The sequence below is a fragment of the Orcinus orca genome, chromosome 13, assembly GCF_937001465.1.
Source record: "Orcinus orca chromosome 13, mOrcOrc1.1, whole genome shotgun sequence".
Taxonomy (NCBI): Eukaryota; Metazoa; Chordata; class Mammalia; order Artiodactyla; family Delphinidae; genus Orcinus; species Orcinus orca.
Genome location: NC_064571.1, coordinates 8,253,125 through 8,515,434, shown reverse-complemented (window position 1 = coordinate 8,515,434; position 262,310 = coordinate 8,253,125). Strand labels below are relative to the sequence as shown.

General features: G+C 42.4%; 1 protein-coding gene, 1 non-coding gene and 2 pseudogenes across 2 annotated transcripts; 1 reads left to right on the top strand and 3 right to left on the bottom strand.

Annotated features, from left to right (window-relative positions):
* Positions 1-47,728: 47,728 nt before the first annotated feature.
* VWA3B (von Willebrand factor A domain containing 3B) lies at positions 47,729-261,883 on the top strand. Its single transcript, XM_049696472.1, has 28 exons — positions 47,729-47,916; positions 52,336-52,563; positions 64,331-64,425; positions 70,803-70,850; positions 73,463-73,713; positions 75,045-75,204; positions 82,044-82,213; positions 94,147-94,262; positions 128,738-128,863; positions 145,232-145,422; positions 151,530-151,684; positions 156,297-156,435; positions 157,485-157,616; positions 162,570-162,668; positions 169,507-169,689; positions 178,934-179,061; positions 182,156-182,298; positions 188,599-188,715; positions 190,123-190,210; positions 190,290-190,446; positions 210,844-210,962; positions 215,969-216,019; positions 224,467-224,671; positions 240,129-240,240; positions 247,272-247,396; positions 248,797-248,934; positions 251,230-251,330; positions 259,881-261,883. The coding sequence occupies exons 2-28, from the start codon at positions 52,368-52,370 to the stop codon at positions 260,233-260,235; spliced, it is 3,900 nt and encodes a 1,299-aa protein (XP_049552429.1). The 5' UTR covers positions 47,729-47,916; positions 52,336-52,367; the 3' UTR covers positions 260,236-261,883.
* LOC101286394 (polyadenylate-binding protein 4-like) lies at positions 67,603-70,285 on the bottom strand (annotated as a pseudogene).
* On the bottom strand, positions 94,751-106,117 carry LOC105748400 (protein mago nashi homolog 2-like; annotated as a pseudogene).
* LOC117195847 (small nucleolar RNA SNORA71) lies at positions 105,658-105,780 on the bottom strand. The gene has a single exon (XR_004475722.1). It is a non-coding gene; the product is annotated as a small nucleolar RNA SNORA71 (small nucleolar RNA).
* Positions 261,884-262,310: the final 427 nt, after the last annotated feature.

Sequence of the window (262,310 nt, the reverse complement as noted above, 5' to 3'; positions counted from 1 at the left end):
ATGTCTCTTTATTTCTTTCAATCTAGAGTTTTGTTCCTGTTTCTTATTCTCCTTCTTGCTTTGGGGTGATTTCTCAGAGAAGAGGGAAATTGCCCTCTTTATGCCACATTTTAAAACCAGAAGTCTCACCCTCAGGGAGTCTTTTGCATGCTACACTATTTTTAGTTTCAGTTCTGCATCACATATGCTCTTTCAGAGTTGTAGTAAATGGTGCTTAGGGAACTGAATTCAAGTTTAAATTCAATCTTGCCTGGTGTTACCAATGCAAATAACTCAATCAAAGAGACGATCAAATCATCAGAAACAGTCACAGGTGGCTAACCCTGCATAGGTGCAGGCGGTGACAATCCTATCAGAATATAATCCTCTGCCTGGAAGCTAGTAAAACATTTGGAAAAAACGGTTATAACATTTAAACTGGGCCTGAAGAATGGTTAGAATCCCACTGGCTGGTAAGGAAGGTGAGTTCCTTCTGTGGAGCAGCACCAATTTTTGCAAAGGCTGAAATCTTAGCGTGGGTTTAGGAATCAAACAGCACATAGTCCCACTGGGAAAGAAAACAGAGTTCTAGAGCCCATGACACTTCTTCTTCTATTGAATAGGAAACCAATTCTTTAACTCAGAATGAAGCCTGCCCCCAGCTGTCCGACAAACCTTGTCTTCTCACTGTCCATAGAACAATGGTTACATTCCACAGACTGTCATTCAAAGCCCTTTACCCCATGAAGACAAAACTAAACTGAAGAAATTGGGTTAAATGACCAGTCAAATCTCTTTCATCCTGTGGACAAAGAATGTCCCCTGCCATATCAGTAAACAAAGGATGCTGCATCCGTCAAGCCATCAGCCACTGCAGCCCCCCACTGTGCACCCTGAGGATGGAGAAAAGCCAGGATACTGGCCCTAGAGAGCTAAGATGCATATACAAGGAACGATTTCAATGAGCCCAGACTCTTGCATCTACCCATACATAGAAAAGTGCTACATTCATTCACTTGAGATGTCTGGTTTTCTTTTTTTTTTTAATTTATTTATTTAATTTATTTTTGGCTGCACTGGGTCTTCATTGCTGCGCATGGGCTTTCTCTAGTTGCGGCGAGTGGGGCTATTCTTCGTTGCGGTGCGCATGTTTCTCATTGTGGTGGCTCCTCTTGTTGCGAAGCATGGGCTCTAGGCACGTGGGCTTCAGTAGTTGTGGCATGTGGGCTCAGTAGTTGTGGCTCGTGGGCTCTAGAGCACGGGCTGCAGTAGTTGTGGTGCTCAGGCTTAGCTGCTCCACGGCATGTGAGATCTTCCCGGACCAGGGCTCGAACCCGTGTCCCCTGCATTGGCAGGTGGATTCTTAACCACTGTGCCACCAGGGAAGACCCTGGTTTTCTTTAATTAACAGGAATCTTTGGATGTTCTGACTACCTAGTTTTTCCTGCAAAACTCCTATATATCTTGGCTCCTCCCTTACCTCTTTGGAGCTGTCCCTCAGAGCTGAGAGGCTGTCTTCCAGGCTTAAGTTCTCAGTTTTGTCCTCCTAATAAAACATAATTCTCAACTTTTAGATTATGCATTTTCTTTTCAGTCGACATTGCTATGATGTGATAGCGTTCTGCCCCCTCTTCCCCCTCCGTGTATGACTGCGTGTGCTGTTCAGCAAGCGTGCCTCACACTTTCCCATATCTGTCCATTGCTCATGCTAATTTCTCCACTTGGAATTCTTTTCTTCCTATCAACTCTGCTGATAAAAAAATCCTGCTTATCCTTCAAAGCCCCACAGGCCTTTCCTGATTCCCTGATCAGATATGAACTTGCTTTCTACCTCTTGGACTGAATTTTCCACAATCTTTTTAGACCAGGTACCACTCCCCAGGGAGGCAAGGACTCCTGTGACACCTCAAGTCATCACTCTGTCCTTGGGAAAGTGTCTTCAAAACCAGCCTTCAAACTCTTGCTCTCATGTTTCCCTCTTTTATGACCTAGGCTTGGAAGTGAAACACCATCATTTCTGCCATATCGTCTTGGTCCCACAGACTAATCCTGATTCAATATGGGAACCACGCCAGGGCATGAATACCAGGAAGCTGGGCTCAGTGGAGGCCACCCTGGAGGCTACCACACCTACTTACCTGGGGTTTGTCTTTGTGCAAGTCACTAATCTGTCTAGACCTCGTTCCCTCATTTATAAATAATAACACCTCCCAGGAATTTGTGGAGACTAAATGCTTATAAAGTGGTTTGAGCTGCTTCCCCCTCCCCGACCCTGGACAAACATTACCCAGGACCCTTCTAGGGAAGCCAGTTGCAGCCTCTCTCCCTGAAACGCTCCAACCCTCTGCTCTCCTCTCCTCCCCTCTTCATCCTCCTCCCTCCACACCAGGGGGAATATTTTCGAACCATTCCTCAAACCTCACTCCTCCCAAACATGATGTCTATGCTTCAGTCCTCCACATTCCCCTGAGGACCCAGGCTTTAGAATCTAAAAGTCGGGAAGAACCTTGCTAGTATTTTTTCCCCTATTCTATCATACCTTTGACCATATCAGCGCTGATCATTTACTTGGAAGGAATTACCAGGAAAGTGAAAAAAGAAAAAAATATATATATATGTGTGTGTATATATAATTTAAGAAAGCTTATTTTACTAGGGGGTTAAACAGAGGATAAAATACAATTTCAGAGGAGTGGCTCCTAACCCTGACTGGCTTCCTGGAGGAGGTGTGTTACCAAGTCCAAGCTCATACTGCTTACCTCACCACAGGCCAATAAATTGAGAAATGAGTTGCTGGGGCAAGGAATAGTGACTTTATTTGGAAAGCCAACAGACAGAGAAGATGGTGGACTCGTATCCCAAAGAACCATCTTACCTGAGTTAGAATTCAGCCTTCTTTTATACTAAAAGGGGAGAGGGTGGGGTTGGTTATTGCAAACTTCTTGGCATCAGGCTCTTTCCTTCTTGCAGCTGTCCACATAGGTCAGGTCACGATGTTCCTGTAAACTTCCAACAAGAAATATGTTACTCTCTGTTCTTCAACTTTTTATCTGGGTAAGGATGGAAAAGTGTTACACCTTTAAAGTTTATAGCCTTGAGAATGGGCTCTCCTGTATATTTCAGGCCATAGGCAACATTCTTAACTTGTAGCAAAAGCAATAGAATACAAAGATTAAAGTAAAAGAAACAGATCCAATTGGAGTCAGATTTGTTTTTTCCCTATTACAGTGAAAGTCAGATGCAAATGAGAGTTACTCATTGTATTAGTTTCTTAGGGCTTCCCTAAGAAAGTACCACAAACTGGGATGCTTAAGAAAACAGAAATTTATTGTCTCATGGTTGTAGAAGCTAGAAGTCCAAAATCAAGGTGTGGGCAGGGCCATGCACCCCTGAAGCCTATAGGGGAGTTATCCTTCCTTGCCTCTTCCTAGCTTCTTGTGGGTTGCTGGCAATCTTTGATGTGCCCTGGCTTGCAGCTGCATAGCTCCAATCTCTACCTTCATCGTAACATGGCATTCTCTCTGTGTGTCTGTGTCTTCACACGCTGTCTTCTTACAAGAATACCAGTCACATTGGTTTAGAAGCCGACTCCAGCATGACCTCATCTTAACTGCTAACATCTACAATGATCCTCGTTCCTAACAAAGTCACACCCTGAAGTACTGGGGGTTAAGACTTCAACACATTTTCTTTGGGGAGGACACAATTCAATCCACAATACCCGGGGAAAAACAGGAGCAGGTCCTGCATTGGGTAAAGGCTCTTTGGGTAGAAAGTGCCTGTGTAAACTCACGTAGGTGGAAAACATTTCCGCCCTTGCTGCCAGCAGGGATTGGGCCTGGAGTTGATATGGGATGAGCCAGTGAGGTGGTAGTTCCAAGTGGTCATGGGAAAAGGAATAAGGAGGCTGTGGAATCTGGGTGACCCAAAGTGAATCAAAGACAATAGTTAGATTGTCCAAGGAAGATGATCCCTAATGGAAGCTGGGAACAGCAGGGAACAAAGAAAGCAAATAAAGCAGCTAGTTTAGATTCCCAGGTGCTCTTCTAAGTTGAAACACTTGAAAAAAATGATACAATTAGTTAGAATGGCAGGGAGAGGGAAGCCCAAGCAGAGGCTTCAGATGCCAGTATATGGGCTAGTTATGGAAACAGATTCCTGGGAGCACATTCTTGGAAACTTCTGGAGATGGGGTGTGTTGTTAGGGTACAGCGCAGAGAAACACCTAACCTCTTTGGAAAGTATCAATGGAGCGATTTTCTTCTCTGGTGGGAGGCAGAGATGGGGGTCTGTGCGCTCTGCCTGGACCCCACTTCTGCTCATTCTCATGGTCTCATCTCCTTCCCCAAGTGGCTTAAACCATTTGAGGTCAACCCTTTGGCTTCAATAACGGCTCGTGGCCTCACTTTCGACACAGCATACTCCTTCTACGGCAGCCAACACCCACATTTTGTTCCATTTGGTTTGGCTATTTTTAAAAGTCACTCTGCAGCTTCAAAGTGACCGCTTGCTATCTTGTGAGCAAAACTTGCCCACGATGAAAGGCAGATTTCACACGGACTGCTTCATTCAGCAATTTAGGCGAGTTTGGAGAGAGACTGTCTGTTCCTGTGAGTACTATAAATTTTTTCAAATCCATTCAATCTTTCAACAGTGACTTGAGTGTCTACTACATGCCATAACATGAAACATTCTGCCTTTCCTGAGGAATTACTCACCTAGCTTGAAAGCTTTAAATGTGTGATATCTTTAGGGAGGTGTTTTAGTTTAAAATACTTTTGTCTTAGTGTGTTTCTTTCCCTCCAACCTGACCCTTTTTCTCTTTCACTTTTTAAAAAAATTGAACAGAGATAATATAAAAATTCATTCTAAATTAGAAGTGAAATTTTCTCTTCCGAACTCAGTACTAAGGAAAATATTATCAGCTAGGAGCCTTAGGCTAATGAAGGAAAGTTGTTTCTTAGTTCAGAAAACTTGTTCTTATCAAAGAGACATCAAAGAGATGCTGTCTCACTTTAAAGAAACCACCAACACAAGTTTATTTTGTTTGGTTTTTAAAGAGGGGCAAAGGATGATTCTCAAAAACATTATGCTGAGCAAAAGAAGCCAGGCACGAAAGAGTACGTATATATGAAATTCTAGAAGACTTGAAACTAATCTACACTGACAAAAAACAGATCAGTGTTGGCCTGAGGCTGCGGCTGAATTGACTGCAGTGAGTCAGTCAGAGGGAACTTTTTGGGAGAACAGAAATGTGCTATATCATGATTGTGACAGTGATTACACAGATATGTACACTTGTCAAAACTCATCAAGCTATACATTTATTTATATGCAAATTATACCTCCATAAAATTGATTCAAAAACAAGAACATAAATGCAATCTGGAGCTGGGATCTGAATGGACAGGAATTCTCAAGGGAATGAGAAAGTCTGTTTCTCTTTTTTTCTTTAAAGAGCTTTATCAAGGTATAATTTATGTATCATAAAAGTCACCTATTTAAGTGTACAATTCAATGCCTTTTAGCAAAGGTACAGAGTTGTGCAACCATTACCACAATTCAATTTTAGAAGATTTGCATCACCCCAGTAAAGTCCCTCATACTCATCTGCATTAGTCCCATCGGAGCGTTTGCTTTATTGTGACTTGAGGAAGTGGGTTAAGCAAGTATCTTAAGTTGTCTGAGCTCATTTGCTAGGGACCCGGAAGACTGGAGCCATAGTGAGCTTAGCTGTGGGTGCAGCCTCCGGTCACTTCGGGGTCCCCACAGAGGCAGGCTCTTCATTTGTGCTTTAATTTTTTCTGCGAACACAGTCACAAGCATATTCTCTATGCCCCTCCATGGACTGCAAATGGACAGGCATAAGGAAGCCTACGGCTGTCCTTTGGGTGTGTCCTGCTGCTCTCTGGGCCCCGAGGTCTGCCGGTCACGGGGCAGCAGAACCCCCTTACCCCAGCTGCCCCTGCCCGGCTCACCTGCTTCCCTTCCGTGCCCAGGCTACAGGGCTCAAGTGCATCGCCTCTGTTCCTGCCAGCTGTCCTGGAGCAGGCCCAGGAGGAGCTTGTCCTACCGGTCAGCTGGTGCTGGACGCAGCAACAAGAGCAGGGCTGAATATCCCCGGAGCAACACAAGTAAGTGGAGAGACCACAGGAAAGATCATGGTAGACTTGGAGCAAAAAAGAAAAGCCCCACTTTGGACAGCAATAGTGTTTAATCTGAAAAGGCTTGCACATTCTCAGGCATAGGGGGTTAACGCTGCAGCCTTGATCTGTGGAAGTCAAGGGTCAAAAGCCAGCAGAAGGTAACAACTTGGGCATCTCCTCCACGTTTCCATAGAAGGCCAGGGTTAAGAGATGCGCTCAGGACTACTTGTTATGTTCCTCCCAGTGAGTCTACTGAAGGAGTTTAGCAATGAACAAAATTAACATAATTTATTCATATATAGAATATCACAAATCTAAGAGTATGTGTTACAGCTCCTTCACAGGAAAGGCTGAGCTGAGGCTCTACGTGAGAGAGTCCGTAGCTGGTTTGCATAGTTCTGAGCTGCAGAGCGGGTCAAAGACTGGAGGGTGTTGAGAGTGGTGTTTGTCCCTGGGACACTACTATTAGTATTACAGATATGTCTTAAGTGTGTTGGAGCTTGTGTTAAGTGCGCCAGCAAGTTGCCCAGGGGCTCCTTGCCTGAGCAAGTGGCCTATATACACAATTATGTTGGGACGTTGCTGTCAAGACTGGCTACATCGTGTGCGGGGCCCAGTGCAAGATGAAAATGTGGACCCCTTTGTTTACTAGGAGGAAAGGGATTTTTCTTTTCTTTTGTGGTCTCTATATTCTCTCGACCTGATAAGGTGTTTTTAAATTCCCTCTCTCTTTTTTTTTTTTTTTTTGCGGTACATGGGCCTCTCACTGTTGTGGCCTCTCCCGTTGCAGAGCACAGGCTCCAGACGTGCAGGCCCAGCGGCCATGGCTCACGGGCCCAGCCGCTCTGCAGCATGTGGGATCTTCCCAGACCGGGGCACGAACCCGTGTCCCCTGCATCGGCAGGTGGACTCTCAACCACTGTGCCACCAGGGAAGCCCTTAGTTCTCTTTTTAATGTACGTCATGCATGGGAATTTTCATGAGGCAAGTGCAGACCCTCCCAGATGCCTAGCACCCCAACCTACAATTCAGTCATGGACAAGTGTGATTGACCTCGACCTTCTCTGAGTCCAAGCCCAGCCCCCAGCAGGGGTAGAGGGCAGTAGTGGCTGTTGGGCGGGGATGGGGGATGAGCAACTGAGCTCTGGGTAGCTGGCAGGCAGCAGGAGGTGGGACTACATGCGAGCAGAGCCTCCAAGCCCCTGGCATGTATTCCATTGTTCCAATGGACTTCAGTCACACAACACAAATTCAAAGATCAAATCATTAAGAGTTTCAAGATGGCAACCACAGAACACTAAGACCCAAGCACGGGGCCCCCTTCTGAGCCTGTGGTGCTGTGTGGTCACACACTGGTCACAGGTCTATGCAGCCGACCTAGATTGCCACTTACCCTTTATCACTTCTGTCCAATCTCCCACTGGCAGGATTTATCTCCATGTGCCAGGAACCCCTGCGTAAGGTTTTGGAAAGGAGCTGGGTTGACGATGGCGTTCCTCCTTGCTCCTTGGAAAACTCAATCTTCATGAATTGAATTCTCCTCATCTACACCATGTAAATAGCTTCCTTTCAGAAATGCTGTGAGGGTGAAATGAAATAAGAAGAAAACATATATGTTTACATTTATGGTTGTATTATTTTTGAGGCTCTGGCGTCAAGCAAAATGCCTAAAATTGGGAGAAAAATTCTTTGTGCCCATGATCCCTGAGTCATTTCTGAGGGCAGTGCCAGCCACGTGCAATATTTTGATTCAAGGCTGTTTATCTTCCAGGTCTCCTTTTTTTTTTTGCAGTACGCGGGCCTCTCACCGTTGTGGCCTCTCCCGTTGCGGAGCACAGGCTCCGGACACGCAGGCTCAGCGGCCATGGCTCACGGGCCCAGCTAGTCTGCGGCATGTGGGATCTTCCCGGACCGGGGCACGAACCCATGTCCACTGCATCAGCAGGCGGACTCTCAACCACTGCGCCACCAGGGAAGCCCTCCTTTTTATTTATCTATGTAACCTCCCCTCCAACTCATAGCACACTCCTTCCCCTGCTGCCTGCCGTCTTGTTCAGTGTCACTCAGCCTGGACTACACTCCCTGGCAGTGGCCTATGGTTCACGCTCTCCTGATTCTCATCAAAATGTACCTGCCTAGCATCCTACATGCTTAAGGCTCTGCAAGGTCTTCAGAGAGATTATGTGGTAATGTACTGATAATTCGAATTATTTTTCCATTGCTTTAGTAGACCGAGACATTAACGATATTTGCAATAAAGCAAAAAACGTTAATATCTTAACCCAAGAAGTAAGGCAGCTAGGAATTTCAGAACCCTTAGAGCCATTGGGGGAGATATTTATGAATAGCTGAGAACACTGAACAATAGAGTTGTGAATAAAGCTGGCTTGCCTTGGGGATAGAAGAATCTTCACTCCAGAGAACAGCTGTAACACGATTTGCTGGGCCAGAAGCGCAATTTCCAGGCACAGAAGCTGCTGAATTTGGCCCTCTGACAGGCCATGTTTGGTTGCGATTGCTTGGTTTTGTAAAATTTGAATGCAAATGCAATTAAGTGGGGTCAGCCTCTCTGGTTCACCGGAGCCCCACACCCCTATTGTCTGAATGGCTCCTCCTTGGCTGGGTCATTAGGCCACATGTTCATTGTAGAGAGGAGAGGTTGGTTTGGTTAAATGAAAGGCCAAGGCCAGAGGGCCTGGCCCCAGCAAGGCTCTGCCCTGCCCCTCAGATCCTTTGTCAGTTTTTTGCAGGATGGTCCAGGTGTGCCTTCACTCCCAACGGCCAAGACCTGGAGTTTCCCTTGCCTGGTGTACTAGTTTCTAAGGGCTGTAATAAATTGGATGGCTTAAGACAACAGAAATTTATTCTCTCCCAGTTAAAGAGTTTGAAAGTCCAAAATCAAAGTGTTAGCAGGGTTCGTTCCTTTTGGAGACTCTGCAGGAGAAACTGCTCCACGCATGTCCTAGCTTCTGGTGGGCTGCTGGTGACCCTCGGTGTTCACTCCTACTTCTGCTTCTGTCTTCACATGACATTCTCCCCTGTGTGTGTGCATGTGTGCATGTGTGTGTGTATCTGTTTTCACTTCTTATAAGGATACCAGTCATTGGATTAAGGCCCACCCTAATCCAGTATGATCTCATTTTAACTGATTATATCTGCAAAGATCCTATCTTCAAATAAAATTGTGAGGTTCTGGTAGACGTGCATTTTGGGGAGATACTGTGCAACCCAGCAACCCTGAGCTAAAGAAGAACCCAGAATGTCTAGGAATTTACGTCCCTCCAATGGAAGTAGGTATAAATATTCCACCACCTGACTATATAATTTGTAGGTCCCAGTGCAAAACGAAAATGTAGGGCCCCTTGTTAAGAAATTATTAAGAATTTCAAAATAATGGGAGCAGAACACTGAACTAAGTATGGGGCCCTTCCGAGTGTGGAGCCCTGTATGACCGTGGACTCCCGTGAAGCTGCCCCTGCCCTTGCCTCTGATTAGGAAAACACAGAGGGGACTCATGCACCGTCTCCACTGCTCACTGAGAGCTCAAGCTAACGTTACTCTGTGGGTAATGCACCCTTGTTGGCTTCCTTCATTTCCCAGTCCCACTTCCTCACTCCCCTACTGGTTATTTACTTCCTAATACATCCCTTTCACCTAAATCCCCGCCTCAGGTTTACTTTTGGGAACTGACGGTCAGACAGGCTCTGCTCTAATTGGATGACCATTGAAAAGGCCTTCGCAAGGCAACAGGGGCTTAAAGAAAGCGAGAGTCTCTATTCCTTTTATCCATATAAGAAAAACTTCCAAAATAAGTCTTAAAGATACATCAGTGGACTTCCGGGAAGATAGAGTAGGTGCAATTTACCTATTCCTCCCACTAAGTATATCTGAAAGCCATTGACATTGTATACAAAATAAACATAAGGAGACTCTGAAGGGTGGAGAGGAGAAGGCAGACTAGCCTGGGCTTCAGGATCCAAGAAATGACATGGTGGTGAGTTCCCCAGATTTTTTTTTTTTTGACCTTTTACATTCCAGACTTAGAGTAGAAGATGATGGAAGCCTGGAAATGCCAATGGTGCAGACAAAAAAAAAAAGCCTCAACAGAGCCTGCTCTTTTAGCCAAAGGATCAGGAAAGGGACCACCTACAAGACGGGAAACTGTTAGACAATAACTGCTCTCCTCCAGCTAAATACTACAGAAAAGCCTGTGGCCCCACTCCCACCTATTCCAGCAAAGGCTGAGTAGGAAGCCTAGACCTCCACCCTTACCAGGTGTAAAGAAATGCCCCAATCACCCAAGTAGTGTTTCAGAAGCCTAGTGAAGAATCAGGATATTTGCTATTGCCCGGCAATAACTAGGCCACTCCCAGATGGTGTCAGTGGGGAGCAGTAAATGACAAACTCCGACTTCTCCCAGACAGGGAGGTACAGCCTAGTGAGGAGCCAGAATTTTCACCCCCACGCAGTAGTAATGAAGAGCCCCATCACCCTTGAGTGTCAAAGGAGGCCAAGTGGTGAACCTGGACTCTACCCTGCCCTGCAGAAAGAAGGTGGCAACCTCACTTCTGCTGGAGTAGTGTCAAAAGAAGCCAACTAAAACAGAAGGATTGAATAAGAACCAGAGTCTCATAACAATACTAAAAATGTCCAGGAGTCAATAAAAAAAATCACTCATCATTGTATCAAGAACCAGAAAGGTCTCAAACTGAGTAAAAAAATACAATAGATGCTAACACCAAGATGACAGAGATGTTAGAGTTATCTGATAAAGATTTTAAAGCAGCTGTGATAAAATACCTCAGTGAGCAGTTATGAAAATGCCTGAAGCAAATGAAAAAGTAGAAATTCTCAGCAAAGAAACAGAAGATATAAAGAAAAGTCAAATGGAAGTTTTATAAGTGAAAAGTACAATAACCAAACATGTAATAGGCTCAACATCAAAATGGATGAAATGGAGGAAAGAATATGTGGACGTGAAGATAGAACAACAGAAATTACTCAGTCTGAGCAACAAAGATGAGATAGCTGAAAACGATCAACACAGCCTCTGGAGTCTGTGGGATTGTAACCTAAAATTTAATGCTATTTCACTGGATTCCCAGAATGAGAGGAGAAAGAGAGCAAGGCTAAAATATTCCTGGAAGAAATAATGGCTGAAAACTCTCAAATTTGTTGAGAGATGTAAAACTACAGATTAAGGAAGCTGAGCAAACCCTAAATAGAATTAACATAAAGAAATCCATCCAGGACACAGTACTGTCAAAGTGTGAAAATCAAAGAGAAAGAAAAAAAGTCTTAAAAGCATCCAGAAAGAAACATGTTATCTATGGGGGGAAACCAATCTGAATGACAATATGGTGGCCAGAAGGAAGTGGCACAATATTTTTCAATTACTGAAAGAAAAGAATTGTTAACCCAGAATCCTATATCCAGTGAAAATTTTCTTTAAAAATGAAGAGGAAATCAAGGACACTTTCAGATGAAGAAAAACTGAAGAAATTTGTTGCCAGTAGAGCTAACCTAAAATAATGAATAAAGTAAGTTCTCTAAACAGAAAGGAATAATGAAAAAAAGAGCCTTGGAAAAGCAGGAAGAAAGAGCACAGAAAAAATATAATATATTCTCCCTCTCTTCTCGATTTTCCTAAATTCTGTTTGATGGCAGAAACAAAAATTGGAGCACTATCTGATGTGGTCTAAATGTACGTAAAGGAAATACTGGAGAACATTGTATTGTTAGTGGGAGAGAGCAAAGGGCCATAAAGGGAAATAAATTTCTATGCTTCACTCAACTGGTAAAGTGAGAATAGGACACTGTGACAATTTATGTATGAATAATATAACATCTAAATCGGCTACCAAAAAAAAGCTATAAAAAGAGATACACTCGGGCTTCCCTGGTGGCGCAGTGGTTGAGAGTCCACCTGCCGATGCAGGGGACACGGGTTCAGGCCCCGGTCCGGGAAGATCCCACATGCCATGGAGCAGCTGGGCCCATGAGCCACGGCCGCTGAGCCTGCACGTCCGGAGCCTGTGCTCCGCAGCGGGAGAGGCCACAACAGTGAGAGGCCCGTGTACCGCAAAAAAAAAAAAAAAAAAAAAAAAAAAAAAAAAAAAATATATATATATATATGAATACAAAAGACTAAATGCCTCCAATCAACAATCTAAGCTCCCACCTCAAGAACCTAGCAAAATAAGATAAACCTGAAGCAAATAGAAGGAAGGAAGTAATAAAGATCAGAGCAGAAATCAATGAAAATAAAATAGAAAAAAATAGAGAAAAGCAAGGAAATAGAGCTGTTTCTTTGAAAAGATCGATAAAATGCAAAACCTCTGGCAAGACTGACAAGAGGAAAAAAAGAGCTAAGACAGAAACTACCATTATCAGAAAGGAAACAGTGGATATCATTACAGACCCTCTACCTATTAAAATAATAATAAGAGAATACTACAAACAACTCTACCCACAAAAATTTGATAAAATGTGAGTCCTCAAAAACGAACTACCACAACTCACATTTATGAAATAACTCAACTGAATAGCTCTATAAATATTATGAAATTGAATTAATAATTTAAAATTTTCCCTCCAAAGAAAAAACTAGTCCCCCCCAAATTCTACCAAAAGGTTAGAGATTTTACACCAGTTCTACACAATTTATGCTGGGAAGTGGAAGAGGAGGGAACATATCCCAATTTGTTTTATGAAGCTTGTATTACCCTTACACTAAAACCAGACAAAGGCGGGGGGTGGGGGGGCTTCCAGGAAGATGGCGGAAGAGTAAGACGCAGAGATCACCTTCCTCCCCACAGATACACCAGAAATACATCTACATGTGGAACAACTCCTACAGAACACCTACTGAACGCTGGCAGAAGATCTCAGAACTCCCAAAAGGCAAGAAACTCCCCACGTACCTGGGTAGGGAAAAGGAAAAAGAATAAACAGTAACAAAAGGTTAGGGACGGTACCTGCACCAGTGGGAGGGAGCTGTGAAGGAGGAAAGGTTCCCACACACTAGGAAGCCCCTTCGCGGGCGGAGACTGCGGGTGGCGGAGGGGGGAAGCTTCGGGGCCGTGGAGGAGAGCACAGCAACGGGTGCGGAGGGCAAAGCAGAGAGATTCCCGCACAGAGCATCGGTGCCGACCGGCACTCACCAGGCCTAGAGGCTTGTCTGCTCACCCGCCGGGGCGGGCGGGGGCTGGGAGCTGAGGCTCGGGCTTCGGTCGGAGCGCAGGGAGAGGACTGGGGTTGGCGGCGTGAACACAGCCTGAAGGGGTTAGTGCGCCACAGCTGGCCGGGAGGGAATCCAGGAAAAAGTCTGGACCTGCCGAAGAGGCAAGAGACTCTTTCTTGCCTCTTTGTTTCCTGGTGCGCGAGGAGAGGGGATTAAGAGCGCTGCTTAAAGGAGCTCCAGAGACGAGCGCGAGCCGCGGCTAACAGCACGGACCCCAGAGACGGACATGAGACGCTAGGGCTGCTGTTGCCGCCACCAAGAAGCCTGTGTGCGAGCACAGGTCACTATCCATACCCCCTTCCGGGGAGCCTGTGCAGCCCGCCACTGCCAGCGTCCCGGGAAACAGGGACAACTTCCCCAGGAGAACGCACGGCGCGCCTCAGGCTGGTGCAACGTCAGGCCGGCCTCTGCCGCCGCAGCCCCGCCCCTCCCTCCCCCCGGCCTGAGTGAGCCAGAGCCCCCAATCAGCGGCTTTTTTAACCCCGTCCTGCCTGAGCGAAGAACAGACGCCCTCCGGCGACCTACACGCAGAGGCGGGGCCAAATCCAAAGCTGAGCCCCTGGGAGCCGTGAGAACAAAGAAGAGGAAGGGAAATCTCTCCCAGCAGCCTCAGAAGCAGCGGATTAAATCTCCACAATCAACTTGATGTACCCTGCATCTGTGGAATACATGAATAGACAACGAATCATCCCAAATTGAGGAGATGGATTTTGAGAGCAAGCTTTATGATTTTTTTCCCCTTTTGCTCTTTTTGTGAGTGTGTATGCTTCTGTGTGAGATTATGTCTGTATAGCTTTGCTTCCACCATTTGTCCTACGGTTCTATCCGTCCATTTTTTTTTCTTAATAATTATTTTTTTATTTAAATAACTTTATTATATTTTATCTTAATTTATTTTATTTTACTTTATTTTCTTTCTTTTTTTTCTTCCCTCCTTCCTTCCTTCCTTCCTTCCTTCCTCCCTCCCTCCCTCCCTCCCTCCCTCCCTCGCTTCTTTCTTTCTTTCCTTCTTTCTTTCTTCTACTAATTCTTTCTTTCTATTTTTTCTCCCTTTTATTCTGAGCCGGGTGGATGAAAGGCTCTTGGTGCTGCACCAGGAGTCAGTGCTATGCCTCTGAGGTGGGAGAGCCAACATCAGGACACTGGTCCACAAGAGACCTCTCAGCTCCACATAATATCAAATGGCGAAAATCTCACAGAGATCTCCATCTCAGCACCAGCACCCAGCTTCACTCAACGACCAGCAAGCTACAGTGCTGGACAACCTATGCCAAACAACTAGCAAGACAGGAACACAACCCCACCCATTAGCAGAGAGGCTGCCCAAAATCATAATAAGTCCACAGACACCCCAAAACACACCACCAGACATGGACCTGCACACCAGAAAGGCAAGATCCAACCTCATCCACCAGAACACAGGCACTAGTCCCCTCCACCAGGAAGCCTACACAACCCACTGAACCAACCTTAGCCACTGGGGACACTAAAAACAATGGGAACTACGAACCTGCAGCCTGCAAAAAGGAGACCCCAAACACAGTAAGATAAGCAAAATGAGAAGACAGAAAAACACACAGCAGATGAAGGAGCAAGTTAAAAACCCACCAGACCTAATAAATGAAGAGGAAATAGGCAGTCTACCTGAAAAAGAATTCAGAATAATGATAGTAAAGATGATCCAAAATCTTGGAAATAGAATAGAGAAAATGCAAGAAACATTTAACAAGGACCTAGAAGAACTAAAGATGAAACAAACAATGATGAACAAAACAGTAAATGAAATTAAAAATACTCTAGATGGGATCAATAGCAGAATAACTGAGGCAGAAGAATGGATAAGTGACCTGGAAGATAAAATAGTGGAAATAACTACTGCAGAGCAGAATAAAGAAAAAAGAATGAAAAGAACTGAGGACAGTCTCAGAGACCTATGGGACAACATTAAATGCACCAACATTCGAATTATAGGGGTTCCAGAAGAAGAAGAGAAAAAGAAAGGGACTGAGAAGATATTTGAAGAGATTACAGTTGAAAACTTCCCTAATATGGGAAAGGAAATATTTAATCAAGTCCAGGAAGTACAGAGAGTCCCATACAGGAAAAATCCAAGGAGAAATACGCCAAGACACATATTAATCAAACTGTCAAAAATTAAATACAAAGAAAACATATTAAAAGCAGCAAGGGAAAAACAACAAATAACACACAAGGGAATCCCCATAAGGTTAACAGCTGATCTTTCAGCAGAAACTCTGCAAGCCAGAAGGGACTGGCAGGACATATTTTAAGTGATGAAGGGGAAAAACCTGCAACCAAGATTACTCTACCCAGCAAGGATCTCATTCAGGTTTCATGGAGAAATTAAAACCATTACAGACAAGCAAAAGTTGAGAGAGTTCAGCACCACCAAACGAGCTTTACAACAACTGCTAAAGGAACTTCTCTAGGCAAGAAACACAAGAGAAGGAAAAGACCTACAATAACGAACCCAAAACAATTAAGAAAATGGGAATAGTAACATACATATCAATAATTACCTTAAATGTAAATGGCCTGAATGCTCCCACCAAAAGACACAGATTGGCTGAATGGATACAAAAACATACCCATATATTTGCTGTCTACAAGAGACCCACTTCAGACCTAGAGACACATATAGACTGAAAGTAAGGGGATGGAAAAAGATATTTCATGCAAATGGAAACCAAAAGAAAGCTGGAGTAGCAATTCTCATATCAGACAAAATAGACTTTAAAATAAAGACTATTAGAAGAGACAAAGAAGGACAGTACATAATGATCAAGGGATCGATCCAAGAAGAAGATATAACAATTGTAAATATTTATGCACCCAACATAGGAGCACCTCAATACATAAGGCAAATACTAACAGCCATTAAAGGGGAAATCGACAGTAACACATTCATAGTAGGGCACTTTAACACCCCACTTTCACCAATGGACAGATCATCCAAAATGAAAATAGATAAGGAAACACAAGCTTTAAATGATACATTAAACAAGATGGACTTAATTGATATTTATAGGACATTCCATCCAAAAACAACAGAATACACATTTTTCTCAAGTGCTCATGGAACATTCTCCAGGATAGATCATATCTTGGGTCACAAGTCAAGCCTTGGTAAATTTAACAAAATTGAAATTGTTTCAAGTATCTTTTCCGACCACAACGCTATGAGACTAGATATCAGTTACAGGAAAAGAGCTGTAAAAAACAGAAAGACATGGAGGCTAAACAATAGACTACTTAATAACGAAGTGATCACTGCAGAAATCAAAGAGTAAATCAAAAAATACCTAGAAACAAATGACAATGGAGACACGACGACCCAAAATCTATGGGATGCAGCAAAAGCAGTTCCAAGAGGGAAGTTTATAGCAATACAATCCTACCTTAAGAAACAAGAAACATCTCGAATAAACAACCTAATCCTGCACCTAAAGCAATTAGAGAAAGAAGAACAAAAAACCCCCAATGTTAGCAGAAAGAAAGAAATCATAAAAAGTAGAACAGTAATAAATGAAAAAGAAATGAAGGAAACGATAGCAAAGATCAATAAAACTAAAGCCTGGTTCTTTGAGAAGATAAACAAAATTGATAAACCATTAGCCAGACTCATCAAGAAAAGAAGGGAGAAGACTCAAATCAATAGAATTAGAAATGAAAAAGGAGAAGTAAAAACTGACACTGCAGAAATACTAAAGATCATGAGAGATTGCTACAAGCAACTCTATGCCAGTAAAATGGACAACCTGGAAGAAATGGACAAATTCTTAGAAATGCACAACCTGCCAAGACTGAATCAGGAAGAAACAGAAAATATGAACAGACCAATCACAAGCACTGAAATTGAAACTGTGATTAAAAATTTTCCAACACACAAAAGCCCAGGACCAGATGGCTTCACAGGCTAATTCTATCGAACATTTAGAGAAGAGCTAACACCTATCCTTCTCAAACTCTTCCAAAATATAGCAGAGGGAGGAACACTCCCAAACTCATTCTATGAGGCCACCATCACCTTGATACCAAAACCAGACAAGGATGTCACAAAGAAAGAAAACTACAGGCCAATATCACTGATGAACATAGATGCAAAACTCCTCAACAAAATACTAGCATACAGAATCCAACAGCACATTAAAAGGATCATACACCATGATCGAGTGGGGTTTATTCCAGGAATGCAAGGATTCTTCAATATATGCAAAACAATCAATGTGATAAACCATGTTAACAAATTGAAGGAGAAAAACCATATGATCATCTCAATAGATGCAGAGAAAGCTTTCGAAAAAATTCAACACCCATTTATGGTAAAAACCCTGCAGAAAGTAGGCATAGAGGGAACTTTCCTCAACATAATAAAGGCCATATATGACAAACCCACAGCCAACATTGTCCTCAATGGTGAAAAACTGAAACCATTTCCACTAAGATCAGGAACAAGACAAGGTTGCCCACTCTCACCACTCTTATTCAACATAGTTTTGGAAGTTTTAGCCACAGCAATCAGAGAAGAAAAGGAAATAAAAGAAATCCAAATCGGAACAGAAGAAGTAAAGCTGTCACTGTTTGCAGATGATGTGATACTATACATAGAGAATCCTAAAGATGCTACCAGAAAACTACTAGAGCTAATCAATGAATTTGGTAAAGTAGCAGGATATAAAATTCATGCACAGAAATCTCTGGCATTCCTATACACTCATGATGAAAAATCTGAAAGTGAAATCAAGAAAACACTCCCATGTACCATTGCAACAAAAAGAATAAAATATCTAGGAATAAACCTACCTAAGGAGACAAAAGACCTGTATGCAGAAAATTATAAGACACTGATGAAAGAAATTAAAGATGATACAAATAGATGGAGAGATATACCATGTTCTTGGATTGGAAGAATCAACATTGTGAAAATGACTCTACTACCCAAAACAATCTACAGATTCAATGCAATCCCTATCAAACTACCACTGGTATTTTTCACAGAACTAGGACAAAAAATTTCACAATTTGTATGGCAACACAAAAGACCCCGAATAGCCAAAGCAATCTTGAGAAAGAAAAAAGGAGCTGCAGCAATCAGGCTCTCTGACTTCAGACTATACTACAAAGTTACAGTAATCAAGACAGTATGGTACTGGCACAAAAACAGAAAGATAGATCAATGGAACAGGATAGAAAGCCCAGAGATAAACCCACGCACATATGGTCACCTTATCTTTGATAAAGGAGGCAGGAATGTACAGTGGAAAAAGGACAGCCTCTTCAATAAGTGGTGCTGGGAAAACTGGACAGGTAAATGTAAAAGTATGAGATTAGACCACTCCCTAACACCATACACAAAAATAAGCTCAAAATGGATTAAAGACCTAAATGTAAGGCCAGAAACTATCAAACTCTTAGAGGAAAACCCAGGCAGAACACTCTATGACATAAATCACAGCAAGATCCTTTCTGACCCACCTCCCAGAGAAATGGAAATTAAAACAAAAATAAACAAATGGGACCTAATGAAACTTCAAAGCTTTTGCACAGCAAAGGAAACCATAAACAAGACCAAAAGACAACCCTCAGAATGGGAGAAAATATTTGCAAATGAAGCAACTGACAAAGGATTAATCTCCAAAATTTACGAGCAGCTCATACAGCTCAATATCAAAAAAACAAACAACCCAATCCAAAAATGGGCAGAAGACCTAAATAGACATTTCTCCAAAGAAGATATACAGACTGCCAACAAACACATGAAAGAATGCTCAACATCATTAATCATTAGAGAAATGCAAATCAAAACTACAATGAGATATCATCTCACACCAGTCAGAATGGCCATCATCAAAAAATCTAGAAACAATAAATGCGGGAGAGGGTGTGGAGAAAAGGGAACACTCTTGCACTGTTGGTGGGAATGTAAATTGATACAGCCACTGTGGAGAACATTATGGAGGTTCCTTAAAAAATTACAAATAGAACTACCATATGACCCAGCAATCCCACTACTGGGCATATACCCTGAGAAAAACATAATTCAAAAGGAGTCATGTACCAAAATGTTCATTGCAGCTCTATTTACAATAGCCCGGAGATGGAAACAACCTAAGTGTCCATCATTGGATGAATGGATAAAGAAGATGTGGCACATATATACAATGGAATATTACTCAGCCATAAAAAGAAACGAAATTGAGCTATTTGTAATGAGGTGGATAGACCTAGAGTCTGTCATACAGAGTGAAGTAAGTCAGAAAGAGAAAGACAAATACCATATGCTAACACATATATATGGAATTTAAGGAAAAAAATGTCATGAAGAACCTAGGGGTAAGACAGGAATAAAGACACAGACCTACTAGAGTACGGACTTGAGGATATGGGGAGGGGGAAGGGTGAGCTGTGACAAAGCGAGAGAGAGGCATGGACATATATACACTACCAAATGTAAGGTAGATAGCTAGTGGGAAGCAGCCGCATAGCACAGGGAGATCAGCTTGGTGCTTTGTGACCACCTGGAGGGGTGGGATAGAGAGGGTGGGAGGGAGGGAGACGTAAGAGGGAAGAGATATGGGAACATATGTATATGTATAACTGATTCACTTTGTTATAAAGCAGAAACTAACACACCATTGTAAAGCAATTATACTCCAATAAAGATGTTAAAAAAAAAAAAAAAACCAGACAAAGACATTCAAAAAGAGAAGTTTATACCAATATCTGTCATGAATATATATGCAAAAATCCTTAACACAAGATTAACAAATAGAATTCAGCAATATATAAAAAGAAGTATACAATACAACCAAGTGAGGTTTATTCTGGGGATGCAAGACTGTTTAATTATACAAAAACCAATTAAAGCAGTCCACTAAAATACCAGGAGAAAGAGTAAAAATCACATGATCATACCAATCAAAGAAGAAAAAAAAATGTTTAAAATCCAATTCATGATTAAAACTCTCAGAAAACTGAATATAGGGAAACTTCCTCAACTGGGTAAAGAACACCTACAAAACCTTATAGTTTAGACTGTACTTAACGGTGAAAGACTGAATGCTTTCCCCCTGAGATCAGTAATAAGGCAAGGATGTCCACACTCACCACTGTTATTCAGCATAGTGCTGGAAGGCTAGCCAGTATAATTAGGCAAGAAAAGGAAATAAAAGGCATGCAGATCAGAAAGAAAGAGCTAAAATTGTCCCTATTTGCAGAGGACACTTTTGTCTACAAAGGAAACCCCAAGGAACCTACCAAAACCAAAAAACCAAAAAATTGTAACTAATAAGTGAGTTTAGCAAAATTGCAGGTTGTAGATCAACATGCAAGGACATATATACACTACCAAACGTAAAATAGATAGCTAGTGGGAAGCAGCCGCATAGCACAGGGAGATCAGCTCTGTGCTTTGTGACTACCTAGAGGGGTGGGATAGGGAGGGTGGGAGGGAGACGCAAGAGGGAAGAGATATGGGAACATATGTATATGTATAACTGATTCACTTTGTTATAAAGCAGAAACTAACACACCATTGTAAAGCAATTATACTCCAATAAAGATGTTAAAAATAATGTAAAACTTTTGCTATTCAAAAAAGCCCATTAAATGTATATCAAATCAAAAGAAAATCAATTGTATATTTGGATACTAGCAATAAACACATGGAAACTAAAACTTTAAATGCATTATCATTTACAGTCATTAAAGAAAGAGAATTAGGGCTTCCCTGGTGGCGCAGTGGTAGAGAATCTGCCTGCCAATGCAGGGGACATGGGTTCGAGCCCTGGTATGGGAAGATCCCACATGCCGCGGAGCAACTAAGCCCGTGAGCCACAACTACTGAGCCTGCGTGTCTGGAGCCTGTGCTCCGACAAGAGAGCCCGCAATAGTGAGAGGCCCGCGCACCGCGATGAAGAGTGGCCCCCGCTCGCCGCAACTAGAGAAAGCCCTCGCACAGAAACGAAGACCCAACACAGCCAAAATTAAAAAAATAAAATAAAATAAAATAATTAAAAAAAAAAAAAGAGAGAATTAGGTGTAAATGTAACACAACCTGTTCAGGACTTGTATACTGAAAACCACCAAACGCTCCTGGTTTATTCTTCTTTTTCAAATAGTTTTAAATACCCAGTTCCTTTTCCTTTCCTTATATATTTTAGAATAAACACTTGTACCTTGCTGGTAGGGATGTAAAATGGTACAGCAGAAAGACAGTGTGGCAGTTTCTTTAAAGACTAAACCTACAACCGCCAAGCAACCCAGCCATTGTCCTCATAGGTATTTTTCCTAGGGGAATGAAAATTTACCATCACACACAAAAATATACAGGCATGTTTACAGCCATAATTTATAATAGAATACTTCATTTGGAACTTCATTCCAAAAATTGGAAACAACCCAGATGTCTTTCAACAGAGGAATAGTTAAGTAAACTGTGGTACATCCATACCATGGAATTCTACTCAGCAATAAAAAGGAACAAACTATGGGTACACGCAACAACTTGGATAAATCCCCAGGGAGTTATGCTGTGCGAAGAAAGCCAATCCCAAAAGATTACATGCTGCATGGTTCTATTTATGTAATATTCTTGAAATGACAAAATTATAGAAACAGAGAACAGAGTAGTGGTTGGCCAGGGTTTAAAGAGTGAGTGGGTGTGGGAGGGAAGTAGATGTGGCTGTGAAAGTGCAATGTGAAGGATAAGGGAGATGCTCTGTATGTCGATTGTATCCATGTCAATATCCTGGTTTTTATGCTGTAATATAGTTTTGCAAGATGTTACCTTTGAGGGAAAGAGCATAATGGGTACATGGGACCTCATTGTTTTATTTCTTTCAACTGCATGTGAATCTACGATTATCTCAAAATTTTAAAAGTTTAATTAAAAAAAGAAAGGACGTACAAGGGGTTTTCAGTAATGTTCCATTTCAGGCTTTAACTACCCTTGATATTTCTTTTCTCTTTTTCCCCCACCTTTGCAGCAATTACTACAATTGTTCTGTGCCTTCCTAGACAAGGATTTCCACAGGAAAGAGGTAAGAAGTAGACCTTAAAGAAAGAACTCTATCTTTGATAAACAAACAAACAAAAATCTCACCCCAATATTTGTAACAATGCAGGCTTCCCGGGTATTCAACTCCTCTATAAAATCTGAGCGTGTCAGGACCTTGTCAGTGTCCCTGTTTCTGCTGGTGTTGGCCTCTGCTTTGCCACTGAACGGCCTGGCCCTCTGAGTTTTCCTCCACCAGTTCAGGGAGAGGAATATTCTGTGCTTCTTTGTGACAGTGGCCAAACTCCCACAGAGGCTGACAGTTTCATTCCGGATCCACTATACTCCGCCAGGCCACCAGTGGACTCTTAACTTCCTGGGTGGTGGTTGGCTTCTGTGTCATAACCAATGTTGATGCCAAGTTCACCTTCCTGTGCCTGACCATGAGAGTGCTACCTTCACCTTGTTCTTGCGCTGAGGTGTGAGTCTTGGGGCTGTACTGTGAAGGTCAGCCATGTCTCGAGGGTGCCGATGGCTTTCTTGTGTATTATAGGCTGTTTCTGGAGATTGCAGACCTTGAACTCTGTTACGAAGGCTGTCCACTCTCCCACAGGCACACTTCAGAATGGTCACCATGAGCTTCTCTTTGTGTCTGAGTCTCATGAGTTTTTTCTATGGCAGCAGCCTGCTTAAAATCAAATAGACCACATATCTGGAGGCCAAGAGGTGAATTTCAGGTCATGCTTTTTTTTTTTTTTCCACTGTAGTAATACTCCTTTTGTTCTTTGGAACTTACTGATCTATTTTCTTTCTTAAAGATCTTTTGGAAAGCAGGGAATGGGAATTGGATTTCTGTAAGAGAGAGCATGGGTTTTTCTTTCCTGGGCGTCACCTTGTGTTTGATGACGTTTGGAAACGTATTGGATCATGTGTTCTACGTCCTGATTTCCAGAAACACGTTAGATGAACTGAGGGCCTAATGTATGTGTTATGTCCTTCTAAGAGGTATCATGCAGGCACTAGAGGAAGAGTCTGCCAGGGCCACTGTAAAGTCATAATACAACATTTCTCAAACTGAGATCCCAGGGAATGGTGAATTTATAAGAAATTTAAAATGCTCGTGTTTTTATTTCAATGATGACCTCATAATACCCAGTAAAAATACTAATGTAAACATGTTTGGGATCACCTGGATGACTCCTTATGAAGATATCACCATTGGTTGCAGCGTCATTTGGAGCCATATTGTTTTACTTTAATAACTGCAGGCTCAGGAGAAAAGAGCAAAGGAGAACATAATACATAAACAGTGCATTCTTCCAAAGTAAAGGCCAAATGCTACCACGGCTTTAAAGAAAGTTTCACAAGAGTTCAAAGGGAGAGAATGGGAGAACGGAGTCATCCAACAGAACGCAGTGGTAGAGGCAGTGCCCTGGAAAATTATATTCCAATTGTTAGCAGCAGTTTATGTCCAGCAAAGCAGTATTAGCCATTGAATTGACTTAATACTGTCAATTATTAATGAATAAAAGTAATTGAAATTTAATAATAATATATATTGATTAAAATTTTATTGGATTTGTTGTTTTGCTTATTTCAAAATCTCTAAAATGGCGTGCATAAGGAGTTTATATCTAGTTTTAAGTTTACATATTTAAATACTATTTTGATTAATATAATAAAAAACAATAGTGGAAGTTCACAAGAATGCTTTTCCTTTAAGCATTATGCTGTCATATAGAATAATTTTTGAACTGGAAAGTTCCTCAGAGATTTAGTAGAGAGGAAACTTAAACTCTAAGAGATTAAAGGATTTTTCCAAGGTCAGACAGCTAATCCCCAACAAGGCTGTTATAGCACCAGGTCTTCCTGGTGTCCAGCCTGGGCCCCCTTCCAAGGCACGGCTTTTCAGAAAAGTGATGCAGGACGGTGGATTATGCAGCCCCAGATGGTTGGATGGAGATGTCTTCTCTAAAACAGAGGCTGGTTACTCTACTTGTTCTTTCGCAGACCCCTGACTCACAGAATACACCAACAGTGGGCCAAACACAGTTGAAAAACAAGGAGTTTAGAGACTAGATTGGACATCAGGCCCCGCCCACCAAGGCCAGCATTCCCATCTACTCCACCTCTATTACATTTGAATAAGTGCAGAAGATGACAAATGATGTGCTGAAGTGCTGTTTTTAACATTTCTAGATGGGTGCCACAGATTGTATGCAATAGAAAATGGGTCACTCTACGGTTCTTTGTTGGTAGGTTCTCTTCTGCTTAAAAAAAGAAGACCTATTTCTCTGAGGGCATCATTACTGAAGCAGGCTGATAAATTCTGAAATTTAAGTTTTTTAACCTTGAGTAGATGGTCAAATGACAGACTTTCAAGCTTTGAACTTGTGCTGTTTGTAGATGAAACCCGTCTGAAATATTCTAACATAATGTACAGTTCATTGGTTTTAGCTACCCACCAAATGATATAGGAATGTCCCCAGGTAATTTCTAGGGGTGCCCAGGGGTACTTTCCAAGTACTTATATATACATCTAGTTAATTACCAAATGGTGTTGGCCATTTCTACAGTTTAATTTCCCCTGTGCCGGCCCTGTCTATTGGTTAGCCCCATCACTTCCATTTCCCAACTGTTTCTTAGGCCCACTCCTGCCCTGTTTCCTGCTGACTGTTTCTCTGAGAGCCCCACTCCTCCCACCTTGGCCAGGACCCCTGCATCTCTTCCATGGTATCTGCCTGGCCCAGGCTCCCAGAATTTGGCAGTTAAAGGATTTATAGCCTACTTGAAGATGATTCAGTGTAGACGGTGTAGTGACATTCACTTTTTCTTCCCCCAGGGCTGTTAGTTACTGTTGGAAGCTCCCTAATCAGGAATATACTCTCTGTATCCACTGGAGTCAGGGCTTCTTCACCTGGAGTCTGTTGACCTCCCAGGAGGCCAAGGATAGCATTCAGCAAGTCTGTCCCTTTGGATGGGGAAAAAAATTACATCTTCACTTTCACTATCCTCAAACTGAAAAAATGCATTTCCCTTAATTGTGAAAGTAGGTAGCAAACCGCGGTAGAAGGAAAGTACCAAATCTTCTGCCACAGCAGATGCCTCAGGTGTTTGCATGGATGTTACAATTGTTATAGACATCACCAAATATTGTTTATATTCATCACTACTTTAAAATCACAATAATTATTAGACCTTCCACTAGATCTTGTTAAAGTGTTACTGACACAAAAATGTTGAGAACTGTATTTTAATAGACTTGATTGCATTTACAATCTATGTATTTTATTTTATTCATTTGAAAGCTTTTTTTTTCCCCTGAGAAGGGGTCCATGGTTTTCCCAGACTGCCAAAGGGGTCCGTGGTACAAAATGCTTAAGAAACGCTTCCCTAGAGGGTTAACTAACACAACAGATGTTAGAAATTATTTTTCCCCCAGATAATCAGAGCTGTTCAAATTATGAGTCTGGTCTTTTCATAACTGGGGCACAAGAATCAGAAGACCTCGCTGTCTAACCACTTGCCAGTTAGACCAAGATCTTGGACCCCACTTGGTCTACCCTTTTACAAAGGACATTCTCTCCTGGCTTAACCAGAAGCCTGGCTGGTCTTGTAGCGAGGACACTGCTGTGTTGGCTTTGGAGTGACCCTTTCTGGCAAGGTGTGTGTCATGATTGAATTGTGTCCTCCAAACTATGTTGAAGTCCTCACCCCTGGTACTTGTGAACATGACCTCCTTGAAATAGGGTCTTTGCAGATGAAATCAAGTTAAGATGAAGTCATACTGAAGTCTAATCCAATATGACTGGCGTCTTTTTAAAAAAATTAATTAATTAATTAATTTTTGGGTCTTCGTTGCTGCGCACGGGCTTTCTCTAGTTGTGGCGAGCGGGGGCTACTCTTCATTGCGGTGCACAGGCTTCTCATTGCGGTGGCTCCTCTTTGTTGCGGAGCACGGGCTCTAGGCATGTGGGTTTCAGTAGTTGTGGCTCACGGGCTCTAGAGCGCAGGCTCAGTAGTTGTGGCACACAGGCTGAGTTACTCCGCGGCACATGGGGTCCTCCCGGACCAGGGCTCGAACCCGTGTCCCCTGCATTGGCAGGTGGATTCTTAACCACTGCACCACCAGGGAAGTCCCGTGACTGGTGTCTTTATAAGAAGAGGAGAAGAGACACACAGGAAGAAGACCATGTGATGACGGAGGCAGAGATGGGAGTGATGCCATTGCAAGCCAGGGAGCATCAAAACTGCCGGCCACCACTGGAAGCCAGAGACAGGCAAGGAAGGATCCCACCCAACATCTCAGAGGGAACAGACCCTGCCAACACCCTGGTTTCAGTCTTGTAGCCTCCAGAACTATGAGAGAATACATTTCTGTTGTTTTAAACCACCAAGACTGTGGTATTTTGTTAGTGCAACCCTAAGAAACAAACTCAATGTTTGTCAGAGTATCTAACAAAGAGAGTGGAAACTTCACGGAAGTCACAAAACCAGTTGTGTGACTTTTGGAGCCTAGTGGCTAATAAGGTTTGTACATGTGGCAGAAACTCATCTGAGCCTAACGCTGATTGTTAGGTACCATCTGATTGTGAGGTTGTGGGGAAGGAAATATATAGCAGCCACCCATTTCCAACTGGCAGAGCCTAGAGATACCCAAAATAGCAGTAAAATTGTTGGTCCTCGGGGTGAGCTTAGCTCCGTTGAAAACAGAATGCCTCTCCCTTTTTGCGTTACACTCAGCTAAAGCTGCCCCCATCTCACAAACATTTCAAGTGAATCCATCTCCTTACATTTTTACTCATTGCCCCTTCTTTCCCTGGGGCTCAAACTCAACTCCAAGGAAGGTAGGGTGGGGACCAAACTCGTGGGCAAAATCTATGCTGGTTCCATGTCACTGTGTCTCCCTTTTCCTTAGGGTGAGTTCCCTCCCCAGGGGAGCTCAGTCCCTTCCACAGGGATGTATGCAAGTCTACCCAATGGGTTGCTAGCCCTCCACCTGGTCTACTTCCCGGGAGTGGGCAGGGTCCTGTTGGGACCCTCTTCTTTATCAACATAATAGCCTATTTACCGGAGAAGTCAAACTAGATTAGGGTACCAGTTCAGACACGCATTTTAGAAGATGCTTTGAGCTCTTAAGCAGAAGTGTTCTGGGGCCTTGACCTTCTTACTTCCTTGATTTGGGTACTCAAGCAAGGGGTGGTGGAGGATGGACAATCTGTAGGGGCAGGGACATCTTGTTGCTTGGAGCTCTATGCCTCTGAAGTCCCTGTTTCCTTCATGTTTGGCTCTGAATCTATGTCCCAGACAATTCTTTCTTCCACTAGGACATCTGCCTTCTGCTCTTGCCTAGAAATGTGTACTGAAGTCTACTTCTGTGCCCAATATATTCATATCCTTTAAAACATATATCCATATATATATATAGCCTTTAAAATACACTAGAGCATTCCTAAGAGCCACCCAATCTTTCAATAAATAGTTTCTCCCAGGCCAAATACAAAGTCAAATATTAACCTGCATAAATCTATATATATGTAATCCAATCTTCAAACATTAGAAAAATAGCCCTCAACCTTCTCCTCCATTCCAGAAGAAGAAACTCTGCAAGTCCTTTGGTCTCATACAAAAGCTTCTTTAAAATACCTAGTCTTGCCCTCCAAATCAAGTTTTCAGTGGAAGAAAAAGCTGTGGCTCAAAATGTCTGTGAACCAGCCCTTCATGTTACTAAACTACCCGCCTCCTCCCTCTGCTATTTTTGGCCAGTGAACCAGCTCCCATTTATTGATTGATTGAGATATAATTCACATACCATAAAATCCATCTGTGTTTAATATATTCACAGAACTGTGTAACCAGCGGCACTATCAAATTCCAGAACATATTCATCTCCGCAAAAAGAAACCCTCTGCCTGTTAGCAGTCACTTCCCATTCTCCCTTCCCCGCCAGGCCTTGCAGCCACTAATTTCATTTCTGTCCCTTTGGATTTGCCTGTTCCTTTATCTTTTTTTCAACCCTTTTCCAGTCCCAGTTCTACTGAATTAACACTTCTTTAGTGAAGGCCTTGTGAGCAGGGAAGCTCTGTGCTCTGACTTTGAAAGGCCAGTCGTATTCAGTTCTCTTTACTGGTCATGTAAAGAAAGAGGAGCAGGTGGCTGTGCAGATGGCCAGGAGGGGCTGGGAGTCAGGTGTTAGGGAGGTGCGGTGGAACAGCACAGGCCCCGTGAAAGAACACCCAGCACCCTGACTTTGTCAGCTAAAGTCACACATGCTTCATTAGCAAGGAGGCTTTGATAACCATGGAGAATGTTTGCCAAGCTCAGGAACCTTTGTTTCTAATTCCTGGAGAGTTCCTGTGGGTGGTTGCTAACTTTCAGTGCAAACAGAAACAAACTTAAATGTCCACAGAATGCCTGGAAACCTGATTCTCTTGGGCACAGTCCACTTGGGCCCCATCTGTCCTCATGACAACCATTTGTTGGTGCTGGCATTGCCTGGTTGACATCACTGACGTTCTCCTTCATGGCAGGGCTATTATTACATCACCAGCTAACTAAAGCCCTACAAGATGAAAATAGTTTTAAAGATACCTTTGGAGAATACCATTTAGCCTTAAAATATATAAAAAGAGGTAAATTCATTTTGATAGTTTCTTTTCTAAATGAATCTATAGTTATTCTAGGTATACTTTCAATTTTGAAAGTATGATATACATTTGCAAATAATAATAGAAAAGGGCATTTGTTTGTTTGTTGCTTTTAAATAAAGTTCTGAGCAATTTTCAGCAGTGTTTCTTTCTTTTAATAGTACCTGCTACTAGTATGTAGAATGGTAAATATTTTTACCTTGGAATTTCATTTCAATTAATTTCACTTTCTTTATACATTTCCATATCATGGCCTCATTTATAATCTCATATGCTTATAACAATTTATGCATTTTATACTTACTGATAGTATATTACAAGTTAAAACTAAAAACTTTTAGAAATATTCAATTCATTAAAAAATAACAGTAAACATCATATGTTACATAAACAATATATTTTTAATAAAAGTAAGGATATTTTCTAAAACAAAAATTTTAGTGAGAAGAGTGGCATTGTTTTACATTTTTGCCAGTCTCTTGAATGTCTGTCTCAAAAGAAAGTATCTAGATTTTTCATATGTACTTTTTAAAATAGCAGCTTTAGGGATTTCCCTGGTGATCCAGTGGTTAAGACTCTGTGCTCCCAAGGCAGGGGGCCAGGGTTCGATCCCTGGTCAGGGAACTAGATCTCGCATGCTGCAACTAAGATCCTGCGTGCTGCAATGAAGATCTAAGACCCAGCTCAGCCAAATAAATATTTTTTTAAAAAAACAGCTTTATTGAGATATAATTTACATAGCGTACCATTCATCCATTTAAAGTGTATAATTCAATAGTTTTCAGTATATTCAGAGTTGGGCAGCCATCACCGCAATTAATCTTAGAATAGTTTCATTACCCTGAGAAGAAACCTTGTACCCACTGGCATTCACTCCTAGTTTCTCTTACCCCCCACCCCCATGGCCCTGCGTTAGGCAATCACCGGTCTATATTGTGTCTCTGTGAATTTGCCTATGCCGACATTTCATATAAATGGAACACACTACATGGTCCTTTGTGACTGGCTTCTTTCTCCTAGCATGATACTTTCAAGGTTTATCTATTTTGTAGCATGTTTCAGTGACTCCTTCCTTTTTACTGTGAAATAATATCCCATTTTTTGCATATACCACATTTTCTGTATCCTTTCATTTATGGACATTTGGCCATATTTCCACTTTTGGACTATTTTGAGTAATGCTGCTCTGAACATTTTTGTACAAGTTTTTGTATAGATGTATATTTTCATTTCTCTTAGGTATCTGCCTAGGAGTGAAATTGCTGGGTCATATAGTAACTCTATGTTTACCATTTTGAAGAACTGCCAGATGGCTTTCCACAGTCTATTTCCTATTCCATCAGCAATGTATATGGGATCCAATGTCTCCACAACCTCTCTGACACTTGTAATTATCTGCCTTTTTTATTTTTGCCATCCTAGTGAGTGCAGAGGATTATCTCATTATGGTTTTGATCTCCCCAATGCCTAATGACAAGCATCGTTACACATGCTTGTTGGCCATTTGTATATCTGCTTTGGAGAAATGTCTACTCAGATCCTTTGTCCATTTTTAATTTGGGTTACTTGTTTGCTGTTGTTGCTGAATAATGAGCCTGAATTACGAGGTCTTAAATACAAGACCTTTCTCAGATATATGATTTGCAAATATTTTCTCTCATTCTGTGGATCGTCATTTCACTTTCTCTGACCAGGGATCGAACCCGCGACCCCTGCATTAGGAGCACAGAGTCTTAACCACTGGACCGCTAGGAAAGTCCCTCATTTCACTTTCTTGATTCTATTCTTTTAGGCACAAAAGTCTTCACTTTTGATGATGAATTATTTATGTATATTTTCTTTTATTGCTTGTGCATTTGGTGTCATATCTAAGAAACCACTGCCTAATACAGGGTCATGGAGTTTAAACCTATGTTTTCTTCTGAGAGTTTTATATTTTTAGCACTTACATTTAGGTCTTTGATCCATTTTGAGCTCATTTTTGTATATAGGAACTTCATTCTTTTGCCTGATGAGATTCGGTTGTCACAACACCATTTCTTTTCCCATTGAGTGTTCTTGGCATCCTTTTTGAAAATCAATAGACAATAAATGTGAAGATTTATTCCTGGACACTCAATTCTATTTTATCAGTCTATGTGTCTATCCTTATGCCAGTATCGTACTGTGTTGATTATTGTAGCTTTGTAGTAAATTTTGAAATCAAGAAGTATGAGTCTTCCAACTTTGTTCTTCTTTTTCAAGATTGTTTTGGCTTTTCTGGGTCCCTTGCATTTACATATGAATTTTAGGTTCAGCTTGTTAATTTCTGCAAAGGTCAGCCGGGATTTTGATAGGGATTGCATTGAATCCGTAGGTCAGTCTGAGGAGTACTGACATCGTAACAATATTTAGTCTCCCAATCCTTGTACATGGGATGTCTTTCCACTTAATTAGGTGTTCTTTAATTTCTTTCAACAATGTTATGCAGTTTTCAGAGTATAAGTTTTGCACCATTTTTTCTTAATTCTACTCCTACATATTTTATTCTTTTTGATGCTATTGTAAACAGAAGTTTTTTCTTAATTTCACTTCCAATTTGTTCATTGTTAGTCTACAGAAGTACCATTGATTTTTGCATATTGGTCTTGTATCCCCTAACTTTGCTGAGCTTGTTTATTAGTGCTAATAGTTTTTTTTGTTTGTTTGTTTGTTTGTTTTTAGTGACTTCCTTAGGATTTTCTATATATGATCATGTCATCTGAAAATTGGGTTTTACTTCCTCCTTTCCAATCTGAATGCCTTTTATTTCATTTTCTTGCCTAACTGACTTGGCTGGAACTGCCAGTATAATGTTGATTATAAGGGCCGAAGCAGATATCCATGTCTTGTTCCTGAAATTAGGAGGAAAGCAGCCAGTTTTCACTCTTAAGTCTGACGTTAGATGTGGGTTTTTCATCGATGTTTTTTATCAGGTTGAGAAAATCCCCTTCTATTCCTAGTTTGTTGTGTTTTTATCACGAAGGGATGTTGGATTTTGTCAAATGCATCTCTGCATACCTTTGAGATAATCATGTGGGTTTTGTCTTTTATTCTATTAATAAGGTATATTACATTGAACCAATCTTGCATTCCTAGGATAAATCCCACTTGATTTTATAATATGAAATAAAATAGCAATGTTGATCTCTGTTATATTAAACTCATTGGTCTGTCTTTGAATGGTCTCTTTTGATCACACATAATTTTGTAATATCATGTGTTGGTCATTTGGAAAATATTGGTTCACTGAGTATACAGATCTTTCAAATAGTGACACTTCCCCCTTGTATGTAGTGGAGAAGAATATGATGACTTCCAATACAGCGTGGAGCCACTGCGTGGCTCCCTGCTAACATGCTAGCAGTTTTACCCACCATAGCCTTTGTGACATCAATAACAATGTCAATACAGTGATGAAGAAAAATAATATCTTAATATTACTATAAAAATCGTTTTAAATTGCAGATCCCCTAAAAACGTCTCAGGGACCCCTAGGGGGTCCACCGATCACACTTTGAGAACTGCTGTTTTACGGAAATTATGCATAAATGTCACAAGTGACCTCTGTAGGATTAAACTGTTTCTTTCTCCTAAACTTGTTCAGCTGTCACTGCTCCACCTTAATAATCCATACTACCGGAAGCGTAAGTTTGATTGGGAGAAGTGATCATTTCTAAAGGTTGTCCTGGTCCCATAAATCTAATTTTAGTGCATTTTCACACAACTGTGATGACCATACATGGCTTCAAGCTAGCTTTAATTTTCACTGCTTTGCTTAAATGATGACAGCTGTATCTTTCTCGAGTATAACAGCTTTTGGGATGGAGAGACATAAGCACAGAGAAGTGGGCCAGATTGCCTAAATAGGGAAAGTTTGGGAGCTTACTTATCTTTACTAAGATTTTAGTGATGAAAGCAAATGTAAGTAAGTTTTTTTGGCCATGAACAGTATTCATTTCAGTTCCCCTTTCCTTGGGTTTACACCAAATGGTACTGGATCTAAGTTTCAGGAGTCTGAAACTGCCAACTCCTTCTTGTCTTGAGAAAAAGAGTAAAGAGTTATGTTTCTCTGTTCTGACTCGGGCTTAGAACATGTGAGCATGTGGTTCACATCCATGTAAAGGTGATGATAAAATCATCAAGAATGAAGATGATAAGATTAATAAGGAGCTGAAAATTGCTAAGTACAAAAGAATGCCACCTTGACCATACCTACTTTAAGCAGTAGAACATCTAAGAAGACGTATTCTGAACTATCATACATGAGCAAATTCATCAAATTCTTATCAAAAATCGAGAACATTCTTTCTTTAGCTGCTAAAGTGAGACATATAATTAACCTATTAAAGGAACCTGAACTAGTAGTTAGATCTGTTTTTGGAGTTTCTTGAGCTATTCCTCCTCCTTCACTAAATCATTATTTGATTTTCTTTGGTTTTGTCTGTTGGGTCCACCAGGCTTGGTACCACATGCTGGTAGGCCACAGGCAATGGATGTCTTGAGGCCCTTAGTGAAATAATGTATGTGCTGAGAATAGCGGATGAGGGGACCCATCTGCCTACACATATACCGGTAAAAAGTACGCACCATAAAAGTTTTTCTTAGAGAGTATTTATTGGAATAATTATCACCAAGGGCCAAGACACCAGTTAAGATTTTCCCAACCAATACAAGAAATTTTACAAAGGATAATGATGCTCTGGAATAGTTTTGACGAGGCTGGACTTGAAGATAGTTTCACTGAAAAACATCAACGTGAAACTTGCCATTGTGTCCAAATGCTGGAAAAGGGCAATGCTAACATAGCACTTATTGCCTGTCATCATAATGATTATAGACATTTGCTAAGTACTATAGTAGGTGGTATAGGAAGCAAGCAAAGCAAACAGTCACTAACTTTTAGAGCATTAGTGCATATGGTAGATAAGTCCAAAGACAGACACTTTAAAAAAAGAAAATTGAAGCATAGTTGATTTACAATGTTGTGTTAGTTTCAGGTACAGCGGAGTGATTCACTTATATATATATATATACACACATATGTATATGTAAAAATATATTTATAAACATTATTTATGTCTATTCTTTTACAGATTCTTTTCCATTATAGGTTATTACAAGATATTGAATATAGTTCCCTGTGCTATACAGTAGGTCCTTGTTGTTTATCTATTTTATATGTATTAGTATGCATCTGTTAATCTCAAACTCCTAATTTATCCTTCATCCCCTTCCCCCCACCACCACTTTCCCCTTTGGTAACCATAAGTTTGTTTTCTGTCAAAGACAGATTCTTAAAAGCCAGAGTTTCTTGAGGAATATGTGGACTCACTTGAAGGAAAAGAAAACAGCCACTATTGCCTTACGGTGTGATATTTCTTAAATATGCAACAACGTAAGCTAGTAGTAAACTCCTTGGGCTGACAGCACACATATAATGGTGAAACCCAAAGAAATTTATAAAATAAACATGAAAAAGTGACCAAACCCAGTATAATTCAAGTTGACTTCTCCTGGGATATGGCGCTGTTGTGCATGAGAATACCACTGCCTGTCCCCGGTGCAGTCTCCACTGCTGGATGTGACATGATGACTTTTTCCCCACCACTGGTCTCTATCAAACTACAGTGAAAGCTTCTTACATAGAGGTAGCTTTGACAGTCGTTTGGCCTTTACTGGGCAGAATGCATCATCTCATATTCATGGTATCCTCCCAGTTCTTGTCTAATTATTTGAGGCATTTAATTTCTGACACCAACACATCAATAAACATGTGTAAATATGGTCACTCAAATCCCACCGGTTAGCAGGACGTCATTCAAATATTCATGAATTCATCAAGAATATAGCTATATATTTTTAAAGAAGGTGAATAATGGAAATGAAAACAAAATTAATAAATTTCCATAGAACATTCATAGATATTCCAAAAGAAATTTAAGGAATATAGGGTTGGGAGTCCAGTTTGAGAAACATTGTTATTGGCTATTCTTTGATGTATTTAAAAATATATTGGTTTCTTTTATGTTGAGACATGGCTAAGTGCTACATTCAAAGGGAAAGGTGAGTGGGCCTGGGGGAGAGGACCCCAGCAGTCAGTTCAATGTGAGAATGCAGTGCTAGAGTCACGGTGCCACAGGAGTGCCAAGTAGCCTGAATGGCCCAAGAGCAGAGCAGTGAGAATAAGCTTCATGGGAGGAGCAGCTGAATGGAGCCTTAGGCAGACAGTACAGAACAGTGACTTGCATCCCAAAGGGTGGTCCATGAAAGGGGGGCTCAGGGCGTCCCAGGACTCATAGAGAAACACAACACACAGAAAGATCTGGTATGGCCATCAGAGTAATGATGCTAAGGCTATGCTCAATTTTGATCATTGAGGTCAACGTACTTTACCCAGTCAATTCAATCAATGACTTTCCTTCACCCCTTCTTCTCTCTACCCAGTGAATCAACAACTGTGTAGCAAGCAGAATTAACTGACAGGTTGCTTTGCCAACTGTAGCCCTTATACCACATTAGACCGTATTAGATTCAATATTCTACCCCCAGCAATCAGGTTCCCGGGAAGAGTAGCCATGACCATGCTTTAGGAATGCGTGGTCCTCTCATGTGTTACTTCGTAGTGAATGAGTTGGGAAAAGTCCTTACCGGCTGTATTGGTTGTGGTCCCAGGCATTGAAGGTTTGCCAATGACATCAACACAGGGACTTGATTAAGGTTTCTAAAGCTTAGTTTCAGCTAATACTGATTAAATTCTTAATTTTCAAGCTTTAATTTTTTGAATAGGCTACATATTTATATGGTATAACATTCAGAAGACATAAAACAATATTTAGTGAAAAATCTTCTTTCCACTGGTGTCCCTAACCACTCATTTCCCCTCCCTGGAGGCAACCAATATTGCAGTCTTGGTCTCCTTCCAGAGATAATTTATGCACAGACAAGCAAACACATATATATGCTTAAAGAAAATAATTGACTAGCATCAGATTTTCTTATTGTAAATGACATTAGGAATGTATTTTCTTTCATTTAAGTTATTAGTTTTTCAAATTCTAAAATAGCACATACTTATTATAGAAAATCTAGAAACTACAAAAAGGAAAAGGAAGAAAATGAAAATTCCCCATTATCATACCATTTGGAGATAACCTCTGCTGACCTACAATGATTTATACTTCCTTCTAGTACTTTTACTTGGTACACACGATATATTACGCTGAGGTCTTTTTGTTTTCACTTATGATAGTGTTTCAACCTTTCCGAGTCATTCAATGTGACTTCTACACACCGTTTTTAATGGCTTGTTTGTGTAGACCATAATTTATTTACCAAGGCCTCTTGTTTGCAACTCACGTTGATTACAATTTTACACCATTATAAACCTTCACTTGTTATATATTTAGTCTTTATTGATGATGTGGTAATTTAGGTGCAAGTTTCCTAAGGGAAAAACTGCGCTTATCTTGATTAGTTATCTGCCTACAGCACAGTGCGTGGCTGTGTGAATTTAACTATTAAAAGACCAAATTTGCAATAAAAATGCAATTTTAAGGGAATTAAACCTCAAAAAGTATTTATCTAAGTGAAATTAAACATCAGAAAAGATTAGTTTTCTGATTTCTCATGTAAATTGCTTTTTGGACGACTGGACAGCATTCTTTCACCTATGGCTACAAATCCTGTTGAAGACACACCAAGGGTTTGCTTATTCTCTTGCATAAAAAGAAGAATTGTGACCAGGGCTCTTAAATACAATAACAAGGTCACAAAAAGGGTCTTCATTTTTGGTAAGCTGCACTCTCTGTGATTCTTACTGTAGTAGGACAGAAGGGTACACTTTACACCACTGGAATAAACAGGCTCTGGGGCACCCATATCAGCTGAAAACATCACATAAAGCACTCTCCACATATGACTGTAAGACAGTGCCATTCAACACATTACAAAAAGCTACTTCCGCAAAACAATCCCCTGTTCCTCAGAGAAAGTCTCTTTTAAAAGATGATGGTCACTAGACAATGGTGGTCTTGTTTACTTTTCTTCTAAGCCAGGCAACTGACCCCTTTTAGCTTGTTCAGTCTGCAAAGAAATCTTTTACATCCTTAACTGTGAGTCTCTGCGGTGGGAACAAAGAAGGATGCTTCCAGGGCAAAAGGCAGACAAGGGAGAGAGGAGGGCAGATAGAGCAGGACGTCATGGAAGTTCCAATTGTGGCTCAGCCAAAGGTTAACACCCGAAGTTAAAAAGAATGTCCAGAGACTGCCCGACCCTGTGTTGACAAAGCCTTTGCCAGGCCATAAAGACATCCACAAAGACCAGGGACACTGAGGGCTTGGTGGTAACAACTGTGTCAGGGACCATGGCATTGGGGCTCCTCCTCTCAAGGGAAACGTGCACAGTCAGGCCCAGGTCTAGGTTTACCCTTGAGCATGTGAAAAGAAGTCCCCTGCAAATCTTTGACTTTGAAAACATTTACAGAGAGAGAAGAGAAACAATCGCAGGCTACTTTCTTCTTTGGCAACTAGACGTTTGTCTACGAGCAAAAGGAAGCTCTTTCCTGCGTCTGTCTTTCCCTGAAGGTTATGAAAAGCGCCTCCACTTCTCATTAATTTTCTTATGATGATCCTTAAGATGCTGATGGAGAAATTTCCAGTAATCCCGGAATGATACTTGTAACCTTAACTTGGCCCATGTGTACCCCAAATGCATCTGACTTCACAATGGATCCAACACACCAGAGAAATTACAGTTCTGCCTCTGTCAGCAAAAGTTCATAAAGTCAGCTCCGTACACTTTGAAACATATGCCACCATTCTTTTTTTTTTTTAACTTTTATTTTTAAATAATTATAGACTCACAGAAAGTTTTAAAAATAATAGAGAGAGTTCCCTGTAGTTTTCCCCCAGCTTCCAATATGAACATCTTATACAGCTAGATCAAAGCCAGGAAATTGACACTGACATTGGGACTACTGCCACTATTCATTTTGACTTCTGACAGCATAAGAACTGAAAGTCCTAAAACCTAAGAAAACGAATAAATTCCATCTCCACTATGAAGAACAGTATGGAGGTTCCTTAAAAAATTACAAATAGAACTACCATATGACCCAGCAATCCCACTACTGGGCATATACCCTGAGAAAAGCATAATTCAAAAAGAGTCATGTACCAAAACGTTCATTGCAGCTCTATTTACAATAGCCCGGAGATGGAAACAACCTAAGTGACCATCATTGGATGAATGGATAAAGAAGATGTGGCACATATATACAATGGAATATTACTCAGCCATAAAAAGAAACAGAATTGAGCTATTTGTAATGAGGTGGATAGAGCTAGAGTCTGTCATACAGAGTGAAGTAAGTCAGAAAGAGAAAGACAAATACCATATGCTAACACATATATATGGAATTTAAGAAAAAAAATGTCATGAAGAACCTAGGGGTAAGACAGGAATAAAGACACAGACCTACTGGAGAATGGACTTGAGGATATAGGGAGGGGGAAGGGTGAGCAGTGACAGGGCGAGAGAGAGGCATGGACATATATACACTAACAAACGTAAGGTAGATAGCTAGTGGGAAGCAGCCGCATGGCACAGGGATATCGGCTTGGTGCTTTGTGACCGCCTGGAGGGGTGGGATAGGGAGGGTGGGAGGGAGGGAGACGCAAGAGGGAAGAGATATGGGAACATATGTATATGTATAACTGATTCACTTTGTTATAAAGCAGAAACTAACACACCATTGTAAAGCAATTATACCCCAGTAAAGATGTTAAAAAAAAAAAAAATTCCATCTCCTGATAAGATCTACTGCTACCAGGTTCAAGTTCTCCACACTTCACCCTGCTCAGACTACTTTCGTTTTGTAATACCCACGCCTTCTTTAGGCAGAGAAATGCAGTTCTTATAATCCCTCATCTTGAATACATGGAGCAGAGCTCCCTTGCCCCTCACTCCCTGTGCCCAAGAGAGCCTTCCATCATTCTACCAGGAAGGCAAGGTGCAATCTTTGCGGGGGGTCTCCCCTGGTGCTGTATTTAATGGTCTTTTGCTTTTTAACATTTTTGGGGAAATAATTATAGATTCACAGAAAGTGGCAAAAATAGTACAGAGGAGTCCTTGGTACTCTTCACCCAGTTTCTCCCGGCACTTACTTTAATGTTCATTTGTTAGGTTACAACGTTTGGAAAAAATAATCAATTTCTGTTTGTTTGGGGTTTTTTTTAACTAGGAAATATAGAAACTTTTCTTTAAGTCCTTTCATCCAGTGAAAGAAAATCTATCATACCCAAGACTCTCTTATTCAAGTGACTGGGGCTAATTATTAACCAGTTAATAGAAAATGTTGGAACCATAAAACGATACACAGATCTTAGATACCTCATTTTAATTTGGCTCATGTCAAGATGTAAAATCAATCTTTTGGTATAGGGCTGTAGAAAAACTATTTGTACCTCAGTGGAAAATGATGTGTTGTCTATAGTGTACTTTTCTGCCGTATCAGATTGATTCTGTAAATCTATAGTGTGGGTAACTGCTAGACATGCAAATTCTGTCCCATCTGGTAGAGATGGGCTTCCCCCTCTCCTGTGGAAGAACCAGTCTGTGTCTATTTGTATATTCAATTCAAAATTACTCCATGTAATTTAAAAAAATTTTTTCTTTGAAGCACTTATAACATCCGCCTGGTTCTTTCATTTGATGAGTTTAATAGAACCTTAACGTGTGTTCATTTTTATATCTGAATGAGAGTCATGATTTTACCTTTTTGTTAGGGTCAAGGCTACTTCCTTTGAATATTTGTCTACTGTTGAGAGTTACTTCTCTTTTTTTCAAAAATCACACTCATAACATGTCACAGACAACAACGATTTCCAGTTTCACTCTCTGTAAAGTGGAAATAGAGCTTAAAGATTGGCAAGCTGAGTACTTCTAGATTTGTAGAACTGCTTGTTCCTTCCCCCAGTCACTTTCCCCCAGGGTGGGTTTTACCCATTCCTAACTCCATAGCAATGTTACTTAGTGACTCACCTCCATCTAGGACTTCCAAAGCATTCATCCTAAGTTTCACAGAAATAAGAACTTTTTTCTTTTGAGACAGGCTGTGATCTGGAACCTGGGACTCTTTGCTGCAGTGCTTGCACCTGGACAAATGTCTCCTCTAGCAACAGAATGCAAAGAAACTATAAGGGACTAAAAATAACTGCACACATGCGCAGTTGGGGCGAATTAGGAACAACAAGACACAAAAAGGCCACCAATCAACTGCCGCTTCTGAGGAGCTGGGAGCAAAAGCAGGGTCCTGCGCATGATCCCTGTGCACGGCACCACCAAGGGGGTGGGCAGACCACCTAAGCCCCCGCTTTGGCCCCCACAGATCTACCCCCACCCTCGCCCCCTTTAAGGGACCAGCTCACCTCTCCCCCAGCCCCCAGGGAACGATCAAGGGCACCTGTTACTTGTTTTCGCTCCCTGGTGCTATAGCACGAGTCCCAGTAAAGCCTTGCTTGAATTCCTTGTCTGGCCTCTTATAATTTCTATTGATTAAAGAGTCCAGTGTAGATACGGGGTGTGTGTGGGGGAAGGGGGTGGGATGAATTGGGAGATTGGGATTGACATATGTACACTACTATGTATAAAATAGACAACTAATGAGAACCAACTGTAGAGCACAGAGAGAACTCTATTCAGTGCTCTGCAGTGACCTAAATGGGAAGGAAATACAAAAAAAGAGGGATATATGTGTATGTAGAAGAGATTCACTTTGCTGTACAGCAGAAACTAATACAACATTGTAAACAGCTATACTCCAGTAAAAGTTAATAAAAAAAAATAAAGAGTCCCAAGGACCCAGGTCAGTAACACTTTTAACACTTATATTTCATTAATTTATAACTTATATTTCACTATCTGGGGAAAGAATATTTCAGGAGGACGCACAGTAAATATAAAGGCCTGTTTGCACTCAGGTTAAAATTCTACTTCCATTACCCAGTTTAAAAAAATCAAATCTGGGTTGGGATGGGAGGAGGATTTTGTCAGTGACTGGGCCCCGAGCATGGCTACTGGTGATGTTTGCTTTCTCTGTGGCCCTCTGGACCAGCATCTTGGGTAGGTCCAAGGGCACAAGGAGACCTGGCCACGGCGAGAGTGGATTCTGAGCTGCTGGGAGTGTGCCGTCCAGGGCAGCCCTGGCAGAGTTGGCTTCACTGGGCCTCCACAGCTGTTGTCCATCGATTTGACTGTCTTCACCCTTCTTGTCAGGCTGTGGGACCTCCTTTAGTCTGTTTGCATTCCATCCTCTGGTTCGCAGCCAGGCTCCTTCCAAGTCTGTTCCATGTCTGTCCTAGCAGCTTGACGGACACCTATAGGAAACCCAGACTGACCAGCCCCTTCCCTGAACTTCCTTATTATCTCTCTGCAGCCCTTTTCCTCCAGGTGCTACTTTCCTTCCAGGTGTATTTCCCTGTGCTTTGCCCTTTGGGTCAGTACATTCTGGGTTCTCTGAATCTACACGCTTATACGTTATTCACAATTTGCTTTCTCCTCTGCATCCATGCTCATCGCTCTGGGCCCAGAAAGAAGTCTCCTGACTCATCTCCCACTGAGCTCTCCTTTCTTGAAAGGCAATGAGCTGCAGTTAAAGGCCCACCTCATGTGCACACACGATAGTTCATCCAATTCCTGTCCTAGAGAGCTGAGTTCAGATACATGATGTTATTTTGATATACAGAATTTAAGAAGGGTAGTTTGTTTTCTTTCACATTTGTACCTTACATCACCCTGGGAGGTATGAAGACATGTATGTTTTATGATCCCTGTCAAATGAGACATGACACATGAGAAAAATGATCAGAGACTGTAATTAACCTGACCAAGGTCACACAGCTAGTAGGTGTCTTTATTCAGTGCATGGGCCCCTTGGCCCATCATCTCTGATTCCTATACCCTACAAACTTCCTTTTGGTACACTTTGGATAGGATAGGGGTGGCCCAGGGGCATAAATTATTTTATTTTATTTTTTTTTAGAAATTATTTTATATTTATCAGTTTTCTGATGTTTGGTTTATAAGCCCCCAAATTGGAAGTTCTATTTAAAATGAAGGGCCGTTGATTACAATAATCAATTAGATAGTCACTGAGATACCCATGTGTATCTAAATAGATGAGGGCATACAGAGCAATATGTCCCAAATACTGAGCACCTAATTTTATACAACTAACAGGTACCTTTCACTAAAGGGAGACACAATCACCTTTTTGCTTCTCTATGTAAATAAATTTATTCTTTCACAGAATGGTTCTGTGGAATTTGTGTCTCACATTAGTCGTCATTTACTTCTTGTCCTGTTCTTTCAGGAAATGTAGCTGGGGTCTTAAAGACAGGCTTGCAGCTTTGCATTAGCACTAGGCTTTCATCAAGAAGATGGAAAAGTTTTCAATAGAAGGAAGAAACCTACTAATTATGTATTCTTCTGAGGCCACCCTTTCAGTTAAAGAGTTCTTCAAAAGACAAAAAAGTGGCCTTCAGGTAAGGACTTTCTGGAGTTTTGCTTAAAATTTCACTGCAGTTAAAAATCAATACTTCTCTGTCCATTATCTGTGAGTGATTCAAGAACCAGGTTAATTTATCGGTCAGGAGGAAGGACACGTGTGAAACTGAGTAGGGTGAAGGGGAGAGCAGGCTCTGGGGCTTGGAAGGTGGGGGCAAACTCCTGCCAACTTAAGCAAAGAGATGGGATCAGGGGCTCCCCCTTGTGGGGGGCCCTGCGTGAGTGAGGCCTGGGGGGCTCAGCTTGCCCCATGGAAGCCTCAGTCACAGCGGGATTCTCCACCTCCAGCAGGGCGGGGAGCTGGGGGAAGGAGCCTCAAGTAAAGAAAAAGGCAGCCGCCTTTCTCCCCGGGACCTCTGAGCTCTGAAATCTGAGTGCCCATTGGCCCATTCCCAGAGGCGGAGCAGTCATCCTGCCCCACCTCATCTTGCAATTCCTGTTCAGCCCCTCCCAGCAACCATGCAGGCTTTGGAAGGCATCGTACAAAGATGCCTCCATTTTTCTGTTTGAGATTTTATTTATGCTCTTCTCACTTCTTGAAAGGCACTGAGCTACAGTTAAAGGTCCTTCCCATAAACACTTTCAAAAATGTTGAGACCAGAGTAGAATTATAACAGTTGAGAGGTGAAAGATGGGAGGGAGGCAAATAACCTCAGAAAGATACTTCAGGTGAGCCTAAGGCATAGCCAAAAAAACCCCGCAAACAAACAAAAAACAACCCGACAAGAGGCACACTTTTCCATAGCACTGAATTCCTAGAGAAGCTTGTAGGGCATTTGAATTGGGGCTTATGGCAACATAATGGTGTCTTTAATAGATACTTTTAGAACATATAATCTTCAAATGATCATTATTATATTAGCATTTTACAAAAGCCCTTGGCATATGACATTATAAACCCTGTCTCTGTGACAGCATTTCTATTTGAGTAAGAAACTCTTAGTATATAATTGTAGCTGGACCGTGTGTGTGTGAGCAGGTGTGTGTGTTTTCTGAGTTTCCATGTACTCCGCGTGCCCTTGCTGCCACATTCCACCAGGCAGCCTCTTCTTTACTTTATTTCCACGTAGCACAGTGGAAAGCAGAGTGTGTTTGGCTGCAACTCTTTCTGACTGCTGTTCTCCAAAAGCCCAAGCCTTGGTTTATATGGCAGAGAGAAATTCCCACTGCCCAGTGACTATCCTGTGCTTCCCAAAGTTCCCCATCTCCTAGTAATGAGGTGGGGTTATGTGACTTGCTCTGGCCAATGGGTTGTGAGTGGAAGCAAACATATGACTGCATCAATATAATTGTGTGTGTGTGTGTGTGTGTGTGTGTATACGTGCGTATTAACATAAAATGTTTGCATTTGTTCTGTAACTTGATTAAAAAATAACTCAATAACATACCTTGGAGATCTTTCTACATTATTCCAAATAAACTTATTTTTTTTAACTACTATATTACAATGAGAATATACCATAATTTCAACTACTTCCTTATTGATGGACATTTAGATGATTGCCATTATTTTGCTATCATAAAAACTCTTTTACATATTCTCAAGGAAACCAAGTGGAATGGCTTGGTAGAAAAGTATGTACTTTTACAGTTTTTTAAAAACTGATTTAAAAAATATTCTCTTAAATTCAAATTATTGGTATTTTACCTGGGATTTTCACAATTAGATTCATCAGTGAGAATGTTGTAATTCGTTTAATGTTATCCTCTTCCTCTCTTTCCTCTTCCCTTCACTCCTCAAGAAGTGTGAGTATTGATCTAATTGGATCAGATTTCAGGATGCTGCTGGTGCCAAGGTTAGAGCATGAAGCTGTCCACCAGGTGTGTTTCTCCCTCTGGCACTTAGCTCTTTCGCAAAGGGGAGAAGAGGGCAGCAAAACCAGAGCTTACCTCTTCTGGTGGGCAGAGCCTCTTCTCTCCTCCTCCCACCACATATTTGCCCCTCCAGGATTGGCAAGACGCCGGTAGAGAGATCTGAGCTTAGAAGGAGAGAGAGGCCCCAGCCTTGTGCCCAAGTCTTGTGCACACAAAGTGTTGCCAGGTCACCCTGCCCTAGGGTCAGAGGGCCCTAAAATGGGGAGATGTCTTATCTCCCGTTGCCATTTCCAGTTTGTCTACTCCTCTCCTTAGGAACCACAAGACGAGGATGACTCAGCCAATGCAAGATTCAGGCCCCTTCCTGAATATCGCTTCCATGTGATCAAAATCTCATGCCAGGAGTGTTGGTTTTGCCAGCTTTTGGTGTAAGTATCTATTTTGAAGAGTGATTTAAAATTTTCAAGTGTTTGGGACTTCCTGCTTAGATAAAATATTGTTCAAGTCTTAATTCAGCTATTGGGATATGACTGTAGACTCAAAGGCATCCAGTTCATCGAAAAGCCACACTGAGCTGCAAAGGGGTTGATTAACAGGAAGTGTGGAAGGCAGAGGCCATTAGAAAATGGGCCTGCTTTATGCCATTTAAAGTTGAAATGTGTTCTGTTAAAAGCCCATTCAAGTCCAGTGAGGTTTTCATTGTGGCATTAATATCCCGTTCTAAGGGAATACTGTACAGCTGAGACAGCAGAACATTTCTTTTGGAGAAAGCTAAAGCCAGCAATTGTCCATCACAGCACGTAATTACGAGGGTGGGGTGTTGAGGCAGGCTGCCCGGGTTCAGGTTCTCCAGCCGCCTTTTACTTGCTGAGTAGCCTTGGAGAAGTCGCTTGATCTTATGTCTCAGTTTCCTTGTCTGTCAAATGGGGATAATCATGGTATTTCCCTCCTGGAGTTTTTGTGAGGATTGAATGAAGTGATATATTTAAAGTGCTTAGAGCATTGTCTGGCATTCAAGAAATTCTAGCTATTATTTTTAAATGTCGAGTAACAGTGAACATAGTAATTGTCAAGGGCAGAAGAGTTATCCTTAAAAGCCCTGTTCCTCATGGAAGATGTTAGGTTGAGAGCCGCAAGCCTACATTCACTCCTCAAACAAAGAACAGTGAATTGAAGAATATCACAATATATACAAATGTCTGTTTGGACTTTGCCCACCCCAGCTATCTCAGGCAGCCCCTAGGTAGCCAAACTCCCTGGACCAACAGTGCCAACCAAGGTTCAAGAGCAACGGCTGCCTGATCGAGGTGCTTCACTCCCCACTTCCTCCTTTCTATTTAGGAATGCTACTGTGTAGCATTAATTCTCTCTCAGACTCTTTCTCATACATACATACAATTCTCTTGAATTAACATTTTAATTTTTCTCTGGTTCCAGTTTTTGTGATGGGCTCAGGAAAATTGCTTTTCCTCCTTTTTTTCATTTATCATCATCCTTGCCCCTCACCCACCGAGATTCTAATCATGATCATAAGCCCAGCAGTGCCAGTGATGGGCTTGTTTAAGGAAAAGGAAAAATCATTCAACCTGAAAAGTAACCAGCACAAAGGTCAAATAACAATGTAAGGGCTGTCACAAGGCAGGAGGCAGTGCCAGGTGTGTGGCACTGACAACTGATGCTCTGAGTCTGGACAGGTGGAAAGAAATGATTGGGGCTGTTGTGTCCCCAAGGGTCAAGTGAAGACAGAGGAGCTTGAGCTCGCCCTGTAGGCCCTGGGCAGGTCTGTGGCTCCCAAGTTGTGGTGATCCAGGTGAAGGGGGTGTTGGAGTAAAGGCACGTGTGGTCAAAGGCAGGGACCAGGTTAGTCTTCCTGCTGGAGGGTTTGAGTTGTGGACAAAGAGGCTGAAAGTACAATACGGGCCCTGAATGTTAAACTCAGGTTAGACATTACTTGAAGGATGGGAGTGAAATAATAAATGCCAATTACTGAGTTTGATGGTAGGATACAAAATATCTGTAAAATGTAAATTCAAAACAAACGTGTGACAGTTCAGTCCAATGGCATATCACAACTGTGCTAAAGGTATTCTTATGCCAGACCAGCAAACAAAAATGAGGTGAACCATCCTGTGGCTGGCTGAACTGAAGTCCATGTCAGCTTTGCAATACTTCAAAACGGCCTAAACTTCTGCTCACTTATCTGTCTACAGTTTAAATAATTAATATTTAACATTTCCTAAGAATTTATGCTTATAGGCACATAAATGTAAATGACAGAAGCATAGAGTCATCTGCAGTGACTTGCATATAATTGGCAAGTGTCCCAGGGAAGGGAGAAGGCATGGGGTGAAGGTGGAGACAGGACCGCCTGGTGTGACAGCATGAGGCAGTGGGTTTGGCTCAGCGGATGCTGTGCGCTCCATCTCACCCACCTGACCCAGAAATATGAGTCTGGCAGGGTGTGGACAGCAGGGATTAAGGTGGCATTGGCAAACGTGGGCGTGGGCGTGGCCGTTGTGCTACTTGCCTTCTGAACAGAATCTTCAGTACTGCTGAGTTTTCGTTTGTTTTTGGGGGGTGTGGTTGGCAGATATCATTTGCAGGGCCAATGGTACACAATCTACTACCTTTGCATAATGATTTATGATCTGAGATCAAACCTTTCCGTACTTTTAAAGTTATAAAGGCATTAAAAGAATGTAGGAAAAGTAAACCCCTGTAGATGAAGTAGACTTTTCTGTCGAGGACAGAATTATTCAGTTCTAATATTAACTATGTTTTATTAGATCTTTGAGCCTACAAATAATCTGGTCACTTTTTGAGTTTTAAAATCTAAGACACAGTTTAATATCCCAATACATATAGTAAAACAATTCTTGCCTGTGGGATCTCCTCTTAAGGATTTAAAGACGCTTTTCACAAGCACAATTTTATTTCCGAGTGACTGAAAAATCACAGACGCATATTTTGAGCTCTTTGCTTACTCGTTAAGGTACAAATAAAGTAAGAGAAAATAATGCCTATAGGAATACTTATATCCAAAGATATGAGGAATTTTGGTAACTGAAGCGCCCTCCCCCGCCCCCCCCACCAGTTGCAAATTTGCAAAACCGCAGCACACTGTCCTTCCAATCCGTCTGTCTCAGCTGGACCCGGTACCCAGTCCCGCGCCGCCCCACGGCGGAACCACCTGGGAGCCCCACCCGTTCTCCTCTGGCTCCGCCTCCACGGGGGCCGGCTCGGGAAGCCGCGCCTTGATTGGCGGTGTCCGAGCAACCGCGGCGACGCAGTGGTCCACAGGTCGCGCTCGGGTCACGGAGATATCGAAAAGCTGGAATCTTATTGCGCCAAGCGCGGACCCTGCGACCGCTTTTTCAACAAACGGGATGCGTGGCTTGCCTGTCCTCTCGGGCCAGACGGCTTCCTAGCATGGGAGGGTGGCTGCTGAACAGGAATCGCCTTGTCATTCATCTGACAGGTTGCCTAGTAAGTGTGGGATACTATCCCCTCACGTCAGAACCTCTGAGGTGCCGAGGTTTCCAGCAAGCTGCGTAGGGAAACCTTGGGATCATACAGTTTCCGAGCTGGACTAGCCCCCGCTTACAGATGCGGAAAGAGACCCAGAAAAGCGCAGCGACTTGCTCTGACTCACTTAACTAATTCCTACGAGGGTCAGACCCAGAAACAAGGGACCGACCCCTCCTATTTCAGAGCTCTTTGCACCATTCCTCACTCCCAGGGAAAGCTCGGTCGCTCTGGTAGAGAACCAGCTTAGAAAAGTTTTGTCTGTACTATAGGCCAGCAGTAATAAGGTGAAGCAGGTAGAGTTTTCCAAATATTTAAGCTGAATTAATGCATAATTAAGTCATGCACGGTCCCTCAACCTCTGACCATATAGGACCTGCTCTCTTAAGGCGTCAGGACTTCCACAGGGGCTCACCCCAGGACAGCCCTGGGGCAGCTCTTGGCCGCCTAGAACCGGCACGCCCTAGCAGCCCCAGGCTGGCTGTACACGGAGCCCCTAGTTACCTTGGTTGGGACCTTTTGGACTGTGCCAGCTTAATCAACTTTATATTTTTTCCCCAAATTCTGCCTGCTCGACCCTGCCTTCAGCTCAGACTTTCACTTCTTTATTTGTTTTTTTCTTTTTTCCATTTATACTTTTTCTATTTAGGAAACCCCTTTCTATTTCCCCAAACTTTGGCTCTTGGGATAGCTTTTAAAACTTAGGGAAGTGCTCAACTGGGATTTGTTGTTTCTAACTTCTGGGTTCCTCTATATTGTAATAACCTCAGAAGAAGAAACTGAATTATAATAGGAATAATAATAGCATAGTAATATCTGGGAAATGTCTGTTTAAAGAGACAGCTGTTTCCTGCCCTGAGAGTCTTTGCCTTGTTTGAAGATCAGGATTCTCAGTAATTCTGAGCAATCAATTTAATTCAACTCAACACCTGTACAAAGTACCTGCTGTATATCAGGCACTTTGCTGAGGACATTCATGTAGTTTGTCCCTGTAGTCATTGAACCTTCTTTCAATCTAGGGAGGACAAACCTGAAGTGGCCAAGGCCATATGGGTGAAGTATCAAAGCAAAAACTAGGGCTTTCCCAGGGGGAGGCTGCAGAAGGTTGGTGAGAGGATCTGGAGAGTCTTAACGAAGGAGCAGGGTTGGAAATGGGCCTTCAAGGCTAAGATTCCATGCAGGAGAACGACCTGAGAGCAGCTTAGATGTAGGAAAGCAGGAAGGCTGTGTGGAAGGGTTGCTTTGTCAGTTTACTTGACAACTTTGCTCTCGAAGGCTTCCTTGCTCTGACAGAGTAGCTCTTATCGCATCTGTGTAAATGATCCCTTCTGTCGGAGGTGCCCTTTCTCTCCTTCCTTCTTTGTTTTCTCTGGATAAGTTCAACTTTCCAAGATTTCACTTCCAACAAAATGGGTATTCTCAAGCTAAAAAGCCTGAAGGATCAAGATCTGAATTAGAATGACTCATGTGGGTTCTCTGATCCAGTAGAGCCAACCAGACATAAAAAACAACTTTTATTTAAAAAAAAATCATTCGAATGCAAAGGAGACTGGGGCATACACCTTAGCTGGAGGATTCAGTTGTCTTTTGTTTGGAATTGAGAACACGTCCCTTTGGCTTAAAAACAAAAGCTATGACTCTTCTGAGATCTTCTTTAAGGTTCCAAATCCAGTTTAGTAGTCTTGACAGTTTATGTAGCTGTGCTCCCTTTTTAACCTAGGGCCTGTAGCTTCCTCTAGTAAGAAGACTACAGGAGGTGGATGAATGTGTTTGAGAAGGAGAAAGATTAACTGGAAATGGTGAAATAGTGAAAAATATTCTGGGACTTCCTTTTTCTTGTTTCTGTAGGAACCACTGGCCAAATTTAAAAGTTCTTCAGCTGGCAGTCTCTGTTGGACAGATCTCAAAAAGAGAGTAGAAGCGTATTATTAGTCTGCCTTCCTTGCTCTTTTCATGTTCTGTGATTCTAAAGGAGAAGGAGCCCAAACTTCATAGCTCTGGGGACATGGTGGGTAAAAAGAGGCTTTGAGAGGGCTTCCCTGGTGGCGCAGTGGTTGAGAGTCCGCCTGCCGATGCAGGGGACGCGGGTTCGTGCCCCGGTCTGGGAAGATCCCACATGCCGTGGAGCGGCTGGGCCCGTGAGCCATGGCCGCTGAGCCTGCGCGTCCGGAGCCTGTGCCCCACAACGGGAGAAGCCACAACAGTGAGAGGTCCGCGTACCAAAGAAAAAAAAAAAAAAAAAAAGAGGCTTGGAGAAAAAGTGGGTATATGAAACAAAGTACTAAAGGGTAATTACTGTTTTTTTTTTTAGCTTAAAAACATCCATGTATTAGCTCACAAACATGCAGTAATATAAAGGGTAATGACTTTTAAGGAATTTATTTGTACATAGTTCTTACCAATACATCAAGTGCTCACCCACACATAACTCATGTATTGCCACATTTGTTCCTTGCAGTGGACCTGGGAGTTAGGGTGTATTACCAATGTAGAGAGGAGGAATCGCTTGCCTGAAATGGCAGAATGGACCTACACAGAGTTGTCATTCTAAATCTTCCCAGTCCTACATGATGCTCTCCAAGATACTCTTGTAACATTCTCATCAAATTGAGCCCTTGTAGAAAGATCTTCACCAATAGCATGGGTTTGTGTACCTTAGGAATTCAACATATATGGACAATACAAATTCACATAAACCTTAAAATAGAAATCATTATCTTTAAAAACTTGAAAATGATAAGCCAGGAAGTTTATTGAGCCTGAGCTCTGGTAATAAAGGTTAGTGCTCTGTCTTCAGTGAGGACCCAGGAGCCCTGATGGACAGCAGTCTTACTGGAAGGAATCGGTAAGCTTGTACCGTAGGACCAGGCTGGAGGTCACTTATCGCCATGGCAGAGAGGTTAAGAAACGGCTTTGACTTCTGCCTCTGCTTTACTGGCTATGGGTCCTGAACAAGTTCTTTAAATTCTTGAAGCTTCCAATTCCTCAAAGGTAAGTGGGGTGATAGCAGTGGGTAACGGATACCATGATGAAGAATTTGTGGGTAGTGTCTTTAAAAAGCTCAGTTCCTGGCCAACAAATGGAAGTTGCTGCGGTTGGTTTCATTACTGTAAAGTTCACAGAACATAGACTCTGGAGTGGGTGAGAATCTCAGCTACATCCCCCACCAGCTGTGAGAACTGGGCAAGTTAGTTAAGCACTCTGTCTTGGTTTCCTCATCTGTATGATGGGAATAATAGTACTACCTACCTCATAAGGTTATTGTAAGGAAAAGTATATACTACACAGAACATATATAAAGTTAAATCAATGTTTGCTAATAATAATACTTCTAACTTCTTTTCACAAAACCTCCCCAGCGTGGGTCGGATTGATTTCTGTTTGACTGAATTTGCATGTTGTAACACTGATACTTTCAGAAAATAGGGTTAGAGTTTTAGAAATGGGAAAAGCGAGTTTTTCCATTGTTGAAAAATGTTACATTCCAGGGAAACACATTTATATGCATTGCACATTCTAGATACAGAGGGGAGCAGAGGTTTCTACTCTTTCTCCAAGTCATCAGGCCCTGCCTGAAGTTGCAATGAGTGGGTTAAGATTACATTACAGTCAGGCTCCTCCTTCCCTGTGTGTGCACCAGCTATGTTTAGGCAGGTCTGGATCAGTTCAGTGTGTTGTATATTGCATTGAGTCTGGTTTTTCTCAGAATAGCTTGGCTACATGAGCCAGAACGTTTAAGTACAGCTTTCGAGTGAAGTCCCAGAGAATGAAACGTGGGAAGGTGAGTCCCTGTATTCTATCAGGGCTGAGCCTCTGTCTGGTTGCCCCCATGTCCCTAGCTCCCAGTTAGCCACTCCACCTGAGAAAAGGTTTGTTTCCTTTCAGCGTTTTATCCTCTTTATCCTCTTGGAAGAGAAAGGTCAGGTGTGATTATAACTGGAATACTGATGTGTCATGAAGGTTCAGGAGCGAATGTTTATTTTCCAAAATGGAAGAGTTTTGTATTTTTCTGATTATAAAAGTAAATCTTGTCTTAGAAATGTTTAAGTAGTGTAAAAGTTTAAACAATATAGAAAAGGCAAGGACTACACGTGCTTCCACCACACAGAGAAAACTACTGTAAAAATTGGCACATATCTTTCTAGATGTTTTTCTGAGTGTCTGTGGGTATACACATGTAGACATTGAGTTTTATGGATACCTTTTAGCCATACATGTAGACACTTTCTTTGCCAACAAATATACAGTTTGTATTATAATTTTTACCTGATAGAATTCCAGTGAATGGTTGCACTGTAATTTATATTAAACCAATCCTTGGTTGATGTTAGATTGTTTCCAAGTTTTCGGGAAGTCTGATGTTGACAATTGCCCTTACAGGAGGTCCCTATGACTTAGATCCTAGCTCAGAGATGGAGGTACCAGGCTCATCTTCCACCATCTCTGAGCAGCAGCTGCGGTGGCAAGAGGGACTGAGCCACGCCAGAACAGACTCGGCCAAGCAGAGTCTCATCTCTTCTGAGGAATGGCTTCAACTGCACGGGCTTAAGAGCAACAAATTGACCTTGAAACAGATTTTGTCACAGATTGGATTTCCACGTTGTGAAGGTATAATACTCACAAAGCAACACTGGCTGGAAAACCCAACCAGCATGCTGCCCTTTAGCCTTTGACGAGGTCGCATCAGTTCTGAAGGTCCCTCAAAAGCACAGGTCTCTGAGTTTATTTTGATCTCACATCCTTATGGGTAAAAAAGGTTTGCGCACAGACCCCCAATATATGTATCAATATATTATTTAGATGTACAATCATCAACCCACATATTAAATATTAATAATGCTTAATTTCATTCTTTCTTCTTCTAAAGATGAAATAAGAAATACATAGGAGTTCTACCCCTTGTCCCCGCAGATGTCTTGCTCACCCCCTGGCCTATGCAAACCCTTCTGGAGGCTATGGATGAGAACAATAGCTGTGTGTGGTTTCAGGGAGAACGTGCTATTTTCCTGTTGTGACCTGCCTGTTAAAGGTCCAGTATTTTCTTAAATGTCTTAGTTAGAATGTTAGTTTTCAACTCCCAGGAGTACCGCCCTCCAACAGGGAGTATGGAAACGTGTGAGGGTTTTTTTTTTTAAAGGACATGTTGACTTGAGTCGCTACTGAAACGTAGGGCCTGGGGACCAGAGATACTGAGTGTCTTACATTGTGTGATTGCCCACCCATTGGGACCGTGCTGGCCCACATTTCAGTAACACCCCACCTGAGGGAAACAGTCCTTCAGTCAGGGCAATTTTCATTACTAGGATTTTATTCTGAATTTGTCAATTAATTAATCAATTAAACATATTTTTTGAGCAGCCGTTAATACTGTGTTTTTCACATTTTTCACCAGTTCCCTTGACAGCTTTGTTCCATGCTGGTAATAAGGAAGATCTAGGGGATGTGGGCGTTACAGACTGATCTGGGGGCCCATCCTAAGGGCAAGGCCTTGCTCTTCAGGGCTCAAGCTGTGCCTTCTTATTTATCCTTCCACAAAGGCTAGTACAGCCGACCCTGTACCATCTAAATACCTTTTAGATGTGGGGGAGTCTGCGAGAGTCAGGGTCTGTGGGATTCCTTTATAAAGAAACAAACTGAAAGCAGTTTTATCTCATGTTTCAAATAATTATAATTCAGTCATTAATATTAGCAAAATAGCAATTCTTTATATTTTGTCAAGGAGTTTTCCATTTAAGATCATGAAGGATATTGCTCCGTAATTTTCGTTTCATGTCCTTGTTAGGTTTTGGCATCAGGGTTATGCTGGCCTCATAAAATGATTTGGATATTCCCTTCTCCTCTATGTTCTGGTGGTGTTTGTATATGATTAGTACTATTTCAACTTTAAATGTTTGATAGAACTCACCAGTGAAACTTATCTGAGCCTGGAGTTTATAGGAAAAGTTTCATAAGAAATTCAGTTTCTGTAATTGACGTAGAACTATTCAGGTTTTCTGTTTCATCATGTCAGTTTTGGAAAGTTGTGTTTTTCAAGAAATTTGTCCCTTTCATGAATGTTTTCTAATATATTGGCAAAACATTGTTCAAAATATTCCCTTAACATTTTTTAAATACCTGTAGAATCAGTAGTGATGTTCCCTCTTGATATTGATAATTTGTGTTTTCTCTCACTTTTCTTGATAAGTCTTGTTAGGGGTATATCATACCTCTTTTCAAAGAATCAAATTTGGGGTTTGTTGATTTTTTTTTTTTCTGTCCCTTGTTTTCTATTTCATTGATATCTGCTTTGATATTTATTATTTATTTCCTTCTACTTACTTTGAGTTTAACTTGCATTTCTTTTTCTATTTTAAGGTGGAAACGTAGATAATTGATTTTAAATCTTTCTTCTCTTCCCATATAGGTATTTAAAGTTATAAGTATTCCTCTAAGCATTGCTTAGGCTGAATCGCAGACATCTTGATAGGTGGTGTTTTCATTATTATTGAGTTTAAAGTATTTATTTCCTCTTTTTCTTAGATTCATATTCTTAGATTTCTTAGATTCATAATCTTTTTTCTTAGATTCATGTTTTTTAAGAAATGCGTTTAATTTCCAAATATCTTAGGAATTTTAAAGATATCTTTTTTGTAGTTGGATTTCTAATTCACTTCTATTGAGGTCAGAGAGCATCTCTTAGTCTTTGAAATTGACTGACATTTAACTTATGGCCCCACGTGTATCTTGCTGCACATTTCATACATGCTTGAAAACAATGTGTATTCTGCAGTTGTTAGGTGGTATCTATAAAGGTTAATTAGGTCAAGATGCTTGATAGTATTGTAGAGATGTTCTATGTCTTCAGTGTTTTTTTTTTTTCTAGTGGATTTGTCCATTTCTCCCTTTAGTTCTGTCAGTTTTGTTCGTGTAGTTTGAAACTCTAAATGCATACACATTTAAGATTTTCATATCTGTCTGATGAATTGGCAAATTTTAATAATTTTGAAATGTCCATCTTTATATCACATGGTAGTCCTTGTTTTGACATTTACTTTGTCTAATATTAATATAACCACTACAGCTTCCTCGTGCTTCATTTTTACATGGCATATATGTTTAGACTCTTCACTTACAAATTATCTGTACTCTCTGTCTTTAAAGAGTGCCCCTTTAACCCAGTCTCATAATCTGTCTTTTAATTGTAGTTCGGGTCTCTACATTTAATGTAGTAATTGACTTAGTTAGATTTAGGTTTACCATTTCACTGTTTGTTTTCCATTTGTCCCATCACTTTCTTTCCCCTCTGTTGCTCCTTTCCTGACCTCTTTTGGGTACATTGAATATTTTTGTATTTCATTTAATTCTATTTTTATTTTCCATTTGAATTGCAATAGGATTTTAAGGTATACCGTTTTTTAAAAAATAAAGTTTTTTTTTAAATTTTTATTTATTTTATTTTTGGCTGTGTTGGGTCTTCATTGTGGTGCGCGGGCTTCTCATTGCGGTGGCTCCTCTTGTTGTGGAGCATTGGCTTTAGGCACGCAGGCTTCAGTAGTTGTGGCACACAGCCTCAGTAGTTGTGGTGCGCGGGCTCAGTAGTTGTGGTGCACAGGCTTAGTTGCTCCACGGCATGTGGGATCCTCCCAGACAAGGGCTCGAACCTGTGTCCCCTGCATTGGCAGGCAGATTCTTAACCACTGTGCCACCAGGGAAGCCCAAGGTATACCTTTTTGCATTGCATTTTCAGTGGTTGCTCTAGTGATTATATCCATAACTTGTCACGGTCTGGTAAAAGTTAGCTTTGCACTACTTCATGTAAAATGTAAGACTCTTGTAACAGTATAGCTCCACTTATCCCCCACACCTGTCCTTGGTGTTATTGTTTTAGTATATTTTATTTTTACATATATCATAAACCTCACAATCCAGTGTTATAATTATTGCTTTAAAAAGTCATTTGTGTTTTAAAGAAATTGAGTGGGAAAAAATAGCATCTTAAAATCCACATATTTACTGTTTATAATATTCATCCTTCCTGTTAAGATTTGAAATTCCATCTGGTGTTTTTTCCTAAAGAATTTCTTTTAAGCATTTCTTGTAGTGCTGGTCTGCTGGTGACAGAGTTTTCTCAGTTTTTGTTCATCTGATATTGTCTTTATTTTTTTTCTCTTTTTTTGGATGATTGATTGATTGACATTTTTAAAATTCTGAAATGATATATTCACAGGAAGTTGCAAAGATAATATAAACAGATCCCACATACCCTTCATCCAATTCTCCCACTGGTTACATCTTATAAAATCATAGTATAATACCAAATCCAGGAATTTGACATTGAATTAGTCACTGTCTGTGACTAATTCTATGTAATTTTATTTCCTGTTTAGATTTGTGTAACCACCACCACAATCAAGATACAGAACTGTTTATCACCACAAAGATCTCCCTTGTGGTACCCCTTTATAGGCATACAGATACTCTATCTCCCAAAATCCTTAACTCCTGGCGACCACCAGTCTGTTTTTCACATCTATAATTGTCTCATTTAGAGACTGTTTATATATATGGAATCATATAGTACATGACCTTTTGGGATTGGCAGTTTTTTCACTTGGTATTATTTCTTTGAGGTTCGTGCAAATTGTTGCATGTATCAATAGTTTGTTTCTTTTTATTACAGAGTAGTATTCCATGGTATGGATGTACCACTGTTTGTTTAACCAGTCACCCATTAAAAGACGTCTAGGTTGTTTCCAGTTTGGGGATATTACAAGTAAAGCTGCTATGAATAATTGTTTACAGGTTTTTATGTGAACGTAAATTTTCACTTCTCTGGGATAAACGCCCAGGAATGCAATTGCTAGGTGGTATGTTAAGTATATGTTTTGTTTTTATTTTGTTTTGTTAAGAAACTTGTCAAACTGTTTTCCAGAGTTGTTGTACTATTCACATCAGTAATATATGAGGGATCCAGTTTTTCCACATCATATCAGCATTTGGTATTGTCACCATTTAAAAATTTTAGCTGTTTTAACAGTTGTGTAGTGATATTTCACCGTGGTTTCAATCTGTATTTCCCTAATGTCTAGTTTTGTTGAATACCTTTTCATGTGCTTATTTGCTATATATCATCTTTGGCAAAATAAATGTTTCTTCATGTCTTTTGATTGTTTTCTAATTAGATTGGTGTCTTAAATGTTCATTATGTATTCTAGACAGAAGTCCTTTGTCACATACGTGTTTCACAGATATATTCTCCTAGTCTGTAACTTCTTTTTTCATCCTTTTAACAGTTTCTCAGTGCACAGGTGATGAGATCCAATTTATTTTTTTTCTTGTATAGATCTTGCTAAGTCTCAGAGTTTTTCTCCCCCCTTTTCTTCCTGAAACTTTTATGATTTTACACCCTACATTTAGCCTGTGATTAATTAATTTTTTGTATAAGGTTGATTTTTTGGGACTATGGATATCCAATTTCTCTAGCAACTTTTATTGAAAAGACTATCCTTTCTCTTTTGAATTGCTTTTCTATCTTTGTTCAAAATTAGCTGGTTGTACTTATATGGGGCTATTTCTGGGTCCTCTGTTTTGTTCTATTTATCTGTATGTCTGTCTCTCCACCAAACCCCATACTCTTGATTACTATAATTATATAATGTCTTGACATTGGGTAGACTGATTCCTCCCTCTTTATTCTTTTTTCACAATTGTCTTAACTACTACTCTATTTTCTTTGCCTTTCCATATAAATTTTAGAATAACCATGTCTGTCTACAAAAATATTGCTGGGATTTTGATAGGAATTGCATTAAACCAGTATATCAATTTAAGGAGAATTGGCATCTTTACTACGTTGAGTCTTTCAGTCCATGAATATGGAGTATCTCTTCATTTATTTACATCTTTGATTTCCTTCAACACCTGTCTTGTAATTTTCAGTGTACAAATATTGGACATGTTTTGTTAGATTTACTGCGTATTTCATTTTTCTGAGCAATTATAAATTAAACTGTATTTTTGATTTTGGTTTCCACATGTTCATTGCTAGTATGTAGGAATATGGTTGATTTTTTAATGTTGATCTTTTATCCAGTGACCTTATTGAACTCACATATTAATTCTACGAGGTTTTCTTTGGTTGTTGTTGATTCCTTGGGATTTCTAGGTAGACCATCATGTCACCTCCAAATAGGGAAGGTTTTTTTTTGTTTTTGTTTTTTTTCGGTACGCGGGCCTCTCACTGTTGTGGCCTCTCCCGTTGCGGAGCACAGGCTCCAGATGCGCAGGCTCAGCGACCATGGCTCACGGGCCCAGCCGCTCCGCGGCATGTGGGATCTTCCCGGACCAGGGCACGAACCCATGTCCCCTGCATCGGCAGGCGGACTCTCAACCACTGCGCCACCAGGGAAGCCCGATAGGGAAGGTTTTTATGCTTCCTTTCTGATCTATATGCCTTTTATTTCCTTGTCTTGTCGTGATGGCTAGAACTTGCAGTATTAGTTTGAATAGAAGTGGTAAGAGTAGACATCCTTACCTCATTTCAGATCTTAGGAGAAAGCTTTCAGTCTTTAACCATTAAGTATGATGTTAGGTTTTTTGGTAGATTAAAAAAAAATCAAGTTAAGGAAGGTCCCTTATATTTCTAGTTTTCTGAGAGTTTTTATCATGAATGGGTGTTAGATTTTGTCAAATGCTTTTTCTGTGTCAGTTGAAAGGTTCATGTGATTTTTCTTCCCTAGCCTGTTAATCTGCTTGATTATATTGATTTTTGAATATTGAACCAGCCTTGTATCCTGGAATAAACATGACTCCATCATGTTGTATAATTTTTTTTATACTATATATTGCTGAATTCTACTTGCTAATTTTGTGTTAAGGAGTTTTGCATCTATATTCACGAAGGATATTTGTCTGTAGTTTCTCTTTTTTTATACTGCCTTTGTCAGATTTTGGTATCAGGGTAATGCTGGCTTCATAAAATGAGTTGGGAAATGTTCCCTTATCTTCTATATTCTGGAAGATATTGTATAGAATTTAATTCTTTCTGTGTTCAGTAGAATTATCCAGGGAACCTATCCAAGCCTGGGGATTTCTTTTTCTAGAAGTTTTTAAATTACAAATTTCTTTCCTTAATAAGGTATAGGACTATTCAAATGATCTATTTTGTACTGAGTGAGTTGTGGTAGTTTGCATTTTTTGAGGAATTGATTCATTTCATCTAAGTTGTTTAATTTATGTGTGCAGAGTTTTTTGTAGTATTCCATTATTCTTTTGATTCTGTAGGGTTTTAAGTGATAGTCCCTGTTCCATTCCTGGTATCAATAATTCATGTCTTCTCTCTCTTTTTTTTTTAAATTAATTTATTTTATTTATTTTTGTTGTGTTGGGTCTTCGTTTCTGTGCGAGGGCTTTCTCCAGTTGCGGCAAGCGGGGGCCACTCTTCATCGCGGTGCGCGGGCCTCTCTTTTTGCGGAGTACAGGCTCCAGAAGCGCAGACTCAGCAGTTGTGGCTCATGGGCCTGGTTGCTCTGCGGCATGTGGGATCCTCCCAGACCAGGGCTCGAACCCGTGTCCCCTGCATTAGCAGGCAGATTCTCAACCACTGTGCCACCAGGGAAGCCCTATGTCTTCTCTCTTTTCATCTTTGTCAGTCTTGCTAGGGGTTTGTCAATTTTATTGATCTTATTAAAATACCAGTTTTTAATTTAATTGATTTTCTCTATTTTTCTTTGTTTAATTTCATTGATTTCTGCCTTGATCTTTATTATTTACTTCTGCATACTTTGGATTTTATTTTGCTCTTCTTTTTCTAGTTTCTTCGGGTGGGACCTTTAGATTATTGTTCTGGGACTTTTCAGCTCTTCTTGTGTCAGGATTTAGTGCTATAAATTTCTCTCTTGAGACTGCTTGAGCTGTGTCCCTCAAATTTTCATATGTTGTATTATCATTTCATTTCATTATCAATTCATTTTATTGTATATCATTTCAGTTAAGAAAGTATTTTTTATTTCTGTTGAGACTTCTTTGATTCAAGGACTTTTTTTTTTTTTTTAGAAGCATGTTATTTAGTTTCCAAGAGTTTGGAGATTTCTCTCATCTTTTTAAAATTTTTTTTCCCTTTTTAATTTCTATTTTAACTTTTTTTTTTTTTTTCAAACCCTCGTGTCGAGGGCTGACTTTCAATAGATCGCAGCGAGGGAGCTGCTCTGCTACATACGAAACCCCGACCCAGAATCTCTTATCTTTTTGTTATTGATTTCTAGTTTGTTTCCACTGTGGACAGAGAACATACTCAGTTTCAATTCTTTTAAATTTTTCGAGGTTTGTTTTCTAGCCCTGGATATGGTTTACCTTGGTATATATTCTGTGGTACTTGAATGTGTATTCTTCTGTTGTTGTATGGAGTATTTTTTAAAATAAATGCCAATTAGATCCTGTTTATTCTTGCTGATTTTCTGTTTAGTTATTCTATCAATTGTTGACAGGAGTGATATTGAAATCTCCAACTATAATTGTGGATTTGTCTGTTTCTACTTTCAGTTCTATCAGTTTTTACTTTACATATTTGCTGCTCTATTGTTTGGTGCATGTACATTTAGAATTGCAAAGTCTTCCTGGTGGATTGACACTTTTATAATTATATTATGTGCTCCTCTATCCTTAGTAATAGTCTTTCCTCTGTAGTTTACTTTTTTTATATTATATGGCCAATCCTGCTTTCTTTTTTTTTAATATTTACATGACTTATCTTTTTTGTCCTTTTACTTTTAACTTATACATCATTATATTTGAAGCAGGTTTTTATAGACACCTTATTATTGGGTCAGTTTTTAAATCCTCTTTGCCAATCTCTTTTAATTGTTGTATCTAGACCAATTATATTAAATGTAATTATTTATATGTTAGAGTTTGTTTGACATTTTATTTTTTGTTTTCTGTTGTTTTCCTCTGTTTTCCATTTATTTCTTTTTCTTGCCTATCTTTGGGTTACTTAAACATATTTCAGAATTTAAAAAAATTTATCTATAGTATTTTTTGAGTATCTCTTCACACAGCTCTTTTAGTGATTGTGCCAGGTATTACATTATAAATATGTAACTTATCAAAGTCTACTGGTGTCAGCATTTTATCAGTTTGAATGAAGAATGGTAACTATTTCCCTTTATGTCCCTTTAATCTCATTTATAATATGCTTTATTGTTTATCTTCATACATTGAGAATCACATTAGGCTGTACTATACTTTTTAATTCAACGATCAAGCAATTTAGAAAATTCAAGAAGAGAAATCTGTTTTATTTACACATATTTATGCTTACTGTGTTCTTCCTTCCTGATGTTTCAAGGTTCTTTCTTTTATCATCTCCTTCCTGTTTATAGAACTTCCTTTATTTATTCTGTAAGAATAGCTCTGCTGGCAACATTTTTTTTTCTTTGTCTGACAATATCTTTATTTCTTCTTCATTCCTGAAGAATAATTTCACCAGATCTAAGATTTGGGGTTGACAGTTCTTTTCTTTCAGCACTTAAAAGACATTGTGCCACGTCCTTCTGGCCTCTGTGATTTCTGATGAGAAATCCACTGTCATTAGAATTGATTACCTATATTAGTATGTAAATGTTTTTACCCTAATGTTTCTTTATTCAGTTCATTACATCTCCTTTATACACTTTCATATCATGTCCTCATTTTTAATCTCTTATGCATTTTACATCTGTTGATATTTATCATATTGGAAGTTAAAACTAAAACCCTTAAAAATATTTATTAATTCATTTAAAAGTAACAAACCCATTATATGTTAACATAACATTTTTATGAAAAAAATGTTTTTTAAAATAAAAATGGTAGTGAGAAGAGTGGCACTGTTTTACATTTTTGCAAATCCCTTTAATATTTGTCCCAATAGAAAACAGCTAGATTCTCATATCTGCTTTTTAAAAAATAACAGCTTTATTGAGATGTAATTCACATACTATACGATTCACCCATTTAAAGTGTGCAATTCAATATTTACAGATATGTGCAACCATCATCACAGTCAACTTTAGAACATTTTCATCACTGCAGAAAGAAACCGTGTACTTCTTAGCTATGCACCCTGCCCATCAGGCCCCAGCCCAAAGCAGTCTACTTTCCGTCTCTATAGATTTTCTTGTTCTGGACATTTTATATAAATGGAGTCATATAATATGTGGTGTTTTGTGACTGACATCTTTTACTTTAAAAAAAATTAATTAATTTTTGGCTGAGTTGGGTCTTCGTTGCTGCGCGTGGGCTTTCTCTAGTTATGGCGAGTGGGGGCTACTCTTCATTGCGGTGCGCGGTCTTCTCATTATGGTGGCTTCTCTTGTTGTGGAGCATTGGCTCTAGGCACGCAGGTTTCAGTAGTTGTGGCACACGGGCTCAGGAGTTGTGGCTTGCAGGTTCTAGAGCACAGGCTCAGTCGTTGTGGTGCACGGGCTTAGTTGCTCCACGGCATGGGGGATCTTCCCGGACCAGGGCTCGAACCCGTGTCCCCTGCATTGGCAGGCGGATTCTTAACCACTGCGCCACCAGGGAAGTCCCTGACATCTTTCACTTAATGTGATGTCTTTAAGATTCATCCATGTTGTGGCATGTACCAGAACTTTATTCATTTTATGGCCAAATAAAATCAGGAGATGAATTGTATGGATATTCCACAGTTTGTTTATCCACTTACCAGTTGATGGGTGGACAGCTCATTCTTATTCTAGCAAGCAGTTAACTTGGTTGGACTCAAACTCCAAGCTCTGCCTCCCTTATTAAATGAATGCAAATCTCACCAATTTCCTTTTTTCAAGGATTAATGCTACTCCAGTTTCTGCCTGTTCTTGATTGCTCTCTAGTGCCTTCAAGTAGCTATTTTAATATTTTGTCCAGGGCTTATAATTTTTTTCTGTGTGAGAGTTAGCCAATAAAATCTACTTCACCATTATTGGATGGGGAATTCATAATGCCTTAATTTTAATTGGCTTTTAATTTAATTTTAATACAGCTATGGAGCCTTATATAGATTCATCTTCTTCAATTCTCAGAAAATAGCCCTCCCTCCTGACTCCAGATAAATGTCTTAGGTAAAGAGAGAATGCTGCTGGTGATTTGACGCTGCTCTGTAGATGTCCGTCAAGATGTTGAAATCAGGGGCTTCCCTGGTGGCGCAGTGGTTGAGAGTCCGCCTGCCGATGCAGGGGACACGGGTTTGTGCCCCGGTCCGGGAAGATCCCACATGCCGCGGAGCGGCTGGGCCCGTGAGCCATGGCCGCTGAGCCTGCGCGTCCGGAGCCTGTGCTCTGCAATGGGAGAGGCCACAACGGTGAGAGGCCCGCATACTTCAAAGAAGAAAAAAAAAAAAGATGTTGAAATCTTAGAAATGAAGATTTTAAAGATTGAGAGATTTATTGAGTGAGGTTATTGCTGATGGGATTCAAGTATCCATTCTTTGCTCTTTACTATTATGGACATTGAACTTCAGGACTTGTGAATTTTATCATTCCTGGTGATTTGGGACCAAACCTGGTCTCTAAAATTAAGCCTTGCCCCTTCTGCCTTTCCCAAGTAGGCCGTGATCCCGCCTCACTAGAAAGGCAAAGGAAAGGAAGTGTTGGATCGAAGAGTACCACCGCTCTCTCTACCACCTTTGAGACTTAATCATACTAACAATAACAGCAACAATAAAATAATTATCACAATAAAACAGCTCCATGAAGCCTTACCTCATCTCTGTCCTGCCAAGTCATAATCAGTCCTTGAAAGCTTCTGTTAGTTCTGCGAAGGAGTAAACATATGTTTCAGGAAGCACTGTACTCCCATTCTGTAAGCACGGTGTCTAGCGCATAGCGGTGCTCAGTGAGTGTTTATGGGATGGATGTTGAACAGTTGAGCATATGCTCTGAGAAGAAAGTGGTCTTGACATCCTGTATGAGTGTTCTGACTCTATTCCCTACTTGCTTCATCTCACTCATTTATTCATGAATCCCCACTCGAGAGAACAGTAGATAATATCTAAGTTTAATTTTTAAAATTCTGAAAACTAAGCCCAAGTCCTGAATAAAAGATCTCCGGAATTAAACACAGTTTCTATGTCATCTTTTTGACCTCTGCCTTAATCATTCTGGACAAAAGAACCAGGAGACCAAGAAACAAACCCTGTTCTTCCTCCCCGTTCATTCATGCATCACAGGATTTCACATGTCGTAAACAGTCACATTTATCATAGCACCTAGAAATACTTCGTTATCTAGAACAGAATACTAAGCATCACGGATTATTGGTGTCCCTGGGGATATAATCTGATGTCAGAGAATAGCATTTTGAAATAAAAATAAGTGTTGATAATGTACCATTTTGACTGCTTTTCTTTATAAACATGCAGATTATGTGACGTCTCTGGGGAGACTTGTGGCTTCCCGGTATGCAGACGGCCTGTTTCCACGGATCTATACAACGGAAGATGGCAGAGCGTACAATGTAAGTCAGAGTTCCCTCGATGGATGGCCAGGTCCTGGGACATGCTACTGAGGTCTACATGGAGAGGCAGGCAGGCCAAGGCCTTATCAGGGCTGGAGGATTTCTTCTGTGTGTAGACAGTGGTGAATGTCACGGCCCAGGAACTGGAGAGAGAAGCACTTGACCCATTAGAGATGAGAGCAGAAAGGTCTTGACCGGAGGTGAAAACCTTTGCATATCAACACTTTGTTTTGCCTGGAAAATAAAGAAACAAAGCAGTATGACAGAAGTTAGCTGACAGGCAAGCACAAGCTGCTGTTATCTGGTAGATGCTCTAGGAATAGAGGACCCCTGATGCAGGTAGTAGTGGACAGAGATTGAGTGGCATCTGTTACTGGAGTCCTTCATTCCCAGCAATTCAACACGTGATTCCTGCGCACCCTTAACACGTCAGGTGCTGTGCACACCCCGGCCACCACAGGGAGCTCCAGAGACACACGTCCCATCATGTTGCTTCCTGGATACTTTTTCATGTCACTTTACATTCACGTACCACCTGGATGGTTATTTCTTAACATTTAAAAAATGTACATTACTTTTATTTTCATTTTTATTTTGGTGGCGCTGCGCAGCTTTTTAAATCTGAACCACCTTAAAATCAATGTGGCAGTATTGAAAACGTCTGTCTTTGCCATCTAATTCCACCCACATGGCCCCTATGACATGGTCCCACCCTGGTTTCTGTGTTGTGGTAGAGGTTTGTAGTAAGTGCCGTGAACTCTGGCGAGGGAGTTAGGAATTCTGCCGACACGGGGGCGTGGGGAGGGGGCTGGGATGAGAACGAAAGGAGTTGAAGGCAGAGGGGCCAGCGTGAAAACGTAGAATTACATGGTGTGTTCCGAAGACACATTTTCCTTAACCATTTAGGTGTTTGGGGGTGTTGTGAAGATTGTTAAAGTTGTTTTTTTTTAAAGTACCAGATCTTTTAATGTCTGATTCTTCACAGCATAGGGTACACTTTTTTCTTATTCCTTTTGTCTGTCTCCTGCCTCCCTACACCCTGAAAGGCCTTGCACGATTTTGCCTGACCTGTGTGAACGATGCTTTATTTGTAAGTCACCTTTCAGGGGCAGCCCCTAGAGTGTTGGTGGCAGCCCTGGGTGATCAAGTGATCCAGGTACAGGGGAGCTTGGCCTGAGAGACAAGAGGACATAGGACAAAGGCTGTGAGCGGGAGGATGGGTAGTGGGGTGGCATCCCTTAGAGGAAGCCAGGCAGATGTGCTGGCATGTTTAGAAGCATTTTCAGAAATATTTTTGGCATATTATGCTTAGGCAGATGTTTCAGTGAGATTTTTTTTTTTTCATCTGCCTTTGCTGATCTCTCTTTTCTTCTACCTAATTTCTCCCCCAGCCCAACCCAGTTTTCTCTGGAGTGTCTGAATTTTATCTAGATTTGTTGAATACAAATTTTTTTAATTTAATTTTTTATTAGAGTACATTGTTTATTAACATTGTTGTGTTAGTTTCAGGTGTACAAAGTGATTTAGTTATACATATACACATATCCATTCTTTTTCAGATTCTTTTCCCATATGTTATTACAGATGATTGAGTAGAGTTTCCTGTGTTATACAGTAGGTCCTTGTTGATTTTATATATAGTAGTGGGTATATGTTAATCCCAAACTCCTGATTTATCCTCCCCCCGCCACCTTCCCCCTTTGGTAACCATAAGTTTTTTCTCGAAGTCTGTTGAGTCTGTTTCCGTTCTGTAAATAAGTCCATTTGTATCATTTTTTTAAATTCCACATATAAGTGATATCATATGATATTTGTCTTTCTTGTCTGACTTCACTTAGTATGATAATCTCTAGGTTGAATACAAATTTGATGTCATTTATGAAACGATACAATTCAACGCCAGATGCAAATATGATACAGATGCATTTTTTGTTATATTCATTCGTTTTATTTTTCAGATTCCACATGTGATTACACAGTATTTGTCTGTCTCTGTCTGACTTATTTCACTGAGCATAATCTCCTCCAGATCCATCCATGTTGTTGCAAATGGCAAGCTTTCATTATTTTTTTATGGCTGAGTAATATTCTATTTATGGCTGAGTAAAATTCTGAGTAATATTCTATTCTATTGTGTGATATATGTATATATATATATATATATCACATCTCCTTTATCCATTCATATGTTGATGAATACTTACGTTGCTTCCATAGCTTCCATTATCTGGCTACTGTAAATAATGCTGCTATGAACATTGGGCTGCATGTATACCTACGAATTAGCATTTTCATTTTATTTGGATATATACCCAGGAGAATTGCTGGATTATATGCCAGTTCTATTTTTAGTTTTTTGAAGAACTTCCATACTGTTTTTCATAGGGGCTGCACCAATTACATTTCCACCAACAGTGTAGGAGGGTTCCGTTTTCTCCATTTCCTGAGCATTTGTTATTTGTGGTCTTTTTTTTTTAAACATTTTTAAGGACCTTTTCATCTCTATTTTTAAAAAAATTTTTTTTACTTTATTTTTTACTTTTGGCTGCATTGGGTCTTCCTTGCCATGCACGGGTTTTCTCTAGTTGCCGCAAGAGGGGGCTACTCTTCATCGCGGTGCGCGGGCTTCTCACTGCGGTGGCCTCTCTAGGCGCGCGGGCTTAGCAGTTGTGGCTCTCGAGCTTTAGAGCACAGGCTCAGTAGTTGTGGCGCATGGGCTTAGTTGCTCCGCGGCATGTGGGATCCTCCCGGACTAGGGCTCGAACCCGTGTCCCCTGCATTGGCAGGCGGACTCCCAACCACTGCGCCACCAGGGAAGCCCTATTTGTGGTCTTTTTGATGATAGCCATTCTGACAGGTGTGAGCTGATATCTCATTGTGGTTTTGATTTGCATTTCTCTGATGGTTAGTGACGTTGAGCATCTTTTCATGTGCCTGTTGACCATCTGTATGTCTTCTTTGGGAAAATGTCTATTTAGATCTTCTGCCCATTTTTTCAATTTTTTTTTTTATGGAGATTTTTTTCTTTATTGAGAAACTTGGGTAAGACTTGGGTACATCAAATAAAATCAATTTCTGGGGGGAAAAATCAAAACTCACAATAGAAAAAAAAAAGTTAACACTGCGCCATATCAGAACCCAAAGAATATAATCTTTCAATTGAAAAATTCTAGGCGCTTCAGAATTGACCTTTTGATACAAAATGACCTATTACATTTGCAATTTGTGGGTCTTGGTGTTGAGGTCCATAGGACGAGCTAGGGCATCTTCAAACCTTGAGCTGAATTCCATGAGGGGTTATTTGGCTTTTGAATCGGTTTGTCCTTGTCTAAGAGGTAGCAGCAGCAACAGCGCCCACCTTCTGGGCACCTTCTTTCTTGGCATGATGAGCCTGTAGGACCGCCACAGCTTCATCCACCTTGGAGCGGAGAGACTCAGGGACTCCAGCACGTGCAGCAGCTCCACACTGTCAATCTCCAGCAGCATCCCCGTAATCTTCCCGGCCAGGTTTGAGTGCATTGTCTGGATGAGCAGGAACAAACGTTCACCCAGCATCTGCTTCTGCTCCTTGGGGGGGGGGGGGTGCTGCGGCCAGCATGGAGACGGTCAGCGGCTCCTGCCTCTGCATATGGACCACAGGCTGGGGTGCCTGCAGGGGCTGGATGGCTGGGTGAGGGCTGCGGACACTGGAGGCGTATTTGTAAGGTGCAACAGCCCGAGCAGCAGCGGCAGCAACAGCAGCACGCTAGGTTCTGCCCAGCTGCGGAAACACCTCCAGACTGGCAGCTGTCAGTCAGCCCTTGCTGGCGGCACCAGCCCCACCAAAGTCCATAGCCAAGCGGTCTGGGCACTCAGACCCGACTCTGAGTGGTAGTAGGGAGGCTGCGAGAAGCTGGAGCATTACCAGCTGGAGCCAGATGGCGAAGGGCTGGACGACGCCCAGACTGGCGTATAGCACTTGGCATTCCTTGGAAGCCTTGAGGTCTCCCACCTTGCTGCCAGCGTGAATTAGGCCTCATCTGTGCTAATTGGTTAGGTAATACGGAGGTCTTCCCTAAGCCTGTGGAACTGCTGGCACAAAGTAGCCCCCAGCTGCAGGCTGGAACTGATTTCAGATGGCATTGGCAGGGAGCGCTCTTATCCCAACCACCCAGTGCATATACTGGTAGGTCAGGTGAGCCTTTCTCTCTTCCTTTCTCTGGGCCAGGGCGACATACAGTGGCTTGGAGCCCATGATGCGTCCGTTCATCTCTGTGACTGCTTTGGTTGCCTCTTCAGGGGATGAGAAGCAGACAAAGCCAAACTCTTTGCTTCTCCCATCCTCCAGCATCACCTTAGCACTGGTGATTGATCCCAAAGGAGAAAACTCTTTCCTTAACTTCTCATCATCAATGGTCTCATCCAAGTTCTTAATGTAGAGATTCACCCTCTGACAGTGACTAATCCTCTCCTGTTTCAGCTGTTCAAATTTTCGCTTTAACTCGGCCTGCTGTTCCACTTTCTCCTGCGCACGGCCGACGAAAATGACTTTCCCACTGATTTCTTTTCCATTCATCTCTTCCACGGCCTTATTGCAATCCTCGTGCTTTATGTAACTCACAAGGCCAAAGCCTTTGGATTTCCCACTGGGATCTCTCGTCACCTTGACACTTACCAAACTGGCTGAATAGCTCTTTCAGACTCTCATCATCCACCTCGTCCCCAGAGTTTTTCGTGAATTCCTTGGCTTTGGCTCCACGCTCAGCTTCTCGCTCTTTTCGAGACTTGAACCTGCCCACAAACGCTTTGTGGTCATCGAGGAGCATGCAGTTCATCTTCTCGATGGCCTTGTCGGCAGCTTCCTGGGTCTCGAAGTGGACAAAGACGTAACCCTTAGAGCCGTTCTCATCACACACTACCTTGCAGGACAGACTGTTTCCAAAAGCAGAAAAAGTATCATAAAGTGCCTTGTTATCTATAGATTTGTCCAGGTTTTTGATGAAGACGCTTCCCACGCCAGATTTTCTCAAAGAGGGATCCCTCTGAGACTACATGTTACCGATTGGCTTTCTCTTAATCACATCAAAGTTCATGGTATCCAAAGCCCGCTCAGCGTCAGCCGGCTGCCGGAAGTTGACGTACGCATAACCCAGGGAGTGGCGGGTGATCATATCGCGGCAGACCCAGACGGACAGCACAGGCCCCGCAGGACTGAACTTTTCGTTCATCACGGCCTCGGTGACGTCTGAGTGCAGGTCACCCACGTACAGGGAGGCTATGGGGTAGCTGCTGGCTGCAGCGTTCATCTCCCCACCACCCTGAGCCCCGCAAGGAGGACTTCTTAGAGGGACCACACAGGACAAAGGGGGTTTCCGCTCGGAGCCGTGGCCCGTGCCGCGGCTCACAGGTGGCAGTGAAGCTCAGAGAAGCTGGAGTGGGCTCCGCGGGCCGGAGAGGAGTCTGGGGGCGGCTCGGAGGAGACTGCCAAACCGCAGACAAAAGGCTCTCAAAAACAATATGGCCCTCCCTGGGAGTTTGCAATTTTCAGCTGTCCTGGTCTGGAAGCTCCCAATTTCAAAAAATGAAAAAAATTAAAACGGGGACTGTCCTCCAAATTACAAAAATTCTTCCAGAGGCAACCCCGTGGTGCCCACGGCGGCCTCCGTAACGTGCGTTTCTCTATAAATATAGTCCTCGGGCTCCTGGCGGTTTAAGATTACGGCAGCCCAGGGAAAACGGGAAACCAAATATTTGTCGGTGCCGACTCTGCAAGCCCCCGGGCTGCCCGAGCGCGCAGGCGCCACCCACGCCAGGCAGACGAAGGGCAGCGCGGACACGTGCAGCGCGGAGGCCGGCGTGCTGGGGGCGGGGGCGGCGGGCTCGGGCTGCCACGCGGCGCGGCCGGGTGGCGTGCGGAAGTGCGTGGACGCGGGCGCGCGAGCGGCTCACCACCGGACCGACGGGCGGGGACTGACGGGCGGGGACCGACGGGCGCCCGGGGGCGGCGGCGGCGGCGGCGTGGGGCAGGCAGGAAGCGTGCCATAGTGACTTCCCCACGGATCCTCTGAGGAGGATTCGCTCTTTTTTTTCTTTCTTTCTTTCTTTTTTTTTTTTTTGCGGTACGCGGGCCTCTCACTGTTGTGGCCTCTCCCGTTGCGGAGCAACAGGCTCCGGACGCGCAGGCTCAGCGGCCATGGCTCACGGGCCCAGCCGCTCCGCGGCATGTGGGATCCTCCCGGACCGGGGCACGAACCCGTGTCCCCTGCATCGGCAGGCGGACTCTCAACCACTGCGCCACCAGGGAAGCCCTCGTTCTTTCTTTTTTTAAAAGATTTAAAAGCGTTTCCGGATTTCTTTTCTTTTTTATCTTTTTCTGTTTTTTTTTTTTCTTTCTTCAGGCTGCTAGGCCTGAAAGCGGCGGAGGCTGCAGCGACCCAGGGCGGAGAGTGAGTTGTTTGTTTTTTTTGATATTGATTTGTATGACTCTATATTTTGGATATTAATCCCTTATCAGTCATATCATTTGCAAATATTTTCTCCCGTTCAGAAGGTTGTCTTTTCATTTTGCCAGTGGTTTCATATGTTGTGCAAAAGCTTTTCAGTTTAATTAGGTTCCATTTGTTCACTTTTGCTTTTGTTTCCTTTGCCTTAGGAGACAGATTCAAAAAGATATTGCTGCGATTTATGTCAAAGTGTGTTCTTCCTATGTTTTCCCCCAGGAGTTTTATGGTTTCCAGTATTACATTTAGGTCTTTAATTCATTTTGAGGTTATTTTTGTATGCGGTGTGAGAAAATATTCTAATTTTATTCTTTTACAAGTAGCTGTCTAGTTTTCCCAGCACCACTTATTGAAGAGAGTGTCTTTTCCCAATTGTATATTCTTGTCTCTTTTGCATAAATTAATTGACCATAAATGCATGGGTTTATTTCTGGGCTGTCTGTTCTGCGTCGTTGATCTATGTGTCTGCTTTTGTTCCAGTACCATACTGTTTTGATTGCTGGCTTTGTAGTATAGTCTGAAGTCAGGGAACATGATACCACCAGCTCTGTTCTTCTTTCTAAAGATTGCTTTGGCTATTCGCGGTCTTTTGTGTTTTCATACAAATTTTAAAATTATTTGTTCTAGTTCTGTGAAAAACGCCATTGATGTTTTGATAAGGCTGGCATAAATACATAGGTTGCCTTGGGTAGTATGGTCATTTTAACAATATTAATTCTTCCAATCCATGAACACAGTATATCTATCTGTTTGTGTCATCTTTAATTTCTTTCATTAGTGTCTTAATAGTTTTCTGAGTACAGGTCTTTTACCTCCTTAGATTTATTCCTAGGTATTTTATTCTTTTTGATGTGATAGTAAATGGGATTGTTTTCTTAATTTCTCTTTCTGGTAGTTCATTGTTAGTGTATAGAACTACAACAAATTTCTGTATACTAATTTTGTATCCTGAATTCATTGATGAACTCTGGTAGTTTTTTGGTGGTGTCGTTAGGATTTTCTATGTATAGTATCATGTCATTTGCAAATAGTGACAGTTTTACTTCTTCCTTTCCAATTTGAATTCCTTTTCTTTCTTTTTTGTCTGATTGTTCTGGCTAAGACTTACAATACTATGTTGAATTAAAGTGGCAAGAGCAGGCATCCTGGTCTTGTTCCTGATCTTAGAGGAAATGCTTTCAGCTTTTCACCATCAAGTATGCTGTGAGCTATAGGTTTATCATATATGGCCTTTATTTTGTTGAAGTCTGTTCCCTCTATATCCACTTTGTGGAGAGTTTTTTTTTTTTTATCATAAATGGATATTAAGTTTTGTCAGAAACTTTTTCTGCATCCATTGAGATGATCATATGATTTTTATTCTTCAGTTTGTTAAAGTGGTGTATTGCATTTATTGATTTGCAGGTACTGAACCATCCTTGCATCTCTGGAATAAATCCCACTTGATCATGATATATGATCCTTTTAATGTATTTTTGGATTTGGTTTGCTAATATTTCGTTGAAGATTTTTGCATCTATGTGAATCAGTGATAGGCCTGTAATTTTCTCTTTTTGTGATAATCTGGTTTTGGTATCAGTGATGCTGGCCGAATGAGTTTGGAAGTGTTCTTTCCTTTGCAATTTTTGTGGAATAGTTTGAGAAGGATAGGTGTTAACTCGTTCCTGAATGTTTGGTAGAATTCACCTGTGAAGCCATCTGGTTCTACATTTTTGTTTTGGGGGAGTTGTTGGGTTTTTTTTTTTATTACTGATTAAATTTCATTACTGATAATTGACCTGTTCATATTTTCTGTTTCTTCCTGGTTCCATCTGGGAGATTTGTGCATTTCTTCTAGGTTGTTCATTTTATTGGTGTATAGTTGTCCATAGCAATCTCTTACGATCCTTTGTATTTCTGTAATGTTGGATGTAGGTTCTTCTTTCTCATGACTGGTTTTATTGATTTGGGCACTCTCTCTTTTTTTCTCTGAGTCTGGCTAAAGGTTTATCAGTTTTGTTTATCTTTCAAAGAACCAACTCTTAGTTTCGTTGTTATTTTCTATTGCTTCTTTAGTCTCTATTTCATTTATTTCTGCTCTGATCTTTGTGATTTCCTTCTTTCTACTAACTCCGTGTTTTGTTTGTTCATCTTTTTCTAGTTCCTTTAGGAACTTTTTCCCCCTCTGCCTTTGCTAATCTCTCTTTTCTTCTACCTAATTTCTTAAAGTACCCCTGAGCATTTTCAGATAAAAATAATTCTGTAACTAGAAAGGTTAAACACAATCTGGAAACACGTTTTTTTAAAAAGAGTGCTATATTTTTGAATAGATTTCATCACCATGTTTCCTTGTATGGGGAATTATCCAAGGGTTTTTCAGTTGAAAGATTGGAAGACTTCCTCCTGGATTATGTGGAGTTTGAAGGATCATCTATGAAACTTATTAATGTACAGTTCTTGATGGCATAGCCCATGACTCAGTGGGCCCTATTGTTCCTGGCTGCAATGTGGTTCAAATGACTTGATTTGGTGTGCTTTTATTAATTTTATTTTATTTTGTAACTTTTATTTTCATTAAGTTGACAGCCAAATCAGAACTGATCTATCAGTATGTGGAACACTTAACACAAGCTGTGGAGAGCTACAAGCAGCGGATGGACTGGCTCACCAGCAACAGCCGGCAGATATTTGGTGTCATCTTGGAACAGTGCATCACCATAGTGCTGGATTGTGGCGGCATGCTGGAGGAGGAGCTTAATCTGTGCCAAGATGCTCTAATCATGGTCCTCCAGGAGCAGGTGGCTCACATAGCCAAGTTCAATATCATATGGTGAGTTCCCATAGGAAAGGAGTATTTCCCTGAAACTTCATGAGGAATTTTCATGTATTTGGAGTTAAGGAGCATAACTAACACAGTTAGATCTGTGGGGAGGGAGGAGCTATAATCTTGTAATTTCCTAGAATATATCATTCCAGCAGAAAACCCACAATGAGTAAATCTTAAAAACTTTTATCTGCTTTGTTTATGGCATCTTAGTTTTCAAATTAGAAGATACTTTAAAACATTGTTTTCTTCAGTGTATGGTATGGCAAGGTCAAAATATAAGAATAGAAATTCTTAAAATTAAAATTCCTTCATACGTTTTAGACTTTAGGTTCAATAATGAATTCCAGTGTCACAAATTTCACTGCTTTTCAGATTGAGTTTGCAGCTCATATTGATTTCCCCTGTAAGTTGACCCCCTTTAATCAGAACAACAGGTGGCTGGCTTTATAGACTTTCCCATATTTCAGATTTTTCACAATCAATTTTTTACAGATTCTTGTATTCAAGAGAATTTGGACTTCAGCACTGACTTCTCATGTGGAACAGTGGCTGTACTTCCCTGACAGAAAACATCTGGATGAGAGGGACATCTATCTAATTGAGTTTTTCTTTTTTAAATCTTTTTTTTTTTTTTTTTTTTGCGGTACGCAGGCCTCTCACTGTTGTGGCCTCTCCCGTGGCGGAGCACAGGCTCCGGATGCGCAGGCTCAGCGGCCACGGCTCACGGGGCCCAGCCGCTCTGCGGCATGTGGGATCCTCCCGGACCGGGGCACGAACCCGTGTCCCCTGCGTCGGCAGGCAGACTCTCAACCACTGCGCCACCAGGGAAGCCCTAAACCTTCCTGTTTATGAAAATAACTTTCCTCAATAATTTTTTTGACATTAAAAATTTTTTATTGAAATATAGTTGATTTACAATGTGGTGTTAGTTTCAGGTATACAGCAAAGTGATTCAGTTTTATATATGTATATACATATATTCCTTTTTAGATTCTTTTCCATTATAGGTTATTACAAGATATTGAGTGTAGTTCCCTGTGCACGTTCCTCAGTAATTTTAATGCAATTGTTGATGTTCGAATTTTTGAGATTTTTAAATTCTCCTGTAAGCATTGTTTTTCCCAGTCAGTACAGCTTATGGAAGGTCATAGTGCTTTGGAAACCTGCCTTAAACAGCTCGCCTGTTTTCTCGGTAACTTTGAGAGGGCTGGGAGCTGTGTTTTCTTTCTCTCAGCTCTGGTGACATTGGGTGTCTTGCTGCTCGTAGCTGTGAGACTGAGGGCTGACAGCTACATCGACCACTGCCAGTGACAGCCCCATGCGGTCCCTTTCAGGGTTTCTCAAGAACCTGTGAAATGGCAGGAAGGTGCTGTTCCTGTGACTGCACAGTCCATAGCCGCTGCCATCAGCTGGATTGAGAAATCGCCTTTTGAGCTGGCTGTGAGCCAGACTAGCCGCTTAGACGCTCTGCTGGAGGCGGGGAAAGACGAATCGGTAAGTGTGTGTCTGTGTCTGCTTCCCATGTCACGAAGGTGGCTTTGCGCTTACTTCTTCCCACTCAGTATCCGCGTACTGCCTTCCAGCCGAGCTTGGCCCTTCCAATTGCATCCCACAGAGACTGCATCCTTGGCATTCAAGAGCCCCAGCAGTCTTAATCCTGTTCACCTCTGAATTTGGAACCAATTGATAAATAGGTGACAGGCCCCAGATGGGGATCAAAAGAGCATCTCTGGTGATGGCAGGGCTGGACCAACCAAAATGAGACTCTAACGCCTGAGCCTGGCTGGGCTTCCCCTCGGGGGCGTCACTGGGGCCGCAGGGCAGGCCCTCATTTCGCCGCTGCCAGGAGAGCCACGTGCTGCTCACAGCCCCCGAGCATCGAGAAAGGAAGGGAGTGAGGCCGTGAGTGTGCACCTCTAATGCTTCAGTTCCACTCTTGCTCTCCTGGCAATTAGATAAACCCATCTCTTATGGGAGGAGAGGTTGGAAGACTCGTCACTGAACCTTGAGGATGAGGAAATAGGGTTTCCCAGCATCCATGCTCTGAATCTTTCCCAGTTCCTCTTCTTCACAGATGGGTCCATCGTGTGCTTTCCAAGGTGAAGTGTATCCCAGTCAGTGTGTCATCCATTCCTGAATGCTGATGCATTCACATAAGCTTTTTGATAGGGACCTTTCGGATATAAAGCTTTACCTGGAAGAAGTGATTCACTGGTGGTGTTTTATATCTCTTTTAGCCACAAGAGTGTGTGTTTTTGTGAGCAGCTCTAATGGTGGGACTGTTAAGGGTAGTGACAGGCTAGAGAGGAAGTACTCTGGGCACATGAGGTCCTTAGGCCAGCCTTACTCCCCAGGTAGGGATAGGTCTGCTTTCTTTTGGGATACAGATGCTTAACTAATCCTTACTAATTGATTAATATTAATTAATACTTAATTGCTTCTTCCACTCTGGAATCCCGGGGGTTCTGCAGGTTTCAAGCTTTACTCTGCCGCATTAACAAGTCCTTTCTTGGGCAAGGTGGCCATGTGCTGGCACCTTCAAAGGAGAGCTCCCAGTGGTCACCAGACTGTGTTTATTCATACTGAGGGTGATGGTTTGAAATTGGAAACATACTGTTTATCCTCAGAAACCCAGAGGAACAAATGTTTCCCATTAAAGAAGAATGAAATGCAAGCAACTTTGTTCTTTGGCCTTTTAAGTTTGTTTTAACATCTGTAAAAATTCAAATGTCTGGACACCTTAATAAGCATTCAAGAAATGGAATATTTCACAGGCTCTTGGACGTGTGCGTGTGTGTGTGTGTGTGCGCGCGTGCGTGTGTGCGTGTGTGTGCACGTGTGCGCGCGTACATGGGTGCTCTCCTTCTTTGTCTGTTTACCTGACTCCCCGGTCATAGGTGGCTCTGGCAACCTGACCTGACTGCAAGATTTCCTGGTGACCTTGACTTTCTGTTTTACTTCCCTCTGGTTTGTATGTCTCCTTTCTCTGGGGGGTTTTCCCTAGCCCAGGGAATGTGTAACAATTTAGTGAGTTCCAGGGAAGTTCTGTAGAAGAGGAATAACCAAGAAAGAAGCTTCCAGGCACTGGTCATCAAATGTCACGCGAAAACTCTTGAGAAGAGACCACGGGGTATGAAAGATGCTAAACATATTCAGACCATGGTATTCTCCACCCAGAGCTTATATCTGGCTGTGGTCCTGAGGAAGAGTTTAGTAAATGCAACTGCCTCACATATAAAAATGCCATGCTCTGTGTCTTACGAGGAGTAAAGAAAAGCATGCATGGGGACTTCCCTGGCAGTCCAGTGATTAAGACTCCATGCTTCCACTGCAGGGGGCATGGGTCTGATCCCTGGTTGGGGAACTAAGATCCTGCATATCTTGCGGAGCGGCCAAAAGCAACCCCAGAAAAGCATGCATGTGTTAGGGGTGGGGAGAGAAACGGTTCCCATAAAGACCCGCTGCTCTGCCCTGAGCCCCTCACGTCCACCCCAGTGAGTTTCCAGTTGGTCCATGTGGCTGCAGTTTGCTATGAACGGAAAGGATTTAAAGTTAAGAAGTGTCTTGAACAGTAAATCTAAAACCCCAGCCTTTTCCTGCTCACGATAACCTGCTTTGAGTTTTCATCTCCCTCCGTGAGTGGATCCTGAGAGGAAGCAAGAAAGTGGGTATTGTCTTGTGTTCAAAGATTAACAGGGAAGTGGGTTTTTGTACCCATTCCACGTGAAGAGGGAGGGCTGACTGATGGGCTTGGTTACAATGGAGGAGGATGCCCAGAGCCCACTGGCCTCCAGGACTGGTCTTTGTAACCATGGGTGGGCCAGGAAGGTTTACCAGAGACAGATGACAGAGCATGAGCCTTCAGGTCCAGGAAGAGCCTGGGCAGAGTGTGGGGTCTGTTTAAATCGTGTATCTCATAGTGGCACACGAAGAGCACTGTTGATGGATGAATTACTGGTGTACCCTGTAAAAAAGAACCTGGTGCATGGGAAGGGCAGCCCTTGGAGTATTGAGGAGGTGTTTAGAGGGGCTGGTGTTGCCTTCAGAGCCCAGGCATGTGTCTGGCACAGGGTTTCTACTCTGCAGCGTCCTCTGGTCTCTGGATGCGGCTTTTGGAAGTTGGTAGCTTCCCTGGCCTTTTTGAGGAGGGGTGCTGTGTCAGGGGGCCCTGGATGGCCAGCTGACCCAGGACGAGAAGGGTCCTTAGGAAAGAGATGGCTGTTTACCCAAAGCCCCAATTCCCAGCTACCTAAGGGAGGGACCTGCCTTCTGCTTTCAACGGCACCTGTATTTCTCCTTGTGTTCTCTCATCCTCTCTTCCATTTACTCGATAGACACAAATTTGTTTACTTGTTTTTAAAAAAGTCATATTCACTGAGAGACTAAGTGGGTGAATTAGAGGCAGACCCCCATGATTCCATAAGGAACCTTCACCACTGAACAGTGAGCCGAAGGCCTGGCCACGTCAGTCATGACCCTGGCATTTCATTTTCTTCCTTGCTGCGGCTCAGACAGGCATCCCATCTTTTCATCTTTGCCTTAGCATTACCTAGCAATGGCAGTGCCTAGCATGGGCTCGATAAATGTTTGTTGAACAGTGAAGGAATAGAAAGGAAATAATGTCAATATTCTTGAGATTGGGGGTTAGATGTGGATCCAAGAGATTCCTATCCCCAAGCTATGGTACGGATCTGAGTTTTTTTGAATTGAAGGGAGGTGGTCTGCATGGGACCAGGTGGGTGAATTTGCTGAGCCTTGTATGCTGTGATGGGGATGTAGGGTTGGAATAGGGATCCTGAAGCCCAGGAGGCCGGAACATTGGTGGTGGTCAACGGTGTTAGGAGAAATCTGAGAAGGGAGCTGGGGCAAGGGGCAGTCACCACCTTGGGTGGGTGGGGCGGTCAGAAAATCCAAATGGGCTGAACCAGGGAGGGCGGCCACAGGCACAGGGAAGATCTGGAAGTTAGATCCAAGCTCTGGAGTTGGTCAACACTGTTGTAATGGTCAAAGTTACATGAAGGAGAAGACAGAATTTGCTGGACCTCTCACTGCTGTTCCGGTTGACTTTCATTTTTGTTTCCTAGCAAAGTGGGAATTTTTACACCCAGAGGCCTTGGGAGCTTCTGACAGGCTGGAGCAGATGGCGGGCAGAGTGGAAGCAGCTGCTCCCAGTTTGGTTCTTCTTTTCCCCAAAACCCATGGCTGGGAAGATGGCAAGACCTCCTTGGTCAGGCGGATTGCAGGTTACCTTGGGAAGCTGCAGAACATGTGGCCCGACAGAATAAGACATATCAAGTGAAAACATAAAGGCTCCAACCTATTTTACGTAGTATAAAGTGGCAAGAGTTTTTGAGTCATGGTTAAATAGCTGCATGGAACCCAAATATTTTCTATGTCTGGTGTTATCAAATTCGGTACAAATCAGCATTTAAGGTGATGCTGGTCAGTGAAGAAGCTGCTCCAGGTCCCCTTGCCCTCAAGGAGCACAGAGGTCCTGGTTAAGGAGTGAGGATTCCCATGAGGGTAATTCCCTTGAGCCAGACAACCTCCTGGACCCAACTTTGGGTCAGTGGTAGTGAGATTGGGGGTAGGAGCCTTGGATGCTGTGGGGACCAAGAAAATGAAAACAGTGCCCACCCCTGGCCACCTTCTTGTCGCATGATCTCGCCTCTCCAGTTCTGGGATTCACCATCATCTCTCACACGTGAGGACCAGTCTTGCCATGATGAGCTGACAGAGTGCAGTGGCTGAAAAAAGCAAGGACAGAAGTTTGTGAGGTCGGGCAGGCTGGGTTCACTGGCTGCTCACCCGGGTCAAATAACCTGTCCAGGCCTCAGTGTCTTCATCTGTAAACTGGGCATGATAACAAGAATTCAAATTTATGTTAGCTTATCATCCCCAATAGCAGATGACCTCAAAGCCATTTCACTTTCAAAGGCATTTTGCCAAATTTGGGGGGATAGTAGCAGGTAGCATATTTATCGTCCTCTTTGTTTTTCTAAATGTCATTATGCGAGCAGAAAGGAGAGGCAGAAAGGCAGTGTGCAGATGGTGGTGAGGTAGCTGGTCTCTGGGAAAGCATACCCCTGGAAATCTGGAGCACAGATAACTGAGAGTGGACCGAAAACACAGGCAACTAAGAAGCTGAGTAAGGACCTTAGTGAATAGTGAATAACCCCATAGCCTTAATTAATGAAGGAAAGGAAATCCTGACTCACTGCTGGCTATAGCAATTTCTAGTTTGCTGAAGTCTCGAGGGAAAAAACATCTCTGCGTGAGGATTTCAGGCTCTTGGGTTATTGCCAGAGCAAAGAAGCTGTCTCCACAGCATGCGGTGGAGACAGAGGGAGTCAGAAGCTGCCGACAGACCAGCCAGAGTTGTTTGTCCTCACTCACTTCCCTGTTGATCTACCAAACCCTAGAATATACTCCCTGGGTCTGTTCCCCTGTCTTGAGCCATGTGTGTTCTTAGACCCTCTGAGAGGATGAAGCTGTCCTCATGCTAAACTTGGGCACCAACACAGCTGGAAAACTAGTAACTGCAGCTCACTGGAGCCTATTCAAGACGTCTTACAGAAGGTAATGTCTAACACCGGGAAGAGAACAACATAGAATGCATTTTCTGGAAGAACAGTATTAGTTGTATAATTAGGAATCTGGAGAACACTTTCTTCCTCCTGTCAGTGTGTTTTCTGCTTCTCAGGTGACTGACTGGGAGAAATGTACAACCTTCCTCAGTCTTTACCTCCCATGAGGTACTTCTGAAAATCAGGGACTTTGTGATGAAGGGCCTGAGAGAGAGAGTCATGGGGGCAGGAAGACTCTTTGTACCCAGCCTGGGGAGGAATGTTGCTGAAGTAGGCTGGGCTCAGCTCCCACCCCGGCGGTCTCCTAACTCCCAGCCTGGCCCCTCTGCCACCCTCTCCCCACCTGCCTTCTTGGGCACAGCCTGCCCCCTGCTGCCACAGACGGGGTGTCCTAAGCAGCTGGGAGCTGACCCTCAGTCCACCTCTCTCTGGGCCAGGTAGCTTTAAGTCCCAGCTTTGAAGGCGAGGTGAGGTAATTGACTGTTTACCGTCAGCTAACTGGGGATGTGTGATTAGAAGCTCATGAATCCTAAAGGGCTGGTGACATCTGTTTATCCCTTAAAACACAATACAGGGACTCCCCTGGTGGTCCAGTGGCTAAGACTCCCCTCTCCCAATGCAGGGGCCCACACTTGGTCCCTGGTCAGGGAACTAGATCCCACATGCATGCCGCAACTAAGAGTTTGCATGCCGCAACTAAGACCCGGCGCAGCCAAATATATAAATATTTAAAAAATACAGTGTATTTGCTGGGGGTTTCTGCCCCGTTATCTGTGGAGACAGTCACTTAGGCTGCTGTTAGGGGCAGGTTTAGATGATGTGTGTTCCTGGCTCTACCTGTGGTTTTACTTTCTGTGATTAATGCACATACATAAGCGTATGCCATCTTGTTGAAGCTCAGTCATGAAGTCAGCTGCATAATCTCCCTTTTCACAAGTGAAGAAACTGAACCTAAACCACTTGCCCGAGGTTACAGAACTCCTCAGTGGCAGGGGAGACCCTTAGAGCAGTGTGGTTAAGGGTGAGGCCCAGTGGATGGCATTGACATCTTTACATTAAGCAGGGCATCGTCTCCTACCTGGGTGAGGTATGCATCTCCCAGGTTCCTGGTTTAAAGCTGGTGTGTGTGTGTGTGTGTGTGTGTGTGTGTGTGTGTGTGTGTGTGTGTGTGTGTGTGTGTGTGTGTGTGTGTGTGTGTGTGTGTGTGTGTGTGTGTGTGTGTGTGTTTCCTGACTCCTGGCCTGGCGTGGCTCCTGACTGGCCGTGTGAAGGCAGGACAACCTCACCTCCCCAGGCGAGTGTGTGTCCCGGAGGTGAGACCAGCTGGGAATATGCCCTCCTTGCCACACGCAGCCTCAGACTGAGGATGCCTGAGCCGGCCCTGCAGAATTCTGGCACCGCCATAGGGAATTGCTAATAAGCTTCCTGCCCCCAGTGGCCAGCCGACACTTCCTTCATTCGTGGACTTGCATAACTTATTCGTGGGCTCGGAGGAAGCTCTTCTCCAAATCCACCAACCATATCCTTCCCATGCAAAGCCTGACACTTCTTAGCACCGGGCCTTGAATATCTTACTTCCTGACTTTGGCCCCAACACATCGTCATGAAACATTGAGCGGTGCTGCTCTTCTTTCTGCCCGCTTATTTTTTTAAAGAGGCAGGTTTATAGAGAGTATATTGCCGATGAGTCTGGTTCACGGCTAGGGTGCCTCAGGGAAATAAACTGTTGGTGTCACTGTTCTGCAGGTTGAATCCATTTATTACTTTGTGGTGGGGGATGTTCCAGAGGAATCCAAGGAGCTTCTCCTTCAGGGGGCTTTGGAGGTCCCATATCCTGTCTGCACGGTGTCCTTCAATGCCAGACGAGAGGGCACGACAGCTTTCTTAAAGGATCTGAGTGCCAAGACCCGAAGCAGGTAGGCAGAAAAGGTGCTCTGGGAAGACTGCGAGCGAGCTGCGTGCTTGCCTGTAGTCGACAGTGGGTCTTGATTCCTAGCGGTCTTCCTGACCAGTCAGTTGCTGTGTTCTCCTCTTTCCAGTAGTCTTTAGTCTCCATTCACCTTTGCTCCTCTACCTGGCATTAATCTTGACTTTTTTTTCTGACGCTTTGACATTTTGGGGTCTTGCTGACCCTGGACAGACTGCGCCTCCCAGGTTAGCTGATTCGTAAAGACGGTAAAAGACTCACCCGGGACGGAATGCACCTTTTATGTGCAAACTAACAAATCCAGCCCACACTCTCAATCCAGGCTCTCGTACCCTAAACACTGTCTGTCCCCTGTCCCAGTCACCCCAGGGCCAGGTACCAGACAGCTCAGGACAGCCCCTACACTCCAGCACCCGCTGAAATCATTCAAACTAGCCAATCCTAAGCCTGCTTACTCTGCCTCACCCATTTCTTTCTGCAGGATCCACAAGAAAGACTTGCCCATGTTTTCCCCTTGTTCTCTCTGCTTCCTGACCAAACCTGGGGCTTCCCTGTGTGGCCCTGTGTGGTGTGGCATGCCCCCATCTCTTTGGAAAAATATTAGTCAGTTCTGGCTGCCACAAGAAAACACCACAGACTGGGTGGCTTAAATGACATATTTATTTCTCACAATTCTGAAGGCTGGGAAGTCCAAGATCAAGGTGCTAGCAGATTCTGTTTCTGGTGAGAAATCTCTTTCTCTCTTGTAGGCAGCTGCCCTCTTGCTGTGTCCTTCCATCCTTCCGTGGAGGACAGAGAGAGACAGAGAGACAGAGACAGAGAGAGAGAGAGAGGGAGACACAGACAGACAGACAGAGAGAGAGGGCATGTAAACTCTTCGGTGTCTCTTCTTAAAAGGATACCAGTCCTATTGGATCAGGGCCCCACCCCTATGACCTCATTTAACCTTAATTACCTTCTTATAAGTCCTGTCTCCAAATACAATCCCATTGAAGATTAAGGCTTCAACACAGATATTTGGGGAGGTGATGGGCGGGGGCACAATTCACTCCATAGCAGAAACTGTGAGTGGCAAACTATCTTTTCTTTTTTTTAACATCTTTATTGGAGTATAATTGCTTTACAATGGTGTGTTAGTTTCTGCTTTATAACAAAGTGAATCAGCTATACATATACATATATTCCCGTATCTCCTCCCTCTTGCGTCTCCCTCCCACCCTCCCTATCCCACCCCTCTAGGTGGGCACAAAGCACTGAGCTGATCTCCCTGTGCTATGGGGCTTCTTCCCACCAGCTATCTGTTTTACATTTGGTAGTATATATAAGTCCATGCCACTCTCTCACTTCATCCCAGCTTACCCCTCCCCCTCCCCGTATCCTCAAATCCATTCTCTACTTCTGCATCCTTATTCCTGTCCTGCCCCTAGGTTCTTAAGAACCTTTTTTTTTTAGATTCCATATATATGTATTAGCATATGGTTTTTGTTTTCCTCTTTCTGACTTACTTCACTCTGTATGACAAACTGTAGGTTCATCCACCTCACTACAAATAACTCAATTAAGTTTCTTTTTTATGGCTGAGTAATATTCCATTGTATATATGTACCACATCTTCTTTATCCATTCATCTGTTGATAGACACTTAGGTTGCTTCCATGTCCTGGCTCTTGTAAATAGAGCTGCAGTGAACACTGTGGTACATGACTTTTTGAATTACGGTTTTCTCAGGGTATATGCCCAGTAGTGGGATTGCTGGATCATATGGTAGTTCTATTTTTAGTTTCTTAAGGAACCTCCATACTGTTCTCCATAGTGGCTGTATTAATTTACATTCCCACCAACAGTGCAAGAGGGTTCCCTTTTCTCCACACCCTCTCCAGCATTTATTGTTTGTAGATTATTTGATGATGGCCATTCTGACCGGTGTGAGGTGATACCTCACTGTAGTTTTGATTTGCATTTCTCTAATGATTACTGATGTCGAGCATTGTTTCATGTGTTTGTTGGTGATCTGTATATCTTGTTTGGAAGAATGTCTGTTTAGGTCTTCTACCCATTTTTGGATTGGGTTGTTTGTTTTTTGGATGTTGAGTTGCATGAGCTGCTTGTAAATTTTGGAGGTTAATCCTTTGTCAGTTGCTTCATTTGCAAATATTTTCTCCCATTCTGAGGGTTGTCTATTTGTCTTGTTTAAGGTTTCCTTTGCTGTGCAAAAGCTTTTAAGTTACATTAGGTCCCATTTGTTTATTTTTGTTTTTATTTCCATTTCTCTAGGAGGTGGGTCAAAAAGGATCTTGCTGTGATTTATGTCCTAGAGTGTTCTGCCTAGGTTTTCCTCTAAGAGTTTGATAGTGTCTGGCCTTACATTTAGGTCTTTAATCCATTTGGAGTTTATTTTTGTGTATGGTGTTAGGGGGTGTTCTGATTTCATTCTTTTCCATGTAGCTGTCCAGTTTTCCCAGCACCACTTATTGAAGAGGCTGTCTTTTCTCCATTGTTATAGTCTTGCCTCCTTTATCAAAAATAAGGTGACCATATCTGTGTGGGTTTATCTCTGGGCTTTCTATCCTGTTTCGTTAATCTGTATTTCTGTTTTTGTGCCGGTACCATACTGTCTTGATTACTGTAGCTTTGTAGTATAGTCTGAAGTCAGGGAGCCTGATTCCTCCAGCTCTGTTTTTCTTTCTCAGGATTGCTTTGCTATTCGGGGTCTTTTGTGTTTCCATACAAATTGTGAAATTATTTGTTCTAGTTCTGTGAAAAATGCCACTGGTAGTTTGTTAGGGATTGCATTGAATCTGTACACTGCTTTGGGTAGTATAGTCATTTTCACAATGTTGATTCTTCCAATCCAGGAACATGGTATATCTCTCCATCTGTTTGTATCATCTTCGATTTCTTTCATCAGTGTCTTATGGTTTTCTGCATACAGGTCTTTTGTCTCCAGAGGTAGGTTTATTCCTAGTTATTTTATTCTTTTTGTTGCCATGGTAAATGGGAGTGTTTCCTTCATTTCTGTTTCAGACTTTTCATCATTAGTGTATAGGAATGCAAGAGATTTCTGTACATTAATTTTGTATCCTGCTACTTTACCAAATTCATTAATTAACTCTAGTAGTTTTCTGGTAGCATCTTTAGGATTCTCTATGTATAGTATCATGTCATCTGCAAACAGTGACAGCTTTACTTCTTCTTTTCCGATTTGGATTCCTTTTATTTCTTTTTCTTGTCTGATTGCTGTGGAGAAAACTTCCAAAACTATGTTGAATAACAGTGGTGAGAGTGGGCAACCTTGTCTTGTTCCTGATCTTAGTGGAAATGCTTTCAGTTTTTCACCATGCGAACGATATTGGCTGTGGGTTTGTCATATATGGGCTTTATTATGTTGAGGTAAATTCCCTCTCTGCCTACTTTCTGGAGGGTTTTTATCATAAATGGGTGTTGAATTTTGTCAAAAGCTTTTTCTGCATTTATTGAGATGATCATATGGTTTTTCTCCTTCAGTTTGTTAATATGGTGTATCACATTGATTGATTTGCATATATTGAAGAATCCTTGCATTCTTGGGATAAACCCCACTTTATCATGGTGTATGATCCTTTTAATGGGCTGTTGGATTCTGTTTGCTAGTATTTTGTTGAGGATTTTTGCATCTGTTTTCATCAGTGATACTGCCTGTGGTTTTCTTTCTTTGGGACATCTTTGTCTGGTTTTGGTATCAGGCTCATGGTGGCCTCGTAGAATGAGTTTGGGAGTGTTCCTCCCTCTGCTATGTTTTGGAAAAGTTTGAGAAGGAGAGGTGTTAACTCTTCTCTAAATGTTTGATAGAATTCACCTGTGAAGCCATCTGGTCCTGGGTTTTTTTTTTGTTGAATGATTTTTTTTTTTTTTTTTTTTTGTGGTATGCAGGCCTCTCACTGTTGCGGCCTCTCCTGTTGCGGAGCACAGGCTCCGGTTGCGCAGGCTCAGTGGCCATGGCTCATGGGCCTAGCCACTCCGCGGCATGTGGGATTCTCCCTGACTGGGGCACGAACCCATGTCCCCTGCATCGGCAGGCGGACTCTCAACCCTTGCCACCAGGGAAGCCCTGTTGAATGATTTTTAATCATTGTCTCAATTTCAGTGCTTGTGATTGGTCTGTTTACATTTTCTATTTCTTCCTGGTTCAGACTCAGAAGGTTGTACTTTTCTAAGAATTTGTCCAATTCTTCCAGGTTGTCCATTTTATCGGCATACAGTTGCTTGTAGTAATCTCTCATGATCCTTTGTATTTCTGCAGTGTCAGTTGTTACTTTCCTTTTTCATTTCTAATTCTACTGATTTATTTCTTCTCCTTTTTCTTGATGAGTCTGGCTAATGGTTTATCAATTTTGTTTATCTTCTCAAAGAACCAGCTTTTAGTTTTATTGATCTTTGCTATTGTTTACTTCATTTCTTTTTCATTTATTTCTGATCTGATCTTTATGATTTCTTTCCTTCTGCTAACTTTGGGGTTTTTTTGTTCTTCTTTCTCTGGTTGCTTTAGGTGTAAGATTAGGTTGTTTATTTGAGATGTTTCTTGTTACTTAAGGTAGGATTATATTGCTATAAACTTCCCTCTCAGAGCTGCTTTTCCTCCATCCCATAGGTTTTGGGTTGTCGTGTTTTCATTGTCATTTTTCTCTAGCTATTTTTTGATTTCCTCTTTGATTTCTTCAATGATGTCTTGGTTATTAAGTAGTGTATTGTTTAGCCTCCATGTGTTTCTATTTTTTACAGATTTTTCCCTGTAATTGGTATCTAGTCTCAAGGCATTGTGGTCAGAAATGATACTTGATACGATTTCAATTTTGTTACATTTACCAAGGCTTGATTTGTGACCCAAGGTATGATCTATCCTGGAGAATGTTCCATGAGCACTTGAGAAGATAGTGTATTCTGTTGTCTTTGGATGGAATGTCCTATAAATATCAATTAAGTCCGTCGTGTTTAATGTGTCATTTAAAGCTTGTGTTTCCTTATTTATTTTCATTTTGGATGATCTGTCCATTGGTGAAAGTGGGGTGTTAAAGTCCCCTACTATGATTGTGTTACTGTCGATTTCCCCTTTTATGGCTGTTAGTATTTGCCTTATGTATTGAGGTGCTCCTATGTTGGGTGCATAAATATTTACAATTGTTATATCTTCTTCTTGAATTGATCCCTTGATCATTATGTAGTCTCCTTCTTTGTCTCTTGTAATAGTCTTTATTTTAAAGTCTATTTTATCTGATATGAGTACTGCTACTCCAGCTTTCTTTTGATTTCCATTTGCATGGAATATCTTTTTCCATCCCCTCACTTTCCATCTGTATGTGTCTCTAGGTCTGAAGTGGGTCTCTTGTAGACAGCATATATACGGGTCTTGTTTTTGTATCCATTCAGCCAGTCTATGTGTTTTGGTTGGAGCATTTAATCCATTTACATTTAAGGTAATTACCGATATGTATGTTCCTATTACCATTTTCTTAACTGTTTTAGGTTTGTTATTCTAGGTCTTTTCCTTCTTTTGTGTTTCCTGCCTAGAGAAGTTTCTTTAGCATTTGTTGTAAAGCTGGTTTTGTGGTGCTGAATTTTTGCTTATCTGTAAAGGTTTTAACTTCTCCGTGGAATGTGAGTGAGATTCTTGCTGGGTAGTGTAATCTTGGTTGTAGGTTCTTCCCTTTCATCACTTAAAATATGTCCTGCCACTCCCTTCTGGCTTGCAGAGTTTCTGCTTAAAGATTAGCTCTTAACCTTATGGGGATTCCCTTGTATGTTGTTTATTGTTTTTCCCTTGCTGCTTTTAATATTTTTTCTCTGTATTTAATTTTTGATAGTTTGATATGTCTTGGCATGTTTCTCCTTGGATTTATCCTGTTTGGGACTCTGCACTTCCTGGACTTGATTGACTATTTCCTTTCCCATATTAGGGAGGTTTTCAAGTATAATCTCTTCAAGTATTTTATCAGTCCCTTTCTTTTTCTCTTCTTTTCTGGTACCCCTATAATTCAAATGTTGGTGTGTTTAATGTTGTCCCAGAGGTCTCTGAGACTGTCCTCAATTCTCTTCATTATTTTTCTTTATTCTGCTCTGCAGTAGTTATTTCCACTCTTTTATTTTCCAGATCACTTATCCGTTCTTCTGCCTCAGTTATTCTGCTATTGATTCCTTCTAGAGAATTTTTAATTTCATTTATTGTGTTGTTCATCATTGTTTGTTAGCTTTTCATTCTTCTAGGTCCTTGTTAAACATTTCTTCTATTTTCTCCTTTCTATTTCCAAGATTTTGGATCATCTTTACTGTTATTACTGTGTGTTCTTTTTCAGGTAGACTTCCTGTTTCCTCTTCATTTGTTTGGTCTGGTGGGTTTTTACCTTACTTCTTCATCTGCTGTGTGTTTCTCTGTCTTCTCATTTTACTTAACTTACTGTGTTTGGGGTCTCCTTTTCACAGGCTGCAGGTCTGTAGTTCCCGTTGTTTTTAGTGTCTGCCCCCAGTGGCTAAGGTTGGTTCAGTGGGTTGTGTAGGCTTCCTGGTGGAGGGGACTAGTGCCTGTGTTCTCGTGGATGAGGCTGGATCTTGTCTTACTAGTGGGCAGGACCGCATCCAGTGGTGTGTTTTCGGGTGTCTGTGACATTATTACGATTTTAGGCAGCCTCTCTGCTAATCGGTGGGGTTGTGTTCCTGTCTTGCTAGTTGTTTGGCATAGGGTGTCCAGCACTGTAGCTTGCTGGTCATTGAGTGGAGCTGGGTCTTAGCGTTGAGATGGAGATCTCTGGGAGAGCTTTCGCTGTTTGATATTCCATGAAGCCAGGAGGTCTCTGGTGGACCAATGTCCTGAACGCAGCTCTCCTACCTCAGAGGCACAGGCCTGACACCTGGCTGGAGCACCAAGCCCCTGTCAACCACATGGCTCAGAAGAGAAGGGAGAAAAATAGAAATAAATAAAATAAAATAAAGTTATTAAAATAAAATATTTTAAAAAATTATTTAAAAAAATTAAAATGTAATTTAAAAAAAGAAAGAAAGAAGAGAGCAACCAAACCAAGAAACAAATCCACCAATGATAAGTGCGAAAAACTATACTAAAAAAAAAAACGGACAGACAGAACCCTAGGACAAATTGTAAAAGCAAAGCTATACAGACAAAATCACACAAGGAAGCATACACATACACACTCACAGAAAGAGAAAAAGGAAAAAAAATACATATATATATATTTCGAAAGAAAAAGGAAGAGCAACCAAATCAATAAACAAATCTACCAGTGATAATAAACTCTAAATATTAAACTAAGATAAACATAAAACCAGGAACAAATTAGATGCAGGAAGCAAACCCCAAGTCTACAATTGCTCCCAAAGTCCACCACCTCAATTTTGGGATGATTCGTTGTCTATTCAGGTATTCCACAGATGCAGGGTACATCAAGTTGATTGTGGAGATTTAATCTGCTGCTCCTGAGGCTGCTGGGAGAGATTTCCTTTTCTCTTCTTTGTTCGCACAACTCCTGGGGTTCAGCTTTGGATTTGGCCCCGCCTCTGCGTGTAGGTCACCTGAGGGCATCTGTTGTTGGCTCAGACAGGACAGAGTTAAAGAAGCAGCTGATTCGGGGGCTCTGGCTCACTCAGGCTGGGGGGAGGTAGGGGTACGGATGTGGGGTGAGCCTGCGGCGGCAGAGGCCAGCATGACGTTGCACCAGCCTGAAGCGTGCCATGTGTTCTCCCAGGGAAGTTGTCCCTGGATCATGGGACCCTGGCAGTGGCGGGCTGCACAGGCTCCTGGGAGGGGAGCTGTGGAGAGTGACCTGTGCTCACACACAGGCTTCTTGGTGGCGGTAGCAGCAGCCTTAGCGTCTCATGCCCGTCTCTGCGGTCCACGCTGATAGCCGTGGCTCGCCCCTGTCTCTGGAGCTCATTTAGGCGGTGCTCTGAATCCCCTCTCCTCACGCACCTGTAACAATGTTCTCTTGCCTCTTCGGCAGCTCCAGACTTTTCCCTGGACTCCCTCCCGGCTAGCCGTGGTGCACTAACCCGCTTCAGGCTGTGTTCCCGCAGCCAACCCCAGTCCTCTCCCTGGGATCCGACCTCTGAAGCCCGAGCCTCAGCTCCCAGCCCCCACCCGCCCCGGCGGGTGAGCAGACAAGCCTCTTGGGCTGGTGAGTGCTGGTCGGCACCGATCCTCTGTGCGGCAATCTCTCTGCTTTGCCCTCCGCACCCTTGTTGCTGCGCTCTCCTCTGCGGCTCTGAAGCTTCCCCCCTCCACCACCGAAGCTTCCCCCCTCCGCCCGCGAAGGGGCTTCCTAGTGTGTGGAAACCTTTCCTCCTTCACAGCTCCCTCCCAGAGGTGCAGGTCCCATCCCTATTCTTTTGTCTCTGTTTTTCCTTTTTTCTTTTGCCCTACCCAGGTACGTGGGGAGTTTCTCGCCTTTTGGGAAGTCTGAGGTCTTCTGCAAGCATTCAGTAGGTGTTCTGCAGGAGTTGTTCCACGTGTAGATGTATTTCTGGTGTATCTGTGGGGAGGAAGGTGATCTCCACGTCTTACTCCTCCGCCATCTTGAAGGTCTCCTTGTAAACTATCTTTTCAATGGTAGCTGTCTCCTGATCTGTTGGCCTCACTATACCTGAATAATAATAATAATACCTACATTTCAAAACAACCCCGTCTGTGCATGTGAGAGAGTTTGTGTCTCTTGTAGAGAGAGACCAGCTCCTTATGTGGTAACAAGGAGAATGGCTGAGTTCTTTCCTAAGTCAGCCTGTCTAAAATGGGTAAAATGCCCACTCTTGAGCATTTGTTCTCAAATTTAGCTGCTCATCATATTGGCCTGGGAGACGTGGGCTTCACCTTGCAGGCTGATTTTGCACAGTAGAGGGGAGTCTGGGAATATGCAGTTAGGCTTTCACTTTGCAAAGCCTTTCACTACCTAGGAATCTTGATTAAAATGCAGATATCTTGACCACGGTCCCAGAGATTCTGATTTTCAGGGTCTAGGGAGGAACAGGGATATGCATTTTTAACAGCATCCCTGGTGATTCTGAAGACCAGTGCTCTGGCTTCTCATAAAGCACTTTGAAATCTTTTAACAGCAGGTGCTTGGCTTCAATTCTGGGCTCTTGAAACCCCCAAATACAGAAGGGGCTCACTGCCCCCACTTTTGCTAGTGGAGAGAGAAAAACCCAGCTGGCGGGGCCACCTTTCTTGCTGGTCCTCTACTCAGCTCATGTGGGACACTCTCTGGGAAGGTGAGAGGCCAGGGAGTAATTTAACACGGGAGAAGCTGCAGTTCAGCCCCTGACTTTCAGGTCATGCTCCGTGGAGAGCAGATTCTGCAGAAGAGGACGGGGTACACCCGGGCCCTTCTGTCCCTCCTCTAGTCCTGGGAAGTGAGGCCAACCCACGACCAGCAGTGCCCCTGCCCGCTCTGCTACCTGCCAGCCCACCTCCTCCCGGGGGTCCTGGATGGTCTCAGTGCATCTTTTGCTGTTGAGCCCCAGCTGAAGAGCAGTTATTATCAAACTGTAAAGGGCGCGTCCTGAGCATTTCAGCTTGCAGGGAGGCTGGACTCTGTGTCCCCCGGTGCCTGAGGCTGTGTCTGGACAGAGCCACCAGCTCTCAGACACAGCGCTACACTCCTCAGACTCTCCAAAGAGCCTGACTTAATCGTGATTTGCTTTCTGCACAAGCGAGGCTGTATTAGCCAGAGGAAATGTCTGCCCTGTTCTTCAGAGTAGAAAATTCTGGGCAAAGGCCTTGGCACTCAGAGTGTGAGGCCTGTCAGGACAAACCTCGATCATCCCCCCGTCTGTCCTGCAGGGAGGTCGTAGTGAGACAGGTGGGGACCTGGGACCCTTTACTGCAGTGCCTGCAGCTGGACAAACGTCTCCTCCAGCAACAGAATACAGAGGAACTACAAGGGACTAAAAATAACTGCATGCATGGGTAGTCGGGGCAAATTATGAACAATAAAATACAAAAAGGCCAAAACCCAGCTGCTATTTCTGAGGGCCTGGGAGCAAAAGCAGGGTCCTGAGCATGATCCCTGTGCACAGCACCACCAAGGGGATGGGCAGACCACCTAAGCCCCCCCCTCCAGCCCCACCCACTGATCCGCCTCCACCTTCACTGCTTAGCGAGGGAACCTGCTACTTGTTTTCATGCCCTTGTGCTGCAGCAAGAGTACCAATAAAGCCTTGCCTGAATTTCTCTGGCCTCTTTTATCAATTTCTATTGATTAAAGAGTCTGAGAGCCCAGGTTGGTAACAATGGGACGAAGGAAACTGGGCATTTCTGTTTTGGAGGAAGCCCCTGCTTTCATTGTCCCAGTGTCACCTGAAACCCTTTAGAAATAGATGAGACTGAGGCCTTCTATGGCCCAGGCAAGGCCCACAGACCTCTCCCGCCATCTGCCCATCCTTCTGTCCATCCCAGCTCATGTTTCAGGGTTCTTTTTGCGTCATGAGTGGCGATAGGCAGGGATGGTACTCTTGAGAGGCCGGAGGAGCATTACTCAGAGATCTCCTCTGCCATCTGAAAGAAATTTCCTGCTATTACTGATTTTTTGGATTCCAGACAACTGGCTTTGAGGGTGCGATTTAGCCCATCATCACCTGGAACACTACACCAGTGCTTAAAAAAATTTTTTTAAATTGAAATACAGTTGATTTCCAATGGTGTGTTAGTTTCAGGTATACGGCAAAGTGATTCAGTTTTCTACACATGTATGTGTATATATGTATACATGTGTATATATATATATTCTTTTTTAGATTCTTTTCCATTATAGGTTATTACAAGATATTGAGTATAGTTCCCTGTGCTATACAGTAGGTCCTTGTTGGTTATTTTATATACAGTAGTGTACATATTTTAATCCCAAACTCCTAATTTATGCCTCCCCCCCTTCCCCCTTTGGTCACTACAAGTTTGTCTTCTATGCTATGAGTCTGTTTCTGTTTTGTGAATAAGTTCATTTGTATCTTTTTTTTAGATTCCACGTATAAGTGATATCATATGATATTTGTCTTTGGCTCACTTCACTTTGTATGATAATGTCTAGATCCATCCATGTTGCTGCAAATGGCATTATTTCATTCTTTTTTATGGCTGAGGAATATTCCATTGTATATATACACACATCTTCTTTATCCATTCCTCTGTCAGTGGACACTTAGGTTGCTTCCATGTCTTGACTGTTGTGAATAGTGCTGCTGTGAACATTGGTACATGAGTGCTTTTTTAGCTTCAAGCTGCTTATGAATCCCCTGGGGATCTTGTTAAAGTGCATATTCTGACTCAGCAGATCAGGTGGGGCCCGGGGAATGTGCATCCCTAGCCAGCTCCCAGGTGCTGCTCCTAGGACCACACTCTGAGAGGCTGCCTTAAAAACGTGCCCACACTGAGTTCTTTTCATTAGTGCTGATGCTCAGGTCCTGGGGAGGTGTGTATTTGCCAAGTGAAAGTTGACTGAAGCCCCTCAGCAGTGGGCAGATGAGCCAACGCTGCCTCTTGTCACCAGCTTCCAACAGTGAACCCGCAGGGCTCTGGGCACTGTTGGGCCCCTCATTAGCCTCTGGGCTTGTCCAAACTGTGTTTACATGATTGAACCCTGGGAACAAAAGGATAAGTCTAAGCACAGGGTATCATTTTTCCAGGGTCGATAAATACCATTTGGTTGAGCTAAGTATCCTCTAATGAACAGAAGAGTCATCAGTTAAAATCCCAGTGGCTCCGCAATTCTCTGGTGCCTTCCACCTTCCTGTCTTTTATTTGTGGGAATTGACAAGGCACAGGGAAAAGCAGTGAACACTTGGAAGATGCCTAGCACCACAGAAGAGCAAGTTCCCAGTCTTGGGAGGATGAATAGATAATGCGCAGATACCACTTACTAGCCTGATGTGGCCTATCTCTTCCTGTTTCAGATTCCATGCATTTGCAGAGAGAACAGAGTGCGTGGAACTTCCTGCCTTCCCCATTAAGGATGGCGGCAGTGTAATTACTTGGATTTCAAGGAAACTGAAAGGAAAACTCCCTCCAGGTACCTGGGATGGAAAAGAAACAGTGTACTTTATGTCTTAATAACTTCAGATGATCCCTAGCCTTAGCTCTAGGGCGGGACTCACCATACCTTTTGTATTATTCCTGTGGTGCAAGGGCAGAGTTCATGGATGTTAGTGGGGAATTTGGCAGCCTGGCAACCAGGCATAAGTGTATTACCTAGGGAAGTGGCCTCAGTGAGATGTGTTTCCTAACTTGGGAAACTTCTGGAGACCTGGCCCCAGGCGTGTCAGCGCACTCTTAGTTCTTGGCAAGGCAGAGCTGCTCTGTTGCCCAGGTTGGCTGGAAGCTGTAGCGAGGATGCCCTCACTTCTCGTGGGTTTTCTGTTGCTTCCCCATCAGTGATGGCGGTGTTTCTAGATGCACATGAGGGATGGACCTGCCTCTTGTGAGGGCCAAGGCCACACAGGAACCTCTATGGAGGCTGAATGAACTTCCCCTTTCATTCAAAGGATGTGATCAGAGAGTTTAACAGGCGTAGAGAACGAGGTCAGGAAATAAGTGAGAAATAGTACTGTGATTCGGGAAACCAGCACTAGAAGGTTCCTCAGGAAGCAGGAGATGGGGGTTTCTTCGGGGAGCTGATGAAATTGACAAGTGCCAACGACACTGAGTAAACGCCGCCGAGAAGAGCAGGGACGGCAGCTCCTGTGGGACCGTGACATGATGCAGCGCGGGGGTGGTTAGAAGTCTGAGAAAGCCCACCCCCACCTCCACCTTCCTGCTCGTTTTTACTAATCAACAGAAGGATTTCTAGCTTCAAACAAGGCAGGAATTACTCTTTGGGGGTTGTTTGGGGCTGGGGGAGAAGCTGCAGGATACACGTGCTTGCAAGTTTCCTCTGTTTACATAACAGTGTTGCAAAGGCTCCTGGGAGAAGGGCCCTGGGACTGGGTAGGAGGCATTTGCAATCCCGGGCTAGGGGGTCAGGTGGAGACCCAGGCAGGGGGCTGAATCACAGAGTGTGTCCTAGACACACACTTTGTGGATTCAGATTCTTAGTGCCCCAAAGCAGAGATGGGGAGAGGTTCCCGTCGAGCTCGTCAGGGCCGCTGCCTTAGGTAACTTACAGCTTTGCTCTGATGGTGAGGTGGACATTTCCAGGGAATTTGAGAAAATGTCAATTGATAAGCAAGATTGATGCTAATCTAAGAAAAAAAGTAATTTAGGATGTATGCCATGCCTTTGAAAGTAATTTACAAGATTAAGCCTAGTGGGCAATGAATCAATGAAGTTAAAGAATGTGAGATGTCACCAGCTCCCCAAGGTGTGCCAATGACCATAAATGGGGTTTCATTTGGGCCTGTGTGTTCCTTGGCAACTTAGTTATAGAGGGAAGCATGTCTGGCTGCATAGCTTACATTTTCAACAACCACCGTCTTTCCAACCCCTGTGAAGCATACGAATCAGATTACAGATAAAAACATTTTTCTTAGAATGAAATGCTCAGAGCGTGGCCTGCCATTCTAATGCCATTTCAGTGATCACATGTTCTGAATTTGGGAAGAGTGTCCCAGATCCTAAATATGTGATCTTGTCTCCTCAATCCATCAGGATGTCCCAGGAATGCCAACATTTCAGAGCCTACCTCTCCCACTCAAAAACTGGCCAGAAATCCTTGAGACGATTCTTGTTTGCAAAATGTGTGGTTTTCAACCTCACTCGGGCTCAGAGGCAGTTCTCCAATCTTTCCCTGATCAGTTTCCCCTCCCTGCTTCTCCATCATTTGTCTCAAGCATTTATCAGTATGAGTTTCCTCAGGCCCTCTCTAGTTTGGGAAGGGAGGGTGTCTCCTCGGGAGATAATTTTGCCTTCTGTTGTGTAGAAAAAACAGACCATCAAGTGAGGGGCTAGAGAAGCATTGCTCAGAGAAGTGAACTGGCAACTGAAAGAAATGTCCTGCTGTTTCTGACTTTGAGGTTTCTAGATAGTTGGCTTTTTAGCCTGTGAGTTACCATCACCCCATGTACCACATCAATGCAAAAAACCTCTGTAGTCAAAATAATAGTTTTAAAAATTGTTGTGAAATGTACATAACATAAAATTTACCATTGTAACCATTTCTAAGTGTTAAGTATATTCCCTAAATTCAGTAGTGAGGTGTCAAGTACATTCACCTTGTTGTGCAACCCACTCTCCAGAACTCTCTCCATTTCGGAAAATTGAAACTCTGTACCCATTAAACAACTTCCCATTTGTCCCTCCCCACAACCCTCAGCACTTAACATCCTACTTTCTGTCTCTGAATCTGACCGCTCTAGATGCCCCATATAAGTGGAGTCATACAATACGTGTCATTTTGTGACTGGCTTACTTTATTTAGCATAATGTTCTCAAGGTTCATCCATGTCATAGCATGAGTCAGAATTTCCTTCCTTTTAAGGGCTGAATAATATTCTGGTGTGTGTGTGTGTGTGTGTGTGTGTGTGTGTGTGTGTGTGTGTGTGTAGGGTGCAATATCTCATACTATCTCATGACATGATCCCAACCATCCACATCTTCTGAATCAAATCTCTCTGTTTCTAGAAAGGAATGGCTTCTCACCTGCACGAGGGCGGGGCTGGAGCAGTGGCTTTGCACCGGGATCCCAGGACGTTGGCAGCACTTGGCTGGGTGGGTCATAATCTCAGGCTCCCAGGAGTTGAGTTCATGAACCTGGGCACTGAGTAGACTTCTCCCCTTTCCCTTCCAGGGATGACTTTCTGCCTTAGAAATTCTGCTTTCTTCCGGCGCAGGCTCCATCCCGTGTAGGAATGCTCCATCAGCCTCGGATGGATTCCCCTCACTGGGGGGAGCAGGATCTGTGATTTAGATGTAAGAAGGGTGGGGGATCTAATATGGCAGGTGATGCTGACCTGAAGCTGCAGCTCTACACTCTTCCTCCTCGTGGCCATCCTTCCCCTTGGCTTTCCGCCCAGAGTTGGGTGGGTCCCTGCTCATGTTCATATTCACGGGGCATACAGCAGGGGGGTGGCTGCTCTGCTGTGTAGCCAGCACCTTCCATGTAGGTGTCCTTGCCTCTTTCTCTGTTTAACTGCTCTCTTTGACTATTTACTGGGGAGGGGAAAGGGTGCCAACAGAGCCTAGATTGCTATGGGACCAGAGTGATGATGCTACCTTCTGGAGCTCCTCTGAGCCACCCAGTCCCCTGAAGTTTGGCTTTCCTTCCCCGTTAATGAGTGTGGGTTCTCGTTACAGTCTCTGTGTACTGTGAAATATTCATCTCACTTATAAGCAAAATAAAAGAGGCATGTTGACTTTCCCCGAACTCCAGGCATTTTTCCTTGGGAAAGATTTCTCTCCAGGACTGAGCAACACTTTCCCCATTCTTGCCCTGGGTCTGGGCTCTCCCTCCCCCACAGTCTCCTAGCAGTCACTGACCGCCGGTTAAGGAGTAGGCCTGATGGGCAGGTAGCGGGGGTCTCCTTGTCTTGACACCTGGCTTGTAGAGATCTGTGGACAGTGCTCCTGCCTATCTTCCTAAAGTCCTTAAACATGGTGTTACTGAATGCAAGTTCATGTGCCTGATCCATAGTGAGGCCAAACAGTACTGAAATGTCCGAGTCTGGAGCAGAGAAAGGTTTACTGCAGGGACACACAAGGAGATGGGTGGCTTGTGCCCCAAAAACCCCAAACTCCTTGAAGGGTTTCAGCAAAGCACTTTTAAAGGCCAGGTGAGGGAGGGGTGTGGTTAGTTGTTGCAGACTTCTTGGTGTTGGATTCCTTTGCCCTTGCAGCTGTCCACATAGGTCAGGTCAAGATGTTCCTGTAAACCTCCAACAAGGCAAATGTTATTCTCTGTTCTGCAACCTTTTATCTCTGTGTGAACGGACTCTTAAAGGTCAGAGCCCTGAGAGTAGGCTATCCTGTATACTTCAGGCTACAGGCAACATTCTCTTACAAAAGGTGCAGAGCCAGCATGATTAAGCACAAGCAACAAAGCACAAAGGGTTACAGTAAAAGGAACAGATCTAACATGGAGTCAGATTTGTTCTTCCTGTTACAGTGTCAGCCAGGGCTTGGCTGCAGTGATGGTCTTCATCTGTCCTGTCTAGTAGAGCTATGGCTACTGCTGCTGCTGAAATAGTCCTTCTTTCCTCAGAGTCTGAAATAGTGTCCTGAAAATCATCTTCTACACCCCTCTATTTCTGGGTCTTCTCAGGGAGTCAGGGAAACTCATCGTTTAAGCAAACTCCAACAAGTGGCCTTTTTGCTGATTACTTTGTGTCTGATCAGGACTTAAACGTATTCCGTGATATTCTTGGAAACTCGGTTTCATCCCAGGCCACTGGTGTTCCCCAAGTCAGCAGTGACTTCTGAGAGGCCACACCCCTTAGCACTCCAGTTCCTCCTGGGTTACAGCCGTCCACTGGAGATGAACTGGCTCCGGTGTAATGGTTTGTGGGGGGACACTGCCCACTGCCCCTGACAGGCTCAAGTGAGGCCCCCTAAGTGGCAGATAGGAGTGTCTGGTCACAAAAACAAGTCCAGCCAGACACTTTCTTTGATTTCTAGAATTCAGTTTAATTTTTGATTCCAGTGCCCTTCTATCCCAGTGGATTGGGGGGAAATTAACCCATCATTCCCAGGGACTCCTCCTGAGCTTTTCCCACAGCTTGGAGATCCTAGGCAGTGCTAAGGCATCGGGAGGGGTCTCTAGTAATTAGACATCTCTTCCTGCAAACCGCCCTATAAATACCCATTGTCCCCGTCTCACGGCCACTCCAGGTTGAGCAGTTCTCTGCTGCTCCCGTGCTGGCTTCAGATGTGGGAGTCGTTTGCAGACTCTGCCCCACCCCCGTTCACCCTGCGCCTTGCTCCCAAGGTGCTGCAAAGACACGGAGCCAGTTCCCACCCTCTCCTGGGATGCTCTCCTCCTCTCCCCCAAGCCAAGGAGAATGTCCTTCTAATCTGGGATGACTCCTCTCTACCTCCTGCTTCTTAAAGCTGCCTGCTCTGTAAACCCCAGCGCCTCTCCTCAGGGGTTAGGCTTAAAAGGAAAAAGCCAGAATGTCTTGCAGCCTATTTCATCTTTCTGCTCTGCCTTCTTTGGGGCAAGGAGAGAATGGCTGCTTGAATGTGGAGGGAGTGGGTAGGGAAGAGAAAGTAGAGGGAGAACAGATTATCATCAAAAATATGATCCAACGACACGCATAAATGCGACCTTTTTATAAGAGTGAAACCCTAACCCCAGGATGGGTTTTCTGTGGAGGTAGATAATATAACTAGTTACTTTGTTTTTTGATTTTATAAAATGACACTTCAGGAATCAGTGCTGGAGAATGGAAAATGGAGAGTTCGTGCGTTGTTAAGTTGGTGCCACATGTAGCTTTGGAGCTGCTCTGTTAAATATGGGAGCCGCTGACCACATGTGGCTGCTGAGCACGGAAATGTGAGTCCGATTTGAGATGTGCTGTAAGTAAAAAATACACCCTGGATTTCAAAGACTGAGTGAGGAAAACATGTAAATTATGACATGAATAGTTTTTAATATAGATTATATGTCACAATGATAATAGGAACATATGGGTTACGTCAAGTATATTAATAAAATTAAGTTTTTTCTAAGATTTGGCTACTAGAAAATTGGAAATTATACTTGTGGTTCACCTACCATTGAATTAGTATTGGATAGCGCTGCTCTAGAGCCATGCTAGCTGCCCCGTCGATTACGTAGCTGTGTAACTTTGGGAAAGTCATTTAACCTTTCTGCTTCCTTTCCTCATCTATAAAATGGGAAAAATAGATTGTTATTATTATATTATATTATGCTATATTATATTATATTAGTTGTGTTAAATGATGAGGAGGCAGAGAGGAATAAGGCTCTGTCCTATGTTCAATGAACGCAAATGCGGTAAAATCAAGAGCCTGGGCTTTGGAGTCAGGCCTGGGTTTGGATTTGTCACTTAGCTGTGTGATCGTGGTTGAGGTACTTAACTAATCTGAGCTTTAGCTTTCTTAGTTATGAATGGGGATGATGATGTTTACCTTATGGGTTGTTAGGAATATATATATATATATATATATATATATATATATATATGCGTGTGTGTATATATGTGTATATGTGTGTATACACTGTATGAAACACACACACACACACACACACACACACACACAGTGTTTTATGTAGTACCTGGCTCATGGTTAGCCAGTCAATAATTATAACTGCTGTTACTGCCATGACCATCATCATCCTGTGCGTTACCCTACTGTTATTACTACTAGGTAAGCAACTTAAAGACTAAGTTCTTCTCCCGTTGCGGAGCAACAGGCTCCAGACACGCAGGCTCAGTGGCCATGGCTCACGGGCGCAGCTGCTCCGCGGCATGTGGGATCTTCCTGGACCGGGACACGAACCCATGTCCCCTGCATCGGCAGGCGGACTCTCAACCACTGCGCCACCAGGGAGGCCCTTAAAGACTAAGTTTTTTTTATCACCTTTACTTTTCTTCTGTCATCCCAATTCCCATGTTTGTTTTAGTTTTAATATTTCTGCTATTAAGTACATTCTGTTCTCACTTGTAGTCCATCTCCTTTGGTTTCCCCAGCCACCTCTTGGTTGGCTAAAATTTATCTTCTAATAGTTTCCTCAAGGAGGGAATCAGAGGAACAATATTCCCAGGGTTTCCAAATGTTCTTTTCTCCGTTTTTATACTTAAAGGACAGCTTGGCTGGATAGAACGCCCTTGGCTCACTTTTTGTTTGTCTCGTGTGTGTTATGGGTGGTGCTGCAGTGTCTTCTCATAGTGTGTGCTGCCGAGAAGAAATCCAAGGCCAACTTGATTTTTTTCTTTTGTAAGTGACTTTATCTTTTTGCCTGGTTGCTCAGAGGTTTCTTTTATTCCACCAGCTTTATTGAGATAAAATTGACATATAGTATTGAGAAAATTTAAGGTGTACAATGTAATACACATATATATTGTGAAATGATTATCACAGTAAGCTTAGTTAATGCATCCATCACCTCACATAATTACGTTTTTTTGCGTGTGGTGAGAACATGCAATTAGAAACCTTCAAGTGTGTAATACTGTATTGTTAAATATAGTCACCACACTGTACATTAGATCCCCAGGACTTATTCATCTAATAACTGAAAGTTTGGACCCTTTGACCAATTTCTCCCCATTTCTCTCAGCCCCAGCCCCTGGCAACCACCATTCTACTCTCTCTTTCTATGAGTTTGGCTTTTTTTGTTTCCGCATATAACTGAGGTCACACAGTGTTTGTCTTTCTCTATCTGACTTATTTCACTTAGCATAATGCCCTCAAGGTCCATCCATGTTGTTGCAAATGACAGGATTTCCTTCTTTCTCATGGATGAGTAATATTGCGTTGATATATTTCAAATTTTTGTACCCATAAAAAATATATAAAATCACATTTTCTTTATCCATTCATCTGTCAGTGGATGCTTCGGTTACTTCCATGTCTTGAATATTGTAAATAATGCTGGAATGAACATGGGAGTATAGATATCTCTTCAAAATAGTAATTTCATTTCCTTTGGGTATATACCCAGAAGTGGGATTGCTGGATCATATGGTAGTTCTATTTTCAATTTTTCTGAGGAACCTCCATCCTGTTTTCCATAGTGGCTTCACCAATTCACATTTCGCACCAACAGGGCACAAAGGTTCCCTTTTCTCTACCTCCACACCAACACTGTTGTCTCTTGTCTTTTTGATAATAGCCATTCTAACAGGTGTGTGGGGATATCTTTTGCATTTCCCTGGTAATTAGTGATGTTGAGTGCCTTCCCATGTATCTGTTGGCCATTTGTATATCTTTTCTGGAAAAATATCTATTCAAATCCTTTGTCCATTTTAATTGGATTGTTTGTATTTTGCTATTAAGTTGTATGAGTTCCTTATATATTTTGCATATTAACTTCCTCTAAGATAAATGGTTTGTAAATATTTACTTCCATTCTGTAAGTTGACTTTTGTTTTGCTTATTGTTTCTTTTGCTGTGCAGAAGATTTTTAGTTTGATGTAGCCCCACTTGTTTATTTTTGCTTTTGTTGCTTGCTCTATTGGTGTCATATCCAAAATAATTGTTGCCAAAACCAGTATCAAGGAGCTTTTCCCCTATGTTTTCCTCTAGTATTTTACAGTTTCAAGTCTTATGTTTAAGTCTTTAATCTGTTTCAAGTTAATTTGGTGAGTGGTATAATATAGGGGTCCAATTTCATTCTTCCGCATGTGCATATTCAGTTTTTCCAACACCATTTATTGAAGAGACTATAATTTTTCTGTTGAGGATTCTTGGCTCCCTTGTCAGGTATTAGCTGACTGTATATGCATGGGTTTATTTCTGGGTTCTTTATTCAGTTCCATTGGTCTGTGTGTCACTTTTATGCCAGTACCATATTGTTTTGATTACTATTGTGTTGTAATAGAGCTTGAAATCAGGAATCATGATGCCTCCAGCTTTGTTCTTATTTCCCAGGATTGCTTTGGGTATTCAGGGTCTTATGTGGTTCCATATGAATTTTAGGATTGTTTTTTCTATTTCTGTGAAAAATGCCTTTGGAATTTTTAAAAATTAATTAATTCATTAATTTATTTAATTTTTGGCTGCGTTGGGTCTTCGTTGCTACTCACGGGCTTTCTCTCGTTGCAGCAAGCGGGGGCTACTCTTCATTGCAGTGCATGGGCTTCTCATTGCGGTGGCTTCTCTTGTTGGGAGCACAGGCTCTAGGTGCGCAGGCTTCAGTAGCTGTGACATGCGGGCTCAGTAGTTGTGGCTCGCGGGCTCTAGAGCGCAGGTTCAGTAGTTGTGGCGCACAGGCTTAGTTGCTCCACGGCATGTGGGATTTTCCCGGACCAGGGCTCGAACCCCTGTCCCCTGCATTGGCAGGCAGATTCTTAACCACTGTGCCACCAGGGAAGCCCCCTTTGGAATTTTAATAGGAATTGCCTTGAATCTATAGATGGCTTTCGGTAATATAGATATTTTAACAATGTTAATTATTCTAATTCACATACAAGAGATATTTTTCCATTTATTTGTGTCTTCATCAATTTATTTTTATCAATGTCTTATAATTTGTCAGTGTACAGATCTTTCAACATCTTGGTTAAATTTATTCCTAAGTATTTTATTATTTTTGATGCTATTATAAGTGGGATTGTTTTCTTTATATCTTTTTCAGATAATTTGCTGTTAGTATGTAGAAACACAACTGATTTTTGCCTGTTGATTTTGTATCCTGCAACTTTACTGAATTTGTTTATTAGTTCTAATAGGTTTTTTGGTGGAGTTTTTAAGATCATATCATCTGCAGACAGAGACTATTTTACTTCTGCCTGTCTGATTTGGATGTATTTATTTATTTTTCTTGCCTGATTGCTCTTGCTGGGACTTCCAGTACTATGCTGAATGGGAGTAGTGAGAGTGGAAACTCTTTTCTTGTTCCTGATCTTAGTGGGAAAGCTTTCAACCTTTCACCACTGAGTATGTTAGCTGTGAGTTTGTCATATATGGTTTTTATTATGTTGAGGTATATTCCTTCTGTACCCAATTTCTTGAGAGTTCACTTCATGTTCATTTATCATGAAAGAATGTTGAATTTTGTGAAATGCTTTTTCTACATCTATTGAGAGAATCATGATTTGGTGTATCACATTTATTAATTTGTGTATGTTGAACAGTCTTTGCATCCCAGGCATAAATCCTACTTGATCATAGTGTATGAACCTTTTAATGTGATGTTGAATTTGGTTTGCTAGTATTTTGTTGAGAATTTTTGCATACACATTCATTAGTGATATTAGTCTATAGTAAACTTTTCTTGTAGTGTCATTATTTGGCTTTGGTATAAGGCTAGTGCTGGCCTCATAAAATGAGCTTGGAAGTGCTCCCTCTTTTTCAGTTTTTTGGAAGGGCTTGAGGAGGATTGGTATTAATTCTTAATCTGTTCAGATTTTCTTTTTTTTTTTTTTTTTTTACAATTTCGATTGGTTTAATCTTGAAATGTAATCCAGTGGGACTAAAAACTAAACATTTCACGTCCTGTACCAAATGTGAAATACTCGAAGGCCTTCAGGATCCTTTGACTGATTAACATCAATAAGAGAACCTGTTTTTGATGTGGTAAAAGAAATGTGTTCATCTCCAATTACAATTTCAAGCTCCTGCCGGCCAGCCCTGTCAGAGGGAGGCCACAAAGCATCATCTTCTTTTGTAATTTACTGTCATCAATAATTCTCTTCAGTTCTTCCATTACACTCTTGTGTACATAAGCCTCCCTTCTGATCATGACATCATTTTTATAATTGCTGTTGTTGGCATATCTAAGTTTTCCATCCGGCCAAAACTCAAACTCCAGAAACTCGTGTCCAAACTTGCCCTTGTGCCCTACATAGTAGTGTAGGTAGAAATCACTGGCTATAGCCATCCTTGTCCCCAAAACGCCCGCCGAAGGACCAGCTGACGTGCCTCCAGGCACCTGGCCCAGATTTTCTTTTTCTTCATGATTCAGTGTTGGTAGTTTCTATATTTCTAGGAATTTATCCATTCTTTTAGGTTATCCAATTTGTTGGCATGTGATTATTTATAATAGTCTCTTATGATCCTTTGTATTTCTATTGTGTCATATTTAGATTTCATTTCTAATTTTATTTGAGTCTTTGCTCCTTTTTTGGGGGTGGGTGGGTCCATATGGTTTATTGAATGGATGGATGGAGAGAAAATGATGATGAGGAGCAGCTGCCAACTCAAGAAAAAGTCTCTTGGTTATTGAAGTCATCCAGGCACAGCGGAGGGACCAGGGTCAGCCTTCCCTGGCCCTCCAAGGGCACTGCTGTCAGGACTCAGAGCCAGCTAAAGGGGATGCCAAGCCCCCAGTCCCAGTGCTTTGCCCCTGATCTCTCATGCTGAGTGAACAGTTCTCCTGTGATGCTCTGAGCAGGCAGCAGGGAGCTCTTCACATGGAGACCTCACTGTCCATTCTCTGCCCCACTGGTGTCCATGAACAATAGGAATCTTGGGGAGAAATACCAGCAATCCCAGATCCCACGTCACCCCAAGGTCACTGACTCATGGGACTTCCTCAACAATCTCCAGATCTAAGGCTGACCTGTTATCTGGGAGCCAGGCATGCCTCTTGGGGGCACCATGTTGCATCTGTGGAGTCTACTAAGCAAAGGCACTGTCACAGGGTTTCTACCTCCCACCGAACCAACCTGAACTCGTTCCAGTGTGAGATCCAAATATAGATGTGTTGACTGGTTTCTGCCAAGAGACTCCTTAACTTCAAAGACAAAGTGAACCCCTGCAATCTGGGTGCTAGCCTGGTCACCATATCACGGAGGGGGGCAGCAAAGGCCTGAGCTCTGAAGGGAGTGGCAGGAGAAAAAACATAGTGTGTAAAAGATCCAGGGTTTGGAAGGGACAACTGGGCCCTTCAAACATGGAAAAATGTCTTTCAGTAACTCCTCTCCCTGTACTATCGATGACCAGGGCACAGGCAACCCATGATCACTGAGTCTTTGCTCTTTTTTCTTAGTCTAGCTAAAGGTTTGTCAATTTTATCTTTTCAGAATACCGTCTTAGTTTTGTTGACCTTTTCTGTTGTTTTCCCTGTCTATATTTCGTTTATTTCTGCTCTGATCTTTGTTACTTCTGCCATCTTTGGACTCATTTAATTCTTTATTTCCTTGAGGTGTAAAGTTAGGTCATTTATCTGTGATCTTTCTTTTTATCTTTTAAATGTAGGTGCTGTTGCTATACACTTCCCTCTTAGAATGGCTTTTGCTGCACTCCATAAGTTTTGATATTTTTTTGTTCTGTGTTTCCATTTCTATTTGTTTCAAGATATTTTTTGATTTCTTTTTTGATGTCTTCTTTGACTCATTTGTTCAGGAGTGTGTTGTTTAATTTCCACACATTTGTGAATTTTCCATTTTCCTCTTTTGATTAATTTCTAGTTTCATACTATTATGGTTGGAAAAGATACTTGGTATGATTTCAGTTTCCTTACATTTGCTACAGCATATTTTGTGACTTAATATATGATCTATCCTGGAGAATGTTTCAGATGCAATTGAGAAAAATGTGTATTCTGGTGCTGTTGGTGGTATGTTCTGTATGTGTCTCAGGTCCATTTGGTCTAAGGAATAGTTCAAGTACAGTGTTTCCTTATTTACTTTCTGTCTGGGTGATGTAACCATTGTTGAATGTGGGGTATTGAAGTTCCCTACTATTATTACATTGTTATCTATTTCTCCCTTCAGTTCTATTAATATTTGCTTTAAATATTTAGGTGCTTCAATGTTGGGTGCATATATACCTACAATTGTTATATCCTCTTAATGACTTGGTCTCTTTATCACTTGGTCCCTTTTTACATAGCGACCTTCTTTGTCTCTTGTGACCAGTTTTGATTGAAAGGCTATTTTATCTGATATAAGTATAGCCACTTCTGCTCTCCTTTGGTTACCATTTGCATGGAACATCTTTTTTCATCCCTTCACTTTCAACCTATGTGTGTCCTTAAAGCTAAAGTGAGTCTCCTATAGGCAGCATGTTGTTGGATGTTTCTTTTATCCATTCAGCCACTTTGTGTCTTTTGATTGGAGAATTTAGTCCATTTACATTTAATGTAATTATTGATAGATAAAGACTTACTATTACTATTATGTTATTTTATGACTTTTTTAGTTATTTTGTTCCTTTCTTCCTCTCTTACCGTCTTCCTTTGTGATTTATTTTTTGTAATGGTATGCTTTAATTCCTTTATTTTTTGTGTAACTACTAAAGGTCTTGTTGTATTTTTTGTATATGTGTGGCCACCACAAGGCTTACATAAAACATCTTGTAAGATATAACGTCTATTTTAAGCTGATAACAACTTACTTTCAGTTGCATACAAAACCACTACTCTTTTACTCTCTCCTCCCCACATTTTATGCTATTGATCTTTTTATCTTGTGCATCCATTAACAAATTATTGTAGCTTATATACTGTATATAATTATAGCTTATACATATTGTAGCTTATTTATTATTGTAGCTTATTATAGTTGTTTTTAATATTATTGTTTAACTTCTGTGCTAGAGATAAAAGTGATTTACACACCATGATTACAGCATTTGGGTATTCTGAATTGAACTATATAATTACCTTTACCAGTGAGTTTTATACTTTTATGTATTTTTAAGTTGTTACTTAGCATCCTTTCATTTCAACTCCCTTTAGCATTTCTGTAAGGTAGATGTAGTGATGATGAACTTCCTTAGCTTTTGTTTGTCTGTGAAATTCTTTATCTCTCCTTCATTTCTGAAGGAGAGTTTTGCTGGGTATAGTTTTCTTGGTTGGCAGTTTTTTGCTTTTAGCACTTTGAGTATTTCATATCAGCTCATTCCCTCATGGCCTGCAGACTTTCTGCAGAGAAATCTGCTGATAGCCTTATGGGGGTTCCCTTGTTCATGATAAGTCATTTTTCTCTTGCTGCTTTCAAAATTTTCTCTTCATCTTTGACTTTTTACATTTTGATGATAGTGTGTCTCAGAGTGATCTTCTTTGGGTTGGTCTTGCTTGGGGTCCTTGGGATTCTTTGAGATTCTTCTATTTAGATGTCCATATCTCTTTCTAGATTTGGGAAATTTTCAGCTATTATTTCGTTAAATAATCTTTCTGCCCCTTTCTGTCTTTTCCTTCTGGGACTCCTATGTTGTGACTATTCATTTGCTTGAAGGTGTCCCATAATACATATAGGTTTTCTTCACTCTTTTTCATTCTTTTTCCTTTTTGTTCTTATAATCAGCTAATTTCAAATCATCTGTCTTCAAGTTTTCTGATTCTGCTTCATGATCAAGTCTATTGTTGAGGCTCTCTAAAGAATTTTTCAGTTCTGACATTGTATTCTTCAGGTTCAGGATTTCTGTTTTGGTTCTTTTTTATAGTTTCTGTTTCTTTATTAAACTCATTTTGTTCATGCATTGTTTTCCTGATTTTGTTTAGTTATCTGTGTTCTTGCATTTCACCGAGTTTCTTTTTTTTTTTTTTGTGCGGTATGCGGGCCTCTCACTGTTGTGGCCTCTCCCGTTGCAGAGCACAGGCTCCGGGTGCGCAGGCTCAGCAGCCATGGCTCACGGGCCTAGCCACTCCACAGCATGTGGGATCTTCCCAGACTGGGGCACGAACCCACGTCCCCTGCATCGGCAGGCGGACTCTCAACCACTGCGCCACCAGGGAAGCCCTCACTGAGTTTCTTTAAGATGATTATTTTGAATTCTTTTTCAAGTAATCTGTAGGTCTCCATTTCTTTGGGGTCAGTTCCTGGATCTTTATTAATTCCTTTGATGGTGTCATCTTTGCCTGATTCTTAATGATTCATGTAGCCTTACATTGGTATCTGTACATTTGAAGAAGCATACACTTCTTCCAGTCTTTACAGACTGGTTTCCATAGGTAAAAACCTTCTCCTGTCTGTTCCCTGGGCTGATGGACTACCTCTGAAATCTCAGTTGTGCTGGGTTAGACCCAGTTATATGGCTGTTGCTGGGTCTGTAGTGGGATCTTAAGTTGGCAGGCTTGTTATCAGGGGCTGGATCCTGTCTCGTCTCTGGGTGAACGGGACTGCCTCCAGTACCTTGTTCAGTAGGGTGTTCTGGGATAAGGATCCTCTTCGGGTTCCACAGTTGGGTCCTTAGACAGCAAGTCTATTACTAGGTGTGCAGGGGGCATGGCTCCCACTAGATCCCTGGGAGGACTGATGCCTGGTCACTGGATGGGCCCCTAGGTGGGCAGGACTGGCCCTGGACCATGGCTGAGAGGGGCTGGAATGGGGCCCCAGGGTTGTTTGAGATTCTATAGCCATGTTTGAGGTCTGCAGACCTGGCCCTGGAGGCACAGATGTGTATGTCTCCCACCAGGTCCCTGGGCAGGTTGGGCTCAGTGGTGTGGACTGAGGCTGGGAGGACCTGGAACTGAGTATATGTCCTTTTCAGAGTCTCTTGGAGCACAGACAGTAGTGTGTACTACTGGGTCCTTTGCTGGCAGGTCTGCTGGTGGACTGAAGCTGTGTTGAGGTTGGAGCCCAGTACAGGGTCCTTCTGGGGGTTCAGACTGGAGAGTCTCCCACTGGGGCCCTGGACCCTAAGGACTGCTGGCAGATGGAGGCTGTGAGGGGTTTAGAGGCAAGTATGGGGCCCTTTCTGGATCTCTGGGGGTATAGACAGGTATTTCTCCTGCAGGATCCCTGTGCTAGCAAGACTGTGGACAATGGCTGGGATGGGCTGGAGCCCAATTACAGGGCCTCTTCAGAATCCACAGTCTGACTGAGTTTGGGGGCTTACCTCCAGGGGCTCCCAGACTGTGGCCAAGAGGGGCTGGACCTGGTTCACGGGCCAATTTAGGGTCCACAGCTGGGACCGAGGGCTGTATGTCTATCACCTGATGCTCGGGTGAGCATAGCTCCTCCTGGGTCCTTCGGCATGTGGTGCTGGAGACAGGACCAAGCCAAACAGGGCTGTAGTCAAGTTCTCAGGGGCACAAAGCTGTTTCTGTTTCTGTAGCGGGGAGCATGGTTGGTAAGTCAGCAGCATGGGGCAGACCTGCCTTCTCAAAACACCTCTCCTTGGTCTTGGACTTCGCAGTCTCCTACCTGGATCCCAAAGCTCCTATGAAGACACTTTCAAAGCTCCTGTGAAGGCACTTGTGTCCGTGGGTGGATGCCAACTTATTGTTGTTGAGGCAGGGATATGATCAAGGGATATCTTGTTCAGCGTTTTGCTCCAAAGGATTCTTTTCTTTATCTTTAAATCCACTGAGTCCTAGGATATGTCTCAGCGCTGACTGCTGTGGTTGACATTCCCTGGTATGTAGTGTGCCCTTTAATATGAACATCTAAGACTTCTATTTCAGGCAAGTTTCCTTGAATTATACTTTAAAATACTTCTTCTGCCCTGTTGTTTTATTTATTACTATTTTTAAATTTAACAAACACTTGGACATTGCTTGGAATATGCCAGGCACTGTTCCAGCCTCATATCAAATTTTAACCCAGTTAAACTTCCCAACAGCCCTATGGAGTAGGTACTAACATTATCCTCATTTTAGTGACGGGGAAACCAAGAAAGAAAGTGGTTAAGAAACTTGTCCAAATTCACATTCACTTCATTGACATGAAGTCAAATACTTCAGTTTCTTAACCGTTGTGCCAGGCTGGTTTTCTTCTCTCTTGGTGACTCACTTTGTGTATAAAGTACGATAGCTCTCCTTTGACTGTCTCCTATTATTTTCTCTCTGATGTTTTAGAATACTTTATTTCTGCTTGTGTTCACCTTGTCTAGTTTCTTATAGTGAGTTCCAGCGTATATTTTCTTTCTTGATTTCCCACCATTTTCATCTTAATTTCTGTGATTTTTTTTCTTCTTTCCTGACTTTTTCATATTTCATCTCTTCCTGTTATCTTGCCATCACATTCTTGAGTTTTTGCATGTCTGCTTTGTTTTCTTCCTTCAAGGAGATGATGGCTTCATATATATTTTTAAATTCATGGTGAAATGTTGGATCATAATTTTCATGTATTCCCTGATAACGTTTTTAGTGAGTGTTATTCATCTCTTGGTAATTTTGCTGCTCTTTCCCTCATTTTTTTCTTATGTTGTTCTTTGGATGCTGTGTGCTGGCTTCCCCTTTACTATTCACCACTGAAAGAACACAAGATAGGTATCTGCTGGTGGTTCATATGGGAGATGGTGTGGGGAAGGGGCTATGCTTCATGGCTAAACGCACTCTTCTTTGCTGTTGCTGAGAGTGGTTCCTGCAAATAAGTTTTCTCTGGGTGATAGTTTGTGATGCTCTCCCTCTTGCCTTTCTGAACCAAGTTGGCAGACCCCAACAGGTAAATGGACAAAAGAAGTTAAATACAAAAATGTTCAATTTCACTACTGTTCACTACTAATTGACATTAATTTCTTTATCAAAGCAAATTCAGCTGGAAACGGTGAGATATTATTTTCATGCTAATTCAGGTTCAGTGAAATGGATATTCCATATACACTGCTGATGTGACTTAGATTGTCTTAAAACTTTTTTTGGAAAGTAATTCAGTGTGAGACATGACCCCAAAATGTTTAATCATGTTGATCCAGTATTTTCACTACCAGAAATCTATCTCCCCCAGAAGTCTAAAGTACAGAAAGAAATACACCACCAGAAAAGATATTCACACCATTCACTTATTAATCTTTCTTTCTCCACTGATGTATGTGGATTCCTTTGCAATATATCAATATTACATTCCTGTATGTGATGGGCTTGCCCTGGGCCATCTACTCTGCTTCATTGCCCTGTCGCACTCTACTCTTTTTTTTTTTTTTTTTGCGGTACTCGGGTCTCTCACCGCTGTGGCCTCTCCCATTGCGGAGCACAGGCTCCGGACGCGCGGGCTCAGCGGCCATGGCTCACGGGCCCAGCCGCTCCGCGGCATGTGGGATCCTCCCGGGCCGGGGTACGAACCTGTGTCCCCTGCATTGGCAGGCAGACTCTCAATCACTGCGCCACCAGAGAAGCCCCGCACTCTACTCTTGATTGGTAATGACCTTTTGACATTCAATTTGTTTTTCTCTCTGCCCTGTATATTTACTGTAGATGTGAAAAATGGATTTGATGTTATCCGAATAAACCTTCATTTTGTGTATTGCTGGACTGAGTATTCTAAGTGGTGAGCACGTATATTCTCAGTTTCTGTGCTGTCTTATTCAACACACACTTTTTCAACACACACACATGGGAGCACATGTATTCTTGGTTTCTGTGCTGTCTTATTCAATACATGCTTTTTCTCATACTATACACTGGCTTTTAAAGCTTTTCATTTTTTGCCCCCAATATATTTTCCTTTCTTCCTTTCTCTTTTTTCTTTTCTCCACTCCTCCCCTACCCTGTTTATTAGTATAGATTTGGGTAGGTCTAGTGATATAATTAGAAAGCAAATAAAAGATTGAGTTGTGAGGAGACATTCAAGATGGCAGAGGAGTGAGACCTGGATATCGCCTTCTTCCCCACAAATACATCAGAAATACATCAACATGTGGAACAACTCCTACAGAACACCTGCTGAATGCTGGCAGAAGACCCCAGACCTCCCAAAAGGCAAGAAACTCCCCACGTACCTGGGTAGGGCAAAAGAAAAAACAGCGACAAAGAATAGGGACGGGACCTGCAGCAGTGGGACGGAGCTGGGAAGGAGGAAAAGTTTCCACATACTAGGAAGGCCCTTCATGGGCAGAGACTGTGGGTGGCGGAGTGGGGGAAGCTTCAGAGCCATGGAGGAGAGCGCAGCAACAGGGGTGCAGAGGGCAAAGCGGAGAGATTCCTGCGCAGAGGATTGGTGCCGACCAGCACTCACCAGCCTGAGAGGCTCGTCTGCTCACCCGCTGGGGCGGGTGGGGGCTGGGAGCTGAGGCTCGGGCTTTGGAGGTCGGATCCCAGGGATACGACTGGGGTTGGCTGCATGAACACAGCCTGAAGGGGACTCGTGTGCCACGCCTAGCCGCGAGGGAGTCCGGGAAAAGGTCTGGAGCTGCCGAAGAAGCAAGAGACCATTGTTTCGGGTGCGCGAGGAGAGGGGATTCAGAGCACAGCCTGAATGAGCTCCAGAGACGAGCACATGCCGCGGCTATCAGCTCGGGCACCAGAGACAGGCATGAGATGCTAAGGCTGCTGCTGCCACCACCAAGAAGCCTGTGTGCGAGCACAGGTCACTGTCCACACCTCCCCTCCCGGGAGCCTGTGCAGCCCGCCACTGCCAGGGTCACGGGATCCAGGGACAGTTTCCTGGGAGAACACACGGTGTGCCTCAGGCTGGTGCAACGTCATGCCAGCCTCTGCCGCAGCAGGCTGGCCCTGCATTCCATACCACTCCCTCCCCCAGGCCTGAGTGAGCCAGAGCCCCCCGAATCAGCTGTTCCTTTAACCCCATCCTGTCTGAGTGGAGAACAGACGCCCTCAGGTGACCTACACACAGAGGCGGTGCCAAATCCAAAGCTGAACACCAGGAGTTGTGCGAACAAAGAAGAGAAAGGGAAATTTCACCCAGCAGCCTCAGGAGCAGTGGATTAAATCTCAACAGTCAACCTGATGTACCCTGCATCTGTGGAATACCTGAATAGACAATGAATCATCACAAACTGAGGCGGTGGACTTTGGGAGCAAGATATCACAAAGAAAGAAAACTACAGGCCAATATCACTGATGAACATAGATGTAAAAATCCTCAACAAAATACTAGCAAACAGAATCCAACAGCACATTAAAAGGATCATACACCATGATCAAGTGGGGTTTATCCCAGGAATGCAAGGATTCTTCAGTATATGCAAATCAATCAGTGAGATACACCATATTAACAAATTGAAGGAGAAAAACCATATGATCACCTCAATAGATGCAGAAAAATCTTTTGACAAAATTCAACACCCATTTATGATAAAAACCCTCCAGAAAATAGGCATAGAGGGAACTTACCTCAACATAATAAAGGCCATATATGACAAACCCCCAGCCAATATCGTTCTCATGGTGAAGAACTGAAACCATTTCCACTAAGATCAGGAGCAAGACAAGGTTGCCCACTCTCACCACTATTGTTCAACATAGTTTTGGAAGTTTTAGCCACAGCAATCAGACAAGAAAAAGAAAGAAAAGGAATCCAAATCGGAAAAGAAGAAGTAAAGCTGTCACTGTTTGCAGATGACATGATACTATACATAGAGAATCCTAAAGATGCTACCAGAAAATTACTAGAGCTAATTAATGAATTTGGTAAAGTAGCAGGATACAAAATTAATGCACAGAAATCTCTTGCATTCCTGTACACCAATGATGAAAAATGTGAAGGAAAAATTAAGGAAACCCTCCCATTTACCATTGCAACAAAAAGAATAAAATACCTAGGAATAAACCTACCTCTGGCGACAAAAGACCTGTATACAGAAAACTATAAGACACTGATGAAAGAAATTAAAGATGATACAAACAAATGGAGAGATATACCATGTTCTTGGATTGGAAGATTGAATATTGTGAAAATGACTCTACTACCCAAAGCAGTGTACAGATTCAATGCAGTCCCTATCAAACTACCAATGGCATTTTTCACAGAATTAGAAAAAAAATTTCACAATTTGTATGGAAACACCGAGTAGCCAAAGCAATCTTGAGAAAGAAAAACAGAGCTGGAGGAATCAGGCTCCCTGACTTCAGACTATACTACAAAGCTACAGTAATCAAGACAGTATGGTACAAGCACAAAAACAGAAATATAGATCAATGGAACAGGTTAGAAAGCTCAGAGAAAAACCCACACAGATATGGTCACCTTACCTTTGATAAGGGAGGCAAGACTATACAATAGAGAAAAGACAGACTCTTCAATAAGTGGTGCTGGGAAAACTGGACAGCTACATGTAAAAGAATGAAATCAGAACACCCCCTAATACCATACACAAAAATAAACTCCAGATGGATTAAAGACCTAAATGTAAGGCCAGACACTATAAAAGTCTTAGAGGAAAACCTAGGCAGAACACTCTAGGACATAAATCACAGCAAGATTCTTTTGACCCACCTTGCAGAGAAATGGAAATAAAAACAAAAATAAACAAATGGGACCTAATGAAACAAAGGCTTTCGCACAGCAAAGGAAACCATAAACAAGACGAAAAGACAACCCTCAGAATGGGAGAAAATATTTGCAAATGAAGCAACTGACAAAGGACTAATCTTCAAAATTTACAAGCAGCTCATGCAGCTCAATATCAAAAAATCCCAACCCAATCCAAAAATTGACAGAAGACCTAAATAAACATTTCTCCAAAGAAGATATACAGACTGCCAACAAACACATGAAAGAATGTTCAGCATCACTAATCATTAGAGAAATGAAAATCAGAACTACAGTGAGGTATCAACTCACACCAGTCAGAATGGCCATCATCAAAAAATCTACAAACAATAAATGCTGGAGAGGGTGTGGAGAAAAGGGAACCCTCTTACACTGTTGGTGGGAATGTAAATTGATACAGCCACTATGGAGAACAGTATGGAGGTTCCTTAAGAAACTAAAAATAGAACTACCATACAACCCAGCAGTCCCACTACTGGGCATATACCCTGAGAAAGCCATAATTCAAAGAGTCATGTACCACAATGTTCACTGCAGCTCTGTATACAATATCCAGGACGTGGAAGCAACCTAAGTGTCCATCGACAAATGAATGGATAAAGAAGATGTGGCAATATATACAACGGAATATTACTCAGCCATAAAGAGAAATGAATTTGAGTTATTTGTAATGAGGTGGATGGACCTAGAGTCTGTCATACAGAGTGAAGTAAGTCAGAAGGAGAAAAACAAATACCATATGCTAACACATATATATGGAATCTAAAAAGAAAAAAATGGTTATGAAGTACCTAGGGGCAGGATAGGAATAATGACGCAGATGTAGAGAATGGAGAATGGACTTGAGGACATGGTATGGGGGAAGGGTAAGCTGGGACGAAGTGAGAGAGTAGCACTGACATATATATACGCTACCAAATGTAAAATAGGTAGCTAGTGGGAAGCAGCTGCATAGCACAGGGAGATCAGCTCGGTACTTTGTGACCACCTAGAGGGGTGGGATAGGGAGGGTGGGAGGGAGATGCAAGAGGGAGGACATATGGGGATATATGTATATGTATAGCTGATTTGCTTTGTTATAAAGCAGAAACTAACGCACCATTGTAAAGCAATTATACTCTAATAAAGATACTTAAAAAAAATTATTGAGTTGTATCAGCAGTTTGCTTACTGCAGCTTTCCTTGCCAATCTATTAAAAAGCCTTTAAAAATTTGGACCAATTATATTGCATTTGTGTCCATTATCAATTCAAGATTTAAAAGGCTATAATTATTCTCTAAGGTTTCCGAAGTCCTTTGGACTACTCCAACTCAGATTAGTGGAGACTGGATAGATTAGATAAATGCATAGCTACAAGTTCTTATTTCACTTAATTTTGATGTGTGATACTTGTTGATAAATAGCTATTTGTAGGAATCTGCATTTCTTGTAATGGGTTTGATAAATGAATTGTAATAGTATCTACAAATAAGTTAATTATGTGTGAATTTTAACGAACTTTTAGGCCTCGTGTTTTGGGGCAAATCCGTACATCATCCTTTTCCCCTGAGATAGCAAAAAGTAGTTGTAGGCTGAGAACAATGTTGTCTTGTTTCTTGCTTCCTTGCAAAGACAGCACTAGATACATCGTGTACAATCATTTCTTTATTCTGTGCCTGCTTTGGATTCTTATATGTACTTGGAAGAATTTCCCCCCCAGATTGAATTTTTTCCTGTCTGCTCATTTTCCCAGGACTGCTCTTTTTGGGCGATAGAAAGCTTTTCCAGTGTTTTGACACAGGCAATATGTGCTGCCTAGGGTGGTACCTTAAATAGTGCATTACATTAAAATTTGTTTCTACATTACTTCCTAAGAGTTCCTGGGCAGTTTTCTTTGGCTGTCAGGAATATTTAGAGAGAGGACGGGAAGAGGGCTAAGGTTCATGGCACCTACTGCATCAGCCCCACTGAGCTCTTGTGCATATGGTGGTGCCTGCCCACCTCAGGAATCAAGAGTAAATTGCCTCTCACCTCTGATTCTGTGGCCAGGTGCTGTCCAAAGACCTTCCCCTGGATTTCTGAGAACTCTTAGGGGAGGGGGGGATACCCTTCTATTCTCCTTGCCCCCTGGGATCCTCTGTTTGCCTGGCGCTGTGTCTAGTTTTTCCATGCTAGTCTGGATGAAAATTCAGCTCCTCTCTTTATTCCCTCCCACCATCCTCCTCACATACTCTTCATTAGGTGTGATATTTTTTTTTAAAAATATTTATTTATTTATTTGGCTGCACTGGATCTTAGTTGTGGCGTGCGGGATCTTTAGTTGTGGCATGCAGGATCTTTTTAGTCGTCGCATGTGGGAATCTTTCAGTTGCGGCGTGCATGCAGGATTTAGTTCCCATGACCAGGGATCGAACCCTGTCCCCTGCATTGGGAGTGTGGAGTCTTAACTGCTGGACCACCAGTTAAGTCCCCATTAGGTGATATTTTAATAGCTGCTGCTGAGCCACTGGAGGAGGAAAGAGTGACATACATTCTCCCTGGCTCCGCCTTTCTGTTTCTTCCTTTTGCCTCCTGAAGCTTCTCAACATTTCTTTTCAAGAGCAAAGCCTGCCACTGAGTCTCCCCTCCAAGCCTGACAGCTGTGTCTTGTCCTTGGGGTTCATTGAGCTTCTTGGACCTGCTGGTTTATAGTTTTCATCAAATTAGTAATACTTCCGCCATTATTTCTTGCTCACAGGTCTACAGGTCAACTGCAGATTGATTAATTGAGGAGGGACACTCCTTTAACTAGTGCTCTCCAGGATATAGTTCTGTTGTGGCCGTCAGCATGAGCAATGAGCACAAGCGCCAGGCCAAGCCGTGCAGCCCTACTTACGGCCTCTGCTCATGTCACACCCACTCATATTCTGCTGGCCAAAGCAAATGACATGACCAAGTCCCACATCAAGCAGATGAGGACATCTACTTCGCTCACACCGAGTTGGGGAGGGAAATGAATATTTGCTAAACAGTAGTGCAAAAGCTCTCACAATGTTTTGTTCTTGCATGATTCTTTTTCTGGCTCTGGCAAACAGTGTTTGCTGGAAAGTGAATCAACTTTGGAGTCAGACCTGGATTCAAACCCTAGTTAGTTTTGCCACTAACTACTTGTGTGACTTTAGGTAAGTTACCTAACCTTTCTGAGCTATGTTCTCTTAGTTGTAAAAATGGGAAAAATCACATTTACCTCATATGATTGTTGGGGGAGTTAAGGCATATAACACCCATGGTAATGTTTAGTACAAAAATGACATTCAATTAATATTAGTTTCCTTTTAGGATTCCAAGTGGGCTTTTATTGTAGACATTGGCTCTAGAAAGTAAAATAATCCAACAGGACAGTGAGCATTTTCAGACTAGTTATGATACTAACCAGTTTATTCGCATGCATAGTGATGGATGGGAATCGGAATTTGGAAGTAGGAAGTGAATACTGTACTGATTAGCTGCGTCCCGATTGGAGGTGGATCCATTTCCAAGGTTTATATTAAGGCTAGGTGACCAGGATCTTTCTAGAGGAAATCAGGAGCACCTGTTCATCTACTAGCAGTGGTACCTAGGATTATACTGTGGGGCCCTTTCTCGGCACGACTTTCCCCCACTTCCCTATTGTCAGATTGGGCGCAGTGAGAGGTGTGAATGGTGCAGGAATATTTGTCAGTTGGATGTGGTAATTTTCAGTTCTCGGAAGCTTTCATGATTGGATGGGATGGATTGTTCTGCATGGGAGCTGGGTTATTGCTGACTTGGGAAGGACTGTATCTTTAGGGGGTACAGTCCTAATTCCATGGGAAGCTGCTCCTTAAGTTAGGAAAGCCTTGTGGGCCCAGAGTGAGGGGTCTACGTAGTGGTCTGGGGGCTCCCTCTCGGGAAGGAAAGAGGCTTCTGATCTCTAGGGTTCGGAGCAGACCTCATCTTTTACTTTGGTTTTTCTCTTCCTGTTTTGTCCTCAACATTTTAATTAAACTGAAATAGTAAGTATGGACTGAGAAAATCACATTAGAGTAAAATTTTTCACTGAGGGCCTGGCACCAGCCTAAACAGAAGTCAATCATTTTGGCATTGATGTGGCTAGCTCGAAATCCAGACTCATCGGTGAAGCTGACAGTGGACTCATTTTCCACGCCTGGCTCTTCAAAGTTGAGAATGCAGGACATCCAGTGGTAGGATGAGCACCCAGGCTGATGGCCGTGGTTGGAGCTCTGAGCTCCCATTTCAAGCCAGAGCTGGTATCTTATACCAGAGGGGAAGGAAGGGGAGGGGAGGGGAAGGGAGGGGAAGGAAGAAGAAGAGGCAGATGCAGACACTTGAGGGGCAGTCTTAACTTTAGCGTGTTTCATATGTACAGCCACAACCCACAGCTCAGGACCCCCTCATGGTTCCAGATCAGGGTTAGGCAGCTGAACACCTTTCACTTCTAGCCCCGTCTCCCACCATCAGCCATCATTAGTAGATCTGTGATCGCCTCTTCCTTCTGAGCCTGGACTCCCCTCGGCTAGCTCAGCCCAGCATGCTGGCCAGCCTGTGCTCCTTGAGCAGAAGCGGCAGATAGGTTCAGTGTGCTCATCACCATACTTTGCTCATGGGATAAGAGAAAGACTGCAATGAATAAGTAAAAAGGAGTGAGTTTTGGAAAAGATGAAAACTCTAATTTGAAAAGATACATCTACTCCAATGTTCATAGCAGAACTGTTTACAATAGGCAAGACATGGAAGTAACCTAAATGTCCATTGACAGATGAATGGGTAAAGAAGATGTGGTACATATATATGATGGAATATTACTCAGACATAAAAAGAATGAAATAATGCCATTTGCAGCAACATGGATGGACCTAGAAATTATCATACTAAGTGAAGTAAGTCAGAGAAAGACAAATATGGTATCACTTATATGTGGAATCTGAAAAACGGATACAAATGAACTTATTTGCAGAACAGAAATAGACTCAAAAACATTGAAAACACACTTATGGTTACCAAGGGGGAAAGGGTCAGGGAGGGATCAATTAGGAATTTGGGATTAACAGATACACATGACTATATACAAAATAGATAAACAACAAGGGCTTACTGTACAGCACAGGGAACTATATTCAATGCCTTGTAATAACCTATGATGGAAAAGTATCTGAAAAAGCATATACACACACATATATGTATAGTATAACTGAGTCACTTTGCTGTACGCCTGACATTGTAAATCAACTATACTTCAATTTTTTTTAAATGGGGAAAACAGGAGTGAATTTCAGGTAATAGGAAAAGACAGTGTTTTTCTGAGAGTGTTTTTGTTTGTGTCCAACACTTCTGGCAAAATGGTGTTAGAAAATCTGTTCTGCTCAACAGTATTATTCTGAAGTCCGAAAATGGTGTAGCTGTAAAAATTGGATGATTCTACCTTTGGAAACTGCAATTTTTTGTGTGTTGGTGGAGAAAAATGCATGAACGAAACTCAGTATTACAAAACCAAAATTCATTTGTTTTAAGGTATGTTCAGGCTGACAGGCTTAAGGAGAATAAACAACCAAGTCCTCATTCTTGGAAGACACTTGTGATCTTTAATTCAATATTTCAAGTTTGCTGGCCCATCACTCAGGCTTGACTTGGCTTCTTTGCGTCTAAGCTCTAATTTAATATAGAAGCACTGACTGGTGCCTGTTTATGGGCTACTGAGAGCAGTTCTCTCAGAGGTCTCCTTTCTGCTCCCTAGACCTCAGTTTAATTCAATGGATGGAGCTGGAGCAGCTGCACTTCCAAAATCGCTGCCACATTCCAGTGTACAAGGCTGAGACTTTGTCTCCGAAGTCCTGCTCCTTCTAATAATGGCTTGCCTTGGATTTCTTGAGACAGTCCTCTTGTTGGCAAAGCATTTATGAAATGCCTTCTGTGTGCTTTAGTGTCTCCCTAGGGGCGAGGAGGAGATTCAGAAGGAATAAAAGACAAGTTTCCTATTCAGGGAACCCTAAACTCTTAGGATATCAATTATGCTTCTGCTTGATGATTTCCAAGTTGCTCCTTCACAAAAAGGAGGGGATATATGTATACGTATAGCTGATTCACTTTGCTGTACAGCAGAAACAAACACAACATTGTGAAGCAATTATACTCCAGTAAAAATTAATTTAAAAAAATAATAAAAGTGGGAAAAAAACGTTGCTCCTTCCCATCACAGCTGCAGGATCTCAGTTTAGGATTTAAGGCTTGCCCACCTACACTCAACCCTCTTGTTCCCTTAGTTCACACCTTCACCTAATGTGTAGGAAGGTCTAGTTTTCCCCACCAGAGAGTAAGCCCCTTTAGGGGCAGGGACCCCCTGTATTTTTTTCCCCCATAGTGGGTTTAAATCCTGGGTTCCTTGTTTATTCTTAGCCTGTCACCAGGACCCCTGCACTGCTCCCTGGAACCCTCTCTTGGCACTGGGCCGTGGTGGGCTCAGCCCAGTTCTTTAGTCAGCAAGATAATCAGTCTCTTAGAATCACACTGAAATAATCAGGTGGGTTCAGACATCCTGCATCACCTAACAAAACATTGAAGCATAGAGAAATCTCTGAAGAATCTTTTAAAAATTAACTTGAATTACCAGGAAAAAGAGCTAGTGTAGATTCCTGATTACATTTGAATACGCTTGTTCTGGTTTCAAGGTGAGGGATCTACTCCACATATATTATTTGAAAGTGGAGTATTGTGCTGAGCTCTGGGGTTACAATGATGAAAAAAGGGGGTCCCTCTCTTCAAGAAGCTGATGTTCTGGAGCAGCCTACAAGGTGTCAGGGATGTACCAAGGAGAGCAGTTACAAAAAGGGATAAACGTAGTTCTGTCCCCAAAGTAATAACAGTTTGATAAGGGATGCAGTATGCCGATAGTAGAAGCTCAACCCTGGAGCGCTTTCAGAGTGAGTAAAACCCATCGGGCCTGCCCGTGGGTGACCGCCAATCCCAGCACAGGTAGCTTACAGCTAAGCAAGCAGGTGTGTGCTACACCTCAGCAGAGTGCAGTATTAGGTCCTGACCTTGGTGATACAGCTCACCAACCATCATCGTCTACAGATCAGAATTACAAACTGGGTGGTTTCCATACCAGGAAGAGATGAGCCTATAAGCCCCTTGAAGGAAACTAAAAGCAACCGGTACATAACAGATGAGGTTTGCTTACACAAATCCTGCATTGTGGTAATTTTTGAGGATATACAAGGACAGTGCTCCACATGGGAAGAGTACGGGGAGGGGGAGTTGGAGACAGACAGACCTGAGGCTGAAGCCTGACTTTATCACTTATTAGCTGTGTGGCCTTGGGCAAGTTCCTTAACTTCTCTGAACTGCAGTTTGCTCATCTGTTAAGTGGGAGTGATGAGCCCCACTTGGGTGATGGCTGTAAGAACAAATGAAGTAGTATGTTTAAGTGCCCAACATAGTGACTGGCACATAGTAGGTACGAAGTCAATTTTACTTTCCCCCCTTCCTCCCTCTTTTTGTATCAGCAGGAAGCAGCCATTATGAAATACATCTAAAATAAACGACACTCTCAGAAATAGTAGAATATCATGAACCATATCAATGAGAGTGGCCTGGAACGGGATCTGGAAGATGGTATGTCAAGGACTCTCTGACACCTTGAAGGTCAGACCCAAAAAAGAGCTCTGACTCTTTAGGAGCATTTCTTTAGGGCAGAAATAGGGACATCAGGGTATTAGAATACCATTCCCAGAAATCACCCAACTTTTTTGTTTTTTCTCCAAGCATATGCTGGATAGAAATGATAGAAATAAAAGCTTCGCAAACTTTTGTTGCAAGAGACTCACGGGGATGCTTGTAAGAGTCCAATTTCCTGGATTCCCACCCTCAGAGTGAGTCTGGGGTGCGGCCTAGGAATCTGCATTTTGATAAGCTGATGGGGGGTTCCGACACAAGTTCTGAGGACCACACTTTGGGAAGACCACCCTGGAGGGGGAGCCGCTTCAAAGCTCACACTGTTTCCTATTCACTGTGTATTTCCAGTGCCCAGATATCATGGGCGTTGATTGAGTTTTGTTGAAGAAATGAATGAATGGTGACTCTCCGAGAAGATGTCCTGTTGTGAAAAGGATATTTTTAAATGATTGGCTTCCTGGTTTCTAGGTTAGTCTCTTGTGAGTTTAGAGTGAAATAATGAGTCTCCTAAAACTTACTCATTCCTGAATGACCTGGCAGAGCTGGGAAGAGACCCCTCTATGTGAGTGAGACCCAGTCCCCAGTAGCCCATGTGACCTACCATCCCCAAAACGGGTTTCCATTGAGGGCAGGAGGCAGAGCAGATACTAGCGTGGGGTCACTCCCGCAAAACAACAGTCCTAGCCTTACTGTTTTTCTCTTGGTTCCGAGTTGGTTGACAGAAATCAGTGAGCAGCCCTGTGAGAATTCTTATAGTTCTTTTTGGGCACTGTAAGTCCCTTAGAACCAAAAGAAGTGCAGGCCTTTTATGTGATTAGGAAAGCTGAAAAACAAAAACTTTGATAACTTTGCTCTAAAGGAAACTCATAAAGTTCCTTCGAATTTACCATTTCATTGAAACACTTACCTTTGAGTTGGTGTCTTCTGAACGGCATTAGCGATTCTAAATAGAATAGATTTATCCAACTAAACTTTATTCGTGGGCATTTTGGGCATTTTCTCTTTAGATATTGCTTCTCTATTCTTGTGCCTGTGTCTTTATCACCTGTTTGCTAGTAGCCCACAGAGTCTGGGGTCATGCTTCTTACTGAGTTTTGTGGAACACTTGCTCCCTACCATGGGGAGAAGAGTTATGGTTTATATACAGGTTTTCTATGTGAATATTGGACAATTAGACTGCATTCCATTTGCACTTTACAGTGTTATACTTAGAAGAAAGAGGCCCCAGGAGATGGTACCATAGCCGCCTATTAAGAGTTGTCCATACTTGATATTTGAAACTGCTTTTAAGGCATCATGATGTTTGTGAAACACATATATTCATTGTCCCAAGAAAATATTAGACATTTATCAAGATGGTGAAATGACTCTATTTGCTTTAAATTCATTAATGGTTAATTTCCATAGGGTGAGACTGAGCAAAATATCTTAATATGTAATTAAAACAAGGAACTGGGAATGCTTCCATTACAACAAAAACTACTGATTTCACCACTTTCAATCCCTTTATGGATGTAATATACACCCTTTTACCAGATGCATATTGTATTTTTAGGTCTCTGGGGATTTTAATTACCTCATTGTTTATTATTATTTTTAAATGTTATATCACTTTCTGAAAATAGAGGTGCTGTGTTTTCCTGAAAATACTGCCTTTTATAGTCATATTCAACTCTTTCAGATCCTCAAGACTGAGTAGGCATTTAGGGCTCAGGCAGTCAGCAGAGTCTCCACCCAGGGGGGCCAGTTCTTCCCCCAGGAGTCCTGGCGATGGGGAAGGGGCCACAGCAGGACTCAGGGGGTGGTCTGGGATTCAGGTTGCTGAGGGTGGTTTTAATTTAATTTAATTTAATAGCCCTTCCCTTCCTGCCCCTGGTATTGCTAATATTTCAGATACGGGGGTGAGGGGGTGGGGACCTTGCCTTGCTGTGGCACGAGGACCTAAAAAGAAATGACTTACTGCTCTAGGGCATGTCACTGTTAATGTCTGGAACACCTAGGGTATAGCCATATGCTCAAATGATATTAAGTCTGTTACCATTTAGAAGAGTTTCTTGCATTATTGGGGGTTGTCGGTTATGGGACAGAGCAATCCCTCGAGGAGAGAATGCATTAGGTGCTCCGTCATTGTTTCTTTGTAATAAAGAAAAATGAAAAGAAGAAAGGATAGGAATCCTTACTGGAAACGCTGGACCCTGTGCTGAGTGCCGTGGAGGATACAAAGAGAGAAGAGACATTCTGCCCTTGCAAACATAAACCGTAATCCAACACAGCAGACTGATACTGCAGGAAAGCTGTAGATCACAGCTCTCGGCCCCAGGATGGCCCTGGACCCACCGCTGAGTGGTGAGCTGTGCTGTAAGCAGCTGCTTACTAAAAATAAAGCTTCGTGTTTGTGAAGGATTGACTTAAATGAGCCTGGATTCAAGGTCTGGATACACTAATTCACCATCTCCTGCTGATGCTTCTTTATGCTCTTTGGAATTGGAGGTTGGCTGGCCAGGCAGCCAGGAATTGCATATGGTGCCAGCCTCTTTAATTGCGTGTGTCCTGGCAACAAAAGCACCAAGATCAGTGGCTGTGGCTGGTTCATTTCATGGGAATTGAAAAGGAACAGGAGGCAGATGGCTGTTTCCTGGGGTGGCAGGGCAGAGTTTGATGGTGGAGTCAGGCTACTGCCTTGAATGAAGGGTGGGGCTGGGTGAGTGCAGTGGAGGGCTCTGAGCCCCCTGATAGGGAGCACAGGGGAGTGCAGGGGCCCTGGAGGGCTGGGAGGATGGTGCTCTTACTGGGTTCATGGTGACAGACTATTAGAGGGGGTGTCCTGGCGGGGGCCTTGAGCCCTGGATTTGAATGCCAGCTCAGGGTTCACTGGCAGTGCCCACCCACCACATATACTAAGCGCTCAACAAATATTTGCCACGTGAATAGATGACTGACTTGGACTCTGACAACTGGACTTTATCCTACAAGTGAGACAAGCAAGATTTAACCGGGAGGTAGTGTTTGGTGGCAGGTGGGTCTCCTTCATATGTTAAACAAGCCAGTCAGTACCGCGTGCTGACAACAAACAGCAGCTTGATGTGACGTCACCTCCAGCTAGTGTCAGCATTCTGTGAGCCTTCAAGTGGTCACCACAAGGCCTATGGGGGATGTCAGGGGTTGGGGTGGGAGGGGGCCGCTGGGGTTGGAGGATCTTTTAGGTCACCTGGGTGTCTGTCTGAGGAACCATATCCTGTCTCTGTGCACGGCAGGATCCGCTGTGGTTTCATCTCCTTTCTGGTTTGGCCTGGAGAACTTCAAACTCACAAAGCTCTCTGAATACTGCAATCTCCTGTGCCCTGTCCTCCACGCTCTTCTGTTTCCAGTGGGGCTGTCCTCCTTGGCTGCAGCCGTCTGATTTCCCAGCTAAGCTCCTTAGAAATGACCCAGATAAAGATGGCAGCCCTTCCTGACTGCCTGTCGAATAACTTGAAATAAAACCTCTACCTTCTAAGTTAGGCTTTTTTTTTTTTTTTTTTTTTGTTGCGGTACGCGGGCCTCTCACTGTTGTGGCCTCTCCCATTGTGGAGCACAGGCTCCGGACGCACAGGCTCAGCGGCCATGGCTCACGGGCCCAGCCGCTCCGCGGCACGTGGGATCCTCCCAGACCGGGGCATGAACTAGCGTCCCCTGCATCGGCAGACGGACTCCCAACCACTGCGGCACCAGGGAAGCCCTAAGTTAGGCTTTTTATTGCCCACGGTTTTTCTTGTCTGCTAACTGGTTTTGTTTCATTATGTTTTGTTCTTAGAGCAGACCAAGTTAAATGGGTAGTTTTGAGTTGTTTTGTTTTCTGATCACCAGCGTAGGAATCTGTAGCTGCCGGATTATAACGACTAAACCAGTGGAGTGAGAGTCTGATGACTGCTTGCTCAGGAGAGCACATCCCGGGTCACTGCTGCCCCTTAAACGCACTTTCCTGTCCTCGGATCAGCCAGCGGCAACTGTATTTCCTTGGAAGTTTTTCCTTTGAGGCTGAAGGAGTAGTCTACTCCTTCTTAAGATGTTATTGACAAGCCTGGGGGAAATGGAAAGCCTTGACTCATTTGAAACTTTTAAAGAGAGAATTCTGCTACTTAACACCTCCAGGCTAAAGCAAGCAGCTGGAAGCCAGTTTTGCTTTCACAGGGTCAGAAAATCCTGGGGGCTCCAGGTTTGCGATGGGTAGCAGCCTGCGATATTTTTGGAGTTCCAGCGTGGAGCTGGGTACTCATCACGTTTCACTCCTCGGGCTATTGATGGCTGTGGAGCCCTGGTGGCCATCCATCTCTGTCAGGGCTTGTCACTTGCTTCTTAATAAATATAGCTATTAATACTCTCTCACTTGATCTGGCCAACTTCAGGAGGGCCAGAGCTCTGGTTTCCCTTAATTCCGCCCCACCCTTCCGGACTACATTTTAAAAGTCAGAAACATCAACTCTGGTCTGCCCTGGTAGCTTAAGGTCAGTCTTTTGGCCCAGGGTGGACGAATCTCCTGGGGCGGCCCCTACACGTGATGGCTGTTCTCTTTCTCTGTGGTTGTGGGATCTCAGGCATCTGTGGACTGTTCAGTGGGATGCCATCAGCAGCTTGGGTAGGGACTTCTATAAACCAGCCGTCCCTTTTCCAGGACACCTAGTCAGGGTGGCTGAGTTGGTACAGTTACACCAACTTGGGTTTGACACCCTGCTCTGCCACTCTTGACAGTATGACCTTGGACAACTAACTAGCTCCACCTCAGTTTACACAGCTGGGAAATGGGGACAGGAATAGAATTTGCCTGGAGAATTGTGAAGAGAGATGAGAAAATGTTTCGAAAGGCCTAAGCACAATGCCAGGCACGTAGCAGATACCCCAAAAAGGTGTTTATCATTAGAGAATCGGGACTCAGCTTACTTAAGTAATAACAGCATCAGTGTTCTCTGAGCCGACTGTACACAGTCTGTGAAGTAGATTTCTTGTGCATGTTTGTTTTTAAATAAATTTTACTGGAATGGAGTCTTTAAAACTAGAGAATACGTCTGCTAAATTCTTGTCTGAGCAACCCTTTTAGAAGCACCCCAGAGCAGGGACTCCCCTGTAACCCCCACGATGCCGTGAGTGGTGCCAGGCTGGCGGCTGGGCCCGTGGCTGCCACTGAAAATGGGTGAGTGGCATCTTCTAAGCACGGTTGCCTGTTAGAGTCACTGCTGGCCTCGTACGCACAGCAGGCTCTGGTGGAGAGAACTGTAGGTTCCCATACAGTTGTAAGAAATAACAGAAATGCCCACATGCTCTTTACTGGGTTTCCCCCATGGTAGCATCTTGCAAAACTATAGGACGGTATCACAACAAGGATATCGATATTGATGCTCTCAGGATACCACCCCAGGTTCCCACGTGTTGCATTTTATAGTCATACCCATCCCCCTCCTGCTCCTACACCCTCCTTAACCTCTGGAGGTTACTAATCTATTAGAGCCAGGATCCTGGTGGAGGCAGAGCCTCTGTCCCAGCCTTGGACTTCTTACCCATGGGATGAACGTCTATTGACTGATGGCTAAAATGATATAAATGTCTATATTAATTAAGCCATATCATTAAAAAAAAAATGTCATACAGCCAAACCAAACCCTTAACTGAGACAGGAGAGGTCCAGAAAAGGAGGCCAAAGAATTGTTATTACATTAGGGAAAAATAGAGTTGTGAAGGTGGTTTCAAAGAAGCAGGGAATCTCAGCTTAATCAAGAGAGGTGAGGGGTTGTTACTTCCATATACTGTTGAGTTTCCCTTGCTCACAGTGATCACCCTGGCTTTTATTGGGTGCCTTTGAATATTTTTATTCTTTATCTTATTTGAGTATTATCAATAAATTCATCTTAAAATATCCTGGCTGCCACAAATATTTACTTTATAAGGATTTATTACCTCCTAAGGTCTGCATTTACGATTTCTTGAGATGACAGCGTTTTCTTAGGGATCTCACTTCTGAATCTCAGAAAGACGTTAGTGGAGCAAATGGAAGAGGGTGTTCAGAAATATTCTAGAAACTTGGCCGGGCTGTGCCAGGCTTGCTAGGACCACCAGAGCATTCTGGGGCCTTCCACAGCTGCCTGCTCACACGTGTTTCCCTTCCAGGAGCTGGGGTCAGAGAGGACGTGTTTCTCATCTGGAGGGAGATGCAGGAAGCCAGCAGCACGTTGGCCCAGATCCAGAGTCTGGTGGCTGAGCCTCCCAATACCGACGTGGCCACAACAGATCACGGTGGGTGCTGTTTACGGGCACGAGTGTAAAAGAGTCATAACTGCTACTGGTTGGGGATGGGGGCTGTTTCCATGTTCCTTACCAAGGAGAGCTCCTTAGCCCAGCTCCTGAGGGGGCTCTCCAGAGCTCTGCTGTGCTCCGTGTGTGTGTGTGTGTGTGTGTGTATCAGTGTGTGCACATGTGTGTGTCTGCAGTTTGTCAAAGCAAAATCAGAGTTCTATTCAGGGACTATTGCAAGAGGGGAAAAGAGACCTCAGTATGGAAGTGGGCTCAGTTATGAATAAACATGGACCAGTGGGGATTTACAGGCAAGGAGAGGAGCAGGGTGGAGGGTTGGTGGGTGGAAAATCACCAAGAAGAAACATCAGGGTTAAAAGGGGATTTCTGGCTAAACCTATCTGACAGGATTCTTGCTGAAGGCGGGCCGGGGTGATCAGACATCACCTGGGGGACAGGGGGAATGAGGAATTTGCTCAGGTATGGGGGGCGGGGGATCCTGGTAAACTGTCTTCTCAGGATTTTTGCTAAAATTAGGCTATGCAAAGACAAACACGGAAGTCCATAGGTCAAGATCCAGTTGAAAAGAGGATTCAGAGGAACCTGGGTTTGGAGTGAGAAATCTGGTTGTAAATCCCAGCTCCATCACTAGATTAACCTGAGTCTATCTCTTTGAGCCTTAGTTTATTCTCCTGTTAAATAATGATAACATCAGTCTTAAGAGATTATTGTAAAAATTAAGTAAAATAATGCATGCTTTGCACCAAACAGGTACTTGGTAAATGTTAGCTCCATCTTTTCTCTTTCACCGTTAGGGCAGTGAGAATACTGATTCTTCGTCCTGAGTTCTTGAGTTAGTAAAGGATTTTCCTCTGTAGGGGACTGGTTTCATTTAGGGCACGGCTGGTAATAACAGTAGTTAACAAAGCACATACCTTACACGTCAGGCACTGTTCTAGGCACTTCACAAGTATTAGCTCATTTCATCGTTACCACAATCTTATAGGATAGCTGCTACTTTTATCTCCATTTAAGGTTAAGTAACTTGCCCAAGGCCATGCTAGAAGTAATGAGGCCAGGATTCAAAACCTAGTTCTTCAGTAAAAATACTGATGTCTGGCTCCCAACCCAGACATTCTGATTTAATCCATAAAGGATGCAATCTGGACATTGGGAGTTTTGAGAGTTCCCCAGGCAATCCTAATGTGCAGCAAAGTTTGGAAGCCCCTGCCATGCTGTATTGCCTCCTGGTACCCTGCCTGTGTTACAGAGGCATCAATAGGGGAGGAGAGCAAGAAGGCCAGGCTGGCTGGGGTCAGGGATGCAGTTGAAGAGGAGAAGCGGGGAAGGGGACACGAGTAGAGGGAGGAGGAGGTAGAAGGCATGGGTGAGCTTGCCCTGTGCGACTTAATAAATTCCTGGCAACAGTGGCTTTTTCCTGTGAGTGGGTGTCCTGACTTGGGTCTGGGGCAGCAGCAGCTGCAGTTGCTTCCCCAGGACCGGCTGTCTGGGGTTTCCAAGGAGGGGCCCAATCAGGCTTGTCTGGAGGGGCTGCTCACTTGTGGTGACACCCGTCCCCCCTCAGCGTGAGCTTAGAGTCAAGGACTCAGAGAGTCCTCTGTCATCCTGAGAGAATGAAAATGAAGCAGGGGACCTGGGATAAGGCGAACATTCATGCCAGACAAATACTCGCTGCTAAGGTGTTTGGGGGAGTGCTATGGACTGAAATCTGTCCCGCCAAATTCAGATGTTGAAGCCCTAACCCCAGTGTGTCTATATTTGGAGAAGGGGCCTTTAAGGAGGTAAAGTTACATGAGATCATAAGGGTGGGGCCCTAACCTAATAGAACTGGTGTCCTAATAAGAAGAGAAAGAGATACTGGAGACCTCTCTCTCTTCACACATCACATGAGGACACAGCCGGAAGGTTGCCATCTACAAGCCAGGAAGAGATGCTTCACCAGAAATCACACGTGTAGGCACCTTGATCTTGGACTTCCAGCCTTCAGAACTGTGAGAAAATAAACTTCTGTTGTTTAAGCCACCTGGTCTTTAGTATTTTGTTATGGCATATTGAGCAGTCTAACAGAGGGAATATTGAAGCTTGGGGTAATCTTGAGGGTTAACAGAAGGTTTTTAGATGTTGTTTCTAAAGGAAACAGAAGAGCTATTGGCCTCTGTAATCTTTAGAAAGATAGATTGTCATCCCTTTGTTTCAATCTAATACACAGAACTAAAAACCAAAATAACTCCAAGCATAAACTTTCAAAACATGCTTTTTTTGGGGGGAGGCTGTATTGGGTCTTAGTTGTGGCGCACAGGCTGTCTCGCTGAGGCACACGAGCTCAGTAGTTGTGGCACGCGGGCTTAGCTGCCCCGCAGCATGTGGGAACCTAGTACCCCAACCAGGGATTGAACCCGCGTTGCCTGCATTGGAAGGCAGATTCTTTACCACTGGACGACCAGGGAAGTCCCAAAAGATGCTTTAAATGTACCGTTTCTATTTTTTTTTAATTTAATTAATTTTATTTATTTTAATTTTTGGCTGCATTGGGTCTTTGTTGCTGCACACTGGCTTTCTCTAGTTGCAGCGAGTGGAGGCTACTCTTCGTTGCAGTGCACGGACTTTTCATTGTGGTGGCTTCTCTCATTGAAGAGCATGGGCTCTAGGTGTGCGGGCTTCAGTAATTGTGGCACGTGGGCTCAGTACTTGTATTTCGTGGGCTCTAGAGCTCAGGCTCGGTAGCTGTGGCGCACGGGCTTAGTTGCTCCGCGGCATGTGGGATCTTCCCAGACCAGGGCTCGAACCGATGTCCCCTGCGCTGGCAGGTGGATTCTTAACCACTGCGCCACCAGGGAAGTCCCTACCATTTCTATTTAAAAAGGAAAATTTGGTCAGGACCTTTCCACTGTTGGATACCAAAAGAAGCTTTTATAACCTTGCTTTGGCCCCAAAGGCCACATGTAGCATCTGACTTGCCCCCGTTGCTGCCCACAGCCCAATGTTATTGAAGCAAAGGCTGTGTCAGCCCAAGACCCTGCGTCTGCTTTGTGTGAGGGCAGCAGCCATTTTCCATGTTTGGCTGCCCAGGGCCTGCAGGCCAGAGGAGATATGGTAGCCATCTGGAGAGGGGAAGGGTAGGATGGAGGAGATCAGGTGAGCTGTCATTACACGTGGAACCTTCATGTGAATTAGACAAAGTCTTCCTTCCTGGACATAGCGGCCCCCATCTGCCCCCTGGACTGGGTGCACTGGTTCAGGGACCAACTGGCACCCATAGGACCAGGACCGGGAGGGCAGTTCCTGGCAGGGATGACTCATCAGCCTGATACCTGGAATAAGAAGATGGGGAGGCCACACAATCTGGCCGTTGGTAATTTTGACCTCTTTTAATTACCAAGAGCAGTGCATGATAATTCCCTGAGGGGAAAAAAAACTGACAAAAATATATGAAACACTGGTTTTTAAAGGCACTTGACACCAAGCAACCAAGGCCAGTGGTCTCTGAGATACAGGAAAATCCAAGGTAAACTCTGATTGTCCCAGCTTAATGCTTAGTGCTCTGAGAGAGTTTCCAGGCCATGGTGTAGGGAGAAGGATCCCAGGTAGAGCAGAGCAAACTTCCAGGTTTGAGAGGCAGAGTTAGGAGTCCAGGGAGATCAAGATATCAAGATTTCACGGGACAAAGTACCAGAGAGGAGAGAGGTGCACAGAGAGAGAACTCTGGAAATCTGCAATGAGCCCCTCTTGTGATTTCTGCTCAATATTGATCACTCTATGAGGAAACTACCCGAGGCTGGGGAAGATCCTTTGGAAAGAATTAGAAAGAAAGGGTTTAGAGCTCGCACAGGGCCAGGAACAGTGCCTGTTCTCACCAGCCTGATTGGAAAAATTTATAAGTCACAGAGCACTGGGTAGACTACTTGGGAAGGTCTTGCCTCAGTAATGGGGACTGACTAGCCTTAAACTGAGCTCCTTCTAAGAAATCATCAAAGCAAGACATGAAAGTAGAGAGTTCTTTATGGGTAACTTAACTGCATCTCAGAACAAAGCTCAAGAAGATTTATAAGAATATAAAATCATCCAGTACCTAACAAGGTAAAATTCACAGCAATTGGTATCCAATCAAAGTTTACTAGGCGTGAAAAGAAGAAAACTGACACAGATGTTAGCATTGGCAGAAAAAGACATTTAAACAGTTACAACTGTATTCCATATGTTCAAAAAGTTAAGTGGAGACAGGGAAGTATTTTTAAAAAATACATGTTGAACTTTTAGAGATGAAAATTTTTAGGGAAGAAAATATCTTACTTGGAAACATGCTGAATGGGATCAATGGCAGATTAGACATTGCAGGGAAAAAGATTAGTGATCTTGAAGGCATAGCAATAGAAACTATCCAAAATGAGACATACGGAGAAAAAAAAACCAATAATAAATAACAAATAAGAACAAATAACAAAAGAGCGTCAGTAAACTGTAGGACAACTTCAAGTAAACAAATGTAGATGGAATTCCTGAGGAGAGGGGAGGAGGGAGAACAGAAATATATTTGGAGAAATAAAGATTGAAAAATTTCCAAATTTGATGAAAATTATAACTTAGAGATCCAAGAAATTCGATGAATGCCAAGTACAAGAAGATGAGGGGAACTGTACCAAAGGACATCACAATCAATTTGCTTGAAACCGCTAAGGAAGAGAAAATGTTAAAAGCAAGCAGAGCAAAAAAGACATTTTCTGTAAAAGGAACAGAGATAAGCATGACAGCAGATTTCTTGTTGCACGTGAAAAGACAGTGGAGTAACATCTTATTTTTTTTCATTCAGTACCTTAAACTCGCAATCTAGAATTCTATATTTTGTGAAAATATCTTTCAAAAACAAAGGCAAAATAAAGACATTTTCAAATGTACAACAGCTGAAAGAATTTATTATCAGCTCATCTGCACTGCAGGAAAAGTTAGAGGAAATCCTTCAGGCAGAAGCAGCATGTAATACTTTGATATGGAGAGAAATGAATGGCGACATGGTTCTACACAAAGGAATTAAGGACACTGGGAATAACTGCATGGGTAAATAGGTGGTATTTTTCTATTCAGATACCTTTAAAAGACAGCTGACTGTTTAAGCAAAAATAATAACAGTGTACTGTGGGGTTTATACCATGTATATAAAAGTTAAGTGTATGACAATAGTAGCATAAAAGCAGGAGGGGAATAGCAGCATTATTCATAAGTTCCAAGGATGAACAACCCAAAAGTCCACCAACAGATGACTGGATAAACAAAGGGTGGTATATACAGACAATGGAATATTATTCAGCTTTAAGAAGGAAACTCTGACACATGCTACAACACAGATAAACCTTGAAAACACTATGCTAAGTGAAAAGCCAGACCAAAAAAGTGGTTACCTGGGGCTGGTGGGATTGGGGAATGGAGGGAGTCACTTAATGGGTACAGAGTTTTTGTTTGGGATACAGTAAAAGTTCTGGAGTTGGACGGTGGTGATGGTGACTCAACAGTGTGAATGTACTTAATGCCACCTAAAACTGGTTACAATGATACATTTTGTGTTATGTGTATTTTACCACAATTGTAAAAACAGCAAACCACTGCATTGCAAAAAAAAAAAAAAAATCCAGGAGGGGAGAAATGGAAATATGCTATTGTAAGGTTCTTACACTATGAGTGGGGCGATATAATGTCAATTGAAATTAGACCATGATACATTGAACATGTGTACTATAAACTAAAATAACCACTAAATAACAAAGCAAGCCAACAAACAAGATAAATTGGATTTGAAAATACTCAATCCAAAAGCTGTCAGGAAAAAAAGAGAGAGAATTAAGGACAGATGGGGCCAATAGACAACAAATAGCAAAATGATTGACAGAAACCTAACCATGCATATGGCAAAACTTACCAGTTTGTACATTTTAAATGTATATGGTTTATTGTTATCAATGATCAATTATACCTTAACCCAGCTCTTAATAAAGTAACACAGGAGGCTGTGCATCTCTCCTGAAGTGCTGAGCTGTTCAGAGACATTGGTGTTGGCATATCCGAGCATTCTATGTGTTTGTGTATGTGTCTGTGTGTGTGCCAGGTATGGCTCTCAAACGATAATATGGCCTTTCTCACAAAACGTTCAAGAATTTGTCCAAAGTTAGGGAGACTTTACTCTTCTTTGGATGATGCTTCAGCTCAAAGCATTTCAGGAACTCTGCATTTGCAGTAACCTTCACAGACATTGTATGACTCACTAGAGATAATTAGTCTAATCATGTTGTGTAGTGATGCCAAAATTGGACTCCACATACTTGGTTGGTTCAGAATATCAAACTCAATGTCAAAAGACAAGGAAAAGGCAAAAGGTCCACTCAGGCTCTGTAGGAAGTTCCGTCAAGGAGCTCTACGGGAGTTTTGAGCATTTTTTTTAACAAGTGGAGAAAGAGATAATGCTCATTTTTATTGGCATTGTATTAAATAACTGGCTGGATTTCCCTGTAGTCATTGGTGATGGTGAAGTACACAGGTTTGGAGTTACAAAGACATTAATCTTGGCTCTGCCCACTCCTGTGTGACCCTGGACAAGACATTTATTATCTGTGCCTCAGTTTCCTTATTTGCAAAATTGGGATAATGATAATACCTACCCAATGTGCTGTTGTGAGAATTAAATGAGAAAATATATGTAAAACACTCAGAACTGTACTGACACATAGAATGTAATGATAGCATAAAAAAAGTTTGATCCATTTATTTATTCTTTTGTTTATTGAAAGCTCACTGTACGTAGCTCTGTGCTAGACAGTGAGTATAATGACGAAAAACAGACATGGAATGGCCCCTAATAAAGCAGGATCTTGTACCATTTCTTGTTCAGGAAGGGTAGAAAATCAGAAGCACATGGAAGTATAATTCCCACCTGGGGAAGTATGACTAAGGAAAGGTGTGAGCTCCTGAGGTTTTTGGGGTAAAGGAAAGCCTCGCTGAGGAAATAACATTGGAGCTGATATCTGAGGGTTGAGGGGGTGAGTTAATGAGATGAAGGGTGGGAGTAAGGGAAGAATTTACGCTAGGCAACAGAATAGCGCATGCAAAGGTCCTGAGGCCGGAAGGAGCATGGCACTTTAGTAGAGCTGGAAAAGATGAGTGTGGCCAGAGCTCAGAATTCAAGTTAGCAATTGGCCTGTGATGAGTCTGGAAAAGTACCTAAGGACCAGACCATGCTGGGTCTGGAGTCCATGGCATGAGAAGTCAGTTCTTTTTTTTTTTTTTTTTTTTTTTTTTGCGGTACGCGGGCCTCTCACTGTTGTGGCCTCTCCCGTTGCGGAGCACAGGTTCCGGACGTGCAGGCTCAGCGGCCATAGCTCACGGGCACAGCCGCTCCGTGTCATGTGGGATCTTCCCAGACCGGGGCACGAACCCGTGTCCCCTGCATCGGCAGGCGGACTCTCAACCACTGCGCCACCAGGGAAGCCCGAGAAGTCAGTTCTTAATTTCAGACCAGTGGGAACCCAGTGGAAGCTTTTAAGCAAGGGAATGATAAGATCAGATTTGTATTTAGAAAAAAACCACTTTGACTATTGTGTGGGAAAAGATTGGAGGGGAGGGACCAAGTGAGGAAGAGGGAAGAGAGTTAGGATGTTAATATAGACAAGAAATGAAAGAATATTGGACTAGGGTGATAGTATGTGAAGATGATGCTAAGTGGGCAGATCTGAGGGAGAATTCAAATATTGAACCTGGCAGGACTTGGGTTAAAGAAGATATAGGTGTCAAAGCTAAGCTCCTAGATGAATATTGACGAAGCTGATTAATAAGCAGCAAGTGAGAGTGCTAGAAAGGGCCAGTATTTTGTTTAACTCAAGCATACGTTTTCTCATGTGTAGTGAGCTCTGTATTTTCTAGACAAAAAACACAAACATAAAAACATCTGCATAAGAGTAGCATGTAATGCTTCCACAAATCAGTGTTAAGGCTCTCACTGAAAAAATCCCCCCAAAATGTGGAAGAAGAATTATTTCATTAGGATTCTGTAGATGTGGTGCATTTAATTCAGGAAGGTTATTGGAATGTAATACAAGATATGATGAAATGTCAAAGCTAGAATCGTGTTAGAAAGTGACTGTGTTAAATGAAAATAAAAATTCAACTTATCAAGATTTGTGGGATGCAGCAAAAGCAGTGCTTAGAGGGAAATTTATAGCACTGAATGCAATTAAATTAAAAGAGAAGACAGATCCAAAGTCAATAAGCTTCCACCTTAGGAAACTAGAAAAAGAGGAGCAAATTAAATGCAAAGTACACAGAAGGAAAAAATGATAAATACTGGAGCAGATATTAATGACGTTGAAAACAAAATCTGTAAAGAAAATCAACAGAATCAAAAGCTGGCTCTGGTTCTTTGAAAAGATCCATAAAATCAATAAACTTCTAGTCAGGCTAGCTAAGAACGAAAGAGAAAACACACACATTACAAATACCAGCGATGAAAGAGGAAATATCACTAGGGATCCCATATTAAGAGGACAGTAAAGGAATATTATGAACAACTCTGTGCCTACAAAATTGATAACCTGGATGAAATGGACCAATTCCTTGAAAGGCACAATCTGTCAAATCTCCCACAAGAAGAAACAAACAATCTTAATAGGCCTATATCTGTTAAAGAAATTGAATCAATAACAAACAACTGTCCACAACAGAAAGCAGCAGGCCCTAAAAGGGACTCCTGAAAGCATCAAGAGACAAGTGACTCATCACATGCAAGTGATCCTCAGTACAATGAACAGCTGATTTCTCATCAGACACCATAAAGGCCAGAGGCAGTGGGATGAAATATTCAAAGTGGTGAAAGAAAAAGTCTGTCAATGAAGAATACTATATCTGGGAAAATTATCCATCAAAAGGAGGAAAGATTAACACATTCAAGATAAAAACTGAGAGATTTCATTGCTAGAAAACTTGCCCTATAAAAGATAATAAAGAAAGTCTTTAAGGATGAAATGAAAGGGTATTAGAGAGTAACTTGAATCCGCATTATAAAGATAACTACATGGGGGGCTTCCCTGGTGGCGCAGTGGTTGAGAGTCCGCCTGCCGATTCAGGGAACACGGGTTCGTGTCCTGGTCCGGGAAGATCCCACATGCCGCGGAGCGGCTGGGCCCGTGAGCCATGGCCGCTGAGCCTGCGCGTCCGGAACCTGTGCTCCGCAACGGGAGAGGCCACAACAGTGAGAGGCCCGCGTACCGCAAAAAAAAAAAAAAAAAAAAAAAAAAGATAACTACATGGGTAAATATAAAAGACAGTATAAATGTAGCTTTTGTTTGAACTTATTCTCCTATTTGATTTAAAAGACAACTGCACATAGCAATGATTATAAATATGTGTTGATGGGCACATAATGTATAAAGATATAATTTATATGAGAATAACAGCACAAGGAGTGGGGAGAGAATGGAGCTATATAGGTGCAAAGCTTTTGTGTACCTATTGAGATTAATTTGGCATTTATCTGAACTAGATTGTGGTAAGTTAAGATATTAAGTGTAGTCCTGAGGGCAGCCACTAAAAATATAACTCAAAAAAATTTAGTAAAAGAAATGCCAAGGGAATTAAAATGGTATACTAGAAAATATCTTTTTGGACACAAAAGGCAGTAATAGAAGAATAGAGGAACAAAAAAGATTTAAGACATATAGAAAATAAATAGCAAAATGGCAGATGTGAATCCTACCGTATCATTTACTATATTACATAAAAATGAATTATACACTTCAGTTAAACAGCAGAGATAAAGACATGGATTAAAAAAAAATGTTCCAACCGTATGCTGTCTACAAAATACACACTTTAGATTGAAAGATGCAAATAGGATGAAAGTCAAGGATGGAAAAAGACATACAAATAGTAACAATCAAAGAGCTGGAGTAGCTATGCTAATTTTGGACAAAATAGATTATAAAACAAAAAATTTTTACAAAGAGATATCTGATAATAATAAAAGGGTCAAGTTACCAAGAAGGTATTATAATTGTAAACATATATGCACCTAACAGCAGATCTTCAAGCAAAAACTGGCAAATTGAAAGGAGAAATAGTTCAACAATAATAGTTGAAGACTTCAATATCCTACTTTCAATAATGATGGAGGGACTTTCCTGGTGGTCCAGTGGTTAAGACTCCATGCTTCCATTGCAGGGGGCACGGGTTAGATCCCTGGTCAAGGAACTAAGATCCCACATGCCACAAGGTGGCAAAAAAAAAAAAAAAAAAAAATGAATGGAATAACCAGGCAGAAGATCAATAGAAAACTTTAACAACACAGTAAATCAACTAGACTTAATAGATATCTATAGATATCTGTTCCACGCAACAGCATTATAATACACATTCTTCTCAAATGCACCCAGATTATTCTCCAGAAGAGACCATATGTTGGACAATAAAATAAGTCTCAATAAATTTAAAAGGATTAAAATAATACAAAACATGTTCTCTGTTGATGCAAGATCAAAAAAGTGGCAAATATTTTAATTTCCCAAGGGAAGCAGATTCAGATGTCTGTCTTGGTTTAATTCTAGTATTCCCACTCTAAGAGTTGCCATTCTCACTGCCGCAAGAATTTCAGGTTCGTAACCTTAAATTCCCAAAACTCCATTAATCCTTTGCTCATTTCTTAATCTTGATTTTTCCACTTTACACCAAGCATCTTGAATCGGTCTGTGTTTCTCTTGCCGTGTCATGCTTTCTTTTAAAGAAATAGTTGCCTCTGGTATAATTTGTGGCCTGTGTCACTGATCCTCAACTATTTTCAATTTATTTTCAATGTCAGTTTAGACATAGTCACATGAAATGTGTGGCTTTCGAAATTCTTCTCTTGGAGTCCGTGCTCTACTGGTGGGTTCTTCTTAGCCTTCATGCAGGTTTGTCATGAGCTATTGCTCCTTATCTCTCAGTGTCTAGTTGCAGGTATCATCAGAAAGTAAACATTCCTCCTGCAGCTGCCTCATCCACAGCCTACTCGTAATTTTTTGTAAGCTTCCTTCTTTCAGAATCACGGGGCAGAAGAAAAAAAATTAGAAAACAGAACGATATCTTTGAGAGGCATTAGCTCCTCTCCCACATCCTATCCATTATCCGTGCTTTATGTTCTTTCTTTTTACATCTGCTTCTTTTTTGCCTCTCTGTTCATTTAACTTCCTTCCCCTCCTGCTTACACCCCCTGAAGATTATAGGAGTTAGAGAACTCAGGGTTGGGATCTTTGTTTTGCTGGTTTATTGAAGTTGCATAAACCATGGAACCCTTCTTTTCAACGGATTCTACTTTGATTTTTACAAGCATTACAGGTAGGAAGTAAAAATCATTTTCAGGGGAGAAAGGGCCTAGAATTCATCAAGATTCTTTCCCAATCTCCCATGAACGTAATGGTTGCACACGCTAATCATCACTCCCAAGATTATTCAACAGTCCACTCGGGGCAGACTCTATAGCTGCCAGTTTGGACTCAGGCACATATTAGAGATGTGACGTCAGGCATGTCACTGCATCTCCTTGTACCCCTGCCCTCGTGTGTGCACCCCCTGGGGCACTCCAGAGAACTTTTACCCCAATCTGCCCGGTGAATCAGTTGTGCAGAATATCAGTGGGTACCTTTCTCTGCCCTTCCATCTCCTCCTCCCCCTGGCTTGGCTCCCCTCCCAGTGCCAGGCAAACATGCTCAGCCCTCGGTGCTTTAACAAGTGTCGATGAACAGAAGATATCAGTCAGTCAGCAAGTGCAGTGCACAAAGTGTGTAACTGCCCGGAGACTGTCTACTCTTCTGAGCCACGCTGTCAACACCTGTCTCTTGGGCTCCCGACCCAGGTGGGCCTCATCATCCCACCTTCAGAGAACCCTCAGTCCTACCAGCTGCTGCCTGTGGAGCCTGTTGAAATCTCACCCATCTCACCAGCAGGAGTGTCCGGATTTCTTTCCCTGGCAGTTGCCCCCTTTCTCCTTCCTCTCTCTCCCTTCCCAGCTGTCCTCAATTCTTCCCCCCTCCCTCTCTCTCTTTCCTTCTCTTCTCTTCTGTTTCCCTCCTTCCTTCCTTCCCTCCTTCCTTCCTTCCCGCCTTCCTTCTTTCCCTCCCTCCTTCCTTCTTTCCCTCCCTCCCTCCCTCCCCTCCCTCCCTCCCTCCCTTTCTTCCTTCCTTCCCTCCTTCCTCCCTCCCCTCCCTCCCTCCCTCCCTTCCTTGCTTCCTTCCTTCCCTCCTTCCTTCCTTCCCTCCCTCCTTCCTTCCTTCCCTCCTTCCTTCCTTCCCTCCTTCCTTCCCTCCCTCCTTCCCTCCCTCCCCTCCCTCCCTCCCTCCCTCCCTCCCTTGCTTCCTTCCTCTCTCTTTCCTTCTCTCTCGCTTGCTTGCTTGCTGTTGGACACCACTTCCAGCTTCTTTGTAACTGTCTCACGGTGCCACTTCCCACATGATGTGCTACTTTTCCTGTGCCACTTCCCACGTGCCACTTTCCACATGGTAGCCAAGGGCTGGTTTACTGTCTCATGACACTTGTGATAACAGGGATGTTGGACAGTGTGTACCAAGCTGTGATCTATCAAATAAAAGCCCTACAAAATGTTCTGTGGAGAAGGGGCTTAGACTAAATGCCTTTAGGAAATACTATGCATGCCTCTGCTCATGGTGAGACCCACTGCTGATTCCTACAACAAAGGCTTTGACAAGCCCTTCATTGAAAAACCTGTTGAAACTGTTTATTTTCAAGCTCTCCAAACTTTTTGCTAAGGAACCCTCTTTCTGAGTAATAGCCACTGACATGCAGTAGAAGTAGAGTCTGTGGAACACACTGTGGGAAACATTGAACTTGATGCTCTGTGAGGTTGGTTCCAGATCTAGAGCTGTAGTTTAGTCATTAGCTGACTGTTCCCTTGAAAGGCACATGGGCCATGGCAGGAATGAGGTGCTGGACAAGTAACTTTCAGTGGAGGAGGATGGGCCTCTTAGTCATGGTTCTTCAGAGACACAAAACCAATAGGATATGTGTATATTTAAGTGTGTGTGTGTGTGTGTGTGTGTATGTGTATGTATACATGTGTGTATAGAGAGAGAGATTTAAGGAATTAGCTCACATGACTGTGGAAGCCAGCATGTCCAAAATCTGCAGGGCAGGCCAGCAGGCTGGAGACCCAGGGGAGAGCTGGTATTGCAGTTTGGGTCTAAAAGCAGAATTCCCTCTTCCTCAGGGGACGTCAGTCTGTCTTCTACTAAGGCTTCAGCTGAGTGGAGATGCCCACTCACAATACGGGGGATTATCTGCTTTACTCAGAGTCTGCTAATTTAAATGTTAATCTCACTTTTAAAATACCTTCATAGAAACATCTAGAATAATGTTTGTCAGATATCTGGGTAGCGTGGCTCGGCTAAGTTGACACATAAGATTAACCATCGCCAAGGGGAGGGTAGTTATGGTGACTCTAAGTCCTTGATGGCTGTGAGCCTCTAGAGGAGGAGTGGGCACTGATGGACTGTGTCCAGTTTGTCTCTTTGCCGTGGCCCTGGCTGTAGCCGTGATGTTTCGAAAGCACTGGCCGGTAGGTCTTACTCCTTGAAAAATGTTCTGAGATTGATAAGTAGGACAGGGGCCGGGTGGCAGGTAAGTTATCCTGTGACATGGATGTGATCTGCCCATGGATTAGAGAGAATCTAGGATGCACTGTGAGGTCACATCTCTATCATACATAAAGGTATTATCCTTGGCTCCATAGGTGAGAATTTATGTAGCACATTTAATTAAGACAACTGCAGGGGAAAGGGAAGGACCCCTTAGTGACTTGTAATGAATGGATGACTCCCTCGCCACTCCTCTCCTCTCCATGGGAAAATGAGGCTCAGATGGGGGTGGTGTAATTAGCACTGAAAGTGAAAAGATTTCACCCTTTCTCTCCTTTCTTCAGCTTTGGGGCACCTATGCTCTTTGGTTTTGTATGCTTGGCTGCCCCTCCTTTCCTTTATGAAGTTCAAGTTGCTTTGGGGTCTTCCTCCAACCCCTTTTCAGAGGGTAATTGGGAGCCTGAATCATACCCTCAGGGTGACTGCACTGCCTGGTCCTGGGTGAAGCTACAGTCAAAACTTAGTCTCTGGCTCTTTAAAAATCCCTTCTTAGAATTTGTTTGATGTGTTTTTAGGAAATTCTTTTATGATTGGCTTGAATTTATAATTGATAAAAGGCTCTTGTCTTTTCAAAAGAAAGCAACCCAAAAGAGAGCAAAGCATGTGATGGGTGTGTGTGTTGCTATGGAAATAATTGAATGAAAACTTTATTTCCTGCTTACACCTATTGATCATAAAGGAGGGAGGAGAATAAAGTAGGAGTAAAGAGGAGACAAAGGCTTAGAATGTAATCAAAAATAATTGAGGAAAAATGGTCACCCAAAGGGTTTCTCCAAGGAGGCTGACCCCCCTGACGAAAATGCCTCCAATTTCCTTTTGCTTTTTCCCTGCGATGCAGGAGAACTTGCAGGAGAACCTTGGGATCAGAAGCTCTGGGAAACCTCTGATTTCAGTCCCCTGTGCAGATTGAAAAGACACTTTGTGAATCACGTAGAAACCAACTGCTGACATCGGGGATGGTGTCCAGAGGGGCTTTTGATGCCAGATTGGTTTAAAGTTCAAAAGCCAAAATCAAGCTTCTTTGAGAAGTTCCAGCTCCAGTAGGTTTCAGAGTGCGTTATTTAAAAGCTGTTCTATTAAAATTTGAGGACATACGTAACATTAATGGACAGATCCTTTATGTGTTATTGAGAAATAATTGGCTCTCAAGTGTTTTATTTCTTCAAATATTATTCTAATTATATATCCCCTTAAATATAGTCATGGATAACTATGGGTAATATTTTTGTTTCCCATTAAAAGTATAATTTAACATGAATCTGTCTGACAGAAGCATAAATGGAGCGATCGCCGAATCATAATTTAGAAAGCTCTCTTCATCTCACCCTAGTGTTGGCTGCACAGTATAATCGCCTAGGGAACTTTGAAAAATCTCAACGTCCAGATCAGTTAAAACAGAAGCTAATGCATGGGGCCCAGGCATCAGTATATTTTTAAACTCCTCAGAGGATTCCAGTGTGCAGGGTTGAGAACCACTGATCCAAGTGAAAATAAACTCTGTAGGGCTGGTGGACCTGATACGTGGTAGTACCCGTTTTAAAAACCACCTCTCTGCACAGCACCTTCTCCCGGTTCTCCTGAGGCTCTACTGGTCCCACTGGGGCTAAGAGCTCAGGCTCCTTTCTGCCTTCCTTGCAGGGGCCTCATGCAGACAAATGTTATCGGCCTCTCTCTGGAATGAGAAAGCCCTCATTTGTAGCATCTGCTGATTTTCAGATTTTGTATTATGCTCCCGGCAGGCATGGTCAGTTTCACCACGCGCTACCACTGAGCCTGGAGTCGGGAGGGAAAGGGGCACAGTCAGCTCTCACGGGCCAGCTCCAGACACCGTGCCTCCTCTGTGCCCACCCTCAGATACCCCACTCTCCCTTAGGTGGCCATAGGGGTTTTGAGCCACATGGATAGATACTTTGCTGTTTGTATGATAAGCTGGCTTCTCCGGTGTTCTGCTCAGGTAACATAACACCTCCTCCCCCTTAGAGAGTACAGATAAGATTTGGCAAACACCAAGGGAATGCGCCTAAGGCTAGGGATATTTGGGCAATTGACCTTCTTGCTGTAATTGATCATGTGAGCCTGAAGTGAGGCATAGGTACAGCTCCAGGCGCCTGAGCTGACGTGAGGTTCTTGAGCCTGCAGAGTTGAGAGCCAGGCTCTGAATCAGGATAATTTCACCAAGTTAACAGGGGAGCTCCTGTCTGTGATTCCCCTCGCCCCTCGTTACCAGGCACTTTCACATAACTCTTCATATTGAATCACTTCGACACCCTTAGGAAGGCCAAGCAGATGCTATCTGCAGGTGAAGAATTCCACTGAAGCTCAGAGAGGTTAAATGGGGTGACTCACCCAAATTTGAGCAACTTGCCCAAGCTAGTAAGTAACAGGGCCAGGACTTGAACCCAGAGCTTCTGACCCTACGGTTAATGCTCTCCTGCCTTGCCTGTCAGCCACCTCCCCCTCTGCATGGGTCCAGTCAACTTAGGTAGCAGAAGAAGTGAAATGAAAAGTAGCAGATTCCTGCCTTCCAGTCTTGTGAACCAATTCTCTGCCAGTCCTGCTTTGGAAAGCATGCTTCCTGAAAAGAATGTGAGCTAACAAAGAACATGTTTCTTTAAAATATTAAGTTGAGGATGACATATGAAAGTCTTGTGTCATATGAACGGCTGATGAATTGTGATTCCAAAACTACAATTAGGAGCAACCTCTGCCGAAAATGAGTCGAATCCAGAGGACGCCTGGGGCTCTGAGAAGTGGCTACAGAAATATGGTTTGAAATCCCAGAAGCTGTCATTTTATGATGTCATTGCTGACTGCTCCTTCCGCCATGCTGATGGAGTTGTTGATATAAAAGCCAAACCAGAGAACGAGTCGGTGCAGACCAGTGCGGTAAGTGAAGTGGACCCCTAGACGGGGATGCCCTGGGAGGGGCATCGAGGACCAGGGCTGGACCCAGGGCAGGACCAAGGTTGAAAGGCAGCATGAATGCTGCCTTTGAAGAAGGATGCCCCTCTGTTCCCTGCCTTACACTTTTCTGAATGCTACTTGTGGGAGTGGAGCTCAAGTCTGAGAATGGCTTCTAGATATAAGTGAATTAGACAATCATTATACAGAAGCCAGGAGCTGTGCTTGTAGAAATTCAGGCATTGTGTCAAAAAAGAAGCCCTTTGTTTCCCCGTATTGAATGGAAGAGAGAAACTGCTGGTGAATATGCCCCAAAGCAGGCATTTCTACGGTCCTCTTGGACCGTCACTGTATTGGAGCTACATTATTCAAGTGGCTACCAGCCAGCATTTACTGGATTTCCAGTAAACATAAAATTATATTCTCTAAGGGGTTATAGCGTGGTGAGGGTCTATACTGTAAACTTTTGAAAGGTGTAGTTCCCTTGTGACAGTGGGTCTGAAAGGAATACAGCTTCTCAAAATGCCTGGCTGTGGCTCGTAGTGGAAGGATAGTGATCTGTAGTAGTGGCTCCTAACCTTCAGGGTGCATGAGTCACTGGGTTGGAGGCCGGGCCCAGGAAAGTGCATTTATAACAATCCCCAGAGGATGCCGAAGCTGCTGATCTGGGAGCCACACTTTGAGAAACACTGGCGTGTAGAACAGGACCCAGAAGACTGTCCGAAGTTTAGAATTATAGAAAGACTAAAAAGTGTCTCCATATGAAACAGAAAATCAGGGTAAAATGAATATTGTACATCTGTAAAACTGAGGGAAATCTCTTTTAGAAGTTAGTGAAAACCCAGATACACACTGAAGTGAGAGCTAAAATGCAAGCCACAGAGCAGACATGTCAGTCACAGCAGCCCAGCAGAGACTACTTGGAGAGGAAATCAAGGTCCTTCCCAAATGCAGTGTCCCTTTATGTATTCTCTAAGGCCCTGATTCAGTGTCAAGATCATCATTGCAAAGCCTCTCAATCCTACAGAGGTGAAACCCCCGTCTCTCTGACACTCCCTCTTAGGCTGCATGGCCGCTGGTTCCACACGTCCACCCGAGGAAGCGCTGTTTTCCTTTGGGGCCACGTTAGCCACATGACGTTGTGTTTTTGCCCTCTGATTGCCGTTTACAGTGAACTGCAAGGAGGAGAATATCAAAATTGAATGAGAAAAAATGCAGAATTGACGCAAGACTTGTTTCCTGGCTTACATATTGGGATCCAGAGTAATTGCTACATTGCAGGGAAATCTCATTTGTGGGTTTCCTCCCTCAGTACCGTTTTCTGCTTTTGTAGACCTTATTCAGTAATGTTATTAGTTCAGGAAATCATACCTAATTAAATTTTCATTTTTAAAATACGTTAGGCCCTGGATATTTTAAAATATGAATTCGTGTCAATTTGAACATAGCTTACTGCAGGCTCCCAACAGTGTGGTATGCACAGGTCTTCTCTAATACTGATTTTTTCCTTTGCTTTCTTGACAAATTTAAATGAAATTTTACAGGGATGGTTTGAAGAATTTGGCTTTATAAATGGGGAATTTTACCTCAAACTTCTGACACTAACAAATTATAATATAGTAAAAGTTGAGAAGTGTACAGTATAGCTGCCCTCGTTCACCAATGAAAAAGGGACAATTTTATTATTTATTTATTTATTTATTTGTGGTACACGGGCCTCTCACTGCTGTGGCCTCTCCCGTTGCGGAGCACAGGCTCCAGACGCGCAGGCTCAGCAGCCATGGCTCACGGGCCCAGCCACTCCACAGCATGTGGGATCTTCCCGGACCAGGGCACGAACCCGTGTCCCCTGCATCGGCAGGCGGACTCTCAACCACTGCACCACCAGGGGAGCCTGACAATTTTATTTTTAGTATTTGGGGCTGCGTATCTGAAACTGGCTTTATACCTAAAACTGTGATGTGTGTATAAGGTAGAAAGAAACTGAAGCTGTGAAATAGGTTGATTCTTTAGGGTTCCCCCAGACTCCCACTGGGAAGGACCCCCTAGACTTTTAACTATAAAAACTGCTTTGTAGGTATGGATCCAGGAAATTGAGACACTGAGAAATAAACGACGAAAAATGCCTTGTTGTGTAGCATTTCTAAGATGGATGAGCAGGGGAGGAGAGGAGACAAAAATGCATTTCTAATTAGGGAATTTGCAGGCAAAGTCTAGTAACTTGATGTCTTGGGGCACCCCTTGAAGTCACGTTGCATTCATGGCCACTTATGTTGCTTGAGCACAAAGCCAGCCCTGATGTTCAGAAACCCACTCTAGTCTCATCACTTATTCCTCCAACAAATATTTATTGAGCCTTCACTATGTACCAGGCAGTGTGGTATGGTGGAAAGTACACCGGAGTTGAATGAGAAGACTTGGGTGTAAATACTGCTTCTACCAGTTACTAAATATGAGATGTTGAGCAAATAATTTAACCTGTTTGAGTCTCACTCTCCACATCTGTAAAATGGGTGGTATAAAGTCTAAATTTGAAAATTGCACGTATAAGCACGATGCCTGGCACTTAGGAGATGCCCACTAGATGTTGCCTTCCTTGTTCTCTTTATTACAAACATGGTGAGTCAGAACGGAGCATTTATGGAATGCCTACTCACTTTATATGCAAGGTGAATATTTGTGCTCTTGTATCACACATGAGAAAATGAAGTCCCAGGGCCTCCAAGGGGTTAGACAACTCAGCTGAGATCTCGTGGCAGGTAGAGGCAGGGTTTGAATTCACATCTGTTGGGCTCTCAACACTGTGCTTTTCCCATTTGGACACTCTGGTGCCGGACACCTGTGTTCTCGTAACTTCTGGTCTGGTGTGTTTCCATTTGGAAATACACAGGGCACAGTTGGGAAATGCCACGTGATGGGATTCAGTGTAGGGAGCACATGGTGAGACTGAGAGAGAGGATGTGTTTCTCCTTCCATCTTTGCACTGCGGTGGAGACATGGTTCGCCTCCCTGCCTGCCTTGAGAATATCAGGACTGATCCCATTATGTGCTTCAACCCTGCCTACATCAGTCACCCCTGGACCCTTGGATTCTCATCCCTGTGTGGCTCTGGCATGCCTTCTGTGAGCCTCTTCCATCCCCCACTGACTCCTAAAACCCCTCCACTGTGCCCTCTGGAACTGGAAGTCATCAGCAGACCCTCCATAGCCTCACATACTCTGAAATGTTCCCTTCACCTGCTTGTCTGGGTTCTTGCTCAAGGACCCTAGTTTCTCTCCCATTCTCCCTGGGTCTGTGGGCACAGAGGTGGGTGGTGACCTCCTTGCTTCTCTTTGCTGTTTCTTGATCATTCTCCCTCCCTCTTCCCAGGTCATCAGAATGTACCACCCAAGGTACCTTCTGTATCTGACACCCACTGAGCCTCAGGTCACCCCCATCCATCCTTGAAGATTATAGCTTCTGGCTTGCTGTCACTGGCTCCAGCTGTTTCAATCCTTAGTGATGTCAGTTTTTTGTGGATGACCCTTCCCATACCCAGACCTTTCATTTCTCTGACCTGTTCAATGACTTTCTCCTCCATTCCTTCTCTTCCGTCCTGCCATGGCATACCCTTGACCTCGTCATGGCAAATAACTGTGTAATCATAACCCACATAATCAATTCCAAAGGTCCCACTCTTTTTAGATCATTTCCTCTACTACACTAATTCCAGTCTTTCAGCCGCATGGGGATATACAGCTGGTTGTTTCTGTGACCTTTTCTCTGTCCTCTATCCTTTGTCCCTTTCATAATCCTCAGCTACTCTCCATGCCTTACATTCTTGCACTCATCTGGCAAAACCCCAACCTTTGTTAAACCCAGCTTTCTGCCTTATACTCGTGCAGTTGACTCTGATGAAGGAAACTGGAGAAAAACACACAGCCACCTGGTTTCACTTTAAATTCCTGACGTCTGATTTCAGGCAGATCTTTTGTGCCGCTGCCCCGCACTCTGCTCGGGTTTACAATCCACTCTGACTCCTGTTCTCTGAGATGCCTGCCTCCTCTCTCCTCACACCTCCAACACCTCCTCCTCCCCACCCGCCCTTAGCAGGAGACCTTGCTTCGCAGTTCACTGAACACTGAAGTGAACATCCGTGAACATTTGCCTCCACGTTACAAATCCCCGGGCATCTGCACCTGTACGCTCTACCCCTGTTTCTTCTAGGATGGCTGAATTGTCCTCACCAACCAACCCTTCCACGTGTGCACTGACCCCTCTCCTCTCTTTCATCCATTCTCCCCCTTTCTAGTCTGTGTCATTATTATTGTCCTCATTTCTAGATCTTTCCTGTCAGCATAAAAAACATGGCGGTACTTCTCCCATCTTAAAAATACAATTCTTTGCCCCCCGTCTTCGTCTCTGGCTCTGCCTCTTTTGCCTCATTCCTCTGTTCATTTTTGGAACCCAATGCCTCAGTAGTTTTGTAAATTCTTTTTCTCTAACCCCATAGTTCTCCCGTGCTCTCTTGAATATACGCCAATGAGGCAAAGGTCTCACTCTCCGAGGAGCCCTGAATTGCTAAATTCAGAGGTTAATTTTCAGTCTCTTTCTTACTTGACCTGTTATCACCAGTTGCTATTGTTGGTTACTTCCATGAAATTCTTTGGCTTGCAGAAAATACACTGTCTTGTTTTTCTGCCTAGCTCACTGGCTAACCTTTTTTTTTTTTAAATCAGAGAATTTTATGAAACATTTTATTTTTTAAAAAACTTTTTATTGGAGTATTGTTGTTTTACAATGTTGTGTTAGTTCCTACTGTACAGCAAAGTAAATCAGCTATATGTATACACATATCCCCTCTTTTTTGGATTTCCTTCTCGTTTAGGTCACCCCAGAGCACTGAGTAGAGTTTCCTGTGCTACACAGCCGGTTCTCATTAGTTATCTATTTTATACATAGTATCAATTGTGTATAAATGTCAATCCCCATCCCCCAGTTCATCCTGGCTAATCTTTCTCAGTCTTCCTTGTTATTTCGTTCTCATTTTCCCAACCTCTATCTGCCGAAGGGCCTCAAGGCGCAGTCCCTGGACCTCTTCTCTATCTGCTCTCATTCTCTGGATGACCTCATCTGACCCTGTGGCTTTTAATACTGTGTGCGTGCTGGTGACTTCCAACTTTAAATCTCCAGCCCTGAGTCCTCCCCTGGCCTTTGCCGGACTACTTGCCATGTTACTGGGATGTCTAATAGGCATCTGGAACCTAACACATCGACACTGAATCCCCATCTTTCCCTTCAAGGCTGCTCTCCCATAATCTTCCTCCCATCAATTTATTGCCACTCCACTTGTTTAGTTCTTTGGGCCAAAAACCTGGGAGTCATTCCTGACTCCCCTCTTTTATCTCATACCCACATCTGACCTCTCATTAAATCCTGTCAGTTCTACCTTCATAATATATCTGTAAATCAGCATCTGGCCACTTCTCACCATTCCTACCCCTGGTCCAAGCTGCCTCACTGATCTCCCGACTCTACCCTTGACTATCTACAGTCTATTCTCAGCAGAGTATCCACAGTTATCCTTTAAAATGAAAAAAGGGGGCTTCCCTGGTGGCGCAGTGGTTAAGAATCCACCTGCCAATACAGGGGACACAGGTTCGAGCCCTGGTCCGGGAGGATCCCACGTGCTGCGGAGCAACTAAGCCCGTGTGCCACAACTACCGAGCCTGCATTCTAGAGCCCGCGAGCCACAACTGCTGAGGCTGCGTGCCACAAATACTGAAGCCCGCACGCCTAGAGCCTGGGCTCCGCGACAAGCCACCACAACAAGAAGCCCGTGCACCATTCACTGAAACTAAAACCTGCGCACAGCAACAAAGACCCAACGCAACCATAGATAAATAAATTTATTTTTAAAAAAAACCCGAAAACTGTTTCCTCCATACGGAGTAGGCCCCGGTAATAAGTTTGGTTGAACCAACTGTTGAATGATTTTATGGTGGGAGCGAGTGCTAGGAGCTGTGTAATAAGGCAGAGGTGGAGGTGCCATCTGGGGACTTTTCTTCTTTGAAAGGTTTCTGAGTGGCTTCTGTCCTGTGTCGTTTCCTTAGGAGACCAACAAGAAGACAGTGCATGCGAAATACTGCAGCAGATTTGTCCATGCTCCCTGGAAGGATGGGAGCTTGGTCCACGTCTGCATTACCAAGGAGAAGTACACATGGTACAGTGAGAGAATTCATGCAGTCCTGGCCCGGATCCAGAGGAGGTTGGTGTACTGCATGAGGGTACATTGCATGATCCAGTCTCTCTTGAAATTCAAGTCTGCTTGAGCCCTTGGTAAAGCTCAACCAAGAGAAATGGCCAGTAAACATTGTCACGTCAGGGTTGCCATGCAGACTGCCATGCAGTCTGCCAGTGCAGACTCTGAAAAACAGCAAACAAAGATGTAGTTATCATGTTGATTGTGCATCACTGTAGGAGGCAAAGGAACACTTCTGCTAATGTCTTGCATTTTCTGTGGGCCTCAGGTGTATAGCGGACTGTATGACACCTGTCCTCTGTACTCTTGAATATTACCTTTCAAGGCAACTGTTACAATGTTGTGAAACATTTATATGCAATGGAATAATATATATATATACATATTAGAAATCTGCTAAAAATAACTTCATGTGATCCCTCTCAACCCTGCTGGTTCTTAAAATATGGTAATGCTCATAAGAGTCTAGTGTACTAGGCTGTGACCTCAACATCAGCTCCATGGGGTGACCTAGCTCAACACTTTCATCTCGCTGATGCCAAGGGAGGTGCTCTAGATGATGCTCTAGAATATGAAGACCACGTCCATTTAGGTGCATGGGCCCTAAGGTCAGGTAGAGCTGGATTCTAACCCCAGTCTGCTATTTTCTGTGACCCTGGGCAGGTTAGTCAGTGTCTGTGTGCATCAGCTTTCTCATTTATAAAGCAGGAATGATCATGCCATTTACAAATGTGTTCTGTGGATTAGATTAGATACTAAGTCTAATGAGTTTAGGCTAGTACCCAGCCTGTAGTAGTCACTTGCAATCAGAGCGTTTTCCCTCCTTCCATGTTTTCTGTTATAAACCACAAGCTGCAGACACCTGTCTCCCCCCGTATATACTCTGCAGAGCCCCAGTTTCTCAAAACCCAGCTGATGATGGGTTACTCAGAAAAAGGAATCCTTGCTTCTGGAGTCTTCTGTGCTTATGGTTTTGGGATTGACTCCCTTAGGAGAGTAGTTTGGATTTCAAATCTGGGGAAAAGGAAGCTGCTTAGAAGACACCCCACCTGGCAGCTCCTGGGTCTGTTTGTCCCTCTCCTCCCACCAGGTATCAAGGGTTGCCGGGAAGGTTTCTCTCCTTTTGTATTTTCTGGAAGACTTCATCTCCCCCTTAAATGTTCATGGAATTCACCATTGAAGCCATCTGGGCCTGGAGCTTTTCTTTGTGGGAAGGTTTTTTTTTTTAACGCTGCATTCAATTTCTTTAAATATACATAGAGCTGATGTTGGTCATTTATGTCATCTTTATTTTCTAAGTCTGACTGGAGATTATCCATCCTATCAATCTTTTCAAAGAACTGGCTTCTGGTTTCACTGTTGTTGTTTTGTTTTGTTTTGTTTCTCTGTAGGGTTTTCTCCTTTCTATGCCATTGATTTCTACTCTTATCTTTATTATTTCCTTCTTTCTCTTTACTCTGGGTTTGAGTTTTTTGAGATAGATACTTAGATCACTGATCTTGACCTCCCTTTCTAACATAAACATTTAATTTTATACATTTCCCTCTGAGTAGTGCTTTAACTGTCTCTCACGAATTTTGATATGTTGTATTTCATTTCATTCATCTCAAAACATTTTCTCATTTCCCCTTTGATTTCTTCTTTGACCAAAGGGTTACTTCCCAAGTATTTGTGGATGTTTCCCGATAGCTTTTAATTTCACTGTGGACAGAGAAATATTGTATGATTTCAGTTCTTAGAAATCTGTTGAGATCTGTTTTGTGGCCCAGAATATGAAGAAAAAACCACTTTTGTTGGGTGGAGTATACTTTAAATATCTCAGCTCAAGTTGGTTGATAGTATTATTCAAATCTTCCATATTATTACTGATTTTCTGCTTAATTGTTCTATAAATTATTGAGAGAAGGGTGTTAGAATCTCCAACTATAGTTGTGTATTTGTCCAATTTTTCTTTCAGTTCTAAAATTTTTTCTTCATGTAATTGGAAGCTCGATTAGCCAATACATGTACATTTAATGTTGTTAGGTCCTCTTGATGAATCAACTCCCTTATTGTTATGAAATGTCCCTTTTTATCTTTGGTAATATTCTTTGTTATGGAGTCTGCTTTGTCTAATATCAATATAGCTACTCTGGCTTCCTTTTGTTATTTCCTGCAGGATTTTTCTTTTTTCTGTCCTTTTACCTTTACCTATATGTATCTTATATTGAAATAGGCTTCTTGTCAACAGAATATGTAAGGATATTATTTTTAATCCAATCTGACAATCTCTGCTTTTCATTGGAGTGTTAAGATCATTTATATTTAATGTGATTATTGATTTAGTTGGATTTAAACCTAAGATCTTGCTGTTTGTTTTCTAATCGTTCCACCTGTTCTTTGTTCCCTTTTTACTCTTATTCTGCCTACTTTGGTTTAAACATTTTTTACGATTCCATTTTATCCCCACTATTGGCTTGTTAACTCTGCCTCTTTGTTTTGTTTTGTTTTGTTGTGGTGTGACTACTTTAGCATTTACAATATACATCTCTAACTTATCACAGTCTAGCTTCAAATAATAATATATTGCTTCATGTACATCATGAAAGTCTTCAGCTTCCATTCCCTTTCTGACTTGTCTGTTGCTGTCCTACACACTTTACTTCCACATATGCTATAAACCCCAAATACATTATAACCAATCAATTGTCTTGTAAACAGATTTAAAATGAGAATAAATGTATCTTGTATTGATTCACATATTTGTGATTTCTGTTGCTCTTTAGTCTGTTTGTACAGATCCTAGCACAGGTCTGTTGGTGATGCATTCTCTCAGCTGTTTTAGTCTGAAAAACTCTTGAATTTACTTTTATTTGTGGAAGGTATTTTTGCTAAGTATAGGATTCTAGGTTTACAGTTCTATCTTTTAATACTTTAAAAATTGTTCCCCATTCTTTTTGGCTTGCATGATGAGAAGTCACCTATTATTCCTATGTTGTCTCTGGTTCCTTTTAAGATTTTTTTCTTTATCACTAAATTTCAGCCATTATATGATGATGTGTCATGGTTTTTTGTTTTTTTTTTTTCTTTTCTTTTCTTTCTATTTGGGTTCTTTGAGCTTCTTGGATCTGTGGGTGTATTGTTTTCATCAAAACTGGAAACATTTGATTGTATTTCTTCAAATATTTTTCTGTGCCCCTTTCCCCCTCCTTAGTGTCTAATTACACATGTGTTAGACTCCTTGATATTGTTCCATGGGTTGCTTATTCTGTTATATTTTTTTAACCTTTTTCTCTCAGTGTTTTATTTTGGATTGTTTACTATTACTGTGTCTTTCTTAAAATTCCCTGATCTTTTCTTCTGCTAGTGTCTACTTCACTGTTAATAGCATGCAGTGTATTTTTCATTTCAGTCATTGTATATCTCTAGACGTTCCCCCAGAGGATTCTTTTTGGATCTCCCGTTCCTCTCCTCATTCTGTTCCTACTTTACCTTCTTGAACGTATGGATTATGTTTGCAATAGCTGCGTAACATCCTTTTTTGCAAATTCTATCATCTGTGTCATTTTCAGGTACGTTTCTTCTGATCTGTCTTTCTTCTGGTTATGGGTCATAGTTTCCCGCTTCTCTGTGTGCCTGGTAATTTTCTACTGGATGCCAGATATTTTGAATTCTACATTGTTGGGTACTGGATTTTGATGCATTTTTTATGTGTGTTCTGTGACGCAGTTGTTACTTGGAATGCAGTAAGTTACTCTGGGGCTTGCTTTTAAGTTATGTCAGTGTAGGTGCAGGGGAGCCTTTAGTTCAGGACTAATTTGGTCCTACTGTTAAGGCAATGCCATTGTGAGGACTCTACTTGAGGCCACATGCATTACGGAGGCTTTTCCACTCTGGCTGATTGGAAGATGAACTATTTCCAGACTTGCGTGAGCTCTGAGGGGTTGGTCCATCTATTACTTTTTTGGTGATTTATTCCCCGGCTTCAGTAGTTTCTTCACGCACATGCCCTGATCATAACTTAGCCAAAGTCTCCAGGGCACCCTTCTGCAGATATCTGGAGCACATTCTCTCTCCCTTTCAATCTCTCTTTCCATCCCTCTCTGACGCTCTTTCTCTCCTATGTAGTGATCTCCTCTTCAGTGTTTTGCCCTGTAAATTCTAATTGACTGGGCCTTGCTGAACTCTGAACTCAGTTTCAAGTATTTTTTTTGTCTGCCCCACCCTCTGCCCCAGGGTTTGCCTGCAACCATGAATTTAATCTACATCCTGTGATGGGATCCTGAGCCTGGACCACAGAAGCAGTCCTGCTTACACGACCACCTAGCGCTTGGTTATTCCTGGGATCTGGGGTTGCTTGATTCTATCCATAAGCTTCACTGAAGCTTCAGGAATGTGCTGGCATTACTAGCTTGACTGCAGTCAGCAGGGTTAGAAGAATACATGGTGTGAAGTCATAGCTAAAGGCCTCAAAAATACCAGATGACTGGAAGTAATTTACTTTTGGCTTTGGAGCCCAGTATTGGATTTATTTTTCTGTCCTATTGATTTTCCTCTGTAGACGTATCATTAAGTTCTTAGGACGATGCTCTGAGTGCCACAGGCTCTAACCATTCCCTTTCAACTATTTCCTGCCTAGGATTCAATGGCTACAGGATGGGAGTCAAGTCCTTTTTGGAAAAGTGCCTAGTGATTGTGTCTACATTCTCATTGACACATCTCACTCAATGAAGGGGAAACTGGACCTGGTGAAGAACAAGATCATCCAGCTCATGCAGGTGAGATGGAGCTGTCGGGATCAGGCACCTGGGGGCCGAGTATCATGAGTGCATCTCCGCCAGTCAACACCTGTAGTGGTTGTCAGAGATGCACAGGCCAGATGTGCGCTCAGAAATCACAGAAAAGCCACTTCAGAAAAAGGCTCCCTTTTGCCAGTGAGAGCATCATCCGTTCTTTGCAAGCAGACCCTTCCTTCTGTGGGTCCTTCCTGTAACACATACGGGTTGCTAAGGAAATTTCTATGTCCATTGCCCCAGGTTTTCTCTATCCTGGAATCTGTGGTGTGCACACGCCTCCACTGTCTTCCAGATACTCTTCAGCTCGGCATGCTTATTTTAATTACCAGTGCGTGTTAGGGATGCTGCATGTGTGGGAGGAGCGTGGGCTGATGGTCAGGAGCTTCTGGTCCTTATTCCACCTGTGCTGCCTCTGAGTTGTACTACCCAAAGCAGGCTGCTAACACTCCCTAACTCCTAGTTTCCACACATATAAACAGGTATCAGAGTACTGTCATGACTTGGTAGTATTGATGTGAGTATGAACCATAGTAAACAATTGCAGGGGGTGTTTGACAAATACAAAATAGAATTTTTAATTTGATGAACTTCTGCTGGAGGAACATGAGCTGATTGATGGAAGGCAAGTGAATAAAATAGCTTTACCAAAAAGATGTTGACCAAAAAAATGTTGACCAAAGCGATAACACTGTTTTGGATTCTTTTAAGCATTTAGTGTGCATATTCGGTATACCATTAATGTCAGTATTAAACACAGGATATAATATCACATTATGTATATAAACTTATATGTGACATATATATATGTGTTTATACATATATACATTTGTAAATTTTTAATATCCAAACTGTGTGTAAATTTTATTTAAATGCCTTTTGAACTAGAAAACATTTTCTCTCTTGAATGTAATTTTTAGCTTCTAGAACTGAAAAGAGATATCAAACGATTAAAATATATCAAACCCTGACCTTTCCTAATCTTTTCTCACACATAAGTGGTTTCATGGCTAAATAATAATTGTCTCTTACAGGAACAGCTGAAGTATAAAAGGAAATTCAATTTTGTGCAGTTTGATGCTCAAGCCGTTGCTTGGCAGGAAAAACTTGTTGAAATTGATGAGGATAATTTGAAAGGGGCCCAGGCCTGGGTTAGAGACATTAAGGTAAGAAGGAGCCTGGGTCTGGGAGAAGAAGGATAGAGATCAGGATAGAAATGCTTGAGAAATGCTTTGAACGCCAAGGATAGCCATGGCTTCACATAGACGTTCATTTTGCTTACAGAGGTCATGTTAATTCAATCTTTTCTGTCAATATCTAACCTTTAGATAAGCTTCTACTGACAGCACTTCTCTTGGCTCAAGTCTCAGCACTTTTATGAAAACAAATTTCAAAATATAATTTTTTTTTTACTTAAACATTCATATTTGTTTCTTCTGACGCTTCATTCTTGCTTCAAATGATATATTACAGCTGGTTTTAACAGTGGACTTTGTTCAAAAGTAATGAACTTGTGGAAACATACAGTACAGTGTGAGTGGTAAGGGCTGAAAGCAAGGAGAGAGATAGGGCAGCAGGATATCATAAGAAGGTGAAATACTTCCTTCAGGCGTGCATTTTAGTTGGAGAACTTTAAAGCTTCTGCTCTTGGCATTTGCACAGACTAGGGAGAATTTGCCTTTCCTCAAATTTTCTCTTGCCTTGAACTTAATTTTAAAAGTTCTTTTTCTAGAACCACATAGCATTCCAGATATTTAAGATATACTAAAACTGAGACCAAGAGTTATTCTTAGAGGTCCAATATGGATCGCAAGTATCTTTAAAATAGTTCAGTGCCTGAGTTTAGAGTCCTGGATTTGACAAGAAGCCACAAATGGGCGTTAGTGACTCTCCCTGAATATTAACCAAGCAGAACTTGCACTGTCATTGGGATGTTCTAGAGTTCCCTTGGGATTTGTTTTTTAAAAATGGAAGGAGGGGGAATTCAGGGGCAATACAGTGGTTAGGATTTGTGCTTTCACTGCCAAAGGCCCGGGTTCGATCCCCGTTTAGGGAACTGAGATCCCATAAGCTGCACAGCATGGCCAAATAAATAAAATTAAAATGGGAGGAGGAAATCTATAAGAAATATTAATGCCTGTAAAATTTTGTCCTAACTGGCTACCTTATGCTGGGAAAGAATATTAAATTCATAAACAATTTGTTAAATTGGTTCCTTGGGACATATGTTGTCTTCTTTTACAGTAGGAAATATCTTAAGTCAGAGCCCACTAATTTAGAGTTTGTGATAACAAGATATTATATATGGAATCTCATTGGGTGAAAACATAAGTGGGTTCTGCTTCGTGTAAAAATCACTGATGAATGGTATCAGCCATCTACGTGGCTGAAAATATGTCAGAGCATTTTTTTGTGAAGTGTGATTCTGGTCTCTTCAAAAGTCTTCATTGAAGAACCCTTGCTTGCTTGCTGAATGTGCAAAATTCATTTTCAAGAAGACCAGATTCCTCTATTATTCTTTAGACTGGTTTGGTCCAGGAATCAACCCAGTAAGTTCAGGACAACACTCAGACATTCTGAGCCTGCCGTGTGCTGGTGTCGCAGAGCAGTGGTCAGCTGGCATAGCCAGTCCTTGGGTAAGAGAATTTTAAAAATTTTAGTTACCGTTATTTTTCTTTTGCGGCACGCGGGCCTGTCACTGTTGTGGCCTCTCCCGTTGCGGAGCACAGGCTCCGGATGCGCAGGCTCAGCGGCCATGGCTCACGGGCCCAGCCGCTCCGCGGCATGTGGGATCTTCCCGGTCCGGGGCACGAACCCGTGTCCCCTGCATCGGCAGGCGGACTCTCAACCACTGCGCCACCAGGGAAGCCCAGTTATTGTCATTTTTAAGTTCTAAAAGTTCCATTTGATTCTCCTTCATGTCTTTTTTTCTTCTCTGATGAGACCTTTTTCTTTGCTGATGCATTTTAGTTTTCATTTGTTTCAAGATTGTTGATAATTGCTAGCTGAAGTATTTTTTTCATGGCTAATGTAAAATTTTTGTCGAATAATTCTAACATATTTGTCTTCTTGCTGTTGGTATCTATTATCTTTTTCATTTCAGGTTGAGAGCTTCCTGCTTCTTGGTACGATGGACTGATTATCAGTTGAATCCTAGACATTTTTGTTTCATGTTATGAGGCTCTGGGTATTCTTCTAGCCTTCTGTTTAGTTGGCTGTGTCTCACACTGCGCTGTCAGGGGGATGGGTGGGCCCTGCCTCATACTTCCAGGTGCAGGTTGAAGTTCAGGTTCCCCACTCGAACTCTGTTGACACCTGATGGGGAGGAGTACCTTGTTACTGCTGGGTGGGAGGGGACATCACTGAGCAGGGAGGACGTGGTACAGTTGGTGGGGATGAACGTCCCAGCTCACTACTTGGCTTCCTTGTATACCACTCTGGCAGAAGTGTTAGGTGATTATTTTATTTATCCTGCTTGGTGTTATCTGACCTTCTTGGGTCCATGGGGTTATGTCTGTCATTGTTTTTGGAAAATTCTCAGCCATTATTTTTTTTTCAAATATTTCTTCTGTCCTGTTTTCCCTCTTCTCCTATGTTTCCAATTAAGCGTATATCAGACCATTTGATACTGTTCCACAGCTCTTTGGTGCTCTTTTCTGTTTTGATTTGCTGTTTTTTCTCTTTGTATTTTAATTTGGGTAATTCCTATTCCTCTATCTTCACGTTCACTACTTCTTTCCTTGGCTGTTTTGAACCTATAGTCATTCCTCTGTATCTATAGGGTCCTCATTCATGGATTCACCCAACCCCAGATGGAAATTTTTTTTAAATTCCAGAAAGTTCCAAAAAACAAAACTTGAATTTGCTGCACGCTGTTGCTGGCAACTATTTACATAGCATTTGAACTGTATTAGGTATTATACATAATCTAGAGACGATTTAAAGTGTACAGGAGGTTGGGACTTCCCTGGTGGCGCAGTGGTTAAGAATCCTCCTGCCAATGCAGGGGACACGGGTTCGAGCCCTGGTCCGGGAAGATCCCACATGCCGCGAAGCAACTAAGCCCGTGCGCCACAACTACTGAGCCTGCGCGCCTAGAGCCTGCGCTCTGCAACAAGAGAAGCCACCGCAATGAGAAGCCTGCGCACCAAAACGAAGAGCAGCCCCCGCTCGCCGCAACTGGAGAAAGCCCGCGTGCAGCAACAAAGACCCAATGCAGCCAAAAATAAATAAATTTATCAAAAAATAAATAAAGTATATGTGAGGATGTGCATAGGTTATATGCAAATACTACACCATTTTATATAAGGGACTTGGGCATCTGCAGATTTTGGTATCTGTCCGGGGGAGAGGGTCCTGGACCAACCCCTGTGGATACCAAGGAACAACTGTACTCTGAACTCTTTGAAAGACTTCTTCACCGTCCTACTGAGTTTTTTACTGTTAGCATTTTTATTCTATTATTTCTTAAGGTTCCATCTCTGCTGAAATTACCCACCTGGTCTTGAATGTTGTTCACCTTTGCCATTATCACAGTTAGTTTAAATTTTCTGTCCGATGGTTTCAGCATCTGTGTCATGTGTGTGTTTGTTTCCGATGAGTACTTTTGTCTCTCGGGAGTATGTTGTTTGCTCTTCTGTTTATGTGCTTATTTTCTGTTAAAAGCTGGACATCGCGTGCAGTATATAGCGACTGAGATAAATATTTCTCGTGCCTGGAAATGGGCGTGCCTTTCTTGGTGGGGTGGGTTGAAATGACTCTAATTAGGAGTCGGGCTGGCTTCGAGGTTTGCTGGCAGCGACACTTGGTGTTGGGTAGGGGATGGCGTGCCAGAGGGCTGTCTGCTTCATCTTCGGCTTTTGATTTTTCCCTTCACGCTGGGCCTCAGAGAGAGCGTTTCTCTTGAAAGTTATTTGTTAGTTGATGTTTCTAGGGGAGTGATGGGGGTGGGTGTTCTCTGAATAAGCCTCAGTCTTAATCAGGCATGGTGTCCAGGAGTCTCAGGGGCGTGGCCTTCTCAGTGTCTCTGAGCCCAGCACATAGCCCTGCTCCTTCCGCAGATGTAGAGAGTGTGTTGTTTCCTCTTTCCTTCCCCCAGCCTTCCTGGGTTTTGACCAGCGCCCTAGGGTGAGCGTGTCCATTGTTGCCCCCCACCCCATATACACACACAGATTAAGGCTTTTGTTCTGCTGGGGGGAGTGAGGAGAGGGTCTCTATGGAGATTCCTGTGTTTCTCTCCCCCAGTTCTGCACCGTGAAGGAGACTTTCTCTAGACTCTCCCATCTATTCTGTGAGCACCCTGTGGGGTTTGTGGCAAAACAGCCTTCACGAGAGCGCCGATGCCCCCATATCTGTGGCCTCTTGCCAGCATACACCTGGCAGCCTCCGCTGATTCACCAGTCACCCCAGCCCAACTCTTCTTCTAGTGTCTGGCTGCGTCCTGTCCCAGAAAGCCAGGGCTGGCCTCTTGCCTGACTCTCCCCAGATTTGGGGCCACTTGGTTGCCCTGTGACCTGAGCCCTCTCGTGGGCATAACAAAAGTCATGTACTTGCTGTTTGTCTGGCTTTTTCTCATTCTGAGTTTTGGAGTGACAACTTGGCCGGTTCTGTACCTCCCTGGGCAGAAACTGCAGGCGTTTTACAACTTTACAGTTTCCTGTACCTCTGGATTGCTCATGACACCACACTCATGTTTGCTGAATACTGGGTGTCATGAATCTATCCTGGTTGGAAGCTAACATGGTCCCCGCCTGGGGGGAATTCAGGCTGCATGTTTAAGCCGTGCTGACAGCTGAATGAACAGTAACTGAGTTAGTGCCTGCCACAGAAACACACAAAGATAAAATTGAATTAAGAGCTCTGTCATCAGGACAGGAAATCCATCGTCCTGGCTTCTAGCTATCCTGGAACTGTCTGCATAGATGCTTTTATGACACATTCAGGGATTTGTCTTCTTGGAATTCCTGGACTTAAATTATGATCTCAATCTAATTTAAATATATCTTTTATTTCACAAGTACTTTTCTTTTTGGAAGCAGAGAATAAATAGCAGTTGTTTGTGAGATCTTTTTTGAGATTCAAGTATGTACTTGGTATGTCTCTCTCTCTCTTTTCTGTAGATTGGAAGTTCCACAAACACCTTGAGCGCCCTGCAAATTGCTTTTGCTGATAAAGAAACACAAGTAATCTACCTTTTGACAGATGGGAGACCTGACCAGGTACTTATCAAAGTTGGGAACAAAGAGGGACTCACTAATCCCCTGAAAGTGAATGCTGAGCATGGGTTTGGGAGACCTTTTCCACTGCCACTAAAAAGCTGTTGAGAGATACTTGCCTGGCTTAGGGACGCAGAACTGAGGTAAAAACACACACACTGAGAAATTCCTTTGTCTGCTACAACAGTGAGGAGAATTTAAGTGACAGTGAGTGTTGTTTGGTTAATTTGATGCCCACCCATAGACCTGGAGACAAACCCGATGAAAGGAGATGTATGCCGTCCGTGGAAGACTGGTTTATATTTTATTATAAACTAAGAGTGAGGAGATTCTTTTTGATTTTTTTTCCTTTGGGGACGCTGAATCTAAAACACGTCACTGCACAGTGTCCTTGGTTTTATCCCTAATTTTAACTTAGTAATCATTTAAACAAAAGCATGCCTTTCTGGTGAAATGTTCTTTGTTTAGCCTGACTGGAAAATATTTGAAAAGTTTTAGCGGCGTCTGTTCATCTTCTTTTGAGCTTTGTGAATGAAAGACTAATGCTCTGGGCATTAAATAAATATACGGGTGTGCAGGCCAGGACAATGTAAATTAACCGCTAAAGTGAATTGGTATCAACTTGTTTCCTTCATTGTGAAGTGTCTGCATGCGAAGACTGCTAGGCAAATATTGTACGATACCCGGTGTCAAACGGTCCAGGGCTTAAATACTAGAGCAGCTGGATTTTACTACCGTGTTAGATCTATGGCCGTGAAGTTGTATAAAGTGAAATTGTGTTTGGAATGATTTTCCTATCAACTTCACTGCACTTTCTATTCAGAGGCGATTTATCGTGCCTTGTTTATGCTCCTTGTGTGGCGGCTGCACATTTGAGGCTACAGAGATGAATAATATCCTGCCCTAGGGGAGCTTACGCATCGGAGGATGTGCTAGCATATACAGTTAATTCTGGTGAGATAGAGGGAGTGGAGTTGCCTGTGCTACGGGCTGTACCGGAGCACAGTGATGAATTCTGCTGTACGCAATGGAGAGAAGGCCAGGCAAGGTTCCACCGAGGAGGGTGCATTTCAGCTGTGTCTGGAAGGAGGAGAAGAAATTTCCTAAACGGGGGAGATTACTGGTATCCTGGGCAGAAGGAACAGAGGTGTGAAAATATGTGGGCTGCTCGAGGGAACATCCCGAGAGCAATGAATGGAAAAGTGTCAGGGCCGAGTCTCGGAGATTTGGTTGGGGGAGATTGTGAAGGTCCGTGAATGTCACACAGAAAGGATGGGCGTTACCTCAGTAGGGACTCTCAGAGGAGCAGGTGGTCCCATCCGCCAGTGCGTTAGAGATATGCCTCTAATGCACAGGTGGATGGGAGAGCCAGGGAAAGACTAGATCTTGGGCTGGTGAGGTCCCACCTCAGGGAGGAGCAGCAGAAATGCAGAGGAGGGGACCCTCCAGAGATGAGATCATAGAAGTAGCATCAAAGGACTTGGTGGCCAGTTTGGGGGCAGGAGGTGGGGGGCTGGGTGAGGAACAAGGGAGAAAGGGGTCAAGATGACTGATTTCTGGTTTCTAGTAATTGTTATTAACTGATTGAAATCTAAAAAGGAGAGACCTGGGGGTTTCTGGTGGAGGAAGCTGAGTTTGAGCACCTGGAGTTCACGGCTGTCCAAAAGCCCCTAGAAGGATGGGGCTGGCATTTGGGGAAAGAAGTAGGCTGCAGGTTCTGACTTGCAAGTCATCTGGACAGGGGATCTTTTTCTTGTTAATAAATCCTAACTGATTTTATTGTAATTTAGAAAATATAAGTAAGTATATAATCATAAGGAAGAATAAGGTGTAAATTGTTCATAATTCAATTTTCTGCTCTTTCTCATCTAATATATGCGTTTTTCCAAGTCATGAGAAATTCTTCAGAAACATCATTCTCAATGAGTGCATCATATTAAATGACATAGATTTAATAAAACTACCTTAAAAATTGACTTGATTATATTTTTGAATAGTAATACATTCACATGGTACAAATGACAAAGGTACGAAAGGATAGAATGTAGAGAAAATCCTCCCTCCCACCTCCCTTCACCAGCTATGAGGCAGGTGATACGTATATTACCAGTATATTACCAGTTTCGTGCATCTTCTTTGAGAGATAGTTTGCTATGCAGACAGATATTTGTTTATGTATATTTCCTTTTAAAATACATAAATGGTAGCATATTACACGCACAATTCTGCGACTGTATTAATAAAACAATATACCTTGGAGATTGCTTAATATCATTTCATAAAGAGCTTCCTCATTTTTTCTATAGCTGCCTACTATTCCATCACGCAGCTACTTATGTCCCCCGGTGATGAGTGTTTAGGTTATTTCAATCTTCCTGTTATATACAAGGTTGCAAAAGTAACTGTGCACATATATCATTTTGCACATGTATATCTGTAGCATAAGTTCTGAGAAGTGGACTCAATTAAAAGGTATATGTTTAGATAGATACGCCAAATAGCCCTTGAAGAAGATTTACCAAGTACCACTGTACCAGCAGTGTGTTGAGAAGGATTCTTGGTCTACAGTCCATCATAGACTTATGAGGGTCTGGAATCTCCCAAAATTATATAAAAAATGCACTCATACATTTCTCTGGGGAGAAGATCAGTAGCTTGCCCCCAAATTCCCAGAGGGTCTGTGGTCCACTTAACGATGAGGCACTAGGGAAATGAACGAGCTGGAATCAGAAATATGCAAGTTACTGAAAAAGTGATTTATAAACTCTTATTCAGGCATTTCATATTTGTATCTGCCTTTTCCCCACAAACAATCTACTTATTTTGCATTGTTCCTCAGACTCTCTCAAAAAAACAAATGGATATTTGATATTCATGTTCTATGTAGAGGACATTAAGATGTACCACTCAATCTCGATTTGGTTTTGAATTTTCACTGACTGTAGGACCTGAATATGTAAGACCAATGTCATTATTCCCGGTACTCTGCAGAATTTTCTACTTGGAAGAACGCACAGAGATGCTGTTCAGGATTCAGTTCCATGAACATCAGCGTGCTGCTTGTTTATTAAATTTCCAGGGCAGAATTATATAGAAGACAAGTCTTTTAATTAATCCAGTTCAGAGGGTTCTTCATGAGCCTGGATTGCTAGGTGTCCTTGGGTGGGCATCTGTAGGTGCAGGTGGACACTGCAGGGCCTCTGTCAGGAGCAGCCCAGCACATCTTTGGCTGTGGTTATTTTGGGACTTCTTTGAAGTTAGGGGCTCACCCTCGCAAGAATGGACGTGAGGAAGGTATCTGCACCGTTCTAAACAAAAACGGATGGATGATAAAGCCCCACGTAGGGTATGCGAGGGATGGGAGCAGGGGAGGGCACAGGGTGACCCCCTCTGCACAAACCAACCTCCTTCAGGCTGTTGGGAGAACCGTCCCTGCCTTTCTTGACACCCAAAGTTGACCTTTGTGGTGAAAGGAACATCTGGCCGCACACCTGTTTAGACTCGGGGACGAGGGCACTGGGGGAGAGTGTCTCAGGTGTGCTGCTTGGCCCCATCTTAGGGACCAACGGGACCTCTGAGGGGAACAGACGAAGGAGTCCTGGGCTGAGAAAGGCTTCCTCGGTGTCCTACAGACATGGCCCCCGCATTGCACAGCCCCGCGAGCTGAGCTACTATAGTAAGTGGCTGGGGAGAGTCAGGGTGACTCAGGCTGTGGTGGTGAAAGGCTTACTTCAACATACTGAGTCTTCTTTTAAGCTGTGAGGACACCCACCAGCGAAAAGGATCCCTGGGGGCTGCAGGGCTGGGGCGGGAGGACAGGCGTGGCTCTCTTCTGTTGCAGGGATGGAGCTCCTTCTGCAGTCAAGGTGCAGCCCCGCCTTCCGCCCAACTCTCCACCACCACGCTGGGCACTAGAACCTCGTGCCGGTTTAGCAAACACTACCTGGGGCTGTGTGCTGCTGGGGGGCTCACAGCGATACACGTAAGAGACTTGCTCGTGCTCTCTTGAGCTGTCAGGACTGATGGAAATAAACAGCTTTAGAGCCAGAGACCTGGGTTAGAGCTCATCCCCAGCACTGCCCATCTGAATGACCTTGGGCAAGTGCCCCCGATGTGAATTTCCTCATCCGTGACTTAGAGCTAATGCTCCCTCCTCGCAGGGTTGCTATGAGTGAATGAGGTGATATTCTCGTGGATGCATTACATGGAGATTATACACACACACACACACACACACACACACACACACACACACACACACACACACACACACACACACACATACATACATACATATATATTTTTGCCACCCGGCATGTGGAATCTTAGTTCCTCCACCAGGGATCGAACCTATGCCCCCTGCAGTGGAAGCACGGAGTCTTAACCACTGGACCACCAGGGAAGTCCCTAAACACTGGGTTTTTTTTGGGGGTGGGGTTGTTTTTGTTTTTGTTTTGGCATTACACGGATATTTACTGAGCACCTTTTATGTGCTAGGTACTGCTATCAGTCTGGGATACAGTGGGGAGCAAGATAGACAACATGCCTGCCTTCAGTGAAGCTTCTGTTTTATGGTGAGATAGGCAAGGAGCAAATGACCATATGAAATAATGTCAGGTAGCGTATGGAAGATGAAAACGCTGCCCACAGCCCCTGGCACCCACACCGCTGGCACTAAATCAACGTTAGTTTCTTTCCCTTCCCAAATACCTCAGCTGTAAGTCAATATAGGAGTAATTTCTAGCTAAAACCCTATCTATCAAATTAACAGAATTTAGGTCTAGCATCTCCAGTCTAGTATATGGGGCTGAGGGGCAGTGGCCAGGAGTCCTGTAAGAAATGAGGATAATGATAGTACCTTCCATGGTGGGTTGTGGGGGGGATGCAGGGAGAGAGCACAAGCAGAGCCCTTAGTGCCCAGCACATGATAAGTCCTCAAAACGGAAGCTAGGTTGAAGGAAGAGCAGGCAGCAGAGAGGGCTTTGCTCTGTCCTTGAAGTTGACAAGAGGGATGGGATCAGCCCTCAGCTAGGTTAGGTTGCTGTTTGGTTAGGAACCAGCCAATGGGCAGAGGGGAGGGGAGAGAAGAGAGGAGGAGACGTGTGGGTGGACTTATGGGCAAGGACAGGTTCAAGGCTGGTCAGATACAGAGACTGAAGCCATGTGTAAGTGGTGGCTGGAATGAGACCAGTCTCTGGGGGACCACTCAACTGGCCATCTCCCAGTGGTGAGTCCAGAGGCCTCCCTCATCCCCCTGCCTCCCCAGGGCTCATAGCAAACGTATAGGAAGGGTTAACGGTCAAAGGATAGGAACTGGGGGTGGAGAGTGGGAACTGGCCACTCTCCAGTTGGAGCCAGCAATTTGGGTCCATCAAAGAGGGACTGAGAAACACAGAGGCAGTGGAAGCAAGACAATCAGAGGCACTTCTGAGGGTGCTCAGCTGGGTGTGGTGGTGCTGGTAGAGAGGTGGCAGGGCAGTTCATCAGTCATCTTTCCTGAGAATCGGGTAATGTTTACGGAGAGTCAGTCCTTAGCAAGAGACGGTCTTTATTGCAAATGGCGGGGAAACACATAGTCTGGCATTGCTTCTAGGAGTAAAAACTCTTTGAATCTAGTCTTACCACTTAAGAGGTTGATGACCCTAGGAAACTTAGTTCTTCTGAGCCTCAATTTCTCTATCTTTAAGTGGAGTCCATATCCGTACCTACTGTGCCAATTAGGGTTTCACGTTACTGGGAGGAAAAGCAGAAGAGCAGACCAATGGTGGCTGAAACAGTGGAGAGGCCTATATCCTATGGCTGTGAAGCCCAGCGGAAGGTCGTCTGGGTTATACAGCTATTCAAGGACGTCTCCAAGAAATAGGCTTCCTTTAATCTTTATGCTTCACTGTCTGTGTGTGTGACGTCCACCCTCATGGTCACAAAAGAGCTGCTCCACTTCTAGGCAGAGTGTCCACTTTCCAGGGGGCAGGGGTGAAAAGGGGAGGATATTAGCTTTTTTTGTTAAGTCTTTGTCTTTTTTATTGGCAAAAAAAAGTCTCTCCCTTGAGACTTCTGCTTATATCTCAATGGACAGACCTGGCCACACCTAGCTGCAAAAAAAGTGTCAGAAGATGAGTGTGTATGTGTGTATGTGTGTGTTTGTTTGTTTTTAACTAAGTATGTTGCTACCATGAAAAGAAAATCAGGGCTCTGACAGTAAAAAAAAAAGGAGAGGTGGGCAACTAGCAGTCTTTCCAAAACTCTCTCACGAGATGGTTGTGAGGATTAACTGGGATATTATTGTCCCCAGCAGAGTGCCCAGCACATGGAAGGACCCTAAGTCAATGTCTCTATTTTCACTCTGTGGGAGACACATTGACCATGGCCTAGAAATTACTTTTTGGGAGTAGATGCTTTGGAAGCCACATGGAGATCTGGTGACCTCACTCTGTAGAATCCCAACAGCCAAGGTGTATTACCCATGACCCTGATACTTTTAAGTGCTCAGAAGTATAGCCCAGCATTCTACAAGCATGGACTTTAGGTTTAGGTGCACTGAAATTGAGTAGTTTGGTTAGTCAAATATTTCTCCCAGATTTTTTCCCACCAAACTGTGAGCCCTCAGAGGGCAAGAGCTGAGTCACTGGTCTTCATACTCTCACTATCTGGCAATGTTTGCTTGGTTTATTGAATTGAATTTACACCTTTCCAAGAAGTCACTCTCCACTGTATACAGGATTACTATTTGAGAATTTCACTATCTGGAGCAAATACTAGGAATTTTCACATCTATTTTTTTTTTCTGTCTCTTCCTCTCTCTTTCCATCTCCCCTTTTCCCCTCAAAATTTATCATTTCAGCCACCTAAAATGGTTATAGAGCAGGTCAGATGTTTTCAGAAAGTCCCTATTTACACCATCTCCTTCTGTTACAATGATGAGATTGCAAATGGATTTTTGAAAGAGCTTGCTTCTTTGACTGGAGGAGAGTTCCATTCTTACAGTTTTGGTTACAAGGATCCCTGTCCTCCAGAGGCTGTTCAGGTAAGAGCTTAATGGGCTGAGAAGAGAGTGTTCACTTATTTCAGCACTAATGGCTGGAGGCCCATGGATGAGACTTTAATTGGGAAAACAGCAACCACAAGGACACCTAAGTGGAGAAAATGAATCACTTAACAGTGAGCATACTACAAAATGTGGTCTAAGGACCACCTGAGCTAAGGCACCTGTGACAATGCAGATTCCTGGGTCCTGCTTCAGAGCTACTAAGTCAGGGTCTAGGCATAGAGGCCTAGGAATCTTAATATATTTTGTTTTTTTCTATTCTTTTTATTATGGAAAGTTTCAGACAAACACAAAAGTAGAAGAGTATATGGACCATGTACCTATCAGTCACATTTAACAATTATCAACATTTTGCCAAACTTCAGGAATCTGTATTTTTAACAAGCATCCTGGGGGTCCATACATAAAGTTCGTTAACCACTGCCTGTTTACAGACATTTGTGGGAAACTTCCAAAAAATTCAGATGTTAGGGAGTTGTCTTCTGACTTCTCAGGCTATATAACCACGTGACACCTGATAAAGCAATCCATTCTAATGCACTAATGGGAGAAAGTAAATAAAATCCTATGCTCCAGTCTTCCAGTCTTGGCCTGAAGATATGCATTTCAAGAATGCCCTCGTATGGGCTTCCCTGGTGGCACAGTGGTTAAGAATCCACCTGCCAATGCAGGAGACATGGGTTCGAGCCCTGGTTCAGGAAGATCCCCCATGCCACGGAGCAACTAAGCCCATGTGCCACAACTACTGAGCCTGTGTTCTAAAGCCTGTGAGCCACAACTGCTGAGCCCGCATGCCTACAGCCTGTGCTCCGCAACAAGAGAAGCCACCGTAATGAGAAGCCCACGCACCACAACGAAAGAGTAGTCCCCGCTCGCCGCAACTAGAGAAAGCCCGCGCGCAGCAACAAAGACCCAACACAGCCAAATAAATAAATAAATAATCCTTTAAAAAAAAAAAAAGAATGCCCTTCTAGAGAATGTGGTTTTTGTCCTACTGTCTGCTTTAAGGAGTGACAAACCAGAGTACTGATCAGTGCTTACATGTGAGGAAACTACCAGAGTCTGGGGAATGAATCATCCAAAGGAATTGGAGGGAACAGTGCTCTGAGCTCACACAAGGCAGAGAATACTGACTACTTCCATCAGTCATACTGGAAAACCTCATAATCTTATGGGCATTGGGTAGAATTTAAAGAATGATCTTCTCTTAGCAGTGGGAACAACCAAGCACTGCTCCAGTTCTGTCTAGAAAATCTTAAATGCAAGACCTGAAAGGATCAGTCCATTTCCAAGGAACTTAACTGCATCTCTGAACAAACCCCAAGAATAATTATAGGAAAGCAAAAATATCCACCACTCAACAAAGTAAAATCGACAGTTTCTGACATCCAATCAAATAGTACCAGGTATGCAAAGAAGCAGGAAAATACAGGTCCATAATGAGGAGAAAAAACAAACAGAAAAAGTGAAACATGTAAAACGGACTCAGATGTTAGTATTAGAGCATGAAAACAGTTATTGTAACTGTATTTGATATGTTCAAAACGTTAGGGAGAGTCATGGAAGATACAAGTAAGACACAAATCAAGCTTCTGGAGATAAAAAAGTACCATGTATGAGATAATAAAATACATGTTAATAGGATGAACAGCAGATCAGACATTGCAGAACAAAAGATTAGTAAACTGCAAGATAGCAATAGAAATATCCAAAATGTAACATAGGAAAGAAAGAGAATTAAAACCAAAAAACCAGAAAAATAGAAAACAAGGCATCAGTGAGCTGTGGAAAAATTCAAGTAGCTTAAACATATATGAAGCAATAGTGACCAGAAATTTTACAAATTGGATTAAAACTGTAAATCCACAGATCCAAGAAACTCAGTGAATCCCAAGCACAATAAACATGAAGGAGACGACACCAGGTTACATCAGAATCAAACTTCTCAAAAACAGTGACAAAGAGAAAATTTAAAAGAAGGTGAATTATGTACAGAGGAACAAAGATAAGAATGACAGCAGATTTCTCATTAGAAACAGTGCAAGTGAAAAGAGAGTGACGTGACATTTTTAAAGTACTGAAAGAAAAACATCTGTCAGGGTAGAATCTATATGCAGAATGTATTTCAAAAAGCAAAGTTAATAAAGATATACAAAAACTGAAATAAGTCATCACTGATAAACTTGCAATACAAGAAATGTTAAAGAGAGTACTATATGTAGAAGGGAGTCATACCAGATAGAAATACAGACCTACACCAAGGCATGAAGAGCAAAGGAAATGGTAACTGCATGGGTAAATAAGTTTTTTTACCTTGTTATTTAAATCTAATTATAAATAACTGGAGGGATTTCCAGTTCCAGCAATAATGGAGTAGCCCCGTTCCTCCTAGGTCCTCTGTCTTACAGCTTAAAAGCCCTGGACATAAAACAACAAACAAGCAAAGGAAGACTCTGAAAAGTAGAAAGAAGGAGGTGGAATGCCTTGGGGACCTCAGAACCTAAGGAATGACATGGCATGAGTTCTGTGGGTTTTGTTATTGTCTTCCATATACCCCAGATGGGGCACTGCCAAAGCCTCCAACCTGGAATCCCTAACAGGCACAGACCCAAAAAATGACCCAAGAACAACCTATTTCCCATAGCTTAGCCAAAGACCTTTTTGGCAATACCTGCCCTACTCCAGCCATACATCAATGGGAAGACTACATCCCCTTCCCCAGGATTTCAGTGGAGCTGAACAGGGAGATGATCTTCCGTTACCACCCACCTGCTCCATGGAAGGAAGTGATGGTGCTCTGATATCCCTGTCAGGTGGTATCAGTATATCTGCCCAGAGAGCTAATATTCCAGCCCCGACATGGTGGAAGCCAGTGGCAATGCTTCTCTGCTGGGGTAGTGTGAGTGGGGCTGAATGGAAAGTTGATTCTCCAAACCCCACCAGGCAGAAGCAGGTGTGCTGCAAATCCTGCGCTAAGGTAGTATCAGAGGATTGAGAGGGAAGCTGGTCATCCATCCCGCCCCACTCCGGTAGAAGTAAGCAGTGCCCTCGTTCCCTAAGCAGGGTATTGTCCAAGGCGTCCAGTGGCAGCTGAACCACCGTCCCACCAGGCAGCGCTGAGACTTAGCAAGGCACTGTGAGACCAGGGGCATCAGTGCTAAGTCCAGTGGCAGCTGAACCACCATCCCACCAGGCAGCACTGAGACTTAGCAAGGCACTGTGAGATCGGGGCATCACTGCTAAGTCCAGTGGCAGCTGAACCACCGTCCCACCAGGCAGCGCTGAGACTTAACAAGGCACTGTGAGATCAGGGGCATCACTGCTATTCTTCACCACAGCCTTCATGGCAGAGGGATCAGCAAGGAGCTAAGCTTCCACAAACACCCAGCATCAATGAAAATGAAAAAGTAAGTGTGGGCTGGGGATAGGTGACACTCCACTTTCCCCCATCCTTTGTGTCAGTGAGGCTTGGTGGGAAGCTGCCTCCACAACACCCACCAGCATAAGATAGTTGAGGTAGTGTGAAATAGGACTAACCCCACAGCGCTCCTCCCCCAGTGGAGAGCTGAGCCTCTACCTCTATCCAGCATCAACAAGGTCAAAGGAGGTGCGCTATGTGGGGCTACTCAGTGCTCTCTTAACCCCTACCCTTAAGAGCCTCTGACTGTGAACAAAGTGGAGATAACTGTCCCACGAAAAGAGAGCTGGACTCCTGACTCTGGCCGCTGTGACAGTTCGCCTTGATGAAAACAGCTGAAAAAAAAAAAATCACCAGATACACAGGTATGCCCAAATGAAAATGAACTTTAACTATAAAAGTTCCCAAATATATAAAACATGTACCAGAAAAACAGGTTTACTGGAGTAAGTGAGAGGACTAGCCAAAGGGACACAGCCACAAGTGGCCCCCTCTGGGAAGCCTCTTTACCCCCATGGTCCTGAGACTCCACCTCTGTACAGAGATGCCAGAGTGGGAGGGAAAAATAGGCAGGAGGGACCCAGCCCAAGCAAATGGTCCACTCCAGGAAAACCCTTTATCAATGGGTCAAAGAAAAGTTCTCAATTTGCTTAGAACTGAATGAAAACAAAAATGCACATCAAAACTATGTGGAACGCAGCTAAAACAGTGTTGGGAGTGAAATTTATAGCACTAAATGCTTATATTGGAAACAAGAAAATGTATTGAATCAACAATCTGCATTCTCACCCCAAGAAACTAGAACAAGAAGAGCAAAATAAACCCAAAGCAGTCAGAAGGAAGGAAACAATGAAGATAAGAGCATAAAATCAGTGAAATTGAAAATAGTAAAACAGTAGAGAAAATCAATGAGACAAAAAGCTGTTCCTTTGAAAAAAATTCTCAAGAATTTGATAAAACCTCTCAGAAGGCTGACAAAGACAAAGAGAGTAGACACAAAGCACTAATACCAGGAATGAAATAGGGGACATCACAGTAGATCTCACAGTCATTAAAAGATAATAAAAGGAATACAACAAACAACTTTGCATTCATAAATTTGACAACTTAGAAAAAACATGGACCACTTCCACAAAATCTACCAACTACCAAAACTCAACCAAGATAAAATGGACAATGTGAATAGCACTAAAATCATAAAAAACTGAATTTATAATTTTAAAACTTCTGAAAAAGAAATACCAAGGCTCAGATGGCTCCATGGAGAATTTTACCAAACAGTTCAAAAAATAATTAAACCAATTTATTTCAAAAAATAGGAGAGATCACTTCCTTCCTAATTCTCTTTATGAGGCCAGTATTGCCTTGACACCAAAACCAGAAGACAGTATTAAAAAAAAAAAAGAAAAGAAATCCACAGACCAATATACCAATGAACAACGATGCCAAAATCCTCAATAATACATTAGTAACCTGAATCCAGCAGTGTATAAAAGAATTATACATTATGACCAAGGGGGATTTTACTCAGATGTATAAGGCTGGTTTGACATTAGAAAATCAATCAACGTAATCAAGCGTATTAATTGGCTAAAGAAGAGAAATCATATGGTCGTATTATTGTGCGCAAATAGCCTTGACCAAAGCAACACCCGTTAATAATAAAAAACTCAGCAAAATAGAAACAGAGGGGAACTTCCTCAACTTACATCAACTTAATACCTATGAGTAAAATCATACTTAATAGTGAAAGATTGAATAATTTCCTCCTAAGATCAAGAAAGTGGCAGAGGCATCCACTCTCACCACTCATATTTAACATACTACTGGAAGCTGTACCCATGGGAACAAGGCAAGAGAATAAACAAAAGGCATACAGATCGGAAAGGAAGAAAGAGACCTGTCCCTATTTGCTCGTAACATGTTGTCTACACATAAAACCCCAAGGAGCTAAAAAACAAAGCAAAACTCCTAGAACTATTAAGTGAGTTCAGCAAGGCCACTGGTTACAAGATCAGCACACAAAATTCAATCACATTTTGAGAAGTCAAAATTAAATATTCCATATTATTTACAATTGCTCCAAAGAATATGAAATACTTAGATGTATATTTTAAAAATATGTACAGGATTTTTATGCTGAAAATTACAAAAGGCTGAAGAAAGAAATCAAAGAAAACCTAAATAAATGGACAGGCGTATACCTTGTTCATGGATTGGATGACTGAACATATTAGAGATCTATTTGATTTATAGATTTAATCCAATTCCTGTCAAAATCCCAGAAAGGTTTTTTACGGACGTGGTCAAGCTTATTCTAAAATCTATATGGCAAGTCACAGGCCCTAGAAAACCCTACAAATCTTGAAAAAGAAGAATAAAGTGGGAGAAATAATTGCAGTATTAAGGCTTACAGTGTAGCTGCGTTAGTTAAGGCAGTATGGCTTTGGTGGAGGAACAGACACCTAGACCAATGGATAGAGTATAGAACCCAGAAGTATACCCAGCATACCAGTAAGCCAAACTGATTTTTGACAAAGGTACAAAAGCAATTCAATGGGGGAAGGAGAGCCTTTTCAAAAAATGGTTGGAGCAATTGGACATTCACAGACAAAATAGTGAACCTCAACCTAAACCTCACCCTTCATGCAAATATTAACTCAAAATGGATTATGGACTTAAATGTAAAACATAAAACTATAAAAATTCTGGAAAGAAATATGGAAGAAAATCTCAAGGACCTTGGGCTAGGCAAAGAATTTTTAGTCTTGAGAGCAAAAGCATGATCCATAAAAGAAAAGATGGATAAATTGGACCTCATCAAAAATAAAACCTTTTGCTTTGCAAAAGACCCTGTTAACAGGATGAAAAGACACTGGGAGTGTCTGCCGTTCCCTTGGGAGAAACTGGGCGAAGAGTACATGGGATCTCTCTGTATTATTTATTACAGCTGCATGAAATCTACAGTTATTTAATTTTAAAAAGACAATTTACTGGTAAAGCAAAAAATAATCATAAATTCAACATCTAGTGATAAACTGCTCAGAAGACCCAAATTACCAAAACTCTCTCAAGAAGAAATAGATAACCTGAACAGCCTTACATCTATTTAAGAAATTGAATTTGTAGTTAAAAACCTTTATGCATAGAAGCCTCCAGGCCCAGATAGCTTTACTGCTAATTTACATCAAACATTTAAAGGAGAAAATAATATCAGTTCTACACAAACTTGTCTAGGAAAATGAAAGGAGGGAATACTTTCATATGAGACAAGCATTAACCTGATACCAAACCCTCGCAAATACAATCAGACAAGAAGCTTACCGGCTAATATTCCTTACGCATACAGAAGTCGAATGCGTAAGGACCAAGTTGGGTTTATCCCAGAAATGCAAGTTCTGTTTAACATTTGAAAATTGATATACAATTCACCAAATTAACATACTTTATTAAAAACCTTACAGTCATCTCAATTTATGCAGAAAAAGTTTTGACAAAATCCAACACACTTTTCTAATGAAATCTCTCTCAGCAAAATATGAACAGACTTCCTCATTCTGTTAAATGGCACTTAGGAAAAACCTACAGCTAACACCATACTCTAATAGTAAAAGATTGTACGGTTTCCCCCTCACATCAGTAAAATGACAAGGTTGTCTGCTTTCACCACTCCTATTCAACAGTGTAATGGAAAATCTAGTTAGCCCAATAAACCAGGGGGCAGGAAAACCATCCAGAATGGAAAGGATGAAGTAAAACCGTCTTTATTTTCATTCAGCATGGTTATATATGTAGAAAATCCAATGGAATATACAAAAATGTTGCTGGAACTAATCATTGAATTTAGCAAGATTGTAGGATACAAGGTCAACATACAAAAATGAATTTTGTTTCTACATATTAGCAAAGAAAAATAAAAATTATCATTTACAATAGCATCAAAAATATGAAACATGTAGGGACAAATTTGTCAAAATATGTGAAAGGGCCTGTATACTGAAAACTACAAAACATTGCTGAGGGATATATCTTGTTTACGGGTCAGAAGACATCACAGTGTTCATATGTGCGTTCTCTCTCAATTGATCTTTAGATTCATCACAATCCCAATCAAAATCTCAGCAGGTTTTTTCAATTAAAAATTGACAAACTAATTCCATGGAAACTTTGAAAAAGAAAATCAAAGTTGGAGGACTAATACTGCCTGATCTCAAGACATATAAAGCTATAGTTATCAAGACAGGGTGGTATTAGTGTAAAGATAGGTATATAGATCAGCAGAACAGAATAGCAAAACCAGAAATAGACTGACACATATGTAGACAACTGATTTTCAACAAAGATGCAAAGGCAATTCAGTGGAAAAAGGATATAGTTTTTTATTCTCCCCAAAAATGGTGTTGGAACAATTGGACAAAATAAACACAATTTCCTCCATACATCATGCCGTATTCAAAAATTAATATGATACATGGATCAAAATGATCCATGTATCATATTAATGATAATACATCATATTAATGATAAAATGATCCAAATGTAAAATCTAGGTCTTTTTCCAGGTAGAGGAGAACATATGAAAAACCCTTTGAGACACTGTGTTAGCCCCCCAACATTTTTAATAGGTTATCAAAAGCATAGTCTATATAAGAACAAACTGATAAATTTGAGTTGATCAAAATTAAAAGCTTCTCTTTAAAAAACAATGCTAAGATAATGAAAAGACAAGTTGTAGACTGGGAGAAAATGTTTTCAGATTGTATATCTAATAAAGGACTAGTATCCAGAACATATAAAGATCTCTCAAAACTCAAAGAAACAAAAAATAAGCAAAAGATTTGGACAGACACTTCGTCAAAGAAGACATATGCATGGCAAACAAGATCATGAAAAGATGGTTAACATCATTCGTCATTAGGGAAATACACATTAACCATGATGAGATACCACTACACAGCTATCAGAATGGCTATAATTAAGACAACTGACCTCATCAAGTGTTTGCAATTATATGAAGGAACTAGAACTCTCATTCATTACTGGAGGGAATGTAAACTAGTACAACCATTCTGGAAAAGTATGATAGTTTCTTTAAAAGTTCAACATCACCAACCATTTGATCCAACCATTCCATTCCTATTTATTTACCCAAGAGAAATGAAAGCAGATGTCCATACAAAGACTTGTGCACAAATGTTCACAGCTTTAGTATTTATAATAGCCCAAACCTGGAAACTCAAACGTCCATCCACAGGTGACTAAATTTTGAATTCGGTATGTAATAGAATACTACTCAGCCATAAAAATGAATGTACTACTGATTTATGCTACATCATGGGTGAATCTCAAAATAATTATAAAAGTAAAGCAAGCTAGACCAAAAAAGGGGTATATACTATATGAGTCCATTTAAATAAAATTCCAGAAAATTGAAACTAATATTATATAGTGACAGAAAGGAGATGAGTAGTTGGTTGGGGGAAGAGAGGTTTTGAGGCAAAGGAAAGGCAGATTTACAATGGGAAACTAGGAGGCTTTCGGGGGTAATGGATATGTTTATTGTCTTCATTGCAGTGATGACTTCACAGGTGTGACTGTCGAAACTACTCAAATGGCACACTTCACGTAGATTCAGTTTATTATAATAGAAATGAATTATACCTCAATTGGGCTGTCTAAAAAAGGAATAATATAAGAACTACATGAAATTCTTTAGATTCTACTTTTCCTGATACAGTTCGTTTTCTGTTAGAAATGTTTGAAATCTGAACTCTAATCTCGTAATGCATTAACTTATTTTGGCAGAATGAAGATCTGACTCTTTTAATTAAGGAAATGGAGCAGGGACGCAGTGACCTGGAGAAGGTACAAGACCTTTACTCGGAGTCCTTGGTCATGGACTGGTGGTACAACGGAGAAAAGGATGGAGACAGGTGAGCACAGCAGAGCTCCCACTTCCCCATCGCAGGGGGTCCCCTAGGATGCTCTGCTGGATCTCTTTGCCACTTCTTTCTGCAGTGCTTTGTGAGATTTCTTTTAAAGAATCACATAGTATGATTATGTTAGGATTTTTGTTTAAGCAAAGGGAACTCATAATCTAGTAAATTAATAATGATTGGCGGACTTTCCTGGTGGCACAGTGGTTAAGAATCCACCTGCCAATGCAGGAGACACGGGTTCGAGCCCTGGTCTGAGAAGATCCCACATGCCACGGAGTAACTAAGCCTGTGTGCCACAACTACTGAGCCTGCGCTCTAGAGCCTGCGAGCCACAGCTACCGAGCCCACACGCCACAACTACTGAAACCCACATGCCTAGAGCCCGTGCTCCGCAACAAGAGAAGCCAGCGCAATGAGAAGCCCGCGCACCGCAATGAAGAGTAGCCCCAGCTCACCACAACTAGAGAAAGCCCAGGCACAGCAACGAAGACCCAACGCAGCCAAAAATAAAAATAAATAACTTAAAAAATTTTTAAATATATTAAAAAAATAATAATGATTGGCTTAGAGAGGCCACATGGTCATCCTTATATGTAGATTCTGAAACCCTTGCATGAGTCCTAAGGATGTCTCATTTCCACCCAGTGAGGACAATACCCCCCACCAACTGAAGCAGTGATGGAGCAGAGCAGGAGTGCTGTGTCATGAAGGAGATCTGACTCAGGGTCAGGAGGCCAAGGTCCAGAATTCACTCTGTGTGGCCTTGGTGGATCTCCATATTGTCCATTGCCATGGGTCTCAGTTTCCTCATCTTTAAAATGATGGCTGTGGTGGTAGGATTTGGGATAGATGATTCCTCAGGTCTTTTCCCATCCTGTATTCTAATATGTTTATTTTGGGGGTTTTTGTGTTTGTTTGGTTGGTTTTGGGGGGTTTTTGGCCGTGCCACATGGCTTGTGGGATCTTAGTTCCCCAACCAGGGATTGAACCTGGGCCCTCAGCAGTGAGGGCGCAGAGTCCTAACCACTGGACCTCCAGGGAATTCCCTCTAATATGTTTCTAACTAGTAGTTCTTAAATAAAGATCAAAACCACCCTAACAAACACTCAGAAAATGTGTCAAATCTTATTTAAATGATTTCACATTGTACACATATTCAAATGTCACAGCTTCATATAAATACCCCATCAGGAAGATGTCTTTTTATTTAAAAGAGTGATAGCAAAATGAAAAGAAGTTGAAAATACATATTAATCAGGATTTCTCCTTCTTCGAAATTTATTGTCTTCCTCTTAGCAAACTAAGCATTTAATATGGGCTGGGGGCTGGGCATGAGCATGGAATCAGTAAAAAGATAAATGTTATACCAGGCATCTCTTTTTTTTTTGCAGTAAGTGGGCCTCTCACTGTTGTGGCCTCTCCCGTTGCGGAGCACAGGCTCCGGACGCGCAGGCTCAGTGGCCATGGCTCACGGGCCCAGCTGCTCCGCAGCATGTGGGATCTTCCCAGACCAGGGCACGAACCCGTGTCCCCTGCATCGGCAGGTGGACTCTCAACCACTGCGCCACCAGGGAAGCCCCCAGGCATCTCGTATAATGAGATTTTACAGCATTATTTTTTTTTAATTTGTTTGGGAAAGCTTAGATACATCTCCTAAATCTGGAGAATTTAAGCAAATAAACTAAGAAATAAATGAGCAGCACATCAGTGTCAATTATCTTCTCTATACTTTTCAGCTAGTACCTTACCTGTCTTCTTCCCCTTGCTTAATCAAACTAAAAAATGTCAGGACAACATGACCAGCTATTGCTTGGAAGTTGGTTTGGTCAGTTGACTGTAGCTGCTATTGATTGACTAGTAGATGTATTCTTGGTTTTTTATATGTATATATATTTTAGGGGCTCTAAGGAGCAGGTTCTAGAGTCATGCAGAGGAGTGTTTTAATCCAGGCTTCCCACCATTACATGTTAGTAACTTTGGGCAAGCTACTTAACCTCACTGAGCCTCAATTTCCTCATCTATAAGAGGGGAATAATGGTCATCATAGGGTTGTTGGGTGGATTAAATGAGGGCATGCCTGGCACATAATAAGAGCTCTGAATTAATATAAAGAAAAGAGTAAAATGCAGTGCCTCATTCTATAGATATTATGCTTCTGTACTTCCTTATAACATATCATTAGGAAAAGTTAATTCGCCTACCTAGCTGTGGTTGAAAACAGATTGAGTTTTTTACCAGGTGGAATAAATGTTACAGCCTCCAAATCTCATCTCCCTTCTTTCTTTTTTCAAACATTTACTGAGTACAAATCATACGCCAGGCGAACTGGGGTGCACAGATGAATGTAAGCCTGGGCCCTTGTCACAGGATGCAGTGTGGTGGGACATCATGGGACACTGGGCGGGTGCTCCATGGAGATGGGCTTGGAGGGGGAGGTGAAGGAAGGAGGGCGTGCTTTACAGTGTTGGAGCAGGAGGTTGTTCTGGAAACTCCTTTCTGTGGTTGCTGTGTTCAGAGTGTCAGAGAAGGTGTGTCTGGGAAAATATTTAGGAATTTTGGGGGATCCCTCCTGGCTCAAGATCTTCAACAGAATGGTTTGCCATGATCTGGTGCTGGCAGAGGGTTCAAGGCAGGGGTTTCCCTTCTCTGGCTTTTATAAGAGCTAGCTGTTCAACCCTTTAGTTAGAGAAAAGGGTTTCTATAATGCTTTCTGCTTTACAACAGACTCTTTCTGGAGTTAATCCTCTCATCAGCTCCATGCTGTTAGGGCCCAGCTGATGTTTCCTTCAGTTTGTGGGTGAGGGAAGTGATGAAATTTAGAGGATTGAGCGACTGCACTTAGTCACATAGCTGGGAAGGAACAGAGCTGTGGTGTGAGCCAGGGCTGGGCTCCTGTCCACTCTTCTGCGGGGGCAGAGATAAGTGACTATTCTTATTTCAACCAAATATAAGGGGAGCGGCTCACTTCTTAAGCTTGCAGCATTCAACACGATTGTATTGATCTAGCTCTGCCTTCTTGATGGAAATTTTGTTTCCCCCTTCTTTTTTTTTTCTTTCATCTTCTTTGTCTACTTTTTATCTAAAACAGGCATCAAAAAGAAATCTGTTCCATTGTTTCAACCCCAGAAAAATGTGCAAAATCTCACGCTGATGTTGAATCAACACGAATGTCGAAAGTACCAGAGGACCTGTCAAGTCAAAAGATTCAGAAAAAGAAAGTCCTCCACGCAGGTATCAGTGAACAAAATGGTTTGACTCTCATTACCAGTTTTCCTTTAATGCAAGAAGGTAGAATAAAACTAAAGCCCCATAATATTTTAAAAGAAGCCTAAACCTGTGTTTATTAAATTGAAATTTTTATAGAAGTGATTATACATTCACATGCAGTTATGAGAAATAATACAGAGAGCTCCCGTATATCTGCTCTTCCCCCAGCTTCCCCCAATGGTAACATCTTGAAAAAATAGTACAATTTTGCAACCAGGAGATCGACATTGATACAATCCATGATCTTACTCAGATTGCCCCAGTTTTACATGTGTTCATTTATGTGTGTGTGTGTGTACTTCTATATGATTTTATCATACGTGGTTTCATATTTCCACCATCACAGTCAAGCTACAGAACATCTCCATCACCACAAGAATCCCTGGCATTGCTCTTTTATAACCACGGCCATCTCCCTCTGACACCCTTTCCCAATTCTTGGGGACCACTAAGTTCTCCATTTCTAAAATGTTGTCATTTCAAAAATGTTATATAAAATGGAATTATACAGCACATAACCTCTGGGTTTTGGCTTTTTTCATTCAACATATTTTCCTTGAGATTCATCCACATTTTTGGCAGGTATCAGCAGTTCAATCCTTTTCATTACAGAGTAGTAGCCTGTGATATGGATGTACCAGAGTTGGTTTAACCATTCATCTGTTGAAGGACATCTGGGTTGTTTCCAGTTTGGGGCTATCACGAATACAGCAGTTATAAACATTTTTGTACAGGTTTTATGTGAACATAGTTTTTCATTTCTTTAAGATAAAGCCCAAGGGTGCCATTGCTGAGTCATATAGTATTGAATGTTTAGTTTTATAAGAAACTGCCAGACTATTTGCTGGAGTGGCTGTGCCATTTTAAATTATCACAGCAAAGAATGAGTGATTCAGTCTCTCCACACTCTCGCCAGAACTTGGTATTGATTGTCGCTCTTTTCTATTTTAACTGTTCTGATAGGTGTGTAACATCTCACGGTGGTTTTTACTTGCATTTCCCTAATGGCTAGTGATATTGAACATCTTTTTATGTGCTCATTCACAATATATCCTCTTCAGTGAAATAGATATCCTCTTCCATATATCCTTTTCAGTGAAATGTCTGTGCCCATGTGCTTTGCCCATTTTCTGTGTGAATCGATTTGTTTTTTATTGGTGAATTTTTAGAGTTCTTCATGTATTCTAGACACTAGGTCTTTATCAGATATGTCGTTTGCAAATGTTTTCTCCCAGTCTGTGGCTTGTCTTTTCATCCTCTACTTAGTGTCTTTGGCCAAGCAAGAGCTTTTAATTTTAATAAGATCCAATTTATCAGTCTTTCCTTTATGGATCATGGTTTTGGTGTCAAATCTAAGAACTCTTTCCCTAACCCTAATTCCTGAAGATTAGCTTTTATGTTTTTTCCTACAGATTTTGTAGGTCTATATGTTACATTTAAGTCCATGATTCACTTGAGTTAATTTTTGTATAAGGTGTGAGTTTTAGATCAAGGTTTTTTATGTTTGTTTGTTGTTTGGCCTATAGATGTTGCTTCAGCAGCATTTGTTGAAAAGACTATACTTACTCCATTGAATTAATTTTGCAACTTTGCCAAAGATCATCTGGGCTTATCTGCGTGGGTTAAATCTAGACTGTATGTTCTGTTTTAGTGATCTATGTGTATATCTCTCCACATAGATCACTGATCAATGTCTTCATTAATGTAGCTACAAGGTAAGCTTTAATATCAGATACAGTGATTCTTCCAACTTTATTTTTCTTCTGCAAAATTATTTTAGCTATTCTAGGGCCTGAAATTTCTGCTTAAATTTTAGAATGTGTTTGTCTCTGTTTACTAAAAATCCTCTCAGATTTTGATAGGAATTGCATTAAACCTGTAGATCAATCTGGGAACAACTGACATCTCCACAATGTTGATTCATCCAGCCTCTGAATGTGGCATGACCCATGAACATGACCCCTGACCATGACCATGTATTTAAATCTTCTTTGATGTCTTACAAGCAGCATTTTGTAATTTTCAGTTTACACATCCTGTACATATTTTGTTAAGTATATACCTAATTATTTCATTTGAGTATTTTGAACAATTACAAATGGTATTGGTTTTTTAATATAGGTTGCTGTATGTTCATTGTTAGTGTATCAACATGTGATTGATTTTGTGTGTTGATCCCATAATGAACAACCTTACAGAACTCACTTAATGGTGCTAGGAGTTTTTTGGGTTTTGTGGTTGGTTTTTTTAAAATTTTGGTGTGTGTGTGTGAATTCCTTACTGTTTTCACATATACAATATGTTATCTGCAAATTTGGACAGTTTTATCTTCTCTTCCAGTCTTTCTGGATTTATCTCTTTTTCTTGCCTTGTTGGCAGAAGCTAGAACTTCCAGCACTATGTTTAATAAGGGTGATGAGAGTGGGCATCCTTGCCTTTATCCTGGTCTTAAGGGGGAAAGATATTCAATCTTTCCCCAGTAACTATGATTTTAGCTGTAGGTTTATTGTAGATATTCTTTATCAAGTTGAGGAAGTTCCCCTCATTCCCAGTTTTCTGAGAGTTTTTATCATGAGCTGGTGCTGGATTTTGTCAAATGCTCTTTCTGTGTCAAATGATATATCATATGGTTTTTCTTCTTTAGCCTATTGATATGATGGTGGATTACATTGATTGCTTCAAATGTTGAAGCAGCCTTGTATGTCTGGAATATCTTCCACTTGGCCTTAGTGTTTATTTGCAGTGCTTTTGAGTGTAGCTCTTTGTATGGTTTCTCTGGGTATAACAGCATATAAACATGACTTATAACACTCTTCTGGCATCAACATTTTACCACTTTTTGTGGGTGTGGACATCTTACTTCAATTTAGGTTTCTTTGCCTTCCCCAGTTTTAAATATCATTGTCTTGAGTATCAGGTGATGCTACAATTTTTATTTAAATCATCAAATATGATTTCTAAATCTCAAGAGGAAAGGATAATCTATTGTATTTACCATATTTTTGCTCTCTTTTGTTCTTTCTTCCTTCCTGATTCTCCAAAGTTCCTTCTTTTATCATTTCCTGTCTGTTTGAGGAACTTCCTGTGTTCAGTCTTTAAAGGTAGGTCTGCTAGCCACAATTATTTTTTCTTTTTTCTTTGTCTAGGAATGTTTTTATTTTCTCTTCGTTCCTGAAGGACGTTTTTGCCATATTCAGAATTTGCAGTTGATTGTTCTTTCCTGTCTGTAGTTGAAAAACATAGTGCCTCCTCCTCGGGCCTCCTACTTTTTAAATGTGAAATTTGCTGTTGCTCAAACTGGTGCTTCCCTCTAGGTACTGGGTCCTTTCTCTCTGGCTTGCTTTAAAAATTGTTTCTTTGTCTCGAATTTTCAGTGTTTAACTATAACGCATCTTGGCATGGATTTCCTTGGGTTTACTCTGTTTGGGGTTTGCACAGCTCCTTGATTTGTCTGTTGTATCTTTCACCAAATTGGGGAAGTTTTCGTCTATTACTTCTTCAAATGGTCTCTCAGTCCCACTTTTTTCCTCCCTGTCTTGGGACTCTCATAATATGAATGTTGGGTACTTTGCTATTACCCTACAGGTCCCTGAGGCTCTGTTTATCTTTTCTTATTGTATTTTCTCTCTGTTGTTAAAATTGGCTGAATTCTATTTTTATGTCCCCAGAGTTCTCTGATACTGCTGCCCTCTGCCATTTTCACTCTGCTACTGAGCTCACCCAACAAATTTTTTTTATTTCTCATATTTTATTTTTCAGTTCTACAGTTTCCACTTGGAAACTTTTATAACTTCAGTTTCTTAGCCGAGATTTTCTATTTGTTTATTTGTTTCAAGAGAAATTGTAATTAATTGCTGAAGCATGTTTCTGACATGCTTTGAGATCCTTGTCAGGTAGTTCCAGCTTCTGACTCATCATGGTATTGGCATCATTTGATTGTTTCTTCTCCATCAAGATGTGATTTTCTTTATTCCTGATATGATGGGTGATTTTTTTTACAGTATCCTGAATGTTTTGTCTATTATGTTAGGCACGCTGGATGCTGTGTAAATCTTTTATTTTAGGAAGCAGTTGTCCTGTTTAAAGTTAGCCCATAGGTCATGGCCTGCTCTTGTGGGTTGTGGTTCCAGTGGTAATTTCATTTTCACAGCCTTTGTGGTGTTATTTCGGTGCTTGGTTTCCTGGTGTCACTGGGGCTCCTACTGGTGCTGCCTGAGGGAGCAGAGGAGTATCCCAGGCCAGGATGCTAGATGCCTCTCAGTGGAGGAAGGTTGTGGTGGCTTCCCCTGCCACACACACACTGTCTCTTGCGTGCCCCATGTCTCTGGGCAGGAGAAGAGAGCCTCAACCCTGTAGGGACCAAGAGGCATTGGCTGAAGCTTGGTCCCTCTTGCATGATCTGTCCACTTGCCCTGGTGTCTCTGTCTTAAGCCCATGGGGACAAAGAGGATTCCCATACTGGGCCACTTGTGCAGCAGCATCCCTTTTGCCAGTCCTGCCTGCCCATTCCAGTACACGTGGCTTCTGCTAGAAATGCTGCTTGCCGCTCATCCTGAACATCTTAATGGCCTTTGGTCATTTGTACCCAGTCACTTAGATTGGGATTGTTGCTGTTGGTAGGCATCCCTGTGCTGAGTTTTTATTCTGTTTCAGTTTTTAATTTAGAAGAGTGAGGAAATGTGGTGACTGACTGTACAGAGCTGGGGGAGTAGTTAAATGCTTGAATCCACTGCCAGATCAACATACTTTTACTCCTTATTTTCAGAGTTTGGGACTAGTACAGTTGTTATGTTTGGGGACTTCGGGAGGTAAATTTCATTTTCACTTGGACACACCTCTTGTGTTTGCTCAGTGATTTTGATTGGGGTGGCCTGCCGGTGTAGCCAGGGGCAGGAGTGCAGCTCTCGTATGTGGATCATTCATCTCCTTTGCTCACAGACATGGCTCCTGAGAAAATTTATCCTTCTTAATTCCGTGTTACAGAGGCAACCAAAACAGCAATCACCCTGTCTGTTGCCTAGGAAAACAAATAACACATAGCACACTCCTAACTCCATGCATGGAGACCCTTGTGTTATCTTCCTGTGCAAAAGACAGACAATGCAGGCTTCCCTGGTGGTGCAGTGGTTGAGAGTCCACCTGCCGATGCAGGAGACACGGGTTGGTGCCCCGGTCTGGGAAGATCCCACGTGCCGCGGAGCGGCTGGGCCCGTGAGCCATGGCCGCTGAGCCTGCGCGTCCGGAGCCTGTGCTCCGCAACGGGAGAGGCCACAACAGTGAGAGGCCCGCGTACGGCCAAAAAAAAAAAAAAAAAAAAGATAGTGCAGATTATTAGCTAATGTTCACTCTAATTGTCTAATTTCTTGTAAGAGAGGGTAAGTCCCTTCTTGTCGAAAATAGAACACATTTCATTTATGAATACTACATAATGCCTTGGTACTACAGAAGGCATCCAGGTCGTGAAGTACAGAACACATTTACAGTTAGTCTGGTTTCTGTGACCACATGGGAAAAGTAATCAACATGTCTTGGTGCAAACTTATTATCCTCTAAAGCACACAGATTCAATGTCAGAATTTGATAAGTGTCTACTTGCTAGTTGAAAGGACCCAACAGAGGGTAAAAAATCATGTAAATAAAGGCTTAGACAGCAACTGTGGTCAGCAGAGTTTATAAAATGAACTACAGAGATGTCCCGCTCTAAACCCTGTAAGCTGTGAGTGTGATGGGGCATCACTCCCATGATTCTGGGAGTGATAAGAGTGTTATGTGACCTCGGCCAGGTTCTCTAGGAGAGCCCAGTGTACTCATGTGAGCCCCTGAAAGCAGGGTCTTCTACCAGCTGGTGGCAGAAGAGGAAGTCAGAGAGGTTTGGGGCATGAGGGGCAGCGGTGTGCCATTGTTGGCCTGAAGATAGAGGGGGCCCATGAGTAGGAATGGGGGTGCTTAAGGAGCTGAGACAGGCCCCCAGCTGACAGCCAGCAAGGATATGGGACCTCAGTCCTGCAACTGCAAGGAAATAAGTTCTGCCAACAACCTGAATGAGCTCAGAAAGAGATTTCTCTCCAAGAGGGGCAGAGTTTGAACTCAGATCAGTGGAACAAGCCATTACCGCAGCATTTACTTGGTGGCAGTACTGTCCCCCTGAGGGTTGGGAGACTGAACCTGCTTTCTTTTTAAAGGATCCAAGAATGTAGTTGCATCTCATGAAATACCTCCTTCCAACCCACATTCCTTTAACCCTTCTCCCTGTGGTACCCACAGAACCAACCAAAACCAGCCTACTCAGGAGCCAGCTGTCCACCCTCAGGAGCTCAGCTTGCAGTGAGAGGAAGGACGGCCTTTCCAATTCCAGCAGCTGGAACACTCCAAGCGACAGAGGCAAGCCAGCAGGGTCTCTAGGTCAGGAAGCCCAGGGTGGTCTCCTCTCCCCAGTGTGTCTGCTCCTGAAAGAGCTGGGTAGAGGTACTTTGGGGGGAAAACAAATCATTTTTAAGTGAGTCCAGAGAGCTTCCTCTTCAAAGGACCCCCTTGTAAATCAGGTCGTCTTGCTTTAGTGAACTGGATTTTCTTAGGGTCAGACTTGCATATATGGTGCCTGGGTGTTTAATACACCCGTGGCTCGTACAACCGCGGCACTAGTGGTGATGCTTGCTGTCACTGCGTGGTTTGAACTTGAAAACCTAGTACTTCATAGCTGGTTTATTTTCTTCCCCTCATTCACAGGTGGCGCCATCCGGCAAGCCCCTCTCTGATCCACACTGTCAGCCTTTTGGGGGCTAAATGTGAGGAAAACGAGACTTTTCCCCTCAATTGTTATGACGACTGATAATGTCATTATTCTTAAAATAGTAAATTTTAAGAATAAATTTCCTAAAAGTTTAATTCCTGTAGCACTTCTCCCTATCTTTCAAAGAGTCGATAAATAATAAATCCCCAGCTAAACACACACATCCACACAAGCCCCTAAGTAGTAGGAAGCGCCTGAGGGACAAATTTACACCTGTTGTTACTGAGCCATAGCTTAATCAAACCTTGTGTTCTTCAGTGCTGATCGTGGGATGCCTTTTCCTCTGTTTCAGTTAACCTGCCCTATCTCCTAAATCTGCTACGTGCACAGTCCTTTAAGGGGCTTATCCCATGATAATCAGGATATGATTTCTTAGGCATTTAACTAGCTCACTCCCAAACACCCCTTCTTTCTACATGCTGCTGATTCAACTAGCTCATATCCCTTTTCATTTATGAATCCAAGATTCTATAAGGATATACATTAAAAACTCCAAATAATAATTTGAAAATGTGAACTTATAACTAAACAGGACCTAGTAGGGATTTTGGGTTTCTGCACAGAGCTGAGGAATTACAGAATAAACTATCGAAACCTGAAACGTTGAACAAGGCTCTCCTGTGTAATTTGGGGGAAGTCTAATGATGGCCACATTGAACAATTATTGGTTCATGGTATTCTTACTTGACATTTTAAAAATATGTTTTCTGGAGAATGAATTTGTCTCATCCTTTTATGGAGAGAGATCTCAGTGGGTATGGGGTGAGATAGATTAGCAAAGCAATGAGAGTACCCTATTTACTCTTGCATTGGTCTTTAGCGTCCATTGCAAATGAATCTTGCCTAGAACCCCCTCTGACAGATCAGTTCTGGGAAAAATAGTCCATTTATTAGCCCTCAGTCACAACTGAACTCAGAGATAAGTGTGATCCTTTTGCATTTTTGATATAAACCCCATATATGAGGAAATTATACAGCTGCCATTTCCCTTTCCACAGAAATGGGCATCCTGCTGACAAATGAGTTTCCAGATGACAAGTCATTAGAAAGTTTGACTCGAGAAGGAACCCAAGTTTATGACCAAGAGTGAGTAATTCTACTGGGACAGTTTTGTTGTGTTTTTGTTTGATACAAGTTTTAAAACGTCACAGTCTCGTGTTCTTAGTTCTGCAGGAATGTCTTCAGCAAACTGGCTCAAGATCCATGGCTTGGTGGCCAAGAAGCTCACCATCATGGATGCTTTGTCCATGACCGCCATCCCTCACAGTCCCACCTACGTCCCCATTCTGGACAAGCATGTCGTTTCCAAGGTCTTTGATGAGGTAAAACGGATTTTCTGTATGTCCCTGCTTGATGTAGTTTTCATTTCCTGCCTAAATAAAGAGTAGTCCACTTGACGTCTTGTACAGTTGTCACAGAAATGTATTTCAGCGATTGGGAAAAAATTATTTGCAAAGGCAGTAAAAAGGAGAGAGAGAAGCTCTTAAGCATTTTTGCTTCTAAGCTGAGAAGAACAATTTCTTCTTTGTTGGGTTGGCAGTTCATGGCTCGTTGCTGATGGGTGGCATTGTGGAGCTGCAGAAATGTCTGAAAAGCCTCTAGGTCAGAGTCATGAGTCACGAGTGAATATCAGTCTGTATCAAAGGGCAGGGAGTGCTTGTGAGAGATTTTGTCCATCCTTTGCTTACCTTCTCTTCCTAAATACAGTGGCATCTTTTCCATCCTAAAAGTCTCCAAAGGAAAACGTCAGAAAGAGGGAGGGAGAGAGACACAGAGACAGAGATGCAGAAAAAGAGAGGGATTGAGAGAGAGGATCGGGAGTGAGCCAGAGCACAAGAGCCATGAGAAAGTGAGAGTCACGTCCTGGCAGGAGAAAAAGAGCTTCCAGTAGGAGGGCGCAAGTTGGGGTTAACTGTGGAGGAAAGCCAAGCACTGTAAAGTTTGCCTTGAATTGGGCAACTGGAAGGTCCTTGCCCTACGCAAGAACGGATCCAGTGGAGCAGCCAGATTGCACAGAGATGAGGAACACAAGAAAAACAAGAATAGGAAGATTGAACCCTGGTGCTTCCCGGCAAATATGCAGCAACTCATGATTTAAATAGGAATGTATCAAGCTTTACGGTCAGTAAATTGAAATAATATCCTTAAAAGACCTTATCTCATGCTGAAATTTTGCAGAGGGTATATAGGAAATTTGGGATTTGCTTCCAAATAATCTGGATGGTGGGAGTAGTTGGGGGAAGGGAGGAGTAGATAAAGCAAGATTGGCCATGAGCTGATAATTGTTAAATTTGGGTAATAAGAATATTGAGTGGGGGGAGGGTCATTCTACTATTCTCTCTGCTTTTTTACGTATTTGGAAGTTTCCATAGTAAAAAGTTGAGAAAAAGCAAAGGCAGGAAAATTAAAAAAAAAAAAAAGGCTTTATCTAACTGGTCTCGCAGTAGCTGAAATTTGATGTATTTGGAAGAAGCAGATGAATTGGTGGACTTTTTCTGTTAGTCACATTTAAGAGATTATACCCATGGAGTTGGATATGCATCCTGATTTGACATGACCAGCAGTTCTTGCTCTGGAGGTTGGGTATATGACCCCTTAGGCTGGGTTCCTGATGACTTTGCCTCAAGGTGAGCAGTCCTATCCCTGGCTGTGACCTTGTGACTGGAAGATTCTATTTCTGCCTTCAGTGAACTCTAACCTGAGTTAGTCAGGTTAGATTAGTCAGGTACCAACTTAGTCAGATACCAACTTATCATTTGAATTTGACTTCTTCCAAAAGCAAGAGAGAGAAACCGAATGCTGATTTATTCCTTCTAGGAAGTTTGGTGACAGCTTCTCATATTCTGTGCACTTATTTTATTACTATTTTTGAGTTTTGTTTGAAAGAAAATATATTTGGTGAACTATCCCTGGAAATAGAATTTTCTGGTACTTATCATGTCTCCTAAGCCTCCCAACAACCTGAGATACATTGAAAAGTAAATACTCAAAAAACAAATATGAGAAGGTAGGAAGGCAAGCACATAAAATCAAAGGGAAGATTTATAGATTGAATACCTAAAAATGTTATTTTGCATTAAAAACATATAACTAAAATGAAGGCAAATCTCAGAAAAATATTTTTAACGTATACAACAAAGAGTTACAGGAGTAATATGTTAAATATGTGTTTGCATGTGTGTATCCATGTAAGTTAGCACATGCATATGGTGTGTGTGTGTGTATAAATCAGGGTTCAGTATACACACAAAAATGCACATGCACCCATACCATAAAGGAATAAGAAAATGATAAATATCCCCGTGGAAAAAGTTTAAAACTAAGAAGTCAAAAACCACATAGAAAAATATTTCTTGCTGGTAACCAAATAAATGCATTTTTGAAAAAATGCAAATTAAAAAATATTAGACAACTTCCCCCCATCATCAAATGTGTAAGGTTAAAAAATACTAATAAACCGTCGTGGTGAAAATAGGATGGAATTAGAACTTTTACATCCTGCTGGGGGGAGTATAAGTTGGTATAACCTTGGCAATATGTTCAGAGGCGTTAAGGGCTTACAACTTTTCCATCCTAAAAGTCTCCAAAGGAACTTCTCCTCCAGCAAATCCATAGGTAGATATTCCATAATCTACAGAAGGAAATAATCAGAAATACTGAAGAGTATATTCAGAGGATAATTATTGCTGCCTTGTATCTAACAATGAGAAAATTGAAAGCGACCTAAATATCCAATAAGTACACCCATATGATTGAATGTCATACGTTCATTAAATATCATGTTTCTGAAGAATAAGTAATGACATGGGGAGAAGCTCTCAATACAATGCTAAATGAAAAAATCAGGGTACAAAACCGCACAGATAGTACATTAATTTGGTTACATGTGTGTATGATGTAGACATAGCACTCTTTGTCTCTCCCTTTTCTCTTTTACCAAAATGTTACTGGTGTTTATCTGAGGGGTGAGATTATTGGAGATCTGGGGGTTTGTTTATATAATTTTTAGTTTTTGTTGTAGTTCTTTCAACTCTGAACATACATTAATGATATGCTGAGGAAAAAAAAGTTAAGAAAAACAGACCTAAAACAAGAGATAAAATAGTTTAAATGCAAAGGACACTTGATTTTTAATTAATTTATTGGTTTATTTTTGTTTTATGAGTAATATATGAGTACATTCTTGTATAGAATGACCATTTAGAAGTCTTTAGAGGAAAATGTCAAAGTTTCTCTCTCCACCAACCTCATTTATGAAGGAAACACTCTGAATAGTTTGGTGAATATCCTGCGAATCCTTTTCAACACACACACACACACATATGAATACATTACATATATTTTTACACATACACATAACAATTTTAATATACAGTTTTAATAAGGTAATACCATATGGATTTGCTATTTTATCTTTTAAAAACATATGTCTTAGAGACTTTTCTCTGTGCGTAGATATGGGTCTATCTCATTTTTGTTAGTTGCAAATTTCTTCCCCATTGTTAATGGACATTTACATTGTGTCCTTCCTCCCCCTATTACAAACAATCCTGTAATGGATTTCCTTGCACAGAGACTTCTGGGCACCTCTACAAGTCTGTCTTTGTGATAGATGGATTGCTGGACCCAAAGGATGTGTACATTTAAATATTTGACAGAAAGGAAAAGGAGAGACTTCCGGGAAGATGGCGGAAGAGTAAGACGCGGAGATCACCTTCCTCCCCACAGATACACCAGAAATACATCTACGCGTGGAACAACTCCTACGGAGCACCTACTGAACGCTGGCAGAAGACCTCAGACCTCCCAAAAGGCAAGGAACCCCCCACGTACCTGGTTAGGGCAAAAGAAAAAACTAAACAGAGACAAAAGGATAGGGACGGGTCCTGCACCAGCGGGAGAGAGCTGTGAAGGAGGAAAACTGTCCACACACTAGGAAGTCCCTTCGTGGGTGGAGACTTCGGGAGGCGGAGTGGGGGAGCTTGGGATCCGCGGAAGAGAGCACAGCAACAGGGGTGCGGAGGGCAAAGCGGAGAGATTCCAGCGCAGAGGATCGGGCCAACCGGCACTCACCAGCCGAGAGGCTTGTCTGCTCGCCCGCCGGGGCGGGCGGGACTGGGAGCTGAGGCTCCGGCTTTTGTCGGAGCGCCGGGAGAGGACTGAGGTTGGCGGCGTGAACACAGCCTGCAGGGCGTTAGTGCACCGCGGCTAGCCGGGAGAGAGTCCGGGAAAAGTCTGGACCTGCCGAAGAGGCAAGAGACTTTTGCGTCCCTCTTTGTTTCCTGGTGCACGAGGAGAGGGGATTAGGAACGCTGCTTGAGAGAGCTCCAGGGACGGGCGCGAGCCGTGGCTAAAAGTGCGGAGCCCAGAGTCAGACATGAGACGCTAAGGCCGCTGCTGCCGCCACCAGGAGGCCTGTGTGCGAACACAGGTCACTAGCCACACGCCCTTCCGGGGAGCCTGTGCAGCCCGCCACTGCCAGGGTCCCGGGATCCAGGGACAACTCCCCCGGGAGAACGCACGGTGCGCCTCAGGCTGCAACGTCACGCCGGGCTCTGCCGCTGCAGGCCCGCCCCACACTCCGTGACCCTCCCTACCCCGCGGCCTGAGTGAGCCAGAGCCTCCGAATCAGCGGCTCCTTTAACCCCGTCCTGTCTGAGCAAAGAACAGACGCCCTCCGGCGACCTACATGCACAGGCGGGGCCAAATCCAAAGCTGAGCCCCTGGGAACTGTGAGAACAAAGAAGAGAAAGGGAAATCTCTCCCAGCAGCCTCAGAAGCAGCGGATTAAAGCTCCACAATCAATTTGATATACCCTGCATCTGTGGAATACCTGAATAGACAACGAATCATCCCAAATTAAGGAGCCCTGTGGATGAAAGGCTCTTGGTGCTGCAGCCAGGAGTCAGTGCTGTGCCTCTGAGGTGGGAGAGCCAACTTCAGGACACTGGTCCACAAGAGGCCTCCCAGCTGCACATAATATCAAACAGCAAAAATCTCCGAGAGATCTCCATCTCAACGCCAGCACCCAGCTGCACTCAACGACCAGCAAGCTACAGTGCTGGACATCCTATGCCAAACAACTAGCAAGACAGGAACACAACCCCACCCATTAGCAGAGAGGCTGCCCCAAATCATAATAAGTCTACAGACACCCCAAAACACACAACCAGACGTGGACCTGCCCACCAGAAAGACAAGATCCAGCCTCATCCACCAGAACACAGGCACTAGTACCCTCCACCAGGAAGCCTACACAACCCACTGAACCAACCTTAGCCACTGGGGACAGACACAAAAAACAACAGGAACTACGAACCTTCAGCCTGCAAAAAAGGAGACCCCAAACACAGTAAGATAAGCAAAATGAAAAGACAGAAAAACACACAGCAGATGAAGGAGCAAGATAAAAACCCACCAGACCTAACAAATGAGGAGGAAATAGGCAGTCTACCTGAGAAAGAATTCAGAATAATGATAGTAAGGTTGATCCAAAATCTTGGAGATAGAATGGACAATAGAATGGACAAAATGCAAGAATCAGTTAACAAGGACCTAGAAGAACTAAAGATGAAACAAGCAATGATGAACAACACAATAAATGAAATTAAAAGTACTCTAGATGGGATCAATAGCAGAATAACTGAGGCAGAAGAACGGATAAGTGACCTGGAAGATAAAATAGTGGAAATAACTACTGCAGAGCAAAATAAAGAAAAAAGAATGAAAAGAATTGAGGACAGTCTCAGAGACCTCTGGGACAACATTAAACGCACCAACATTTGAATTATAGGGGTTCCAGAAGAAGAAGAGAAAAAGAAAGGGACTGAGAAAATATTTGAAGAGATTATAGTTGAAAACTTCCCTAATATGGGAAAGGAAATAGTTAATCAAGTCCAGGAAGCACAGAGAGTCCCATACAGGATAAATCCAAGGAGAAATACGCCAAGACACATATTAATCAAACTGTCAAAAATTAAATACAAAGAAAACATATTAAAAGCAGCAAGGGAAAAACAACAAATAACACACAAGGGAATCCCCATAAGGTTAACAGCTGATCTTTCAGCAGAAACTCTGCAAGCCAGAAGGGAGTGGCAGGACATATTGAAAGTGTTGAAGGAGAAAAACCTGCAACCAAGATTACTCTACCCAGCAAGGATCTCATTCAGATTTGATGGAGAAATTAAAACCTTTACAGACAAGCAAAAGCTGAGAGAGTTCAGCACCACCAAACCAGCTCTACAACAACTGCTAAAGGAACTTCTCTAGGCAAGAAACACAAAAGAAGGAAAAGACCTACAATAACGAACCCAAAACAATTAAGAAAATGGGAATAGGAACACACATATCGATAATTACCTTAAATGTAAATGGACTAAATGCTCCCACCAAAAGACACAGATTGGCTGAATGGATACAAAAACAAGACCCATATATTTGCTGTCTACAAGAGACCCATTTCAGACCTAGAGACACATACAGACTGAAAGTAAGGGGATGGAAAAAGGTATTTCATGCAAATGGAAACCAAAAGAAAGCTGGAGTAGCAATTCTCATATCAGACAAAATAGACTTTAAAATAAAGACTATTAGAAGAGACAAAGAAGGACACTACATAATGATCAAGGGATCGATCCAAGAGGAAGATATAACAATTGTAAATATTTATGCACCCAACATAGGTGCACCTCAATACATAAGGCAAATACTGACAACCATAAAAGGGGAAATCGACAGTAACACATTCATAGTAGGGGACTTTAACACCCCACTTTCACCAATGGACAGATCATCCAAAATGAAAATAAATAAGGAAACACAAGCTTTAAATGATACATTAAACGAGATGGAGTTAATTGATATTTATAGGACATTCCATCCAAAAACAACAGAATACACATTTTTCTCAAGTGCTCATGGAACATTCTCCAGGATAGATCATATCTTGGGTCACAAATCAAGCCTTGGTAAATTTAAGAAAATTGAAATTGTATCGAGTATCTTTTCTGACCACAACGCTATGAGACTCGATATCAATTACAGGAGAAGATCTGTAAAAAATACAAACACATGGAGGCTAAACAATACACTACTTAATAACGAAGTGATCACTGAAGAAATCAAAGAGGAAATCAAAAAATACCTAGAAACAAATGACAATGGAGACACGACGACTCAAAATCTATGGGATGCAGCAAAAGCAGTTCTAAGAGGGAAGTTTATAGCAATACAATCTTACCTTAAGAAACAGGAAACATCTCGAATAAACAACCTAACCTTGCACCTAAAGCAATTAGAGAAAGAAGAACAAAAAAACCCCAAAGTTAGCAGGAGGAAAGAAATCATAAAAATCAGATCAGAAATAAATGAAAAAGAAATGAAGGAAACGATAGCAAAGATCAATAAAACTAAAAGCTGGTTCTTTGAAAGGATAAACAAAATTGATAAACCATTAGCCAGACTCATCAAGAAAAAAAGGGAGAAGACTCAAATCAATAGAATTAGAAATGAAAAAGGAGAAGTAACAACTGACACTGCAGAAATACAAAAGATCATGAGAGATTACTACAAGCAACTCTATGCCAATAAAATGGACAACCTGGAAGAAATGGACAAATTCTTAGAAAGGCACAACCTGCCAAGACTGAATCAGGAAGAAATAGAAAATATGAACAGACCAATTACAAGCTATAACAACCCTCAAGGAAGACTCCACAGCCTGGCTCTGAATTAACAGTTACTCTGGGGGAGGGAGACGCAAGAGGGAGAGGATATATGGGGATGTATGTATACATATAGCTGATTCACTTTGTTATACAGCAGAAACTAACACACCATTGTAAAGCAGTTATACTCCAATAAAGATGTTTAAAAAAATAAATAAATAAATAAATATTTGACAGATTAAACCAAATCACCCTCCAGATAGATTCTATATTTCCACTAGTTTATATTCAGAAAGACAGCCATTTTCCTAAGAGGAACTGTATATCATACTTGTTGATAAGCATTAGTTCTACAAGTATAGAGATACTTTGAAAACCCTAAAAATAGTGTGAGACCTTAGTGTGCAGATATCTTATTCAATTTGTCCTCTCCTCATATTTAGAAGAAATAAACATAGTAACTCACTGCAGCACTTTGAAATTTGCTCTCCAGGCTGTATGCAATGTATCTGGACTCTGGGGATAATAATATACCTACTCTGAGACTGTTATACTGTGTATAGTATAGTGAATATATATAGTATAGGTATATATATATAGTATAAAAAGAAGTAATGCATATAATGGGCTGCAAGCACTGAATGAATGTTGGCTTTTTTTTGCTTTTTTTTTTTTTTTTTTGCAGTACGCAGGCCTCTCACTGCTGTGGCCTCTCCCGCTGCGGAGCACAGGCTCCGGACGCGCAGGCCCAGTGGCCATGGCTCACGGACCCAGCCGCTCCGCGGCACGTGGGATCCTCCTGGACCGGGGCACAAACCCGCGTTCCCTGCATCGGCAGGCAGACTCTCAACCACTGCGCCACCAGGGAAGCCCAAACGTTGGCTTTTATTATAAAAATATTCAATAAATATTACATTGCCTACCGTATGCAGGCTCTGAACTGGGCTAGACTACAGCCTACCCAATCACAACTTACAATCTCATGGAGGAACTAGCAATTAAAATAAGAAGTTCTAGTTAAATGTGATGAGTGGGAAGAGCAGAGTGAAGATGGCAGAGAGGCCCCTAACCACCTTGAGTTGGCAGAGGGCGCTTTGGACCTGGCCTGGGAAGTTCAGACCTGGGGGATCTGATCAGTCCAGGTTTGGACCTAGGGGAGGAGGAGTTACGAGGGTGATGAGGTGGAGGGGAGTGAGGAGTGACCTAGGGGGAAGTCTAAGGGTCAGAGGACGTTTGTCGTTCCAAAGAAAGTTTAGTGCAACTGGAGGAAGGTGTGAAAGCTGGTGAAGGTCGAGTTAAGGATTTTCTGAAGGTCATCCTGAGGGAAGCCAAAGGGTTTTTAGCAGAGGACAGAGAAGATCAGGTTTGGTCTTTGGCTACTATGTGGAAAAGGGTTGTAGAGGTTCAAGGCTGGAACGAAGCGGGGCAGTCAGGAGGCAAGGTCTAGGTGGCTGTGACCCAGGTGACAATGCTGAGGATGGATCCAAGGCTCTATATAAAGTCAAGTCCACAGGACTAAACCACATGGGGCTGAGAGAGAGAAAAATGTTGAGTGACTTCCAAGAAGGAAAAAATGGAAGAGTAGTGAGGGTCCTGTTTTTCTGGAGAACCTGTCTTCTGACTCCAGGAAGCAAAGCCAAGGGAAGAGGCTGTATATTTTTTCACGTGCATTCCACCATGGGCACCTGTGCTCGTGCCTTCTGTGGCTTTGTAAATTCTCATCACAAGCCTGTGGGTACGTAGCACACGACATGCTCTCCCCCCTCCGTTATTGCTCATAAGAGCAAGAATCATGATGATGAAGGAAATATACTGCAATAAATTTCCATTTCACCCTCAAAGCCCACTTAACATCTTTTATTTAATATTTTCTCTGATGGAAAGAATGGGAAAACAGTGATCGAAAAATATAATCCTACTGAGTGAGATACATAGCTTTTTGAGATTTGGACCTAACAGTTTTTTGAAAAAGTAGACTGGAGCTGAAAAGGAGACATGAATCTTAACCCACTTCACTGAGAATTGTAATTGCCTTTTACTCCTGTGTTCTGTGTGCAGCCACATCTGTCTGGGTAGAATCGTAAAGCAGCATTTGGCTTTATCCCCGGCTACTTGTTTCATTCATGACTTATGTATGGGCTGTTTCTTCTTCTGGAACACAATGCTATTTTGGTTTTCATGTTTCTTGGGCCAGCATCAAATCTGTCACCTTGGAAATGAAGTGTTGAGCAGGGAGGTTGCCCTAGCAACTCTTCATTACAAGATGCTAACTGGCACTTTCAGTGGACCAGATAAATTTAATCTTAGCTCTTTCAAAAAGATTAATTCATCACCAAGTCATATACAGAGTAAAACTGCTTTAGGTTTTTGATGAATCTGGAATTTAAAGCTCTTTATTGCCAGTGCCTTTGAAAAAAAAGAAACAATTTGGGAACATTAGTTTGCATCGTTGAAAAGTCCACTACATCACCACCACCACCACCATCATCATCATGTCTTACCAGCACTGCATCAAGGCTTCCTGCTTTGCCCTAATCTGGGTTCAGCACATAGCTTTGTGATCAGGTAGCCCGGGCCTGCACCCCAGCTCTGTCACTGACTCCCGATGGGTCATGGCAAGGTCCCTAATCTGGTACGTGGTGAGCCCTCAGACTAGGTTTTGAGAAAAACATTTGATCTCATCAAAGTATCTGATGGAAAATTTAGACCAACATAGTGAGGTGGCTTTTTATCTCATCATTTAGCTGACAAGGAATGTTAGGGATGCTGCTAAGGGCATGGCATCTTGTTGCTTTCAAATATAGTAGCAATGAAAATGATACTGATAGAAAAGTTTATTTTAATTAAAAAATCTAGAAGGACAGTTAATACAAAAGCTATACGTATTCATTGTGTAGAAAAATTAGAAACTACCGATAAGTAGAAAAGAAACAATAGAATATAATTCCTCACATATGAATTGTTTGGTGGTTATCTGGCCAAAGTTTTTTCACTACGTATATAGCCTTTGTTTTTATTTTACCAAAATGAAGTTGAACTAAAGATACTCTGTGCCTTGATTTTTACTCAACAGTCTATTTCAAATATTATTGCATGCCAGCAAATACTCATTTACTGTACCAATTAAAATGCTAGTGACCTCACTAGCAATTTAATTGAAATTTATATTAAATTTTTTATTTTCTAAAAATTTAGATTGAAATTTGTGAGATATAACCTACACTGTAGTAAGCAACATATTTTCATGGGTTTATGAATGATCTGATTGACACTTCTCTTTCCCAGTTCACTTTGTAGCCCCACCTTCAATTTGTTCTGTGGAGCCTGGAGATGTTTCTGTTTAAGCAGAGGTTTAAGCTTCAGCACTCAGCAGTTTGCACAACTATAGGGTCACTGCACCGTGTTCAGGGTCAGCCACGTGGGATTTGCACAGCCTTTGCATTTTCATTACTCACATCCAATCAGACCCCTCCTTGGCCAGTCTGACAGCAGGCTCTGGGATATTTATTGGAAGAAATGATTTAGTTGAAAAACAGTGAAGTTGGTGAATTCAGTTAGTGTTGAGTGATGAATATATAAACACCAGTTTACACTGTTTTCTCATTTTCAAAATGTTGTGGGATGGCTTACAAACACAGCCAGAATGTTGTCAGGTAGAATTCTTCCTGTACTACTTTAACAGCTAATAACTGTGTGTACAGTTCTGTATCCCCCTTTCTTCATTTAGCATATCTTATGAACATATTTCCCTGTAATGACCAATTTTGGATGAATTTTAATGGTTGTGCTAATATTCAATAACATGAATTACTACAATTAATTTAACTATTCCCCCCATTATTGGGCAGTTTACTTGGAATTTTAAGAGTGCCTATTTTCCTACATCTTTGCTGTCACTTAGAGCAGTAACATTAAAACAAACAAACAAAAAACACCTGCCAATTGCTAAGTGAGAATGGCATTCAATTTTAATTTTTTTCTTTTATTGTTTGAGAATAGTTTTCCTGTGTAAGCTAAATATATCTCTTAAAATCTTGGTTACATCATTAACCTTCTTGGCCAACACCTCTTTTAAAATAGCAAAGGTAGGCTCATCTCGTGCCTCAATCACCGAGAACTCAAATTTGGTAGACTCCAAACACAGTATTTTATAATAGAGATAAACTTCTAAAAATGTTGGGGCCTCAGCCATTATTTGAATTTATATAATTTTAGTCTTTTACGTATTCAGTAAGTGGTTACTTTGTACATGCATTGTGCTAGAAACTAATATTTTTTAAAGGAATAAAAAACTAGAGTTCAGTGGAGAGGAAAACCAAATAACAAAACTGCATTTCAGTGTATACATCTATAGAGGGATTGAATGAGAAAATATATAGATTGCCTAGTACTTGGCAAAGAGTAAGAGATAAACACTATTATCATGTTTTTTAATTTTTATTTTATTGTTATTTTTTATACAGCAGGTTCTTATTAGGTATCTATTTTACACATATGAATGTATACATGTCAATCCCAATCTCCCAGTTCATCCCACTGCCACCACCCCCAAAACCCCGCTTTCCCCCCTTGGTGTCCATACGTCTGTTCTCTACATCTGTGTCTCTATTTCTGCTTTGCAAACCAGTTCCTCTGTACCATTTTTCTAGATTCCACATATATGCATTAATATATGATATTTGTTTTTCTCTTTCTGACTTACTTCATTCTGTATGACAGTCTCTAGGTCCATCCACGTCTCTACAAATGGCCCAATTTCGTTCCTTTTTATGGCTGAGTAATATTCCATTGTATATATGTACCACATCTTCCTTATCCATTCTTCTGTCGATAGGCATTTAGGTTGCTTCCGTGACCTGGCTATTGTGAATAGTGCTGCAATGAACATTAGGGAGTATGTGTCTTTTGGAATTATGGTTTTCTCTGGGTATATGCCCGGTAGTGGGGTTGCTGGGTCATATGGTAATTCTATTTTTAGTTTTTTAAGGAACCTCCATACTGTTCTCCATAGTGGCTGTATCAATTTACATTCCCACCAACAGTGCAAGAGGGTTCCCTTTTCTCCACACCCTCTCCAGCATTTGTTGTTTGTAGATTTTCTGATGATGCCCATTCTAACTGGTATGAGGTGATACCTCGTTGTAGTTTTGATTTGCATTTCTCTAATAATTAGTAATGTTGAGCATCTTTTCACGTGCCTCTTGGCCATCTGTATGTCTTCTTTGAGAAATGGCTATTTAGGTCTTCTACCCATTTTTGGATTGGGTTGTTTGTTTTTTTAATATTGAGCTGCATGAGCTGTTTATATATTTTGGAGTTTAATCCTTTGTCCATTGATTCGTTTGCAAATATTTTCTCCTATTCTAAATGTTGTCTTTTCGTCTTGTTTATAGTTTCCTGTGCTGTGCAGAAGCATTTAAGTGTCATTAGGTCCCATTTCTTTATTTTTGTTTTTATTTCCATTACTCTAGGAGGTGGGTCAAAAAAGATCTTGCTGTGATTTATGTCAAAGAGTGTTCTTCCTATATTTTCCTCTAAGACTTTTATAGTGTCTGGTCTTACATTTAGGTCTTTAATCCATTTTGAGTTTATTTTTGTGTATGGTGTTAGGGAGTGTTCTAATTTCATTCTTTTACATGTAGCTGTCCAGTTTTCCCAGCACCACTTATTGAAGAGACTATCTTTTCTCCATTGTGTATGCTTGCCTCCTTTGTCACAGATTAGTTGACCATAGCTGCATGGGTTTATCTCTGGGCTTTCTATGCTGTTCCATGGATCTATATTTCTGTTTTTGTGCCAGTACCATATTGTTTTGATTACTGTAGCTTGGTAATATAGTCTGAAGTCAGGGAGTCTGATTCCTCCAGCTCCATTTTCTTCTCTCAAGATTGCTTAGGCTATTCAGGGTCTTTTGTGTCTCCATCCAGTAAAAAATGCCATTGGTAATTTGACAGGGATTGCATTGAATCTATAGATTGCTTTGGGTAGTATAGTCATTTTCACAGTATTGATTCTTCCAATCCAAGAACATGGTATATCTCTCCATCTGTTTGTGCCATCTTTGATTTCTTTCATCAGTGTCTTATAGTTTTCTGAGTACAGGTCTTTAACCTCCCTAGGTAGGTTTATTTCTAGGTATTTTATTCTTTTTGTTGCAATGGTGACTGGGATTGTTTCCTTAATTTCTCTTTCTGGTCTTTCGTTGTTAGTGGATAGGAATGCAAGAGATTTCTGTGCTTTAATTTTGTATCCTGCTACTTTACCAAATTCATTGATTAGCTTTAGTAGTTTTCTGGTGGCATCTTTAAGATTATCTATGTACAGTATCATGTCATCTGCAAACAGTGACAGTTTTACTTCTTGTTTTCCAATTTGTATTCCTTTTATTTCTTTTTCTTCTCTGATTGCCATGGCTAGGACTTCCAGAACTATGTTGAATAATAGTGGCGAGAGTGGACATCCTTGTCTTTTTCCTGATCTTAGAGGAAATGCTTTCAGTTTTTCACCATTGAGAATGATGTTTGCTGTGGGTTTGTCATATATCGCCTTTATTATGTTGAGGTATGTTCCCTCTATGCCCACTTTCTGGAGAGTTTTTTTTTTTTATCATAAATGGGTATTGAATTTTGTCAAAAGCTTTTTCTGCATCTATTGAGATGATCATATTGTTTTTTATTCTTTAATTTTTTAATATGGTGTATCACATTGATTGATTTGTTTACATTGAAGAATCCTTGTACCCCTGGGATAAATCCTACCTGTTCATGGTGTATGATCTTTTTAATGTGTTGTTTATTCTGTTTGTTAGTATTTTGTTGAGGATTTTTACATCTATATTCATCAGTTACATTGGTCTGTAATTTTCTTTTTTTGTAGTGTCTTTGTCTGGTACCAGGGTGATGGTGGCCTCATAGAATGAATTTGGGAGTGTTCCTTCCTCTGCAATTTTTTGGAAGAGTTTGAGAAGGATGGTTGTTAGTTCTTCTCTAAATGTTTGGTAGAATTCACCTGTGAAGCCATCTGGTCCAGGACTTGTGTTTGTTGGCAGATTTTTAATCACAGTTTCAATTTCATTACTTGTGATTGGTCTGTTCATATTTTCTATTTCTTCCTGGTTCAGTCTTGGATGTTATACCTTTCTAAGAATTTGTCCATTTCTTGCAGGTTGTCCATTTTATTGGCATAGAATTAGCTTGTACTAGTCTCTTATGATGCTTTGTATTTCTGTGGCGTCCATTGTAACTTCTCCTTTTTCATTTCTATTTTTATTGATTTGAGTCCTCTCCCTCTTTTTCTTGATGAGTCTGGGTAAAGGTTTATCAATTTTGTTTATCTTCTCAAAGAACCAGATTTTAGTTTTATTGATCTTTGCTATTGTTTTCTTTGTTTTTATTTCATCTATTTCTGTTATGATCTTTATGATTTCTTTCCTTCTACTAACTTTGGGTTTTGTTGGTTCTTCTTTCCCTAGTTCCTTTAGGTGTAAGGTTAGATTGTTTATTTGCGATTTTTCCTGTTTCTTATTGTATTGCTATAAACTTCCCTCTTAGAACTGCTTTTGCTGCATCCCATAGGTTTTGGATCATCGTGTTTTTGTTGTCATTTGTCTCTAGGTATTTTTTGATTTCCTCTTTGATATCTTCACTGATCTCTTGGTTATTTGGTAACATATTGTTTAGCTTCCATGTGTTTGTGTTTTTTACATTTTTTCCCCTGTAATTTATTTCTAATCTCGTAGCATTGTGGTTGGAAAAGATGCTTGATATGATTTCAATTTTCTTAAATTTACTGAGGCTTGATTGGTGACCCAAGATGTGATCTATCCTGGAGAATGTTCCGTGTGTACTTGAGAAGAAAGTGTAATCTGCTGTTTTCGGGTGGAATGTCCTATAAATATCAATTAAATATATCTGTTCTATTGTGTCATTTAAAGCTTATGTTTCCTTATTAATTTTCTGTCTGGATGATCTGTTCATCTGTGTAAATGAGGTGTTAATGTCCCCCACTATTATTGTGTTACTGTCGATTTCCTCTTTTATAGCTGTTAGCATTTGCCTTATGTATGGAAGTGCTCCTATGTTGGGTGCATATATATTTATAACTGTTATATCTTCTTCTTGGATTGATCCCTTGATCATTATGTAGTGTCCTTCCTTGTTTCTTGTAACATTCTTTATTTTAAAGTCTATTTTATCTGATATGAGTATTGGTACTCCAGTTTTCTTTTGATTTCCATTTGCATGGAATATCTTTTTCCATCCCCTCACTTTCAGTCGGTATGTGTCCCTAGGTCTGAAGTGGGTCTCTTGTAGATTACATATATATGGGTCTTGCTTTTGTATCCATTCAGCGAGCTTGTGTCCTTTGGTTGGAGCATTTAATCCATTCACATTTAAGATGATTATCAATATGTATGTATGTTCCTATTACCATTTTCTTAATTGTTTTGGGTTTGTTTTTGTAGGTCCTTTTCTTCTCTTATGTTTCCCACTTAGAGAAGTTCCTTTAGCATTTTGTTGTAGAGCTGGTTTGGTGGTGCTGAGTTCTCTTAGCTTTTGCTTGTCTATAAAGCTTTTGATTTGTTTGTCAAATCTGAATGAGATCCTTGCCGGGTAGAGTAATCTTGGTTGTACGTTCTTCCCTTTCATCACTTTAACTATATTATGCCACTCCTTTCTGGCTTGTAGAGTTCCTGCTGAGAAATCAGCTGTTAACCTTATGGGAGTTCCCTTGTATGTTAGTTGTCGTTTTTCCCTTCTGTGGTATAATTGTTCTCCAGTTTGTGAGTCCAGTGGTTATGGGATTTGATTTTATTGTGATTGCACCCCTCCTAGCATCTCATTGCGGCTTCTCCTTTGTCTTTGGATGTGGGGCATCTTTTTTGGTGAGTTACAGTGTCTTCCTGTCGATGATTGTTCAGCAGTTAGTTGTGCTTCTGGTGCTCTCGCAAGAGGGAGTGAGAGCACGTCCTTCTACTCCGCCATCTTGAAGCTACAATCCCATTATTGATAAAACTATTCTTAATAGAATTGATAAAACTATTCTCACCTATTGACAAAATTAGTGGTTAAGGTGTGTCTCTGGTCTAACACTGGGAAAAATTCTAACAGAATCAGCCCAAACTAGGGCTGTCCATGAATTCCAGAAATTATGGTCAGTATCTCTCTCTCACTCCCCCCTCCCCCCTGCCCCCCCTTCCTCCCTCTGCCCTCCATCCATCACAGTTAAAATCTTCTCACACAGGGTGTGATTAGCATCAATTTGGTAAGGCTTCTAGGTTTACCTCAAGAGAATTGAAGTAGGTAATACCTTGAGGCTCCCTTTTATTTTCAAACACTGTCCAGAAGCATCTCCCATTAGTTGTTAATGCTTGATTTGCATTATAAGAGGTAGCAAGTATCTTTGACCAATAGAATGAAACGGAAGCAAGGGTATACCAGTTCCAAGCCCAGGCATTAAGGCTCCTTGGCTATTTCTGCTTACTCATTTGTGCCTGGGAACATGCCTGGTCAAGCCTTCTAGAGACACGTGGAGCAGAGCCAAGTCCCCCCAGTCATTCCAAGAAGTCATTCCTAGATCAGCCAACAGCTAGTTGGTTGTTCCATTATTTTGTTTTGAAAACATAAACAGTTATATGTATGTATTCCTATCTCTGTATTCCTTTCCTAGGTTTGCTGTGACAAAGTGTGCCGCAAACCGGGTGGCTTAGAAATTTGTTTATTCTTTCACAGTTCTGGAGGCTGGAAGTCTGAAATCTAAGTGTTGGCAGGGCCATGCTTCCTCTGACTGCTCTAAGGAAGAGCCCTTCCGTGGCTGTTCCTGGCTTCTGGTGGTGGAATCCTTGGCATCCCGTGGCTTGGACCTGCATTACTCCAGTCTCTGCCTCTGTCATCACATGGCCTGGACTTCTCTGTCTCTGTGTCTACATTTCCCTCTTCTTATAAAAAAAAAAAGAGAAAAAAAGAAAGAGGTAACAAGTAAACCATGTTCCGGAGGTGTGACCAGGTGGTTTCATTCCCTCTCACATAGTATCAGTTTCCGCATTGATCACACTCTGCTCCCCACCTGCTTCCCTACAGAAGCTGGGAAGCCATGATTCTGATCCCCCAAGTCCCTGTGAGAATGCCCCTTATGACCTCATAGTCACACTAAACTTGACATCATAAGGAGAATAGCCCGTGGGACCTCCACGTGACTACCATGTTGCAAAAACCAAGACCACAGACTGAAGGTGTGGAGTATGACTTTGTCTTTCCCTAAATCTGCGTGCAGAAAGGCACGAGAGTGGGTACACACGAGCCAAATTTGAACTCCTACCACACTGAAGTCCATGATGGCCATGCAAGGCCTGAGATCCAAATCCACCGAAGAGGGAGGTAGAACGTTAAACAATGGGTTTTCTTTACACACCGTCAGTCAGGCGTCCAGCGGATCCTGGTGAAATGGTGTAATGCTGCTAAATACTTCGTGGGGTTGATTTGCAGTTGAGCCATAAGCTGGCAGTTTGCAGAGCTATTTATAGACTTCTAGGGGGGCCTTTTTCCCAGGGGAGATACCTATGTAAGGGTCTTTCATTCTGTTGAGACTGATTATTTTTCCTCTGAAAGTTTATGTGAAATTTTAAGAGATGGTGTTTTTTGTTTGTTTGGTTGGGTTTTTTTTTTTCCACTTCTGCAAATTTCATTAAGTTTTCAAAGTCCAGTCACCTCAGCTTTTAACCCACTGTTTTGGCTTCTTCTCTTTGACAAAGATTGCTTAGAAGCCACACGATGAATTCTTGTGTCTGACAAGTAGCAAGGTTCGACTCTTCAGCCAAACCAAATGTCTTGCTTTTCAGCCTTCTGAATCTTTGGCTATTTTGTTTGTCTCTTTTGGTCTTGATGTTTTAATTGCAAAATTATGTAGTTTGCAATTTCAGTATCTATTTTTTTTACATGACTTTATTATTTAAAATACTGTTCTTTTTCTCATCCATTTGTTCTTAACGGCACTCTGTTCTTACACCTTTAGATGACTGTTACATCTTTGAACAACCTAATCATACTTAATTTTAATCATAATTCATATAAAGTTATTGTTAGGTGGCTCGTAAAATTAATTTCTACTCACGTGAATTGATGTTCTGATTGTTGATTTGCTCAGCTACTGTTAGCATTTTTGTGTGTGTACTTAGGAATTTTAGTACGTTGGCACATTTGGTTTTTTTTTTGCGGTACGCGGGCCTCTCACTGCTGTGACCTCTCCCGTTGTGGAGCACTGGCTTCGGACGCGCAGGCTCAGTGGCCATGGCTCACAGGCCCAGCCGCTCTGCGGCATGTGGGATCTTCACGGACCGGGGCACGAACCCGTGTCCCCTGCATCGGCAGGCGGACTCTCAACCACTGCGCCACCAGGGAAGCCCGGTTGGCACATTTTGACAAGATTTTTAAAAACCTGTTTTTTTCTCTGTCTTCTGTTTTGCAGTTACCTAAATCCATCCCCTTGTACCCCAGTCATTGGTATTTAGAGCTCTTGTCCCATGATGATACTGGGATAGTGTAGATTGAGGATGGCTTGGTTCAGTTCTTGGATGTTAGACTGCACTAGTGTCCTCTCTCACCAGGCAGGGCCTTCTTGCAGGGGTGAGAGAACCTCATACTAGTGCTGGCTTCAGGCACTGAGCGTGACTCAGAGTCCCACTTGCTTTCTGGGTGTTGAGCTCCCACCGCCCCTGCCATCTTTGCCCACGAGAGTCAACAAACACACAACTTCAGCCCTGCTGACTTATTCAACTTTTTGTCTCTAGAAATACATCAACCATGCATCTTTCTTTTTCCTTCTCTCCTTCTTCCTTTCCCTTCTCTCCTTCTTCCTTTCCTTCCTTTCTTTTTATGCATTTTTTCCTTAAATAACAACAATACAATTTTTGTATGATTTTGAAGGCAAAGGGGAACATAAAACATGAGCTCTGTATCATCTGGATTGGAAGTAAAAATTTACTTCTTAAAAGTGATTCCCACATTTTTTTAAATTAACATATCAATTTATTGAAATTACTGATAGAAAATATTCTGAAAGTAAATATCACAAGTCCCTGTTGTCAAGGCCAAAGCTTTCTTTCATCTTATGATTAATTGGGTTTTTTAAATTAATTTTTATTGGTGTATAGTTGCTTTGATTCCCCACATTTCTAAAGTGCCTACATGCTCCTCGTGGTTGGAATCATACACAGTATCGAAACACTGTTAGACCTTGTATTCTCCTGTTAGACTTCTTCTTTTTATGTAAATAATAAGACATGGAATAAGCCTTTTTGCAAGCATACATTTATTCATTTATCAACAGATATTTGTTGAGGGCCAGGCACTGTTCTAGGTGATAGGAATACAGCAGTGAATGAAACAAAGTAATATGCAGACAGGTAAATGTAAAATATTACAGGTGCTGTTAAGATAGCATGGAATCAGAGGCATCCCCAAACCCAGAAGGAAGCATCAGACACAGACAGAAAGAACTCAAAAAGATGCCCTCTCATTCTGGTACTCTGTTGTTCTTACAGAAAGTGGTTTCATTGATCACTAAGCCTTCTTTATTTGACATGTATAAGGATCTCTTACAAATTGATAAAGAAAATGGTCAAAAGATATTAACTATAATCAGATATTCTTAAGAGAAAATCAAATATAAAATAAATATGTGAGAAAGATGTTTAACCCAGCTAGTAGTTTACAAAGCAGCAACAATGATATTCTATTTCTTATCGCCTGTGCCCTTCAGTTTGACAGAGGCTTATTAAGATAACCCTTGATTCTGATTTGGGTTTCCTGGAACAGGTTTTTTTTTGGGGGGGTGGGTATTTTTTAAATATATAGTTTTAAAAATTGGAAGGAAGAGGTGAGCAGTGATATCTCTGATTCTAATTTTTTTAATTTTCTCCATTTTCCAATTTCTCTACAAATATAATGTATTGATTTTATAGTCAGAAAAACCATACTGTACAGCCATCAGATCCATTTCTGAAGGCACGTGTTAACCTATCAAGTGACCCTTTCCTTTGGCATTGGCATATAGGTGTTCCCTCTGGCACATGTGTGCAGTGACACAAATAAGATGACTTTAATTAACCCCCAAGGAGCGAAGCTTAATATCTACAAGCAAAAAGTGGAACAGGCAATTAAGTCCTACGACAAGTGAGTATTACACCTGGCTACTCTTTAATGGATGTGGAATTTGTTTTGGCTTGTTTTCCCTTCTTTTAGCTTAAATTTTTCATCTGGCGCAGCTATTTAACAGTGGTCCGTGAGGAATATTAACAGCAGCAGCAGCTAACCTAAGGGGCTTCCTCTGTGCCAGCACGGCGTTAAGTACTGGGCTGGCCAAAAAGTTCGTTCGGGTCCTTCCGTAAGGTGTTACAGAAAAACCCGAGCAAACTTTTCGGCCAGCCCAATGCTTTACCTGAGTATGTCCAGCGGGGTTTCCGAGAAGCCATCTTCCCTTTCCAAACTCTGCAGAAATCTCATGTTTCCATGAGCTCTTTAAAGCTTTGCTTTTTAGCAGAGCGAATTGGACCATTTTAGGATCTAACATTCTGTAAAGTGACACCATGCCACAATAATGAGATAATTGATTTAAACAATTTTTATAGCAAAATCAAGAAGATGACCAAGTTGACTACAGTGAAAACTGTACTCTTAACTAGCCACTGTGTTAGTACTGAGTGAGGGGGCCTTTTTTCCCAAGGGCAGATAACCCAGGGTTTGCTGGAGAAGGAGACCCAGGGTCCTTGAATCCCAGCCCCTTCCTGGGGCCTGGCTCCTTCCGGCCTGACCTGGGAGCCTGCCTCAGAGTGTTGGTGGAGAACACAGCTCTGGGGCTAGAATCTCACCCTCTCCCAGCTCTCTAATCACCTCCGCACCCTGCCCCTCAGCACTTAATCAGTCCTTGGTGCACACGCTTGATTAAACGCTGAGCTACCCAGCTCCTCCAGGCAAGCCTATTCTTGGGTCTGGAAGCTGTGCAGTTGGGTTTTCATTAATACCATGTGGTTGGGGAAAAGGTAATAAAGTACGCCAAAGTGAACGACGGGGCCCAGGCCAGCATTTACTGATCTGTTGTCATTTTGCAGCGTGTCTAGTGTGTGTTCAAAAAAAGTATAAAGCCTGACTTCTGTTGCCTGGAGTGCACGACCCAGCCCAGAGGCTGGCCTTTCCGCCCCACGCCCATCACGGTCCTCTCCAAATCTCCTTACACTTGAGCCTCCTCCACTGCCCTTGCCTGAGAACTGAGGCTGTGTCGCACGGGCTCCTGCAGCTGCCTCCACGGGCTTCTCAGGACTTCTCTGAGTCTTTGTGGGCCCTTCATTTCTCTCGAAGGCAGGCTGAACTCTGCCAAGGCTCGCCCTCCCCTGTAGGCCTGAGACTTTGCTCTGTAGTTACCCTCTTACTGGTGCTGGCCCTCTTCTCCGCCTCCCCGACCCTGCACCAGGCAGTCCTTCCCTTGCCTTGAAGCTCCACTGCCCCTCTTCCTGCCCCCTCCCACCAGCTGTCCTCTTTCTTCCCTTCTTGCCTCAGCGCCAACGGCCCTCCCCAGAGAGGCCTTTCCCCAACGACTCTGCACCACCCACCTTGCGTGTGGCCCTTGGAGCGCTCACAGCTTCTGTACAGGCCTGTCCCTTCCCTGCGAGGATGTTGGCCCCCGAAGGCAGGCTCTGGGCTGCCTGCTTTCCCCCTGGTCTTCTCCTCTTCCTAGCAGGTGTCACAATATATATATAATATATATATATATATATTTTTTTTTTGACTGTTGGAATTTAATTTGATCTAATTCAAGTGTACTTATTAAAATTGATCCAATTCAGTTATTCAAAATGAAATATAATATCATTCATATTGTAATTTAATTTACTTGACTCATTCAACTATTTGAGTGCTGTAATTACCTGGTCTGTGAAAGCCTGACGCCAGGCCATGAACTGGGGCTTTGAGGTCAGATAGCTACTTGACAGGTCATAGGACACTTGTGAGCTTCACTTGCAAGACCTGGCTCACGGGGCAGTTGTGAGGGTTATGTAAATTACATACAAAGAGCAACTCATGCTAATTATTTCCCTCTTTCATTCCCTATATGTGCTGATGCTAAAATAACCATCAATACATGGAATGGAAGGGTCACACAGCTCTTCCCACTGAGCTGACCCTTTCCCGAGAGTTTCCAGGACAGGGACCCTTCCTTCCCAGGCAGAAGAGAGTCCTTCGTTAATGGCAAAACCAAAATACAGACATAGTAGTGATTTGTTCCAGTTCTTACTTCCAATGAGTGAATCCGGAAAAGCCTTTTAGTACCCTTAGAGGAATATTATACTATATTGTTTATTAAAATGATATTAATTTAAATATGATCATTAACATTTATTTTAATATGATTAATGTTTGATATTATTGATTGCATTAGTATTATTTGGTATTAATAACGATGTTTATTTTAAATGAATTATTTATTTAATATTGTTATTTAATAATATTAACATTAATATTATACAGAACAAAACTTCCTGATCTTTTGTATTCAATAGTGTTGAAGAATTTTGCTGGCGTAAATGTCAGTTCCCTTTTCCATCTTGCTTCATCTTTCTAAAGATATGCGGAATATGAAAAGATGAAAAGTAATTAATGAAACTTAGTTTATCCCCATCTCATCCCCAATACAACGTTTCTAAGGAGTTTCCCACCACAAGTAAGCCAGATATAACCCTAAGTCCGTATGGTTAGGGATGACCAAATGAGTGGAAGTTCACAGTCCTCTGGCCAAAATAGTGACATAAACTAGCAGTTTTGGTCACACTTAGTGCCCATGTGTAGGAGTCCTTCTGGTTCAATATTTTAAGAATTGCAGAAGCAGTTTTGGCTTTGTGTGTCAGCATAAGCTCTGAGTGAGGATTACGAGGGTTGGCTGGATTCTGGGGTGACTTTTCCACAGCTTGTGTTGTGAATCTGAGGTCAAGGTCTCAGCCCTCAGATCCACAGGAGAAGCATCAGTTCTGGCTCAGGGACCAGGCATGGTAGCCTCTGCTTATCATCGATTTGCTTGGGCTGCTGACTAGACTTCTGAAGTGTCATTAGTTACAAGTTGCTTTGCAAATGAGCCACTCGGTACAAGTGGATTTGCCAACTAGAGGTAGAGAAAGCTAGTAAACGCTACGCTTAGCCAAATTTCAGTCTCCTAAAGCAAAGAGGAAAACTGTGGTTTGTCAAATCCCGGCATCCCACAAGGACTGCCCTCGTCCCGCACGCTTAGAGGCTTTCCCACGGTTGCCTTCAGGGACAGTGGAGCCGGGATTCACACACTCTCTGCTACCCTCAGCTCACACCCACTCACTTTTTCTGCCCTGTGTGCTTTGAAATAGTTCAGTGAAGGCGGAAAACAGAGGAATGATAGAGGTTATGGAAATACCCTCTTGGAAAAATATTTTCTGAAGAACCGAATTAAAATTAGAGACATGTCCTAGCTAATTGGACCCACATTCACCAACTGTTTCTGAGTGTCTAAGCCTCACCCTCCTTCAGAAGCTGGAGGGAATGAGCCTTAGTTATTCCTGGTCACTTTATACATATAGCTCACTTAATCCTCGCAACTGCAAGGGTAGGTGGTGTTATCTTTGTTTTATCAATAAGAAAACAGTGTTTCAAAAAGTTATGTAACAGGTTCACACGGTGGCAAAGTGGAGATGCTGAGATTTGAACCCAGACCCACGTAGCTCCCAAGCCCTCATCACACTCCCAGCCTCCCTACTCTACTGCCTGCACTTTCAAGGTTTAGACTTAAAAGGATTTACAGTTTTGTTTTGTTTTGTTTTTTCCCCAGAAATGCACACAAGCCTTAGAAGCCCATTGTTTCATCAACCACATCATTAAAGAAAACCATTTCCAAATAGACCCCAAAGGACTAAAAACATCAAGAGACACAGGAGCCGAGCTGGCTTATTTCCCACTTCCTGACTCTTCCTGTCACTTACAGAGCGTTTACCTGTGTGAGACACAGTTCTGTGTGCGGTGCACATAACTTGCTCGTTGAGTCTGCACTGCAGCACTGGGAGGGAGGTACTGTGATTACCCCCTTTCTACAGAAAAGTTGGCTACTGGCCCAAAGTCTCCCAGCTAATAAGAGGAGGAGCTAGCTGAGCTTTGGACCCAGGCAGTCTGGCTCCAGGGTCTGTGCTTTTCACCACCGTGCCAGACCCCCTTTCCATGATCTCACCAGGCCTGTGATGGGAGATCAGGGCAGGATAACACCACCCAAAGTGTGCTCCCAGAGCCCTGTGCCACGGACGCTGGGTCCAAGGATTAGAAGCATGCCTCCTGGGGAGAGGCAGTATTCTCCCACCCCATTTTATTGAAGCTTTTTTGCTTCATGGAACACCAGCTCACAACCTGTGGAGCCAGTGTTCTGTGCCCTGTGCCCTAGTAAGCCTGATTTGGGTGATGATGTAGCACTACAGAACTGGGCTGGAAGCTCTGGAAAAAGCACCACTGATTAGTGACAAGAAAAGGAGCTGTAACTACCTGATAGAAAGCACTGGCTCCAACTTCCTCCTTTCTTCTTGGGTTGCCAGCATCTCTCTGCAAACACGTTCGGTGAGCTTTATCTCAGCCCCACCAGCTCTCGGTGCTGGATAAGTAAGGCGCTTCATCTGTCTGCCCCGCTTAGCGGCTGCATTTGGAAAACAAGGAGATCAGGCCGGTTGATCTCTAAAGTGTGTCCCAATCCTCTTATTTATGACCCTATTAACCTTTTATTTTTGCTCTGAGAATCCAGACAGAAGAATGTCTACAGAAGGCAGGCTAAGGGCACACATATTTTTCCTTATGAAGAAAAGCAGTGGGTGTTTAGAAATATCTTCATGCAGAGATAATGAGGAACAGTTTGTTTGCTGCCTTTTCTCAGTCCGGGTTTTACCTGATCCAGCTGAGAGCTGTGCCCTCCTTTAATATTTAGCATGATTGCCACAAAGCCCCGAGGCTTCTGCAGTGATGCTGAGCGTGGGAGACACTCACATCCCATCTCTTTGAGCGAGTGGCAATGACATGGTCCAGCGGTGGTGGTGCTGCGTGGCTTGGGATCTCCCTGCCCGGGTTCAGCTTTTTGTCATGAAATGAACTGTTGCTCCTAAATAACTATTGTTGATTCTTTTTTTAAACAGGCGCCTGAATAAAATTGTTTGGCAAGCATTATCTCAAGAGGAAAAAAAAAAGTAAGCCAGTTTCTTCTCACTTGTTAAAATTTTTTAAAATTTTGGTGAAATTCCCATAACTTACAATTAACAGTTTTTAAATGTACAATTCAGTGGTATTTAAGTTATTCAAAATGTTGTGCAAACCACCACCTCCCTGTAGTTTCAAAACTTTTTTATCATCTCAGAAAACACCTTGTACCCATTAAGTAATCCTTCCCCATTCCTCTCTCCCCCTCTGGTAACCACCAATCTGCTTTCTGTCTCTGTGAGTCTGCGTATTCTGGATATATCATATGAAAGGAATCACATATCATGTGACCTTTTGTGTCTGGCTTCTTTTACTTAGTTAATGTAAAGATTTAATGTTTTCAAGGTGCCTCCAAGTTGTAAGCACATGTAGTATTTCCTTCCTTGTTGCCTGAGTAATGATCCCTTGTATGTATATACCACAGTTTGTTTATCCATTCTCCCATTGATGAATATTTGGGTTGTGTCTACTTTGGGGCTTTTATGAACAATGCTGCAAAATACGTAGACGTTTCTGTGTGGACATGTGTTCTCATTTCTCTTGAGTACATACCTAGCCGTGGGTATTCTGGGTCACAGAGTAATTCTGTGTTTAACTTTCTGAGGAACTGCCAAACTTCTCATTTACTTTCCGCAACTGCATCTTTTTACATTCCCACCTCGTACATACAGCAATGTATGAAGGTTCTTGTTTCTCCACATTGTTGCCGACACTTGTTATTTTTCTCGTTTTAAAAAACTGAAGTCGGGCTTCCCTGGTGGCGCAGTGGTTAAGAAACTGCCTGCCAATGCAGGGAACACGGGTTTGAGCCCTGGTCCGGGAAGATCCCCTTAGCGGAGCAGCTAAGCCTGTGCGCTACAACTACTGAGCCTGTGCTCTACAGCCCACGAGCCACAACTACTGAGCCCATATGCCACAACTACTGAAGCCCACGCGCCTAGTGCCCATGCTGCACAATAAGAGAAGCCACCGCAATGAGAAGCCCATGCACCGCAACCAAGAGTAGCCCCCGCTCACCACAGCTAAAGAAAGCCTGTGCACAGCAACGAAGACCCAGTGCAGCCAATAAATAAATAAATTTATATAAATAAATAATAATGTTTTGCTAGTAATATGGTGAGGCTATTTAGTTCTATATTCATAAGCAGAAATAATCGTGTAGTTTTCTTTAGGATCTTTGTTTGGCATTGGTATCAGATGAATCTTGTCCTCATATAATATATTTGGAAGTGACTCCTCTCTTTTGTTTTTTTGGGATTGAATAGGATTGATGTTAATTGATCTTTTTATGTTTGGTAGAATTCATCAGTGAGGCCTTTTGGTCCTGGACTTTTCTTTGTTGGGGGATTTCTGATTACTGATTCAATGTCTTTATTATAGGCTGTTGAGATTGTCTATTTTGTGTGAAGTCAGTTTTGGTAATTTGTGTGTTTCTAGGAATTTGTCCATTTGTATAGATTATCTAATTTGAAAACATACAGTTGTTCATATTATTCCCTATAATCCTTTTAATTTTTGTAAGATCAATAGTAATGTCCTTGCTTTTGTTTCTGATTTTAGTAGTTCTGTCTTTTCTCCTTTTAGTCAGCCTAGCTAAAGCTTTGCCAATTTCGTTGATATTGTCAAAACCCAACTTTTCATTTTGTTGATTCTGTTATTTTTCTGTTCTCTCTTTTGTTTATCTCTGCTCTAATCTTTAATATTTCCTTCCTTCTGCTGGCTTTGGGTTTAGTTTTCTCTTCTTTTTCTTGTTCCTTAAGGTGTACACCTAGGTTGTTGATTTGAGATCTTTCTTTCTTTTTACTAGACATTTACAGCCAGAAATTTCCCTCTGACCATTGGCTTTGCTGCATCCCATGTGTTTTTATATGTTGTATTTTCATTTTTATTTATCTCAACGTATTTTCTAATTTCCAATTTCTAATAGCGATTTCTTCTTTGACCCATTGGTTGTTTAAGAGTGTGGTGTATATTTGTATGTATATACTTCCAGTTTTATCTCTGTTATTATTTCTAGCTTCATTCCACTGTTCTGGAAAAGGTACTCTATATGATTTGATCTTTAAAATATTTTGAGAATTGCCTTATGACCTAACATATGGTCTATCCTGGAGAATGTTGCATGTGCATTTAAGAATACTTATTTTACTGTTGTTGGGTGAGGTGTTCTATATATAAGTCTAATTGTTTTATAGTGTTTTCTAGTTCTCTGTTTCCTTTATGATCTTCTGTCTGGTTGTTCTATTACTGAAAGTAATAGATATTGAAGTCTCCTTTTTGTACAACTGTCTATATCTTCCTTCGATTTTGTCAATGTTTGCTTCATATACTTTTGGGCTCTGTTGATAGATGATATGTATTTACAGTTGTTATGTCTTCTTGATGATTTGACATTTTTATTAATATAAGTAATGTCCTTCTTTTGTAAAAGTGTATGACTTAAAATCTATTTTATCTGATATTAGTATAATCATTCCAGCTCTCTTTTGGTTATTATTTGCATGGAATATCTTTTTTCATTTTATCATGTTCAACCTATTTGTGTCTTTAAGTCTAAAGTGGGTCTCTTTATAGTAGCATATAGTTGGATCATGGTTTTTTTAATCCATTCTGCCTATCTCTGTCTTTTAACTGGTGAGTTTAATCCGTTTACATTTACAGTAACTACTGATAATGAAGGACTTACTTCTGTCATTGTGCTGTTTGTTTTGTATATGTCTTGTCTATTTTGTTTCTCAATTCCTCCAATATCGCCTTCTTTTGTATTTGATTTTTTTTCTAATGTATCATTGTGATCCCTCTTCATTTCCTTTTTTGCATAGTTTTTCATTATTTTCTTAATGATTACATGGAGATTACAGTTAACATCCTAAATTTATAACAAAGTAGTTTGAATTGATATCAACTTATTTCCAATAGTGTACATTATCTCTGTCTCTATCCAGCTCCATCCCCTCTTTATATTGTTATTGTCACAAATTACATCTTTTACATTATGTGTCCGTTAACATAGCTTTATAATCATTGTTTTATGCATTTGTCTTTTAAATAATATAGGAAACAAAAGAGGAGTTACATACCAAAAATACAAGAATATTAGCTTTTATATTTACGTATGTAGTCATCTTTGCCAGTCATCTTTATTTCTTCATATGGCCAGTGTAACTTGTCTTCCAGTGTCCTTTTATTTCATCCTGAAGAGCTCTCTTTAGCATTTCCTGTATGGGGAAGCCCTACTAGCAACAAACACCCTTAGCTTTTGTTATGTGTTAACAAATGTATTAATTTCTCCTTCATTTGTGAAGGATAGTTTTGCCAGATATAGAATCCTTGCTTGATAGTGTTTTCCTCTCAGCATTCTAAATATACCATATCAATGGGACATCTCTGGTGGTCCAGTGGTTAAGACTCCACGCTTCCAATGCAGGGGGCTTGGGTTCGATCCCTGTTCAGGGAACTAAGATCCCACATGCCATGCGGCGTGGCCTAAATAAATAAATAAACAAATAAACAAACCCTATCACTGCCTTCTGGACTTCATGGTTTCTCATAAGGAATCAGCTGTTGATCTTATTGAGGATTTCTTGTTCATGAGCCACTTGTGTTCCTTTCAAGATTCTCTGTCTTTGTCTTTGTCTTTCAACAGTTTAATTATAGTATAGTGTCTTGGTATAGCTCTCTTTGAGTGTATTCTGCTTTTCATTCACTGTGCCTCTTGGATCGTGTAGATGTATGTCTTCCATCAAATTTGGAGAGTTTTTGGCCATTATTTCATTTTTGCCAAATATTTTCACACTTTTCCCTCTCATTTCCTTTTGGCACTCTCATAATGCATATGTTGTTAAGCTTGATAGAATCCCATATGTCCTTTAGACTCTTCTTCATTCTTGTATTCTTTCTACTCCAGACACTATGTAATCTCATTTGATCTATCTGCAAGTTTGCTGATTCTTTCTCCTGCCTGCTCAAATCTACTGTTAAAACCCTCTAATGAATTTTTCATTTCACCTGTAGCACTTTTCAGCTCTAGAATTTCTATTTGGTTCAGTTTCATAATTTCTCTTTATTGATATTGTCTAGTTGCTCATATATCATTCTCAGGACTTCATTTAGTTCTTTGTCCATGGTTCCCTTCACCTCTTTGAGCATATTTAAGACAGTTATTTTAAAGTCTTTCTCTACCAAATCCAGTGTCTGGACTTCATCTGTCAGTTTCTTTTTTTCCATGTGAATGGGTTATATACTTCCATGTTTCTTTGTGTTCTTTGCAATTTTTTATTGAGAACAGCACATTTTGGACATTGTAACGTAGTAACTCTGGAAATTAGATTCTCTACCCTTCCCAGAAATTTCTGTTGTTGCCTGATGAAGGCTGCACTTGTCTGTTTAGTGTCTTTCCACACTGTTTTTGCAAAGACTATATTCCTTGTCATGTGTGTTCACTGAAGTATTGTTTCATCTCTGTGGTCAGCCAGTGACCTGACAGAGATTTCCCTAAATGCCAGCCTCTGTCTTCATCAAGCATTCCCCTGGATACTGTAAGTATTCAACTAGATTCCAGCATTTCAAAATAGCTAATTCTATCAATAGTTGTTTTGGTGAAAAGACAAATTCCTTGATTTCTCTACTCCACCACCTTTCATGACATCACTTCCCTCCTCACTATCTAAAGCAAGGTTTGAGTTAGTTATGAGGCCTTTATTATATTGAGATAGTTCCCTTCTATTCCTAGTTTGTTGAGTGTTTGACTTTTTAATCATGAAAGAGTGTTGAATTTTGTCATGATTTTGCTGTATCAATTGAGATGATCAAGTGGTTTTTTTCCTTCATTCTGTTACTGTGATGTATTGTATTGATTCATTTTTGTATGTTGCATTCCAGGAATAAAATCTCACTCTTCATGGTGTTTAATCCTTTCATAATATGCTGTTGAATTTGGTTTGCTAGTATTGTGTTGAGGATTTTTGAATCAATGTTCACAAGGAATATTGGGCTGTAGTTTTCTTGTAGTATCTTTGTCTGGCTTTGGTATCAGGGTAATGCTGGCATCATAGAATGAGTTTCAAAATGTTCCCTGCTCTTAAATATTTGGAAGTATTTGAGGAGGATTGGTGTTAAATCTTCTTTGAATGTGTGGTAGCACTCTCCATGGAAGCTACATAGTGCTGAGCTCAAGCTTGTTGGAAATTATTTGATTACTGATTCAGTCTCCTTACTAGTTATAGGTCTGTTTAGATTTTTTATTTTTTCCTGATTCAGTCTTAGTTGGTTATAATTTTATAGGAATGTATCCATTTCCTCTAGGTTATCCATTTTGTTGGTGTATAATGGATCATAGGAGTCTTTTATGATCCTTTTTATTTCTGTGACAACAGTTGTAATGTTCACTGTTTCCTTTCTGATTCTAGTTATTTGAATCTTCTCTTTTTTCCTCTTAATCTAGCTAATAAGCATTTGTCAATTTTGTTGTTCTTTCCAGAATCTAACTCTTAGTTTCATAGATTTTTTCTATTGTTTTTCTATACTCTATTTCACTTATTTCTGCTCTAATCCTTATTTCCTTCTTTCTGCTAACTTGGGTTTAGTTTAGTTTAGTTTATTCTCCATTTTCCCAGTTCCTTTAGGTGTAAAGTTAGGTTGTTGATTTGAGATTTTTCCTCTTTTTTAATGTAAATATTTAGCACTATAAATTTCCCTCTTATGACTGCTTTTGCTATATCTTAGACATTTCAATATGTTGTATTTTTATTTTAAAATATCTCAAGATATTTTATAATCTCCCTTAGAATTTCTTCTTTGACCCATTGGTTGTTTAAGAGTGGGTTGTTTAATTTCCACATATTTGTGTATTTTCCAGTTTTCCTTCTGCTAATGATTTCTAGTTTTATTCCATTGTTATTGGAGATTATACTTTATATGATTTTATCTTAAAAACCTTTAATATTTGTGTTCTTATATGTGGTTTATCCTGGAGAGAATGTTCCATGTGTACTTAAGAATATGTATTCTGCTGTTGGCTGGTGATGTGTTCTGTATATGTCTGTTAGGTCTAATTAATCTATAGTGTTTTTCAAGTCCTCTGTTTCTTTATTGGTCTTCTGTTTGGTGGTTCTATCCATTATTGAAAATGGAAATTGAAATCTCCTTTTATATTGTTTCTTTCTATTTCTCCCTTCAATTCTGTTAATGTTTGCTTCTATATTTGGGAGCTCTGAAATTAGGTGCATATATATTTATGATTGTCAAATCTTCCTGGTGGATAGACCCTTTTACCATTATATAATGTTCTTCTTTGTCCTTGTGACAATTTATGACTTAAAATAATCATAATTTGCTAATTTATTTCTTCTGATTGACGAAGTGTGCTTTTGAAGCTCTCTAGTGAATTCTTCAGTTATTGTATTATTTTTCTATATATATCTTTATTGGAGTATAATTGCTTTACAATGTTGTGTTAGTTTCTGCCGTACAACAAAGTGAATCGGCTATATGTATACATATATCCCCATATCCCCTCTTGAGCCTCCCTCCCACTCTCCCTATCCAACCCCATTAGGTCGTCACAAAGTACCAAGCAGATCTCCCTGTGCAGTGCAGCAGCTTCCCACTAGCCATCCATTTTGCTCAGTTATTGTATTCTTCAGATCCAGAATTTCTGTTTGGTTCTTTTTATAGTCTCTGTATCTGTTGATACTCTCATTTTGTTCATGCATCATTTTCCTGATTTCATTTAGTTGTCTGTATTCTCCTTGAGCTCATTGAGCATTTTTAAGACAGTTATTTTCAATTGTTTGTCAGGTAATTCATAGATCTCCTTTCTTTAGGGTAGATTTTCTGGAGATTATTTTGTTCCTTGGATTGGGCCATCTTTCTCTGTTTCTTTGTATGCCTTAGTATCTTTAGGCAATATTTGGGCATTTGATAAAACAAACACTCCTCCCAGTCTTTACAGGTGGCTTCTTACAGGGGAAGACCTTCACCAATCATTCTGGCTAGAGATTCTGGGACCCTCTCACACCTTTTCTGGGGATATGTCTTCTCTAGGCTTGTGCATGTCATTTCCCAGTTGAAGAGGTTTTGCCTCTGTTTTTTTCTCAGGAACCCGTAATCTCTTGCTCTCCCTGGTGTCTGTCTTTAGTACGGCAGTGTCTCTGGTGCTGTAACCACCCATGAAACTTGCCTTTGTTCTCAGCTGCCCCAACCTGGCATCCAAAGTATACTGCCATTTTTATCAACATTCTGAGTCAAGTGAGACAGAAGCCAGTCTCCCGGGAAGCCCCACAAAAGACCAAAATGTTGGATACATGTTGAATAGGAGTTTTCTCCCAGTTGCTCTGCAGTGTGCCAGGGAAGGGGAGGGGCTTGGCCAGACAAAATGCAACACATTTTCCTACTCGCTTCAATGCCTACTCTTCTTGGCTTTGTGGTGCTGGAGAGCAGGTGCATTTTAACTGGTTTCTAGAATTCTCACAAAGGCAGTTTGGTCTTTATATGGTTAGTCAGCGTCTTTGTGGGGGAATGAGGGCCTGGGGTTTCTCATTTCACCACTTTGCTGACATCACACCAATTTAGATTTTTTAATAAGAATTTTTGCTGTCTTCTGTTGACAAGTTTGTTTGTGGATTGAGTCCTGTGAATGTACTGTGAAATAGTGTGCTCTTCCAACACCCGACATCTAAAAAAATGCCATGACATTTTCAACAATAAGAGAATGACAATTATGAAATGTTTTTCCTCCCCCATGTCCCTCAATCAGTCAATCTCTGTACCCTCTTCCATGAGTATCTGACTCATAAGTACTGGGACTGGAAACAGAATCCAGGACTTGGGACCTCCACACCCCACTGGGTTCCCCTGGAATCACACAGCTTGTTCATCAGCTGATAGAAAGTTTGGCTTCTGTTCTTTGTGTACCAAAACAGTGAAGCCAGAAAGTTTAGGTCTATTTAGGCTTACAAGAGGAGAGAAGATAAAAATAGCTAACATGAGCTAATAGGAGAATTACTGCACTGAGACAAATATTTGAGTTTAGGGTTTGCTTTGTTTTCCAGAGTCACTGCTAGGCATAGTTGTGTGAAATGTCTTTGAAACTCACTGTTGGTTCTGCCAAATGTTAGACCTAGGGAGAAAGGAATGGGTTCCAAATACGCTGAAAAAATTGTTGAAAAAATAACTTACGTGTATCAAACTTCTATAAAATCAGATCATCAAATTAGGTAATGGGGAAAAGTGCCTACCGTGACTCGGAGATGATTGTTTCTGACTTGCATAAACTACCAAAGCCAGAAGGCATGGCTGTGATTCTGTCAACTGACACCTGACATCTGCTTTGACAGATGTTTCTCAGGGGAGGGTTTACAGAAAAAACATCTTTCCATATGTTCTACTATGTTCTACTATGATCACTTTATGTTTCTCTTTCTTCTTCCTTTTTTAGGTTAGGTGCAAACAAACCAATGCGTTACTTAGAAAACAAGGCCGCTTTAAACAAGGCATTAGAACGGTTGAATTGGCCCATTTCATTGAAGGAGCTGTCAGTGCTGGAGAACGAAATCCTAGCTGGGAAAATGTATGTGCAGCAGGCCATGGAGCTCCAGGAGGCTGCCAAGAAGGAGAATCATGTGAGCAGGGCCCTTGAAGAGGTGTGTACCGTGGAGGTTGTCTGTATTCCCTCCCTCCCTCCTATCCCAAGCCCTTGCCATTCCTGTGCTGGCCTCCCCTCTCTCCCACCTCCCACTGCACTGATTTCTAAGAGTTACAGCCAACCCACTTAAGGTCTCAGGACTTCTTTCAACAGAAAGGAAATGCCATTTGATTTTACTCTGGCCTTATTTTTTTAAACAGTACGTGTTTTAATTGAAAAATAAATCTAAACAGAAGTATCGTGTAGTGATTAAAAGCCTGGACTTTGATATGAGCCAGACCAAAGTCCAGCCTCAGATCTACCACCTAATCCCTGTGTGATCTTGACCAGTGACTCTGTCTCTCTAAACCTTAGGGTTTTTTTTTAAATCTGTAAAATAAGAGTGTTAATAGTATCTGCCTCATAGGCTTGTTACGGAAGCAAAATGAGCATTTAAAGTACTTAGTATTGAAAGCTCCCCACATAAGTGTTTGCAATTATTATTACTAGTAAAACAGACCTTCTACAAGGAAAATTTATTTTCTGGCAGCCATATTATTTATTACCACTTTGTATCATTTACTTTTAATTGTTTCTTTTCCTTGAATAAATTTTACACAGAATTGCAGTTAGAGTATCCGTAATCATTTTATGGTCTGCTTTTCAACGTTTCGTATATTTTCTCGGTGTTTTTGCTGAATCATCAGACTGATATTTTTTGTGGTTACATAATATTCCATGGTGTGTAAATGCCCTGATTTGTTTAACTCTTCACTGGATGTTGGGCATTTGAGGGTTTTTTCCAATTTTCTTCTCTTTCACATCATGTTTTATTGCTTCTATAGTGCATATAGTTGAACTATTTTGCTAGGATAAATTCTTAGGTGTGGGATTCTTGGACCAAAGGACATGAACATTTGGGGGCTCTAAATACTTGCTGCCTGTGTAATATCCTCTTTCTGACTATAGTAGGGTGTGTGTAAACCTGGAACAGTTCATCCAGAATCTTACTGAGTTCTATATAATTTTAATATATTTACCATATGATAGTCTAAAAGATATATCCAAGGAACTGACCTTTGAGATTCATCTTTTTTGATTTCAGTCTTTGCTAAGTGATACCAGCTTTGCCTGGTTTTAAATTCTGTATTTGCTGTTCTAGATTCTTGTGTTTTATTTGCTTATTTTTATTTAAATTTATTTTTCCCCTGCAAATGGCTTTTTTTCCTTCAGTGTAGAAAGCGATTTCTTTTGTGCAGAGTGCAAAAGTTTTATCATATCTTTATTTATATTTTTGTTTTTATTTATTTATTATATATATTGGGGGGGGGTCGTTTTTATTCAAAGTGACCTCCTCAAAGAGTTGTTCAGTCTTTCCTTGGAAGGCACCATCTGATGACCCCAAACACGTGGTTGTATATTGGCCTTCCTCACGCAGGTGCCCTGTAAACACCGAGAATCAAGAAGACTGAATTCAAATGAATTCAATCCCTCTCCCTGGAAACCTGCTCTTCTTTTCCTCACGCTTCTTCCTCTCTGTTCTTTCATTTATTCGTTGAAATATGTATGAGTTCCTGTGAGGTACCAAGCCCTATTCTAGGCACTAGAGGTACCTAAACACATGGACCAGGTCCCACTCTTATTCTAGTTGAGGTGAACAGATAGGTTCTAAATGATGGACTTTCGCGTGTTGAGCTCTGGTGACATTACTGCCTAACAGCAGAATTTGCAAGCATTATTCTTTTATCTATACTTTATATTAAATGTTAAAATGGGAAGTGTTGCTAATGAAGTGGAAAGAAGCCTCTGGTGTTTCAGAACGTAGTGTAGTCTCCTGAATTTGTGGGAACCAAAAGCTCATTGTTCATGGGATGTGAATTAATTGCTCTGTTTTTTTATTCCTTTGTCCACAGAGTGGGAATTAAAATAATTTCCACAATTTCTTCATCCAGAAACATTTGTTCACTCCCGACCATGGGTCAGATTCTGTCCTTGGCACAGGTGGTCTCAGCCTGCCACATTCTTCTTTCTTTCCTTGGGGCCTCCCAAGGTGACACTATACATTGGACACAAAATAGGGATTTGTTAACAGCAATGGAGACATGGGTCCAGCCTAGTGGAGGAGACATACTGGCATAGAACGTAACCTATGTGAGAGCTGAGCTCTTGTCTGGCCTTACTTGTAGCTGTATCCGTAGCTACATCCACTGAGAATGATGCCTGGCACACAGTGGACACGCAGAAATATTTATTGAAGGAATGAAACCCAGATCCTTATAGCAGAGTATTATAAATATGACAACAGAGGCGTAGCCAATAGAACAACTGGAAGATGGGAAGAAGTGAACGATTCTGGCTGAGGCGTGGAGGAGGTCTTCATGGAGGGGATGATTGAATTTGGTCTGGAAGGATGTGTAGGAATTTGAGGGGGGGGAGTGTGAGAAATGTTCTGAGTGAGAGAAACTGTTTGTGCAAAGGCAGGAAGGTGGAAAGAGCATGGCATGTTCACCAGGGGCGTGGCAGGAGACAAGACGGGAAAGGGAAGATGGCCCCAGAGTACAAGGAACTTGGAAATCTCTCCTAGGATCAGGAACCAAGCCTGTAGGAAGTGGGTACCAGCGAGGGCTTTTCAGCAAGTGGAGGACATGAGCAGATTTGTGTCTTGGAAAGATTTTTTTGGCAGCAAGATGAGGCTCAGTGTAGGGAGGGAAGACCAAAACCAGGTGCAGCCTCCACTGAGAGGTGTTGAGTCCTTGAGTCAAGCCGGTACAGTGGGGAGGGAATGGGTGAAAGAGATACCAGTTGGTGGAAAGTGAATGTGTGGGGTGAGCCAGAGGGCAACGTTGAGGATACCCACAAACTTCCCGTCTTGGACAACTGGGAGACAGAGGCACGGTTAGCCACCACATCCGTGTCACCTCTGCTCTGCAGAGAGACAGCCCCTCTAAACACCCTGTCATTCTCTAACCCCTTCCCACATTTTTGTTTTCTTCACAGCACGTTTCACCACCTGCCATCATGTACGTATTTGTTCATCATCTGTCTCCTCCGCTGGAATGAGGGTGGGACTTGGTCCGTTGTGTTCTGGGTATACCTAGTGTTGCTGCAGTATCGCATGGCACCTTGTAGGCACTCCCAGGCATTCGAATGAATACATGAATGAAAGAACAAGAGGAAGAGGTACCATGGGAGGCAGAGTGGATTTTCAGGGAAAGGTAACTCACTTTAGGTCCTCTTGATCCTTAGATGTCCATAGGGCATCCCGGCGAGAAAGACCGATAGGCAGCCATGTGTTTGGAGCTTAGGAGAGAAGTCCATGTTACAGAGATAGATTTGGAGGTCATTTGAGGTGCTGAGAAAGGAAGAGGAGACTGTGGAAAGGGCCAAGACAGGAAAGCTAGAGGAGCAGAAGGCACAGGGTAGGGAGCTATGATGTCAGAGCCTGAGGAGGAGAGATGGCAAGAGCCCTGGGTCTGGAGTCAGACAGACCTGAATGCAAGTCTCAGTACTTCCAGATGTGGACCTTCCTTAGGCACTCTAAGCCTAGATCCCTCATCCTTAAATTAGAAAAATCATAGTAGCCACCTGCAAGATGGTTGTGAGACAACGCGCATAATGTGCTGAGTACAGCGTGCCACGCTAAATGCTCAACAGGAAATGCCCTCAACCCACCTTGCCCGTCATTGCTATTTCCGTTGTTAAACTATTACTGAGGAGTTTGGAAAGTCATACAGGATGATGTCTGAAAACCATTTGATTTTCAAGAGGGAGATCGTTAGTGATCTTAGCCAGAACAACTTCGGTGGCATTTTGGGAGTGGAAGCCAGTGTACAGAGGATGGAGAAGTAGAGAGCAGTGGAGAAAGTAAATACAGGAAGTTCACTTTTTGTTCAAGATCTTCCTAGAAAGCAAAGGAGAAAAAATGGAGGGAACTTGATGTGGGAGCCAGAGCGAGGAAGACATTGAGTTTGTGTGATGGTATTGATGGGTCCACTGCTGCCCCCTTTCTTGGTCAGGGGCTAAGGCTGTCCTTTCACTGCCCTGTCCCTACATAGGGTGACCAAAGCCCCCACTGTCAGTTCAGGAAAGCACCCATGTGCCCAGGACAATAGTCCGTAGGTAATGAACGGGCGGGGAGGGGTCCATGGTTGGCAGCTCATCTACAGAGTTCTTTCCACTCTCAACATGGCCCTCTGCAATGGAAGATTTTCTGTATTATTTTCTTAAAACGGTACTTCTCCTTACCATGTGTGATGTATTGTGTGGTATTTTTATTCCATTTTTATCGTGCTCTGTTGAGTTGATTTCATGACCTGCTAACAAGTCTCATCCTTCAGCGTGAAAAATGGTTCGGACCAAAGCTCAAGATCGCCAGGCCTTTTGGGATCCTGCGGTGAAAATCCATCGCAGATGCAAGGCATTTTCATTGACTCATATAAAAAAAGTCTCACTTTAAATGTTTTTAGCAGAGGCCAAAGATTTTGATCAATGACTGTAATTTGGAGAGGAAGAAACCTGTTTTTCATTAAGACCCCCTAAAGTTTATTGATAAGAAGTAACAAAAGGTGATCAAAGTTGGTCGGAATGGGATGCCCAATCAGAAATGCCCACGTGTGTTCCGAAGGGAGTGGCCACTGTTTGATCCACTCCAGAATATGTGATGGAGTCTGGAGGTCTGTGGCTCTCTGATTCTTTCCCCTACAGTACGCTGGCACCCACAGTAGCTGCCATGTTGGTTCCTGAGTTTGGGACAGCTTCCTGATTTTTCTGTTGGTGAGGATCAGAGGTGGGGAGAAGTGGCTATACATGCCAGTGTCTGGCTAGAATGCACCCTGCTTTTTCCACTCAGGCTTTCACTGGCAGTCCCTTGCTGGCCCCAGGATCAGACGTAGGGCAAGCATCATTATCCCACCTGCTCTGCCCAGCACCTTATACGGGACACATTCCATGATTAATTGTCCCTCCCTATTTCTGTAATCCACTAGTTTCGTGGCATCCCTGGAGATAGGTGCTTGGCTTACTGACTGCATAATGAAAGATCTTAACTCTGAAATTGTAAATTCCACTTGAAAGCTCCCTTCACGAGCACCCTTCTTGTTGCCGTGATTGCAGAGTCCGACGTCACTGGCCACTCCCGAGCCCTCGGAGCTGCAGTATGGTGGAAATCACCAAGGGCATCTGAGTTGTAATTAAACTTCCCAAGTTTTCGCTGGGAGCCTGGTCTAGGGCAGCTCCAGCTATGTTGTCCTGCAGCATTTTCTTAGTAAATAAGGATTGTTCTCCAGAACAATCAGAATCCCACAGAATCCAGACCCAGAAAGATCCAACGGGCTTTCTGCACCCAACCTTGGCTGCCTTGAAAAACTCGGAGGCAGAAAATCTTGTTAAATTCTAAGTAGCTCTAAACAACCCTAATAGAGGCCTCGGAAATGTACTTACACAGCTGGCTGCACGTGGTTTCTTTTCCAAGTTGAGACTGGCAAGGAATGTGGAGTCTCTAGCTTTGAAAAATGACTAATTGAGTGGTCCACTCCGTGGAAAACTGTCCAGGAGAGAGTGTTAGGAAAATGCACAGCAGGAGGGAGGATATGGGTGAGGCTGGGTGAGATGGGAATGGGAGAATGAAGGGACGAAAAGAGACCACTTGGATTTGAAAACATTATATTGGGTTGTGACTTTGACACTACACAGGAGAACATTAGTTGGGGAGACTTAGAGAGAAATTTCTTTGAGTTGTATATAAAATGAAGTCAGAATAAGTAGCATCATTTGTTATATCTGCTCCCAAATAATAATTGGACCAGTTGTCATTCTTGCATTGTAACCCATCCTTTTGCAGCTCTCATTATTCCCTCTTTAAGGGGAGAACGGAGGCATCACACCTTAACCCTTTATGACTAGCCAGGCTTTCTCATTCCACAAGTAAAACCTTTAGTCTCTTCTGCTGATACTTGGGTCTGGTAGGAGGACTGACTCCTTAGTGACAGTGACACAGAAGATCCCCTGGTGCAAGGGTGGGGAATTAGCAGGTGTGGGTTGTGCATCAGTGATGCCATCACACAAAGAATGACACGTGCACGTTCAGGCCAGTGCCTTGGTGATACATTAACATATGGAAACCAGACCCCCGATGGGTTCCTGAGAGATAATGGTAGGACATGTGGCCAGGGTGAGACTGAAATCCCAGAGAGAGTGAGGTGCCTGGATGGGATGGGCGAGGATGCCAAAGAGAAGATGCTGCCGTGCCGTGATCATGCCCCAGTTAGCTGGGGATTTAAGGAGAGGATCCTACTCAGGAAGACCAGCCACTGAAGGAAATTCACAGAAGGGAAGAAAAACTCCCACCAGCTCTAAATAGTATCCAGAAAGTTTTCTGTCTAGTATCCTGATGTTTAGGAGTGGGAAGGAGGGTATCAGCTCCAGGGACAAAAATCACTGCCAGATTGTCTTTTCATTCTAAAGCTGAGGACAGCCATCCTGGCTGGAGATTTCAGCTGGGTGGACCCTAGCACTCTTTTGCCACAAGGCTCATCTTTTTTCATTGGCGTAAGTTCTACCCTAAACAGGTTTGGGGAGGGTCATTGACCTCCCAGTCTGAAGGAGGAGAACTGAATGTGGAGGGCTTATCAGGAGGGTCCAGGCAGGAAACAGAATCCCATTCAGTCACGTCAAGTGAAGAAACATTAATGAAGGGACTATTTGCAGAGGCGGAGGCAGGTCTAAGGCAGCCAAAAGGGGATTTCACCCCAGCACTGGCAATAGCAGGAAGTTGTCACCACCCTCAGACTTGAAGGGTGGAGAGAAATAGTGCTACTGGAGCCTGTAAGAGCGAAGTCCACTAGCCAGAGTAGGGGGTATTCCTAGAGAGACAAAGGTCACGGAGGGAGCCCAGAGCCAATACCCCTGTCTTCCTCCCCCTGCTGCCCTCCGACCCCTCGCCTCCCATTGGCTCAGCCTATTGGAAAGTCAGCCAACAAGAGAAATTGGGTCATGTTGTCCTTGGGGGTCAGCCTCCTGGGGCATGGAGCAGGGCAGGGAATGGACCTGGGGGCAGGTGGATGGCCCAGAGTAACCAGCACAGAGATCTCTTGAAAAGTTTTCTTAAAGGCTCAGCATTTCTTTTTATGCCATCACCTCGTGTGAGGTATCTGTATACAACCACAGCAGACAGCTGGCGGTGGTCCACGCTCCAGGCAATGACACAGAAGCGGCTCCAGTGTATGGCTGTGGTGCATCTCTGGAGTAGCTGCCTGTAGATAACTACGTCAGTAACATCCGAATTGCAGGCCACAGCGCTGTAGTAATTTTCAGGTTTAAATACTTAAAACATTCCAAGTTTTTCTCTCTTTGATTCTTCCCTAAAAGAGCAACAAGGGAGTGTTCCCTGAGAAGATGTTACAAGTGTGCTCTTCAAGCTAGGGAAATCGTTCGATTCAGCATCTAATGCATATTTATTAGGTTCCTTTGCTGCTACCAAAAAAAAAAAAAACACCCAAAATAAGTTCAGCCTCCCACAAGAGCCCTTTGAGTTGCTATTGACTGAGATTTGACTGGAGATTTGACTGTCAGAGTGGTTAAGTCTTCTCCCTTGCTCAGTGCTGGGGACCTGTCTGGGGGCTGTCTGGTAGTTCAGGGCATCATCCTGTAATTGTTTCCTGTGCTTCCTAAGCAGCCCCTCACACAGCACAGGAGCCACATCGGGAAGAGGGGAAGGCCAAGCAGCTCACCAGTCCTGATCTGCTCAGGAAGCAGCCCCCGGAGAGGGGAAGTGGAAACCCGCACAGAAGTTTTGGGGACACGTGTTGCTCACGCTATGTTTCCTAAAGTTACGATGTTCCCTGAGGAGGAGGGGGAACCAGCTCCGAAAAAGCACGTCCCTATGCTGCTTTGGATTTTAAAGCACGGCTAAGCGCCCGAGGCTTCTGAAAGGGGACGATAATTATCTCTGCACGTCCTCCTGGCCGCAGCTTCCGCCTTAAGCCTTGGGCTCACACACGGTGTCCTCAGGGTCCCCGGGAGCCCAGCGCCCACCTGCTGTGCTTGTGAGAGGTCTTGCATGGAGTCTTAGCTTCCTCTTCAGACCGGAGGGGCTGAGGCAGGAAATTCCACCTAGAGCTTCACTTCTTTAGCCTTATGGTTTGACTCCTGTTAAAATGCAAATAGCCTATCCAAGTCCTTTCAATTCTTTACCATGGGTCGGTCACTCCGCTGCCTAGAGGGGCCGGGCAGGAGTTTGCCATCCCTGATTTATGTTTTCCTGTAAGGTCTTTTTCTCATTTTCTCTCCAGAACCCATTTCCAAAAGGGATGCAGACCCTGGATACTCTCGTGGTGGAGAAACCCCTCTAAATCTAAATGAAGGGAGAAATAGTGAATGTCAGAAAATGCTCCAGGCTGGCTCTGTCCTCCTCACTAAGGTTTTAAAAAGAGTTGAATTATTCAGAGACAGTTTGCAAGGATTCTGGTCTTATAATTAGGTATCCTAGCGAGAGGAAAGGTCAGAACATGCCTGACACTACGTGTATTATCTTGATTAGCACAGTCACAGACTTTACTTGGCTTTAAGGACAAAACATGGACAGACAAGCCATTGGAACTGCCGCTAGTACAGTTTGGGGATTGGGTCCAGCAGAGTCCAGTGATTTGGGGCAGGAAAAAATATAGTGGTTTTACGACAAGATTTTGAGCCGAAGACTAGTTCTAGTTACATCGTGGAAGTGCATTGTGTACCTGATGTGAAAACATGTTGTTCGTTAGATGGAAAATTCTAAAGCATCAAACATTTAGTAACTTCACTCCACCAATGCAAACCTGAGAGCATGACCTTGAAACTAAGTAATGAAATGAAAGGAGGGTAGACCATGTTAGATCCTGATCTGCACCCTCTGATAATTGAATCTGGCAAAGAAGTGAATTGGATTCTCTGAATTTTGGAGACAAGGCAAAATCAGTTATCCAGTGGACAGCATCCCTAACTGCCAGCATCATTGCCTATCTGACTTCCTCACTGAAACTGGCGCGCAGTGACTCCCAGGCACTTGAACCTAGAGATGGGTTGGCTTATTTATCTAGTGCTAGCATTTCTTGTGCTCTCATTCTCCATCCCCTTGTCCTCCATAGATTTCTTTTTTTAAATTTATTTTTGTAAAGAATGTTACTTTATTTTATTTTTTATTTTTATTTTATTTTTGGCCGTACCGTGCAGCATGTGGGATCTTAGCTCCTGGACCAGGGATCGAACCCTCACCCCCGGCATTGGAAGTGCAGAGTCTTAACCACTGGACTGCCAGGGAAGTCCCCATAGATTTCATTTTAAAGCCCAGTAGCATGCTTGTCTTGTGCACGTGCATAGGTGACTGATGGCAGGAAAGGAACAGGGAAGCTAATGTCCTCTAGTATGGGCTGTAAGGGGTCTCTAAAGTCTTTGGCAAGACTCAAAAACAGCGGGATATCATCTTTCTGGAAAGGTGCTGTCAACTTTGTGGCTGAAGGGATGGTGTGTCTAGCTGCCCTGATCGATGTCCTTCCATCCTGGGAGACCAATGCTCTATTTCTGTGAATGAACCATTGTATTAATGCTGGCCCTGTTGATTTGTTTCACCACGGCTTCTCTGCTCTATCTGTGGTGTAGCTGAGTTGCCTCTGCAGGGATATGGAAGAATCACTGAGTGTACAGTGAACAGTTCCTTCCATAAAGCTACGTGCTGTGGAAACAGCCAGAAATGAATTCTTGCCAATAGTAGTAACTGTTGGAAACAAGAGCAGAGTGAATGTGAGTATGCAAAGCCCTTTAGTAGCTGTAATGATTCTTTCAGGTAAACTCACAGATGTGTGAATGACTCGAATGGCAGGTGATACTTTTCAGCGATTTAAAAAGGCAGTTTCTTAGGTGGCATTTTCAGTGTGTTAAAAATGAACACCGGCAGCCCTCTGTATCGCTTCCGTCCGTTGCTGCTGCCCTTGCAGGGAAGGTCCTCACAGAGTGAGTGGTTTTCCTATATCAGATGAATTGGGAAGTGAGTGACAACTCACTTGAGGTCCCTGATGATTTCTGGCAACTGACTTCCCAGATTTGTACATGTGGAACTGTAGAAAGCAGTCACATTGGTTAGCTTCTGGCTAGTATATTGAGAGAATCAGTATTTGGAATCTAGAGATAAAAAGGGGCTATTTAAATAAATTATGTGATTATACTCATTTAGAATTTTGAAAAGGAGTTTTAAATGTATCTAGGCATAGGTTCTAATAAATGTCTGGTCTGTTGATGAAATCTAAAGGGGAAAAAATCGCTTTCTGGAATCGATGTGGACATCTTCTGTAGTAACAGGTTGTTACTGGTCTGGAGGTGATAAGACTGTCTGATGCCTCAGGGACCAACAGCGCCTCCCTGGCTGATTGGTCTTTGATATGAACACTGATAGTGTGAAGTAAGGTGGCTTTGGAGGTTCACTTTATGTACAGGTGAGGTATTTATGCAACAGCTGATGTAATTTGGCTTATTCCAAATTCTCAAGCTTCTAAATTGTATCAATAATGAGAATATACTGTACATGGAATCTTCCGTCGAGGAACTGACTGTAGGAAACTGGTGTGGGCATCTATTTGGAGTATTATGATGGAAAACACTGCTGTTCATGTCACAGTTCTGGCCATTACATTTCCCTTATATTGTAAAAACTACAAGCAAGGGTATCCTGCTTGTGTTCCTGTCCGTGTACGCACATAGCCTGACAGTTTCCCCAGCACTGCAGAAAGGCTAGTAAGGCCTAGACTCTCCTGGACAGATATGAGAGGATGTTAGAGATCATTTATTTTACCCCCGTATTTTGCACATGTAGAAACTGAAGCCCAGAAATGTTAACAGACTGCCCAAAGTCACACAGCCACCTGGACAGCACTCAGTCCCACTTCTCCTGTCCCCTGGTCCAGTCTCCTCCCTTTGAGGCCATTTCAGGTGGGCAGGAGGTCATTCTGATTGCCCACGGGAAGGAGTGCTTAGGTTTCTTCTCTGGGTGAAGCCCAGGAACAGGCAGATGACATTCATCAGCTGCCAATGATGTTGGGCCATCCTCTTTGACGTATTGAGTACATCTGTAAAAATAGAAATTCCATGAGAATAGAGGGTCCCCAGCAAAATTCAACTAGATGGGAACATCATAAACAAAAGGGTGGTGTTCATCTTACATTTTTGTCTGTGACCACATAGGCTACAAGCAACACAGGTCTGAAGACTTGATCATATCCCACCATCCTGCAAGAGACTTTAAGCCCTTAGTTCATTATTTCTTCCCTGAGGACCTAGCTCTAACTTTTCAGCTCCAAGGAAATAAAGCATACTCCCACTTCTTTTAGTGAACCTGAAAAGTATCACCAAACAGATACAAATGATAGATGGCTGCAAAATGCTCAGTTATGTCAGTGCACCAGGGAAATGAGCTGCAGGTTTCAGGAGCCCAAACCATACTGAACATGAATCATGACCCAAGAGTAAGTGGTGTTCACACCACCTGAAGTTATTTAAATTTTTATTGTCAATTGCCTCATGAATTAGAGACTTGCTTAAGTGAAGACCAGCAGATGAACTCATAAAATATGCATCGAATACTTTATTGACGATATAGCTATAGCAGTGCAAAAAAGATGGCATCAAAGTGCATGTGAAAACAGTTTATATTGGCTTTGTGTCATGGAGAAGAGGGTCACTTGATGGTCTGCAAAGATGAGAAGCTGGTGAATGATGTCACTGGGTGCTTTGATTGGGTTGGAGGACTAATTTCTTTGAGAAATCCAAAAATTAATAAGTTAAGGGTCAAGAAAGGAAAAAAAGGAAAAAAATCTGGGTGGGAAAACCGCCATTTTCTACAATACAGCAATTTGAAGAAAAAGGCCTATTTTGTTTATTTTTTGATTTAAGAGTAGATTCAGAAACTTCTATGTTCATTTGCTTCTTCAGCCCACTATCTGCAAAATACCTTGAGCAGTTACACAGAGGAAACAAGAAGTAGATGGCTGCCTATTTTAACCTTTTTGAAAAAGGCAGATGTATACAAATATAATTTTCACACCATAAAATTCGCCTATTTCAATTCAGTGATTTTTAGCAAAACTGACAGAGCTTCAACCACCACTACAATCCAGTTTCAGAACATTTCCATCACCCAGAAGAGATCCCTCATGCCTATTTGGAGTCAGTCTCCATTTACACCTCAAGCCCCAGGTAACCACTAATCAATTTCTGTCTCTATAAGTTTGTGTTTTCTGTAAGTTTCGTATATAAATGGCTGAGTAACATTCCATTGCATTGATATACCACATTTTGTTTACCCATTTCCCCAGTCCACTGACGTTTGGATTATTTCCATCTTTCCATTACTGTGAATAATGCTGATATGAACACTCACATACAAGTGTTTGTGTGATAAAAATTTCTATTTCTCTTGGCTAGATGTCTAATAGTGGTATTTCCAGGGCATACAGTAAGTTTATGTTTAATTTTTAAAGAAACTGCCAAAAGCTTTTCCAAAGTGTCAAAAATCAGTTGACCATAAATGTAAGGATTTATTTCTGGACTCTGAATACTGTTCCATGGATCATATGACTATCCTTAATTCAGGACCACACTTTCTTGATTACTGAAGGTTTACAGTAAGTTTTGAAATTAAGAAGAGTAAGTCCGCCAGGTTTGTTCTTTTTCAAAATGATTTTGGCTCTTCTGGGTCATTTACATTTATGTGTAAATTTTAAGATCAGCATCTCAATTTTGGCCAAAAAAAAATTCCTGGGATTTTGTTTGATTTATGTAGAATCTATAGATCAGATTGGTAAAAATGACTATCTTAACAATTTCAAGTTTTCTCATCCATGAACATGATATTCAGCTTCTTAGATCTGTCATTTCTCTCAGCAGGGTTTTGTAGTTTTCAGTGTATGAGCTTTTCATATATTTTTGATAAATTTATTCCTTAGTCTGTTCTTTTTGATTCTATAAATGGAATTCTTTTCTTAATTTTATTTTCAGACTGTTCATTATTAGTACATAGAAATACAATTTTTTCTTTTTTGTATATTTAACTTGCATCATGACATCTTGCAAAACTTGTTGACTCTAGTAGTGTTTATGTGCTTTCCTCAGGGTTTTCCACGTATAGGGTTATATCATTTATGAAGAAAGACAACTTTACCCGTTCCTTTCCAATCTGGATGCCTTTATTTTTTTCTTGCCTGATTGCACTGGCTAGAACATCACGTACAATGTTAAGTAGAAGTTGCAAGAGTACCTGGCCTTGTTTCTGATCTTAAGGGGAAATCATCCCATATTTCGCCATTAAGTGTCATGCTTGCTGTAGGCTTTTTACAGATGCTTTTCATCAAGTTGAGGAAGTCTCCTTCTATTCCTGGTTTGTTGAGCATCTTTATCATGAAAGGCTGTTGGATTTTGTCAGATGTGCCTTCTTCATGCATTAAGATAATAATATGGTTTTATTCTTTACTGTATTAATTTGGAGTATTACATTAATTGTGGATGCATAATTATGGATGTTAAATTAGCTTTGCATTCCTTGGATGACTCCTACTTGGTCATTGTATATAATTCTTCTCATATGTTGCTGGATTTTTTGCTGATATTTTCTTAAGAGATATTTGCATCTATATTCATGAGGAATATAGGACTGTAGTGTTCTTTTTCTTGTGATGTCTTTGCCTGTTTTGGTATTGGGGTAATACTTGGCCTTCCCTTTTCTAATATAAGTGACCTTCCCAGTAATTTCTGGTTTCCTAGGGTTCCTCTTTTCAGTCCTTCAGCCAGAAGTCCAGGGTTTTATGTCCCTAACTCAGTCGCGTGCTTCCATATATTGTGCTTGCCTTTGGGACCAAACAGAGGCTAGATACATAGAGAGAGAGAACAGTGAGGGTTCACCCACCCTGTTGGAGCAAGAAGATTCCACTCCTGCAGGGTTTTGGCTCCTCCAGGCTCGTATTGCCAACACTGCTGCCACTGCACAGAACTGCTTAGGGACTGAGGTCTGAGTATGGAGGGAGAAAGGGGAGAAGGATTTCTGTATTCTCTCCAAGGGTTAGGAGTTCCTTTTCCCATTCCTCAAGCCAGAACTAGAGGGCTTCTTTTAGAACTCTCTCTGTCTATACCCTGGAGCCCACTTCTGTGTTTTGGGCTGTCTTGAGGTCAGGCCAGGGAATACCAGAGGAAAAAAATGGTAAACACCCTACCAATTTGGTGGTACTTTGAATTCTTGTCTTCTTTTCCAACCCATTTGCTACCAGTTGCTTTTCAGAATTCTTAAATAGATTTTACCTAGAAACCCAAACACTATATGTCTGTTTTTTTATTTTGTTTTCTAATAATTCATTTTAAATTTATTTTACAAGATCGTTGGTCCTCACATTGATTGGAAATCAAAAATAATGACTTTTCTGGATGATGGAATGGAGGCTTTGGGGGGTTTTTTGGAGGAGTAGTGGAGATTGGGTCTGTCTACTAATGATCAGTCATCTAGCATAGAAAACAGGACTTTAGATAGAATTGGACTTTACAGATCAAAAATGAAGCTACCAGTTTCTTCCTGTAGTGGACACAACAATCACATTCACTCCAAGTGTTGATTCAGGTGGTAGCATTTGGAAATAACAGAGCAGTACTTTCCTTTGTTTTTTCTGAAATTGCCTGGGGGTGAAGTCTTCCCAGAGAGATTATAACTGAGCTGGGCTTTGAAGGGGTTATCTGGAACACGAAGGCCCTTGCTCATTTTTAAATATCTTTTTTTCTCTTTCTTCAGATTGGATGATTTCTGTTCATTTGTCTTCAGGTCTCTTTCCTCCATCGTATCAATTCTGCTATTTAGCCCTTCCAGATATTGTTGGGTTTTTTTTACTTCTAAAATTTCCATTTGTTTTTTTAATAGTTCCTTTTTCTCAGCTGAAAACAACTACCTTACTGTTCATTTCAAGAGTATTTACCTTTACCTCACGTACTATGGTTATAACTGCTGATTTGCATCTTAATCTGATTATTCCAACACCTGAGCCATCTAAATACTGTGATCTGTTGATTTCCTTTACCTTGAGAATTGGTTATGTTTGCTTGCTTCTTTTGTATGTTGCATTTTGGATCATGTATGCATATATTGAATATTATAGTTTAAAACTCTGGATCCTGTTTAAATTCTCCAGAAAAGGCTGCCTTTTTTTGTTTTGTTTTAACAAAGCTTGATTAGATTTAGACTGTAAATTCTGCCTTATTTTCTATGTGCAGTGTTTCCCATATCAGTTCAGTTTTAAAAAGCTGTTCCCAACAGCATAGAACAGAAAGTACTCCAGAGTGAGTATACAGTATATGCATGTCCTGTAATTCCTCAACAGTGTGATTCTAAGTAAAGAATCGCACGCTATCCTGTATCTGTGACTTTCACTGTCTGCACTTACTTTTTCTATCAACTATTAATGTTCTATTTTTTTTTTTAGCAACAGAAAATTCAAGGAACTCCAACAAAGAAAAACAAATCCAAAAAACTGGATCCACTCAAAGGCCAGAAGGTTATTGCAAGATGTGATGAAAATGGCTTTTATTTTCCAGGTAGGTATTTTATTTTGTAAGATTCCTTTGTTACATAATATGATATTGGGAACCAGAAGTTCTCAAACTATGCTTTCCCTAGCACACTGACACTTCATGAGCTATGCTGAGGTATTCCACTTCTAAAATGAAATGATGAAGTTTCTCCCCATATTTGTGGGGAAGTAACAGCCAGAAAAACTTACTTTAATCTTTCTTTTGTTTAGTAAAGTTTTCCTACATACCTACTATGTTCCACATATGTAATATCCCTAAGGTGCTGGTCTAGCGTAGTGAGCAGACCCCAGAAGAAAATCCTTGTTTTCATGAAGCTTACATGCAAGTAGAGGAGACAGACAAGCAACCAAATAAGTAAAATACGTAGTGTGTCAGACACAGGGCTATGAAGGGAAATGAAGCCACGAAGAGGGTTGAGCGTGTCAAAGGTGAAGCTCGCGATTCTAGATATGGTGGTCAAGGAAGAGCTTCCAGGGAGGGCAACATATTACTAAGGACTTTAAAAAGGAGCCATGAGATTATCTCAGAGAGAGTTCTAAACACAGGGAACAGCAGTACAAAGTCCTGAGGATGGAGTGCCCATGACACCCTCTTCCTTGAAGGAAGAGGCCAGTGTGACTGGACCCGAGGGGTTTGCCCAAGACTTTCTGGGGCATGTGATCCTGAAGGAATCAGCCAGGTGAAGTTAAGCAAGAGTTTCATGAATAATGAAAATGATACGTGTGAAGATCTAGAGGTGAAGAAAAACATTTTATATGCCTGGAGAAATAAAATAGATTATGGCTGGAACCTAGAATGCAAGGGAAGGGTAGAAAGTAAGAAAGCTCTTCGGAGAGGTAAGTGTGTGGCTGTTCATAAAGGGTTAAAGAGGTTTGAACTTTATTGGGGAGTCACATTTAAAGCAGGAAGAAACACAATCACACTTGAAGTTTTAAAAAGGTCCCTCCCAGCGCTGTGTGAAGAGTATATACGGAGTGGATTAGGATGTCACTCGGGTCCCTGGCGTGGGTCATAAGGTAAAGGATGGTACCTGCAGGAGATGGTGGTATGGACAGGAAGATAACGAGGTGTGTCTGGGACGTGACGAATTGCAGGTGCACCACAAGACGCTAAAGTTGTCAGAGAAGCAGTTGGAGATAATGGGTCCAGAGTCTGGAGGAGGAAATCTGTCGGGAGATAGAGATTTTTGCCACGTCAGCACAAAAGTAGTCATTGAAATCATGGTAAAGGCCTATTGGGAAAGAGAGCTTAGAGAAAGAACCCTGAGGAAGAGCTGTCAAGCAGAAAGACTGTACCTCAAAATATAGCTGATCTTAACGTAGGCATTATCTGTCAATCACCAGTTAAGTAGTTCTTTATTAAACTTAATTTAATCTGCTTTTTAAGTGAGAAAAATACTTCATCTGGAGTTTGGGTTTCCAGCAGGCATATGTGTAGAACTTATAACTAGGATATTTTATTTGAAATTTGGTAAATGTGCTTTGAAGTTGACTGGGTGAGAGAAAAATGGACCCAGGCATTTGAGATGAGCTCCTAGGCGGAGGCATGAAACTCTTCTTTGCAAGAGCAGGGCCTGAGAACCTCCTGTTTCTCTGGGGCTTAGATTCACTGAGAGGTGATCATAGGAGGCCACCCCTGCTTGGTTTTCTGAATCTGAGTCACGGAGCAGGACCCAAGGCTAATTTAGCAACTGAATGAAAATGCTGAAAATGACAGGATTCCAAATGGCTGGACTAGGGCTTGAGATCAGTTTGCCGGCCAGGGTCCCAGAAAAAAATAATACTGCTCAAACTTTTCCCCCAACCATCCCTGCGTAATAAGGAAATGCAGAAGACCTACCACTGCTGATCTGGGGGAGTAGAGGAAACAGGTAACATGTAGCCACATGCAATACCTAAGGCCATGCCGGCAATGATTGTTGCCCTGGTTGTTTTTAAATATGCAGCTAGAAGCAGAGAACGCACAGTCCTAATAGCTCCATGGGATTTGGCCATTTGGGAATTTTTAATCTGTGGCTCAGATAAGGCACTTGAAAGGTAATAAATATTTGATGGGAATCCCCTGGCAGTCAGGTGGTAAGTGGTTAGGTCTCGGCACGTTCACTGCCAGGGCCCGGGTTCAGTCAATCCCTGGTCAGGAAACTAAGATCCTGCAAGCCGTGTAGTGCAGCCAGAAAAAAAAAAAAAAAAGATAATAACATAATAAACACTTGAATTTAGTCATATAATCAGTTATTTTGATTAGTGGCTAGTTAGTAAATATTGACTCAGCTGAATTAAATGATGATGCATCGGTTAAGGATGGACTTAGTTTCTGTTTCCCTCCCCACAGCCCCCCTTTACACTCCCCTCCCCCCCACAAAGTCAATGTATCTTGTCTTTAACTGGGAACTTCAACTCTATTTTACCCTCATAGAGTTATTTTTTCAAAAAAAAATAATTTTAAACTTCCAGAAAATTTGCAAGAATAATAGAGAACTCCTGTATACTTTTACCCAGATTTACCAATTTTTAACATTTTGTCACATTTATTTTACCAATCTATTATTTTATTTTTCCATTCTCTCTGTCTCCTTCCCTCTGCCATAACACACACATTATTTTATCCTGAACTATTTGAGATTAGGTAACATCATGCCCCTTTGCCCCTTGATACATGTATTTCTCAAGAACAAGGGTATTGTCTTAATATTACCACAGTCAAGTTATAAAATTCAGGAAAGTTAATATTATATAGTTTTATCTATATATTTCAATTTGGTTAATTATGCCAAGAATAGCCCTTATAGCATTTTTTTCCTCTAGTATAGGTCCCAATTCAGAATTGTTATTGCATTTAGTTATTTCTCTTTAGTCTGCTTTAATCTAGATCATTCTCTAGCCTTTTCCATCATCTTTCATGATACTGACATTATTTAACAGTAAGGCCAATTATGTTATGGAATGTTCCTCAATTTGGGTTAAATTAGATTCAGGTTAAGTGTTTCCAGCCAAAATGTTATGTGATATCATTGATGCCACATCCCTCTCAGGGCAACCTATCCAAAGGCACATGATGTCCAGGTGTCCTCATTAGTGATGTTCGTTTAGATCACCTGGTCACTGCAGGTGACTGTTTTTACCCCTTACAAAAAAGAAGGCCAAATAGAGTTTTGTGGCATGATATTCACTGATGACTCCTTTTCTGATAAATTTTGTTCAAAACCTCCTAAATGTTTTTAATGAAAAATAGCTTTAAAATATATCTGAGCAGAAGGTGGCTTTGGAGCAATGGGATCAGGGCATCCATTGCTCGAGGCCAGGCCTACACTGGAGCAGAGCTGACCCAGTTGTTGCTGCCATCCTTGGGAATCAGGGCAGGGATTTCCGTATGGCTAACTCTATTCAGGGGTCAGTGTGGATTCACTAGTTGAGGAAGGATTGCGTCGTGCAGAACAGAAGGGACAAGCTGGTAGCCTGGCTTATTAGGATGCTGAAAGGCAGGGAGGCAGACACACTTCAGAACCTTATTTTAAATCATTATTTGTAGGAATTGGGTCATCCTTCCCATTGTTTAGCAAGAAGCAGCATTTTATCTCAGGAAATTCAGTGACGAAAAGTCTGGGTTGCAAGATTTCTGCACTATGTCGTTGGAACAAGTTATAACGGAAGAAAAAGGTTGGGGTGGGGGAGGACTGAATACTTTCTCAGGGGTCATGATTTAGGGTCAGACAATCCTAAGTTTTTATTTATTCGAAGTCTGCCTCTTGCCTCTACCAGCCGTGTGACTGGAATCACTGAAGTTCTCTGAGCCTGTTTCCTTATCTTGCCAAATGAGATTTAAAACAGTTAAACCCCCCATAAGATCATGGTGTAGATTAAATATGATAATGTACAGCATCTTGAAATTGGCAAGTGTTCATTACCTGTAGAGTTTTTCTATTATCTCCTCTTGGGAGATATAAACAACTCACCTGGGGTCCTCACCTGGGGTCCTCACCTGGGGGTGGAGGGAGCGCTTGCAGTTTAAAAACTTTAACAACAGCTTTCAAACTTTAAGAGCAATTTGAAAAGGCAAAAACCAGCACAGTGCGCTCTAAAGGAAACCTCTGAGACTAAAGAAGAAGAGAATGTGATGACTAGACGTGTAGGCTGGCATTCAGCGGAGGGGGGCAGGTGGAGGGGATGCTTCTGGGGGAGCAGAACTGACGCCCTTTTCAGGAAATGGGATTCGAGCCGGGCTGTGAATATCGGAAGGTCCTTATAGCCAGAGGTTAAAAAAAAAATCCGCTGTCCAGCCTGAGAAATTCCTGTTTGGAGCGAAGATTGAAAACCATTGCGGCTTTTTTCACCAAATGAACTCACCCATGCTGTCTGCCTAGACTGTTTCTTCACTCCCCTGACCTCTGGGCACAGGCAGTGTTTTCCTGAGGGTCTCAACTAACGTGTGCCCCCTTTTCCCCCACACCTGGGTATAGGAGAGCCCCCTGACTGAGGTGGGGAGGCCCATTCGTACCCAGGAAGATGACGGAGTAGAGATGCTTCTTTCTGCCTGCTGGTCCAACCTCCAGAGCCCAGTCCCCTCACATGGTCCCAGGAGACATTTCAGAGCAGGAAACACCATCTCACCTCTCTGAGGCTGAGGGCAAAGAGAAGCTGCAGTGCAAGGGCAGCCAGAAATCGGAAGCTGATCTTGAATCAGGGCCTAGAAATGGTAGCAACTCCTTAATGAGGTGGAGAAGGGGTAAGTGCAGAGGCTGAGCCGTGACCAAACAGGCCAGCAGCTCTGGGTCCTCCCGCCTTGGAGGACAGCCAGGTGTCAGCACCATGAGGCTGGTTCTAGAGTTAGATTGGGAGAAACTACACTAATTTCTGGAGGCGAACAAAGGTCCACATCTGCAGAGACTGGAACATAAAAGAGCTGGTAGTCTAAATTGCCCATCGACAGATGAATGGATAAAGAAGATGTGGTACATATATACAATGGAATATTACTCAGCCATAAAAAGGAACGAAATTGGGTCATTTGTAGAGATGTGGATGGATCTAGAGACTGTCATACAGAGTGAAGTAAGTCAGAAAGAGAAAAACAAATATCGTATATTAATGCATATTTGTGGAACCTAGAAAAATGGCACAGATGAACCTGTCTGCAGGGCAGAAATAGAGACACAGATGTAGAGAACAAACGTATGGACACCAAGGGGGGAAGTGGCGGGGGGAGGTGGTGGTGGGATGAACTGGGAGATTGGGATTGACATGTATACACTAATATGTATAAAATGGATGACTAATAAGAACCTGCTGTATAAAAAAATAAATAAAATAAAATTAAAAAAGAATACAAGACACTAAGTGAGCTATTTTGCTTGTTATCAGAATAAAAGATGAGGAAAGAGATTTAAAAAAAAAAAAGAGCTGGTAGTAACATACCAAAAGTCTAGGTCTAACGGTCTCGAGCAGGGGTCAGCAGCCTTTTTCTGTAAAAGGCAGCCGATACATGGCTTAGACGCCGCAGGCCGTCCAGTCACACAGCTACTCACCTGAGGCAGATACCTGAAAAACTGCATCCCAGGTTTAAGACTGGATTCTGCAAAGTCCCAAAGGCTAAGAATTTGAGGAGTGTCCTACTGGCCAACAAGGTCATCTTGGCAGCCCAGACCTTTACCCCTGCCTGGGGCAGGGCCGGGGTCGGGGTGGGTTGGGATGGGCTTGTGTGCTGGGGCTGCTAGGATTCTCCTCAACTCAGAGAGGTTCTTCGTTTTCATAATAGGAATTCTTCCTAAAAAATAGTGTTAGTTTTCCTAATTAAAAGGGTAGAGTCAGTTTATGGTAGAAAATGTGTGACCTATGTGTAAAGAATATTTCAGAAGCCAAACCGAACATCTAGTCCAATAAGAAAACAGACAATATAAAGCTGGTTTTCATGTGTGTGTGGTGTGTTTTAAAAAAATAAGTTTTCCCTTTCTTTGGCCATTTAAAACAAGACACCTGGACTTGAGATGAAAATCAGCAGCTGTTTCTTTGCCACCTGAAAGCACATAGGACTTTGCGAACGCCGGTGTGTGAGCTGGGGCGAGGATGCCGGGCACTCACGCTGTGGGAGCCCAGTGGGGACGAGCACATTTCTGTCTCAAACTAGGGGGTCCAAGTGCAGCTGTTACTGCCGGGGAAGTCAAAACGTTCCCCCAGTGTTTATAATCCCTTTTAAATGGGAAAATATAATAAATTTCAACTAGGATAAATGACAAAATATGTGAACCTTAACACCAATATTTTCTTTTCCTGTTACAATAATCTCTGCACGTAACTAAAAGACGAGAAAACTTCTTGCTTCCTTTTTTCTTCCTTTTCTGATTGTACATTTTAGGGACACTGTGGGGTGTATAATATTAGATGAAAAGCTGAGGATGAAAATTCATATTTCCTTTCACTTTCACAATTTAACAATGATTTTCCTTTTTTAAATTTTTATTGGAGTATAGTTGATTTACAATGTTGTGTTAGTTTCAGGTGTACAGCAAAGTGAATCAGTCATACATATACCTACATCCACTCTGTTTTAGATTCTATTCCCATATAGGTCATTACAGAGTATTGAGTAGTGTTCCCTGTGCTGGACAGTAGGTCCTTATTAGTTATCTATTTTATATATAGTAGTGTGTATACTAACAACGATTTTCTGTCTCCAAGTATTATAGAAGGAAATATGACTAAAATAAATAAGGGAATCAGACGTTAGGAAGTGTCCAGGGAAAGGATATTTCTAGGAACAGTGTTCCCAGCAGGATGGCTGCTGGTAATGCTGGTTGAACAAGTTTCCACGCATTCTCTTAGCTTCCCAGCTCAGCTCTAGAGCAGAGCACGGCACTGCACTCTGAGTTGGTCAACCCCAGCAGGCATCATAGAGTATCCAGTGTTATCTGGTGGAGAAACCAAGGGGCACAGTGATGTAAGCAGGCAAAGTGCTGTAACTTAGCTTGACCAACGGGATGGGGCAAGCCTAAGGGAATAAGCATTGCCTTTCTGTTTTATTTTAAATGTGATTCCTTACAGGGGTTGTGAAGAAGTGTGTGAGCCCCACCCACGCGCTCGTGGGCTTCAGGTGTGGCGACACCAAGGTCGTGCCCATCTCGTTCATCACACCTGTGGGGGGCGCCATGCCCTGCCCACTGCTCCAGGTACCTGCTCCAGCCATCTGTTCCAGGGCCCCCCCCTTTTTTTTTTTTTTTTGCGGTACCCGGGCCTCTCACTGTTGTGGCCTCTCCCGTTGCGGAGCACAGTCTCCGGACGCGCAGGCTCAGCGGCCATGGCTCACGGGCCCAGCCGCTCCGCGGCATGTGGGATCCTCCCGGACCGGGGCACAAACCCACGTCCCCTGCATCAGCAGGTGGACTCCCAACCACTGCGCCACCAGGGAAGCCCCCTGGGCCCCTTTCCACCGTTCCTAGAGCTCTGGATAACAGTGACCCCTCTTCCTATGACCCCTTGCCCAGCAATTGCTTTGCTCCTGACCCTGATCTGCTAACGCCCTGTTAAGTAGCTCAGGACTGCACAGACCTGCTTGCATTGCCCTGAGGCTCTTGTTGCTTTACAGACAATGGATGGTCGTGGGCGGGAGTTGCTGTAACTGCTCGTGCTCTTGAAGCTTTCACTGCAGAAGATTATACTAAAACGAATTTAATAACAAAGGCAGAGGGAGCCCTTTCCTTGACGTTGTAGTCAGTTGATGCCAGCCCTTGTTGCCATAATGCAGTTACCCCTGAACATGCATTCCAGGGGTGAGCCGGGCTGACGTGTTCTCTTCTGCTTATAAATTCATCAGAGCTGTGCCGTGTCTGGCACGTCCTCCTGTGCTATCCTCATCCCCGCACCAAGGCGAGAGTGTAGAGAGAAGACCCTCCAGAGCTGCACTGCTGCTGTTTCTTGGATAGTGTGAGCCAGGAGGAAGAGTGCTCGTAGGATTCACACTGGTTGTCTGTTCCCACCTCCCCCTGGGCACACTCAGAGGGCACATCAGTGCACTTTCCCCCTGACCGTGAATCCTCTCCATCTGACAGGTGCCCTGCAGCTTTGTATGACCCTTCACAAGACTTTCTTTCTGCTGGAAGTTATCTCTTGGGACTTTTTCCCATGGACTCCAGGTGTGAGCTTTGGAACCACATTAAACCAATCTGCTCCTCTCCTCTGTCCCCGATAACCCTTCAGACACAGGAGGGCACCGTCGATTCTCTCCCTGGCCCTCATGTGAAACATTACAGCTTCCTTCGACCAGTCTTTGTAAGATATGGTTTCCAGACCCCTCACCATCTTGCTGACTGTCCCTGAGACCCTTGTCAGGGGAAGCCCTGCTAAAATGCGGCTTCCCCAAACTGGTCACAAAATTCCAGCTGTGGCCCAATGAGCCCAGGGAATTTTGGACCTAGCGACTCTTTCCAACCGAGGAAAAAAAATATGTATTTGAATTCTAGCATCAGTACTTGCTAGTCGTCTTGGGGTGTTTTAAAAGCAAGCTTATATGAATATTGTCTCTAAGATGGATAAGCGAAATATTTGCCGTGAAAGATGTTCTCATCTACAGGTTGGAGATTATGTGTTTGCCAAAGTTGTGATACCCCGAGGGTTTGGCTTCTATGTGCCTGCCGTTGTCATAGCTGTTCCAAATCAAGATGTGGCTGAAGATAAAGTCTACACAGTCTTAAAATGTAACAGCCGGAGAGTAAGTAGACTTTCACTCAGAAAAGAACATTCTCGCTAGGCAGAAAGTGGCTTCCTTTTACCCCTGCCTTTCTTGCAGGCAATGCCTGGCTCTCTCCTGGCACCGCCAGATGTCTCGAAAGAGCGATCTCCCTGGCTGTTTCTATTCCCCCTGCACATCCACCCGCTGTGGTTAGAGTCCTGTCCTCTGTACAACACAAAATCCGCCTTTGCGAAGGTCGCCGTGACCTCCTCACTCCTCTGTCAGATGGTCTTTGGGGCTCTCGTCCCACGTTTGGGGTCTGGGGAGGCTCGCACCAATTCCGGCTTCGTCAAGGGCCTCCCCAGGTTCTTACAGCCCCACTTTCTCTCTCTCTCCCTGCTGCTACTGCTGCTGTTCCCTCTGTATTTTTCCTAAAAGTTTTAGGAAAAAAATCATTATCAGTTTACAAATCTGATGATGTCACTTGCCTACCTGATGTGCCCCCTGTCCCTCACCCCCCCTACACACAAGCGCACACACACACTTCTCGGCAACCTCAAGGAAAAGCCCAGCCCGACCCCCGCCTGACCCCCCCACCTGCCCCGTGAGCTTGGCTACCAGCCCTATGGAAGGTTCACTGCTTCCCGAACACAGTGGGCTTTCCCAAGCCCCTGCGTTTTAACCCTTCCTGGACCACTCTCCCCATCTTCTTTCTATAAAAACTCCTGTCACCCGAAGATGCTGCCTGATCTCTGCTGAGGCCCTCAGGTTCCCCTGCACACTGTCCTGCCTTCCTTCCGCCCCGGCTCCCTCACCAATCTCCCAACTCCTTAAAGGCAGGGACCGGGTCCTATCCATCTTTGCATCCCTGGTACCACTGCTGGTGAAGAGCAAGTTCTCACAATTGCTTTATGAGGTACTTGAATGAACGATGTTTTCTAATGGAAATAACATGTTCTGATGGCCCACTTAATACGCCTGGAAAATGGATTGGCAAGCGAAAAGCAGCAAACGAAAGAGTCGTGCTAACTTATTCAGCACTTACTATGTGGCACAGGTCCTAACCCAGGTGCTTCACACATAGTGAACAGCTGGCTGCTCAGAACGCTGTGAGGTAGGTACTCTTATCCCCATTTTCAGATAAGGAACCTGACGCAGAGAGGTGAAGTCACACCCAGGGTGAGCGGTGTTACAGGCTTTGAACCCAGGCAGTCTGATTCCGTGGCCTGCACTCTAACTGTCTATGCCCAAATGCCTAGTAAACAGAACAAAAATATCTAATCAGTTCTTTTTTTTTAAACATCTTTATTGAAGTATAATTGCTTTACATTGTTGTGTTAGTTTCTGCTGTATAACAAAGTGAATCTCTAATCGATTCTTGACTGTAGCATGGGGTATGTCCATAAGGGAAGGGGTCATGGTGAATGAATTTTAGGATGAAGGGATGAAATGTAGGATGGGTGAGTGAAGGCCGTCAGAGCCAGTGGCCGCAGGAGCACTGTATCCCATCCGACAGAATAAGAGGGAGAAAGGGCATCTTCTCACCAACCCAGGAAAAACCGTGAGAGATAATGGACTTTCCTGGAGCTGTTTGGATGACATTGAAGGAGCCTGGAAGGGCAGCGGGTGGGAAGCATCTCTGCCAGGTGGCCCTGGTCTGGGGACATCTACCAGGCAAGAGAGGAGAAAGCAGATCAAGGGACGTTTGACGAGATGCCTGTGGGTGGGTCCCCGGTGTGGGGAGAGATGTAGCTGGTGACCCAGGATCCCTGAGGAAGAGCCTCAGAACCCAGGAAGGACCTTGCAGGTTACCACTTGGCAGTGGGGCCCTGGACTAGACGGCATGGTCTTGGGGATGGATGCTGAGAACAGTTCTGATAGAAATTCTGGGAGACCCAGGGGCTGACAGTGGGACGTACAGCGTGGGGTGGTGGTGATAGTTCATAAGTCCAGGAAAGAGATGGCCAAGGCTGGACTTAAGCTAGAAAGGAAGGTGGTTATATGAAGGTGTGTGTCTGTGTGTGTCTGTGTGCGCGCGTGTACATCAGTGGATGCACGTGCGCGCGCGCGCACACACACACACACACACACACACACACACACCTTGACAAATGGTGTACTTGACAAATGATCCAGGATGTGGAGAAATGACAGGAAGGACTCAGTGATGACCTTTATTCAGCGTAAACTTGTCAAGCTGGACTCTGCATTTACGCTGCCCGGAACAGGATAATGGCTGGTAGCTGTTACAGTGGGTTGAGCTAGATTAAAATTACATCTGCATTGTGGACATTTCTGATTTAAATTGAATGAACTCTTTTGGTATTATTACAGGGATTTTGCCCTCGGAGTGCACTTATTAAGATCAGCCAAAACAAATATGCCCTCTCTTGCGCTCATATTAAGTCACCCCCAATTCAGGAGGATTCAAAAGTGTAAGTGGACCCAACTTTCTACTTTCTGAATTTTATTTATATCTTGGCACTTTTAATCTGTTTCTGAGTTGAGACCCACTATCTCTACATACTTGGGGAGAAAAGCAAAGGTGGAGGACTTCCTACCAAAGTGCAAGTCTATGATGATTGTTCCTTCAACGTCACAGCTTTTACCTGCTGGTTATTTGTCTATCTTGTTCTAATCTCAAATTCAACATTATGTATTTTACTGACCCTTCAGCAAAGCTTTCAATCCTGTCGTGACTCTGAAGGAATTATTTTCCTCTTATTTGTAAGGATTCAGGGTCTTCTAATGAAGCCTCACTGTAAAGCACAGGTTAGACTAAGTTGCACTTGGGACTAATCACCCATCACCTCTCCCTGTTGGGGGTGAGAGTGAGGTGCTGGCCCTGGCTTGCCCGTGCTCAGGTGAGTGTGGGTGGGTGGGTGGTGGTTTCCAGGGGCGACAGTGGGGTAAACACATTTTCAACTGAGGCAGCAGGATGGCTCACAGCTGGAAAGGTGGATTAAAGCAAAATCAGTAAGAAAAAGCTGAGGCCTGAAGAGCAGGCAAGACCAAGTCCATGGGGCCAACGAGGGGCATCAAAGTTGGAGTCAGAGCCCTGCCCTTGGAGGTGAAGGTGGATTTTGAGCACGGGTTGAGCCGTCTTTGGGTGCCAACCTTCAACCTCCCAGTGGCCTCACCTTGTGCTTCATAAACAGAAACCACCAAACATTCTCTTCCTGCTCTGCTTTCCTCACCTCTGGGCTTGTGGAAGCCTGGATCTCTCCCCTTGATGTCAGAGTCCCTCCTCATCCAATGCTGATCCGTCCGGCAGGCCTGTCCCCCCCTGCCCAGGTCCTTGCTCTGTGATTTACCCCTGGACTCTCCTCCCCTCTCTCCTTAGCTCCTCTCCACCGATTCCTTCACCTCTGCAAAACCCCCAAATTGCCTCTTCTGTTTGCACGCACACATGCATGTGTGCACACACGATCCTAAATAACTAGACCTCCTTGCCTGCTGCAGTGTGACCCAGCACCCTCCTCTCCCTTCGCCACCCAGATCTGAAACCGCACAACTCAGACTGGGACTTGAACCCACGGGCTGGGACTCGAATCCAGCCAAAATCCAGATTGGGAGTTGAACCCACTGTATTTTAACTGAGATCACACACCTGGTCTCACACACCTGGAAGCTCAGGTTCTTTACGTCGTCGCATCACAGAAAGAATTCAGTGAAGAGACAAAGTGATAGGTAAGAAGTGGATTTAGTTAGAGGTATACACATTCCATAAACAGCTTGCAAATATTTCTCAGCTTGGCGGCACAAGTGCTCTCATTTCCTGAGGCCTCCTCCTGCCCCGAGGTCCTGCCATCTCCCCTAAGTGCTGAGCAGAGGAATCTTCCTCACGTGTAAATCTGCTCTTGCCCCTCTCCGACGAACCCCGCCCCCCATCCCTCTTCTTATCCTAGCTTAGCCTTTTGTTGCCCTGAACCAGGCCTGCCTAGCTGGCCTTACTTCTCCCCTAGCCACTCCCCAACAAACCTCCCAAAAGCCCCTCTGCACACTAACCATATTAAATTTGTAAACTAACCATTAAAAAAACTTGCAGTTTTTTTCCCATGCTGTGCTTTTTCAAGGCTCTGTACCTTTGCAGAGACTAAGTATCTCCTCCCTGGAATGCTATTCTTGCCCTTGGCCACCTGGGGAACTCCAACATTGAACGCAAGCCCTGTGTTCCAGGACTCCAGCCCTATGTGGTGAGGCGATTCCACTGCATCCTGTAGACGTTTTCATTATAGGAATTTTACCTTGTGTTGGGCCATGTACTTTCAGGACCATCACCCCTACTAGGCGTCAGTCCTTGAAAGCGGGGGCAAGGTTCTATCTGCTTCTAAATCCTGGTTGCCAGGGTCCAGCCCACAGGATGTACCCAAGGACTCTTTGAAGAATGAACCAGTGAACACACAAATACTAGGGGACGCCCAGCAAGGCTCCTTGAGGGGCATGTAGTTCCACAGAGAAGCTTCTGTTAGGCATGATTGTTGAAAATATATTCTACAATCCTTCAGTCTTTTTCTAGATGAATATATCATTTTAAATAAGAGCACTTTTGTTGTCTCACAATCCTACTCAAGCAGTATGATATCCAACTTACAGTACCTCATAACGGACTGTGGATACACGTGTCTAGGTATTGTCTAGGTACCATCTTCACTAAACTCAGTATTATCCATCACTATTTTAGAATTAAAATAAAGTTCTTTCTATGTTGAGAAAGACCTTTCATTATTTTCTGCCTTAGTACTACCCCAGGCCTTATTTAAAGCTCTGCGGCTAGTTGCCTACCCCAGCTCCTGGGGCTTTATACAGCGGAAGCGTTCATTGACCCCCCCTTGTCTCCCATTGTAATTTCCACTGTTTTGTTGCTCTAGCTGCCTCTCCGTTAGAAAGAGACGGCATTTAATTCTCCTAAGCAGAGGTCACATCCAGCCCGCTACGTTCAGAGCTTAATCTGTCTCTGTTTCCATAATCAGGGCTGGTAGATGTGAGCACACAGAATAAAGGCGTAGGTCTTATTTTGTATCTACACTGGGATTTCCTTCTGGTAGGTCCTTTCTCATCAGAAACTCTTTCTCACCTCCTTTCTAAATGTGCCACCTCCCTTTGGTTGTTCTTTAGTAAATCTTCACACTCTTACCTGAGATGAGACCATTTAAAAAAAAAAAAAAAGATCGTGGTGCTTTCTTCATGGGCTAATTAAAGAAATGTACTGTAGGTCACAACTTCAACGGGACATCGTATGGCCAAATTTAATTTTAAAATACTGAATCCACTATAACCATCCATTGGGGGTTGGTAAGACAAGGGGTATATGGTCCCAGACAGCTGTGGACCAGGATGCCAGACATCCAGCTCTCCACCCTCTGCCCCTCCTCTTTTTCTTCCTTCTTGGGGTCTTCAGTTTGGGGTCACTGAGAGTATTTTCTGCAAGCCCCTCCTCTGGTTCCTAACAAGGCTTGTACACAGTGAAAGGCAGGAAGAAAAGTATTTGGAAGGTAAAGGGTTCAAAATTGGTTGAATATGGCCACAGCTGATACAAATTTTCATTTTCAATTCAAAATTCGACACAAATGATTCTTTTTTTTTTTTTTTTTTTAATGGTACATGGGCCTCTCACTATTGCAGCCTCTCCTGTTGCGGAGCACAGGCTCCAGACGCGCAGGCTCAGTGGCCATGGCTCACGGGCCCAGCCGCCCCACGGCATGTGGGATCCTCCCGGACCGGGACACGAACCCGTGTCCCCTGCATCGGCAGGCGGACTCTCAACCACTGCGCCACCAGGGAAGCCCGACAAAAATGATTCTTGAAGACTTATAGCAAGGTTGTCTTGCAAAATATGTTACCCATTTTGCTAAATTCCAAATAACTAGTCCTTAAAGGAGAGAGTTTTAGTATTACCATGTTTGTGATATGAAGTCAGGTGAGGGTCTTCCAATTTTCTCATTCCTTTGAAACCTGACGATTGCATTCTCTGACAGCACCGCTGAGAGAGGTGTGTCTGGTGGAGGGAAATGATTGCTCTTGCCTTGCCTTACCTTCAGGAAAGTCCCTGAGCTTTTTCTGCATTTCACGCCATCAGAGATGTCTGTTCTGAATGCAAATAGTCCCTAACCTGTCAGTAACTTTCTCCATTTAGAGAACACACATGTAATTTCTCCTAACTCCAAAAGGCAAGGGAGCCAGAAGGAATTTTCCTTCATTTTGGCATCCTCCCTCCTTGCCAGGCCGGAGATTCACAGCACGAGGTCTTCCCTGACTGCCTGCCCTGGGGTCCTGTTCACATCAGAAGGCTGCGGCCTCCGGCTCCTTCAGGGAAAGCGTGTTTGCTGGGCTTCATGCTCTGACTTCCGGTTTTCTCCATTGAAGGGAAGTGCCTCTAGCAGGTGTTACTCAACCACCCACAGGTGGGGACCACGTGCTCCTCTGGGCAGGGCGCCTCTGGTGCCGTGTAACTGGCAGGAAACCCCTCACAGCCGAACTGGAATCCATCCTCCCTTCCTTGTTGACAGAACAAGGCTTGGGCAAATTACCTTCAAGTTTCCTCTTTAAGAAGATTCACCACAGAGGGAGTTTGATTTCTTGAAATAATGAGCGACATTCTAAACGGGATCACAGGAGAACCAGATTGGACTAATCATTTCCTCTGTGCTCCGGAAAAATCACTGGGCGTCTGAAGGAGGTTGTTGAAGACAAGAGTGTTCTTCCCTTGGTGCACAATTATAACCGTGTGGTCTTGGGGACGTGCTGGGTAGGAGAATCCTGGAGGGGAGAGCCCCCTCCCAGCGTTCTGATGTGGTGTGTCTGGGTCTGCAGCCAGCTCTTAATTCCTATTACACAAAATATTAGCCTCTCGTTACCTTTCTTTGAGCAGTTTAGCAATTTTCCATCAAGCTATTCGGATTTAGGACTGTGCCCCCAAAGGAAATGATAATTCCCATATTGTTGAACCCTCCTCCCCTTATCCACGTAGCATGGCCTCACATTGCCTTCCTGACAGCAGGGATATTAAGTCATCAATTAAAACTTCAAGATTCAGTGCTGCCTCTGAGATGAATCACTCCCATCCTCTCACCCGGTCACTACTGACTATTTTTCCCTTAGAAGGAGCTGTGCCTCTGGAAATCATTAAGCCTGTGTATGTCATCAGCTCCCTCGGTCCCTTCTGGCCAGATCAGGAGCCCCATTTCCTAAGGCCTGGAAAACAAGCAGTTCCGCCATAACCCTGTCTATGAGTGTCCTACCTTATCCAGAGGGACAGGCGCCATTGCCCGGAAGTGTGCTTATACTTGGGAAGTACTTGGGAAGAAGGCGTGCTTGTACTTGGGACAAGAGCACAGACAGTCGTGGTGATTCATTACCCCTGAGGGCCAGTGAGAGCAATCTGGATAGCAAAAACTGCCTTTTCTTCTCAGTCTCTCCTTTTTCTGCCCCTTCCGTTGTTAAAACTCAGGGGCCTCCTGGCCCTCGTCAAACGTGTATCCGGTACCTACACCAGACGTCCTCCTGGTCTTTATGTTCTAAGATGGCCTTGCCAACAGAGACACACTTAGGGCAGAATAGACATGAGGCCTCAGGGAGCCAGCAAGAATACGGGCAAACTGATGATGCCCAGGTCAGGTGAATGCGGTGGATTTTGACCCAAGGAGAGCATGGACAGGATGCTCAGAACTCTTCCCCGTAGCGGAACGAGCTGCTCTGAAGAGCCAGTGAAGGAGGGCACGGTGCCTGGCTCCTCCACGATCCCCTGAAGTGTTGACCAACTCTGTAGCCTAAAATAATTCGTAGGGCGCTAAATCGAATTCAGTTTGGGCATGAAATAGGGCAAAAGAAAGCCACTTAGCAGGGCCCTTCCTGGTGTGCTGGTGGAGAATGTCCACTGGCTGAAGTCAGGAGCATGGCCGCCCTTCCCCTTCCCACAGAGCAGAGTGAGGGCGCGTGGGGGGCCGGGGGGCGTGGATAAAAGCTGTCACATCAGATTCACACCTACCCTGCTCCCCCATCCTATAAGGGGACATTTCCTTGTGGAATATCTTGAACTTGGTCGACATCAGTCATTCTGGAGGATATAATAGGGTAGCCTAGCAGCATCTACTTGGTTGATGTAAAGGCTTTTCCTTGATCAAAATCCCAGCCCATTTTTATTCGAATCGTGCTAACTTACACTGTTTTATTCTTATTCAAAAAGTAATGCATAGTTAATATAATTTAGGAATTAAAAGCAAAACACAAAAGGAATATAAAAACCATCCGTAGTTCCACATTTCAAGAGTGATTGCCATTTGCATTTTGATGTATTTCCTTCTAGAGTTTTCTCTGCTATTTTGCTTCTCTTTCCTCAAAACAGAAACCTTTGTTTCTCTTAATCATTTATGACAGTTGAAAAAAGACTTCTTAATGTGGAGAAAGTGGCAATTCTCCTGGAATCCGTTTCTCTGAGGCAACTATTAAGAGACGGATGTGAAGGTTTCCAGTCATCCCCCATATTCACAATCTTAATAACAGAAATGAACACGTAACGTACGTTCTGTTCTACACCATTTTTTCTACTTAATATGTTACTTGCGTCTTTACAGGACAAGGGCACTTCTTGTTTCATTATTGCCTGCCTCAAATCTAGTTGTCCAGGTGGTCCACCACTTATGTGACCAACCCCCTACTGAGGGAGGGCTGGACACACGTTGCTTCTCGGTCTTTCATGCTCTTCTTCCTGGGTTCCTTCCAAGATCATCTCCTAGTGTCCTTCAGGTGGGCCGCTAGGCCTCTCCTCTGCCTTACTCTTTGGGTGCCTTCAGTACACCCGGAAAACTCTCTTCTTCGCATTCCTTCCTTGCTGCTCTTCTGTCGGAGAGCTGATAGGTTATAGACTGGACTGCGACCAACTCTAATATATGGGAAACAGAGAAAACCTCTGAAAGGCAATAGTATGTATCAACTTAGTCTCCTCTGGAGCAGCGTAGTGAGTTGCGGGAGAATTGATGGTGGTGCGGTGGATAAGATTTTAGATTTCAAAGAACAGGGTTGGTGATTACAGTCTTGCGGCGTGATTTCGAGTCTCTGAGAACCTGGCCTCACAGAACTTACCCATCCACACAGGCGCTGGCCTTGTATTTAAAGATAATCTTGTTGGTGGCCTCCTGGGAAGCCTTTTTCCAATGCTCCTGCTATTGCTAAGGCCAGCTGTTTTATTGTAGTAAAATATACATAACATAAAAGTGACCATTTTAACCACTTTTAAGCGTGCAGTTCCGTGGCATTAAGTACATTCACGTGGTTGTGCAACCATCGCCACCATTCATCTCCAGAGCTTTTCCTCAGTTTCTCAGATTGAAATTCTGCACCCGTGAACACGGACTCCCCACTCCCTCTTCCCCTCAGCCTTTGGCAACCACCGTTTTATGTTCTGTCTCTGTGATCTTGACGACTCCGGGTACTACCTCATCTACGCGGAATCATAGTGTTTGCCATTTTGTGACTGCCTTATTTCACTCAGCTTAACGTTCGTCCACGTCACAGCAAATGCCAGAATTTCCTCCCTGTTTAAGGCTCAACAATATTCCATTGCGTGTATATATCCTATTTTGTTTGTTCATTTATCCGTCAATGAACACTTGGGCTTCTTTTACCTTTTGGCTATTGTGAATAATGCTGCTATGAACATCAGTGTGCAGATATCTGTATCTGGGTCCCTGCTTTTATTCTTGTGAGTACATACCCATAAGTGGAATTTCTGGATGATATAATTCTATTTTTAGTATTTTGAGGAACTGCCACACTGTTTCCCACAGCAGCTGTACCACTTCACATTCCCATCAGCGCACAAGGATTCCAGTTTCTCTACATCCTTGCCAACACTTGTTACTTCTTGATTTTTTTTTTTCTTCTTTTTTTGGCAATAGCTATCCTAATGCGTGTGAACTGGTCAGGCCAATTTTTTAATGTCTCTTGGAAATCACCTCCTGAGTCCTTGAGCCAATCTTTGAAAAGTATCACATGTGGTGAATCTTGATCCTTTGAAGAGGAATTTGATTGATGAAATTTTCTATTTAAAAGTAACTAAAAATCTTTTTCCACTCTACTAATTTTTTTCTTGACAATTTCCAAAAGGATCTGAAGCAGCCATGGCAAAGTTACTCAGAGTGAAAGATGGGTGATCAAGGTGGCAGGTACTGATTATGGGAACAAAATAAGGTTGAACAGCTGGTGTCCTTACTTTACCCTAAAGGCCCTGAAAAAGGCAAGTTCCTGAAATGGTATGCCATGATGGCCTGGCTGAGATGGGGTCGTGGTGTTCCCAAGACGCCTTCTTTGAAGGATGACACTTCTAGATAAATAAACTGCCCGATATATTTTCTCTTATTTTTTTATACCCTTTGACCAACATCTCCCCATTTCTCCCACCTCCCCAGCCCCTGGCAACCATCATGCTATTCTCTGTTTCTGTGAGTTTGGCTCTTTTTAGATTCACATATGAGTGAGATCATACAGTATTTGTCTTTCTCTGTCTGACGTATTTCAGTTAGCATAATGCCCTCAAGGTCCATCCATGTTGTCACAAATGGCAAATTTCCTTCTTTCTTATGGGTAAATAATATGCCATGTATATCACATTTTCTTTATCCATTCGTCCATCAATGGACACTTAGGTTGTTACCGTGTCTTGACTATTGTCAATAATGCTGCAATGAACATGAGAGTGGAGATATCTCTTCAAGATACTGATCTCATTTCCTTTGGGTATATACCCAGAAGTGGAATTGCTGGATCACATGGTAGTTCTACTTTTAATTTTTTTGAGGAACCTCCCTACTGCTCTCCATAGTGGCGGTACCAGTTTACATTCCCACCAGCAGTGCACGAGGGTTCCTTTTTATCCACATCCTCACCACACTTGTTTTCTCTTGGCTTGAACATTTCTGTAGACACAGCAGCCATCCAGACCAGGATAACCCTGATCTCTCTCTCTCACTCTCTTTCTCTCTCTCTAGGGAAGACATGGAGATAAAGAACTCTACTCTCCTAATATGGCCAATCAAAGAAGTTAACACTGGGGATTTACAAACACTAAGACAGGAGAACCCTAGAAGGAAGAAAAAGAAAGCCACCAAGAGGCTACCTCTCCAGGAGATGGTCTCCTCGGACTCAGATGACTCTTCCCATGGAAACAGGTCCCGAGAGTCCTACCCCAAAACACACCCCAAGCCCAGGCTGGGAGAGGGACAACATCATTTCTCTCAGGAACACCCTGAAATGTCTCTTAAGGATAGTGCACGTAAGATCACTCCCCAGTTTCCGGGCCAGTTTAGGCGCCAGGACAGCAAAAACTCTAACACCCTTAAGTAATGCTGACATCCACTTCCCCAGAGAAAGTCCCCGGCGTGGGGTCTAGGAGTCAACCAGCCACGCCATCGCTGCCACACCTCCACCTCGAGCAGCCCTGCCCTGCCCTGCCCTTATAAAGCCACCCACAGCAGCAAAGCGCTGAGGAGCATCGCTGAGAAACCTGAAAGCAGTCTAGTGGCAACCATGTCTAAGAGAACCAGTGTTCCTCCTGGGCTGCCCTCAGCCACCAGACATTGTGGAACTAGCCCCTCTGCTGAGGTAAGGCCATGCTTCATTCTACCTCTGCCTTCCCCGGTTGTAACAAAGGTAGACTCCCCTGCCATCCTCCACCTGGATCTGTTTGAGCTTATTGGTTCTGGCTTTCCTGGACCATTCTTTATCCTATTATTTTCCCTGCCCCCACAGAACTGATTGAATACCATCTTCTGGTAGACTCCCCACACCCAGAAATTTAACCTGATAGATTACCATCATAGGATTTTCAAGTTTTTTGAAATCTGTAGTTCTAATCTTGAAATTATGTAGTTCTAATCCAAGCCTGCAGTCTTGTTTTAAATTGATTATCTCATCAGAATTAGAGATTTTATCATTAAATGTTAGGACTGAAATTAAGACCTAGTAACTTGTCTGAGAGCTGCAAGGCTGAACATTGCCTATTTTACTGTTTTCTGAAAATTTTTATTGAGCCCTCCCTAATTAGTTTTATCTGTAGTCTGTTGTAGGTACCTCTGAGCGTGGAACCAGAATAAAAACTCTTACATTGGAAACATTTCAGAACTATTGGGCTGTTACTGTTTTCTCTGAACACATTTTAGCAATGAGGTACCAAAGTATTCACTTCAAAAAAATTTTAGTAAAATTAGCATCATTAATTTTAAAAATGAAATAGTCTCCCAAATTGTTTTCTTCTAGTCAATAATAGCCCTAGGGCTAGATAATAATAGAGTACAGATTATTAATAAGAAAAATATTGGATGCTTTTTGCAAATACAAATGATAGGGCAGCGTTGTGATACTCTAAAATCCACAACCTAATTAAAAGTGATACTTAACATTCTCAAAAGCTAAGGGGTCACCAGGGTTATGGTGAAGAATTTAACCACTTCCAAAAATATGTAAGAAGAAGGGACATCAGCTCAGCGTCAGGCTAAAAGTAGTAAGGCAGGGAGGAAGAAATTGAGGAGTGAGGAAATAATCTGGAACAAGGCCGGGGACAGTGTCCTGTCACTGGACATCCTGTCACCCAGAACCCGGGCAGGAAGGCTCTGGAGCAGTCGTCTGGGTTTGGTCTGCACAGTGGAGAATTTGGGGGGGGGGGGGCGCGGGTAGGAAAGAATCCATTCACACAGTCAAAGTGATTCATTCATGCATGAGTGCATTCATGTAAGCCTGCATGTATTCATTCAATTATTCAACAAACAATTGAGTGCTCACAGTGGGCCAGGCTGCAGAGAGACCATTAGACTATTCTACCCTCTTCATCTCCACGGGGATGCAAGGATGAACCACAGGACAAATATATGAAATAGTGTATTGATATTATATTACAATGCATGATATGCTCAATGACATCAAGTGATATGTTCAGTGTGTTGTCCTTCAACAGTCATGCCCAGTTCTGTGTGTTGGGGAAGACTGCAATAATGACTACGTATTTCCACTTCCAGCCAGCATGGAATAACAGGAACTGGATTTCCACCCCAACCCCCATCCCCCACCTGAAACAGCTAAACCACCTGATAAAATGTATGTAACAACAGTTTCCAAAACATTGGACAGAAGCATTGATCTCTGAGAAACAAACGAAGTGAGCCCTGTGAGTGCCCGACTTACTGTCTAGAGAGAGTTTCCAGGCTGCAGCAAATGGAGGGGATGCGTTACCATCCATCCTTCTTGTGCATCTGTGTGCATTGCCTCAGGTAATTTGTGTGTTTGATTTTCACTGAATAAATCTGCACTTTTAGCGTGTGACAGAAGAAGCAATAAAAAGGATTCAATCTGTTAAAAATAATAGCTATATATCCAGATTTTATAGCCTACCCTCTATAATTGGCCTGGATCATAAGCCAGGTGCA

Excerpts from the sequence above, each read along its gene's own strand:
- VWA3B (XM_049696472.1), top strand. The coding sequence starts at position 52,368 with ATGGAGGTACCAGGCTCATCTTCCACCATCTCTGAGCAGCAGCTGCGG. Across the intron at positions 162,669-169,506 it reads CAGATGGGAGACCTGACCAG|CCACCTAAAATGGTTATAGA; the intron begins GTACTTATCAAA and ends TTATCATTTCAG. Across the intron at positions 169,690-178,933 it reads GTCCTCCAGAGGCTGTTCAG|AATGAAGATCTGACTCTTTT; the intron begins GTAAGAGCTTAA and ends TTATTTTGGCAG.